The sequence below is a fragment of the Vicugna pacos genome, chromosome 5 (assembly GCF_048564905.1).
Source record: "Vicugna pacos chromosome 5, VicPac4, whole genome shotgun sequence".
In the NCBI taxonomy this organism is placed as follows: domain Eukaryota; kingdom Metazoa; phylum Chordata; class Mammalia; order Artiodactyla; family Camelidae; genus Vicugna; species Vicugna pacos.
The window spans coordinates 51,846,178-52,132,763 of NC_132991.1; the positions used below are offsets into that span (position 1 = coordinate 51,846,178).

Sequence of the window (286,586 nt, forward strand, 5' to 3'; positions counted from 1 at the left end):
CTGAGATAGAGCATTTCATGGAAGGGCAGCTGAGGTTGGAACTTAAAAGTATTTTCTTGAGTGGATGAAAACAGAGCAAAAGCACAGAGCATAGAAAAGAAAGGACTCAATACCAATCGGTGATTTATTGAAACGAGTTAATGAGACAGAAGACTGAGTCCAGGTTTAATGTGTGTATCTACACTAAGCCATAATCACCCGCTAACAAGTTGTGTAGGCGCAGTGATAAGCTCCTGATATGGTATAGCAGCCTCAGACTGCGCGGAGGGGTGAGGAGGAGGGGAGGGGAAGGAGATATGGGGAGGGGGAGGGGAGGTGGGCAGGGGGCAGACGCTCATCTCCGCTACACACCAGAGATTTGGTTTGGAATGAGAAGCTAGTCTTTTCCTGTCTAATGTCTGAATGTGAAATGAGAGGCTTGAGTCTGATGGTTTGGTTTGAGAAGCTAGACTTCCTGTCTAATGTTTCTTCAAACATGAAATGAGGAGTTTGGGTTTTATGGTCTCTAAAGTCCCATCCAGCTCTTAGTTTCTGAGTGCTTTGATTCACTCTGATGAAAGGAGAGTAGCGGGGTAGTTGCAGAACAGAAAGGAGAAGGGAGTACCAGGAAAGGGGTTCTGAAGAGGACCAGAAGGAAGTCGGAGTGGTGGGCGGCCCACTGCGGGGAGCCAGGCAGAGGCAAGAGCGAGTCCAGAGGGGGATTCTTGTGCTTTGAAATGATAGTTGGTCTGGCCCGGAGATTCTGTCTCGCTACCTCAGACTCCCTTTATTAAGCACACCTGCTCACTAGCTGCGCTCTTCCTTCTCTCCCCTGCCCTTCCTCCACTGGCATCACCACCCTGCCCGCTGACCCTGTGCACCCGAATAGCAGAGCGCAGACAGCCCAGAGAAATGGGTCTCTGCTGCTTTATTGTGGCAGCTCCTGGAGCTCTTGCTTTTCCCTTTTGGATTTGTACGTTTTGAATCGCTGCTGACGGTGGCGGCTGCGACTGGGCTCCTTTGGTGTGGGGGTGCAAGGCCAACAGCGTGATGGCTCTTTCCTACAAACCTGCCCAGAAGCACCTTGAGACAACGTGTTCCAGGATCTCCAGCTCTGCGTGGGACAGAGGAAAGGTTAGTCAGGAGTAGGGACCAAAAAGAGACCTAGTGATTGCAACTCTTAGGATCCCACGGGGAAAAGACTCTCATTATCAAAAGAGCAGGAACAGTGACAAGCTAGAGAGCCTGGGCCAGTATCCAAAGCTTTTTTTTTTTTTTTTTTAATTTGCCAGATGCAGCCTTATGGGGTACTGCCATCAAAGCGTATTTATCGAGCACCTACTATGTGCCAGACACAATTACAGATGCTGTAATTTCTCTTAGGTCTAAACCCTTATGATAAATGAAATAGAAATAGTTTTATGAAATAGAAATAGTTTTTTCAAAAGGGACTGGTGGGAGCAGGGTATAGCTCTAAGTGGTAGAACGTATGCTTAGCTCGCACAAGGTCCTGGGTTCAGTCCCCAGCACCTCTGTTAAAAAAATTAATGAAGTAAATCTAATTATCCCCCACCCAAAAAAGGAAACAAAAACAAACAAAATAACTAAAACTTTTTTTTAAAAAAGGGGTTAGTAAACAGATTAGTATCTCATGATGTATTTCTGCTTCCTGTGGTAGCACTTAGAACCTTCACCATCGTGAACATCTGTTAGCTTCCCTGTTTTTTCTGGCATGGGCTGTATTATTGAAAGCACCTCAGTACAATGCATTAACATTTTTTAAAGTGATCAATCTAACTAAAATATTTCTTGAGAAGTGTTACATGGATATGCTTGCCATTTATTTTTGTTCTGTGAGAGAAATGCCTCCTGACCTTAAAAAACATCTTACTGATATCCCAGCCTTGTTCCCTGTCAGCATCCTCTGTACTCCACCAATGGAGAACTACCCACTGTACTATTTTGTGCTCTGGATCTTTGCACAAGCTAGGCCGCCCACTGGGAATGCATTTCCTTGTGTGGAAAATGCATGTAGGATACTCTTTTTTTAAGAATTATTTATATCATTTGTTCTTTTTTTTTATTATTGAAGTATAGTCCATTACAGCATGTCAATTTCTGGTGCACAGCACAATGTCCCAGTCATGCATGGACATACATATATTTATTTTCATATTCTTTTTCATTAAAGGTTATTATAAGATATTAAATATAGTTCCCTGTGCTATACAGAATAAACTTGGTTTTTTTTTTATCTGTTTTTATATATAGTGACTAACATTGGCAAATCTCAGCCTCTTTACGACTAGTGAAAATAATCTCCTTTGGTCAATTCTGCTGCTGCAGTTAGAGTGCCAGTTTCCCTATGTGAGGTCCAACGTATTCTGTACGAACTCCTGTTTTCCTCACTCTCACGTGGTATTCACAGCTATTTGCTTAGTTTTCTTTTCCCAACCAGACTTTATGAATTCACTGAGGGCAGGAATTGTGTCTTATTTGTGGCTAGATCCTCAGGGTGTAAAGAAGAGAAACTCAATACATGCCTAATAAATTAGATGAATGAATAAGTGGATGAATGGATGAACAGACAAGCAAATGATATGCATGCATCCACTGAACTCCTAGGAGCACATCATGCTGATACTGTGAGGAATACCAAGAAATACAAGATGGGCTCCTCCCTGATGGTACTTACCAGGTGCCATCGCAGTGCGTTATAAAGGATGCGTGTAGTGGTTCCTGAGTAATACCCTTTAAAAGAAGAGGGCTCCCCTTTCTCAAAAATACAATCTTATAAAAGTCTTTGTAAGTTGGAAGAAATATTTTTTAAAAGGCAGAACTCTGTTGTTAAAAAAAATGCAGCAGTCCAAATGCTTCCCTCCTCCATAGTAGATAAAGTGAAAATATTTAGCTGCCCGAAGGCACACGATCACTACCATTGACTTCTCAGTTTTAGTCTTGGAGGCTGACCTGAACTTAGTATGTTCAGTGCTAGATTACTCAACCTTTCTGCTCCACAGAAACTCACCTCCGTAACCACCGCTTGCTGCTTTCTCTTTTCGAGTAAGCCTACACCCAAAGCCTCTGTCAGATGTCATGGAGATGAGACTTCACAAGGTAAGTGGAAAAAAACCCAAACACAAAAAAACAGGAACAAACGCTTTTCAAAACAGAATTTGGTGAAGGCATCGGCCCAAGAATGAGAGGAAGCACCACCTTGCAGGGTTTCCTATTTGGGGTGTGGAAGGGACACACAGCCCCGGTTTACGGGGAGTCGTAGATGGTGTGAGAGAAAAGAGGCAGAGCCTGGGTTCCCAAGTGCCGCATCTGACAGGGAAGCAGGCTGTGTCGTCTAGACAAGAGGAGATGCTTCATTTTTCATGGGAAGGTTTTCAGGATTTTAAGAGCCAAATGATGGCTAGAAAATACAACTGAGGTTTTACTGATTCCTTGGTTTTTAGAAGACTTTGTTCTTTCTTTTTGTTTCATTCTAAAAGTCTATCTTTAAGCCCAACAAGCAAAGTAAAACTTGGTTAAATTGGTGCTTCCAAAAACATATAGTCCTGTTACACAGCAGACATCTTCTTTTCCTTTTTTTTTTTAAATATCCCCTCAGGAGTTTTAAACTCAGGGTGGAATTAATCTCATGTCTAAGACTTCTGTAAGCCTCCTTTGGGCAAATACAAAGTACATGGCTATTTTAAACGGCTATTTAATGATCATCTGAAAATGCTACAAGTTTCCATGTTTGAAAGAGTTTTTTTTCTCTACATTGTAAATATTAATTTATTAAGGACTCCTTAAACCTTCTTTTTCCATGAAAAGGCAGCATAGACTTGAGAGAGATTTGTGGTTCTTGTTCTTCAAGGAGCAGCCTCCCCCTTGACCTTCAGACCTTTTGTGCTTTTTCTAAACTGCCCTCTTCCACCCTCACAGAATGTAAGCTACACCCATTAAGACATATCAGTTAAGAAATGAAACTAGAGGCTTTGAGAATAGATTGGACCATGGTGATTAAAACAGATTCCTTTTAAATTTTGATTGTATCAATTCTACACATTCTTTTTTTTTTCATTTTTCACTCAGAGCTTTTTTTTTTAAACATTTTTTTATTGAGTTATTATCATTTTACAATGTTGGTATCAATTTCCAGGGTAGAGCACAATTTTTCAGTTATACAAGAACATACATATATTCATTGTCACATTTTTTTTTCGCTGTGAGCTACAAGATCTTGTATATATTTTCCTACGCTATACAGTATAATCTTGTTTATTCTACATATGCCTGTCAGTATCTACAAATTTTGAACTCCCAGTCTGTCCCTTCCCACCCCCCTCCCAATTCTACACATTCTTATTGATCTACACTACTTTATAATAATTATAGTTGAGAGTCAGCATTTTGGCATATTTAAAAGACCGTGTCTTTCTAACATAGAAAATTATATTGTGTGTTGTCACCTTTTGGGCCTTTTAGCAATTTATACTGTTCAATAGCTTTCTGGTATATTGTGCCAATTTGAAGTCTCCAGTTCCAGCTCTGGTCACTTTTATCCCAGAGGACATTGGACCTGAGATGATACCAGAATTTGAATTTTTCTCAACCAGAGTTAATTTTTTTTCCCATTGTGAAACTGTCTTTTTTCTCACAGGTAGATCTAATATCCAGACCTCTCTCTGGATTTGACAGATAGAATAAACTAACAGAGATATTCTGCATTTGTATAGTTATTATATACATATGGTTTGTTCTCCTAATACCTATTCAGTTATGAGCAGGTTTTATAGAACAGCAGACTCAAATGGCTGACAAATAGCTGTGTAGAGCCGGGAACCCGACTACCTGTATTTAACTGCCTAAACCGCTGCTGACTATTTGTGTGATCTTAGGCAAATTACTTAATAGCCATCTGCCTTAGTTTCCTCATCTGTAATGATGGCTTCTGCCACATCGGATTGTTTAGTAAGATCATTTATGAAGTGTTTACGACAGTGCATGTTGCATAGTAAGTCCTATTTATGGGTTTATTGGGGAAAAAACTAAATGCTCAGCCTCCCTAGGAGTCAGGAAAATGAAAATGAAAAATAAGTTAGCTGTCACTTTACACCCCTTAAATTATTAAAAATTAGAAACATAATATCACTTGGGATCAGGAAAAAGTGCACTCCTGGACTGCTTGTAGAAATGGGAATTGTGATAGCCTTTTTGGGGACCAATCTAGCAATACCTGTGGACGTTTATTGTGGCATTTTTTTTTAATTGAAGTGTAGTTGATTTACAATGTTGTGTTAATTTCTGGTGTACAGCATAGTGATTCATTCGTACATACAAATGCATTCTTTTTCATTATAGGTTATTACAAGGTATTGAATATAGTTCCCTATGCTATACCAAAGGTCCTTGTCATTTATCTACTTTATATATAGTAGTTTGTATCTGCTAATCCAGACTTAGTTTATCCCCTCCCCCTTTCCCCTGCGGTAACCATGTTTGTTTTCTATGTCCATGAGTCTGTTTCTGTTTTGTAAATAAGTTCATTTATGTCGGTTTTTTTGACTCCACATATAAGTGATATTACGTGATACTTGTCTTTCTCTGTCTGACTTACTTCACTTAGTATGATCACCTCTAGGTCCATCCATGTTGCTACAGTTGTGGCATTTTATAAAGCACCTACCACCACAGACCAAGCTCTACATCACCGGCTGGGTACCCATTGGCCCCTTTGCCTGTCCCTCATTAATGTGTCTTAGCTACAGTGGTGTTGCCTTTGTTCTCAGACACCCTGAGCACCTCTCCCTTCAGAAACTTGGTGCTTGCTGTTTCTTCCAGCTAGATAGCTTTTCTCTGAACACTCCACATGGCTTGCTCCCTCAAGTCATTCAGGTTTCTCATCAAACATTTCCTCAAGCCTTCCCTGATCACCTCCTTTAAGGTCATAAGTAATTTCCTCTACCTTTCCAGCTCCTTATTTAGCTTCATGAAAATACATTATGTTGCATGATAAATGATTGCCTGTCCCCTCCACTGAAATGGCTGTTCTTAGAAGGTAAGGACTTTGTTTTGTTCATTTCTCTATCCCTAGAGAATGGGCACTAGAGGGCATTTAATAAAGACCTGTTGCTTGAACAAATTGTTTGTGGTAGCAAATGAACAAACATATAAACAAAGGGTATAGCCATTAGTAATGGCTGGGTTATTGGTTGGATGAATCATGGTGTATCAATAACACGATATTTATATAGCTACTGAGGAGAGTGGATTCGATCTGTCTGTATCATTGAGGAGTTTCTAAAATGTATTTTTAAGGAAGAAGTGCAGGTGCAGAAAAGTGTATATAATAGGACCCCAAACAATGATCAAACCTTCCATCTACTACCTACCTCATGACTGCATGAGAATGGGTACAGAAAGCTCTCTACCAGGTTGTAAGTGTTGGTGATCTAGCAGAGAACATGCAGGCTGAGTATTGAGCAGGGTGTGGACAAGGGGAGCCAGGGGGCTAAATGTTGGCTGGAAGGGAAATAAAATGATAGCCAATGTGAGATCCAGCTTCACTTGCTTCTTCTAGATGCACTTCACAGCAGCTTCTGTCAAATCCTTCCCCAGCCTGCCCCACCCCATGACCCATCAGGCTCTGACGCATCGTGGTTGATTTGACCCAGTTAATTACTCTCCTTCGAAATTCAGCGCTGGGGACTGGGTAGAGGTTCCAGGCAGTGACTCGGGCCTTGTCTTTGCCCACCACTTGGAATCTCTCTGCATTCCCTGAAAAAGATACTTGTTTTTTTAATCAGTGTAATTTACTCTTGTTTTTTATGCAGTGAATCCTTGATAGTCTTATGACTGTTAGCTATCACTTTTGGAAGGGTTCTGAAAGAAACACTATGAAATTCATTCCTGACTACTTAAGCTTTTGTGGTTCACTGAGGCCTGGAAAACTCCTGAGACAGGGAAGTGTATGTGAGAGGAAGACAACTGAATTCGTAGTGATGTGCTTCACACACATGAAGAGAACTCTGCAGGGCCCTCTGATAGAAGCTTGGGGAAGGAATATTGAATTAGAAATGGTAAACATTCTGAAAATAAAGCAGCATTGTCTTAGAAATGCAAGAAGGCAAAAGCAAAATATATGATTAAAATCATTAGCAACACAGTTAATGACCAGAGAGCCCATGTTTTAAGATGAGTTTGTCCCCTTTATCAGAGCTTTCAGTTATCTAAATTTTCACATTTGTTAGTCTGGTTGTATTTTCTACCAGCTCTAAGGATGGAGTCGTGGACCACTTTCACTGACATTGGATGGCAATTTGCAGGCACCCATTTATCTTCACTTTAAATACAAGACTTAAAGAATACTAATTCTAAATTCACATTCCCTGAAGGCAAAATAAAGATTTCACAGTGATTTTTATCTTATTTTATTTTCTATTTTTACAGTGATTGATCTTAGATGATACAAATGGTCTTGCTACTTTATGTGTGTTACTGCATCTATCTTTACAGGATTTCTAGTTTATTACTGTTCTAAAGATGAACATCAAGGGTGTAACTTAGGAAGAACATTAAAAATTATCTGAGTATGATAAGACATTGGACTGATACAAAACCATTTCAGAATTTTAAAATTAGTTCAAAATTATTTTTCTGAGAGGAGAAAAAGATACTTAAACCCTAAAGCTGGGAAAAAGAAATCCTAAAAGTATTTTTCTGTGCTTTAGGTTTTCCCATCCACATGTTTACAAAACCACTCTTTCGTTTTTGCAAAAACATGTGCATGTTGTGAAGAGAAGTACAGGGAGTGATAGACCGTGCAGTGTAAGAATTCTGAATTTCTAACACACAAGCTTAATAACCAAAACAGCAACAAATTGCAGAGATTAGTAACTGTTTTCTTTCCCTATAGATGCTGGGCTTTGACAATGACTTGTTTAGGATGGAAGTCTTTAGATTATGTGAACTGGCAGAGCTCAAAAGAAATACATAAATAAAGAAATGCAAATACGCTTTTCACTATCCTTTGGGAAAGAAATCAGCAGTACAGAAAAGAGCAGCAGATCAGATTACTGATCTTCCTGTGATCTCATGATTGACCTGTCACCGTCTGTTGCTTTAGGTTAACTCCTCTGAAAGATTTTTTTTCTTTGGAAAGAGGGTAGGGGTTTGCAGTGTCCTTTTCAAAATTAATGAGCTGGACTTCTTGAATAATAAAAATCGTGCTGAAAGCCCTTGCTATTAGAATCCTGTGGGAAGTTTGCATCTGTTGATTAGCTGAGAAACTTACTTTCAGAATTAACATGCAACAGTCATCCCAGTTGCGTTCTGGTACAAGTCAGTCTAGATATTAGACATCAGCTCAGTAACTTGTTTGACAAGATAGGTTTCTACAGAGCGCACCCCACCCCTACCCCCGTACCCTAGGGTTTTGTTTAATTGTAAAGTCTAACGTCTTTATCCTTTTTAAGATCTTGAAACCTAAAACAATTCAATAATGTACTTCAATCTTATTAGTAGAGAAAATAGTAGAGAAAATTAGTGGTAGAAAATGTATTGACTAATTAAAATGGCCTTTCATCCTGGGCACCCAGAGTCACCCCGGAGAATCTTCACAGTAGTAGAAATAAAAGCCTTAGTGGGCTCTGCTCTGTGTTATAAATGTGTCCGCCAAGCAATATGCTCAGAAGTTTATTAATGGACAGCTGTTTAAGATAATGTTCTTTACAAATGTCGTTGGCCTCCCTGCTTCATACTTGTGGCCTCTCTCTCAGATTTATAATTTTCTGTTTTCATCTTAAAACTACGTGAACTTTATTCTTCTTTGATGATACTTTACTAGGAATAAATGAACAGAATGTCTTTCTTTTTAACTGTACATGTGCACTGATATTATCTGCTACTTTATAAGAGGAAGTACTGAGAGAGAAATAGGTTTAAAAATAATTTCATGTGGAGAGCTCAGTAATGTTTTCATGTGATGCAGATATAAAAATGCTCAAAAAGGTTAAAAAAATTAAGAAAAATAGACATGTTACTGGAAAATGAGCAACAGGCACGTCTTTTTACCTGTGAATACGGAGCTCTTTAAAATAAGTGTTTTAAAAATTCATACCTAAAATTCTATGAGTAGTACAACTTCTAATATTTCATTTTATGACCCACACATTATTTATCTTATGTTCAAAGTTAACTTGAATAAATGTTTAATTTTTGTATCATCTCTTAATCCCAGTCTCCTTTATGTTCTTTCTCTCTCTACACACACACACACACACACACACACACACACACACACACACACCCCTACCCCTTTTTTCTTTACAAATGCACACACGGAATATTTTAATGGACACTGAAAGATAGAGGTCCATATAAAACTTCACATAATAACAGCTATAAGCACTAAAATTTTATTTAGAAAACGCAAAGAAACTATTCCTAAGAAATGAAAAAAATGATTATACAGGCTAATTTTTCAAGGTTGTAGAATACACGGATACAAATTATATATACTGTATTACTCATAAACTATAATGTCAGTGAAGAGTTTCTTCAGTGAATAATTTGATTTAGGAATGAAGGGAGGCTTGCTTTTGTGACAATAAGATGTATTCTTCCATTATTGGCGCCTACAAGAATAAAGCCTTTCCACATCCTCTGGGTTCCCTAACTACTGAAGGAGACCTCAGTGTCAGTATATCCTGGGTTTGGTCCAAGGAGGTTTATGCTCAAAGTGTCAGCACTTCTAATCGACTTCATCAAGGACAGCGAGGAGTCGTAAACACGAGGAACACAGCTTCTCCTGGCTTCAGCATCATGCGGTATCCTCTGGTCGCAAATTATACCTTAATTTACTTTTCTTGATTTTCAGCTAGACAGGATGTTGAAGAGATTCATGTAGAATGAACCCTGGATCTAGGCCAGGTGGAAAGTTCATACCCTTTCTTATATTTTACTTTCTGGTGCCTTTTCCCACAACTTTTATATATTGCTCAGTAACTGACAACCACAAGTTTATATTTTGTTTTTGTCTGTTTTTCTGAAAGCTACCCCTCAAGTAGGTTTGTTAAAAATAGAATCCGATTGTCTGGTTGTCACCTAAACCATATTGCAACCTAATTATTGCTAAGGTTTATTGTTTGCTAACGGATTTGCTCACTGTTGAACAGACATGGTTCATAAGCCATTAGGAATTGCAGATTTTCTTTTTTTCAATTTTACTTTTTATTGAAGTGTAGTTGATTTAAAGTGTTAGTTTCAGGGCAGCAGAGCAATTCAGTTATACATATACATACATTTATACATTTTTTTCAGATTCTTTTCCATTATAGCGTATTACAAGAAATTGAATGTAGTTCCCTGTGCTATCCAGTAGGTCCTTGTTGTTCATCTATTTTATATATAGTACTGTGTATCTGTTAATCCCAAACTCCTAGTTTATCCCTCCTCCTAGAATTACAGATTTTCTTGACCTAAGCCTTCCAGATCCAGTACTAGTTAGCCAAGAAATTGAGGTAGGGAGAGGTGTTTCAACTCCAAGAGGGGAGAATAAATAGTCCTTCTTTCATGAAAATGCAAATAATTTAGGAGGCTGAAGGGGAAAATATGGAGGGGATAGGGTTGGCCAAGAAGAGGGACTAGAAAGAAAAGGGTAAAAAAAATAGAAGCATGCAAATTCAAAATTCAAGCTAAGAATGGAAAACTCAGAAACTGAAAAGGATAGCCAGCAAAGTAAGAGGAGGTAGGATCCCAGGAGGAAAAAAAAAAGGGGAGTTGTGAGAAGAATGGAGCCATCTGTAGTGTCAAATGCGGCAATGAGCTCAAGTAACAGGAAAACAGAAGCAGCTCAGGGAAGCCGGTGAGTGCAATTTCATGGTGGACTTTGAGAGAGCAGATTGAGAAGACTGATTGGCTGTGGGGAGTGGGAAGTGGAGCCAGTGAGCATAAACAACACTTACAGAAATATTTGGTGATGGGCAGGAAGAAGCAGAGGGACTCGCTTGAGCTGGAGAGAAGAGTGAGGGAAGAGATGCATTTGATTTTTTGGTTTTTGAAAATAAAACTCCATTTCTGAAATGAATATGAGGATTTAACCTAAAAAGTTCCTGAAGTGTTTAGAAGGTTTCAAGGCCATCACTTAATTATAACTAAATAGAAATAAACAAATGGACAAAGTTAATCTAAGTAGTCGTTTGAAATAATTTACATTATGCTTAAACACAAAATTTGCTTATTTTTGAACTGTAATAGGCTTCATTTAAGTAGAATACACTGATGTATAAATATCAATTATAGTGACAAAGTTCACATTTTCATTTCTGTGAATTCTCTATATTCTGTACCTTAGTGATGACACAAGCCAAGTTATAATGCTGTGAGTTTAACATTAAGTTAGAATGCATTAAATCTTCAGCATATGCTAACATATTTCATAAAAATACAAGAAATACTTTCACTACAATAGTTTTGAATAAAACTTTAAAAAATTATAACATTAAATAAAAAAACAAAAGATGACTTCTGTCAATTAAGTTCAACAATAATCGTGTTATTTAGCAGTGGATTAATTACAAGTGTAAGAAGACACTAATTGTTAGTTTAGAAGCTTTCGTAAATGGATGTGCATTCCTGCTGGTTCAGCCTTTGGTGAATAAAATGATGATCAGATGCTTTAAACTTGATATGGATTGGATTTAAACAACTTATGAAAATTGAAAAGTTTGTCCTCTTCATTCTAAACTGCTAAATGTTGGTATTTCTTAGGGAAGTAACTGGATTCCCCTTCTCTTCTCTGACTAATCTGTCCCTAGATGATTTCATTCATTCCCAAGGTCTGATGTACCATCTACACACTGATGACTTCCAAATTTATCTCTAGCCACCACCACTTCTCTAAGCTCACATATCTGCTTTTTCCTTCTTTCCTTTTCCTCCTTTTCTGATAGCTTAATTAAGGAATCATTTGACATTAAGTAAACTGCACAGACTAAAATGAAGAATTTGGTAAGTTTTGTCATATGTAATTAATTACCACCACAAACAAAATAGTGAACATAGTGATCACCCAAAAGCTTCCTCCTGTCTTTTCTAGTTCCCGTTTCCCCTGCCCCCTCACTAGTCCCCAGGCAACTGAAAATCTGCTTTCAGTCACTAGGCATTGGTTTACATATCCCAGAATTCTATATAAATGGAATGATTTAATGTAATGTACAGAATCTTCTGGTAGTATTTAAAGGGTTTCAGAGCTATAGATTTAAGATGACAAAATACAAATGAACAAGGTGAATTTAAACAGACATTTGCAAAAGTGTTTTTATCTTTGTCTTGCCTTTTATCACTCATCCTAATTACTGTGTGATTCATCCACGTTGTTGCATTTATCAGTAGTTCATTCCCTTTTCTTGCTGAGTAGTGGTGTTCCACTGCAGTGGCATTCCGTTGTGAGTACACCACGATTCATTTATCCATTCACTTGCTGGTGGACATTGGAGTTGTTTCCAATTTCTGGCTATTACAAATAAATCTGCTATGAATGTTTGCATTAGCCTTTGGATGGACATATGTTTTAGTTTATCTTGGGTAAATACCCAGGAATGGACTGGCTGGATCATGTGGTAGGTATATGTTTAAATTTCTCGGAAGATGCCAACTTGTTTTCTAATGTGGTTTTACCATTGTTATTCCCACCACCAGTATGAGAGCTCTAGCTGTTCCTCATCCTTGCCAACACTTGGTATGGTCAGTATTTTAAATTCTAATGGGTGTGTGTGTACTATTTTCTCTTTGTAGTTTTAATTTGTATATCCCTAACAATACATGGTGTTGAGTGACTTCAGTGCTTACTTGCAAAATGTGTTTCATTTTTGGTGATGTTTACGTTCAAATCATTTGCCCATTTTAAAAAATTGGGTTGTTTGTTTTCATATTATTGAGTTTTAAGAATAAATATATTCTTCTTCTAGAATATATTTATATCAAAATATATGTATGTATTTCAAGGTACAAGTTCTTTAGCAGATAGATAATTTGCAAATGTTTTCTCCCAGTCTGTGGCTTGTCTTCATTCTCTCCTCAGGGTCTTTCACAAAGCAGATGTCTTTAATTTTGATAAAGTACAACTGACTGATTTTCTATTTTCTGTATCACGGTTTTGGGGTCATATCTAAAAAGTATTTGTCTAAACCAGGATCACAACAATTTTCTATTATATTTTCTACCAGAAATTTTATATTTCTATGTTCTACATTTAGATGTAGGGTTCATTGTGAATGTATTTTTATGTGGTATGAAGTATGAATCAAAGCTCATTTTATTGCATATGAATATCCAATTCCTGCATCTGGATATTCAATTATTTCAGAATTGCATTTTGAAAGACAATCCTTTCTCTGTTGAGTTGCCTTTTGCCCTTGTCAAAACTAATTGTCTATGTAAGTGTAGGTCTATTTCTGGATTCTATTTTATTCCATTAATCTGTTTGTGTATTTTCATGCCAATACCATACTGCTTTCATTAATGTAGCTAATATCCATCTTGAAAACCGGTAGCATTACTCTTCTAAATTTTTTAAGTTGTTTTGGCTGTTCTATTTCAATGTTTTACATTTCCATATGAATTTTAGAATGAGCTCAATTAAGCTCTGTTTGTTTTTAGTTCTTTTTTTCTCATTGTTTTGTTTTGATAATTCCTACTGCCATGTCTTTCAGTCCACTAAATATTTTCTTCTGCAACGACTAATCTGCTTTTTATATGATTCAGTGTACTTTTCATCTCAGATGTTGAAGTTTTCATTTCTGAAATTTTTATTTTGTCTTTTTTATATTTTCCATGTTTTCTTTTGAGTTTTTTTGAAATAGGGAAAACAATTATATAATAACTCTTTCAATATTATTGACTCCTAATTCTAACATCTGTGTCATTTCTGGGTCAGTTGCAGCTGATTCCTTTTTTTTTTTTTTTTTTTCTTATAATGGATTGTATTTTCCTGCTACTTTACATGCCTGGTGATTTTTGATTTGATGTCAGGCATTGTGAGTTTTACCTTGTTTACCTTGTTTTTTTTGTTTTGTTTTGTTTTTTATTCCTAGAAATATTTTTGGGTTTTATTCTGGGATGCAGTTAAACTACCTGGAAACAATTTGATCCCTTTAGGTCTTCTTTGAAAATTCATTTGGGGGGATCAGAGCAGTGTTTAAGGCAATTACATTATTGCAGCAAGATCCTTCTGAATACTTTCCAATGCTCCGTAAATCATGAGGTTTTCCAGTCTGGCTAGGGTAAACAGACTATTCCCAGCCCATGCGAGCTCCAGGTTCTTTTCCCTTTCATCCTTTCAGATGGTTCTTTCTTAGTCCTCAGGGAATTTATTCAAATCCATGTGATGATCAGTGCTCCACTAAATACTTGAGGGAGGTTCTCTGCAGATTTCCAGACTTTTTTTTTTTTTTTTTTCCTCAATGCAGCTCTCTCCTCTCCAGCTTTTTGTCCTGTAAACTCAAGCTTTCCATCTCTCTCTACACTCTCAGCTCCATCTCCTCAATTTGGGGATTTTACCAGATTTCCGTTTCCTGTGCCACTTTGTAGGAACTTTCTTGGGTATTTCAATAAGATCATCTTAAGGCTCACCTCATTTGTCCCCTGTATCTCACTGTCCTTTGTTAACATATATCAAGTGTCTTGAAAACAAGTCCTTTATATATTTTGTTAGCTTATTTTGGCTAAATGTGGAAGGCTTCTCTAGCTAGCTTCCTGACATCTCTCTTCACTTGGATGACTCACAGTTGTCTTAAACTTAACATATCTAAAGAAGAACTCTAACTTCCCCTCAGAAAACCCTTACCTCCCTCCCCCCTGCCTTTTTTTAACCATCCCAATATATTGTACCATCAACACACAGTTGCTCAAACTTGAAAATCTTTCTTGATTTCTTCTGCTTCTTCATAACAAAATCCAGTCCTTTAGCAAGTCATGTATTATACCTCCCAAGCACACCTTCAGTCCAGTTATTTCTCTCCATTTCTACTACCATCCTAGTTGAGGGTACAGTCATCTTTCACTGGGATTATTGTAATAGTCTAATTGATCTCCCCATTTCCTTCTTTACTTCCTCCTCCAGCCCACCATACTCACTCATCACATAGCAGGGTTTCTGAGCTTTTAAAAGTGTTAGCCAAGTGAAATTACACTTCTTAAAATTCTTTAAAATACTTCTCATTGCACATAAAATAAAAATCCAAACTCCTTACAATGTCCTGTAAGATACAAAAACTTGACCAACCTTATCTTGAACTATTCCCTTCCTCCTTAACTGTGCTCTGGTCACAACAACATCTATCCTTTCTAGAAAATTCCAAACTCTTTCCTACCTTAGAGATTTGCCACCACCTAGAATGTTCCATTTCTAGTTTTGTGGTATGACTGATGCCATCATATCTTTCAAGTCTTGACCTAAATAATGCCTCTGCAGACGAGCTTTCACTGACTTTTCCATTTAGTGACTCTCTTGTTTGCTATCATAGTACTCTGCCTTTTATCTTCATACAACTCGGTCATCTTGCAATTATATTTTGTAATTAGATAGCTATTCATTTACATATTTTATACCTACCTCTCTTTACTAGATCATAAAGTTTGGAGGATCTGAACCGCATCTTTTTGCTCACTTCTATATTCCCAGCACTTAACACTGCCTATCACATAGCAGGTATTCAATACTTTGTTGATTGAATGAAGAATATGATTGAGTTGAAATCATATTTGGTGTGATTTCCTGATGCTAGAAAAACTATCATTGCTACTTCTTCTTGACTGCTAAAATTCCACAATTAGGGAATAATCTTTTTGGTCTGAGAGCTTTTACTTTAGAGAAAAATTAGGCTTTTTAGACTTAATTTATGAGGTTTTTTCCTGATAAACATAAAAATCAGAGGGTAGAGAGCATATGTGAATACTGGTCACATGAGAAGGATATTAAGGGGGGAAAAAGTGAGAATATGGAAGGAAGAAGCAAAAAAGGGCTCTGGGGTATATAATACAGATACTACCTCTGTCATATTTACCTGTGCTCAGTGAATCCTAATCTATATTATTTCAGTATCTATATTTGTATCGACTGTATGTTCCATTGGCTATAGTGTAGTGTACTTAACAGTTTTAATTTGCTCAGTCTTACTGCCAGACAACTTGGACTTCTTAAAATGTCTTCCAGATATCCACAAGGAATCTTCAGGAAAATACAGGGACAGTGAAGGACCAGTGATATTTATGAGGGATCAGATTGTAATCTCTATTTTCAAAAGCACTGTTCTCATTTTTGCAAGAGATTCTCACGTTAGGAATATTGTCCTCATCTATAAAAATTGTCAAGATTCTGTGATTTGCCAAATCTTAAATAGCTAGTATTAGCTATTGGGTGACTGATCTCACTGTTCTGTGACATTTAGAATTTCTAAAAGCATAATTGTTAAATTAACGCCAGTCTTCTTGCTGTATTTTTGTTTGTTTTGCTGCTGTGTGGTTACCTGTCTGTTGGAATGTAAGTTCAGAGATTAACCTTCCAAACTATTAAAAATGTGGTGTACTTTTAATATCTAAAATTCTAGGTAGGCACTGGTGTGTCAAAGTTCATAATCTAAGTTCTTGGCCCTTTCCTCTTTTCAGTAGATATCAGATTGCACTGATGAGATCAGAGGTAACTAGGGTTCAATCCTTATTCAGCCAGCTGCAGTGGGGCAGGCCAGTCTCGCTGCCAGGTTGAGATTGTTATCTGTGCAATTGAAGGGTATGGTTTCCACTTTCTCTCTTCTCTTCCCTACCGCGTTGTCCGTCAAGTTTTGGCTGCTGGGTGACCTCCTTTAGTTTATTGCTTTCTCATTAAATTTCATTTATTCATAAATATTTATGAAGTGAATACCATGCTCCAGGCACTAATTTAGTGCTAGAAATTTAGCAGTAAACTAAAGATGAAAATATGTGCTTGTGGAGTTGATATTCTAGCAGGGAATTAAACATTAACCAAAACAAATGAATAAATTACATAATTTGTTAGACAGTGTTACACACTTTGAAGGAAAATACAGCAGGAAAGGGGAATTAGAGAGCCAGGAATGGTTTGGGGTGGGAAGAACTGTAATTGTAAATAGGGTAACCAGGGAAGGCCTCACTGAGGAAATGATATGGGCTAAGATGTGAAAGGGGTAAGGAAGGGGTCTGTGTAGGGTTCTGGGGTGAGAGTTTTCCAGTTAGAGGGAAGTGCAAGTGCTCCATGGTGGGAGCAGGCCAGGAATATTCTAGATGCAGCGAGGAGGTCAGAGAGGGTAGGGTGGGGTTAGCAAGAGGAAAGTACTATGAGGTGAAGTTAAAAAGAAGTACAGAATAACAGATCGTGTCAGACTTTATACAGCCCTGTGAGTACTTTAGCTTTGAAATAAGAGTCTGTTGGAAATTTTCCCCAGAATAGTGATATGTTCTGACAAATTTTAAAGGATCATTTTGGGTTCTGTGCTAAAAATAGACTGTAGAGGCAAAGATTAAATCTGGGAGAGCACTTAGAGGCTATTTTCGTATTCCTAGCTGGATGCAGGTGCTTGAACCAGGCAAGTGACAGTGAAGGTAATGAGAAGCAGTGGAATTCTGGATATTTTTGAATGTGGAGCTGACAGAATTTGGACGAGATTGGATATGGGTGTGAAAGAAACAGCAAATTCAAGAATGATTCCATGGTTCTGAGATCTTTTGTTCTGGAAAACTAGAAAAGTGGATTTATCATTAACAAAGATAGGAAGACAGTTAGAAGAGCACCTTTTGGAAGAGAAGGTCAGGATTCTGGACATTTTAAAGTGGAGATATTGCTACTTGGATCTTCACTGGTATCAAGTAGGCAGTTTTTATTGATCTTTATTTTTATTGCAATATAATTGATTTACAATGTTGTGTTTGAGGTGTACAGCAAAGTAATTTAGTTATATATATATATATATATATATTTGTTTTCTCTTTCAGATTCTTTTTCATTATAGGTTATTACAAGATACTGAGTATAGTTCCCTGTACTATACAGTAGGCCCTTATTGGTTATCTATTTTATATATAGTAATGTATATATGTTAATTCCTAATTTTCCCACCCAATGAATAGATAAAGAAGATGTGGTACATATGTACAGTGGAATATTACTCAGCCATAAAGAGAATGAAATAATGTCATTTGCAGCAACATGCCTGAACCTAAAGATTATGATACTGAGTGAAGTAAACCAGACAGAGAAAGATAAATATCATATGATATCGCTTACATGTGGAAATCTAAAAAAAAAATAAGGGTGGGGAGGAGAGACAAATAAACTTATTTACAAAACAGAAATAGACTCATAGGCATAGAAAACAAACTTTCGGTTACCAAAGGGGAAAGTAGGCAGTTTTTAATCTGAATTTGAGGTTAAAGGAGGAGCCAGGCTGGAATAGATGGTTTTGAGGGCTGTGAGACTGAATGCTTTCCTTAAAAGACAACAGTATGGGTAGAGGAGAGAAGGTGTATGAGGTCTGAGCTCTGAGATACTCCAATATTAGCATATCATAGGGATGGCAGCCAATGAGTTAGGAAGAAGATTAGTGTGGACGTGAAAGCAAAGTGAAGAAAGGAGGAGAAAGTGATCAGCTTTGTAAAATTCTGCTGATAGAATAAATGAGATAAAACTGAACATTAATCTGCGTGTACAGAATATGGAGGTCCTTGGTGGTCTTAGAAACAGCAGTTTTTGTATAAGGTTGGCATCAAAGCCCGAGTGGAGTCCATTTAAGAGAAAGTTGCAAGGATGTGAATATAAACATTAGTAAACATTAGTGTCATTTAGAAGATTTTTATTCCAGACAGTGAATGATTACATCCACACAGACACCGAGCTGTTCTCTGCAGTATTTCGCACTGCACTTGACTGTAAAACACACTGTGAGCTCTCCGTCTGGCCATTGGGTGTGACCTCCAGGGCTGACTAGTAATTTTGTTCTTGGAAAAATCCCCACTTTCGCTGAACTGTAGAGTAGTCACCCTTTCTTGATTAAACAGAAGAAATGCCTATGTATGTCATATAGAAAAGTATATGCCAAATAAAGGAACTGGAATATCTATTAATTCTACACTTTGGTTATTTGTCTAGCCTTTTTTGGTGGGTTAGAGCTTCTCTTCAGGACAGAAAATGCTTTTAGCAAATGAGAGAAATTAGTACCAAATATTGCCCACTAAAGGGAGAAAATTCGGTGCGTGTGTGTGTTCATAAGTTTATGTGTGAGGGAGAAAGTTATACATTTTTCGCACGTGAGTGAAAAAGTTTGTGAGGGAAGGAAAAAAAAGACCGGTTGAAAACTGGCTGTGAAATATTTTCTTTGTGTGTGTATGTATGTGTTTACACACACATGTGGGCACATATATATGTGTGCGTGTGTTGCTTGTTTATTTTAAAATAATATCAAACTTACAGAAAAATTTTAAGTCCAATACAAATAACTTTTCTCTCCTGAGAATAAGTTGACAACATGTTGCCCCTTCACCCCCCTATATTTTAGTCTGTAATTTCTATAAAAAAGGACATTCTCCTATATTATCACAGCACAGCCATCAGAGTCAGGAAATAAATGCTGATACATTGCTATCATTTAACTCACAGAATCGTTCTATCCAAGTTTCACCAATTGTCTCGAAAAAGTCCTTTAAAATAAAAGGACCCGATCATGTCCTTTTATTTTAGATGCATTTAGACTGTTGAAACTTTTCATCTGGAACAGTTCCTCAACGTTTCCTTGATTTTTGCGACCTAGACGCTAGTCAGCTATTTTGTAGACTGTTCCTCAATTTGAGCATGTTTGATATTTTCTCAGTATTAGTATTAATGCAGGTTTAGCATCAGTATCACAGGAGAGATGCTATGGTTTTTTGTACTGTATTGTAAGTTATTATATGGCCACTATTTCACTTTATCTCATTACGGATGATACAACTCTGATCACTTAGTTAAGGTTGGGTTTGTTAGGTTTCTCCAGCATAAACTGACTCTTGCTCCCTTTGTAATTTAATCACTAGTTGTGTAGAGATAATCTGAAATTAGGCAAATATCTCATTCCTTTCCAAACCTAAGCAAATAGCTTCCTTGTCTGGCTCAGGCTTCAACTGTGCTCCAGGATGGCCCTCACTCTCTCCTTCTTTCCACATAGCCAATTTCCTAACCCCATCTGGGCTCTAACGGCTCTAACAGCACAATACCGTACACCAGGCTGGGCCACAGTCATCCCCTCATCAATCTCACCTCACTAGGAAGAAACGAAGGAGTTAAGGAAAGAAAAGTGGATTTTCTTTGCATGTAGAATATATTCTATGAGATTTTAATGAACTGTTATCCATAATTCTCAGTGTTCTTTAATCTATGAGGTTGCCAAATTTAGGAAGCATATGCAGTCTTAACTCATGTTAAATCATATTACCTTTCTCATAGTAAACTCAATAAATGTGATTTAATGGAGACATATTTATTCATTCCTAGCTTCAAAGTCTTTTTTCAACCAACTTCATAAAATACTTGTGTTTTCATCTTTGTGAGAGATTAAAAATTTTTATTTTTTACTCTATCCCTTTCAGTCTAGGGTTTCATTCATTTTTTTCTGATACTTTTGAGTTGTTGGGCTGTTGGAAAACCGTATGAGTTTTCAGAAATACATTATCTGAGGAGACAGTAACATTTCCCTCAATTTCGATAATTGTGGAAAAAGTGCCTCTGCTCCCCCGGCCCCAGTCCAGTCGAAGAGGACTTGTGTCTCTGTCCCTCCGTAAGTCAAAAGGAAGATCTGGGAATCAGTGTCATTTTGAATAAGAATACATTGATTCTTTACAGTTTCCTTTTTCTCGTTTTCACAAGCGTAGGTAATCTATTTGGTGTATTTAATCCTAGCATACATTCATGCCACACGTAATACAAACATGAGTCATATAACTTACTAGAACAATTTTTTAAAGATAAGTATGTACTTTTAAACTTTTTAATTGGATTTATAATTTTATGTCATTATATGGTATATGTACATTATATGTTTTATATACGAATTTATATATGAATATCATCTATGCTACTTAATGAAAAATCAACATAAAAAAAAAGATGAGGAAATAGTTTCAATCATGAGTTTAAAAGAGGACTAGAGTTTAGGAGAAATGAGAAGAAGCCAGAGAAGAATGGATCTGAGGACGGTTTCTGAGTAAGTGTAAAGACGGAAGGTAGAAGAAGAAAAGTAGATGCAGGTGGCCAGGGCTGGAGGGAGAAAACCGGGCTAGTGTAGAAGCAGGGATATTAAAGGAAGAGGGAATCTCAAAAAGCTGCAGTTGGTAAATAGTGTAGACTGTCATTTGGTGACGCTGCATTTGGAAATTAGGTGATGGTTGGAGGCCAGTGGGAATGCAAATTCATTGGAATAGTGTGGAGAAAACCAGATTCTGGGAGATGAGGTCAAGTTGGGAAAAATAAAAATTAAATCTAGGTACTCCTTAAGTTTCAGGTAATAGTTCAAATGCCACCTCGAACAGGAAGCCTCACCTTAGCCCCCTGCTGGCAGTCGCTTTTTTAGCACCCCGCCCCCTGACCATATCACTTAACTAAACTTTCACTTGATTTATTATTTAATTCTGATTTTCCTGTCAGTACAGGACAAGGATCACATCTTTACTCATAAAGCACCTAATATACTGCTTGACATATTACAGGTGCTCTGTAAGTAAATTTTACCATGAAAGCAATGAATAGTTTGAGAGAGCAACCTGGTTATGTATTCAACTACAATGGAATAACCCCAGAAAAAAGACTTGATTAACCTTTCCCACCAAGATCTTCAAGATAAGATAAAAGGAGAATGGACTGAAAAACAAGTTTCCAAATCAAGCAATAAAATTAAACAAACAAAACCTGAGATACTAATGCCTGGATATTCAGGTTATTGTAAATATAAAATGGAGAAGCGTAGAGAAATGGGCACCAGATCACATTGCTTTAACTTGAGGCTACACATTAGATTTCTGATCGTTTGGTGTAACTTGTGTAAACCTCATTTCTTCATTTTAAAAATGAAGCGTATTGTAATCTAACGCTAAAGTGGTCGTAAGGTTTAGATATGTATAAAACTTGTATATATACAGTAAATGCTCAGCAAATATTAAGTAGTATGATGCCTACCCCAATTTTCTATTCTTGTTCTCTGTTCTTTATTTGATTTAAAAATGATTGAATTTAGTGAAATAAAAGAGACCTTCCAAAGACCTAGTGTACAAAAGTTTTCATGTTTCAGACATCTTAGTGAAAAAGTTGTGAGCTTCTAGAAGGAAGGAACCCTGTCCTGTCCTCAAGTTCATCTCCCATATCTGGTGCCCACTGTGCACTACATATGGAATTTCATTACCAAATAGACAATAAATATGAAAATATTCATCCTTCCCTTACTTCTTGTCTCTATTGTGAGTGTGCTTTCTTATGCTAAAAAATTAAGCCAGAATCAAGAGTACCGTCCCTGATGAAAAACTGAGATAAGTACAGTATTAAAAGTCTCAAGGACTTAAAAATCAAAGTACTGAAACAAAGCCAGTTATGAGGTGTTTGGTAAACCTGCACTCCTTAGACCTTGCTTGACAAAACCAGTTCTGATCTGTCAGATAATCACAGTGCAATTACCTTATCTGCCATCTAATCCTCACAGTCTCTTTTGATTATTACAGATAGCTCAGATGTTGTTTTTAAAAATTGAAAAACAAATTGATTTTGTTTTTCTGCACTGCCACCACCAAAAAGTGGTCTGCATGCCTTTCATTAGTAGAACTGTGTGTATAATTTACACATAAAGCTATCATAGACTTATCATCCTAGACAGTATGCCTGGGGATAATGTGGAAATTATGCTCTTTTGTGTAACTGGGAAGGTCTCCAAGATGAGTGCCATTTCTTGGAACAGCAAAATTCTTTTCTCACATGAGCTACATGACAGAGGAGTGTTACACAGCTCACCCATGGATGCTGGCAGCCAATTGACACCCGGACAGAGTTCTGATTCGGCATTGTGTAATTGGAAATCCCTGTGGTGCACAGTGATCTAAATTAATGTCTCACTTCTACTTGGGGAGAACTAGGCTGCCAGCGATTTCATTTTTTGTTGAGAGACACAGTTTATCTTAGAGAAAATTGTGATGGATGTTTCTGCATGTCTGTTTGGCAAAATGAAGATGTGTTTTGCACTGTCCTTTTTGTTTTTCTGCTTAATCCTTGGAGGCATATGAGCTCAATACATTTCTGTGTGTTTGTGCGTGGTCGTGTCTGTGTGTGCTTCCTCATCCACTCAGTTGCTCTCAGGTACTAGGAAGGCTCGGAAGGTGCCTTGTCTATTGTCAACGTCACTTTTACGTACATGGTTGATTAGTGGCCAAAATATGGGAGATAACTCTTCCTAAAGTAGCAGCTAGTCTTCTGTCAGATTCCAAAGATAATGTCATTGGTTACTTTAGACTTACAGTTGGCTCTGTTTCCTATGACTTCTGACTTTTTTCCTTTCCTGGATTTATTTGCCTTTTTTTTTTTCAACTTAATTCAATGGTATTACTGCTCTTGGATCTAATTTTTTAAATAAATGTTTACCTATGGCTTTTTCATAACAAGATTTCTTTCAGTGGAAATTACTTCCTTTGGTTCATTTTCAGTGTTGCATTTGTTGTTGTTGTTGTCGCTCATGTTTTACGGTAATACTGGACAGGGGCTTTTACCTAGAAAGAGATGATACCAGTCATTTAGGAATTGGCATTTTGATCCTTCGTTGAATTCAAATGTATATGGAAGCCCTCCACCTACCATTAACCTTACTTGGATTCTCTAGGATGTTTACATTTCAAAAGGAAAATGTCTTTACATGAAAAATACGCCCGGGCAGTGAAAGAAAAGAATGTATCTTTTATGGAAAACCAGGCTCTTCCTCTGTCTATCAGTTGCAGCCATTTCTAGCTCACCTGTCCTGATCTAAGTTTCTTGAACCCTGGCAGCAGTCTCCTAACTAGCTTCTGCACACGTGTTCTGACCCCCTCTAAACTGTTCTTCACACACACAATCTTCACAGGATCACACCAGCCTCCTCCTCTCCTCAAAACCAACCACATGCCCAAGCTTAAAATTCTTCAGTGGTTTTCCTCTGTTCTTAAGTTCTTAAGATAAGAAAACCAGCTCTTACCATAGCTTGCAGGGACTGGCCAACTCTCTAGCCTCACCTTATTCACTCCATGCTTCTCCTTCTCTGAGTTCCCATCTCACTTGCCTTCCTTCAGGTTCCCCCCAGGGGTCAGGTTCCCTCCTTCCACACCTAGAGCCTTGTACCTGGAACCCAGCAGCTCACACTTTTTATCCTGTCAACTCCATTCTTCTGATTATCAACTCAATTATCACTTCCTCGGGGAAGCTTTCCCTCACCAACACAGTTTGTTCATTTCCTTTTAATGTTATACTCCCATGAGAACTGTTTTTTTTCTCCTTTGTACTACTTTTTACAGTTGCAAGTTTACATTCCTTTTGTATAATAATTTTGATTAATATCTATCTTCCTTAAGACATGAAGGCAGAGATTGTATTCCTTTTTTCTCTTGACTTTGTATCCCACCACCAAATACAGCATCTGGGATGTGATAGGAGTTCCATTAATACTTTTTTAATTTTTATTTTTTTAATGAATGAATGAAGAAAGGAAGCCACATGGCAAGACTTTGGAAGAAAACTTTACTAAGTTTGCTGTGATTGTTGAAGACTAGGAAATATGTCCATTAAGCTCTTTAAGTGTATTAGAGATTTATTTTGTTGAGACGATTTTGGTTATTGAGTTCACCAGCTGCAACTGAAAGCAAGGATCATTTTGATTTAATCTGAGTAGTCTTTTCAGGGAAAGGGCCTTAACTCATGAAAGACGATGAATCTGGTTTGGATTCTGATCTCCTTGGTGTTTACAGATGGAGTTTGGGAAGTGGTCAGTTTGTCTGAAATGCCCACGTGAGGAAATATATAATCATATTGTAACAACAGACATGTATCAGGTTCTCGCCATGTGGCAGTGTGCTGATTTCTAACCCCGTGATAACTCATTTTGAGTCACCAGTCTTCTGAGGCATTGGTGCTTCCACTACCTGCTTTTCATAAGTGAAGAAACTGAAATACATTAAATAACTTACCTGAGGTCACAGAATTGGTAGGTGGATCTGAAACGCTTGTAGGATGCTAGAACCCAGCTCTTATACTGCCTTACTTAAAGGAACATTACTAACATCTTTGTGTTTTGTCTAGCAAGTAGGAGATGAACATTCTGTGTTTTGCCAGCTAAGCAGGAGTAGGGGATGAACGCTTATCTTTAAGAATAAGTGCGGATTTTTTGTTCTCCCCCAATGTAAATATCATCTGGTTTATATTTTCAAAACAGAAAGAAATAAGAATTAAAATGATAACCTATCTTACTCTTTCTACTCCCTTCGAACATTGTTTGGATTGTCTGAATCTATACACTAGAATTTTAATGCTGTGTTTGACAGGGTTCAAGTGTTAGTAATAATAACACGATACCTCACGCTCGTACACCATTTTACAAGTTATTAGGTACTTTTGATTACATGCTGAATTTAGTTCTCTCAAATACCCCATATAATAGGAATTAGGATCTCTACTTTAAAGATATGATGGTGAGAATTAGAGCTTTCCAACATACAGTGTTTGGCTAGATCCAAATCTTATGACCCCAAGATCAACTACACAGACATTGTTACCATAGGGACCCCTCAATTACCCCAAAATTATAGGATAATCTGCCTCTGGGAAACATATCTCCACAGACAGGGTCTGAGCACTTTTCAACATATGCCGAAATATTTTGTTGCAATGTGTTGTATTTTATTTAATCTCTTCTGTGAAATTTAAGTGAAATTCAGTAAACATGATTTATTGGACAGAAAAGAGAGAAACTAAGGCTTTTTTTTTTTTGGATTAAAGAAGTTTACCTGTCAAGCTATACACACACATGTATTTACTTTATATATAAGCATTAGTAATTATTTTACAAGACTGCCAAAGAAGTATGATTAGCATCATTTTCTTCACAGTTCATTAGTATCATGATTTCTAGTAAAAATGGCCTCAAACTGAGCTTAATGCTGCTATTTTCTTATTGTTAGCTGCTGGGAATAACAAGAAGTACAAAACATTTAAATAGATGTTAAAACAATTAAAGTGGCGTTTTTATAAGAGGTCATAATATTAAGGCACAAATGATGGAGTTTTTAATGCAGTAATTATTGTCTTCTATTTTCTGAAAGTCTATTTGCTAAAAGCTTTCATTTTAATCTTGCTCTGTTTACACCAAACCATTAAAACTTTCTTCAGTGTGGCATTAGCACAAGAAATGAGTGATGACAGGGAAGCCTGCGCGGTCTCCAGACCTCCACCGTTTTCACTTTGAAGGCCTGAGAGCAAGTGTGCATTGAAATTTTACCAGCATTTACCAGAATGCAGTGGAAATAAAAACCGAAAAGACTTCTTTAAGATTTTTTTTCTTACTTAATAGCAAAGTAGAGTATGATTTAGATTTCGCATCAAGTTTTGACTCTTTTCCATGGTATGTTAATATCTACACGCTACCACATTGCCTCCCATTGTGGTTTGGAAGATGGGAATTCTGTGACTGGATAAAAGCAGAATAAAGAAACAACTCACTATTTTTTCACCAAAGCCTCCCTACACATAAACCAATAGGGTCAGCTGGGAGTTTAGCACTAGTTACAGTTGGTTATCTAAAATCAGAATTACAGAATGCAACGTTCTGAAGTTTTGAGTTGAAAGGTCATATGTTGCAATCAGTGTTTGTTTCATTTTGCAAAATACAGAAGTTCCTTTTTTTTTTTAAACAGTTTTGACCTTTATAGAGAAATTTACCAGAAAACAGCATGTCGTTGGATTCCTCCCTCAGCGGCACAGTTAACTTCATTAAGTATTGTATGTCTCACTTTCTACCATTGTGGAAGCCTTTGCTCTTTGGAGGAGAAAACCTAGACACTGACAAGACACGTGTGTGTAATAGCAGGAAACATGAGCTCCGAAAGACCTGGAGTACAGTCCTGGGCCTGCCACCTACTAGCCTTGAAACAGGCTCTTCGCCCACTAAGTGACAGGAAAGTACAGCTAATGGCCCCTGCCCTTCCTAAGTCCCAGTCACCATGGGGCCACAAGCTTCTGCAAGTGATAATTCTATGAAGCTTTATGCCAAATGATGTCTCCATCATTCTTAGCCTTTACACAAGGACTGACAAATGAACAATTCTTTTATCTTGTTCCTTAATATCAGAGTCCACGTTATCCCAGTCACAAAACGAGTGGCTCAGGAAGGGTAGTTCTGGAAGAAGCAGATAACGGCAGACAAGTTGGTCAGAACAACAAGGTTGTGAGGATGTTTGCATACTTCACTAGCTGTCTTTGTTTTTATTCTCAGCCCTCCGTAGCACTTTAAATGGCAGGGCGTTTGAGCATGGGTATCCCAGTTACTGAGGGTCAAGGTTAAGCTGTCTCTAGGATGGTGGCAATTAGTTGTTGGCCATGGCTGGTTTCCTCGTCATCTCTCTCAGGAACTGTCAAGAGTATTTACGATTATGCTGATCACCAGACACGGATATCCAAATGCTCTGAAGTGGTTTGATTCTGCCATGTTGCTATCATTATAACATAAAATGTGGTATGTTTCTCAACTTCTTTTGAGTTAGAACCAATGTCATTGAAGGTGGTAATGGTAGTGGAATAAACCAGTAACAAGAGGCAGCTCACACTGGTGCCTTTTTTCTCTTAAAGTTCATTTGGCATCACAGCTAAGAATATATTTGGTCCAGCTCACACTGCCCATCTCTTACACATGGGGATCAAGACTCATTTCTTTCTTTTTTTAAGGTTGACATAATTTTTGAGTAGATGATATATTCAAATGATTTAACAAACAGAAAATGTACAAATACACATGAAAAATCTTCCTTGCTTCCCCGCCCACATACTTAGTTCACAAAAAATATCCTTCTCCCCCACTGCCACAGACAAGACAACCCTGCTATAGGTTCCTTGTGTATATTTTTAATAGCTATAACCCAATATAACTATACATTATTTGTCTTTCTTAAAAAACCTGCAAGTGTCTTAAGATAATATACATAGTTTGGCACCTTAATTATTTTTACTTAATAACATATGCTTTCTTCTTCGGCAATATTCGCCATGTAATTGTATGTAAAAAATTATCCCTTTGAGGGTTTGCTTCTCAGGGTACACTTCTGTAACTTTCTATAGTTTTTCTCAATGAACTGGGGAAAAGCAAGGTAACTGATTCTTTCAGAAGTTGAGCAAAAAAGTGAAAAGAGTTGATGTTATTATATTTATGTTTTGAGGACAGGTCCTCTCAGTACGTGCTGTTCGGAGCTCTTGGGCATCCTGTTAAATGTCCTTCCGGTTTTCTAAAGAAATTAACGTGTATGAGTGTATTTATGTCTCCTCCAGCTCATCACGGTGTTGGTGTAATTACCTGATATTTAAAGAAAATCACAAAGGTCTAGTCAGATTTGCCTTTCAGAGATATCTCAGGGAAGTCCTGGGCAAAACTGGTGTTCATCATAGAGCCTAAAAACTTAGGCATTGTCTGCCTTGCTTTGTTCTCTGTAAGTATATATATATGTATTTTTCAGGAGAGATCATTAGGTTTTTTTTAGTTAGTCCTAATGTATCCAACACATGTTTTCAGCAAAGTTTAACATAGTTTTCTTTCAGTAAGAATAAAAAATATTAAACACAGTTGAAAAATATCAGAATTTATAATCCTAACTAAAAGCATATTACTTACGGACTTATTTTATGTTTCTTAAATATTTATCCATTAAAAAAAATCACATACTGGTCATGAATACTGTTTCAGATGGTTTTTAGTTATGTAAATTATTTCCCTCCTGACTGTGTAATTACATGATGGACTGGTTCCTCGAGTATCATATACTTAATGTGAGTTTCTAAAAATGCTTTAATCATATAATTGCTAGTTTATCAAGTAGAAAATATAGGTCTGAGAACACTATCATTATGTCATTATTCTTCACAAAAGACTGTGAAACACACTGAAGAGACCATTGTGAGGCAAATAACAGTTTTCTCTGGTATCTGAATTTGCAAGGATTAAAAAAAAAAAAAAAAAAGGAACAGCAAAGAAAGTGCCTAAAGGTAAAGAGTTTAACATCTAGCCAGGCAATTTATCTTGTATCTCTGTCTGTGAAAATCAGTCCAAAGGAAATGAATAGGGAAGAAGAGAACAGTAAAGCTAGTAGATTGTCTAACTCAGTGAGTGGCACTGATATTTAATAATTGATTCGCTAAGCTCTATGGAGAAAGCCTAAAGGAGATGAAATAAACTTGACATTATCTGCCTCAGAGTCTAGTTTCATTCTTCCCGTGGCTGTTATCATTGCATGTGCCACATTCAGATGAAATTCCGAGAGAGAATGGTTTAAAGTCGCTTGGTCTAGAGCCAGTAGAAACAGGGAGTATAATCTGGGATGACTAAGGGGTACATTCAAATCTAGTTTTGTGGATCTCGGAGATTAAAACAAAATTTTTTTTGACTCATTTGACTCAGTGGGTCAGAAAATCTATTTTCAACAAAGTCTAGTGAAGTCCAAGGTAAAGCTGCTCCATCTGTGGGTCCGGTGTGAGAAGACATCTAAAAGGTGTCTCTCTTTCCATCAATATGTATTTGTTATACATACACCCACACCCACACCCACTACACACACACACCCCCTCACACACGCATTTTTTCCCCTCCCCCATTTCAGTGGTTACAGCTATAGCTCTGAGCAAACCAAAGGAAAGAGGAAAACCAAAACTAGATTTACAGGAAAAGGGGAGGGGCTGAAGGTCTTCCTATGTTGTGGCCTCAAGATTAGGTAATAATCTACTCTGTTATTGTTTAATCTGCTACTGAATCTAGTTCATGATTAATATATCCAGATCATTTGTATTTTATGCAATAAAAGCATTTTTTATCTCATGAAGCAGTGATCTGAAAAGTGATTACGTTGTTAAAATACTGCTACATTTTGCTATTCAATCCTTTGATTTCCCTTCACCTGTTCAGATGAAACTAAAACCAACATTCTAAGAAAATGTTGAGTTTTTAAAGATGTTCATGATTGAAAGTGGATTCATTTCTGGTTATTCAGGTCTGGCACTGGGAGGAGGTCTGTTGGTTGGTGGCTTCTATGACTTAGGCTGGGAGCAGTGTAGGGGACCGCTTCAGACCGTGGGTTAATGGGTCACAGTATGTAGGTTTGAATCTGCCACTTACCACTCTGTGACTTTGATCAACTTACTTAGCTTCTCGGTGCTTTAATTTCCCCATTTGTAAAATGGACATGGTAATATTAGGTACCTCAGAAGATTAAAGGCTATTACATGTGCAAAGTGCTTAGAACTCAGTGGGACAGGTGGTCCACACTCATTAAATGTTAGTTCCTGATTTACTTTCCAGTAATCCCTCCAGTTCTCTGCATCTGTAGCTTTCTCCTCTTTCTCCTGTACCATCTTCACCAGTCTATGATATCACCTTTCACATAAATAGCTGGTACTCAAAACTAAACTAGAATTTGTTTAAAAAGCATCTCTGCCACTTAATAGCTGGGTAGTCTTGAAAAATTATTTAATTTCTGAACCTAATTTTTCTCATATGTAGGAACCTGTTTTCATGGAGGCTCAAATGACATTAAATGTGAAAATACTTTAAAAGTTACAAATTATTAGAGATTATAGCTTGAAGTGTGTTCTTTGAACACAAGTTATTATTTCCATTTGAATAGATCTTTATTTTGGAAAACTGGAAAATACAGAAAATCAAGAAAAAAATTTATATTTCTTCTACTCAAATATTATTAACATTTTGATATAGTTCTATTTATTTTCCATGTTTTATATTATTTAAGTTACACTGTGGAAATGTAATTTAATATTGATCATTTCTTACTTTAATTTTTGCATATTGCTAACAAACCAATGTTAAAATATAATTCAAACTGTAATTCCTTAAATCACTCCTGTCAATTTCTCTCTATATTATATACACACGCATATATATGTACAGTGCAGTTTTTTTTCCTTCTTGATTTGTGTGTTTTGTTTGCCTTGCGGTGTAATATACACACAGCCTTTATTTTGCACTTTTGGATGGTGAAGAGTTTTCCTTTTGGATGCTGAAATCTAATAAGAGCAGTAATTCTGCCCCCAAATCAGGTACCTTTTATTCAGCTGCATTATAAATAATCAAGATGTTCTTTTCTTAGGTATATTTGTCTTTATACCTTAATTGTAGCAAAATTAGAAGGAAAAATCATTATGAAAATTTAAGGTTGAGGGTGAGAAATTGACAAAACTCTCAACTCTAAGAATGCAGAAATTTGAAACCCCCACAGACTAACATAATCTGAAACCAATCATCAATAAACTAAGTTATAGACTGACAGTGATTTTGAATCTGCAGATGATCAAAATGGTTGTAAATATACAGACACTGGAATAATTATAAGTTAGTTAAATCATAGTTTATTAAAACATCATAGTATTTACAGTTATTTAAGGACTTTTTTTAAACAAAAGTTGTGGTATAATTTTTGCCAACCACCTACTTATTACTAACTAACCGTACAATATGATTTGAGAACTTAGAAAAAGCAAAAGAAAAATAGAAAAAAGACAGTACAGGTGCAAAACTTACAAAGAAAAAAACCAAAACAAAAAAACAAAACCCACCCAGAGTAAAAGAGATGCTCAGGTGAAAGGACAGCTATAAGACTGGATCTGAGGCCAGCACATCCGCGGAGATGCACTTTAGCAAAGTTGAATCAGGCCTTAGATTTTGGATGGTTCAGCTGAACTTGCTTTCCATACATATGTTTAATTTTTTTCATTTAAGAATTATTTATTAAGTGTCTACTATGTGCTAGACCATCTGCTGAGACATTGGGGTTTAAAATGAAAAGAGTTGATAAAGTCTCTGCCCTCCAGAACCCAGTGTAAGGATGAAGACAGGTACAAACGCAGATAATTTAAAAGGCAACATGGCAAGAGCAGTGATGGTGTTAGGCTCAGGTTATTATAACATCCAGGAGAACGAACACGCAGTCTCACCCGAGGTAGAGTCGGGGAGTACAGTTTCAGGGAAGGATTCCTGGGGAGGTACATCAGATTGTACAACAATGGGCAGTTAGGCATGGGGGAAGGTAGAAGACACATAAACCACTGCTGGAAGTGACAAGGGTCTGTTGTTTTAGTTCCGTGTAGTTGGTGCGTGATCTGTGAGGCTGGAAGACTGGATAGGTGGGCAAGGCTAGGCCCCGAACAAGCTCGGTAGCCATATGAAGAGGCTTGGGCTTTACTCTGATGGGGAAGGGGATCGTTTGAGAGATTTATACCTTCAGCTGACACTTTAGATAGTCAGGTCATCCTGCTATCTCTGCGGAGGATGGAGTTGAAGCAGACAGAATGTTTATGTTCTGCAACATTTTATAATTTCCTTATAAAAGATCTTCAGAAAATTAATTTAAAAGCCTAAAAATCACTCTGTGGTTTTTGTGTGATAAGCTTGCTCTTTTCTGTGGAGAGAGAAGCCTGTGAGGGGAAAATACAGTGTGGAGATGGATTATTGGGAAAGAAAGACAATGGGACTTCCCTCCCAGGCTCCATGGCAGTCAAGGGAAAATGGAAGCTCTGCTCCTTGGAGACCATATAGGTGGAAACTGCTTAAAAATTACCACTGGAGAACAGTTTTCTTAGAAGTATAATTTTGACTGGTGGGGGGCACTTATTTAGGAATAAGTTACTGGTTTAATCAATTTGGCAATCCAGGCTTTACTTCTTATCAGATTTCATTTAAATTTCCAATATTCATATTGAAGAACTAGAAAGGGTAAATTACGGAGTGGTAAAATTAAGATAAAAGAGTCTCTTTATATAAAATAGATAAACAACAAGGACCTACCATATAGCTCAGGGAATGATATTCAATTTCTTGTAATGAGCTGTAATGGAAAATAATCTGAAAAAAAAATGTATGTATATGTATAACTGAATCACTTTGCTGTACACCTGAAATGAACATTGTAAATCAAACACACTTTAATAAAAAAAAAAAAGAATTAAAGTTAGAAGAGTCTAAGATAATAAACAAGTTTCTCACTGATCATAAAGGATTATAAACTTAAAAAAGGATTATAGCCAAAAAAATTAAGTAATTGTATAAGAGCAAATACGAATTTTGTTAATAATGAACAATGTTTTTCATTATGAACAAACCAACACAGAGAGAGCCCTAAATCAGATAAACATCTTTTAGATTACTGCAGCTTTCTCATTACCCATTTCAGTGGCAGTCCCAAAATATTCTTTAACTCTCATTCTCACCCGTCACTCCTCTGATTTCGTGCTGGCACAAAAAACCTCACATATGTTGGAGAAGATGGTTTGTAAGTGGTTGGGATCTGGCTTTAGAAAAGAAAGGCATTATTAGGGATACACAGTGACTTACTACACAGATAAAGCTCTACCCCCAGTGTCCATTGTGGATTAGCGAGGATTGCTTTATTGATTATTTTAATTAGTATTAGAGTAAAGAAGGCAGAGTGACATGTCTAATTTATGTCTGAGACAGCTTTTTCTAGCCAGTGAAATCTCAGAAAGGAGAAAATGCAGGCTCTGCAAGTGAGCAAAAAATAGCCAGTAACTTTGGTCCAGACAAGTGTAAACAGTCTTTATGTAAAATAATTAGAACTTTATGACTCAACGGACATCTTATAGATGATTTTTTTGGTCAGTGTCAGCTTGACATTCTTTCACGACCAAACAGAGTTGAGAATTATGAGGATTAAGTGAATCACCATAAGTAAAGCATCTAGCCTAGTAGCTACTCTTTTTTTTTGGATAGTGATTATCATTTGACTGACTTATTCAACACTCTATTAGCTCTAGGAAACTGACTCAAATAAACGATTTATTCAAGTTGAGCCAGTACTAAACCTACTTTTTCTGCTTCCAAATCCCATGATCATTATTTTATTTTCCCAAGAAAATTCATCAGAAACGTTTCAATTAACCTGGTCTGAAAGAACTTTAAAGGCCGGCACCTGAAATGTATATGGAAACACATCTAACTGGCTTGCTTAAGACATTACAAGTCAAATCCAAACTAGAGGAGAGGAAATCCTCAAAAATTTCGAATATTTACCTATCACTTAAAATTCTGTGTCCCACACTCCTCCCAGATTGTAAATTAAGCTGTGTCTTCCCACTGAGGCCTACTTCTTATCTCTTGGGAGTAAAGTATGTGGGATTATCCTTTGCATGATTCTTTGTGGTTCAACTGTGAGTCAAACAGCTGAGTTTTAAGATACCAAAACTGCCTAAGCTGCCCTTAGCAAGGAACCCAGTGTGGATATGTATTATATAGCATTATACTATTACTCTGTTTGCTATGGAAATTACATCATTTTGGGGTAGGCAGTATCTTTAAGGCCCCATGACCCTTACTTGAGAGGTCTTTTAAGAATCACAGTTGTAAACATGGACTCAATTAATTTTACTCCCTCTTTTACAATTTTTTTCCTGTACATATTTTAAGTTACATTCACACCTATTAGTAAACTAATGCCTGCAGTTCTTCTCACGTTTGGCCTTGTCTTTTTTTGTACACATTTTTCTATATTTTCTCACCCACTTCTATTTTTAATACTAGAGCTCATTAGTTTTACTTCTTTTATACTTGGCCTGTATCACTTTTTGCTTATTCTCAGCGAAAGAGCCTGCTTTGCCAAAAAACAATGTAGAAAATAATAACGTTCTTACTTGAAATTGTTGCTAAAACTACCATGCTATTAAAGAATGATAAAGATAAGAAAAAGGAGTTTATTTCCGGCAAGTGAAGATCTTAGCTTAAAAAAAAAATCCAGTCATCAGGTTTATCTAATAGAAGTTTCAAATTGTCAAATTTATATTTTAAATCTTTTTGGTCTATCACAGAAAATGGAAGCCTCCTTATCAAACCCATAAAAGCACGAATCCAAGTTGGCGCTTGCCTGTTAAAAATCAAATCATCTTTTTCAGGCTGCTCTTAGTTCTTTGAAATTTTGTTATTGAATAATAAAAAAAATTGGCTCCTTCAATCTTTATTATTTGAATACTATGTTTCTTTAAGCTATGTACTTTTATCTGGCAGAAACAAGTTCATCTAGCCTAAATATTCAATTAAATTGATGTATTTTGAAAATGCATTAAAGGAACCACAAAGAAAATTTATGCTGCTATTTCTAACTATCTAAAATATGAGTGTTAGGGCTGTTTATTAAAGCTTTATCTTTGCTACTCAAGCACAGGAAAATTCAAGCTGCGTATATTTGTGCAACTAGGGTTACTGTTAAAATATTTAACAACAAACAGGACAGGAAACAACTAATCATAGCAAACTCATTATTTTGCTGTGGACTGTTTGAGTGCATGCAATTAGATTTCTGTCAACATCAAAAAGTAGCAATACGTTTGCCAGCAGGTTATTGTATTTCCATGTTATCAAACCATGGCTTAACATTATTTGCAATAAAATAAACTCATTTGGTAAGTAACATTTTATTCTAATTTTTCATTGTAATCAATACAAGTTGATTTAACAAAAATTATTGCCACAACTACTATTGCTAAAATAATTGGTTATAATTATTCTAGTGTGGTGTAATTATTAGTCAGACTGAAATGTGGGGAGAAGCAATCATAATTTGAGGTGCTACACAGATCTAGTACAAGGATGTTTTCAAAGTATGAGATTTGACTAAAATATACTGGCTCATAATGTTCAGTTGTAATTATACCACAGAGTACTTCGAGTCTCAAGACTTTATACTTTCAGATTATTACAAATATACAAATAGTTTACAACTCAGATACTATAATTACATATGTATTAGATATATAATGTATGTAGTATTTGAATGTCATATTTGTATGATTTTCTAATAAATATATATATAATTTAAACTATATGGTTATATATAAATATATAGCATTATATTATATATGTTAAACAAGTACATTATACATATTATAGTTATATAATTATATAAACATATAATACATATAGTTATCTAGTTTTATAACATGTATATAATTTGATTGGATAGTATATATCACCTCACTCCAATAAGAGACAATAGGGGAACAGTACAGTAGTAGGGAAGCAGTTGATATAAGGGAATCAACTCCATGTGTTTCAGATCTGTTCCTTATTAACTATACGGCTTGGGGTACTTAATTTCTGTAAATCTTAGTTTTTTCAACTTTAAATGGGCAAAAATAACATCCTTTGAGAATTTTTGTGAGAACGAAATAAGAGAATGTATAGGAAATATTTACTGAGGTGGCTGGTAATTGGTAAACATAAAATAAGCAGTAGGTGGAGGAGAAAAGGAGAGGGAGAAGCAGTTCACAGCAGCAAGAGGTTTTATCAGGGTTAATGCATTCACTTACATTGTCCCAGTTCTAGTGACCACACTGACCTACTTTGGAATATGTGATGTGAGTTTCAAAAACAAAGCATGAATTTAAAACTTCAAAAACAAGGAGAAATAATTTGATGTTCTCAAATGAGTAGTGGGTTGGTTATTTGAGTAACTCAAGGTTGTGAGACTTACGAGAATGAGAATGACCAATATGAGGGAAGATCTGCCAAGGCATCAATTTTAGCATGTGGTTTAAGATTACAGAATTCTTACAGAATACTTTGTGTTGTGGGAAAATTATTTTAAGTTACTCTTCAATTTTAAGGGTTCATATCAAGGCTAAGACTAGCATTTGTAACATGAGAAGGTTGATATGTGTAAAACCAAGCTACAAAGTCAGTGCTTCCCAAACATTGGCTGAGATGGTCTCAGTTAACAATAGGATTCTCTATGTGGGTTTCCTCAGTTCCACAGTCAGAACTCCCACCAGAAATGCTGAAGGGATTCTCTGAAACAATAATCGCTGTGAAAATTTTTCTGCTTACTTTGCTTCTCAAACTTGGAAGTCCGTTAGCATTTCTGATTTCACAACTAGAGGTTTAAGGAAGGAAACTTGTCTTCAGGAATCTTAGCGAATACTCTAAGCATAAACAACATTTTGTGTTTTTGTTTCGTTAAGGATTAAGTGCTGTGCAAAGAGTAAACAAAAGAATAATTTCTATGTCAGATTTCTCAAGAGAAGGTTTTATCTTGGTAGATTTAGAAAAGAGAAAGAAAAAATAGATATAGTGATGTTTATTAATAAATAAATTAATTAATTAATTATACCACTGTATTAAAGTTTTCTAGGGTACCCGATTGTCTAGGATGTCATATTATCTAAATATGCTTTATTTATTGAATTATTTTGTCCAAGGAACTCGAAACACTTTATATAAATTTAAACCTGTATATTTACATCTGAGTGCCAGTTTGATTTTTTAACATTGCTGTAAACAACATTCTGATACCTATTTGCATAAGGCTTTCAAAATACTGACGTAACCCAATCCCTTACTTGCCCTACCCTGTGAGGGAGGTATTGTCAGCTTTCTTGTTGACAGGAAATTAGAACCCAGCTGAAGTTCTAATGGCATGTCTCACATTTGTAAAGGCAATGGCATAACCGTGAGAAATATAAAGATATAAAGGGTAGATCCCCAATTCCCGTAAAGTTTAAGAACATGTTGATAGAATGGGTTAATCAGCAGATAAACCTTGCCACACTGAGTGGAGGGTGAAAGATGCTTTATACGAACAGTTATAAATCTTGAGTTTTTGAGGCAGGTTAGGAAACAAGTTTTCTGAGGGACTGAAAGAACAGGGGCAAAAGAGCAAATAATTCTAAATTTATTGGCACATGTATACCAGTATATATTTTGCCTCCATTCTTGAAAGGTATTTTCATGACATATAGAATTTTCGGTTGACAGATTTTTTTTTTCTTTCCACCCATTAAGGATGTTTCTTAGAATTCTAGCCCCTGTTGTTTCTTTTTTTTTTTTTTTAACATTTTTTATTGATTTATAATCATTTTACAATGTTGTGTCAAATTCCAGTGTAGAGCACAATTTTTCAATTATACATGAACATATATATATTCATTGTCACATTCCTTTCTCTGTGAGCTACCATAAGATCTTGTATGTATTTCCCTGTGCTATACAGTATAATCTTGTTTATCTAGTCTACAATTTTGAAATCCCAGTCTATCTCTTCCCACCCCCCAACCCCTTGGCAACCACAGATCTGTATTCTATGTCTGTGAGTCTATTTCTGTTCTGTATTTATGCTTCCTTTGTTTTTTGTTTTTGTTTTTGTTTTTTCTTAGCTTCCTCATATGAGCGATCTCATATGGTATTTTTCTTTCTCTTTCTGGCTTACTGCACTTAGAATGACATTTCTCCAGGAGCATCCATGTTGCTGCAAATGGCGTTATGTTGTCGGTTTTTATGGCTAGGTAGTATTCCATTGTATAAATATGCCACCTCTTCTTTATCCAGTCCCCTGTTGGTGGACATTTAGGCTGTTTCCATGTCTTGGCTATTGTAAATAACGCTGCTATGAACTTTGGGGTGCAGGTGTCATCCTGAAGTAGGGTTCCTTCTGGATATCTTTGGCTTACAAGACCGTGATATATCAATGTCACTTGGCACGGGTGTCTTGAAGTTAAGTTTGTTATACTGAATGATCCACTTTCCTGGCTTACATTTCTCCAGGAAACGCTTTGCGCTCTCTACGGCTCTCCATTAGCATCGCCACTGTCATGGGCCCAACGCCTCCAGGAATGGGGATGATGAAGCTCTCCTTGGCCTCATTGTATAACACGTCACCCACAACTCTCCTCCCACTTGCTTTTGTGTTGTCTGGGACATAATTGATTCCACAGTCGATGACTATTGCCCCAGGTTTGATCCAATCCCCTTTCACCATTTCAGGCTGACCAACTGCAACCACCAGGATGTCACCTTTATTTACCTCCTCGTTTAGACTGGCAGTCCTGGAGTGGCAGGTGGTCACTGTGGCATGGTTCCACAGAAGCAAGTCATGCATCGGGGCACCAACTATCTTGCTGTGCCAGACCACAACAGCATGCCTCCTGGCAATCTTTACCCCTGTCTCTTTGATGAGTTCCAAGCATCCTTTGGGTGTTCAAGGGATGAAACAGTCATTGAGGTCACCTTTAGCAAGTTTTCCAGCATTGATGCTACTCAGTCCGTCCACATCCTTTTCGGGTGCAATAGCACTGACCAGTGCTTCAGTGTTAAAGGAATTCTCTGAATTTAAAGGTAGCTGCACTATGAACCCATGTACAGTGAGGTCTTCATTCAAAGACGTAATGCACTCTAACACCTCAGATTCTGTGGCCGTGCGTGGTTACTTAATGTGCTTGACTTTGATCCCAACTTCTTCAGCAGCCTTCAGCTTCACACTTATATAAAGGTTAGAATCATCTCTGTTGCCAACCTGTAAAATTGCCAGACCTGGTGAGAAGCCAGGTACTTGCTCCTTCATCTGAGTGATTTGGTTCTTCAGGTTCCTCCCTTATTTGTGCTGAGATCACCTTCCTGTTCAGGATTTCCGCCGGCACCATGACCTTTATTAGTCTGCTGCCCACAGTGGACGCTGCCAAAAATCGAGGTTCGACTCTCTCTTCTAGCCCCTGTTGTTTCTGATGAGACGTCAGCAGTCATTTGAATTGTTCCTCTATATGAAATGAATCATTGTTATTTGACTTCTGTCAACATTTGTCTCTTTCTATTTTATTTTTAGTAGTTTATTTTGATGGATCTATGTGCATGTAGATTTGGGGAGATAGTTATTCTGTTTGTGGTTTGCTGAGCTTGAATCTGTACATTTATGTCTTTTTTTAAAACCAAATTTTGGGAAAGTTTAGCCATTATTTCTTCCAATATTTTTTCTGTTATAGTCTCTCTTCTATTTTCCTGGGACTCTAGTTACACCCATGTAATCACTATTGAAAATACCCCTTCAAATCCCTGAAACTATTTATTTTTTTCCAGTCATCTTCTCTCTGTTCTTCAGATTTGATTATTTTTATTGATCTATCTTTACATTCACTGACTTCTGTCATTGTAGTTCTGCTCTTTAGCCCATTCAGTAGATTTTAAATTTCAGATATTGCATTTTCAGGTCTAGAATTTCCATTTGATTCTTTTTTAGTTCTTATTTATCTGTTGACATTTTATGTCTTTTTATTTGTTGAACATATATTTTCCTTTATGTCCTTGAGTATAATTATAATGACTGCTTTAAAAGCCTTATTTGCTAATTTCAACTTCTGTGTCATCTCAGGGTTGGCCTCAACTGACTATCTACTCTTAAGAATGTCTCGTATTTTCCTGTTTCTTTGTATGTCAAAGAATTTTAGATTTTATCCTTGTCATTTGAATGATATGTTGTAGAAACTCTGGTTTATGTTATTTATCTAAAGAACATTGAGTTTTGTAAAATTTTTCAGTAGGCAGTTAGCTTGGTAGAACTCAAATTATAAACTCACGCTCTTCTTCAGTGGGCAGCAGCTCAAATTTAACTTCAGTTATTTTAGTTTTATTTAGGCTTTGTAGTTGCCCCACACAAGCATAGTTAAGGGGCCAGTCAAAGATTTGGACTTTCCCTGTCAATCCTTTCCACCTTTCCAACTGGTTCTTTCAGTTATGAAGTGTGTGACATAGTAAGTGTAAGTTACTCTCTGTAAGCCTCAGTCTCCCCACGAGGAGGTAATGGTAATTTGAGAGTTTTAGTTTAATGGCAGTGTACAGGGTGAGGGGAATATGAAAATACAGAACCAGCTAACAAGTGTAATAAAGAATCATAAACCTATAGAAAAATAAAGGGTAAACTAGCTTGAGAAATTTATTTACATCCTTTCATTTTACTGAGGAGGAATTTGATACTTAGGAAGATGCAGTGACTTATCCAAGGCTATTAATTGTTAATTTATTTTGGGTAGATGCTGGAGATGTTTCCAGAATTCTACTCAGAATTTTTTTCCTGCTATACCCTACTTACTAGGCAACGAAATGAACTATGTTGGAGACTCTGCAGAGAATGCAGAGAAACCAAGTGGATTCATGAAAGTTTGTGGAGGAAGATTTGCTGACCAGTCAGGTGATAGCTTGACCAGTCAAGTGATGGCTTGGAAGTCCTAAAAGAGAGATAGCTACAATTTAGACCACTGATAACTAAAAGAATAATGTCACTAACTGAAATAAGTAATGGACATTGGTAAGAAAGGTGGTGAGTTAGCAAAGGATTTGGATTATATGTGAGGAAATTTTTTATGAAGGAAGTCTGCTAGAGGTTTGTAACAGGATATTTAGACAGACTGGGAAAATCTATCTATGATGGCCTTAAAACCAGGATAGTTTTCTGTGGTGGCTTAAGTGTAGCATTGCTTGTAAGCAAGAAGTGATATTCTATGATTTCTCAAAGTCCTTCTGAAGCCTGGAATTCTTTGAAGTTCTTAGAGTTAGTGCACGTGGCTTGTAAACTGGATGTTGGCTGTGGAACATAAAAATATGAAGGATTTGAAATGACCTTTTAAATGGAAGGGGAATCAGCTATTCCATATCAGAAGGGTTACGGTCATGTAACCTTTCCAAATTCTGCAGACTGCAGTGCTTTTAAAGACTCAAGAATCTGAAACTTCATCCATGTGCTAAGCATACGTAGCCAGCATGTCTGCCAAAGCGGTTACAGAGAAGGAAGCTACTTTATCAAGAGGTAGCATCTGCACCAGACAACTAGGAGGGCACTAGAGCTGAATTTCATCAGCAGAAGGAGGATGAACCTGGCCAAGTTGTTGTCCCAACAGTTTCCTGTCGAAGATGACTTTGTAACCTAAAGAAGTTACATTTAACAGCACTTTACTTTTCTGGCTCAGTTGGTAAATAGTATGCTTTCATCATTGTTGGTTTTCTTCAAGCATAGACATGGACTCAAAATAATGTTAAAAAAAAGTGTTGTTTAAGAAAAATGCTATATTTCGGCCTGTATTATTGTGAGAGAAATCAGAGTGATCAAAAATGATGTTTCAAAATCCTGCTTGAACTTGTCTTAGGCTAGGACCCAAAAAGCTTTATCTACTGTGGAAGTATGTGACTCTTGGTGCTCTAGAACAAGTAAGTTTGCTATATTTCAGTGGAGTAGTTTATTTACAGCATCTTGATGAGAGAAAGTATGGAGGCTACTAATCCATTTGACTATAGTGGTGGGTACCACTTAAGAAGACAGATGTCTTCAAAGTTATGGTCTTTTTCTTTACAGTACATGGATTTTATTTCAATGACTATTATAGAGTAGTCAGAAGGACATGGGATAGAAATTAACTTTATTAATTTAGGCAAACTAGAGAAAATTGGTAGTAATTATTGCTTTTGGTGTGTAACAGTGTGATCTCAGGAAAGCCTGCATTGAAATTGGCCATTTGGGGATGGTGACTGCCCTCAGTATCCATCTATTTGGATAGGATGGAGAGGACCTTCAGGGATGAAGTTTTGTGCACTGAATCTTTGGGCCATAGGGAAGGATGATACAGAAATGTCAAGAATATGATGGGGTATACTCATAAACCTAGTCTATGGGTAAGAGTCAGACTGCGCAGCTCTGAATGTAATAAAGAAGGATGCAGAGCCATTTTGGTACCTGGAAGGTTTTGCTGCTTTGTGAGCAGTTGAAAGCAGGAGTTTTGGTGTACAGATGTCTCTTAGCCAAATGGTGGCATACTGCAAACAAACTAGAACTAGGCTTTCTTTTCCTTGTAGCATTAAATAGGTCGCATTCTTGTTCTATAATCTATAGCCAATTTCATGGAGAAATATGGAATGAAATTCTTGATGAAAAGTTATGTAATTTAATAAGAAGGGTTTAGCTCAGTGGTAGAGTGTGTGCCTAGCATGCACAAGGTCCTGAGTTCAATCCCCAGCACTTCCATTAAATAAATAAATTAACAAATAAATAAATAACCCCTAATTACTTTCCTCCCCCAAAATTAAAAAAAAACAAAGTTATGCAATTTACATATATATTTATTGAAGCATATTCTGATGTACAGCATAATGCTTCAGTCATACATGAACATACATATATTTGTTTTTATATTCTTTTTCACCATAGGTTACTATAAGATATTGAATACAGTTGCCTGTTCTGTACAGTATGAACTTGTTTATCTAAGGTTATGCAATTTAATATTGGTCACAGCCTTGCTTTTAGCAATGTTTTAGAAAATAAATAAATTTATCATTTATATCTTCATCATAAATTTTCAGCTTGATTCTTGAGTATCAATGTGGGACAATAAGAGATGAAGACAAAGTGATAATCTAAATCATGATGAACATTGCAATGAAATAGGATTTTATTTGTAACTCAGTTGAGGATCAAGAGAAGCATTGAGAGCAAAGGTGAAACAGCAGAGCTTCTTACTGCCTTTTGGTTATACCTAGATAGTGTTTTAAACTGTAATATCCCCTGATAAGAGTGATGCTGGGTTGGGGGTACAAACCGTATCTACTGTGTCATACCTGGTACACCACACATATTAATATGTATTGCACACCTGCTGTAGACATTACTGTTTGCAATTCTTGATCTAGAAGTATGTCTTCCTACTCCTAGAAACACTATACCTTTGCATTACACAAATATCATCAGGTCTGACCAACCTTTCAGTTCAAGTAGTCTCATTAACATTAATGCTAAGTAATTATGGTTCTTTACATATATGACTATTGGATTGCAATACCACCTATTTCTGCAAATCTCCAGGGATGTCTCATATGCAAGAGGGAAAAACAAACAAAAAAAAACCCTCTCAGATTTTCCACCATGCTGCCAAGAAGTCTTTTGAGGGAGTTGTCACATCACAACCACTGTGGTTGATGTATTCTTGGGAAAGGCATATTCCCTGACACTTAACGGGCCTCAAGAGTGGCTATTGCTGCTTGGCCACTGCTCTGCAGGCCCCACTAGATGTTGCCACCTTCTTTTGGTCCAGGGGTGGAGATGTTCCTTTTTCCATATTAGTTTCAAACTTCTATTTAGGTGTCAGAGCCCATCATCTCAGAGTTTTACTAGAAAATATCATCTTTAGCTCTGAATATAGTTTTTCTCCTTCATGTGTCATAAAACCCATCCTTAGAATGATGTGGCAGAATGACACCAGAACATCCCATTATTTACCATTTTTTCTCTTATTTTCCCTAGGTTCTTCCAATCCCCAGCTCCCATACCTCACACTTCCTTCTTTCAACAAAAAAAAGTACAAAAGCTCAAATGTATTTCAACTCCTCCAAATGGACAGTCTATTTTAAAGATGATCTTTGGTCCCTCAAACAGATAAGGGAGCCCACTTTTGAACTAGCAGGACACAGCACTAGATTAATATTACTTAGTGTAGGTAAAAAACTGCATTTATTTTCATGGTTTGCATGTGTATTCATAATCAAGTTAATGTAAATATACCCACAAGCACAATCCTTGTAAAACCTCTGTTTCAAGAGTTGGAACTGTTCTTCATCTATTCCAGTAAACTGTACCTAAATATTCCTTTCTTCCCATCTTTGGTTTACTGATACCACTACAGCTAAGCTAATGTATATTCAATTCTTTGCATTTCTTCTAAAGGAATGTTAAAAAGCACTTGTTAGTGTTGCATTGTGGTGCTTTTTCCCATCTCCAAATATATCATCTTCCTTTAAAACTCAATTCAGGACTCCTATCTTTGAATCTTTCCTTGATTAATCATGTCTTGTTTTGGCTGCCATCATATTAATTCCCACTTTATGATTTTTTTTTAAATGGAGCACTGCTTTCTCAAAAGATATTAATAAGTGTTCTTTTGAAGGGGCAGGAAAAGAAATTTGTGGTCAACTAAGTTTGGGTCATTCTCCTCATGATATCCATCTTTTTCAGTGTACTTGACTATATTAAGGGCTCCAGGGAGTTTTTCAATAAAGAAACTGATTTACTTTTGTATCCAGTGTTATTAACATATATGTTCCAATATTTATGTTACATTTGCAATATATTACAGCTTTGTTGAACTGCAGATTTCTTAAGAATAAATAAATGTCCTCTATTTCTAATTCTTCTTGATACCTCGTTGATGACCGTGTATAGTTTAGCTAAACTTACTTATTATATACAAGACACCATGAACCATTGAGGTCCTGAAGGTTCAAAGATGAATAATTCTTCTAAAGATTTATAGAATAACAAGTAGCTTTCAATAAACAGTATGATGCTGATAGTTAACATTCGTTGAATTATAAGTTCCTTGGAATTTGATTTCTAGCTCTTTCTGCAACAGTTTACTGTCTAGTTCTGTTTCCACTTAAGAATCTGTTAATCTTTTTTCTCTGTTGTTATTATGCAACTATAAAGAGATTTTTAAAGATACTTGAAAACCAAGGTAAAGAGTTACCAAAATATTACACAGAGATTATAATTTTGTTTTCTGTTTCACTTTGATTATGAAAAAGTAAGAATATAAATATCAAACATAAATCTACTTTACTTATTCTTTGGAAACATATTTATTCTTCAATAAGAAATTGAAAATTTCTAACAAGAAGAATCAAGGGATCATGAAGTAGCCAAATAAGGCTTTAAAACATTGTCCCTAAAAATCTGATATCCCCAAAGCAAGAAGCAATAGGAGACAGAGATAATGGCAGAAATAGGTAGTTATGTTGCTGGTGAGAATGTGAGGCTGCTATTGTGGTTATTGAAGGAGTTTGGGCTTATTGGATGGTGGGCACGAGTGCTAATTTCTAATGCTCAGATTAGTTGCTTTTGGACCCAAGAGGTAGACATTCAGAGCTCAAAGTGATCCCTCATTTCTCAAGAATTAGCAGTAGTGTTCTACTACAGAGGATTCTAATCCATTTGGAGCTAAAAGAGTTCTGGCCACAAAAGGAATATTTTTTTGGTTCATTCTGTAATTCAGCAAAGTCTTGTTGGGTCCCTGTTGGATGTCGTGAATGTGTTAGGCTCAGAGGCGGTGATGGTGGTTGTGGTATTAGTTAAAAATCAATAATATCTTCTGAGGTGGATGTAATCTTTTGCGAGAGATAGAAAGTTTAATGCTATATGAAAAGCTTAAAAATATAACACAATAAGAAGCATATGGAAAATGTTAGTATCACACGGTAGAGGAAAACACAACAAAACTTTGAAAAAGTTCTTGAGGAGTGTCTGGTTTTGCTCTAATTTATTTAGGAGGGTGAAGAGCTCCCAGGCAAAATGTTAAGACACACAAAACAGAAACAAAATAAATAAAATAGTGTGAGGAGGTGTAGGAAAACAAATATTAGGGTTAAAATTCTGGTGAGTGAATACACATGTTATGTTACAGAGAAAAAGTTCAAGAAGCTGCTTCTGGAGTTAGACAGGGCTTGTCTCATAAAATACGAACTCTGACCTTTTAATGAAGCAGGACCTTCCTACATTCTATGGGACAACAGTGATCTCTGGTATTAGCCTTGGAGTAAAAATCATGGTGGTGTTGGGAGACTGCTGGCTGTGGCATAGTTTCCATGGCAGATCTCAAGATATATTAAGATTCTTACAGCCCACCAAGTTCTACATACTTGTGCTAATACACCAAGAGGAAAAAGATACCATTGAGAAAAATACCTAGAATGTATTTCTTATAAATTTTAATTCTAAGATAGAAACTGACAGTTTGGGTTAAGAGCCATAATTAGGAAAAAAAAATTCTTCCTGTATTTGAAAGTCGAGTTTGGAATAGAAAGAAGAATAAGGGAAGTGAAATATTGACTTCACAAAGAATGCTGAAGAACATAATTTTTTTTTTTGATTCCATTGCTCATGATGAGAAACACATGAGTCTGTCAAGAGGCAGAAACATAGCATAAGAGTCTGTCAGGATAATCTCAGATTTGAGAAGAGAATTTAAACTAAAATAGAGAGTTTTGGCATAAAAAAGGAAAAGGAGGAAAGGAGTCAAGTATTTCTTGGGAGGAAAAATGATCAGAAGCTATTACCGAAGCTTTGGATATCTCTGTTCCAATTTCCAAAATACAATCATTTATCAAAGGAAGAAAAAGATTTCAGACGAATGCTACCACCTGGCTGTCCTCGAGGATTGTCCCTGCTTGCATCTCCTGCTCTTGCCCAGATAGGTTTGGATTCCACTGCTTTTGGAGGCTAAAATGGGCCAGGAATAGACTGGCCCCTCCATGCCCTTTTTCGAGGGTCTCATTTAGACTTCTGCCCACATCCTCTCAAACCACGATGAAGATAATTATATTTCTTAGCCCTAGGTCTGCCTTAGTCCAGCATCTTCCATTTCTCAGGCAACTAAGGTCTTGGCAAGCCTGGTGCTGAGTCACTCTTATGTTTACAATTCCAATATACTGGATAGATATAGATCCTAATAAAACTTTAAGGAGGTCCTTAACTGCTAAGATCATACCTGTGATTTTATATTCTGTGTTAAAAATATGAATATAATTAAAAATTGAGACTACCAGACTGTCTCTGTCTTTAGTAACAGTCCCTAGTAAGCTGCCTGTGGTGAATTATGGGAACGGTCTTCTGAAGATGTTTCTTAGCCTCCCATAGCTGGTGAGGGCAGACGTCCTTTGATCTGTGAAAAAAAAAAAAAAAACACAAAAACATAGGAGCTGGTGGTGGTGGAGCAAGAGGAGGAAGAAGAGGAAAGAAGGAAGAGGCGGGAGACTTGTCTCACTTTCTTTACCCCCACATTCCCTTCCACCCCTAGAGTTGACCATGACCAGTGTCTGAATCTGTCCCTTCACCCCTGACAAGGCCACACTCTCCTCTGGTTCATTAATTCATCTTATTTCCACTCCACCAAATTGCAGTTTTCCAAAGAAACTTATTTTATTGTGATCAGATGCATCTTTTTAATAAAAGGGGTAAATTTGGGAGGATTTGTTGAATATTTTGTGGATTCATAAAGACATTTGTGACACATGTATTCTAACCCAGAAACAAGAGGCCATATGTATATTCATCATTGCTAAAGTCAAAACGTATGTAAAAACAGAGTTAACTAATAATTATTTCATTAACATTTTAAATAATTTTAAAAGCCATGGTTTACTGCACTAAAAGGCAAAGGGCTATAATGGAATGGAGTGAAAATCACTTTAGCTTTCTCATGTTTCTCCAATTAAAATTATTTGGCAGATGTTCTGAAAACAAAAGTTTTTAAAGATTAAATCCATATTTCCTCTATGAGAAATGGCTATGGTTGGATTATGCTAAAGGCAATATTTCCATTTATTCTATCTAATATTTTATTTTGATATTTTTTCTTTCTTCCCTCTCTTGCTGAGACAGATATGGAGGAATCTGTTGGTTATGAAAATATGACGTGACTTTTTCTAGCTGAGACTTCTAATTTCTAGAAATCAAAGGGTCTAACTCCAGATTCAACTCTTTAGTTAAGACCTCCAAATAAATTAACTTTAATATGAAAGGAGAGCTGCTAAAAGGACTAGTCCTTAAAGTCTTTAAACCCAAGATTTATATACAAAAGATTACTAAATCAAGTGTATCTAGGAGCATAAATATCATTCAAAAAAGGTAAGTGAAATCTGATTCTTTAAATCAAAAGACCATGTTATCAGAGATGTGGCAAAATAACACAATTGTATAGGAACTGCATAGAGATGGAAGAAAGTCTAAGAGAGGGCTTCTCAAACTTTACTAGGCATATGAAGGAGCTGAGGTGAAGATCTCATTAAAATGCAAATTCTGCTTCAGTTGAGCTGGGTGAAACCTTAGTTCTGCTTTTCTAACAAGTTTTCAGGGAACACCTAAACTCCTGGTCCTTGCATCCCATTTTGTTATGTGGATGAAGAACTGGAGTAAATTTCATGATTCCACTTCATTTTTCTCTTTCTCTCTTCTCTCTAGCAGTTGATCTACCTTTTAATCGAGGCAGGTCAGGGTGAGTTGTGATACTAAAAGGACAAAGCTGAAGGAATCATTTCTATAAAACTTTGCTGCCTACAAAGCATCCGGAGAGAAGTTATGCATCCTTTCACAGATTAGTTTGCCAAGATGGCTCATGGGCTACAACAGAAATTATAAGACCATTAGTAACAGATGTATTACATGAGGTTTTTTTTTCAGTGTCATGTGGTTTTGTTGATAAAGGTAGGAAAGTTGGAATTCTCTACCAACCTACATGTTTATTATTAATATGTCTTTTAGTAGTTTGAAAACAAGGATATTATGACTTGAATTGGAAAAAAATGTATAAAAGATAAAGATATACACAAGTTCCTACTGTATAGCACAGGGAGCTAATTCAGTATCTTGTAATAGCCTATAATGAAAAAAATATGAAAAAGACTATATATATATATATTTATAACTGAATCACTATACTGTACACCAGAAATTAACATAACATTGTAACCTGACTATACTTCAATTTAAAAAAGTATATAGGATATAAATAAATGATTTGGCACCATTGTAATGATTTATTTCTGGCTTATCACTTTAAATGTATACACTTTTTCTGGTAATTATGTTGCTTATCATTCTGTACAAATCTGTGGGCCCCTTCATGGCCAGGATTGCACCTCATACTCACCCTAAGTGCTCTGCAGGGTCCAGTTATTTCTAGGTGCGTGGTAGTACTTTGGACAGCATGTATTTTGCAAGCAAGGTGCTTAAGTATAAAGCCTGTCCTGCAAAGAAATCTGCAGTTAAGGGTACACATGTGGTTCCAATTTTCACTTCCTGAGAATCATTTATTTCAAGGTGACTCTTGTCCTGTTTAACTTTTGCATAGAGGCTTGTCCAGTGTTTGAAAAGGAGCCTGAAAAGAACTTCTGAATTCTCTCGAAACAAATTATGTCACTTTTAGGATTGTAAACATTTGCTAAATAATTTGTTGACGTTTGGGGATGAGCTTATTATACTATTCTCTTTTTTCCTGTACATTTGAAAATTTGTGTAATCAATCTAAAAGAAACAAGGAATCAAGAGAAAATATTAGTTATAAGTTTAAGTGTGTTTAAGAACAGAGAAAGTAAAATGGACACACAGACATGCATGAATGTATGTATTAATAAATTGAGGCATATGTTTGTAATTTGATAGAACTGTAAGTTCAAAAATCTTATAAAAATATTTATTTGAAAAATTATTTTTTCCTAGAAACTAAAAAGGATCAAGTTTTTAGACTTTTATCACTGTCCTGATCTATTCAAATAGGTTTAAAATGGTTAAATGTGAGGGGATATTTTAAAGGGTACAATGCCTAAGGGGGAAAGTATAGCTCAGTGGTAGAGTGCATGCTTGTCATGCACGAGGTCTCCTGGGTTCAATCCATAGTGCCTCCATTAAAATAAATAAATAAACCTAATTACCGCCCCCACCTCCAATAAAGAAAAAAAGTCTACAATGCCTAGTGAAATTTCCCTGGTCATTATCAGGATAGAAAACAAAGCTTTGGGTTTAGCTGTTATATGGACCCATCAGTTGTTCTGGCCCTGCTCATGTACTGAATTGGTCTGTCTTCTGAAATACTGGTCACCAAGAAAGACTACCTGAGAGGCTGGGTTGATCAGTGCAAATCTGATACTACTGTTAGTTAAACAGTGGGTCGATCATTCATGCCCTTTTTAAAAAAACAAGGGCATATTAAAAAAATGTTTTAAAATTATTATTTTTCCCTTAATGGAGGCACTGGGGATTGAACCCACAGACCTTGTGCACACCAAGCATACGCTCTACCACTGAGCTATACCCACAGCCCCTCAAAGGGCATTTTTATACAAGAAACTGTTCTAAGGACTTAAGGAGAAACAAGATATATTAGGTTTGTTCTTTCTTCAATATCTTGTTGTTTAGTTGAGAAGATTTCACTTGTGTATTTAATTGTAACACAAAGAGACTGCTTGTCCCACCAGGAAGTTATAAATGAAGAACAGGGGGTGGGCAAAAGCATTTTTGCCTTGGAAGGGTGCTCCATTGATCATGGGCCAGTAAAACTTACCTCATGTTAAAAAGACTTCTGATATGTCAATGTGAGAAATGTTATTTTCAGACCTGAACATGTCTTACCCTTTAGACTTTGACTTTATTTAGATCAACATTAATAAACATAAGCAGGTCAAAACTGCAATTTAACATTTTAGTGCCTGATGTAGATTATAAACTGTTGGTATACACACAAAGTTATAGATGTGTATGTACAGTATGACTCAAATTTTGTAATAATTCATGTGTATATTCATATGTTTCTATACATGTCTGTGTAGATTTGGGAAATTTTAAGTAAGATATACCAACTTTAAGAGTAATTAAGTCTAGGGGATGGAATTAGATGAAATGGGGAGAAAATTTTACATGTTGGTCAGCTTTGGGAGATTTTTACTTTTTAGTATTTCACAAATTAAAGAATTATGATTTCAGTTCCAATATAGAAAGGATCTTTAAAAAGTATCTAGTCCATGTCTCTGTCTTTAGACAAAATAATAAAATCATGTGTAGGGTCTTTTCTTATCTTTGGTTTTAGATTTTCCTTTTATTTAAACAAAACAGTACAGTATAGCTTCATACTGTTGCTTATCGAACAATACTGGAAGGAAAATACACCAAAATTAATAGCATGGTTGTGTGAGACTGGAGTGATCAATTTTTTTCCCTTATAGTCTAAATTTTCTATAGTTTTTTTTATGTTTTGATAAATATTAATTAGTTTAAAGAACAAAAGGTTATCTAAAATGCAGTGGCTTATATAATGACATGCTCATACATTGCAAGACTATTGTAGGATTTAAGTTTACAATGCATTTCAAGACTATTACAAGAATAAGCTTACAGTTAGGTATGTCTTATTTCTAAAACATAAGTCACATTTATACATTATACAGTATGTAAGCAACTAAGAAATTAATGATGACCGGCTTCAAGGAGACCTTTTATTCTACTAAGTCAGCACTGCATTCACATTAGAACCATAACACAAAAGGACATTTCACAAAGATCTGTTAAAAATGTCAAGATGTTTTGGTTATTTTTTTCCTTAAAAATCAACGGTAAAATTGGGTTGTAACATTGTCAGATATCAACATATTTATTAGGAAACATTCATCCTGCATTTTCCACTCTAGCTACCTGACAGCTGCAGGTAATGGAAAAGTCAAGCCCCTAGTTTTACAACCAGGTCCACCACACACATACCAGATGATCATCTCTTAGTATGTCTCTTATGCTGTATGTCAGTTTCCTCATTTGTTAAAAAAAGAAGGAGAGGAGGAGGAGAGGAAGAGGAAGAGGAGGTAGAAGAGGAAGAAGAAGAAGAAAGAAAGAAAGAAAAAGAAAGAAAGAAAGAAGAAAGAAGAAAGAAAAAAGAAGAAAGAAAAAGAAGAAAGAAGACCTAAGAGAAAAAAAGATTCTTCTCTTCCCTTGGTGGGATATATCTGCTACATTTTCGTCTAAGAAGCCTTCCACTGGATCGGTGGGAGGGGGTGGTCAGGGTTCCTAGAGTGAGGAATGGATGAAGGAAAGAAAGGAGCTAATGTTTATTGGATGTCTTCTTGGTGGCAGCAGGGCTGGGCTTCATGGGCACGTTGACCAGTGCAGTCGTACAGAGCTCCACGCTCAGTAGGGTCCTGTGCTTGGTTTTAAGATACTAGGGTCACCATTCTAAAATTCTTAATAATTTTATCTCTGATTTTGTGATCTGTAATTGATGTCGGATATGACAATGGAGAAGCGCTGGGGGTCTCTCGGCTGCCTCCCCGCTACTCCGTGATAGTTTCTTGGTTGCCAGCCTCCTTTGCCCCTGGCTCCCTGGGCCCTGACTGGTTTCCCCATCCTGATCTGTCAGTGACAGCTGGGACCTCTTCCCTCATCAACGGCCTGGGCGCAGGCGCGGGGAGGGTCTCTCCTGCTCCAGGTGTCTCTAAGAGCCCGGCATTGCATGGGGTGGGGGTGGGGCAAGACTTTTACCCACTAGGGATCTATGTAGTTAATGCATCCCAGCTGACTTGAGTTGGAATGTTGAGCTTGTAGGAAGGGAAGATACCTGGCTTAACAGCTCTACCCGCAACCGAGGCCCTGCGCGTCAGTTGGGTGGGCTGGTGCGAGGGCACACCTGGCGGCAATGGGCTTCAGCGTGCAGATGCGCATGCGCTACGCGACACGTGCCGGGCGAGGGGGAGGCGCTGTGAGCGCCTGCGCGAAGAACGCCCGGGCTGCAGAGAGCGCGCCATGAAGCAGCAAGTGGAAAACGCCGCGTGAGACCGCGAAAGAAAGGTAAAGGTTTTATGTTTTAGTGTCTGTAATGACACTTTTTAAACAGAGGTTCCATAGTTGAACTCTGCTCTGGGCCCTGCAAATTATTTAGCCTGTTTGGTGTGTCTAAATGTGCCTTAGGTTGCTGAAAAGATTAGAAGAGGTTAGGTACGGTAAGCGTCTAGCAAAGCGTCTGATAACCTAGGGACTGATAAACAGAGGAATTGGGAAGTAAACTGCGGGCCTTCAAAGGATAAAAAGATTAGGAGGGAAGTTCTGGAAGGGACTGCTGATTGTGCTGATTCTGCCAGAGTCGCAGGTGAAGAATCCTTCCCTTTTTCTTTTCTCTCCCCATCTTCAGTATGGGTGGCTCATTCTAGCGCGTGGTTTGTTCCTTTGCTATTGGAGATTTTTTTGCGGACTCGTTTGTGAGGTTTTTGGTAACATTACTTAGGAAGTGTTCAGCAATGAGAAAGGATGCTGGGTTGAGCAAATCCTTTGCAGTGCCCCATCCAGTTGGGCACCTGAGCAGTGTTTTGGTAACAGGTTGGAAAGGTGGCTATGAAATGTAACAACTGGGAGGCTGCTTAAAGCGCCTTTCCCGCCGCCTCTCTTTTCTCAGATAGATTTCTTGTTCTGTGTGTGCTTGAACTTCAAAGTAGAGCATGGCAAGAGTGGCATGAATCTGTGAAAGGTTTAAGGCTCTCAGCAGAAGGAGGAAAATAAAAAAACTTAGCTTCTGGGAGGAGAAACTGCTCTGTTTTTGTATATTAAGTATTAGCTTAACCTTGAGGCGTTTACGCAGCTTGTTGAGAAACATTTTCCAGAAAATTAAGCCTCTGTTTTATCGCATTTTTACTTTTGCCACTAACCCATGGGTAGTAATCTCAGAAATCTTATATTTTGGCCAGTAAAATAACTCATGAGTATAATATGTTTGGTCTGGGGAAATTTATTTTTATTCATTACATGGTACATGGAGTGCACTGTACTTTGTTCCAAGTAACTTTTGGAAGATATCTGGCAAAATAATTCAATCTGACTAGCAGTTATTTTTTGGAGACTGGGATTGTTTTGACATGGAGAGCATTGAAAACATATGGTCTTTCATGTCTCTTGCCTTGTGCTTTCCTTGAAAATGTTTATATTTGCTTGTGGTAAAATGCATTAAGTTTCATAATCCTGAACAACCTTCTGGTACACAGATTCACTTTCAAGCAGTGCAACTGGGGAAACAGAAGTTTTTACAAAAAAGATGAGATTTTCTTATGTAGCTATGCATTTTATACAATGCAGGTGCCAATTTTGATCTTTTTTTCCCGCTAATGTTCAAATTCCAAAGCAACTGCTAGGATACATTATCTTTATGCCACCTCCCCAATAGCTCATTATTCTTCATCATTCTAAGTTTGGCCAAAATCTGTCAGCCCAGCCCCAAAGTGACGGCAAAGTCTGTGCTCATTTACGTGGTTTCTACAGCGTTCATCGACCCTTGTGACTGTGACGGTAAATGTTTCCTGCGCACATGGTGGAAGGAGATTGGCCCAATAGAAAGGTTTTTCTTGACACAGGATGACTATAAAAAGGACATTTTCTTCATACACTATGATGGATCTACTGGGTGTTATTGCTAGTGCTGTTTCCTTTATGTTCAGAATCAGTAATCTGTCTTTCTCCTTAGCATTTCTCATATTTAAGTCGAAGAGGTAAGAGGTAGTTTTGGCTGTGTCATCAACAGTGGAAATTCAGAGTAAATTTTGAAGACATCTAAATGTACATGTTTTAAAAACAGGTTGTTTTCAGGTATATTTAAATCAAATTTCAATTATAGATTACATGCTAGTTGGGCAAGCTTTACATTTTGATTTATTTTGTTATATGCATTATAATTTAATAGAATACACACCATCTTTTTAAGCCATATGCATACTTTGACTTTGCTGGCCTTTGTTTCAGTCAGTGGCAAGTTCAGCCTGAAACAGTAGTCAATACTAAATTTAGAGTTCCATCATGCTGGTGATGGACTTTATACCAAACTAGAATTCTGAGACCCAGTTACAAGATTGGACATACGCCTTACTGTGTTCAGTGTTGAAAGTCTGCAACTTTTCTTTTCAAAGCCCTAATATAGTATTTATATAGGGAAATATCCCAGGTATGTTTTAATTTCTCAATTTATTAGAATTGTGTGTCTTTTAGACAATCTCAGCATACTAAAGAAAGATTTCAAGAAATAGTCCTTGCCCCAAATGTGTGGCAACACCAATTAAAATATAAGTGTAACTAACACCCAGTGCTCATCTTACAATGAATGTGGTTTTCTAAGCACACAATTTTCCAGTGTTTTGGGCTAATTTTCAACAAAAAATTATTTCATCTTTATTTGAGGTATTAAAAAAGGCAAAACAGCTTCACTTTAAGCACTTTGGAATTCATTCAAGATTCAAATTATTAAAAGTGATTCAATCTGTTCGCTGTCCTAGGTTTTTCAGAGATTATCCACCTGCAGTAAATTGAAAAACTAGGAAAGACTGTACTGTTAGAACGATCTCCAGTTGGACCATTACGTACTTTCTGGAGATTTCTTCCCTGAAAAACAATGAGTATGACATGTACTGTTTGTTCTGTTTATTTTGAGAAGGAGATAATAATAGCAAAAAAGAAACAATCATCAAGATGTACAAATATTCCCATATGGGCAGCATGTGAATTCTCAAGGTTAAGGCCCTTTGAGAGGGATTTTGACTTTATGGGAGTTACATGGGCATAGGGATGGGAGAATCAGGCCAATGCTTATTAGTATGATTAAGCCATTCTTGCAAAGGCTCTAACTAGAATAGAAACAAGTCATCCAGAACCTGACTGAAGTGCGGTAATGAATATAATAAGCTTCAGAAGCAAGAGAAATCAGGGTGCTTCCAAATGGTTTAGTTTGATTGGTATTAAAATTAGAGGGCTCTCATCTTAAAGCGAGTATTTAGTGACATCAGCATTTTCCGATGCTGCTCTGAAAATGTTGATGAGTACAGCAAGACCCAGGTAAAGAGTAATTCTGATTATCCAGTTTCATTGTGTTCAAGGAAGACATACTGGAACTTGTGAAAAGTGCATGCCATAAAGTCATCAGAAATAATATGCCCCTGGCTTGTAAATTCTTGATATTCTAGCTGTATTTCTTATTATGATCTTGATCACCTGAAATCTATTTAGCGTACTTTGTAATCTCTCCATTGCCCATCTCAAGCCAATAAAATGTTTTGTCATTTGAATATATTTCTATTTTAGCGAGACCCAGCCGTGGAGCAGATTTCTGAGACTGAATTTGAATGGTTTTCATTCAGAGCTTGGTGGATTGGGAACATTTCTGCAGTGAAAGCTACAGAGAAGGGAGCTTTGCCCTCTTAAGGGTATATTCTAAAGTCAGTCAAAATTGAACAAATCTAGGTTGAATATTTCAAAATACAATTTCAATTCCTCAACTTTAACATTATAAACAGAAAATTATTGTTGAAAAAATTTTTTTCTTACTACAAACCACTTTTCAGTATATCAAGATGAACAGGATTCAGTTGAAGAATAGTCACTGTATCTTTTGAGGAAAAACAATTGTGGTGATTTTATTTTGTCTTATTTAGACCTGTTCCGGCTGCAGGCAGATATGTGTGAGGAGGCTAGGCACTGGGCCTCCTGACCTTGCTGTCCTTCCTCTAATGAGGCCTGGCAAGAACTATATCTGAGCCACTAAAACAGATCAATTTGAGGCACTTGTGTGTTTCGTTTTGGAGACGCGTTGTACCATGGCCTCTTGCTTGACTAAGGGGATTTGACAAATGCAGCAAAACCCACATAGACGCTGGCCTCTCTTGAGGCACCAGTGAGCAGCTATGGGCCTAAACTGGACTCTGCAAGCAGCAGCTGAACGAGGCCTCTTGTGATTCTCCTGGCTGGTCAGAAATTCTTCCAAATCATGTCTAGTCCTTAGGAAGCGATCTCTAGTCACATCCTTATGAGAAGCCTTGGAAAATTCCCTTCACCTGGTAGCTCACTTTATCGGTCACTTGGAACTGAGTACTGGGGGAAATGAACAAAAATCAAGGTCTTCTGTGAAGGCAGACAGCACTTGTACTCATTGCATATATACAGTTCAGAGGAGTATTAAAAAAAAAGAGGGAAGGTTAATACAATGTGTATTGTAGAATCCATTTCTAGAAAGTGTCATGAATTGTCAGAGCTGGAAAATTCTCAAAACTAGAGGTCATTTTGTCTAATCTATTCACCTCCTTTTCTTTTGCCTTAAGTAAACTGAGGGCTGGGCTGATTCTGTGACATAATTGCCAAGCCTTGCTTATGTGACAAGGTGCAGAAGTTAAGTGGCTACTTGGCACATTGTTTCCCTGACTAATGATCAATTGTCTTTCTAGAGGTATTTCTTTCTAATAGACTTTTAAAGATGTGCCTAGAACTAACCAACATTGTCCACCCTTGATCCGTGACATCTCATGAATTCCTAAATTCACAAGATACGTGTTTACATAACTTATCTCATTTTAACAATCTTTTCAACTTTCAGTGAAGTTTTCTTTCTCACTAACTAAACAGTTTTTACTCCGACTAGAGTAGGGGTGAAAACTGTGCGTCTACTTTTACTTCTGTGTGAAGTTCATATCATTTTAAGACACTAAGTCACTGCTGAATTTAACATCCTAATCTTGCAGACAACCAGTGCTCTCATTGGCTTTTTTACTTCTATCTCCAGATCTAGAGTTAAATGTCTTGGGGAAGAAAAGTTGGAAATGGAGTAATATACATATGTGTGTGTGTATATATATATATTTTTTTTTCCCTAGAGGCTTGATGACATAAAATGTTGACACTTAGGCCTACTCACCAGCCAGTTTTCTCTTTTGTCTGCATATTGCTGAATTTTGTGAGAGGCTGAAAATATAAATGTTAAATTTACCAGTGTCAGGTGTCTACTGTATCACTAAATTAACCCAGTGTAAGATCTTTTGATAAAATCTTTTTAATTTCTGAAAGTACTACACAACCCACCAGTCTCCTTTATCTGTCTCTCCATCCACCCGTCCATCCAGGCACTGACTTACCTGACTCACCAGGCCTCTCTATTGAGTGATGTATCGTCAGGTCAGTATACACTACTGAAGACGGGTCTACCAATCACCTAATTAGAAACAGAGCTTAACAAATCAACATGCCAAAAAGGAGAGGCCCCTTGGTTAAGAACAGGTATACTGTGTCCCTAGGCCTTTTGGTCTCTTAACTCTGTATCCAGTGACTATCAGGCTGAATTGAATCTAGAATCCCTGAAAGGTTTGTTTAGTCTTCATTGCATTTCTAGTTTTTTTTTTTTTTAGCAGCATTCACATGACATGTTCTCTTTCTACAGTCTTTAATTATTTCTTCCAGTCTCACAGCTTTCATGAGCTATGGTAGCTAATTCTCAAAAATACGTAACAATTTTTTATTAAGTAGTCACTGTGAATCACTTGTGCACCTCCCTTAGGTCGGCATCTCAAGGAAAGTAGGCTCTAAATTATCCTCTTTTTATAGATGTTGAATCTGAGCTCTGCCTGATTTCAGAGCCCAGGCCTTTAATGGCTATGCTCTATTGACTTTGAGAAGCAGCTTCATCTCTTGATGAATGTCTCCACCAGGGTGTTCAGCGGGTAACAGCAGCTCAGCTCACCATGCCTCAGAGCAAGTCCCCCCTGGGAAAATCAACAACAGCACGAAACTTCTCACCTCTGTTTCTGTTAGTGGAACCACCATCCTAGTCTGGGCAGAGATCTCAGTGTCATATTTAATTGCTTGCTCTTTCTCTGTCTTTTCTTCCCATTCCATAAGTTGGGTGGTCCTGTCTCTGCACTGTCTCTTTTTCTTTCTGTTGCCACTCATAACCCCAAACTCCAACCATCTTTACCTCTTACTTCAATACTAAATTGGCTTCTAATTGTTTCTCTCCATCTCTCTTCTTCCTCTGAAATTAACTTGATTTTCCTTTTCAAGATGAAGCTTCTTAAAGCACACCTTCAGTTGGCCACTTAAATCCTCAAAATATTTCAGAGCTTTGACATTGGCTGCCAGGTAAAGAACAAATGCTTCTAGCTGGTGTTCAATGTCTTCCTTTATGGTGGAGGTAAAAAAACAAGCTTCACATACCTACATGCATCAGATACATGTGAAGCAAGGTTCAAGAAAAGCTTTTGTCTTTACCACAAACAACAATAACAACAACAAACAAGCCAGCCTAGACATGATAATAAACAGCTGACACTTGCAGAGGCAGTAGGAAGTGTGGGGACCTGTGGCCAGGAACAGAGTGTGTGCCCTCTCCGGGGTCCACTCCTGCTCGTCTCCACTGATGACTGGTATGTGGGAAGGCAGGTCCAGCATTGCTGCCAGAACTTTAGATTTTTCAAGAGAAGCCAAACATTTCAAGTAGTATGTATAAATCTCCCATTATTTAAATACTGGTAGCTATTTAAATCAATTACTCTTTCTCTCTGTCTCTGTCTCTTTCTTTCTGTTTCTATTTCTTCAGTTAGAAAATAAAACTAAACACTGACCAGACCAAACAGCTCATCAGTAGCTAAATTCAGCTCACGGTCCGACAGCGCTGTTCCCTCTATGTGTAGTATGTTCCTCTCACTCCCCAGTGTAGGATTTATGTTCCATACCTTGACTTTCTCCCATCACAACCTCTGTGGGCCTGTGTCTCTGCCTCTGTTCTTATAGTCCCTATCCCAGGAAAGCCTTCTTTACATCCAATCTATTGGAATCTTACCTGTCATTGCAGTCCACCTCAGATTCTGTGTCTTCCACAAGGTTCCTTCTGATCCTCTAAGGGGACATCTTACTGTTTTTTTTTTTTTTTTCATTTTCATATTCTTTTTCATTAAAGGTTATTACAAGATGCTGACTATAGTTCCCTTTACTATACAGAATAAACTTATCTATTTTATATATAGTAGTGTGTATCTGCAAATCTCAAACTCCCAGTATATACCTTCCCACCCCTTCTCCCTACTGGTAAGCATAAGATTGGTTACTATGTCTGGGAGTCTGTTTCTGTTTTATAGATGAGTTTATAGTGTCTTTTTTTAAATTTTTATTTTTAGATTCCACATATGAGTGGTATCATATGGTATTTTTCTTTCTCTTTCTGGCTTGCTTCACTTAGAATGATGATCTCTAGGTCCATCCATGTTGCTGCAAATGGCCTTATTTTATTATTTTTATGGCTGAGTAGTATTCCATTGTATAAATGTACCACAACTTCTTTATCCACTCATTTGTTGATGGACATTTAGGTTGCTGCCATGTCTTGGCTATTGTACATAATGCTGCTATGAACATTGGGGTATGTGTGTCTTTTTGAATTAGAGTTCCCTCCAGATATATGCCCAGGAGTGGGATTGCTGGATCATATAGTAAATCTATTTTAGTTTTTTGAGGAATCTCCGTACTGTTTTCCATAGTGGCTGCACCAAACTACATTCCCACCAGCAGTGTAGGAGCATTCCCATTTCTCCACACCCTCTCCAGCAGTTATCATTTCTGGACTTTTGACTGTGTTTTTTTTTTTAAACAAATTTTGAGTCATCCTTTTTGTGGTGCATTTCTTAACTCTGCCTTGCACATTAGCTGTTGATGCTTACATGCTCCTACTTGACTGGAAGATGCGTGAGGTAAGACCATCTTTGGAACCTCATAGTCTTTATAAATAGCCTCTCTATATAGCTGAAGTTCAATAAATCTGATTTTGAACTTGCCAAGAGATGGGAGGAAGAGTCATTACCCAGAGTCTTTACATTTTGTTTTGATTTAGAAATTGCAGCTCATCTGCTTCTTATCAAAAGAAGGTGGGACCATCCCATCCTCTTCTTCCTCCCATAGCCCAGATGCCATTTCCACTGTGTCTGTGAGAATTTGCCTTTGTGGCACAGAATGTGACATGGAATCTGCTTACTTCCAGGATGAAAAGCATCACTGTGCAGGAAGACCATCTGGTATGTGGAAGGTTGATCTCGGCCTGGAGCCTTTCTCAGTAGTGGGATCATAGCCTACTCCTTTTTCAAGAGTGAGGCCACAGATTTGCTCATTCTAATTCTCATTTAGAGCCCTTTTGATTGGTCTTTCAGGCACCATAAAGTATCAGTCAGTCTTCAGTCAGTGCTCTGAACCTGAACTTCGTCCGCTATACCACATCAAGTTCTGAACTACTTCTGCTGATCAGAAACAGGCAATCAGGCAGGCTACCACAGAGCCTGTAAATGACCACACAGTACATTGGTGACTTAGTCATGGATACTTAAAAGCACTCAGCCTGAGCAGATTTTTATTGATGAATGACAAATACTTCGCTGTGTCTGTACTGTCATACTGCAATTTAAAAGTAAACCTGCCACAGTGGTTAGAACCTTGATTTTCAGATGTAGGAGAGCCTTCATAGGAAGCAGTTCTCCTTTTTACTGCTGGTGTTCAGGTGTATCCTAGGTCATGTGCTACTGACCACTCGGGTTGCTGGCCAGTACTCATCTTTAAATGGGCTTAACTTTTACTTATGACAGATTTGACCCTTTAAAAAGAATTGACGGCTGGTACTGTACCAGCCCCCTGTGGTCCAGGAGGTTTCCTGAGGGAATACTGGGAATTCTCTGAAGGAGGTGGAGGCCGACAGGGCCATCCTCTTAGCTTGTTAACTTTCAGTATGATGTGCAGTATTGCATTCAGTAGAGTAGGTTTATGGATTATATTTTTTAATTTAAAAAATTAACCCTCACAAAATGGCCAGGTGGCTTAAGATGGTTTCAGAAAAGAAGCAGAGGGTTAACAATAATACTGATGATAACCAGCCAAGCAGATTTTAACAAAGATAAAAATTCTTTTGCATGAGTGGATGATGAGAAATACATGTTATGGTTTATTTTGCTGTATTATCAGTGTTTTTCTTTCTCAGTAATTCCTTTCTATACTGTTTATAAAGGCTAGCCTGCCCCTTGGGGGGTCAGTGTGGCATGAGGCATTGCAGAGTGTCTGCATTTGTGGCCAGGAGCTGCGAGGCTGTGAGCAGTGAGCCTGGGGGCCTGAGAGCCCCTTGGATGGCATAAGGCAGATGCATTAGGGGCCTCAGAAACTACACTGGAGGAGCCTTGTGTTGAGGGGACTCAGTGGAGCCAGCATGGCGGGATGCTGGCTGGGGGTTAGATGGGTGCTCATTCCTCCAACCCTCTCTCCTGCCTTGGTACCTTAGAGCCCCCTCCCCCAGCCCCTACGAGGGAGCAGCAGAGGGAAGAAGGGAGAGAAATGCTGGGACTGAGAACGAATTTCAGCTACTCTGTGGAATTGGGGGCTTAAAAGAGAACTCAAAGTCATTTATAGACAAGTAAAGTTTCTTTTTTTAATAGATCTGAATTTGTAACCTGAAAATTACACTAGGTCCTTCACGCAGAGAGCAGTTTCGGTTCCCCTGTGTTTATCTTCCTGTTCTAGACCAGTGGTTCTCAACTTGTCTACACGTTGGTTTCACCTGAGGGGCTTAAAAAACTTACCAGTACCTCTGTGCCACATCCCCAGAGATTGTCATTTTAATCAATCTGGAGCGTGAGCTGAATTTTGCAACTTTTAAATGATGCCAGGTGACCCTAATGTGCAGACAAGTTTGGGAATCACTGTTTTAGAACATTTCCAGTGTTCTGTCGGTATATAAGCAATATGGTTCATTTCTGTGCCTTTTCAAACAAGGTCACCTATTCTTGATGACCAGTTTTGAACTGCAAAACCCTGTGTTTGAAAAAAATCCAAATACAGTTGAAATTACAACTTACTTTGTATCACATGTAATCAGGCTCCAGTACTACATAAAAAGCAAACAAAACTAAAATTTTTTCCCTGCAGTCTTCTAAATGACAGCTGTCTGCAGCATGTGGTCTTGTTCCCACACAAATTGCATTAGATAGAGATTGTTTTGTGAATTATGTATAAGTAGGTGTATGTATGTACATATGCAGTGGATGGGGAAATAACCCAGATATCTTCTCTTTACCATACATCACATTAGTGTCTTGGGCAGGGTGTCCTTTTCCATTATTTCCTGTTAGTAGAAGCTCTTCAGAGTAAAAATTAAAATATCTCTTCCACGTACAGACTAAACCCTTATTTTATTCTTAAAGCACCTGGCCCAGTTGGTTCTGCCGGATGAAGACTCTTTAACTTTATTCTTTTCCCCGTTCCCCCAATTCAGATCAGGATCTCCTTCCTGGATTACTACAATAGTTTCCTAACTAGTTGTACTGCACCCTGACCTGTTCCCTTCCAGCCTATTCACAAAACCACTAGAGTAATCTTCCTAAAACATGAGTGGGATCATTGCACTCTACAACTGTGCAAAGGTTCCCATAGCCTTCCTGATAAAATCTAAACCACTTAACTTGCTTTGGCAATTCCTTTGTGTTCTAACCACTGCTTCTCCAGGCTGACTCCTCAGCCTGCCCCATCTGCACCTAAGCTCCAGTCCTGGGACTTGTAGTCTCTGAGCAGCACCAAGCCATGAGAGTTCTTCCATCAAGTTTGGCTTACTCTTATACAAGGACACTATGATTTGGGAATGTTTGTGGATTCTTAAAGCCCAGATTGCTTAAAGTCCTTAAAGCATTTGGTGCTTCTTGGATCACCACACACACTGCTCTGTAATCCAGTTCTCTGTTTTGCTCAATGTTACTTTCCAGCATCCAACACAGTGTGTGGTACGTAGAGGATGGAGAAGAAATATTTCTTGCCTAAATGAAGGAACAGAGGTCTTTGCCCTCTTTGCTCCTCACTGTTCCCCACTCCCAGCTCCTCTTGAGCTAGAAAGCTTTCTGGCTAAAAACAGATGAGTCGTGAAGCATGGCTGCAGGGGCAGCTGTGTGAGGAGACAGATGCTCTTCAGCTGAACTTCTTGACATCACCAGCTTGGAGATTGTGATCAAATGCCAAGTCTGTTGTCATCTCTTCTAAAAGTTCTGGGGGGAGAACACATCTGCCTTTTCATTTCTGGAATTAGTCAAGACCGTACTGTGTAGAGTGAGTAATTAGCTACACATTTATGAATGGTTTTTGTTAAGTTGGTTCAACTATATGACTTTATGTTTTTATATTATAAATATTAATCTGCCCATGGTATTTCTTTGACTTTTATTCTAACTCTAAATTATATATTCTTTGTTCAGTTGCCAGGAGTTTGGCCAGTTACAATAGCAGTTTTTAGTTTTAAACTTAAAATGAGCAAGTACAGAACATAGTGTGTCTAAAGCTGAGCTTTTCTATGTTTTAATCTTAATGTAGCAATAATTCGAAGATAAATGAACTTCAGGAGTTTCTTGAGTCTTTTTGAAGATCATTTTCTCCATACATTTTTGATTATATCTACAAATGGAAATATTTATATTAAATATTTATATTTTAGAAGTTGACCATGGACTTTACCTGATTAGTATTTATCACTAGGAACACGGAGCACAGGACATGTGCACTAGTTGATGGTCTGCAAAATAAAGGTGGGTGGCAAGAAGGAAAAATAAAGCACATAGCTTCTCTAGTTTTTTTTTTTTAATAAATCTATTTGTTATTTCAGCTGTCTTAACAAGTTCCCCAGTCACTTGGTAGATCTTTGAAGGCATCAACAATGGTGTCTGTTGCCTCCTAAGCAGGCATCACTATAGTAGGTTTTGTAAAATGTGAAAGGAAATGATCTTCTAGTCTGTAAAACTTTATCTTTGACATTTACTATGAAGGAAGCAGTATGACATGTGGAGTGGCTCTCATAATAGACTAAGCACAACACAAAATACGAGAAAACTATGTGAAAGGAAATTAACCCACTCATCACTAGTCTTTTCATGAGAGCTGCCGTCTTTTCTAGACCCCAGATGCCTGGAAATGCATTACTCATAATTCTTGATCCAGGACATACTATCATCGTCTGACTAAGCATGACCCTTTTTTGTTTATTTGTTTTATTAATATAAAGATGTCCACTTAAAGAGCCTACAGCCTAACCCAAGAACTGGAATATTATATTTATCTTAAATTTATCTGTACATCTTTTCTGCCTCCCTTCTCTCCCCTCAAAGGTGAACAGTATCCCAAATTTTGTATTTATTATTCCTTTTTAAAGTAGTTTTATTTCATAGATATAAACAAAGAGATAGGCACATGTCTAAATAATAATAATTTAGTTTTGTTTTAATTTTGCTTCTTTTCATTCAATATTGTTACTAAGGTTCATCCATTTCCTTATATCTGTAATTCATTTTTTTTCTTTTACTGTTTTATAGTATATGCTGAACATGTACCACAGTTAATCTACCCATTTTCCTGTGAATGGGCATTTGGAATTTTCTTAGCAGTTGCTTTTCTAACCTGTGATGTAGGATCTCTCTTACGTGGGTCCCTGGTGCACACATGGAAATATTCACCTTGCATGTACCTTGGGAGGCACTTGCCCAGAGGGTAGACTCATTTTCAAATATACATGATTTATAACTTTATAAATTGTTCTCATAAAACCAGGGAGACAGATTCACTAACACTTGGTATTGTCAGACTACTTAATTTTTGCCACAAATTTTGAAAAATGATATTGTATTGTGATCTGATAGATATTGTCAAGATTTTTGATGAGATCCACTTCATCTGTATTGGCCACATGTATTTCTTTTGTCTAAACTATTTATTCCTGTCTTCCTCTCATTTAAAAAATTTTTTTTCTCATTGATTTGTATGACTTTTTGTATATTCTTGATGCTGTCACCAGTTAAATGTGTTTCAAGTGTCCTCTCCCATTTTGTGACCAGTCTTGCCATTTTCTTTAAATGTCTTTTAATTTTAACATGGTTAACTGTGTCAATATCTTTGTTTATGAAAAGCAATTTTACACACAAACATGCACACACATTAAAACGGTATTTAACATCTATGATTGTGTACACTTAAGATTCTAAATATCATTTTTATGATTCCAAATCTCATAATTTGAAAAACAAATTATTTCTGAGATGGAGGATACCAAAGCATTTATACAATATTGATTGCAAGTGATTTTCTGAAATGAAATCTGTTCAGATCTCTTTATCTTAGTATTGAATAAATAATGCCTTCTATATTTAGTATAGGCAAAACTCCAATCTTTAAAGATTCTACTGATAATTTTCTGTTTATCCAAGGCCAAAAATTATACATTATACACAGTGAGAAAATGTATATTCTTTCTAGAGATACCTCCTCATAATTATTTGACATATATTTATAGGCAGGTAACTAATGATGAATTCATAATACCTTTTGAAACATAAATGCAGCACATAAAATCACAGCTGATTCTTACCGGGTCCTTGCTAGATACCAGGCACTATTCTAGTTACATCTCAGGCATTAATCCACATAGTTCTCACAACCACCCTGTGAGGTAGGCACCCCTATTCCCACTTATACATGATGAAGCAGTCACAGAGGTCAAGCAACTCGCCCTAGTTGTCCTGAAAAATAGTGAAACTAGAATCTGAACTCAAGCCGTCAGGACACTTTTGAAAACAAAAGGGACTGCAGTTCAGGATGCCTTGGGACAGTAGGCATAACCAGGTGGGGAGGGAGTCTGGCCAGCCAAGGTGTGTGATAAAAATTCCAAACAAAGGAAACAAAGAACATAATCTGGTTTCTGTAGGTCTTTGCATCCTTTCACGTGTGAGGATTGACTGCTAGTTCTTTTCCTTTTAGCTTTGAGCCGTCATTAACACATTAAGGCATCAACACAGAGCAGGACCCAGCATCTGGGTCCCGTCAGAGTGGGCCTCAGAAATTCCTTGCTCCGTCTTCTCCGTGACTGCCTAGATTCAGCCAGAGAAGCCTCTGCGCTTCACCTGTGTGTATGGTAAGACTTCGTTGTTGCAGTGTGATCTCTTTTAGGTAAAAATACAGATGACGTATCTAAGCCTTCATGCAGTGTAAGAGGAAGGAAAGAAAAATCGGGTTTTTGAAATAGAGCTCAAAGGTGAGAGAGCAGTGAAGCTGAGACCTTTGGGCTTCTGAGTCCTTATTTGGCTTTTCTGCTAATTTGTCATTGTAAATATTGCTGCTTAAAAAAAAAACAACTGTAATAGGGAACAAATTAATGTCAGTCTTCTTAAAGCACCCTGAAAACCATAATGTGTACGTGACCATCATTTACTATCATTTTTGTGTAAAGATAAGTTAATATAAGGTTTTCTCTTTCTTTTTCTAACTTCTTTAATTGGGTTCATTTTAAGGCCAGGTGTGGTATATATTTTTAAACTTTCTGCATGTTGTGATATTTTGACATCTCAAAAAATGAATCTAGCTAGCTAGGAAGAAATGGCCCCTCCTGGGCCAAGCTAATTCTTGGAGCTAGCACAGGGCCCAGCCCAAGCATGCCTTTGATATGCAAACTAACTGGTCCAAAGTGACCCCTGGCCTTTACCAACTCCTCCCTCCCCCAGAAGCCCTATTCCTCTGCTTTCATCATCCCAGGGCCAGGTACCAAGCACCTAGAGGACCATCCCTAGAGCCAGGGCCCACTGAAATTACCCAAACCAGAATCCTAAACCATTTACCTGGCCTGGCTTGCTCTTCCCACACAAACCCTGTAAAGGCAGAGGCTGGAGCTCTCCTTATACTCCTGTCTTTTGCCTCTGACCCCCAGGGTGTCCACGTGCCCTGCACACATGCCCTGCTGCACCACAGGTCTCTTGGACCTGTGACTCTAATATGTCTTGTTTTCCTGAGACTCTCCTCTGTCACTTCTTGTGGCACCCCCTCAACTGACCACCTCATAAAACAACACAAAACAGGCCAGAAATTTGGAAAGAGAAAAACTTAAAAATCAAGGGAAAGAAGGAAGTCAGCAAAGTGCTCTGGGGTTTGGGAGTCGCTCTCCACCAAGCAGCAGCAGCATGTCCTTCTCAGACATTGCTTATCGGCAGCTAAACCTGCCCCTGACTTTCAGCTCCCCGTCTGCATGAATGCCACCTGCTGTTGTCTGTGGACGAGGAGTGACAACTGCAGGAAAGAGAAAGGATGGTACTGCATTCAAGTAACACTGCTCTCCTAGGATCAGTCCTGGTTCAAGTGCTGTTCATTTATAGAGAGGCCTTCCAGTTGAAAAGGAGAACTTGAAAAGGCTTTCTTTTACTTAATCGATTTCTTGGTTGTGTTTTTTCATGAAGTGCTGTTGTTGATTCAGCACTATTAACCTTGTTGAATAAGCATCTACACATATAAGAAAAATCGGATCCTTACTTGTAATGAGCTATGAGTGATTCTCTGGCGAATAGGCATCTACACATATAAGAAAAATCAGATCCTTACTTGTAATGAGCTATGAGTGATTCTCTGGCATTCCCTTATTGGCGTCGTTCAGAAGCCAGTACATCTGGCTTAACGTTTGACTTCATTTCTCTTAGCCACGTCCAGAAACAGAAGCTCTTAAACTGAGCCACAGCTATTAATCACGGGGATGTCAGGCTCCTACATGTAACAGGTGATTACTGAGTGTTTGTCAGAGGCACAGTAGAGTGAGTCACTGATTATTTTTAAGACTATGATGTGACCCTTATTTTATCATGACATTTTCCTAAATGTTGGCACGCTTGAAATTCAAATGGGAAAAGAACCTGGCTTCTTCATTGTGAAATGACAGGTATAGACCAAGTTTATCTTAAAGCTACTTTTTACTTAGGGCTTGTATTTTTCTAGTAAGTAATATATTTTTAATCTGTTATTAATGATAAAGAATTTGGGGAGAACAGCTATATCTTCATTTCACTTGGAGCCTTGGCTCCTCAGAATGATATTCCAAAACCTTTGTGTTGGTTGTAAGTTATAAATTTATTTGATTCTTCACTTGAAGTATTCAAGAGATTTTTTAAGAGACACGTGTGTGTGTGTGTGTGTGTGTGTGTGTTTGGTAATTTATCTGGCATATAATTCAGGTGAAATTCTCTTTATTTAATAAAGGCGTATTTTGGAATTTCAAGAACTATGTAAGTCAGATAAAAAGCCACATTTATTAGCCCCAGGAGATCATTGTAAAACTCACACATAAAATTAATTTCTCAAAACACACAGAAGAAAACATAGAACTCCCTATAGCTTATATCAGCCGTCAGGGAACAGTGATACATTGTTCTTCACTAAGTTGCTTCACCACCAGCAGGTTTTAGTTAACATTATTATGATAGTGAATGACCCTAAAGAGGGCTCCCTCGTTCTCTTAAGGCTCCTTCCTAATAACCTACGGCTGTGTGAGCACCATCAGCTGTGGGAGTTTCTGATGAGCACATTAAAAGTGTTGGAATGTCACTCCATATGGTTCTTATGGGCTTCCTTTGACGACTCATAATATTCCATCAGTCCAGCTGTCAATGGCCAATTCCTCAGCTGGGCTGGTGACTTGAAATGCTAGTCACCAGTCTTTAATTGTTTCTCATTGTTGCTACTAAAAAGCGAAGAGCTGTTTGGGTGAAAAATGAAGAGGCACTTGTTTCAAATTAAAGCAGCCAAGGTTCTGAATAGGACCATCTCTTCAAACCTCAGTAAACTTTGGTTTTTTAATACACAAGCGTCCACTTTGCTGTAGGGCTGCAGAGTAACTTGGAGGAGAAATTGTTATTGTTTCAGTTGCATGAAAATATAATCACATGTTTACAAAAGTGGCCCCAAATGCAGCACTGGGCACACGTTTAAGAAGTGATCTTATCTTGTTGGCTTGTACTGGAGATATTTAACTTTAAAGCTTGTTTACTGAAAAAAGGCAGTGAACATAGAGAGGTAAAGTCAGTTTTACCGTAAAATTTTAATTTGGAAACAGTGAGATTGTTGCGTCTTTCATTTGGGAAAACAAAGAGGGCATAGTTGAAACAGCAGAAAACCTACAAACTATATATAAAATTAAATAGTATTTAAAGGTAAAAACAGGTAAATATATAAAGCCTAATTCTGTAAAGAGGGTAAAGTTTTATTTTTTCAATCTTCTATTTTAGTACTAAATCTTAATTTAGAACTAGTCTTAACAGAGCCTTGGCAATTTATTGTCAAAAGGAATTGTCAGAAAAAAATAAATGTGTTGATGTTTATATGTTACCCTTGTTGAATTTTAGACATTTGCCTCTTTAAATTGGAATATTCTTTTGTTTTAAGAAGATTGGTAGAAAGGAGGTAGTTTCTAGGGAAAACAGTTTAGAATGACTACCTTTATATCTTTAGGCTTCTCTTCAAATATTCATTTAATTTCTCTATATTCTTGTTTACCTGTTTTCATAGAAGGTAAGAAAACACCAGATTAACTCTGGGATATGAGGAATGTCTTTATAAGTATTCATAAATACTCTTCCAGTAGTTCTAAGCCCTGTACAAGTGATGTGGAAACAAAAATGAATAATAATGATTATTCCTATTTCATTGGGTGTTAGAGTCTGTGAACTATTCCTAAATCTTCAAAGTCTATTAAGGCATATTTTTATAACAGCTCAAAGCTAAAAACTCTAAGGAACATTAGCAGAACGTCATTTACCCAAAATTAATGGGCCCCGAAGCAGTTGAAATTCCAAGAAAAAGGGTATCATTGTATGATCCTCGCCTCTCTAATCAGAGAGCCACTTTGTTTTAGTGCTCTCCTCCCATTGCTGAGGGTTCACTTAGATCCCGGTATATGTCTCACTGCTTTATCTCTCCTCACATGTTTCATGTCTTCACTGTGAAGACATGCTTTTATAAGAAACTTTTCTATTATACCTTGCAGATAAATCTCAATAGTTGGCCCCTCAACTCTTTTCTTACACGGTGTAAGAAATGTAATACTTGTTCTTTAAAATTCTCCCTTGAAGTTGGAAAGCTGGTGGAGAGAAGGTGCTTTATTCACTTACTAAACTCTTTTCTACAATGTGTTGACATCTTTAAGATATATCTTAGAAAACAGGATGCTAAGAATTGCCAGGATCAGGATAGAAGTGTAAATATTTGAAATTTGATAATTAAGAGGGCTTGTTAAATACTGGCAAACAAGTACTTCAGTGTAGAATATAGACCTTTATATAACACAGTAAGTAATCTCATTTCTTGAGTACTTCAACCAGGATTTAGTCCTGTTTGTGGTTTTATTTCACATAACATTGAAAAAAAAGAGAAGGAAAGATAAGAAAGAAAAAGCACAAGATAAAAATTAGAAAGGTGTCCAGCACAATAATTTATTACCTTTTTAAAAAATATGATGATCCTAGGTCTGTTTTTTCTGCACTTGGAATAAAATTATGGTAAAGTCAATGACCACCCCTCTCCCACCAGATGTTCCCTAACACATTCTAACTGAGGAAGTGCAGGAAGGGAGCATCTCACTTATTAGACACACCTTAAGCAGTGGGTTTGGTTATAAACATTAGACTCTGGGAAAACTGAGGGGATGAAGAGTAGGAAAACTATTTCATGATAAAAAAATAAGCAGGAATTTTGGGAGCTCAGGGAAGCTGGGAATGTAGTCACTGAAAAAATGACTGAGGGGGCCAGAACCCCTGGACATTGATGTGCAGAAACGTGCATCTAAACATGGGCCTTCCTTACACACTTCACAAAAATTAACTCAGAATGAATCGTCGACCTAAATGTAAAACTGTAAAACTCTAGAAAATAGCATAGGAGAAATATCTCAGTGACCTTGGGTGTGGCAGTGACTTTAAATGTAACACCAAAGGTACCAGCCCTGAAAATAAATTGATAAACTGGGCTTCATTAAAATTAAAAACTGCTCTTTGAAGGACAGTGTCAGGAGAATGAGAAGACAAGCCAGACTGGGAGGAAATATTTGCAAAAGCCCTATACGATAAAGGACTATTATCCAAAATATACAAAGAACTCAAAACTTAACAATAAGAAAATAGCCTGATTGAAAAATGGGCAAGATTTCCCATCCACCATTTGAAGGTACAGCAAGAGGATGGCCAGAACCAGGAAGCAGGCCCTCATCAGATACTGAGTCCGCCAGTGCCTTCACCTTGGACTTCCTGGCCTCCAGAACTGTGAGAAATACGGTTCTGTTGTTTATAAGGCAAAAACAAACAAACAAAGAAAAAACCCAAAACCAAAAAACAAAAAAAATGAGCAAGAAGCCTGAACAGACACTTCACAAAAGAAGATATACAGATCCAAACAGCCCATGAAAAGATATTCCGTATCATATGTCGTTTGGAAATTGCAAACAAAACAACGAGGTACCACTACACACCTCTTAGAATAGTCAAGAATAACACTGTTAACACCAAATCCTGGGGAGGATTTAGAGCAGCAGAAACTCTTGTTCATTGCTGGTGGGATGCCAACTAGTACAGCCACTTTGAAAGATGGTTTGACAGTTTCTTGCAGAGTTAAATACCCTCACCATATGATCAAGCATTTGTGCTCCTTGGTATTTACCTTAATGAATGGAAAACTTAAGTCTACACAGAAGCTTGTTCAGTGATGTTTATAGCATCTTTATCCATAGTGACCTAAGCCTGGAAGCAACCAAGATGTCCTTCAGTAGGTGAATGGATAAATAAACCGTGGTGCCTCCAGACAATGGAATATTATTCGTCACTAAAAAGAATGACTTATTAAGTCATGAAAAGACATGGAGAAGCCTTAAGTTAATATCAATAAGTGAAAGAAACCCAACTGAAAAGGCTGTACTGTATGACTCCAACTATATGGCGTTCTGGAAAAGGCAAAGCTACGAAGACAGGTCCATGTTTGCCAGGAGCTGGAGGGAGGGATGAACAGGCAGAGCAAGAGGATTTTTAGGGCATGAGACTATTCTGTGTGATACTACAGTGGTGGATACGTGTCATTAAATATTTGTCAAAATCCATAAAATACACAATAAGAGTGAACCCTTATGAAAACTCTGGTTTTGGGGTAGATAAGGATGTGTCAGTGTTGGTCCATTGATTTTAACAAATACCCGCCGTGGTGCTGGATGTTGATTGTAGGAGAAGTTGTACATGTGTTGGAGCAGGGGGTGTATGGGAACGCTGTACTTTCTGCTCGGTTTTGCTGTGAAATTAAAACTGCACTAAAACGTTAAGTGCACTTAAGTGGCTGAGGACTTTTACAGAGCAGAGGTGATATTTAATCTCAAGGTGCCTCAAGCAGCTGTGAGCTGCCATGCATCTCCCTCCGCTGCCACAGACCTTCCATGCAGGCTGTTCTGCATGTCCTTGAGCTAGTCAGAATTTGGGGTAGTAAAGAACTTGGGATGGTGGAAGCAGTGTAGCATGGAAAGAGCTCACAAGAAAAATCAGGGCACTGCGAGAGAGCTTGTCAGAGAAGCAGCCACCAAGTGGATGGTTCAGGAGTAAACCAGCTCACCATTTCCCTAGAAAGACATTAAGGAAGGTAAGTGTTGGTTAGAGATTGCACTTGACTGGCTGGGATGATGGTGGATGAGCCGACATCTGCTTTCATATCTGCAAAAGGGTTTGTTATATTTTGCCTTTTGTAATGCTTCTTTTGGGGTTGGTAGGGGATGAAATACTGAAGAAAGTGTTAGACTCATAACAGATACCACTTTAAGTTGTAAGTGAATGGAGAGAAAGTGTAAGAGGCAAACTTAACACAAAATGGGTAAGAATAAAGGTGTTAAATATAAACATTACCTATTTCATTAATTTTCTTTTTTTTAAAAGCAGTCATAGCAATTTTCTAAAGAGGACATAAAAATGAGTAGATTTTAAGCTAAAGCTCATGGTTACATGAAGAGATAAAGAATATCGAGGGAAACAGAAAGTGTTTTTTTTTTTTAAGTTCTAAACTGTGACATAAGGAAATCTCATAGTTCAGTCAACTAGAAGGGAGATAAAATAGTGTCCAGGCATTTCTTAATTGGAAATTTCTTTCAGCCCAAAAAGAAACTTTCCATCTGTTCTAGCATTTGCTTACTGTGGTTCAAGAATTTCTCCAACTTAACAAGTAGGTGTGACAATTGTGACATCTGGGAATTTTTATAAGGATGCACAAAAGAGAGTTGAGGTGGCTGATAGCTGGTTTCATAGGCTTTTCCCAGATTGCTGATATATACACACAGAATGAAAATAGCTGATCACGTGTCATGTTTATACCTCTTTTTTTAAAAGAAGCTTCGAATTGATGTGATATTGGAATTGTACTTTTTTTTAAAAACCCATTTATCATGAGAAGAGTAGAAAGTGGTTTGCCCAGTTGCAGGCCACAGAAGGATTTAGGAGATGTGACTTCTAGGTCTGTTTGTGGGGCTAATCTCCTTGTAGCTTTCAGAAAATTGCCTCATTTCTCTTTGACTCAATTTGTCCACTGGTCAAAAAAAATGCAGATTTAAGTACCTGGCTATTCTGAATATCCTGGACTGTTGAGGAAGGAGATATCCTGGGGATCTAGTTGCTACAGACTGAATGTTTGTGTCCCTCCCCGCCTAGATTTCTGCAATGAAATCCTCATATCCAATTTGATGATATTACTAGATGGGACTTCTGAGAGGTACTTAAGCCATGAGGATGGAGCCACCATGAATGGGATTGGTGCTTATAAAAGTGGCTGCAGGGGGCGAGGGCATAGCGCAAGTGGCAGACAGCATGCTTAGCATGCACAAGGTCCTGGGTTCAGTCCTTAGTACCCAGTGTTTATTTATAAATAAATAAGTAAATAAACCTAATTACATTCCTCTCCTCCAAAAAAAGTGGCTGCAGAGAGCTCCCTAGCCCTTAAACTCTGTGAGGACACCGTGGGAGGGCGCAGGCTGTGAACCAGGAAGCCGATCTTCCCCAGAACACAACCATGCTGCCACCTTGATCTTGGACTTCCTAGCCTCCAGAACTGTAAGAAAGACATTTGTGTGGTGTCTAAGTTAACCAGCCTGTGGCAGTTTGTTATAGCGGCCTGAACAGATGAAGACAACAGTCTGTGAATGCCAGTGAAGATGGTTACAGTTGAGATGTTCCCCACCTCTTATGCTTACTTGGAAACGCTGGATTCTGAAGCTTTGTAATTTCTCCCTTTCATTTGAGAGGAAAACAAAACAAAACAAAACATGATCTTAAAAAGTTTAGAACTTCTGAATATGGCTTGAATATATAAATTTTTCTTTCCATCTCTTAAAAACTTAAAAAATTATCTTAATTTAATTAAATTTAATTTATCTTAATTTTAATTTATCTTAATTTAATTAAAAATAATTTAATAATTATTTTTCATTTGTTTTCATAGTTGTGTAATGTCTCCAGTATTTCATTGTGCTTTTCAGTAAGTGTCAGGCACCTAGTGAAGCAAACGTTGTGGTGTAACCCTTATCTTTCTGTCTTTCACATTTGGAAATTGAACAGTGAGAGTGCCACTCAGGGGTGGCTCCAGGTGACCTGAGGGTTCTGTGTACCTGGCTCATCACCTAGTCTTCAGACCACGTCACCTAGTCATCACCTAGTCTTCAGAACCCGTGTGCCTTCCCATTTGAAAAGGTCTTGGTTTCAGGCCACTCAATCATTGTTTGTAAAAGGGACCTTTCTGGTCCATGTTCTCTTCCTTTGATTTGATTAGAATTTTATGGGAAGGAGGTGACATACGAGAAAGGCTGAGAAATTGAGGAATTCTGATGCAAACAAACTTGCCTAATGTTATGTAAGTGAATAATAGTTGGGAGTTAATATTTCCTTTAATTACTAGGCCGAAGTACACATTTTCTTTCATACCCCACATTTGAGAGACTTTCAGCTCTTAAATAATCCTTCATGTTTTGTTGACTTGCTAGAATCTTGTATCTGCTGTTCTATTATCTATACTTATGCCTATGCCTAAAATGTTAAGAACATTAACAGAGTCAAAAATAGAGAAAGAAAGAATAGATATATTACCACAAAATGTATGAAGAGATACTCAACTGAAGATTAATTAGGAAAACAAAACCACACATTGAGATACCATGTTATACTGAATAGACTGAAAAAATTAAGCAATCTAACAATACCAAGTGTTGGTGAAGATGCAGATAAACTGGATTTCTGATTCATTGTTGGTAGGAATACAAATGAGTTCAACAACTTTAGAGCCTAATTAGGCATTAGTTTGTAAATTAGAGCTTTTGTATACCACGTGACTCAGCCGTTCCACTCACTTATGTATATACAGTCATGTGGTGTGTACCAGGAAACGGGTATGATGAACATGTGTTTATAATAGCTGCACACTGAAAAGAACCCAATCGTGGTCCCCGAAGGAATCAGTGATAGTGTCGTGAACCAAAGGTAGTGATTCTGCACAACTGGTGTGCATCCAAAATAAAAGACTAAATAAAACAAGAAGGACCAAGAGGAGCACCTAACACAGCATGTAACACATAGAATGTATCCAATCATTTGTTGAATAGATGAATGATAAAAAATCATTCATTTTGGGTCTTTACGTGACTCTTTAGGGACTGACGAATGTTTAAACGGCCTCTCCTGACAAATCTGTTTTCTGCTGATGAGACAACAAATACTTACCAAGAGCCCCGTTACCAAATATTTTCACATCACTTAATGATTCTGTATTATATCCATTTATATTTTACTGTGTATGTGGTACTAAAAATGTTCACCCTGCTCATTTTGTAACAGGAACCAGCTTATAGACTTCTGGAGGGCAAAGGCCACATTCTCAGTTTCCTTTTTCTTTTCTACAGAACTACATGGAGTGGGCAATCAGTAACTGTTAAGGACCTAATGGCGAAACAAAAATGTATGCAAAACTTCCTCTTTTAAAAAAAAGTCTATTTTGAAAAGAACAAATCATGATCAAAAGCAGAACCTTTCAGCCAGGCTCAAATGCTTCGTGAGGTCAAGTGGATCCCCTGAAAGATAAGTTTAATGCATAGACAGTGAAGTGGCTGTTGTCTTTATGTGTAGGAATATATTTGTGACAAATACATGGATATTTTTATGTGGTAATTCTAGGATGTAATGAAATTCTTAGCACGCAAGGCATCAATGATAGAAAAACATTGTATATCTGATAACTCATCCAATTAAAAACATCTCAACAATGTGCTATGCTCATTATCTTGCTAAGAAAAATGGAATCCAGAAAGCTGTTGATATTTCGGTTCTAAGAGGTTATTTTTGTTGTTGTTGTTTAATCAAATACCAATCAGGAGAGATGCACTTTATAACAGGACAGCCAATTTATCTAACATCAAAACTACCCAGGCAGTTAGACTTGGATGACTATTTGTGCTCTGTTATCCTATTTCCAATTAAACTGTACTTCCTGTTGTTATAGTGGTTACAAGAGGCGCAAATTTAAAGAGAAAAAGAAAATGTACTTCCCTACTCTTTCCCTTCTACCTAGTACATCTCCAATTAAAACCTGCTAATATGCTAATTGGTTCATGTGCACCAGATGAGATTCTTTTGATAGAAAGCAACAGAAATCCCAAACTGAAATAGCTCAACTGAAAAGGAAGCTTATTGTTTAATTGAGCACTCTGTGTCGGAGATGACCAGAATTTGTTACTGGCTCTACTTACTCTAGGTTGGCTCGACTTTAAGACAAGCTTTTTAGCAGTGGCTATGTCATCTAACAGAAGAGAGAACTTATGTCCTTCAAGAGTAGACCAAAAACTTGTTCTTATGAGTTGATATTGAGCCATGGACCCATCCTCGAATCAATCAGTGTGTCCAGGGGAACAGAATTGGTTTAGACCTGCAGAATGAGTCTACCTCTGTGGACATGATTGGGGAAGTCAGTTGCTTCCAAACACATAGGCTGCATCTGGAAAGAATAAATACTTGGACAGAATTTAGGGTCCTGTAACCAAGGGTAACTCTGTGCTGAATGGTCCAGTTATCTACTATATCATACCTTTCAAGTTGGTTCCATATTTTCTCACAATATCTTTAATAACTATGTTGTATTTTTATGTATCTGACTATCCATCTAATATTTTGTATAGAAGTATGAGGGACACTTGGCAAGACAGAATAGTGTTTTGTTTCTCTGTTGGTGAAAGAAGGTACAGGTCACTTTTTTGTCAGGTGACTACAAGGGGTCAATTTAAAGCAAATTTCCTTAATTCTGAGGAGGCTTTCTTGAAGGCCACTTATTATTTAAATAGAAGTAGGAACTCTGACTCAGGAAGAGTATGTATGAGAATATTTTGTGACTCAAAAGTTTTCTCCATGTATCTTTTGCAATGCAAGTTTGGAGAAAAGGAGTAAATTTGCCTTGTCAAAGACTTCTAAGAGGAAATAAAATGTCCCCATTTCATTTGAGTCCACCTTATCATAACATCCGGTAGATTGAGATACTTTCAAAAAAGTTCACCTTTGTCCCTAAAGAAGCTTTTGTCCCAAGAGAAGGCAGATATTTGATGAGTAGATTGTAGGAAATCATGAAGGAAGGATTCATTCCACAACAGTCCATGCTGAGAAGATGCCCCTATTACAAGGAGACTTTGTGGGAACAAAGGCTTACACTGAAAAGGAAAAGAAGCTCTGTCACTTCGGGAGTCTGTGTGCGGCACATGCTGCAGCTTGTGCTGCATCGCTGGGGAGGGTGAAAGGTTCAGATGAATGCACTGGACCAGATCAGTTAAGTACAGAGAATTTGTGTGGCAGTGACAGTTGAATGTTCGGGCTGATATGAAACTGGTCAGACAGCTTGAGTGCTTTCTCTTCCTCCTCCTCTGGTCTTTCTCTTTCCCTCCCTCCATCTCTCCTTCCCTTCCCATGTTAATTCTGCTGACGATGAGTAACTGAGAAATAGGGATGACCCCTTTGGCCAGCATGAGTATCCACAGTTCTTGACAACGTGATTAAGGGGAGAGGTTTCAAGAGGTAGCAACTGGACTTCCTTATAAGTTGGTCCTGTGGAGGGGTTGAATGGTTAATTTAAATATTAAAAAGATTTATGATCTTAATTATCCCTCAAGCTGGTGATGCAGGTCACATTGATTTTGCTAAATTAATTAAAAGAAAAAACCCTAAACTTAAAGAATCATTCTTAAGGATTCTGCTTCCTGTTTTCTAGCTTCCAAACCTGATCAGGCATAAAATTATCTTTAAAATAAACCATTCCACACCATCAAATGGGGGTTCAGATGATAATAACATATCTAAAGAGAAGTGAAACAATTGGGAAAGGAGAAGGGGTCAACAGAGAAAACAGGGGCCAGAGAGTCGAGCACTGCCACTTCCCATCCCCTTAGAGGGAGTGCTGGCTCATAGACCTGTCAGCCGTCTTGGCAGGAATATCTCAGTTCTTGGTCAAGTTTCCTCAGCCAGATGCCACAGACCAATGAAGTCAAATAATTAGCTCCTTTCATTTTCAAATTCCATGTTCATGAAGCAGACTTCTAATTATGTTTTGGCCTTCCCATAGGGAAAGAATTCACTAAATAAACTATATTAAACTGGAATCCCTGGTGACAGAGGATCGCAAAATCAAACTGAGCCTTGAAAACACCAATTTCAAAATTAATAGAAAAAAATACATTGCAAAATAGAAAATAAATGACAATACCATTCTCGTTCAATCACATCCATCTTGCCTTTGGTGGTTGAGGTTGTAGATAAAGAAACTGAGGCACAGAGAAGTTAAGTAACTTGTTCAGGGTCACACAGCTGATTTGTGGTAAATTGGGATTTGAACCCTCTAAATGAGTCCATTATGCTGTATCTTAATAAATACAGTTATTCTTCCTGGAGAACTTTATATTCTGTATGTATTTTTAAATTGAGATTATTGACATAGCTTCTAAATGGGTTTAAAAAACTTTTAAAATGATTTTGGCATCCAGTGGAACAAATTAACTAAAGGATCTGTTCTGAATTTCCTAAACTATTTGAATAATTTCACTTTAGATGAAATGTTAGCCTAGGATGCACCTAACTGTAAGTAACCTCTCTCCCTGCGTCTGTCCTCTTTCACCCTCTCAAAGTTTCCAAGTGCCAGCAGAAACATCTGATTGGCTGAGCTCAACTCCCGTCGGCCAGCTAGATGCAGTTAACTTCCTTAGGGTAATGACAGGAAACTCTCACATAATGCCTTGGATGGAGAAAGAATCCCCAGTGCAAGGAGTTACCCTTTTGTGTTAGTATACCCCAGATGTAGTCTAAGATATCCTCAGCCCTTGCCTTGTACTGAGACACTCGGCACTTGATTGGCTCCTCAGGACACATCCAGTTTTTTTAATTTTTATTTTTTATTGAAGTATAGTTGATTTACAATGTTTCAGGTGTACAACAAAGTGATTCCATTATACATATATATATATTTTTCAGATTCTTTTCCATTCCAGGTTATTACAAGGTATTGAATATAATTCCCTGTGCTGTACAGTAGGTTCCTGTTGTTTACCTATTTTCTGTGTAGTAGTGTATATCTGTTAATCCCCAATTCCAAATTTATCCCTCCTCCCCTTTCCCCTTTTGATAACTGTAGTTTGTTTTCTATGCTGAGTCTGTTTCCGTTTTGTAAATAAGTTATTTTGTATCATTTTTTTAGATCCCACATATAGGTGATATCTTATGGTATTTGTCTTTCTCAGAACATGTCCAATTTTATAATACATTCATGAGAAATTAATATTTTACTAAAACTCTTATGCACAGAGGATAGAATTTCCATTGCCCACAGCCCAGCAGAACCTTAATACAATATTTTATTATGTTATTTGGTTTTCATGCTCAAAATTCTCTTCCTGCCATTAGCCTCAACTGTAATTTTTCCCCTTCCTTTACACAGTCCCTAAAAATGCCTCTGCTGTCTTGATTATTTTAGTTCTGTGCAAACTCCAGTTGGCAAAACAAATGCCCTGTCTTCAGTGGCACAGGGACTATCTATTACCAACTCTACTGCCTGCAGGTAACCCTGATGTGGGCTGGGGCTTTGTGTAAGGAAGGAGGGAATAGAGGAAACCGTTGATGAACTCTGAGGCTGTGTACCTTGCTTTAAAGACACTCAAATTCAATGAAAAACATCCAAGCAAACAAAACCCAAAGGACACCAAACAAAACAAAATACTTCTGTGGGCTGAGTTTAGTTGATTCACCATCCTTTCTTCAGTGTCCCTCAGTCTACCCTGAGTGACCTTTCAAAATTTTCAAGCAATGCAAGGCTCTTTCACAGCAGGAATTCTAGGCTACGAAAATAGCAGTGTGTGATGACTAGTAGACACGGTGAGGGAGAGAATTGGACAGATGCTTCATGAATGCTCTCTGGGCTTATAGGTGGGAAAACTGATTAATCCACACTAAAATCAAAGCAGGTAAATATCAGCCCCAAATCCGAAAACCAACTGTCTATTTTATAGTTACAGTAACAGTCTATATCCTTATTCAGCACTTACTTTGCTGTGTAGTATTGGGGAGACAATTTAGTTTTTTACTCTCGACAGAGTAGGTTTTCTACTCTGGATTCTGACCCAGAATCCAGATGTAGAGGCTTAAATTAAAAGCAGGGATTTAGATGCAAGTTGGTAGGAATCTGGCATTTTGGCAGTTTTCTTTTCTCTCTCTCTCTTTTTTCTTTCTAATTGTAGCATTGCCCTTATTTGAATCACTTCAGGGGTGATAACATATACATAAAACAGAGCCATCAGATTTTGGTGGGAAAGGGTACAAATGAGCTTGTTCTGTTTTTTTCTCAAGCATTAGATTTTCAGTCGGATTTTGTGTAGCATCTCAGAAAATGCTATAACTGAATAGAGTATTAATGTACCTAAAAGTTAAACATTGATAATCTGTAACAAACAATCTGCTTAATGTTAATACAATTTATCCTTTTAAAAATTTATAAACATGACATATTGCACGCACTTGGTGCTAATCTATTTTAGACATTCATTTGATTTGACCTATGACCATAATATATTATGTTTCTTGAGAGATTTATCTTGTCATTTGGAAACAGGATTACAATTAATGTGACACATGACTTTAAATTACTACCTCAACTAGAGATGTGTCAGTAATGAATAAGCCACAGCTTTGAACTCTCTGTTTATAATTTAAATTACCATCCTTTAGCTCTTGCATCATTGTAATCCATTAAATAAGTCGCAGAATCAAAGAACCACATAATTTTTGAGTCTAGATCTATGGATGCCATTGTTCCATTTAATTTACCTAGCTCTAGGCTAATGTATCCAAATCCATGTAGTAAAAGCAATCATGAGAGACAGCATTTATATGTTTGTGTTAATACTAAAGTAAAATTATAGCCAGACTTCATATACACTAGATGTACAAAAGCATTATCCTTTTCTACTGCATTCCACTTTTAAGGAGAAAAAAATATGGGAAAAAGTGAGCTCATACTAAAGACTTGGCCTACCAGGCAGTTTTTAGGAGAGAGCTTTGTAGGAAAAAGTTCAGTTTGTTGTGTTTCCCACACCTTCTCAGTGTTGACTTTGACAGACTGTAAGTTCTGGAAAGGGACAGACTAGAAACTCACTAAATATTTGATGAATAATGTCTGTGGTAATAAATGATAACCATTTATAGTGAATAATGGCTGGTTAAATTTTGCTCACTATCCTCCATGTGCTCTGATTGGATGGATACACTTATTTATTAAGCTCTTACTGTATGCTGGACATTGTACTACAGCATATTTTATGTGTAAACTCATGTTTTGTGTATTAACTCATGTAGATATCATATGTATTTCTATATAACATACACTTAATGTAAATTATATATTTATATGTACTGTATATAGATAAAACTTCTCTCCAAAAAGGTAATCAGGTTCTGAAGAGCAGTGATTGTCTTAAACTTCATTAGTGTTTTTCCCCATGTGTCTGGCAAAATGCTATCACATAATTGTCACTCATTAAAGACTTGTAGAGTGAAAATTAAGACGTTCTTTTGTGACTTCACATTTTATAGTGCCCTAGAAAACAAATAGTCTCCCAAGGCTAATAGAACTATGAACAATCCAAAGCAGTGGTAAAATAGTAAAACTCAGAGAAGCCTGGCTTTCTCTCTAATGTATTAAAATGCTGTAGATTTACTGGATTCAGTCCATCCACAAGTGAAGTGCTTGGTATTAGCCTGGAGTGGGGGAAAAATAAACTTCTGTTCATTTATAGTCTAGCAGAAGAGCCCAGAGTAGTATGTACGAACATGAGAAATACTAAATGGTGAATCAGGTGGTACCATCTAGAGCATGAGTCCCGAGAAAAAGGTAGTAGAAAGAGAACAAAATAACGGAGTCGTTCCCTGAATACATGGGCCTTTGAGTCAGACAGATGGGGCATGAATCTGGACTCTGTTACTTTTTCTGCTGTGTACCCAGAGGCATGTTACTTCAGGGCTCTGAGCCTTTTGCCTCTCTATAATGGAGTACTGCCTCCCCACGGAGTTGTGACGAAGTCATGTACATCAAAGGCTTAGAACACTGCTTTGCACAAGGTGAATACTCACTTGGATTAGTCAAAAAAAGCTTTGGGGTGAAGTGATCATTTAGCTGGACCTTAAAGGGCTAGGCTTTGGGTGAGAGAGGGAGGGATCAAGGGCAGTCCAGGGAGAGAAGGCAGGAATGAGAACAGTGCATCTGAGAGAGGGAGGGAGTCCTTGAGGCAGGATGGGAGATAACAGCAGCAGGGGAAAATTACATCTGTTCAGTAAAATGGGTCGAATTAGTTGGGAGCCTTGATAGCATGCCAGAGGTGTCTAGACTGGAAATGGCAGGATGCTCAGCTGTCCCTCTCTCTGTCTTTAGAACTCCGAGCCTGAGTTTTAGATGGCATATGACTGTGAATAAATACCCCTTTCTGGATGTTTGTGTTTTTTTTCCCCAGCACTTGGCATGTTGTCTTGTGTATCATGGGCAATGAATATATTGTTTTTATGTAAATTCATGGTTTGCATGTTGGCATTCCTTCACTTTGCCTTTGGTTGCACGGGCCTGACGTGTGCATATGTGTGGTTATCCCTCTATGAGAAAGGAAGCATATATACGTATTAAAGATGCCCTATAGGTGCTTAGAAATCATAGAATTAAAGTTCTACAGAAGTGTAATATGACTGGATTCTACCTAGAGGGTACGTTTATGCATGTTGTCCTCTGTTGTGGTGCTAAATTATTTGGAATCATTTATAGCATATTCTTTTAAGGAAGTACTCCAAAATGTCAGGTTTTAATAATAGAATTAATTACACTACATATTAATTTAGAATATCTGCATCTAAACTTTTCCCCAAGTTTTGAAATATGGAAATTTACATCTTTTGGCAATTTGAATTTCAGGTTTTTGAATTTACGATGTTTAATAAATTAAAATAAATAAATTGAGGCCATCAGTCAGTAACTTGACCTACAGAATGACCTCAGTGTGACACATCATGAAAAAAGGAAATGGGACATTTTTCAAAATGTCTTCATGACTTAATTTTAAGTGAAATTAATCTATTAGCTACCTACCAGATTGCTTGGTTTCCCCAGGCCCAAAGGCCTGGGAATGATTTGTTTTTTACTGAACTTGGCTATTATACTCTCAGGCAAATGAGTCTGAAAAAATAAATTTTTATTCTCTGTTCTTTAGAAACAGCTATTTGAGGAGGTTATAGGATTTTCCTGGGTGTCTGATTGAAGCTGTCTGATTCTTATGTAGATTTTCTCTAACGTACAACCCTTGGTTTACAGAACAGGGGCTCACAGGACAGGGGCTGCCTAGCAGAAGCAGAAGTCTAATTATGATATCATTAGAAATATTTAAATATAAATAACATTCTATATTTGTCCTTGTCACTTGTCTGGGTTTTGACAGGAAGAGCCAGTTTTGATGGGATTCCTGTGGCCCCATAGATTTTTATCCTGTTATCCAATTTTCCGCTGCACTGCTCTCCTTCTGTCAAACTGACTGCCAGCCAGCCTTACATTTTCCCGGGAGGAGGAGCAAAGCTTTGTATCATGGTGGACAGAAGAAGGAGCACAAAAAAACTGATTTTTTCCCTCCAAGGCCTGCACTGTCTCTTTCTAATGGAAAATTGCATTGTCTGGGGGTTGGAGGATGGGGGACAGGGAAGAGGAAAGATCTTACGTTTTCATTTGGTGGCACAAGATAATGTTGTAGAGCAGACTCACATACAAGGCGAGCACTGTAGAGATCAGAAGAGAGTTTTCTGGGACACGCAGAGTCACAGGAGTGGTTGAAATGCTGCCGAAACTGGTTTGTGCTAAGTGTTGCCCAGCATTTCAAATATTGACTTGCTGCTGTATAAAGTAAGAGGATACTTACCAATCATGGTATAAGGGAGAAGAGAGGGAGCATTTCCTTCCAGGTGAAGATGACATAGTGGCTGCTATTTTTTTGAACATTTTTTATTGATTTATAATCATTTTACAATGTTGTGTCAAATTCCAGTGTAGAGCACAATTTTTCAATTGGCTGCTGTTTTATTTGGGGTCTTTCCATGGACTTTGGCTCATGGTTCAGGGCTTAGGAGCAGAAATCAGACAGGTCACAAAAATGATTGGATATGACAGAGTGTTAAACAGTAGGGAAGACTGAGGAGTGGGGTGAGGTGGCAAGCCAGGCCCGCTTCTGAAGGCCTTCAAAATGCCAAATTGCAAAAACCAAACCACAACATACTCTTCAAGCCACATATTATTAAGATGAATGTGGCTTATGGCCTTTTGGGTGAAATTTCTGGATTAGAGAAAGCGTGGTCCTGTGGATCTGCCAAGGAAGCAGGGATACATGAGGTACCTGAGCGGGCAGGTTTTAATAATTGTGATCACTTATTGTTAAGATTAAGACCTTTTTGTGTCTCAGGAGCTGTATTTTTTAGTATCATTTAAGTCTTATGCTAATCTTTGAAAAATTGATTCATTACATGTGTAAAAAAGCATCAAGTTCAACAAATATTTTTCTTCTCTTACATTATAAGTTAATCATGTGAGTTTCTGTTCAAAGCTTGGGAATATATTTAGCACCATATGGATAATTTCTATACCTGTAAGTATAAATGCATTATATGAAATCAAAAATGTTGAACTATGTAAGTTCCATTCTGTCAGCTATTAAAATTTCCAAGTTCCATTCTGAATTTAGTGAAATGTCTTAGTGAATAGGATATGATTTCCTCATAAGGATGTGAGTCCTTAAGATACTGGAAACAAAAGTGAAGGATATTCATCCTCCTTTCTGGGGAGTCTATGCTTTAAAATGGAGGTTGTACAACCTTACGGTCTAGGGATTTTTGTTTTTACCCCTGGTCACATGACAAATGAAAAAGATTAATCTACCTTTTGACATCACGGAGGGTGGTGATGCCTTTCAGAGCTCTGGGCTTTGGGGAGTTGCTTAATCAGTGCTTGAGTGAATGTATTTGCTGACTTTATGTAGGAGTCAGATCAGTGAAAGAAAGCCATTGCGTCCTGGTCATGGGTACAAATACAGTCCTCTTGACTATATTTTTAAACATTTTTGAGCCCTTTAATCAAATTACATTCCTAATTTATAATAATTTAGTCTTTGGTGGGTTCTCTGTATATGAACTGATGTTTTGAAAAGAGTTAAACACCTAAAACATCACTTGATTTGCCTTTTTACTCACACTATGGTGTCTAGTCAATCATGTACCATTTTCCCCCTCCATTTTAAGAGACATGGGTAAGAGACAAATTAAGAAAAGGGCAGGACTGGTTAATAACAGTATTTTAGTGTTCACATTAGTTTTTAACAAAGCTGAAATAAGTAAGTCAGTACCTCTGTAGTGGGAGAAGCTAAACATCCAGCTACTGAAAAAAGGTTGTAATTTCTTTTGCTGTCAAATCTGTATGTTAACTTTAGCTCCTGAAATTCTATTCTATTTTGTACAAGATTAAAGAAATACACATATATTCTACATTGTTTCCGTATAAAGTATTCTGCTCATTGGCTATCTACATAGTTCATTCAAATTATAGCACATTAACCAGATGAGTAAGATGAATTCAATAGTATAGTCTTGTGTAAGTAGCAGATGGAATTGCCTGGTTATTGTACTTACGTGTATTGTATGTGGACACATAGAGAACATCAAGAACAAAAAGAAGCTAGAAGTGTTAACATACACTCTTCTATCTCTTTTAAGGAGAAGAACCAGATACCAGTATTTTCTGGCTTAATTCACAGGGGCAAGGTTTTACCATTTTTCAGTGACTCAAGACTGTAATATGTGAACCCAGCTGCACAGTGTCAGTGTCAGAATCTCTTGAGGTGGATTTTCCTGCTTTTCACTAGAATGAATTTAAACTAGAAACAAAAAATCATGAGAAACTATTTCCACGTGTATCTGTATACTTTTTTTTTTAATACAGTCGAGGCCATGGAAGATCACCCTCAAGATTTCCTGGCTTCCTGTTTGTGTCCTGCTTGTATCATTACACTCCTAGTCTGCACCATTTTTCAATTCACCGTCTCCAGTAGCATTTTAATGGTGTCTTTTTTGCTGGCTCATATGGAGAACATTGATTCCGTTGTTCCAATAACAGTGTGAAATATAGTTTGTGGTTGCTTTTTGGGCTAAAAGAAACTCATTATAACTTCCTGTTCTTCCATGTGTTGCCAAAAATGTTAGTGTTGGTCAGGCCTGGAGGTATCTGAATCAATCTGTGACTACTTTTTAGAGTTTCAGAACAGCACATTTCGTAAATACAGCAAAATTTGCCACAAGAGTTGGACTTAAAATAATCAGGGCTCTCTATCTCTACCAAAGACAAACAAAAAAATAAAACCTGTTGGGATGAGCAATTCTTACAGATTTCTAAGGGAAGATCCACGTGTGTAATCCTTTAATGTACTGAGGCATATAAAGGGATGGAACACTTAGCTATTCTAAAAGTTAAAATTCTAAGTGAATCACTCAACATTTATAAAGGAAAAAAGGAAAATATTTAATGGAAGATTCCAGTTCTCTAAAGAGGACTTGCTTTTCAGTAGGTGACCCACTGACCAGCAGCTCCAGTACTACCTGGATGCCTGAAATGGTGAACCCTCGGCCTTATTCCTAGACCTTCACAGTCAGAATCCGCATATCAACAAGACCCCAGGGGGCTTGTGTGCACATTCAAGTCACAGAAGCACGTAGTTCATTTCTATGCAGTCAACACAATAACTTCAAACATCACTAGATGAAGTTTTTAAAGCATTGAGATTCACAGAGGCAAACTACTTTGTAAATACAGTCTAAATGATTTCTGTTTCAATGCAGCACAAGTAAATGAATCTCTCCAGTATGGCCACTTAATTTTTAATGGCTGTTGTAAGCTTAAGGATAGATAAGCTTAGAACAGAAACCATAAAACAAAATCAAACCCCAAAGGTCACATTTGAAAAACCAAAATACTTACAGACATACTATAAAATATCCATGTGTGTTTAAATGTATGAATCTTCAAAACCATGCATTTTTAAAAATTACTTAAGTTGTTGGTAAGATAGTTACTTTTGACTTATTTGAGTGTAAGAATGCCACTGGGGAAGGAAACATGTTTTCCTTTTCTCAAAATTCAAAACTGGCTGAATGAATTAAACTCAAACTTAGGAAAATAATTTACCTTCAGGCTGAGCCTTTCTCATCACAGTGACAACCAGAGTTTGAGTGACTTAAGTGGCATTTACGGACATCTGTAATTATAGGTTTTAATAAGAGATATGTTCTCCTTTATTATTCAGATTTGATCATTATGTCTGAGAATTGATGATAAAAGTGATCAGTGATACTTGTTCTGTTTGGATGCCTGTTGATCTGATGGTACAACAGAATTGTTTTCTTAGATGTTCTCATTTTTTTTCCCCTCCTGTCCTTTTCCAGTTCTTCCCTCCCCTCCCCCATTCCCCTCTCCCCTCCCTCTCCTCCTCCTCTCTCTCCTTAAATAAGTATTTGAGTGCCTATTATATATGTGGCTTTGTTTCAGACTATAAAAAGATTCAAAAGGGATAGAAGACTTAACTCTCATTTTCCAGAATCTTCCAAGTCCCTAATATTTTCCTGAGATAAAACACCATCTTGACATATCCTACCTTAGTGTTTTTTTTTGCCGTCATTATAAATTCAGGGCCAGTTACTTCTATTTTCCACTCTAGTTTCTTTGTTCTCCTTCCACATCACCCTTGTTTGTTTATAAGTAGATCAGTTACTATGGAAACTTTACTGTTTTGGGTGTGGTGATCACCGCAATTTGTGTATGATTCTTCACATTTGAGTATTCGAGATCACACATCACCCTCTTAATACTCTTCATGCTTTGTTTCTAGATGTTCTGTATTTTGACTAAGATGTTATCATCCTGTAAAACAGTTTTTACTTGTTTTAGTGTATTTGAAATTTTACTTTAGACATACTCACCAAAAAAATTATGTTGCCCACAAACATATTTGTATCAAACAGAAATTCTATTTCAACATCTTGTAAAAGTTAACAAGGAAGGAATGTTGATTTGGTCCGTGGATAGATCCAACTCTATCACAGAATTTGCCAAACTTTATAAATTCTTAAAAAGACATTAAAACAAATGAATGTAAATTTTAAAAAATACTTTAAAAAATCTAGATTTCACGGTTGGTTTCCTGTAGAGTGAACGTGGGGATTTTTTTTTCTCATCTCATGTCATAGAGTGAAAGGTTCCAACTTAATTAATTCGTGGGCCCCACTACTGAAACTCGACAACAGACAGGTTAATAGGAGAAAAGGTTATTATGCATGTGGGTTTATTCAGTAGTGAGTAACTAGCAGACTAGCCAGAGGTAAGGGTTTATATATCAATTTAACCAAAACAAGGGTGAGGCGATGGATATGGGGTGGGAGTGGGAGTGGTTAGGTCTTCAGTGTAAAGGTATAGAAGGTTCTATGGTGCAGTCTTCTTGGAAGGGGGCTGGAAGTTGCCCCAGGAAGGGGGTTAAAGGCAGCTCTCTTTTTGGGAGGCTTTACTTTCCTCAGATAAGAGAAGTTCAGATACCATTTCTTTATGCTGATCCCTTCAATGGTTTTTCCGAACTTTCTCATTATACCTATGTTTAAAAAGTTATGTTTTACATTTTTGATATGCATTAATGCTTATTCTATTTAAATAAACATAAGAAATATGTGTTAGTATACAGTAGACCTAGAAAGTATGTATGTCTTTAAAAGGGAATTTGAGATTTAGCCTCTGTGCTCTACTATGAAATGGTAGAACTGGTAAGAATGGCTAGCAGGGCGTCTTTGTTAAAATTATGGCATAATATATACATCATGTAACCACTGACACAGTGGGCTACATTCTTCACCTCATGAAAGATGCTTTAAAAAGAGCTATTTAAGAAATGACCTGTTGGAAGAACACAATGGTGGATGCATTTGTGTTTGGCTTCTATCTTCAGGCTTCGTGGTCCCCAGATTTTCATGTGTCTCTTTCAGCTCAGTGTATTCCTCATGGTCTTCGATTTCTGGCTTCTTCCTCTGGTCCCTTAGTGTTTACATGTCTGTCTGTCTGTCTTTCAATAGACTGTAGCTCCTCAAGGGAAATGAGGGAGCATTACTCATCTTTTCCCCCTGTATCTGGTGCCTGGTACGTTGTAAGTGGACTACATCTTGTACCAAATATTTGAGGAACCAAATTTTTATTTATCCTGCCAGAAATCCCCAATGATGAAAAAGTTTAGGGACTGGTGGATATTTTGGATCCTAAAATCACTCTTCTTGAATGACGAATTCTCCCCTTATGCCTGTGACCTGGAGTGTGGGCAGAGGCTGTTCCTCTCTCTTAATTGTTCTTTCCCCCTATGTGGACGTGTTACACTGGGAGGAGAAGCTACCTGGTGCAGCTGCCTGCCTTATCAGCGGGGATCCAGGGGCACTGGGGAAGCTGTGGCTGTTGTAGCATTCTCTTCCAGCCAGCTTGTCTGTGGAACAACTACTACCGATATTAAAAAGTAATTACCATTACAGCCATAATTAACTGCAGCAAGCATTCACCATTTATTGATTACCAAGCCCTATGCCTGGCACCTAGCATAGATTTCTTGTTTATTTCTTCCAATAACCTTAAAAAGGAAGATATTATCTCCATTTTACACTTGAGAAAATGGAAACTCAGAGAACCGAAATCACTTGACCAAATTTACACAGCTCAGTAGAGAAGCATTCCCAAGTCAGTTTCCTCATCACACAGTTGAGGGCCATGACCTCCCTTGCTAGAGCAGCGCAGGTGGTCAGATTATCCTACTGTCAACAGAGAACCAGTGCAGTTGAGGACACAGTAGGAAGACATGAGATGTTTTGATTGGTCATTTTATGTTAGCTCCCACAGTGGGCATGGCTGGGGACCTGTGAGAGAAAGGAGAATGAGCCCCACGTGTAAGCTTCATTATTATTTTATTATTATTTTAAAATCTTTAACCACACATAATTTGCTTTTTAAAGTCAAGTCTTTGGGAGAGTGGGTTAAGTTAGCTAAAATTTTGCCTTTTACATTGAGATTAGCTTTCCCCAAATGTTCAGTAATTAGAGTATAACTTTGGGGAGATTTCAAACAATCCAAGTAAAATCAAAGTAATACACAGACATAGCTATAAATATAACTATTTATTTGTAGTTCTCTGATGAACATATTCAGCCACCTGGAGAAATAAAAGTGCTGAATAATTAAGATACATAAAAATAGTGATTCCAATGATTATTTTCCTTTGGAGGTACTATGTCTTTATCGGTTAACATGCCTTTTATGATTTTTTAACAATACATATTTGTGCCTGGAAATTTTGAAACTGGCAGTGTTGTCTGCAAGGAGAGGAGAGGGAGAAACTGCAGAATGGGCTCCACTGTCGTTTGTGCCAAAGGTGGGTGGTCAGTGCCCTGTGGTGACAAGAGTGGCTGATGGGACTGGCATCTTCCCTTGCAGCTCAGCCTCAGGAGCCGGGGCTACAGTGAGTGGAGGGTGCAGGCCCTGGGTGTCCAAGCACAGATGTTGTGCCTCAGTCATCAGAGGGTCCCCATGCTGCCGAAGCCCTCTGAACAGCTTCTGTCCTTTAACAGAAGCCCTGAGACCCCAGACAGGATTCTGTTGACATTTTCTTTGAAAAAAATTGTTGATTTCAGTCAAGCAACATACAATATTTCATTGAAACATTTACCTTTAAAGGAACCCATTTTATCTAGAGATTGCTTAAATTGTAGATTTCCAGATTAGTTTTAATGTGAATACATTGATAGCAGAGTGATAGTACTAAAACCAGTTCAGCATTTGGAGAGAGAAAGAAAATTGGGATGATTTGGAAGTAAATTGTGAGCTTTTTTATGTTTCAGAGGAACAGACCATGTCAGTTCCAAATGTGTATTTCTTTTTCTCTGGGTAAGTTTTAAGACTTGATCAATAGCCATCGCCATTTGTGACTAGTTTTTTTTTTTAATGTACAATTTAAAAAAGTGAGTTATTTGCTGTAAGATTACAACCAAGTATTTTGGTTCTCTTCTACCTTTCTGATGATGAGATGAACTTCCAAGATCCTGTGTCTACAAATTTTCTAAGAGTTAATGAAGATTAAACTCTTTCTTCCTCCCTCAACATTTCTTGCAGGAGTAGAGGTCTGAAAAAGATGCAGGTGGTTTTCATTAATAAGAAACAAAGACCACAGTTTTTCATCTGAAACCATTACCGAGTGCATGGAGGCACACCAGCTTATCTTTACTCTCTGGTGAGGGTGGGTCACTGGAAAGAGGAGATAATTCTGCTCCTCTTACCTCCTTTCACGTAGACTCCCTCTACAGGCCTGGCCAGAGGGCTCTGAGCTGGCTTCTCAACTTAGAGTGACAGAAAGTCCTTTGTCTCAAAATGTGAATCATGCGCCTTTTAATTCCACTGTGATTGTTTTACTCTACAGGGTCTAGAGAGTTTTCTTGGGTTCTGAGACTCCCTTTTTAAAGAAATGCAGAAACTCTTGAGATGGTTTAGTTATCATTACTTCTTTAATAGGATAGAATTGATAGTAACAGGGGGTAAAATGGCCCTTAGAACAGGCATGATGGTTGGAGGGTACCTAAGTGTTGGAAGGGTGGCGAGGAATGGAGACTGTGTCTAATAATTCTACATTGTATGTCAGTCAGCACTTTCCATGCAGTATCTTGGCTCCATCTATAACATAGGGTTTAACTGTTGAGTATTGAAGAGAACCCCTTTATATTTGACAGTGTCTTGGAAATAATTTTATAGATATCTTCTGACATGGAACTGATGTCATTGGTACCTAGGTCATAGTGCCTGGGATAATAATATGGGGCCACCAACTAGGAACACTGAAAAACCCATGAGGATATGCTAGTTTGTATGGGCCTCCATTGGGGGAATTTCATGGGCCTGTTGACTGTTTTTCTGCACTTGTGCCAGAACCAGATGTGGTTCTGAATTATCTGATCAGTTCAGTCTGAAGAAGGATTAAGTAGGTGCCAGCCTCTTACTACCTTCTTCATAGCACCCCTTCCTGACTCTCTCTACCCACACTTTGTGGTGGCGTGGGGTGGGGTCTGTGTCTTAAGACTACTATTCAAAAAATATATTTGGTACATCTACATGTCTGGATTCTTGAGACTCAAAAAGTTCCAGGCAATTAAAAAAAATCTGTTTATTTTTGAAAGCCTTTGAAATATTACTACAGCTTATGTTCTTCAGACAGTTTGGGATGCAAGAGATTTATTAAGGATTAACACCTGTGGGAGGGAAGGTGGCGAAACTAAGGGCAGAGGAAGAAGTCAAAATGTAAGGGAGACCTGGCAAGGCCTTGTCCAATCTGGCAGGCACCTCTGGAGAGAGCATTATCTGTCAGGGTCTTGGGCCAAAATGACTGGGCTTTTGTGCCCCTGCCTGGCTTAATCAGAGCATGCAGGCTGGCCCACGTAGGGTGAGGCTGTGGGCAAGGTGGCGCTCTACAATTAAAGCCTATCCTCAAAGAGCTGACTGCATACATCTTTGTTTCCGTGATGTCTTTTCACTACTTGATATCTCTCCGAATGGTTGAGTATTAACTTTGTGGGTTTCTTTATCATTTATAATATTGGTTTATTTCCCCAAAGTGTTGGAGTTTATAACTGCAGTCACTTGAGTGTTGCATAAAGATTAAGAGTACGGGCTTGGCACTCTTATTCAACATAGTAATGGAAGTCCTAGTCAGAGCAGTTAGGCATAAAAAAAAAATAAAAGGCATCCAAATTGGAAAGGAAGAAGCAAAACGGTCACTATTTGCAGATGACATGACGTTATATATAGAAAACCCTAAAGACTACCAAAAATAGAAATAATAAATGATTTCAATAAAGTTGTAGAGTATAAAATCAACATACAAAAATATGTTGTATTTCTATATGCTAACAATGAGCTAGCAAAAAAAGAAATTAAGAAAATCCCACTTACATTCACAACAGAAAAATAAAATACCTAGGAATAAATTTAACCAAAGAATTGAAAGGCTTGTACACTGAAAACTAAAGGCATTGCTGAAAGAAATTGGGGACACAAATAAATGGAAAGATATTCTGTGCTCATGGATTGGAAAAATTAACAATTTGAAAATGTCCGTATTACCTAAAGCAATCTACAGATTTAGTGCAATTCCTATAAAAATCCACAGGGCATTTTTCACAGAAATAGTACAAAACACTGTAAAATTTATATGGAACCACAGAAGACCCCCCCAAATCAAGTAATCCTGAGAAAAAAGAACAAAGCTGATGGCATTGCATCCCCTGATTTCAAACTATATTACAAGGCTTTAGTAACCAAAACAGCATGACACTGGCAGAAAAATAGACACATAGATCAATGGAACAGAACTGAGAGCCCAGAAATAAATGCATCAATATATGGGCAATTTAATTTACGACAGAAAAGCAAAGAGCGTACAATGAAGAAAGAATGGTTTCTTCATTAAATGGGAAAACCAGACAGCCACAAACAAAAAATGAAACTAGATCACTATATTACAGCATACACAGGATTTAACTCAAAATGGGTTAGCAACTTAAATGGAAAACCTGAAGTCATAAAACTCCTAGAAGAAAACATAGGTAGTACACTCTTTAACATTGGTCTTAGCAGTATCTTTCTAGATATGTCTCCTTAGGCAAGGAACACAGAAGCAAAAATAAGCAAATTGGACTAAATCAAACTAAAAAGCTTCTGCACAGCAAAGGAAACTATCAATAAAATGAAAAGAAAACTTTCCAAACAGTAGAAGATACTTGAAAGTTATATATCCATTTAGGGGTTAATATCCAAAATATATAAAGACCTCATACAACTCAACAACAACAAAAAAATCAGACAGCCCAGTTAAAAGATAGACACTGGAGCTGAATAGATATTTTTTCCAAAGAAAACATACAGGTGGCCAACAGGCACATGAAAAAATGTTCAGCATCACTAATTATTAGGAAAATGCAAATCAAAGCCACAGTGAGATATTGCCTCTAGCCTGTTACAATGGCTATAAAAGGCAACGAAGAACAAGTGTTGGTAAGAATGGGGAGAAAAGGGAACCTTTGTACACTGTTGGTGGGAATGTCACTGTATCATGATGGATGGAAGCTCAATTTTGCTGGTGAACATGCTGTAGTGTACACAGAAGTAGAAATGTAATGCACACAGGAAACAATGTTATAAATCAGTGTAGCCTCAATAAAAAAAAATTTAAAAATGTATAGGGATGTAGCTCAGTGGTAGAGCACATGCTTAGCATGTACAAGGTCCTGGGTTCAATTCCCAGTACCTCCATTAAAAAAATAAAAAATAAAAAAAGTTAAGAGTTAAGAGCTTTGTTACCTCTATCACTTACTAGCTGTTTTAGCCCAGAGTAGTTTTCTTAACCTCTCTGAATACCGGCCTCCCCATTTGTGAGTCTTTGGATGATTGAATGAGGAATGCATGCAAATTTATTAGCTCAGTATCTGGCATATTGTATGTGCCCATTAAATGTTATTTGTTATTAATAACAATTTTTGTCATCCTTATCCTCTGCCCTCACTTGATTCAGAATTTAGAGGTTGAGAAAATTTCCAGATGCACTGGTCAATGTTAGAAGAAGAAACCAACTCCCAAAATACATCTGCCTATTAGGCATCATGGTAGCAGAACAAAAACTAAGTTAAAATAATTAAATAAGTGCAAGGCAAGGGGTGAGAGAAAACACCATCTGCCAGCTCTCCGTGAGTCATTTAGGAGGAGTTGGAAGATAATGAAGGCCATTGCATTCTGGTCATGGATGGGTCCTTCTGCTTGGCTGGTGTTACCGCCTTTCTCCAAATAAAAATAGCCCATGCATCCTTTACTACAGCTCAGTAAACACAGATTATGTGAATAAAAATAAAAGAATGCACAACAAAATCTTTGGGGAGATTTGCCGCAATTTATTTTGTTTCCCAGTGTACCCGTGAATTTCAGTACAATCAACAGTTTAATCCAAACAGACAGGCATTTGTTTTTTGGCTATATATAGTCAGTTTTATACTGTTTTCCTAGCAGGACTGTCCTTCAAAATGCTCATCAGAGCCACGGAACGGTCTTTCGGTTTAAAGCAGCATGGTAGATGGAGTACAGCCCTGCATGTGGCTCAGAGGCTTACATTTGAGTTTGACCGCCTTCTACCTATGAGGACAGGGAGGATTTTCCACGCCTTGGTTTCTCTTCAACCAAATGGTGATGCCAGTCAATCTTGTAACATTTAAATGAGATCATATGAGAGATAAGGAAAGTGTTCTTTTAAAAAACGCTTTGTAGATATCAGTTGATCATGACTAGACAACTGTTTTTGAAGGACAGTTTCACATTGTGATTTTTGAGATTAAACTACCTGTTCATAGCCAGGCGCAGTTACTTAAGTTGGGGCAGTTTACCTGGGGAAATTACTTGAATTTTGGTGCCTCAGTGATGTTATTTGTAAAATGGGAAGAATAACATACTGACTTTATCAGGTTGTTACGAGGACTCCTTGAGATGAAGTGGGTCAGACACTCCAAGGTCAGTGCTTGGCGTGGAGCACTTATTTGGCTGCTATTCCTATGATTTTAATTCTAGAGCAAATAGGAGTCATTTCTTTGTGTTTTGCACCATTAAAAGTACTACTTTTCTGAGTGATTCTGGAATGGCTTACTAGTATTTTTAATTCTGGAATTACATATAGTGACCCTCACTTATAGCTGGCGTTCAGGGGTGATTGCAATAAAAGAAAGAAGATAGGGAAGGGGCCCTTGAAAAAGGGAGAGTAGTTCTAGGTTCTGTTTTGTTTTTAAAGATATTTGTATCATCAAATTGATTTTAATTTTAAAAGCACAGATTATAAGAGGTATATAATATAACATAGAACAGACGTGGTGGTCTAGAGCCTGGGATTATAGTCCTTCCTCTGCCGATAACAACTGTATATGGACATGGAATAAAAAATGTAATATCACTGGCCCCCAAAGAGGTGGGTGGAGGTGATCAGTGCATCTCAAGCTTGGCCATTAAAATCACTGGGAGTGATGTTGAAAATAATGATTCTGACTCCATCAGGTCCACCTCGGGTCAACTGCATTATAACCACTCTGGGGAAGAACCAGTCACCAAGTGTACCAGGTGTTCGGGATACACGGTGAGGCCCAGGGACCACCCGACTGGGCGATCACTAGGGCGTCTTCAAACTGGGGAATCTTGTGCATCTGTACATCTCTCTTTCCTGCAGTCATGCAAATAAAGGGTGCTTCTTCAAATGAAAACAGATACAGAGAGGTAGCTAAAGAAGGTTAAGGAATTCGATTTAAGCTATTAGCTTCTGAAAAAAAGCAAATAATTTTCTGAACCTCACTGTTCACCATAAACCTCTCTCCTTATCAGTGGTGTGATGACGCCTTCAGCTGTACAGACTGTATACTGACTCAGCTATCCCCTTTTCAATTTCGGTTTACCTGTTTTTTATGTGAAAAGCGCTACCCTTGTAGAAGCTTGTTTCTAATACAGGCAAAACACTTCATGCAACATTTAAAAAATCACACATAAGGCCTCACCTCTGCATATGGGTACCAAGAAAAGAAAGAAAAAGTGGGAAACTGTTTCCAGAGAGGGATTTTCTTATTCACTGATCTCAGCCCTGAGCCATCAGCCTGGAAAGAATGTTTTTGTAATAGAAATAAACAGTGTAAAACACCAGCGATTTCCATTTATATCATCAAAACGATGGAAGGAGCATATGGTTTAGATTAGGAAAGTGAACGTTAGCTCTGAGGGTGCATTTGCAGGAGACATTAATTAGGACTGAGAGTACCTCAAGTACTTGGAAAACGAATTTGTTTAATAAGCTTCATGGTTTGCAGATGCCATTTCCTCTTCCTTCGCCATGATTCCAAATAAAGCAGTTTTATCTGTGCAGAACTAAGCACACTTGAGAAGTCACATGGTGTTTGTGCTCCGCTCCATTCATGTTTGAAAGCAAATTGACAGGCTCTTCACATGAGTAAGATATCTCTTACAGCAGTACACACAAGTGAGGGCATCGTCATGCTAAATCAGGATCTGATTTTAAGCTTGATGTGTTCAGAGCTTTTCCTTTCCAGAGACCTCCATTCAGTGTCTACTGCAACCGAATGCTGATGTGCTCTCTCTATTCCTGGAGACACTGCCCTGCAGTGAGCTTGAGTGGAGGACACTGCACGTGTCCTGTCTTGTGTTTGTATCAGTTCCTGCTGCTTCCTTTGATCAGAGGCTGATAAAATGTCTCTTGAGCTTTGTGGAACTGATGAAAGCCATGTGTCTGGGCTAAGTATTTGGAACTTGATTCTTGGCATTACCATGATGTTACTATATGTCAGGACATTTTAAAACATGAGCACACAGCCTTAGATATGTGGACTTCTTGGGTGGATACTGGCTGGAGCAACTGACATGTGGGTTATGTTGAACCCTAAAAAGCATATACTGTATCACTTTCTTAATCTTGGAGTGTGTAGTGACTCTCTTGGGACAAATAAACATTTCCTGTGAGGTCGCCCTCTTGCATAAATGCTAGCCTTGAGTTTTAGAGTCCTTGCTACTTTAAGTGAACTCATTTTAAGATAAGTAAAAATTTTCAGCTGTCTTAGTGGTTCTTGGTGAATGGAAAGTGAGAAAGAACTTGTTCTCTCATTAAGGTATCATTTTTGGTAGGGATCATTTTTGGTAGGGTCTGTGGACAAGTAGACCAGGGTAGTGATTAAGAGTAAGGATTCTGGGGCCAGACTTACTAGCTTTAAGTCTTAGCTCTATTATGTGCTTTAAATCTCAGGCAAGTTACTAAATTCTGTGTGCCTCAGTTTCCTCATCTATAAGATGGAGATAATGACAAATTGAGTTAGTGTTTGTAAGGTGATTGGTTTCTATACATTAAAAGCACTTAATAAATGCTACTGTCCATTGAGCAGAGCCCCATGCTGGCAGTCCTGTTAATTTTAAGTGAATATCTTTTTTCAGAACCGGGTTGATTCTATGAGCCTAATCTATGGTTCCACTTCTGTTCTGAGGCTGGTGATAAATGGTTTTGTGATGCCACATGAAGAGTGTGAACCCCAAATACCTAACTGTCCCTGTTTATAAAGTATTCAGTGCTGCTTACAAGTTATGTTGGAAGAAAAGAAGACAATTCTCATTAAAAAAAAAAAAAAAGAGGCCATTCAGCTCCACTGGGAGAGTATACAGTAGGACCAGAAAATACATTTAATAACTTATTAGTCAAAACTTTTCCAAAAATAACATAAATGTCATGATATGAGACACCTTTTAATAGGTCACTTTTTAAGCATTAGATCCCTGAATCACAATAATAAGAAATGTTATAGAATTATAACTGACTTCCAGTTTGCATCCTTCAAGTATTTTATTTTGGCCAATCATTTACTAAAAACAAAACAAAAACTCATTTGCTTTTTTGTTTCTAAGTTGCCCCGCCTAGTTCCAAAATGGATTTAAGGCCACTGAAAAGCACTTGTTGAGTATGTCCAGAAAATAGGAGTTACCAATGTTTATCATCTTGTGGCTTTCAGTATCACTACTTGTTGGAAAGAAGTCAATGGTATTTTTCTTCCCATTTTCATTTAAACACATTGTCTTTGGCTGCCACATGTGTTATTCATTAAAATCCAATAGAAACCAAGTAAGAAACTGTTTCAAGGAAAAGTCACTTGTTTCAGAACTTGGTATTAAATATCCATATTATTTATTATTAGATTATGAACTGATAATCAGCAAGTGGTTGTGACACCTCATAACACCTTCTTTCTGACCCCACCCATGTTACCTCATGACACCTTTCTGACCCCACCCAATCTTCAGTTTCTCTGATGTGTTTGTGGTGACTTTTTTCATAGTTATCTAACTGGGTCCTAAGATAAGAGGTGAACATGGGTGAGGAGAGAGTTGTTTCCCTTGACACATACCAGGACTTCAGTAAATGGTGGTGGTGGTGAGTGTGTTTTTCATACAGAATGTAATAAATTTGAGACAATTACGGGAATATAGAAGACTTGGTATTAGCGCTACTTACTGTTAAGTGTGTGAACTCAGCCAGATCCCTTTATGTTCTTCAAACTCAGCTCTTCATCTGTGAAATGAAGAGCATGAGATAGTTCCCAACTCTCCTTTCTAACTAACATGCAGTGATCGTAAGGTACTAGGAATTAGCATAATAGTAGAGACTCTAGGAGTTGCATAATGACTTGAATGGATAATTCCTTAAAATTTTGTTTACTTTGCTCACATAACACAAAACCAAAATAGGGAGGCTGTAATATATTCAGATAGTTGACAGATATAACCAAGGCTTTTCATTCTGTTTTGTATAATTTTAGTGTCATACTCTTATTAATGTGTCCCTTGACTTCTTTTTGAGTCTTGGAGGTAGATGTATTTATGTATTAATTTGTTAATGGTGCAGAATGGACACATGTAATTGATTGAGAAGGAATTTATTTTTGTCAAGCAAATTGCTAAAAATCAATATGCATTAATTCAAGAAATATTTATTCAGTAATCTGGTAAATAGGAGTAAAACAGTAACTAGCACATGGGGCTTGCCCCAAGAAGCTTATGATCTAGTGGGAGTACAGAAAAATGAGTTGATAACCAGAAAACTGTTCAGTACAGATGACGATTAGGAAAAGCACAAAATGAGCACATGGGGGCACCTAATCCAGCTCAGGGAAATGATTACAGATTTCACAGAAGACATGGCATGTCAGTGGATGATTGGAGTTGGTCAGAATATGGGATTGTTCCAGGCAGAGTAAAACAGCACGTGTGAGAACCCGGAGGTGAGGAAGAGCCAGGAATGTGTGAATGTGCAGGCACGGAAGGTGACTTACAGTATACGTTTGTGGGGGAAGGGGAGAGGAGGAAAGCAGCAGGGAGATGGCGAGGCTACAAGGGAGCACAGGGCATTTGGGTTGGATCTTGAGGAAAATAAACACGCATTGGAGGGCTTTCCGCTGAGGAGTAACATATAATATTAACATTAAAAAAAGATAAAACACTGATTGGAGAGTGGCAAATGATTTGGAGTAGAACTGCAGATGAGAGATGAGTCAGAGCACTGCAACAATAAGCTAGGCTGGAGGTGATGGGGGCCTAAGGTAGAGGTAGTAGGGTGAAAGAAAAGATGGATTCGAGGAGTGTTAAGGAGATAGAATCAACAGGCTTGATGCTTGATTCATTCAAAAAATATTTGTTGGATTTGTGTGTCTGCATATTATGGAGTAGTTGGTATTAAATATACCTTCTCACTGTAAATAACTATGAAACCTGGACAAGTTATGTAAAATATTATTTGTAAGTATTGGATAATAGCTCAGTGCTGGGCTACAATCCTTGGGAAAGGGGAAGCTCACGAAGTAAGTCCCAGGCTCACACAGGCTTTCTCTCAGAGAACATTTTCCAGGCTGTCGTGTAAGGAGAGAAAAACCCAAGTGAGTAGCAGTTTTCCCAAATGAAGGATAAGTTTGTGGCTGCTAAGTTGGCTAAGATTTGGGTTAAGGACACTAAGAATGGAAGACCTGCAGAGAAGAAACCCAACACGTCTAAGTGGAAGTATTTCTTAGGTCTTTGGTCAACTCCTGGACTGCACAAATGTAGGGTGAAATTCCAGGATGTTTGGAAGAGAGCCTCTTTCAGACGGCTGAAGAGCTAAGTAGACATTCCAGTGTAGGGGAGATATTAGAGTACAATCCTAGCCAGAGGGAAACCCCGAGCATCGGATCCCAGAAAGACCACACTGTAGGAGTAAGTATCATGTCTTAGGAGTGAAAACAAAACTAGAATAGACCATCCTAATGAAGGCCTCACCAAGTTAGGGTAAATCTGTAGTAACTTAAGTGCCTGCCATGACAAAACCCAACCATTTTTTAAGTCAACATCATGCAGTGCTCCTATGGCATATTATGCACAATGCTCAGCATTTAATAAAATATAACCACACATTCAAAGAAGTAGGAAAAACATCTGATAATCAAATGATAAGAGTGTTAATAAAAGCAAACCTAGATATGGTGCTGATAAGAACTTCATATTTCAAGACTTTATGTGTAGATATTATTTCAGCTATAAATGAGACAGAAAAAAATCTGAACTCATGGAACTTCTACTTTAGAGAGAGAAAACAGACACTAGAGAAGATGAATAAGTAAAATATTTGGTATGTTAGATGCTGAAAAAACGCTATGGAGAAAAATAACAAACAAGATAGGGTATATTAAGAAGGTGGGATTTTAAGTAGAGGGTCAGAAAAAGATAAATGTGTGTGGTGCTGAGTGAAAGTGAAATTAAAGATGATATCTATGTTTTGAACTTGTGCTTTTATATTGCCTTGAGATAGGCAATATATGAGGGGGAACAGAGTTACTTGTAGGGAGATGATATTTTGGGAATGTATATGAGGTGTCTGTGAGACTTTAATTGGAATTTCAGAGTAGGCAGTTGGACACATGCATTTGGAGAGCAGAAGATGTTAATTTGGAAGTGACCAGCATTTGATAAAATCTATGACAGTATAAAATGAGAAGGAAAAAACAGTGGAGTACTTCAGGATTTCAAAGACAAACATGAGACATAGAAGTATGTCAATGAGACTGATAAAAAGCTGGTAACATGAGATAATCCAGTAGAATATGTGGTCATGGCAGTCAAGTGTTTTAGCAGGAGGAAGTGGTCAGTGGTGCCAGACGCTGAGAAATCAAATAAAATAAGCACTAAAATGTTTTCTTGGATCTATTTAGAAACAACGTGGTAAAAATTGGTGAAAATTATGAAAATGTGGGGCAGAATTCAGATTGCAATGCAATGAAGAGAAAAATGAGAAGTAAATCTGTTAAAAATATTGACAACTCTAATTCTGGTTATAAAGGGCAGTAATTGACAAGGGCTGTCAGGGTAAGGAACTGTGAGGAGTGGGTATGTAAAGAATGAAGACTTTAACATGTAAGTCTACTTACAAATACTTTTTGAAGGACTACTTAACTATGCAATCTATTGGTAAGGGATGAGAGCATAATAATATATTAAGTACATGGTATTTTAATTTTGGGGATGATATGCTTCAGTGCCACCCTGGAGGCACAGAGGAAACTTTTTGTTACACAGCTGTGTCGCCAAATGCAAGTTCGTGTGCCCTATGCACCATGAGGGCATACAAACTGAAACATTGGAGTTAGGAGCAGAGAAGGGTTTATTGCAGGGCTGAGCAAGGAGGATGGCGTGGCTCATGCCGAAGAAAATCCTGAACTCCCCAAAGGGTTTCAGCAAAGCATATTTACAGGCCAAGTAAGGGAGGGGGGTCCAGGTACGTGGTCAGCTTGTTCATGATTCTCTGATTGGTTGACGCTGAGATAACAGGGAGGTCAACACAATCAACCCCTAGGTGCCAGAAGGCCTGGGGGCCACGTGCTCTCTATTGTCAGGTAGTTAATTTCTTTCCTTTGGTGGTGGTTTTTAGCATCTGAAAAACTCAGGAAATATACATGGGATACTATTATCCGGGTACTTCAGAGAGGAGCTACAGCAGAGGATATGGGAGGGGTCTGTCCCAGGAAGGCCCCACAGGGTCTTGTTGGTTACAGTTGCTCAAGTCACATTAATGCCAAATCTTGCATGCCAGAACTTCTAGCTGTATCTCAGATTCTTCCTCATTTAACTTGTATGAGTAACGTCTTTTGTTCAAAACACTAAAGGAGAAAAATTTTATGACAATTTTTCTTACTCAGTTTATTTAACATTAGCTCTAGTGAAGTTCTAACCTAGCTCAATTTATATACATCTCAAATTAAAAGAAACTAAAAAAATTACCGCAATGATTATCTTTTTGAGATTAGACTTCAAAAATTATTTTAAATGGATGCATCTTTTGCTATCTACATAGGCACACTTTCTTCTGTGCTTACTCACATTATTCCTTAAACAGGGAAAAGATAATGTTTGTTACAGTCTAGCTTAACCACTGAGCCTGAGTTATAATAATTGATATTTTTGTCAGTAATGTGTCCAATTCCTGTCTAGACTTTTAAAGGAGTCCCAAACTTTTAAATGAGGACTTCTGTGCATTTAGGCTTTCTTCTATTAATGGATGTATATGAACAAAGTAAATAACTCTAAGAAGTCTGTTATCTTCTTTATTCAAGTTTAAAATAAATATTAATTCAAGATGGTCCTGATTAAATTTCTAAGAATAAATTGATAAAAATGAGAATATATCTGCGAACTTGTGCCATAATATCCCAAGGGGAAAAATTCGAGGAAATTTTGAAGTGCATGTTTACTATGCCAGTGAAAATGAACTGTGACAAAAACTTTATGCCCATTGAATGCATGAGAATTGAGTCTCTGAGCTTGTTTCTGGCAAGATTGAAAGACTTCAAAAGTAAAATATTTTAAGAACTATCTTTTGGTTTGAAAAGTTAAAAAAAATTTATCTACTAGAAATACATACTTTTCCAAGAATCACCAATTGATGTTTGAGACATTCATATTTTCAGACTAATTTAGGATTTTTTTTGACTATTAATGCTTTCTGCAGACTCAGTTTGTTATTCATCTTGACGTCTTTTGCATTAAAAACATCTAGTTATTCCTAAAGTATCTCTTTACTTATGAATGGAGATCGCCAAGAAAGATAAGCTATTTCAACAAGTCATTTTGAAGAACTAATTATTACTGTATTATACTCTTAATGTTCAAAGTGATCATATGACACTTAAGCTATTTTGGTTCTGATAAACTTGAAAACAACCAAAAGAATTTAATGGAAATAATGACATTCTTTTATATTGCTTAAGGGAGTCTATTGAACAGGATGACCTGCTGTGCTCTTTAAACCCAGAGGAAAAGATTATTCTTAACAGGGTATGAAATCTAATACTGATCTGTGTTCAATTAGCTTTTCCAAAAGTCTAGAAACATCTTGAAATAAGATGTCATTTAGTATGTGGTTTATATAAAGTTCATGTTCTAAAGATGAATAGGATTTATTACTTGGGAATTAAAGTCAAATTTTCACTTCAGTAGTCTAAATAAAGCAGGCTGTAGAGATGAACAGTTTGTATTTTGCCCATAGACACCCCTTCTGATAGGACTATGTAATTGACCTGGTGTAATATAATATTTGAGTTTGAGGTTAGAATCCCAGTCTTTTCTTCATGTGGATGGAGGCAGGAGGAGAGAAATACACATCTTTTTCACTCTCTTCCCTAGTAGTTGTACATTATCTGAAGCATGCAGCCTTCCAGCCTCAGATGGTCTGCAGTAATGGCCACACTTCCCTATATGCCAAACAGACCAAGGCTACTCAACGGAGACCTTCATCTCTGGCCTTTCCTCCTCCTCCCTACTTTCTTATCAGGTTCTTAAATACTGTTGAGTACCTTGTCTCAAACTTTTGGGCCTTTTGGAAGTCACTAAATAGTCATGCTCTCCGCCATTGTGAATGGCTAATTTCCATGCCAGGATCATCTCCGGTTTAGGAGTAAGGAGTCAGCACATCACTTTACCTCTCATTGGGAAGGTGCTTTATACAAGGTCTGCTGGATTATAATATACCCTTGCTGCTCAGGATGGGGTACCTGAGTGTTGTCACTTCATGTCCAGTTTCCATGGTTCTCTGGATTTTCCTGAAGTTTGTAGCAAGACAGATTAAAGAAAATTTTTACAGCTCTTTAGGACTCTCCTGTGTACATGAAAGGGACATGAAAAGTATTGGCAGGCCCAAGAAAATGAGCCTACCAATTAGTTATCCAGACAGGCATCATCAGTGATAAAGGAACCAGAAACTTGTTCTTGTGATTTAAAGCCAAACTTGACTTCAGTTTAAATACGACTCCTAACCAAATAGAAAACCTTGCTTGCAGTGGTTAATTTTATGTGTCATTTTGACTGGGCCATGGTACCCAGACATTTGATCAAATGGTATTCTGAATGTTTCTGTGAAGGTGTCTTTTTTTTTTTTTAAAGATAAGATTTAGCATCTGAATCTGTGGACTTTAAGTAGATTACTCTCTATAATGTGGATGAGTCTTATCCAATCAGTTGAAGGCCTTAGAAGATTGACCTCCCTGAGCAGAACAAGAAGGAATTCTGCCAGCAGACTCTATGCACTCAGATTGCAACTCTTCTCTGAGTCTCCAGCCTCAGCAGGTTATGCCATCACATTCAGGACTTTTTAAGCCTCTACAACTTACAATTGGTATGAACCAATTTCTTAAAATAAATCTCTCTCTATATATATTCACACATCCTTTTGGTTCTGTTTCTCTTGAGAACCCTGACCTATTGCCTAAACATTAAATCAGAATAATGCCTGGCCCATGAGAAGAACCAAAATTATTGAAATGATCCAGTGAATAAAAATGTATGCCAGGAATTGTGTTTAGTGAAAATAGTCTAATTGTGAAATCTTGAGGGAAAGGAGAATGGGTCTTCATACCTTTGAATCCAAGAAGGTACAATCTTCCTTGCACCTTTTTAAACTTGAAGGTTTAAAAAACCGTTCTAGTTCAGGAAACAAAAGATCTGCATTCTAGTCTTAGCATTGCTTGCCATTAGTTTTGTGCCCCTTGAACTAGCCAGGTCCCCAGTTTCTTCAACTGTAAAATGGCAGGTGGGAGTTAGTTGATCTTTCAAGTCCTTTTGGTTGTGAAATGTCTTAATTCTGGAATTCTCTCTGAAAACCCTTCCAGCATGGTTACTCTGAATATATCACTCATCCCTATGGATTCCACTAACCAGCTCCCAAGGCAGTGATACTGTAGGACAGATACATCAAGTCTTGATAGTTATATGGTTAAAGGGGAAATAATAAAATAAATCCCCCATATGTCGTTACTGAGTGTCAATGATGTTTCCTTCCTCCAGCAGGCACTGCAGAGGAAACTTGGAGACAGCAGAAGTTGACTGTGTTTAGAGCTGATAAATGAATGTTACAATCTCTTTCACATTTTTCTTTGAGAATAAAGAAAAGGCCTCATCACTAAGTTATATCATGAATAAAATTTCTCTAATTTAAAATCACTGCTTTGCCTGTGTAGGAACTTGGTGGTTTACCAACAACTCAATGTCTTGAGAAAGCTATAGGTCATTTTGCAGCCCAGCATTTAATAGTATTGTCTCACAACTGTGGTTTCATCATTCTATTTTGTCACCTATTTGGGACTATAATACAGGCTCCAAATAATAAAACTTTAATGACCTGGACAATATTTCATATTTCATCTCCAAACATATTTTACAGAAAATTTTGTGAACTTTCTCTGCCATATTCATTGAATGGAGATATTAATCTAGCTGAAGAATAAGAGATCATTGAAATTATTAATCTTTTCAAAGGATAAAAGAGTTACGAAGTGCCTGCTTTTATTAAGTTATCATGGGAAGAAGTTCACTACCAATAAGATCAACATTAACTGAAATTTCAGTTAAGATCATTTTTCCTAAAATAGTTGCTTTTTTTTTGGTTGTTGGAAACTCAATATTTGATGTCAGAAAATATAGACAAAAGGAGAACATTTAAAATAAGAATACCTCCCATCTGACAGCTACACAAAGTGTTTCCCTCCAGAACAATTAAAGGAAAAATATCCTTTTTTTCTGAAAGTAAAAAGTGGATAGAAAATTGATCATAAAATATCACTTCATTATATATAGTAAAAAATCTTAATCCGTTGATACCCTGTTTTGCATTAACTAAACTTGTTGTTAAGATTGTAAATTGGTACAGCCACTGGAAAACAGTATGGGTTTTCCTTAAAAAATTGAAAATAGAACTGTCATATGATCCAGCAATGCCACTTCTGGAAAAAATATATCCAAAGGTAACAAAAACACTGACTTGATAAGATCTGCCCCTTTATGTCCATGGCAGCATTATTTACAATAGTCAAGACATGGAAACAACCTAAGTGCCATTGATGGATGAATGGATAAAGAAGTTGTGGTATATACATATAATGGTATATTATTTAGCCATAAAAAACAAGGAAATCTTACCATTTGCAACAATATGGATGGACCTTGAAGGCATTATGCTAAGTGAAATAACTCAAACAGAGAAAGACAAATACTGTATGATCTCATTTACATGTAGAATCTAAATAAAGAAAAAGAAATAAAACTCAAGAAAAAGAAATCAGACTTGTTACCGATTGCAGAGGGTGTGGGGAGGGGAATGTAGGAAGGTGATCAAAAGGTACAAACTTCTGGTTGCAAGATAAATAAGAACTAGGGATGCAATGTGCAATATGATGACTATAGTTCACACTGCTGTGTGATATATAGGAAAGTAAATCCTAAGAGTCCTCATCACAAGGAGAAAATTTTCCTTTTCTTTCTTTCTTTTCTTTTTATTGTATTTATGGGAGAAGACGAATGTTTGCTTGAACCTAAGTGGTAATCATTTCACAATATGTGTAAATCAAACCATCATGCTGCCCACCTTAAACTTACACAGTGATACATATGTCAATTATTTCTCAGTAAAATCAGAAAAAACATATTAAGTGATTTAAAATATCAGAAAAAAGTCTTTCATCATCAAGGAAAAAATTGTATTCACATCTATTTCCTTCATATATTTTTATGGCTTAAATTTTTATTTTACCAGGAGGCATTTGGTATAAAATGTAGTGTAGCAATCTAAATATATATGAACACATATATAGTTAATGACCAACTCTTGAACTCAATATATTTTATTGAATAATCCATTTTCCCCTCACTGATTTGAAGCGTTACCATATCATGTGTTAAATTCTTATTTGTTTTGTTCCTGCACTTTCTACCCTGTTCCATTGATATACCCGCCTGTTCCTTTACTAGTTCAGCAATATATTTTAAAAGCTGGCTTTGCAATATTTTAATATTTCTTTCATTACTTTTATTTTTCAGCATTTTCTTGGATCTTTTCATGAATTTCACTCAAGTGATTTCTAGAATAATCTTTTGTCTCTTCAAATTGTCATTCTTTGTCACGCATTAAAATTTAAGATTATAATCAATAGCCTTTTAAAAATCTTAAAATACAAAATCTATTTCTTCTATAGAGTTTTTTTTAACATTCATTAATTTAGGGCATGGTCCTAATTACCTCTGTCTTTACTCCTCCCATCTTCCTATTAGAGCCAAAGTGCAATTTAAAAATTGCAAAGTAGAATGAAGTATCAAGGCTTAGCTAGGTGACAAAAGCCAGGAAAACACTTAAGACTTAAATATTTAAGAATTGTACAAAAATTTGTTTTGCTTTATATTGTCTAGATGAATGATGTACATTTTTATATGTATATGTATGAATCCAAGTTTCTCTTTCTTCTGATTTCAAAAAGTTAGAGATTTTGTTATTATAATAGTCAAGTTCAAGACTTTAATACAGCATTTTTAGCCATTTCAATAACTGAACACATACTTAAAATGTAGAGGTTGACTGTCAGTTTTATCCTTGCTTCTTCGTTTTTTTATGTTTTTATTATATCCAAATTTCTTTGGGTAGCCTTAAAATTGTAGGGATTTTTTTCTTTTGTTTCTCCTTCTTCATTTCTTAAGTTTTGATTACATCAAAATGTCTTTAGCCTCTAAATTGTAGGCTTTTGTTTTGATCAATATTTATTATTCTGTGAGGCCTAAGTTTATAAAAACAATCCCATATTAATCAATCGGTTCTTTTTCTCCTATGAGGATGGATAGATGGATCAATGGGTGGGTGAATGGATGGATTCCCTTTGAACTTTTCCCTTTTCTCTCAGGACCTATCTGTGGTATGTAACTTGACAATGACGACTGAGAATTTTGGTTATTGGAGGGACCTTGGTGTCTTGGATTTTTGCAGGGTATCCTGTAGTGACTTTCTGTATCATGAACAGTAAAGGTCATCACATTGCTTACTTTGCCATTCTCATCCTTTGTGCCCACCAGGTACACAGAGTTGAATGAATTCAAAGAGACAGTGGAAGGGTCAGTGATCCAGGTCGTATGTTGTAAACTCACCTGTAAGAACCCAATCAGTTTATAATTATTCAGCTTTGAGCTCATAAACAAAGTAAAGGATCCAGCTGTTTGATACTTATACCCCTTCACTACTCAGGACATTTTTCCTGGCTTAGTATCGGGAAATAAAGGAACAGACCAGCCCACGCTAGAAGGGAGAAAAAATGAATGCCAAAGAATAACTTCACCTGAAGAGAACCAAAATTAGCTGTGCCACTTTTAGGTGCCATTGGCTGCAGGCAAACGGTTACAAATTTTCACCCATCTATGAGGACTTCTATAAATTTTTTCATCTAAAATATTTTTATCCTAATCCTCAGAATATTGAATTCTACAATAAATTAAAGAAAATATATTTCTTCATAAACAGTTATTTTTAATAAAAGAATTGTGCTGTAAATTTTAACTCATGGCAATAAGTTAGTAAAAACTGAATTTATTTGATATTATCGAAACCGCCCACATTTAACACAGATGTTCAGCAAAAGATTTAGAAACTGTTTTGGAAGTTCTCATTAGCTGAGGTAAATTAGCAGGATATTTATGGATAATAAACTGTTCAAGTGCATGTTTCCTTGATCGCTTTTTATCAGGCTGGTAAATACCAGTAGCTGGTTTGCTTATTCTTTAGGAAGTTCTTGCAGGTGTCAGTAACACCAAAGCCCCATGTTTTAATGCTTCTAAATGTCAGAGCAGTTGACTGGCCAGAGGGTATTCTGAGCAAACATAAACTCCAGCTCACCTGATGAGCCTCATCGCATCTCCAAGGTCCTCTTGTTTTTGAAATAGCTCATGGGATCTATATAGACAGGAGTGTTTTTTCCCAAGGGATCTAATTTGTTATGGGGTATCTGTCTCCTGGTCCAAAGGGCCTCTCGGAGCTTAATTCCTATATAGGAGTCAGGGAATATAGAGAGAGTGAAATAATTAAGAAGGCAGTAGAAAGTACTGTTATGTTTACAATGGATTCTTTTAATCCAAATCCAGTCCCCAGTATGCATACCTCTTTATTCATTAGATCTGAATCATTCTCTAAGGAGCCCAAAAGATTCAAGACAGATTAAGACTAGATTCTAAATCTGCTGAGAGCTACAGGACAATATAACTATTTTTAGAACTTGTAAACACTCTGAGTGGGGGTGTGAGGACTCAAAAATCAAGTATATTGTTCACTGACAATCATGTCTGCCTTGGGGATCATCATCCAGAAAAGCCAATCATAAACAATGTAACTTGAGGTATTCAGAATGACCTCAGGAGAGGTTTTACATGTTGGGAAGGGTAAGAACGACTTTGAGGAATGTATATTTTGACTGATCTTGAGGGTCATGGATGTCAAGCTAAATTTCAGCTGTCTTATAAGCAATGTAAGGAGAACAATTGAAGCTTATGATCAAGAACTAACTGTGAAAATGGTGGGTTAGAGTGGATTAAACATGCCATAGGTTGAGAGCTGGCAACACTTAGAGGCAGACAAACAAGTCCAGGTGAGCCTCACACAGTCATACAGGTAAAGGTGATGTGTGCCTGAAGGAGAGAAAGAAACCCAGGGACCATTATGAAGATTAACTATGAGTGGCAACTAATTGCTTGTAAGAACAATGATGAAGGTGGATGTGAACTCTCAGACATTTTGAGTAAGAGAAATGAAGTGGCAGAAATGCTACTGAAAGTTATACGCTACCTGGAAAGTTTCTGGCTTTAGGCACAAGTGGTGATTTTAAGCAGAAAGCCCTGGGAAGAGTTCCACATAAAGTGTCAGATATTAAGATCATGGGTCAACTTTCTGGCTACTTGCCAATGTGTCACTCTGAGCCAGGCCAGAAAAGGATGGAGAAGGATGAGTTATCATGTGATGACACTCTGAAGTCACTGGGACCCTGAAAGGAAGCTCTAAGTTAGGATGTGGATGCAGAAAGAAAGGGGGAACATATGAAAAGCAAAGTGCCTGCTTCACACTCATGGCAAGGGAAACCCTGACCAATAGCATTTGAATTAAAGGGTTACATGGGGTTATAAGTCCGAGTCAGGGAACACAGAAGCCCAGGTGAATATTTCAAACTGAGGGAATTTTATGCTGGACACTCTTGACAGAGGTGATGTAAGGGCCAAGGAGACCAACAGGAACTGGTGTGCAAACCCAGAGATTAAGCCCAGCAGGAAACCACGAGACCCCTAGGGCTGAAGGGACTAAGAGGAGGTGGTGTTACCAGAGCCCAGAAGCTGGAACCACAGAGAGAGGCTCTCTGCTGGGAGCTGGAATCAGAGGAGATACAGTTGGTGCTAACAGCATCACAGGAGGCAGAGAGGAGGAGAGAAATACCCTGGCCTCACTCCTTAGCCTGTCCTCCAACCTCCCATCATTGCCTCCTGTTGGCCACGCCTACCTGCACGTTGAGGGCAAGGGCGCCTGGGAAATGTGATCTCCCGCAACACAGAGGAGGGGAAGGAGCAGATCTGAACAGAAAAAGGCACATACAGCTGGCTCACCTCAGCTTACCTAATATAGAGTATTCTAAAGTCTTGAGGGCTACCTTCTGAGAAACTTTTGGAATGTAAATGTAATTTAAAATGTTGATATTTTTTCTCCTCTGTAACTGCAGTCCAAACAAAATTGCAATAATATTGAACACAGAGAATTTAATAGTCATCTAAAATGGTGTTCAGCTGCCAGACCAGCCTTCAGTCTCCCTCCCCCCTCCATTTCTTTACCTTTTTGCTATTACCCTGTACTACTTATCTGGTTGTCACAAAGCTGAGCATCTGCAAACAAACAAACAAACAAACAAAACCAAAAAATCAGTAGCTCTGCCATTTTAAAAAGAACAGATGAAAGTGTTCCATGATGAATGTTTTTTAGAAGATAATTGTGTTCCTCCTCTTTTGTAATTATGACTGAAGTTTATTTCATATTTTGCAAATAATTTACATTCTCCTGGCTAGAGGACTGGAAAACATTCATGTTTTTAGATGCTTTGACTTTGACTTTCTATGGGTCTCTTGGAAAGTCATTTATTCTATCAGGGACTGTACTTCCTTTCATAGAAACAAGGAACAGAAGCCAAGGACAAAGAAAAGGGGATACAAGTTGGAGTACCAGGGTGCCCCACAATAATGGAATCAGTGTTCCCTGTGTTATTTGCCCCTTTTTGTAGCACCAGGGAACTGAGTCTAGTGTTTGGTGGAAAATAATAATAATAATTAATATTTCTTGAGTACTCGCTATTTGCCAGATAAAATTTTTAATACTTGACATGTATTACCTCATTTAATCCTTAAAACAAACCTATGAGAGTGGTATCCTTATAATCCTGTTTTGTAGGTGAAGTAAACCAGGGAGCAGAGGGGAGTTTGCCCACAGTCACATACGAGACATGTAGTAGAGGCAGCATTTGAACCTTGCAGTTTGTGCCCAGAGCCCAGGCTGTACCCATCTCAGGCAGTCTCAGACCTGGAGACTGAGGGCCAGTGACACTCCCACAGACTTCGTGAGGTCGGAGGAGATGGATTACTGGTGAGCTCCTTCTAAGTTTCTGTTTGACAAATGTGCTTGCACAGCTACCAGCAGTAGGGGGAGAAGATTTCTGGTGCCCAGATGGAGGCAGGAGAGAGCACTGGTCAAGCACATGGAGTCCGGTCAGTTTGACCTGGTTTCTTAGGTATTTTACATAGATTTGGGTGTTGGTTACTTCATCTATAAAATAGTAATGAATATCTACTACATAGGGCATTTGTAAGAATTAAATGAAGTTTTAATTATTCATTACCTAAATCTATTTTGGGTGTGTGTGTGTGTGTGTGTATATATATATATGTATGTATGTGTATATATATATATGTATGTATATATATATATAACATTTTTATCCATTCATTTGTTGGTGCACACTTGGGTTGTTCCATATCTTGACTATTGTGAATAATGCTGCAGTAAACGTGGAAGTGCAGATATCTCTTCCTGAGGAAGACAGTTTCCACTCCAACCCATTCAGCCTCCGGCCCTTCTCCGCAGCATTGCTGAATTCTGACTGGAGGCTTTCTTCCCTGATTTCAGATTAATCATTGTCCAGGTAAATGATGCACTGCAGAGGCCTGCATTGAAAAGAGATCTCCAGTGAGAGATGTACCACCATTCATTTTGCTGTTAAGTAAGGGCAGGAGAGTTCTGAATTTATACCCGACCTACACAGCCTTTGGAATGGCTGTTTAAGTGACCATTATGTTATATGCATGCAAATATAAACTCTCTTTATAAATACGAGAAATATGCCACCAAACACTGCTGGCTTTTCCCAGCCATCAAGGGAATAAGCATGTATTGAATGGATGACAAATCTTTACTAACTCCTTTCCTCTGTGGGAGATCCTGTTAACCTCAAAGGAGGTGGGACACCCCAAACTTGTGGTTCAGAACACACACACACATGCACGCGCGCGCGCGCGCATGCACACAAAAACCAGATTTCACCTTTTTATTTCTTTACCAATTCATAAATACTATAGAAATTGGCAAGATAAGTCCAAGAAAAAAGTTTGAATTTCTTGAATTTTTTGTGTACATCCTGATAAAAATGAATGCGAAAGAAAAGTGAACATGTTTTGAATCAGTGGGCCGCAGCTACTCTCTTGCTGCCGTCATTTGGCAGTAGGGTTTGCTGAGAGGAGTATATATTAAATAGTGTGATGAGAACCATCCCATGGGGGAAAACAGAATAAAATGCAAAGCCCCAACCTTTTAGATTTGTGTCTACTGAGGGTCTCTGTGACAGTGTGGCAAAGCTCCAGGCTTTAAGCACTTGGCCTTTGCAATTGGATTTTAAAAGATCCCAAGCCATAAATTCTGGTTGCAATTAGAGCTGGTGAAAAGAAAAATACCCTAGGAGTTATTAATATGTAAATCTAGTAATTTGGGAAATTGAATGATCTCAGGTTAGGGTTTCTGAATTTATGCAATCTAATTTTAACCAAAATGACATCACACTTCGACAGTTCTGCATAAATTTGACAGCCAATTGCATAATGTTTCTTTAAAAATCAGTACAGAAAAAGAGTGCTTAAAGAGAGCCTAAGACAAAGACACGCATGTGGCTACGGTGCATCACACCAGTGATTCACTGAACTCTCATTCCCAAGGCAGCCAATGTCATAGGTTTGGGTAGGAAAAAAATCTAGTAACAAAGGAAGTTATGTCTTTACAAATGTGGCAGAATGATTCCTTTAGAAACATTCTCTTCTATTTTTGTCAAACTTAGAATATTTTATCTCAATGCTGGCATAAGCAGAATAACCAATGTTTCTTATCTCTGCCAGTAGTCTTGTCATTGGGAAGGATAGTGTTGATAGGTGGAGATTTATTTTTGGAAATGCTCAGTGGCCGAGCCTGTAGACACAGCTGGATCAATTGTGAAAGGGGATACACGGCTAATCAGCTTACAGTGTGGACATGAGATTTGACCACTATTACTCTGCTTTATAAGCACCTAAAACAATCTCAAGTAACCTGAGATAGTCACATAGTTCTTTTGCCTGACTAAAATAACAAATTGGGATAGTTAGCAGGCTGCATTCCTCAGTTCATTTCCTCGTGGTACCGTAAACATCGGTGGGGGGGCACTCCATATTCTTTTATCATGCTGAAATCTGAATCAAATATTCGTTCAGACCCAGATTCATCAGAGCCAATATCCTGTCTTTGACAGTCACATGCAGGGCAGATTTGCCAGGAAGAGCATAGCTTTCTCCAAGTTAAGAATTGTTGATTTCCCTTAATAATCTTTTGTGAATGTGCCATGTGCATAAATGTAATTGTTTATGTGGTTATTTGTATTTAAGGCTCGTTACAGTGCGCGTCTATGTAAGGAAGTATGTCTCTTTGTTGTTTAAAAACCTAGCTAGTTAAAGCTCCAAGAGTGTCACCTGATTTGAATATTCAAGAATTTGGCAGATGAGTTTATGCGGGTCAACTTAGAAAATCAGCATTGGCCTTGGAGTAGGAAAACTTGGGTTTGAATCTTAGCTTTCCCACTGTTAAGCTGGCTAATTAGGAGCAAGCAATTTAAATTCTGAGCCTCATTTGCTTTTGAAACTTGGTGTTACTAATCCCTGCCATATCTTGATTCATTTATTCTATCATCTGTCCTGTATTTATTGAACACTTAGTACGTGTTAGGCCCTTTAGTAGGTTTTAGTGATACAAATAGTGAATAATGACTCAGTACCTACAGTCCAAGAACTCATCCATAAGTAGAGGTATGTTGTGAAAGAGTAATTAGGACACCATTGGAAGAGGTATCATCATTGAGACGGGACCAAAATGCCAGGAAATTGCAAACAAAAGTGAATTTATTTCTCTGCTTTGGGGAGGGTTTCAGAAAAGAGATAACCTTTTATATATCCCAAAGAGCCAAGAAGAGGATGAACAGGCATGGAGGTATGAAAGGGCATGGCTTATTTAGGGAACAGTGAAAAACACTGTGTAATTGTTGTAGAATATGAGGAATGGAGTGAGAGGAAACACATTCCTTTACCACAGAATTCTAACAATCATATCCATTATGCCCCCTATCACTTGTAGGCTTATCTGTCCTTTCAGAAGCATCCAGTGGATTATTCAGGTACTTTTTTTCTTTAAAAAGTATGTCCCCATTTTTCATATGTTTCTTTTTTGTGCTTAAATATTCTGTAATGCTTCTTTTTAATATGGATTCAGCTAGACTTTCAGATGTGGGGAGAAGACTCACCAATTTTTATTTTCCAGAGTCTTCGTTAGAAAGTACCTTGGGGTTGGGAGTTGTACTGGCCATTTCTCATTTTTTCTAACACAGTGGTCCAAACTGCAAAGATACATATGCTGTCCATTCATTCTACAATTTCAGCATCTAGTTCTCTTAATATTCTTAGGTGGATACCTTTCAGCCCCATTCTGTGAACTTGAAGGCAGCAAAAAATTGTCCATAGCCATGCAACCCAGGAAAATTCTGTGTGGTTGTGAACTTTTATCTGAGTCTTAAAGGATAAATTGAAAGTGAGTGGGCATTCCAGACAGAGGAAACATCATAAATAAGGTGCAGAGGCAAAGGAACTCAGGACAGGGAACTCGAAGGAAGACAGAGGAAGTACGGCCATTGAATGGGAAATCAAGATGGCCTCCTTGCATTTGGGCTTTATGCAACAGCTAGTTTGCAGTAAGCCATGATTTTACATCAGAAATAAGACTAGGATTGTTTTCTAGGAAAATGAATGATAAGTCTGACTGTAGAGGGAAGATTGGGGATGGGGAATCCAGCTAGTGAATATTTAGAGAATTTTTAGAAGGTTTGAATTGCGATTGCTATATTGAAAACAAAGAGAAGGAAACAAATTAGAGATACGTTCTGAAAGTGGAATCAATTACCAAGTAACTAATGGGGAGGAGAGGGGGCTAAAATGGTATCAAGCTTTGGAACTGAAGTGATGCTAGTTCCATGAATAGAAACTGAGAGCACAGAAGGAGGAGGAAGAGAATGTTTCAGGGAGAATATGATGAGTTAGTTAGCCACACATATGTAAGTAGAGATAATAGACTACTTATAAAATTAGATACGTGGATTGGAGAACATAAAACCTTCACAGTTGCCTGGCATTTGTGTCTGCTGCTTTTCTGGTCTTTGACTGTAATAGACTAAAGTGAAAGGTGAATTAGGATTACAAACCTATCCTCCCAAGTTTACTGAGTAGTAAGTAAAATATTGTTCTAATCTAATCATACAACACCCTCATCAGTGTAGCCTCTCTTCCCAGCAGTGTGTGTTCCCTCACCTGGTCTCTAACTCAGCAGCCTCAATTAGATCCTCAGCAAACAGAGAATCTCTGTCTCTCCCCATTCCTCCTGTGTGACAGCTGGAAAAGGTTGTTGGTTCTGAACCCAGATAGCTTCTGTGTCTTTCTCTTTCTCAACTCCTGTAATTAATCTTTTGCAGACTGACAATAATTCTGCTGTCTTCATTTCGCAGACAAACTCATATGGCTTTGCAACACTTCAGATAACTTATTACTAAGTTAGAAAGGAATGGAGATACTCCTTCAGGCTTTTCTAGTTGCGCCATGTGCTGTCAGGTCAACACACTTCCCAACACACTAAGCAGGCACAGATGGTGCCCATTCCCTCAGTGACAGAATCATCCAGCAATGTCAAAGGCATTTACATCTTTGAGAGAGAGATGCCTTATGACTAAAAGCTTCCCACCATGTGTACTCCAAAATGCAGAAATGAAAGTCCAATAACAATTCATGTCCAATTATGTTAAACTTTAATTACTTGAATCATTTAGAAATAAACTCAGTTACGTTGTTTTATTATTAAGTCTCCAAGGACCCTTTCTAGAACGACATTAGTGTGCTTGACTTGAAGGTGTCTATACTAATGATTATGCAAAATTCAAAATTGGCCACAGTGTTCTGTAATCAATTGTGTATTTTAAACCACTGTGGTAAAACTGTGAAAGGAAAAGTGAAATGTTGTTCAGGAAAATGGTCTCTAATTTGGATGATATAAACTATATCTTGTATTTCCTTAATCACTTTCCTTATCCTTTATTTTATATATTCCTGCATTGAATTTGTTTCTGTAAGTGTGATCCTAAATCATCTGTTTAAATAACACATAAATTTGATATTAGAGACATTGTAAACTTTCCCCATCCTATCCTTGTGGTTGCCATTTCCTTCTCTACTTTAAAGACAGCTAGTGTTAATATTTTTAAATATAATTTGAAACTCTTGAAGAATCTGGTGACCTGAATTTTAGTCCCAATTCTGGCATCAACTCTTTGCATAATCTTTGTCAACTTCCTTACTTTCTCTGAATCTCAGATTCCTCGTATCTAAAGAGCTTAGGTTATTAAACTAAGTTCTCTCCATTTTTGAAATTCTATTGCTAAAAAAAAGAAATTATATTGCTGTGTGATATCAGATGAAAATCATAAACAGATAATGATATAAGTGTAAAATAAAGTTTAATGGTATATAAAAATTTTATTTTTCTTCATTAAAGTTATATTATTTTGGGTCTAAAATATAAAGTAAAAAACCACAAAGTTACAAATGAAAATATTTCAATTTTGAAAATACCAGACATGGGAGCACATCTCCATATAGTCTGTATTATTTCTATCTCTGAACGTTTTTGCCCACAGGGGTTGTATCATCTGAAAATATTTCCTTTACTAGTTGAACCATAATTATGTTGAAGGAAACACATACACATTTTGTGTATTTATTGGTTTGTTCTTTGTTGATTTTATCATCATAAGTATGTTTAAAATATAAAGAAGCAGAGAGGAACAAAGCAGCAACTCTTTAAACCCATAGACACCCAAGAAAGGTAGGGGAAAGTGAGCTGTTGGTTCCACAGCAGATTCATCTCCCACTGTGTTGGAATAGGTCACTGTTTTGCTCCATTCTCTCCAGACCTGTCTGCTATTAAAAGTCTGTCTTGTAGTCTGACATCTTGAAAATTCATCCAGCTCATTGAGGTGGTATTGGATTGTGATCACATAATGATATCAGTCAAAGCCAAAACTTATAATGTGAACCTGTGAACTTTGAAAGTGAAGTTATGTCATGAATGTTTTTATTACATAAAATCAGGGGTCACTGAATTGTAGAAACATTGAAAACAAAATATTTTTGAAAAAGTTTTATAGTACATAAATGTCTCTAGTTGCTTGGTTTTCTTCTTTTCCCCTTTTAAGGCATAATTTAAGTAAAATCCACAATTTTTAGTGAGTTTTGAAAAACTTACACAGTTGTATAGTCACCCCCAAAATCAAGGTACAGAATAGTTCCATTACTCTGATCCCCAGTTTCTTGATGTTACTTCGTAGCTAATCTGTCCACCTTTCCCAGGCCCTGACAACTCTTGATCTGTTTTCTCTCCCTATAGTTTTGCCTTTGCAAGACTATTGTATAAATGAAACCACCCAATACATAGACTTTTGTGTCTAGATCCTTTCCCTTAGCATAGTGCATTTGGCACTATTCATGTTGTTGCCTTTATCATTAGTACTTTCCTTTTTACTGCTGAGTAATATTCCAGCATGTGGTTGTAACCTCCTTTTCTGTGCATTTCTAGTGATTGTTTCTCAGTTTGGTGATTTCTAATAGAACCAATATAAACATTTGCATTCAGATTTTAGTGTGGTCATAGGTTTTCATTTCCTTTGTTAAATACCTAAGAATGGATGGTATGGTAGGTTTATATAGCTGTACCATTTTGAATTTCCACTACCAAAATACGAGAATTCTAGTTGTTTTACATCACTGCCAGCAATTGGCATTGTCATTTCTTTTAAGCCATTCTGATAGATATGTAGTGATATATCATTGAGGTTTTAATTTGTATTTACCTAGTGTTTAGTGGTGTTGAGTACCTTATGTCTTCATTTACCACTTACATATCTTTTTTGGTGAAATGTCTGCTCAAATCTTTCGTATATGGTGTGAGATACAGATTGAGATTTGTTTATTTGCTTATTGTAAAGGAATATCCAATTTTTCTAGCACAGTTCGTTGAATAGAATATCTTTTCTCCATTGGTGTGTCTTGCATCTTTGTCAGAAATCAGTTGACCATTAGGTGGGAATCTATTTCTGGATACTTTATTCTGTTCCATGAATGGATGGATATATATATATATATATATATATTTCCCCACAATATCACACTGTCTTGATTTCTGTAGCCTTATGGTTGGTCTGGAAATCAGGTAGTGTGACTACATCATCCTTGTTTTTCTTCAAAATCATTTTGGCTATTCTAATTCCTTTACCTTTTCATATGAACTTTAGAATCAGCTTGTTAATTTCTTTAAAAAATTTACTGAGATGTTGATTGGAATTGTTTCGAATCTGTAGGTCAGTTTTAAAAAATAGCTTTGCTGAGATATATTGTACATACCATCCCATTTGCCCATTTGAAGAGTCAATTCAGTATATTCAGAGTTGGACAACAATCATCATTAAATTTTAGAACTTTTCAACAGCCCACAGAGAAACTTGACACTGTTTAGTCAACCTCCCACCTCCCACTCCCCAACTCAAGGCAACCACTAATCTGCTTTCTATAAATTTTCCTATTCTGGACATTTCATATGAATGAAATAATATAATAAATGGTCCGTTTCTCTCACTTAGCAAGTTCATTTGGATTCTCAAATTTATTGACATAAAATTTTCATTATCCATATAATCCTTTTAAGAACTTAAAATCTGTAGACATGCTGCCTCTCCTATTCCTAGTATTGGTAATTTATATCTTCTCTATTTTTTTTCCCGACAGTCTGCTTAAAGTTTAATCAATTTGATCAATCTTGTCAAAGAATTATCTATGGGGGTCATTGAAAAGCATGCTTTAGGTGTTGGAGAGAAAAGACAATGGCCTTGCTTCAAATTTGCATAATTTCATAGTTAGGATATTAATGATATATGAGGGAAATGCCCTGAAAGAGAAGCTTCTGCTCTCATTTTATACATCTGGAGTCGATTATTTTAGCTTTTAATATGGAGGGAAAATACATTACCTTATAACCAAAAGGCAAAGAGGATTCTGTCTTCTTTTAAAAACAGTAACAAGAACATCATCATAATATAATCTCGTTGAGAAGATAATTTGCTGAACACAACAATGAAACAAACCACCCAAGGCCTTGTGTAAATCTAAGTGCAAATAATAGCTCCAAGAGAGAAACATTGATTGTGTTATTTTGGAGCTCCTCAGAATCGTGTTCAGGGAACCATAGTCTCTTGATAACTGTCTATTCTCTAAAAATATTATCATACAAAGTACTTGCCATATTGCAGACTAGGGAACATAACCATAATTTAATATAGGGAAATTTACAATTGAATCTAACAATAGAAGAAATACTGCAATTATACTTGTAAACCACATGCAAATTAATTATTTTAAAAGGGGGCTGAATAGAGTCCCGTTTCTCTCAGGATGGTACAGAATCTGCAGCATCTTCTTTGCTTAATCCCTCATTAAAGGAGCTATCTTTTCTGATTGTCATTGAGAAGGCTGGTTATTTGACCTGGTGAGCAAGCAGGCACAGAGCCTGCCTCTCTGGAGCAGTCCTGGAGGCAGGGAGCTTATATAAGAAGTTGGGAATATAAAAAGTTGAGAATAGCAAAAGTGAGCATCTCTGTATCTGACAGGCTTCTCACCCCAGTCGGGTATCTGTGTATTGTGTGGGACTCTGAAGCTTGTTGCTCCACTGGGAGTCTCTTACTGTGTCCTCAGCTCTGGGGAGCTGTTCCTTCAGAATTCTCGTGTCTTCACCTGTACCTTTTGCTCTTGGCATCTTTCCTTCAGTCACTTTCCACCTTGTGACAGCCTCGCACAAGGATAGATATGGATACGGAATATGTGCTCAGTACATACTTGTGAGCTAATCAACAGCCAAGGAGTTTTCTTTAAAATAAAATCAGAGTGCTGTAGAGATTGCCCCTGAGGTTGGATAAACCCCTTTTCCTTTCCTTTTTCCTTTGTTCATTTCCATATAGTTGCACAAGTTCCTCCTACAGGAGGAAGCTTCTTCTGGATTTCCCCAAGTGATGTGCTTTCTCCAGAATAATACCTCATATACCCATTAAAGAAAACTGCTAGACACTTACAAATGAAATACCAGAGTTAGCATGAAACCAAGACATTCCCTCTTGGAGGTCAGCTAAGCAGATCCAGCAAAGTGCTCTTTGTTGGCTCCTGGGCTGGTCCGTGGGCAGCAGAGTCATAGCCTGGCCGACCCTACTGCCTAGACTTAACCCACAGAGGGAAGAGGAGCACAGTCATACTCTATCATTTAGTTTTCGCAATCCACATGCATTTCTGTTGGGTGGAAAATGAGATACTGCAGAAAGAGAAGTCAAATGCGAACCTGACCTTTGCCACAGGAAAATCTTCTAAGTGAGGAATCTGGCTCCTTGTGTCAGGAGAAGCAGCAACAGGGAATGAGGAACAGCTTGTGCTGTGATTTTGGGCAAGTCCTTTGGCTCCTCTGGGCGTAAGTTTTCTCTTCTGTTTGAGTACATGAGTTTCACAAGGTGCCTTATTTTTAGACTTTTGTTGTGAAAAATTTCAAACACAGAGAAAAAGAGAAAAAAATTGGTGCAATGGGCATCCATAGACACACCAACTGGGTTCAGCAGTTGCTAATGTTTTTGCCATATTTGCTTCATCGTTGCACGTATATCCATCTATAATTTTGCTGAGTCTTTTTTTTTTTTAATGGAAGTACTGGGAATTGAACCCAGGACCTCATGCATGCTATGCATGCTGTCTACCACTGAGCTATTACCTTCCCACCTTGCTGAGTCATTTTAAAGTGAAATACAGATGTCAGGACAGTTCATCCTTAAATACTTTAGTGTATATTCAGAAATTAAGAACATACTGTATATAAACTCTGGGAACCTTGGACTTGGTTTTCACCAGAGATGTATGAGAGAAGAGCTAGGAACAGAGACGGATATACCATGAAGCTCATGTAAACTACAACTTTGAGTTTTCTCACTTATACAGGCTCCTTTTCTAACCACTTACATTAAATTTGCCAAGGAAAACTATTTTAGTCATAATTGCTTAAGACCATTGCTCCTTTTCAATCTGGCTTCGCTTTCCTTACAACCTCTCTTCTTCCCCTCAAACACACACATACACACACACACACACACACGCGCGCGCGCGCGCGCACACACACGCACTCCCTCTCTCTCTCTGTCTCTGTCTTTGTCTCTCTCTCCCCCTCCCTCCCTCTCTTACTCTCGGGTCAGGCAGAATTGGAATGTCTGTGAACATTTGGGAGATTCCACTTTAAAAAAGTGGATAATTAATCTTGCTTGCAATCACTGCTGTGCAAAGTGAAGTTACTGCTAGCTCTCCAGAGGTACTAATAACTTCTGGGAAAACTCTTACCATGGCTAGAAGTCTGAAAACATGAGCTACAGTAAGTATATGAAGAAAGAAAGAAACATATGGGACAAAATGAATGGATCCACAGTTAATCTGGAAAAAGTCGTCCAGAGTATGTGTAAATTGGGAAGCTGAGGATTTGAATCTCATGCATGCCTTATCAAAATGCAAGTTCTCTCCTTTCAGGAACATACTGTCTAAAGTAGTGTTAACAGTTCAATATGCGATATATGCAGTACATGTGAGAATTGCACAAAATAGAATTGATCAGAAAACCTGCTGCTGTACTACACTGTGAATACTTGTGGGTGAGAAGTTGCATGCTTTATGCATCCAAACACTTTATCTCATGTCTTAGAGACTCTCCCTCACCTTTACTGAAGGAAGTCCGGCAAGGTCAGTTGAAGTATGATGTAAAATTGTTAACAGTGCTGTGAAATAATGAACAGTATACACCGCTAAGGGAAATATGGCAAAATGTTAACAGCTGTCCAGTCCAGGTAGTGGGTACACAGATGATCATTGTACTGTTTTTCTTTAATTGAAAGTTTTCATAATGAAAAGAAAAAAAGGTCACCCTATAAAATCCACTTAATTTATAGGAGAAGAAATTCACACATACATATCAGGAAATTGATGTATATGATAGAAGAGGAATTTGATTATACAATTATATTGCTCGATATTGTGGAGCATTAATTTAAAAATGCATTTTGGCTTGACTTACCGTGTATGACTTAATTTCAGTTTAATTTTGTATATATTTCATAATTGTTAATCAAATCAACATTCAAATATAACTGGAATGAAGTAGTTGGCGGAAGAAAAAAAAAAGTGAAAGAAGACTGGCAGAAGCTCCAAAATGTCAAAAACTCCCTTAGCATATCACAATGGAATTTAAAAGCTTGGATGTCAAAATCAATAAAAATTTTTCTAAGCTATCAATAAAAAATGATTTTTCACTCATGCAAAAGCAAGATTAAATAATCTTTTTATTCTCTCTAGACACTGCAAAATTATCATGTGGAAAAGCAAGAGTATGAAGCCAAAAAATCCAGGGAAATAAGAGTTGTGTCAGGTGGTTAATTTATAAAGTATGTTATTTGGGGATTTTTGATGTGTGCACGATTTGTTAATTTTTGAATTTTATGATTTGTTTTGACCTGTTTCTCATTTAGAAGAATATGTACCTTTGTACCTAGTTTTGAACTTATAATTTTGTAATCTTAAAGAGGGCTGTAAAATCTGTATGCCTGAGGTCCCAAGCTTGGTCACTAGCATCACTCTGTATTTTATATAGTGTTCAAATAGAAAAATTGTGTCTTTTAGTCTTTTCAACCTGATTTTTTTTCTAGTAGTTAACTACAATAGTTAAAACTAGTGGAAAATTAGAAATTTAGACATTTTAACATTTTGGTAGGATATTGAAACTCAAGAAGTTGGCAAATTGTCCCAAGTCAGAAAAGCACGTAGTGACAACACAGGGATCCAGATTCAGAGCCCCTGACTCCTGGCCCCTGACTCCTCATGCTGGGTAGTCTCTCAATGCTTAAAGAAGCATGTCCTAAAATATGGCCCTCAAAACATGGCTTTGATGAGATGATTCTGTGAAGTCCATTCTCTTAATTTATTCAGTCACTAATTTATGCATCACCTATTCAGTGAGCATTGGAGATTCACAGGTGGCCATGACCGTGTGGTCCTTGGCTTTAAACAGCTCACAGGAGCAGGAGTCTATACTAGTACAGAGAAATGTTGCAAAATACAGTAATTCTACATATTAGAATTCCATCAGGGAAGGAATGTGTCTTCTCTTCCATATTTTTTTCTGTCCCCATATACTCCTTTGGAAGAAGAAGAGGAAGACTGGTCCTGACTCCATCAGCTACCACAGAAGTGTTCTCTCTGTTCAATCTTACTGCCTCCTGTTCCCCATTCTTGCTCTATTTTAAGGGAATTGGAGAATGTTAGGAACTTCTTTCTCTCTGAATCCTCCTCTGTGCTATTTAGAGTTCTCTAGAGAAACAGAACCAATAAAGGAGATATAGATCTTTCTGTATATAGATATAGATGTCAACATTGAGATGTGTGTGTGTGTGTATGTAAATATATATATATACATATATATATATATATATATATATATATATATATATGATTTATTATAAAGAATGGGCTTATGCAGTTATGGAGGTTGAGAATTCCCAAGATCTGGGGTCTGAAGGCCTGAGAACCAGAAGAGTCAATGATGTAAGTTCCAGTCCAAGTCTAAAGGCAGGAAAAGATTGATGTCCCAGCTTGAAGTAGAAAGAGTGAATTTTTTTCTTGTTCAGGGTTTTGTTCTGTTCAGACCTCAGCAGATTGGGTGAGGCCCTCCACATTGGGGAGGGCAATCTGCTTTACTCAGTCTCCTGATTCAAATGTTACCTCCTCCAGAAACACCCTTACAGACACATGCTGGGATAAATTTAACCAAATGCCCGGGTACCCTGTGGCCCAGTGAGGCTGACAGGTGAAATTAACCATCACATCCATGCTTCTCCTCTTTTTCCCCTCCCCCTCCTTCTTTATCACTGCCTTTGACTGGGGTTCCCCAGAACCAGACCATCAGATGAGGGTTTGTGGGAAAGTGGTTTACTAAGAAAAGCCTCCAAGGAAAAAACAAGGGGACAGATAGAAGGACTGGGAAGAAGAGAAGGCCAAGGGATGGTACAATATTAAGCAAAGTTGCAGGGAGGTTAACGTTGTCCTAAACCTATGGAAGTACTCTGGAGGCATGTGGGCTGCACCTCAGACAGCCTTGACCTGGGTCTTGAGAAAATTAGTGGTCATAGGCTATCCCTTGAGGACATACATCTCCAGGTACCTAGCACTTGCTCTCTATCCAGGCAGGAAAAGTAGGCTGTGGCAACCCGAGGGCAGCCTTCCGAAGAGGTGTCATGGGTGAGGCTTTTGGAAGTGAAAGCCTTGTATCTACATAAATCAGGAAGGATCTGAGGGAGCTGGGCTGAGCACAGGCATGTGTCACAGTGGTCATCAGCCTCCTGGCAATGATCACAATGATCTCAGTGTTGTCAAGGACTCATATGCAGGATACTGAACTATGTGTTTCCCAGATGTATTATTAAATTTTCACATCAAATTTATGGTAATTAGTATAATTATATCACTGAGGAGTGAGTAAGTTGCCTGCATGAACAGCACGAGCTGCAAGGATCCAATCCTCCTGTTGCCCAGATGCTGTCTGTCCTTTGCTCCGTGTCCGTGCTTACCACCCCAAATTTTCTGCAGAAATATTACTTGCCATGCAAGATAACGCATAGAATTTCAACATTCCCATTTGTGATAGAGACAGTCTCTCTCATTATTAGTAGTCATGCTCTCATGTATCTTGATAACTTTCCAGGTCATAATTCTGCATTAATTCAAACTAAAACGTCCTGATATTGATGAAAGTAATGTGATTCTAAGCCGGCAAACAGAAATATCTGCCATTTCTCTGAAAGTTTTGTTTTTTTTTTTACTACTAAAAAGATGCGATTCTTGGCTGTCATGGAATTTTTTACACCCATGTTTACACTCTGGATTTCAGAAATTTGCTGAATATGAAAGAAGTCTTTAGACTGCAGTGTAGTGTTATTTTCCACTAACAAGCACAGCATGTCTGAGTTTAGCCGTTCACTACTGAATGTAAAGAACAAGTGGTGAAAATGATTATGTGTGTAAACCATAAATGCTGGCAACTTCCTGCACTGGTGAGTCATGTAACTTCACCTCCTGAAGGCTCTCAAAGAGACAGCTGCGTGTTTTTTTAAACAAAAATAGATTGGTTTGTATACACCACTATTCCAGAGTTAGCAGTTACTTTGAATTCTTCATTAAAAATGCATGTAAATGAAGATATAATTAGGCAGATTTAAAAAGCTTTGTGCTTTCTATGGTTACTGTTTTGCAAAAGGAGTACTATCACAACAGTTTACCCCTCTTAAATGTTAATTGTGAAAGTAGCGTAGCAAGGAATTGTTCAACCAAATTACAACATTGTTTTATAATGGATTTCAGGTTATTTTCCTCAGCCGTCACATATATATATATATAAAATTAATATTTTCACATAGTGGACTTTCTTGAAGAATTGAACAATTAAAAAATTGTTTAACGTGACATCTCTTGAATTAGCTTTCCAGTTATATATGTAGAGAGAAACCAGGAGTTCGATAAGTTTGCACAATTGCACGATCTTGACTACGTTAAAAAGTTACTCTGAGAATTCTTTCTTATTAACTTTCACCTTGTATTTTAACACATGTTTGGCTTCTTTTATGGTGGCGTCTAGCATTATTTTACATAGAAGATTGCACTTCAAGGAATGCTTTAGCATGTGTGGGTATATTTAAAGTTCCCATAATGCTGTTGAGATGAAATCTTGCGGTAATTAGGAGAAAGACAGCTTGAGGAACCTAAATTATGTGGCTCCAACTGGCCCTCTTCTAATCATCTTCATTTTGAAAAGCAACTGAGGGAGATCATCATTTTTGTTTTGTGAATATTTTTTTTTTAAGAAAGAAAGCCATACTTCAAAAAAAATCTCAATAATACAGACTAGCAGAACAAGCCCTTTCAACACAATTCCCTTAAACTTCCTGACATACTTAGGTCTGTTTCTTTCTGGACACTGGCAGGTGGAGGTTATTGTTTTGATGCAGTGGTATGCTACGTACATGGCTTCTGACTCTGCGGGTAACACCACTCTCCCCCCACCACACACACACACACACACACTCACACACACACACACACACACACACTCACACACACTCACACACACACACACACACTCTCCCCCAAGGGAGCCAAACACTTCATTTATCCAGTGTCCAATCCCAGGAATCACTCCTTTCCTCTTTGGTTTTCTCAGAACCACCCTCTTTCCTCCCCTCCCAGTCATTCTGCAGAATCTCTCCAGGGAATGAAGGAAATGGCTTCAAGGATCTTTGAGACAAGGAATTTAAAAACCTGTTTGCCAGCTACAAATCTGAGGGCAGAAGAAAAGGAAAATTTGTGGTAAAGGAAAAAAAAAAAGATTCAGTAAATTGTGCAGCAGGAACTTCTGTCTTCTCTCCCCACCCACAGCGTTGTGCAGGTGCAGCCCCTCAGTACCAGTCCCCCAACCCCTTCTCCCTCTTCCTGCTCTTTTGGGAGTCACCTGGCTAAAGTTCAAGGAGACAGAGCTCTGGCTGACCCCCAAAAGTGTTCTCACGCATCAAGTCTGGGTGCCCACATTGCCTGATCTGTACAAACGCCATGTGGCAGGACCACAGCTCTCAGAAGGGCATAGTCATACTGTAGTAATGATTTATATCTTTCCTCCCTACCTCAATGAAGAGAAGCCAGCTTTAGACAAAAAAGCCCTATAAATTCTTCTTTCTAATCCATGGGTTTCCTCACCTTGATACTGTAACATTTCTACTGAGTTTTAAGCACAGTAAACTGATTTTTCAAAATTCCTTATCTTGAAGAATAAGGATCAAGATTTCAAAACATTTGCAGTTGTGAACCTTTGGATAGAAAAGCTGTAGTCATGGGCAAAAGGGGTAAAAAGGTGAAACATGTGCAAAACAGATGTTACAACTCAATTTCATGCCAGAACAAATTAAAAAATCAGAACCTTGCTTTGTGATTTAGATGACGGACAATCTATATAGATGTGTGTAGGCTGAAAAAAAATTCTCCGTGTGGAACTAGACAGTTTTTTAAATGTGGGAACCTACTTTCCAAATGTAACCAGGCTCAATTACTAAAACAGATATCTCCTTCTGGTTTGGAGATTGTCTACAGTGTCCAAACCTTGATATTAGCTCAGCACCACATGGGAATGAAAATAACTTTGAGGTTCATGATCAAATGGAAAAATATGATTAGAAAATTTGAGAACATTTTCATAAAAAAGAATAAAGTATCCACATAGTATTTGGTAGTTTAAAATGTATTAAAATGTATGGGTTGGGCATCTATTAAGTGCATAGCACTTTGTTAGAACGCCAGGTGGGTGGTCAGATGGTAATGAAAATATGAAAGACACCATTTGGATGGAGGTAGGCAGCCTTTAAACTCAAAACCAAGTTTCAGAATGACAATCAGTGCCTAGTATAGATGCTCATAGGTTTTTTTTAAAAAAAATTTGTTATAAGCACCTCCCTGCAAGGATATTTCAATGTAATACGATATATTCAAATTAACATCCTAGAGATTTCAAGCTTTTCTCTCTATAACTATCATCATTAAGCAAGAATAGAATTTCTTTTTTAATATTTTACTTATTTATTATTGTATTACTTTTTATTTTGAGGGGGAGGTAATTAGATTTATTTATTTTCAGAGGAGGTACTGGAGATTGAACCCAGGACCCTGTGCATGCTAAGCATGTGCTCTACCCTTAAGCTAGACCTTCCCCCCAAGAATAGAATTTTCTTAATTTGAGGTCTGTGAGTAATTCAGAAAATCTGTAGATGAGCTACAGAGGGTCCTTGACTCCACTAAAATAGTGTACAGTGTGTATTTATTTGTATTTTTTATGAGGAGAGAATACATAGCTTTCATACATTCTCATGAGGATTCATGACTTCTCAAACATTAAGAAACTGTGTTTGAGAAAACAGAGCTCTACTAATAGTAGGAGACTATTAAATTTATGCTATATAAAAAATGAACTGTACAATCCACAAAAGCTTTGCAAATAGCTGAAATGTAAAACAAAGTAAGTGCTATGTTTATGTCTTCAAACAAGTGCAGTATAACAACCTCAGTCACAGAGCTTCCCTTTGAATATGTATTTTAGAAGCCCAAGCTATTTGTCATCAGACACCTTCTCTTTACAATTTGAACCATTTAGAGTCATGGGAAGTAACCATAGTAGGTTGCACTATGTTTTACTTTATTGGCAATTACTCAAGAAAGAGCTGGGAAGAGGAAGGAAATGAGAAATAAATATGGTCTCAACCTTATGATCAAGGGACACAGACACAGATAAAAAGAAGGACTCTAAAAAGAAAGACTCAAATCAAGTGCCAAGTTGTGGCTTGCAAGAAACTAATTAAATCAGATTTTAAATTTGATTCAACAGTACTAATTATTGACATTAATTATTAACACATTAACACAGATAGGTTCCTGATGAAAAAAAATTGGAAACTTGAAACTTGGCCATATAAGTTTTTCTTATCTCAGCACATGAGTAACTTGTCAAATGAAGTTAAGCTTTGGGCTCTATTTCTCCTCATTGATAAGGGGATGTTAGCAAGCAACAGCCACAATGTGGTGGATTTGCATTATGTCAGTTCAGCTAAAGTGGAAAGACATTTCCCAGAATTCCCTGCCTACCTACTTCCAGGTTAGCGTGAGATGCGGGAGACATTGGGTGAGAGATCTGATCCGTGGAAGTGAAGCAAAAGGCACATTCTTTTATGCTTGGAAGGTCAGTTCAGGGCATCGTGCTCTGCTGGCAGCTCTAAAACGTTGCTGTTCATTTGCTGTTGCACCTTGTTAGCCTGGGACTGTAGTGGGCCTGCAGCTTCTTTAGCTCCTGCCAGGTCTTCAGCTCCCAAGCGAGGTGTGTGTTGAGGACCTGAAGAGTACCAGCTTCTCCTGCTGGACAATCACATCATCAAAGTTGGAGCCTGTGAGAAACCAACTTTGGTTCCAGTTCATCCTTGCCCTCCCCAGTACAAATCCATCTTTCCTTCCAGCCTGCCTGCCCTGCTGACCTGAGGCCCCGCACCAGATGCAGAAGCGACAGTCTTACAAAGATTGTTTAACCAGCTCCCAAGTTGCCTTAGGTCAAACTCCTACTATAAATCCCTATTCTGTGCCACTCACAATGGTTCTGCTTTTCTAACTGATGTCATGTGCCCATATGTCCCCATGTAACCAGAGGGATATACACAGAAAAAAGGATTTAAAGTAAGAAATCAGTTGTTGAAGTCAGAAATAATATTCTTGTACTTTTTCAAAATTGATGCAAGCTAAACCATTACTCTAATTTATTAAAATTTATAAACAAAAAAGCATTTTATAGTAGTTCTGTGTTTTCCTGGGGCTGCCAAATAATTAGAAATAATAAAAACTCTTACGAGTTAGTTTTAGCTTCCATCACTTTCTAATAAAAACTTGTAGACCCAGAGCTTACTTTCTGCAGAGGAAGTGGAGAAAGGGAAAGTCTAGGATCTGTCTAGAGTCACGCTCTGGCTCCTTTTTATTTCTCAAAGTTGACTAGGATGGCCATTGATCTTTTTCAAAAAAGAAATTACATCTTATTATGTAATTGGTTAAAGCTATTATTTATAGAACTAGATGACTTTTTGTACCTAGTGTTTTATACCCTTAACTGCTTTTGCAAATGTTGGTAGGCATTACCAGACACAATACTGGTTCAGTAAAAGAGAGTTTGAGGAGAGAATCATGAAATGAGTTGAGAGTCATTGGTCTTAGGGAAGAATTTGTTGGAAGGAATAAAGGTGAAATCAAATTTGATTAAGTTAAAGAGAATTTATTGGGGGTGTAATTTGTTAATTAATTTATTAAATATAAACTAAAGGTAGAAAAATAGCATTCCCTCTCTCCCACCTTCATCTCTTGATATGTTAGGGTGCATAAAGCACCCATTCCTAGGTTACAGGTCCTTCCAGCTTGAATGCTGTTGACCAAATAGCTAGTGTCTTTTGAGCCAGTTATGGGAGTTTTGACTGTAACAGCTCAGCTAATGGATTTATTATGCTCTGGGAAAGTTTCCAGTCTTAATCCAATCAGCTGTGGACAGGGAGCAAAGTGAAAAAATGGCTGCCAAGTGACAGTGGAGGGTCTTCTCAAAGAAGAAGATATGGGAGGGGCAGACACCTTGAGATAGTTTCTACTATATATAGTATTTTCTTCATTGCCTGTATAAAACAGTTGAACTCAATTGGTATTCTTAAGCAGAGAATCAAATAGCTTTCTTAATGCCTTAGTGCCATCATATTGATATATATATAAGGAAACCTATTCTTACCCCAAATGTGAAGATTATTTGGATCATATTTTTTCGAAGTCACTGAATTTTTTTTAATAAATGCTACATAAATATTTGGCCATTATAAGTCTTTTCAAAAATTTTTATTGTCTTGAATGGCCAGTTAAAAAAATCTTTAGATAACTGTTTTGTCTCCTTGTCAATCAGAAGAAGAGGATTCAGATCCCCCTTTCTCAAGGCATGGTCATAATAAATATGAGGCAATAATTGTAAGAGTGTTTATGATGTATCTTGTCTCTCTGGGGTGTTTCTTCCTCCTGAGTAATAGGAAAATGTTATGTTCTCTTAATGTTCATGCATAGAAGATACTCCTTTTAACATTGAACTATCAATAAAATAAATAACACATTTCTGACAAGTATAAAAATTAGCACAGTGGAACTGAGAAGTTATAATGTACAAGAGGAATAATGAAATTGCAGAATGCTGCAAGTAGAAGGGGCTTTAGGGAACACTTAGGTTAAATTGTCCATTCCAACCCTTCTAGTTTTCAGATTAAGGAATTAAAGGTTAGTTAAGATTAGGTAGTTTTCTGAGAACTAGATTGTACTTAAGCCAGTACTGGGCCTTGCAATCCCGGATACAACCAAAATAGCAAAATCTTTACTTAAAAATGTGTTTCAGGAAAATGAAAATCTTTCTCCACATTCTTTCTCTTCATTTAGCATTATTGTCCACTCCGTAATTTATAGATATGACTATACCATTTAAGAATGTAAGAGAGGAAAACTGGTTGAATCTGCACTATTCATATGGTTAAGAGAAAATCATCCTATTGTTCAGTGACTTTTTTTTTACTAGAAAGTGCTGTATAGTATATGTTTTTAATAAAATTAATTGCCAGTGATATTCTTAAGAATGTTCATAACATTTATCGACATAATTAGCTATATCTTTTAACTTCTTCAAAACCAGAATTGGAGATTGCAAGGCTGAAGAGAAGACTGAAGACAAGCCTTTATTTTCGACACATATTGGCACTGAATACCGAGGGCAAGAATCATATTTAATTTACTGTACATGCTAAAATACTGGGGCTGCTGGCAAGAACAGAGGAAATGCAGTGAGAACGTTAAAGTATTCAGGCAGAAAGAATCATAATTCAGTATTTTGCACTTACATGAGCTTGAAATCTTATCACTCTATGATGATTCTTGTCAAAGGGTAACATTAAAATGTTCTAAGATTCAGAGGAAATGAAACATAAACTTATTAGGCTAAATAGTTGTAAATATGTCAGGGGAAATAGGCAGGAGATATTTTAACATTGAGCCATATGCAATTGTTTGTATATTGCCTTTTCTTTCCCCAAAGACAATCCGACTGCCTTCCCATTGGTCAAGTCTCCTGGCTCATTTGTAAACATAAATTTCATCCAGGGAAAGCCTTTCATGTCTATTTATATCACATTCTGCTTTCATTTGGTTTATTTAATGATTTATTAACTGCATTAAGCACAGTGAAATTTCCTAGGAGAGTTGGAACATGTGAATAAAATTATTTTAAAATTATGTTTATGTTGTGATTTATAGAATTGCAAATTGTCAGAGACAAAAGGGATCACGGTAAAGTAGCACACAGTTGCTTGGAGCCCACACATTACTCCAAGACCTCCCTTGAAAGCTGGCAATTTCCCTGAAATAGCCCATAGGGGAAGCTTATGCAAGGCAGCTTACAGCACATGGTCTGAATGGATGTGCCTATATAGTGAAATGCCAAACTGAGGAAAGGTATTCATCGAGAATGTGAATACAGGAGCAACTTCTTAACTTGTTTCAGAACCTGGATCCATTTTTATCCAGTTTTTATCATCTGTCTTATTGAAAGGAGAAAGAAATTTTACTCAGGAATACCAACCCTTGCCTCTTTAAAGTGTGAGCTAATGGATGTATTCTGTAAACAGCAATGCAGTTGTATACTACTTTTATGATTTGATAAATTTAGACAGTAATAATAAAAAAAAAGTTTGTTAGCCACAGCAGCTTGTATTGATAGTGAACAAGTCACTTGACTTTTCTGTGTATGAGTGTCTTTAAACAATTCAATTACTATTTCAACAAATACTGATTATCTATTGAGTGTAAAGCATTTTACTAATCCTTGGGGTAGAGGAGTGGAGTGAGTGATGAGCAGTAAGGCTGGAGGGGTGCTCAGATGCTAGATTTTAAAGGCCTTTTGTGACATGCTAAGCAGTTAGGATTTATTCCTTTTATCTGTTAGGTGTTATTAAAGGATTCTAATCGAGAAAGGGGCATGATTAGGCTGGCTGTTAGAAATAACACTGTAATGGTATGCAGGACAATTGAAAAGGGGGCAGACCTAGACCCAGTTAGGAGACAAGGGTCATTAATCAGACTAGAGCTGTTAGTCGCCTGAACAATGGCCATGTCAGTGGTGATGAAAAGAGATGGTTTTGAAATATTGTTAGGAAGTTAAATCAGTAGCGTTTATGATTGATCAGATATGGAAGCCAAGAAAAAGACATGACATGGTGGTGATAGAATGATAGGATGATTGATAATGGTTTCTCGCTGATACAAATTGAGCATATATGGAACTTTCATGACCTCTATTCACTTTTACAACATTAAGAGTAACTGTTAAAGAAGACTGTTGACTTTACCAAGTTATACATGTAAAGCAATAAAAGTACATTTTCAGACTGTATGTGTCACACGTGTAAGGTTAAAAACTGGTTTCTGCTGTTTCACTTTTGCTAATAAATAGTCTGAGAAAACGGATATAAATTGCCAGTCTTTGTGGTTCATATTCACAGGAACAGCCTTTCATTTCCCTATGGAAGTAAGGAACAGACCTTATAGAAAATTCCACACAGAGCTTTGAGGTCTAACATGACGTGACTTGATAGACTAGGACATCTGAAAATCCAGTTTCTAACTCCAGAGAGCAAGTGTTAGGAGATAGAATTGATGAATACTTGACTTAAACTAATTCCTTGAATATCTAGCCATGCATTTTATGTCATCTATCATTGTGGTTTCTCAGCACTTAGAAATATGAGCCCTGAATAAAAATGTAGAGGACCACCTGTCTTCATGGCAGTAGTCCAAGAATCCACAGCCTAATTTATGCTTACCACTAGCAGGAAATGTAGATGGCCACCTTCTATGTGCCATTTGCAGTTCTGTTTTTCAAAGGAGACCATTGCAAAGAAACTAACTTTCTGTTAAGACAAATATAAGGGTGTACCTTTTGTACGTGGCAGCTTAGAATAGGTGTTAGGATCTGAGGAGGGACTTAGGATCTGAGAGGAATCATGTCAGATCAGCTCACTGTAGGTATCTCTGATATCTGTCTCAGCCATTTGACTCTGGAGTCTAACGCAGTATGAGTTTGTTAGTAGTGAGACAGAAGAATTGTGTTTCAGCCTAGAACAGTTAAGTAAATTTTTGTTTGTTTAATTTGTAATTTTTTTTAATTGACAAATGTTTAAAAGCAGTTTTCTTTCTCACAATTGTGGACTAAACTCCTGAATTGTTACAGTATAAACTAAAAGGAAGGGGGCATGGCCTCTAACCAGTGCAGTGGGTACTAATCTGTGTTTGTAAGACACAAATATCCCTGACTGAAAATGGAAAGTAAGGATACATAGCAATGATTTATTTATGATTTCAAATAATCATACTATTCTGCCAAAACTGACAGAATTTACTACTTTCTTTAACATCACAATGTTTGAGATTTACAGCACGCCACAGTGGTTTGTGTATGGGATTAAATTAGAGCCTAGGACCAAGCTTCAAAACCTGCAGGTGACATTTCCTAGTGGTGACACTGTGGATCAGTTATTTAATCTCTCTAAGCTGCCATTGCTTAATTTGTAATACAGAAATGACCATAGCTCTCTCACCTGATAACTGAACTCAGAGTAAATGCTCAGTAAATCGTTGTTGGTTAGTAATGGTACTGAGAGTAGAAGTACTACTATTAGTGGAAGTAGAAAATCCTTCTTTGTCTCACAAATTACTGAAGATGAATTATTTTGAAAAGTTTGAAAAGTGAAAGAGAAGAATCAGAATTTTTTTATTATGTAAAATTGAAAAAAGGAAAGGTAAATTCAATTTGTGTGTGGATGTGTGTGGATCTGTGTAGGTTCACACAGAGGTTATGTCTTTGTATATTATAAGGATTAACATCATTACTTCATTTGAGCTTTCAAATTTGAGCTTCCGATTTTACTGTCAATTAGAAAGTGGAATATGTCCAATTACATAATTTTTTATTACCTAGACAGAAAAAGTATATCAACTATTAAGGTAAAGCCATATTTTCCCTGATGATAATTTCTTCAAGGGATTTCTTAGGTGAGGATTTATATAGAGGGCAAGTCATGATAAGGATATGTCATGTTTCCAACAATATATTCTTGAAGCAAAAATAGTAATGTATTATTTCATATTTGACCCTTTGACAAAAGCCAAAAGTCCTATTAATAGAAAACTTGATGACACCAATTCCATGAAGTATAGAGTTCATACAATTCAATTATGTAGCCTTTGCGTGGCCCAGTTCATTGATCAGAGAAGTACCGAGAGCAACTTAAGAGATTGATGTAGCCTTATTTAAGACAGTGCTTTCAGTTGGCCTTCTAAGGAGAGCAGAAAACTTGAGCTCATTCTTCAAAGTGAAAATAGATTCATGTACTTGAGGAACAAATGTTGGCATCCTTTTGATAATGTAAGAGGGTCAGCCAAAATTCTCAGTGGAAAATACTTTTAATAATTATGGAAAAGAATTACTTGTACTGAGGGTTACTTTTCTTTAAAAAAGGTTTAAGATTACAAAATGATGTCTTCTGATTTTTTTTTTCTGATTTATAGGCTATTTTATTAAATTGAATTTGAACATGGCCTCAGAATCTCAATATGAGACAACTGGGTCACATCAAAAAAGTAAAGGCCAGTTAATCTTAATTACATAAATTGCAGTGCTGCTTGTTGAGAATTATTAAACTGCTGTTTTGGAGAAGATTTAGGAAAATGGGATCAAGACTTGGAATAAGACACCAAATACATTTCTTTAAATATTTTATTTAAATGAAAACATCCATGTCAAATAACAGGATGAAAACATGCTATGACTTTTAGTAATCAATTTTTGTTAGCATTATCATTAATAAAATGATAATAGTAATGTTTGAGAGAGCAAAAATCATAAACTAACCATTCTGTTTCCTGACTGGTGCCATTGAAATAACATATGATGTGTTCTCTCCTGGCTCTTGCTCACTTGAATGAGGATGGTTTTCTTTATTCCATACTGATTGATTAGTTATCAGGTGTGTTGATAAAGTGCACAGTTGAAAAATTAAAGAGACTGGGAAGGTTTCCTAAATCTGCTTCATTATAATGTTGTAAGATTACCTGAGCTCCTACCAAAAATATGGATTGTGGTATCATTCCAGCCCTACTGGATAAGAATTAGAGTTGGGGTGAGGGGTGGAGAACATTGCTGGGGATCTGTATTTTTTACAAGTGTGGTAGGTGGTCCTTATAATCAGACAAGTCTCTGAACAACAGACGAAGCCAATCCTTCTAAGAAACATTTTGGAGATGGACTTTGCTGTAGAAATTAAATCCCCTCATATTCCTACTTCCTCATCCTTCAGAACCGAAGAACAATCCATATATTCTCCATTTAAACACCACTGCTGACGTTTGGGCTATTTTTGCTCTGTTCTCAAAATTCATCAGATTACAATCTGTGTAGGTCTCTGCTATTTTTTGTCATGCTAGGGCTCTGTGAGTACCTGTTTTACTCAAAACTCCTATAGTTTAGGATTCATGTTGCTGACAGCCTACAGTTAGCTTTAAGGAAACAGGGGAGACTAAAATGTGGTCAATTCTAGCTTAAAGCATTTAATACATTGAGATGTAGTGATTATTTCCCCCCTTTAAAAAGTGGACACAGAAAATAAGATAATTGCCCAAACTGTCTTCTTTTACTTATCTTTCTAAATACTCCCAGTGCCAAATAGTTACTTCTTGGCTTCTGGTTAATTTTGCACATTTTAAGTTTTTTTAAAGGTTTGATGATACTTAATTTGACCTTCACTATCAGACGTTTCATTTAGGCCAACTACCAGCCCAATATGAGGTTTCCATGGGGTCGATTAGCAAGCAATGTAGAAATGGTAGTCTCCTCACTCATATGCAAAACACAAACCGAAGTATTTTCTTTGTCAAAGTGATTTTTCTGTTAAAGATCTACCTTTAACTAATATTAAGTAATCTTTGGCCATGCAAAGAACAAGATTTAATTTTTACAAATTCTTACAAAATGCTTTGCAAAATAGCATCAAGAGAACAAGACCTATTTCATAGCTCTACTGTATACCATCCGTTAATGCAGGTGTGCTCGGTACTTAATTGTTCTTTTCCTGCTTATTCATAAGGAGGATGAACTCACTCTTTTTTGGCTACTTTATTTAGTACTGAGTAAGAGGGAACATAACTAAATAATCATTTAGTCACTCAGTATCTTCTTACCTTGTGACACAAGTTTTTATTGATGAAAGGTCATATTTTACATAATTTTCCAGATTATATTTACTGAATACATGAATTCTGAGCCACAGTGGCAGTTCTTGAAGACGTAGAAGTTGAGTCTTGTCTAGTAGCACATACGTACATTAGGCTCTTATAAAAGGTGATTCTAAGCCCGGCTCCCCAGATCCTTGAATGCTCAGTCAGAATCATTTTAGCAGCATGTTCCTGAAAGAGAAGGCAGGGATTTACAAAGGAAACTTTGCTATTTATTGTTTAACACCGACTGCCATGGTAAGGGCACTATTTTCAGGAGGCTGACTTGGTGTCAAATAACGGATCTTTCAATCTGCTGTATTTGTGATTTTCAGGTCCACGGATTTCTGTGTGACTGCAGGGCAATACTATTTGGCTTTTGATACTTCTTTTCAAAAGATTGGAAGCCTTGATCAAGCGGATCCTTGAAACATGGCCAGCTGACAGTTGGAGGATAATTCTCCACCACATAGAGGTGAGACCTTTTCAGGTTACTTGATTTTCTTTGATGGAATGGGATGATCTACTTTAGAGTTGACGTGGCCGTATTTCATAACGTAACTGGTGCAAAAGATAGCAAGACAGAAAAGGAGAAAGTCAAACCTTTGATTATAAACATTTCTTGTGGCAGTGGCTCTGTGAATTTTAAAATTGAGTTTTAGAACCTTTTTTGTCATTCTTTATATTTTCATTCTTGATAAATAAGTCTCCATCTAAAATCCTGGTATTTTATTGTTTGACAAAGCGTTTTAATTATATGTTTGTGAGCCCAAATATATCCTGAAACAGAATGGTGGGAGTGGTGGCATAAGTTACTATTGGCTGGAGGCATCCTCGTAAAACAAATGATTTTTCTTATGTGATTTTAGAATATACCAATTTCAGAATATATATTAAAGCTAACTAAATTGTGAGTGTGCATAATGTTTGTTTATATTATGTTTATATTATATATTACTTAAACTTTCCTTCACCAAAAGGAGCTGTGTTTTAAGTTTGAAAATATTAAATGTCCAAAGATACATTATTCAAAAAAACTAAAATTATACTTCTGTTTATTATTTGAAATTAGTTTATTATGAAGGAGTACTTATTTTTTAAAAACTGTGTATTTTTTTCCATTTTTTATTGAAATACAGTCAGTTTAACAACTATCAATTTCTGGTATACAGCATTTTGTTTCAGTCACACATGCATGTACATATATTTCTTTTCATATTCTTTTTCATTATGGGTTACTATAAAATATTGAATATAGTTCCCTGTTCTACACAGTAGAAACTTGTTTATTTTATATATAGTATCTAGTATCTGCAAATCTTGGACTCTCAGTTTATCCCTTCCCACCCTCTTCCCCTTGGTAACCACAAGTTTGTTTCTATGTCTGTGAGTTTGTTTCTATTCTGTTAGTTCATTTGTGTCTTTTTGTTAGAATCCACATGAGTGATATCGTGTAGTATTTTTCCTTCTGGCTTACTTCACTTAGAATGACAATCTCCAGGTCCATCCATGTTGCTGCAAATGACATTATTTTATTCTTTTTTATAGCTGAGTAGTATTCTATTGCATAACTGTACTACAACTTTTTTCATGTGCCTATTGGCCACTTGTATGTCTTCATTGAAGAATTGCTTGTTCAGGTCTTCTGGCCATTTTTGGGTTGGGTTGTTTGTTTTGTTATTAAGTTGTATGAGCTGTTTATATATTCTGAAAATTAAGCCCTTGTCAGTCTTCTGGTTTGCAAATATTTTCTCCCATTCTGTAGGTTGTCTTTTTGTTTTGTTTATGGTTTCCTTTACTGTGCAAAGGCTTATACATTTAATTAGGTTTCATTTGTTTACTTTTGCTTTTATTTCTATTGTGTGGGTAGACTGCCCTAGGAGAACATTGCTAAAACTTATGTCTGAAAATGTTTTGCCTTTGTTTTCTTTTAGGAAGATGTACAATATAATGACTTGAAATTTGTGTATATTGCAAAATGATCACCACAATAAGCCTAGTTAACATCTGTCACTATACATAGTTACAGAATTTTTTTCTTGTGATGAGAACTTTTAAGATCTACTCTTGTGGCAACTTTCAAATATGCAATACAGTATTATTAACCTTAGTTGCCATGCTGTACGTAACATCCTCAAGACTCATTTATTTTACTGGAAGCTTGTACCTTTGGATCCCCTTCATCAGTTTTGCCCACGTCCACTCCCCGCCTCTGGCAACCGCTAATCTTTTCTCTGTATTATGAGCTTGTTTTTTTGGAGTTTTTTGGCTTTCAGATTCCATATGTAGGTGATACAATTTGATATTTGTTTTTTTCTGTCTAACTTATTTCACTTAGCATAATACCCGCAAGGTCTGTCCATGTTGTTACAAATGACAAGATTTCCTTCTTTTTTATGACTGAATAATATTCCATTGTGTATATATGTCATTGGAACTTTGATAGGGATTGCATTGAATCTGTAGATTGCTTTGAATTTAACAATATTAATTCTTCCAATCCATGAACATAGAATATCTTTCCATATATTTGTGCCTTCAGTTTCTTTCACCAATGTTTTACAGTTTTCAGTGTATTTCAGTGAATAATAAAAATACTTTTCCCCTAGGTACTTTATTTTTTTGGATATAATTTTAAATGGAATTATTTTCTTAATTTTTATGGTAATTTGTCATTAGTGTATAGAAATGCAACAGATTTCTGTATATTGGTTTTCTATCCTGCAACTTTACTAAATGTATTTATTCTGACAGTTTTTTGGTGGAGTCTTTAGGGTTCTCCATATATAATATTATGTCATCTGCAAAGAGTAACAGTTTTAGTATTTTTTCTAATTTATATGCCTTTTATTTCTTTATTATGCCTAAATGCTGTGGCTAGGACTTTCAATACTATTTTGAATAAAAGTAGTGAAACTGGGCATTCTTGTCTTGTTTCTGATCTTTGAGGAAAAGCTTTTAGGTTTTCATTATTGAGTATGATGTTAGCCACAAGTTTATCATATATGGCTTTTATTATGTTGAAGTATGTTTCCTCTGTACCCACTTTGTTGAGAATTGTTATCATAAGTGGATGTTGAATTTTGTCAAATACTTTTTTTGTGTCGATTGAGTTGATCATATGATTTTTATCCTTCATTTTGTTAATGTAGTGTATCACATTGATTTGCAAATGTTGAACCATCCTTCCATCCCTGGGATAGATCTCAGTTGTTTATGGTGTATGATCCTTTTAATGGGCTGTTGAATTTGGCTTGTTAATATTTTGTTGAGGATTTTTGCAACTATGTTCATCAGGAATACTGGCCTGTAATATTTCTTGTGGTGTCCTTGTCTGGTTTTGGTATCAGGATTATGCTGACTTTGTAAAATGAGTTTGGAAGTATTCCCTTCTCTTCTGTTTTTTTGGAAGAGTTTGAGAAGGATTGGCATTAATTCTTCTTTGAATATTTGGTAGAATTCACCAGTGAAGCCATCTCATCCTGAACTTTTGTTTGTTGGGAGGTTTTTGATTACTGATTCAGTCTCCTTGCTAGTAGTGGGTCTTTTCAAATTTTCTGTTTTTCATGATTCAGCCGTAGAAGATTGTTTTTAGGAATTTATTTATTCTAGGTCCAATTTGTTAGCATATGGTTGTTGTAGTATCTATTTTTTGATATTTCTGTGTTACAAGTTATGACATCTCTTCCATTTCTGATTTCATTTATTTGAGTCCTCTCTTTTTTTCTTGGTGAGTCTAACTAAAGATATATCAACTTTGTCTATTTTATTTTTTGCAGTTCAGTAATCATTTACTGAGAATTCACTGAAAGCCAAATTATTCCTGTTCCTCCTGTCTCCTCTAATTCTTATTCATTATAGAATTAAGGGAAACAGTTAGCCCCTTACAGAATCATAAACAAAGATAAGTTAGGAAGCAGTGTATTAAATTCTGTTTGGTACTTTCCCCCTAGTTCTATTAGAATCATCATTTGCCTTGTACCCTGACCCAGTGGTTCCTTATAGGGTACATTGCAGTGTTCACTCAAATGCTGATTTGTTGTCTTTCCACTTCCTGGAATAGTAGAGACAGTCCTTGTTTATGTCTAGAATGCATTCCTGGAAGCTATACCATATAGGGATCTCTGATAACACAGGACACTTTTCCCCTTAAGGACTAGTATAACTGAGGGTTATAGTCCTTTCACAGCTTCTAAAGACTGCCCACATTCATTGCCTTCCATTTTTGAAGTCAGCAATGGCTGCTCATGTCTTTCTTAAGATGATTTTATAACCATTTTGGTAATTTATGTTTCTTACTCTATAATATGGTAGGAATTTCTTTTCACATAAAATTATAAAGATCTCATATGTTTTAATGAATATTTGATATTCATTTTATTGTTATATCTTAGTTTGTTAACTAAGTCTCTCTTGCTGGACATTTCAGTGGTTTGAGAATATTTTTGCTGTGATTGTAATGTTACAATAAATATTGCCATCCCAAAATATTGAACTAATTTACAATACCACCAAAAATATATGAGAAAACTTATTTCCTTATACACTCCTCAAAACTTGGCATTGCCAGTGTTTTTATATCTTTGTTACTCTGATGGATAAAAGATGATATCACATCAATTGGTATTTTTGTTGGTCATCTTTTACATGATTATTAGTCATTGATTTTCTTTGGAATTGCCTTTTCATGTCATGCAACCATTTATTCCTGTGGAGTTTTTTGTATGTTTGTCATATGTGCTATTTCTTTGTATATTATGACTATTATCTCTATATCTCTCACATAGGTTTTAAATATCTATCTTCAGTGATTCATTTGTCTTTTGATTTTGTATATCCTTCCATAGAAATACATAGTCAACTCTCTATTTTTTATGCTTTATGATCTTTTGATGTCAAACCAGAAGCTTTCCACTTCGAGACTTAGATACTACTTGCTCTTAACAGTTTTCCTAATACTTCTGCATTTTTTACTTTTAAATCTAATCCATCTGTTCCATCTGAACTACTATCATGTGTTTATCCTTTCAGATAAACTGAACATTCTGGTCTTAAGTATTTTTAAGTTTATTTTGGCCCAGATGAATAGTATGTATGAATTAATTTGGAGAGAATGTTTTATCAATTTTGAGTCTTATCCATAACAGAAATATTGTGTGCTTTTCCCTGTATTCAATTTTTCCTTTACATTGTTTCACAAAGCTTAAAGATTCTTTGTATAACCTGCATATTTCTAAAATCATATGATATTTTTGCTAAAATTCTGGGAAGACTTGGCCTTGGTCACATCTCTCCCTTTTGAACAAGTCATCATGGGTGAAGGTAGGCCCAAAGAGGAACTTCCAATGAGTCTAGGAATAGGGAGGGTACATAGGTTAGCAGTACACACAATTCAAATCACATGACTAAACAATACTGTGGATGGGGTTGGGGTAGAGTCCTCAAAGAAAGGATGCTAGGTAGACAATGTCAAGTTTTTAAAGAACCAGAGAATAGCTACTGTATTTTTTAAGACAGTTTCATTCAGACATTGAGTTAATTAATTGAACTATATGATATTGTAGATAGTCTCATTCATGGACAGTAGATCTAGATAGGATATAAACATTTTATTCAGTATTTTCTACGTATTTCAAACCATAATACAACACAAATGTGAATGCTGTGGGACCAAAAAGAAAGAGAAGAATTTTGTACCAAATTTTTCTTTATTTCTGTAAAACATGATTAATCTAAAAATCCGAACTCATCCCTGTCTATGCACTTTAATGCCAGCCATACCCCTCCTCTCTTGGTAATCATCACTTCTGCCTCCACTGTCTCATCTCATCAAAACTTAGCAAACTGGAAGAAAGACACATAGGATGCCACAGAAAATCAACATCTTTACAAGATTTTATTTTAAACTGAGATTATGTTAGATAATGTATCTTTATCCATTTAATCTCCATTTTATTTAATATTAATTTTTGCTTTTGTTTTTACTTGCGGAAATACTGGTAAAAGAAGATTTTTGAATTTCTTTTTTATCTTGTTCTCATATACAATCTCTCTCTCTTTGTGCATATATGTCATATTTGTTACTTGATACTGTTCTGGAAATTTTCTTGAGGTCACATTTTAATGATAGAATTGAAATTCTGTATCATTTGGAGGTTGTAAGTATGTGTCCAGAGACTTAGAATAAGAGCTAAAAATTAGGTCAGTATTTTTATTTCCATTTTGAGTCAGTCATAGCAATGAAGAAAACAAATGATGGAATGACTAAGATTCAAACTTGGTTACTTTTAATGATTAATTGCTACCCCATGGAAATAAAAATGATGAATGTTAATCTATAAGTTGATTTCTACAGATCTGCAGTGATATATTGATACTTCTAATTTTTCTGCTTTCTTGTGCTTCACAATAAAGCAAGAACCTAAGGCAAGTAGGAGTTTACAGAAGAAAACTATTAACTAGCATAGGTTGATTTATAAAGCTCTTGTTTGTATACTTCAGGGATTAGGGACTGGTAAAAATTTAATTTCTAGTACATTTTATAAGATATAGAGGAATATACCACTCAGCTGTGTGTATTTGAAGGTGAACTATTTCAAAACACAAGAAGAAATACAGAGACACTTTACCCTAAAAGAAAAAGGAATGTTGTAAAATATTTAAAACCAATGAAGATATATATTCCTTAAGAAACCAACAATTATGGAATGTCAAATATTTGGAAGTAATTATCTTAATATTGTATAAAAACAGATTGATTTTAACAAAGTTAAAATGGCAAATAATGTTGTAGGTGAATAACCAGGATTTTTTGTTTGTTTTATTTTTGAAGAAAATAACACAATTGCAAGTGCAGGCATTTCTATATTAATTGAATACAGAAATAGTTTTTTTCCTTTTTTAATTAATAAAATTTATTTTCTAGAGTAATTTTAGCTTCACAGCAAAATTGGGTGGAAAGTACCAAGTTCCCATGTAGTCCCTCTCTCTATACATGTACAGCCTCCTCCGCTATCAACTATATCAACTACAATTGGTGAATGTACATTAACACATCATTATCACCAAAAGTCCAGAGTTTATATTAGGGTTTACTCTTGGTGTTGTACATTTTCTGGCTTTGACAAATGTTGTAATATCATGCAAAAATAGTTTCACTGCCCTAAAAATCCTCTGTACTCTGCCTGCTCACCCTTTCTCCCTACAACCCGTGGCAACTACTAATGTTTTACTATCTCCATAGTTTTGCTTTTTCAAGATTGTCATGTAGTTGGAATCATGCAGTGTGAGTCTTTTAAGATTGAATTATTTCACTTAGTAATATACATTGGTTTCCTACCTGTCTTTTCATGGCTTGATTGCTTGTTTCTTTTTTTCCAGTAAATAATTTTTCATTTTCGGGATGTACCACAATTTATTTATCCACTCACCTACTGAAAGACATCTTGATTCATTCCACATTTTGGCAATTATGAATAAAACTGCTTTAAGTATCTATATTTAGGCTTTTGTGGACATAATTTTTCAGTTCATTTGGATTTATACCAACAAACAATGATTGCTGGATCATATAGTAATAGTATGTTCCATTTTGTACAAAATGCCAAATGGTCTTCCAAAGTGACTATCATTTTGCATTCTCACCAGCAAAGAATGAGAGTTTGTATTGCTCCACATCCTTTAGTGTCAGTGTTTTGGATTTTGACATTTTACCTAGGTATATAGTAATGTCACTGTTGTTTTAATTTGAAATTCCCTAATAACATATGCTGTTGAACATTTCTTCAAATATTTATTTGTCAGCTTCTTTGGTGAGGTGTCTGTTCAGATTATACCCATTTTTTAAAACATTTTTTATTGAGTCATAGTCATTTTACAATGTTGTGTCAAATTCCAGTGTAGAGCACAATTTTTCAGTTATACATGAACATACATCATTGTCACATTGTTTTTTCACTGTGAGCTACCACAAGATCTTGTATATATTTCCCTGTGCTATACAGTATAATCTTGTTTATCTTCTACGTTTTGCAATCCCAGTCTGTCCCTTCCCACCCCCCGCCTCCTTGGAACCACAAGTTTGTATTCTGACAATGAGTCTGTTTCTGTTATGTATTTTATGTTTTTTTTCTTTTTAAGATTCACATTTGAGTGATCTCATATGGTATTTTTCTTTCCCTTTCTGGCTTACTTCACATAGAACGACATTCTCCAGGAATATCCATGTTGATGCAAATGGCGTTATGTTGTCGGTTTTTATGGCTGAATAGTATTCCATTGCATAAATATACCACCACTTCTTTATCCAGTCATCTGTTGATGGGCATTTAGGCTGTCTCCATGTCTTACCTATTATAAATAGTGCTGCTATGAACATTGGGGTGCAGGTGTCTTTTTGAAGTAGGGTTCCTTCTGAATATATGCCCAAGAGTGGGATTCCTGGGTCATATGGTAAGTCTATTCCTAGTCTTTTGAGGAATCTCCATACTGTTTTCCACAGTGGCTGCACCAAACTGCATTCCCACCAGCAGTGTAGGAGGGGTCCCTTTTCTCCACAGCCTCTCCAGCGTTTGTCATTTGTGGACTTTTGAATGATGGCCATTCTGACTGGTGTGAGATGATACCTCATTGTAGTTTTGATTTGCATTTCTCTGATAATTAGTGATATTGAGCATTTTTTCATGTGCCTATTGATCATTTGTATGTCTTCCTTGGAGAATTGATTGTTTAGGTCTTTTGCCCATTTTTGGAGTGGGTTGTTTGTTTTTTTCTTATTAAGTCATATGAGCTGCTTATATATTCTGGAGATCAAGCCTTTGTCAGTTTCATTTGCAAAAATTTTCTCCCATTCCATAGGTTGTCTTTTTGTTTTACTTATGGTTTCCTTTGCTCTGCAGAAACTTGTAAGTTTCATTAGGTCCCATTGTTTATTCTTGCTTTTATTTCTATTGCTTGGGTAGACTGCCCTAGGAGAACATTTTTTGATATGTATATGAGGTAATGTTTTGCCTATATTTTCTTCTAGGAGGTTTATTGTATCTTGTCTTCTGTTTAAGTCTTTGATCCATTTTGAGTTTATTTTTGTGTGTGGTGTAAGGGAGTGTTATAGCTTCATTGCTTTACATGCTACTGTCCAGTTTTCCCAACACCATTTTCTGAAGAGACTGTCTTTATTCCATTGTATATTCTTGCCTCCTTTGTTTAAGATTAGTTGACCAAAAGTTTGTGGGTTCATTTCTGGGCTCTCTATTTTGTTCCATTGGCCCATATGTCTGTTTTATACCAATACCATGCTGATTTGATTACTATAGCTCTATAGTATTATCTGAAGTCTGGGAGAGTTATTCCTCCAGCCTCTTTCTTTTTCTTCAGTAATGTTTTGGCAATTCTAGGTCTTCTGTGGTTCCATATAAATTTTATTATGATTTGTTCTAGTTCTGTGAAATATGTCCTGGGTAATTTGATAGGAATTGCATTAAATCTGTAGATTGCCTTGGGCAGTATGACCATTTTAACAATATTCATTCTTCCAATCCAGGAGCATGGGATATCTTTCCATTTTTTAAATTTTCTTCTTTAATTTTCTTAATCAGTGTTTTATAGTTTTCCGTGTATAAGTCTTGCACCTCCTTGGTTAGATTTATTCCTAGGTATTTTATAACTTTGAGTTGTATTTTAAAGGGGATTGTTTCTTTACTTTCTTTTTCTGTTGATTCATTGTTAGTGTAAAGAAATGCAACTGATTTTTGAACATTAATCTTATAACCTGCTACCTTGCTGAATTCTTCAATTATTTCTAGTAGTTTCTATGTGGACCTTTTAGGGTTTTCTATATATAGTATCATGTCATCTGCATGTAGTGACACTTTCACCTCTTCTTTTCCAATTTAGATCCCTTTTATTTCTCTCTCCTGCCTGATTGCTGTGGCTAGGACTTCCAAGACTATGTTGAATAGGAGTGGTGAGAGTGGACAGCCTTGTCTTGTCCCAGATTTTAGTTTTTCACCATTGGGTACTATGCTGGCTGTAGGTTTGTCATCTATAGCTTTTATTATGTTGAGATATGTCCCCTCTATACCCACTTTGGTGAGTTTTTTTTTTTAATCATAAATGGGTGTTTAATTTTATCAAATGCTTTTTCTGCATCTATTTTTGTCCTTTCTCTTGTTGATGTGATGTATTACATTGATTGATTTGCATATGTTGAACCATCCTTGTGTCCCTGGGATGAACCCCACTTGGTCATGATGTATAATCTTTTTTATGCGCTGTTGGATTCTACTTGCTAATATTTTGGTAAGGAGTTTTGAATCTATGTTCATCAGTGATACTGGTCTGTAATTATCTTTTTTGGTGGTGGTTTTGCCTGATTTTGGTATCAGGGTGATAGTGGCTTCATAGAATGAGTTTGGGAGTATTCCCTTCTTTTCAATCTCCTGGAAGAGTTTGAGAAGGATTGGTATGAGTTCTTCTTTGTATGTTTGGTAGAATTCCCCGGTGAAGCCATCTGGTCTTGGACTTTTATTTGTAGGGAGGGGTTTTTTTTTTTGCTATTTTGATTTCATTTCTAGTGATCAGTTTGTTCAAGTGGTCAGCTTCTTCTTGATTCAGTCTTGGTGGACTGTATATTTCCAGAAACTTGTCCATCTCCTCTAGGTTATCCAGTTTGGTTCCATATAGTTTTTCATAATATTCTCGTATGATATTCTGTATTTCTATGTTACTTGTTGTAAATTCTCCATTTTCCTTTCTTATTCTGCTTATTTGTGCTCTTTCTTTTTTCTTCATTGTGAGTTTGGCCAGAGGTTTGTCAATTTTATTTACTTTTTCAAAAAACCAGCTTTTGGTTTTATTGATTTTTTTCTATTTTTTTTTTAAATCTCTATTTTATTTATTTCCTCCCTGATAGTTATTATTTCCTTCCTTCTGCTGACTTTTGGGTGTTTTTGCTCTTATTTTTCTAATTCTTTTAGCTGGTAGGTTAACTTGTTTATTTGAGATTGTTCTTCTTTTTTGAGGAAGGCCTATATCGCTATAAACTTCTCTCTTTTAGCACTGCCTTTGCTGTGTCCCATAAATTTTGTGTGGTTGTGTTTTCATTTTCATTTGTCTCAAGGTATTTTTTAATTCCAACTTTGATGTCCTCATTGACCCATTGGTTTTTTAATAGCATGTTGTTTAATCTCCTTGCTAGCCTTTTTTCCCCCTCCTTTGTGTCTCTTGTTGATTTCTAGTTTCATGGCATTGTGGTCAGTAAAGATGCTTGAGATAATTTCTATCTTCTTAAAATTGTTAAGGCTTCTTTTATGCCCAAGTACATGGTCAATCCTAGAAAATGTTCCATGTGCACTTGAAAAGAATGTATATCCTATTTTTGCGGGGTGTAATTCTCTGAAAATATCCATCAAATCTAATTTTTCTATTGTATCATTTAATTTGTCTCTTGTCTATTTATTTTCTGTCCAGAAGATCCATCTAGTGATGTTAGTGCGGTGTTAAAATCTCTGACAATGGTTGTCTTTCCATCAATTTCCCCCTTTATCTCTGTTAGTAACTATTTTATGTACTTAGGTGCTCCTATGTTGGGTGCATGTATATTAAGGAGTGTAATATCCTCGTCTTATATTACTCCTTTAATCATTATAAAATGTCCTCCTTTATCTTTCTTTATGGCCTTTGTTTTAAAGTCTATTTTGTATGAAATCAGTACTGCTACACCTGCTTTTTCGGGTTTTCCGTTTGCATGGAATATCCTTTTCCATCCTTTCACTATCAATCTATATGTGTCCTTCTCTCTAAAGTGGGTCTCTTGTATGCAGCATATTGAAGGTTCTTGCTTTATTATCCAGTCTGCCACTCTATGTCTTTTAACTGGAGCATTTAGTCCATTAACATTCATGGTAATTAATGATAGGTGTGTGTTTATTGCCATTTTGAACTCATTTTTGCAGTTGATTTGGTATTTCCTCTTTGTTCCTTTCTTCTTCTTTTTGTGGTTTGGTAATTTTCCTTTGTATTATCTTGGATTTTATTTAGTTTTTGTAACACACTTGTAAGTTTTTGGCTTGTGGTTACCCTTTTTTGTAAGTCTGTTAACCCATTACTATAACTCTTTGTATTAAACAGATAGTAATATAAGCTCAAACCTATCCTACCGAGAACAAAAAAATTTAAAAAAGAAAAAAAAAAACTATATTTTCTTGCTTCCCTCTCCCACTCTTAATGATTTAGATGTCTTCTTTTACAATTTTGTGTTTAATCTATTTGTAATTCATGATAGTTATCACCTTTCCAGTTATGGGTTTCTCATTTTTGTTGCATCCTGCTTCTTTTCTATTTAGAGTAGACCTGTCAGTATTTCTTTTAGCATGGGTTTAGTGTTGCTAAACTCTTTTAGTTTTTCCTTGTCTGTGAAATTCTTTATCTCTCCTTCTATTCTAAGGGATAGCCTTCCTGGATAAAGTATCCTAGGCTGCATCTTTTTTTCTTTCAGGACTTTGAATATATCTTGCCACTCCCTTCTGGCCTGTAGTATTTGTATAGAGAAATAAGCTGAGAGCCTTTTGGGGGTTCCCTTGTAACTTACTCTTTGTTTTTCTCTTGCTGCCTTTAGGATCATTTCTTTATCCTTGACTCTGGCCATCTTGATTATGATGTCTTGGTGTGGATCTGTTTGGGTTCTTTCTGTTTGGGACCCTCTGAACTTCCTCCACTTGGATATCTGATTCCTTCTTTAGGTTTGGGAAATTTTCAGTCATGATTTCTTCCAATACCTTTTCAATCCCCTTTGTTCTTTCTTCCCCTTCTGAAAACCCTATTATGCATAGATTGGCACGCTTTATATTATCCCATTGGTCCCTTATATTGTTTTCATTGTTTTTTAATTTGTTTTTCTCTCAGCTGCTCTGATTGGCTGCTTTCTGTAGTCCTGTCTTCTAGGTCACTAATTCATTCCTCTGCATTATCTAGCCTGCTTTGTACAGCCTTTAGGTCAGCTCTCATTTCAGCCAATGAGTTTACTAATTCTACTTTGCTCTTCTCTATAGCTTCAATTTCATTTTTGACATATTTTATATCTCTAAACACTATCTCTTTTAGTTCCTTCAATACTTTGATCAGTCCTTGTTTGAAATCTTGATCTAGTAGGCCATCAATGTCTATTTCCTTGATTGTGCTTTCAGGGAATTTCTCTTGCTCTTTTAATTGGGAATGGTTCCTCTGTTTCTTCATATTGTTCATATCTTTCTGGCACTGTGGCTTAAGGAGTATCAGTTATCTATTGTGGTCCTTAAGGAGTTTATTTATTTATCTATCTAAAGCCTATGGAGGATTAAAACTTAAAAAAAAAAGAATTTTAAAAGAATGGAGAAAAAAAGTTTTGAAAACAGTGTGTAATCAATAATAGAAGAGCAAGTTGAAGCAGAATAGCAATTGAATTGAGATGTCTTTTAAAAACCTTAAAAAAAGGAGAAAAGAAAATAATATTTGAGACCTGTGTATAATCAGTAACTGGAGATCTTTTAAAAAGATAAAACAACGGAGAATTTTTAAAGAAGGGAGGAAAAAAGGTTTGAAAACAGTGTGTAGTCAATAATAGAAGAGGAAGTTGAAGCAGGATGGCAATTTAGTTAAGACATCTTTTAAAAACCTTAAAAAAAGGAAAAAAAATCAAAAAACAATATTTGAAACCTGCGTATAATGAATAACCGGAGATCAAAACCAAGAGAAATAAAAATGAATTTTTAAAAATAGTAATAATAAAAAGATTTTAAAAGAAAAATTTTAAAGGGATTAAAACTGTAGACATATACAATTGTTCAAAAAGTAAAGATTAAAAAAGGTAATAGAAAATAGAACAGATAAAAGATTAAAAAAAAAAGATGTGTTCTCGTGGAGACTGTACACTCTTAATTATTTTATCAAGGAGTCTTTCTGTCTTCCCCCTGTTTCATGAACTGAGCTTGCTGTTTCCAGAGGCCCTCTGTTGGTGCCCTTGTCTGTGCTGCTCCCAGTGCCTGTTGGCAAGTAGGTTGCACCCTCTCCCAACACTGGGTCAGGTTCTGAGCTCTTACATGGTGGGCGGGCAGGTCACTCCCCCTCCCGGATGCCGCAGTCAGATGCTGCGCTGGTTGAGGGGGGTGTGTAGGTGGGTGGATCGCGCCCCCTCTCAGTAACGCAGTCAGGTGCTGTGCTCCTGCCAGGAAGGTGGATGGCCATCCGCCCTCTCCCAGCGCCAGTTGCTCTGCTGCTCTTTGCAGCTGCCTGCTTTGCCTTGGGTCGGCACTCCATAGGCGGGCTCGGGGAAGACCTCAGAACATTCTCGCCCATGCTCTATGCCCAAACTCAGCTCCTTGTTTGTCTTGGCAGTGCAAGTTCTCTGGGGTACCAGGGCAGAAAGATCCTATCTGCCTTGTGCTGTAAACAAATCTCAGTCCCGCCTAGGAGGTTGCATAGCCCCCTGGGTGCTGATTCAGGTCTTGGCCCTGCCCCTACCCGAGCGCTGTGCACAAGAGGATATGGTGGCTGTGGCTGCGCCCTGCCTTTTTTCTCCTAGAAGCGCCAGTAATGGTGCTGCGGGTCTGAGGAGACAAAGGCTATGGTGCCCCTCCTCCCAAGTTGCACCAGCAGTGTTGCGTTTTTTTTTTTATGTAGTTCATGAGGGACCCCGGTTGTTCTGCTCTGTATCCCCGCCCAGCCAGGGCGTGCAGCACCCTGCAGTCCCCTGGGGCTGCCTCAGTGCAGCTGTCCCAGTCCTCTACCCTGCTCAGGCAGCCTGTCCTGTCCCCTAGCTGCCGGCTTTCATCTCAGGCTGGGTGTCACAGGGACCCTTTGTGCCTGTTTAACTTAGTTGTGTCAGTCAAGGGGTGCTCCGGGCAGATCTGAGCCTTGGAGGCTCCCCCTCCATCCCACTGGCCTCTCCGTTGAAGAGGGGGAGATTCAGCAAATGAGCACTATTCCTCCTTTGCCACTCCCTCCCTGCAGGACCGGTCCCACACTGTTTTGCTTTTTCTTCTTTCTTTTTTCCTTTTCTCCTACCAGATTCATGGCGTCCTTGTCTTTTGAAGAGGGCGATGTTCTGTTGGAGTTCAGCAGGTGCTCTGGTTGGCTGGGTGGGTCCATGGATGTGAGTTTTGGTGTATTTGTGGGAGAGGGTGAGCTATGAGCGTCCTTCTACTCCGCCATCTTGGCCCCGAGTTGAGATTATACCCATTTTTCATCAGATTCTTCATTTTCTTCTTGTTGAATTTTAAGAGTTCTTTGTATATTTTGGATAACAGTTCTTTAAGAGATAAGATACTATGATTGGTGAGGTCCTGAATACTCTTAAAGGTCTTGCCAAAACAAAAACCCAAATCAGTTACTACTTTTCTTGTTGGCCAATGTGGAAAAACTGGAGAGGAAGTTTAAAAATGGGCAACTGTGAAACAAGTATCACATTCATTTCCCCAGGTAATTTTATCTGTGAAAAATTAGAAGATGTTTGTAATTCCAATTGAATCACTTGATTGTGCAGGTATGTGTTTTCTAAAACACAAGAAATAACAAGATATGTGGTTAGGACTTAACCTCATGCCTCATGCTTGTTTGTGTGGCATAAAGTGAAACTGACTGGCCTCCACAGCCCAGGGAGCTATGTGTGTGGTAACTTGAGGAAACCACACTGTGAAACAAAAGGATGTTGAAAAGGTTAGAAAGCAAAATTAATTTACAGTCTTACCAACTTACCATTGTTAAACAACATCACTTAATGCTATCAAAGTGCATATTTTCAATATTTCGAAGTTTCAGTAAGGCAACATCTCTTAGAGACCAGTTTAATGATATAGAGAACCATTTTCCTGTGCTTGTCCCTCTTCTTACTCTACATCATCTTCTGGAGTGATCTTAGACACACTCCTGGCTTCAGTGATTGCCTGTGTTCTATTATCTCCAGATTTGTTCTCCCAGTCTAGCTCCTTATTCTATTTATTGGATAGCCTCATTTGCATGCACACCTCCAACACATCCCAAACTACACTTACCTTCTCAGTCTTCTTCCTTCCTTCCAAGCTGCGAATCTGCTTCTCTTTCTGTGCTCCTGATCTCAGTAAATGGTGCCGCTGTCCACACATGCTGTCAAGTGTGAAACTGATTCCTTTCTTTTTCCTACATCCAGTGGACCACCAAGATCTGTCAGTTCTATGACCTGTGTCTCAAAATGGTCTACTTCTCTCCAATCTCAATGCTGTTATAACAGTTCAGGCCCTTATCCCATGTCTGCTGGATTGCTGCGACAATTTTCTAATTATTGAAAATAACACTTACGTGCACTTGTTTTCAGGATGTCCTTGCAATGAAGCAGGCAGTATTATACTATTTATTGTATTCAGGCAGACTGTATCCTATGCTGTGGCTATTAATAAGAGTTTGGCATTGGTCTTTAGTGTCAGTGACTAATGTAGGCATAAAAATCCCATCCCTGCATGTGGCTAAACCTGTATCTGTGTAATGTGTACACATCTGAACTGTGAGGTCAGCTTATTGATGTTTCCCAAAATATGCCACTTGAGATCTTTGATTTTAACTCAAATTCTAATCCAGTATTAGACCACTTTGATAGCTGGAGAAACATTTTCAGCTTATACAAGGAATGCCAGACCAAGAGGTAGGAACACACTGTATATGTGTGTTTTAAGGAATAATTCAAGTTGAGGGTCATAATAATTCTCAAGAAGTACATCTTATTGGAGGAGATAGAAAAATAACCATATAAATTTTTGAGTAGAATTTGTATCCCCACATCAGAAAATATTACTTTTCTAAATATGATTATTCCTTTCCAGTACTGAAAAAAAAAAAAAGGAGTTCAATACCGTGCACCTGTATCTCAGAGTGATCATAACCTAAACACATCTGTGTTGCTCAGTACTTTCTCTAGTGAGCTACATGTGTGGCCTCTCTGCTTGTCCCATTTGAGTTCACATACTTTACTTACACAGACTGTATGATAGACACTCTGGGGAGACAGAAAGATGAGTCAGACGTGGCTCTCACTATGGAGGAAACAAACTAAAAATTGATTAAAAGTGAGAGTAAGTTAGCAGTATACTCCCTCTAATGCACAGGAATGATACCAGACCACTGGTTTGGTTGATTTCCTTCAGTACCAACTTGAGAACATAGTTATTCAGTAAATCTGACCATAAATCATAGGAAAAGCTATTTCTTTTGAGGCATATAGCTTTATACACTGTAAACATCAGATGTTGATTTGGTCTGTTCAATCAAATATTTAGTAAATTCAGTGAGTAAAGCATGAATAATGATCTAAACTGGTTGTTTGGTATGGTTTTGAGTGAAATAATTACTGATTTTATATTGTTTTAGTTCGTTTGGCTTTTAGGTTATGACTATATATTTTTCTCTTTCTAGACATAGTCTAATTTCAAATATAATACTAAAAAACACAAATACTAAATACCCTAAGATGCTTTAAATATCCACCAGTATCTGTCCAGCAGCAGAAATGTGATGCTCATTCAAATAGCAAAACTGGAGCCAGTTGTTGGCTCTGCACTACTCCTAATTGCAAACAAGAGTGGAGAGTTTACATTTGCAAAACATATTGCAAGTTCTAATGTAGATTATGAAAGTTCCTGTGCCCTATGTTTTATTATAAGTCATCCTCTTAAAATATTTTAATGAATTCAGGAACTACATCTTGTCACAAAAACAAAATGTAAAGGAAAAAATATTTAAAGACCACAAAAGTGATTTCAAGTTAAAACATCTCCATTTTGTTTCTGTGTGTAAGAGGTTGTTTAGTCAATGATGCTACTTTGCACAACTAACTTTCTAAAATCAAATCTGTTACTGTTTGAAGTTAATGTGGTATAGACGGCGTGTTGATAAGTCAGTCATAACCTTAACTAATTAATTGTAGGATTAAAAATGCTGTGAGCTATACAGAAGTATTCTATTTATGTTGTATGCATACAGACACAGAGTAAACACTTCTTTAACCTGTTCTTGAAATTGGTCACATTTAATAAAACAGATAATAAAATAAATAAAACAGATAAGAAACAGTGCATAGTATATATGATTTATATAGTTACATATTTTATTTAAATGTGTACATTTAGGTGTTTAATGCTTTTATTAAAATGAGACATAATATTTCAGTTATTAAAAAACTTGGTTTTCTGACTCTGAGTAGTTGAACTTAAGATTTTGACAAAAAGCTAAGATTATTTTTCTGAATATCTTAGTGCTATCTCTGGGGGGGTGGAACTATTTTTATTTAAGAAACTCTATGATAAAGCCTCCTGTGAAGCAGCCAGTGTTCGAGGTGCTCTACAGATACTAACTCAGTTTACCATTTTGGCAACCCTGTACAGTAGGAGCTATAGCCTTGCCTGGTTTGCAGATGAGGAAGTTAAGTACCATATTCTAGACCAGATAGCTGATTGGCAGAATCAAGATTTAAAATTTAACTATTATATATAAAATAGATAAACAGCAGTGATATTCAATACCTTGTAATAGCCTATAATGAAAAAGAAAAAATAATTATATATAACTGAATCACTATGCTATACATCAAAAGCTAACACAACATTGTAAACTGACTATACTTCAATTAAGAAAAAAATTATTCTATAGTCCACATACCAATTTGGAAGGGACTGGCAATCATACTGAGCATTATTTGCTCAAATATTAATTTGCTATCAGGGGCATAGAAAGTGTTACCCAAGCCTTAGTAGCTTGGTTGCAGGACATCCCGGGACCTGGAGTCTGTCACACTGTGTTATCCAAGAGTTAGAATCACGTCTTACCTGCCCTCCTCCTGGGCCCACGTCTGCAGAGCACCCAGGCAGCAAGCAGTAAAGGGAAGGTGGGCATCAAACAGAAGCCTTTCCCTCTAGGTGAAACAGAAATGACCAACTCCACAGCCGCAGTAGTGTTGGGTTAGCCATGGTTACAAACTGGGTTTCATGGTAAGTTTGACTTTTGTAATTCTTTGAAGTCAGCTAGGTCTAGAGATTTGAATCTCTGTATCAGTCCCCCGCCCCATTAATGATAGAAATTTGTGAGTTTATCTAGCTATGGATCTTCACAAATTGTAGTTTAAGCTTGCTTCTCCAACAAGACACTGGGGTCTGCTCTTTATTACTACAGGATGTTTTTCACTGTCTCCTAGAATTTGAGTAAAAAAAAATCTAGTTTCTGTGTGGGTAGTGATGACGAATTTTAAGTTCTTCACGACCTTGGGGAAAACATTAGATCTTTCTGACTTTAAGTGAAGGCTCATTATGCTATAACGGAAAACAGGCATTTAAAGGACAATAACTATACATCATATATAACTTTTTTTTTTCATTTTACCACTGAACCTTGAATAACAGAACTTAAGTAGTTGTTTGGACTTAAATTATTCTTACATCTTGAATTGCTGCTGTTCAGATACCCTGAAATCTCTATATGTATTATTTCAGAAAATGAAAAGCCCTGAAAATTGCCTTAGAAATTTTATTTCCTTATATTATAATTAAAATTGGTAATTTCTCTCAAGTATAATAGAAAAGTTGTTCAAAGATAAATACAGCTGATGAATTTAGTGTTTTTTTTCCCACATGATGGAAAAGAGCTAACATTTACTGTGGGTTCACAGTATGCCAGGCATTTGACCTCACTTAAACCTCCCCCACACTAAGTGTACGAGTTGCATATCTTTTTCCTCATATTTTATTGAAGAAATTGAATCTCAGTGATATTAGGTGAAGTTGTGTAAGGCTGCACAGGTCCTCTGTGGAATACAAACCAGAGTTATCCTGACCTCAGAAATCGTGCTCTGTCCATTACAATACCAGACACTTTTGGAATTTAAAAAACATTAGTTACTTTCATCTTTAAATTAATCACTGATATCAACAATGCACATTAAAGAAGGAGTACATTTCTAGAAGGAGAGAGAGGTGCCATGTACTCCTGTCTTTGGAGGTATGGAAATCATGCTGAATATTAAGTATAACTTACCTTAACAAGTGCCATGGTTTAAACTGACAAGTACTAGTGTACTTAGTTAAATACCTCTTTTGAAAGTATTAAAATGTAGATTCAAGTCTAGGGGTGAAACATGAGAGCTTGTATCCTGATTCCTTGTGGACCCAGTGCACAAAGTACAGTTGCAGGTACCTCAGAGTCCCCTTCTGGATGATGGGAAGGGGTTACACGAGAATCAGCAGGTGAGAGGCCTCAAAGGTGACAGCTCACAGTTTTCTTGACCTTCAGTCCAAGGCAGACACTTAGAGTAACTGTCAGCAGAAAAGCAACTATTGTACAAGAGAATTGCTTAAAATACGTCAGTTGCTCTCCCTGTATAGTGGAAGCATTGTTTGCGGTTTGGAGAGCCTAGTGACAGTTTGAAGCTGTTGTACCCGTTGGGAGCATATATATCTCTGTAAGGCGGTGTGCTTTCTTATCTTCAAGAGCATATGTTTAAACAGTTGAGGTTGGTGGACAAAGTGGGGTCTGTAAAGAGAGAGCAAGTCTTGATATTTCCTGGCTTCCTACTTTGTGCTCAGTTGGCTATGTGAGTGTTAGCGTGGATAAAGGACAACGTTGGAGCCTGTTTGTGATGTGAATCAATCAGTTAGGTGATTAGGTTTATTTATTTAATGGAAATACTGGGGATTGAACCCAGGACCTCGTGCGTGCTGAGCACTCACTCTATCCCTGAGCTATACGCTCCCCGCCTCTATCTCTTGACAGCTGTGAACAAGGCTTTTTCAAATTTCTGTTCTGTTATAGAAAGTTTATTACTTCTCTGGACAAAAAAAGTACAAATATAATTTCACTCTGAAAAGAGATTATCAAACTAATGTTACAAAAGACTTATTAATCTTATTATAGTTAACATTTCATAGTACTGAATAGGAGAACGCAAGAAAACTTGCTTTTAGATCGTAATAGTGTCTTGCAAGTCATATATTAAGTACCCAGTAAATATTTGTGAAGTAAATATACATGAATAGAGTTCTTTCTGAGAGTTCTCCCTACTCAGTTGTATTTCTGTTTTATGTGTGAAGTGGAAGTATTTATTTTTCATGGTCCTAGGCTTAATCTTTCAAAGACCCTTGAGGACTGTAGACAAAATAATCATACTGTTTGTTACACCACACACACACACACACACACACGCACTGACCATGAACTTCTTGCATATTTGGGAAGGTGAGAATACTTGTTTGGCCTGTGGCTTAGTAATCAACATCTTTTGACTTTGACCACAAAAGTAGAAAATACCTTATTTATTATTTACCGTAGATGTTTACTGTTGTCTTAGTTCTGGTGAGCAAACTTTTGGTCTACTTTCTGGATAGGACAAGTTTCCATAAGTGAGCAACATTTAGGAAAGGTTCTCCTCAGTGCCCAGTTCATAGGATCCAAGAAGAAACTACCCTGACTTTTCTTTGCCAATATCAGCTGTTTTCTGGGCAGAACTGATTAGACCCAGAAGACACACCTAGTTCCTTACGGACAATTCAGTCAAAATGTTCGTGCCTATTTTGATGCATGGCTTGGTAGACATGTCCGAGAGTTTTCATATTACTTGTCTTCTTCCCTTTCACTGTTGATTTAATTCTCAATTCTGCCTAAATATTGGACTTAAAAACTCACTCCTTTTAACTGGTGCTTAAATATGGTGAGCAGCTTGATAATGAATTTATTAAGTAAATACCGGGTTTTGAACAGTATTACCATCTCACTAAGGAAGACGTACCTAGTTCCTAACTCCTAAGTTAGGTGTTTCTAGTAAAGAGTTGTTTGTTTTTGTTGTTGTTGCAAGGAGATGCTTTGTGATTTCCCATACACGGAGAGTGAGATATGGAGATTTTACCAAGGAGCAAAGATGGACAAGAGAGAGTAGAGGGGCAGAATGGGATAGATAAAGAAGGCAGCTGTATGAGGAAAAGAACATTTATTATTTTGAAAAAATTCTGTAACGGCTTTAATTCAGAGACATGTTTAAGAGAATTTTGTTCACAGCTGCAAAGGAGATTCAGAAATGTAACACAGAGGAAAGAAATAGAAAAGGTAATGAATTATGGAAAAGAAGGGGAAATGAGGGGGAGAAAAGTGATATAGGGGAGGTGAAGAAAACTGTCTAGAAGAACAAGGTGTTTGTAAAATAGCTGTGATCTTCTGCCCTTTCTTCAGTCTTGAGACTCTGGTTTCATATTCTCTGCTTCTTTAGACAGGATGTACATTTATAGATTGTTTACTTAGTAACTGAAACCTTTGCTTCTTTTCCTCTTCAAAAAAATCATGAAATGTGAAGGTAGAGGGAGCAGTTTGTTCCCAGTCACTTAAAAATGCCAACCTCATCTGGGGGCAGTTGTAGAGATTCAAAATATTCTTTAATAATATAAGGCAACAAAACTTTACAACAATTAGGTTATTCCTATCGGCTACTGAAACTTCTTAGAACTTTTTTTCTGCAAAAGATTTTAGTGTTATCAATGACATTTGAATGAGAATCAATTTTAATGACAGTCTTTGCTTTATAATTATTTTAGAATTCTTCCAATAATTCAGCAAATACACATAACCCAGTAGATCTAAGAAAGAGGTGTCTATGTACCCTGAATTGAAGAGACATCTTTCTCCTTGAAAACTGTCTCTTTGGAATACTGTGTCTTTGCTGAGGGCACAGTGATGGGCTCTGAGGCCAGGCTGTCAGGGCTAGAGTCCCAGCTCTGCCTCGTACTATCCAGGTGGCCATGGCCAAGTCGTTTCCCCTGTCAGAAGGTACTCCCTGTGAAGGTGTATCTCTTGAGGCTGGGCTATTGAATGATTAATAAGTGCAAATAACTCAGAAGAATGCCTAGCATATAAGAAGTATATAATAAATTTAAGATATTCGGGTTCATTGTCCAAAAGAGAAAAGAGCAAAAATCACTTCAAAACATTGAAACAGAAGGCCACAAAAGAAGTAAATAAGTATGACTGTTAGTCAAGAATTCTTTAAAACTGACAAGTGTATCAGTGTCTTATACATAATTAGCAGTTTAATAAATATTTACAGAAAATCTGGGTGGTTAATAAAATGTAAAATTAGATCTATTCATCAAAAGTACTTACTGAGATCTAATATGAGCTTAACTGTATTAGGTCTGTTTTGGTTAGAGAACAGTATGCTATAACTTATGTCTTCAAGGTTGTTTCAATTAGTTGAAGAGAGATCATATATATGACAGACCTAAGATAAGGTTTTGCAAGTAATAGGCACTCAGCAAGCACTCAAGTACTGACTAGATGAAGGAATGGAAAAACCTGAAACATTATAAATGATAATAGAAATATAAGGAACCATAACATAGGCATTCAGGTGATCCTAAGAGCCTAAGGGGTTGATATGGTTCAGAAAGTGGGACTCAGGCTGGTATTTAAAGACTGTGTAGCTTTAAGCTTGTCACTTTCAATCCTAATTTTACACTGAAATAGGGAACAACTATATCTACCCCAAGAAAATCTTATTTGAGTGGTCTGAGGTGAAGCCCAGGCATTTATATGGTTTAAAAGTCACTGAGATGATTCTCGTAATTCAATCAAGGTGGGAGCCTGCTGTCAATGGTCAGAAAGAGAAAAATATTTTAGGTAGGGCTGAGGGGAGGTGGGGCATTTGTGTGTAGGGCCATGAAAAAATGTGTATGGCTCAGAAGGGAGCTACACTGAGGCTTGACTAGCTTCATTTTAAGGTAATGACATTCTGCACTGGGGCAGCCTGGATGGGGATGAAATGACAGATGAAATATGACTTCCTCGTATGCATGGGCTTTGACTTTAGACCCAGCTTAAATCCCCTGAGCAGGTTGCATAAACTCTATATGCCTTATATTTCTTGCCTATAAAATGCATGTTGCTTTCTCACAAGGGCCATGGAGATGGAAAGGACACAGTGAAAGGAAGAAGTGAATTAAGATACTGGGGAAAGGGTAATGTCATGGCCGGGCAGGAAGATGGAAGGGCCCGAGAGGGAACAAAAACAAGTCATGTGCTTCTTGTTGTTAAGACTGAATTTCTAAAGAAAATAATCATTCAGAAAAATCTCCAAATAAAATGTGTAGTGGATCAAAAAACCTCTATTTTATGGAACAAAGTAAAGCCCTTCCCCCAGCTACTCACTATAAATTCCCCCTCAAAACTCATCACAACCTCTCAGAAATGAAACCAGAGCTGGATACGGCAGTTTGGGCAAAATAAGAAATGGCCCTCTTGAAAGTTTACTTAGTGGTTCAGCTGTTCATATTAGAAGCAGAAGTATGTGGGTCCCGTGAGAAAAAGCTAAATGAAAATAGGAACTATTGAAAATGAAAGCCACATACATTTTGTAAGATTGTGACATTCTATGTTCTTTCAGTAGACTTCCTTCATAAAAATAATCAAAATTGTTAGAGCTTTTGATGAATAGTATCTGTGTGGAAGCATATATTAGTATTTCTATTCCCAAATGAAAGAAATGTGGTTGCTTAGAAACATATCAAGTGACCATCTAGGCACCCTTTTGTCTGGTATAAAAAGAGCAAAACGTATTCAGTGAGGCAGAGTGATCTAAAGGGAAGAGTTGACCTGTGATTCAGTTGTCTTTTTATCTGAAGCTATTTTATTAGTTTTCCACGTCAGCTTTTAGAATGGCTTCTAGATATCATTGGCCTAAATGCTTCTATTATCTCCAAGCATTATTATGCATGTTTGCTCATTTTACTGCCAGCAGAGCTCTGAGAGAGAGAGAGATGGTGTCCCTCTGTACCTTAGGAGAAAGCAGGCTACAAAGAGGTTCCCAGAAAATGTGCCTGGCTAAGCAGTAATAAGGACCGGGCTGGAACCCAACTTTCTTGAGTTTCCGTATTATCTTATTTTAGACCATAATGTTCCTTCCAGTGGTTACTGACCTTCTAAGATAACATTCAGGAAAATCATCCCTGTGTCGCTAGTCAGCTTGATAGAGTACTAGTGAAACCAGATGCATTCACTTTTTGGAATTACATATGACTTGGACTCTGACAAATGTTAGGTTTGAAAGGAAGCAATACTTCATATTTTCAGTATGCACAGGCCTTGATTTTAGGTAGACCCAGCTTAAAATCCTGGAAAAGTTATATAGCTCTGTATGCCTCAGGCTTCTCATCTCCAAACTAGGTAATAATTTGCACTTTATATGTATGAGAATCTTACTAAGAATGCATGTAATGTTCTTAACATACAGTAGGCTTAATACATGTTATTTACATAATTTTGAAGTTAAAATAACTATTTCATAATGATATGAGTAGTTTTAACGATTCTTATATATTACAAAAATTTTACTTTTAAAGAAAACAATTCATGTTGTAACAGAAAATACTCTGAGAAAGAATTTAGTTTAAAATATGGAAAATATTTTTAAAATACATAAATGTGAAAGGTACAACAGAAGTGTCAACAAACATTTTTATAAAACTAGGTAAGTTGATGTTGAGGTTCAGGCAGAAAAATAAGTGTCCAGGAATAGTGAAGAGGACACTAAAGAGAAAAGCTATATGGACAGTCACGTGGAAAAGAATCAAACTGGACTACTATATACAAAAATCAACTCAGATTGGATTAAAAACTTGAGCATAAGACCTGAAGTCAAGAAACTCCTAGAAGAAAACAGAGTTGGTAAGCTCCTTGACGTCAGTTTTGGCAGTGATTTTTGGATTTGACACCAAAAGGCAACAAAAGCAAAAATAAACAAGTGGGATTTCATCAAACTAAAAAGCTCCTGCACACCAAAGGAAGCCACCAACAAAATGGAAAGGCAGCCTTCTGAATGGGAGAAAATATTTGAAAATCATGCGTCTGATAAGGGGTTAATATCCGAAATATATAAAGAACTCATATAACTCGATAGCAAAAATCAATCAGATTTTTAAAAAAATGGGCATATCTAGATAGACATTTTCCCAAGGAAGACATACAGATGGCTAACAGGTACATTAAAAAGTGCTCAGCGTCACTAGTCATTAGGTGAAATGCTAATTAAAACCGCAATGAGGTATCACCTCATGGTTGTTAAAATGGCTCTTACCGAAAAGAAGAGAAATAACAAGTTTTGGTGACAATATAGAAAGAAAAGAATCCTTGTGCACTGTTGGTGAGAATGTAAATTGGTGCAGCCACCATGGAGGACAGTATGGAGGTTCCTTAAAAAATTAAAAATAAAACTACCGTATGATCCAGCAATTCCACTTCTGGGTATCTATCCCAAAGAAACAAAATTACCATCTCAAAAAGATATCTACATCCCCATGTTCATTGCAGCATTATTTACAATAGCCAAGAAGACATGGAAATAACTCGTGTCACAAACAGATGAATGGATAAAGTGTGTGTGTGTGTGTTTTATATATATATATATATATATATATATATATATAGACCTTGAGGGCATTATACTAAGTGCAATATGTCAGACAGATAACGACAAATACTGTACGATCTTACTTATATGTGGAATCTGAAGAAAAATACATGAAACTTATAGATACAGAGAACCAACTGGTGATTGCCTAAAGTGGTGATTGCCTAAATTTATAGATACAGAGAACCAATTGGTGATTGCCTAAAATGAAATGGGTGGAGGAGATCAGAAGATACAGACTTCCAGTTATAGGGTAAATAAGTCCTGCCCGTGTAGTGTACAGCATAGTGACTATAGTTAACAGCACTGTACTGCATATTTAAAAGTTGCTAAGAGAGTAGATATTAAAAGTTCTCATCACAAGAAAACAAAATTATAACCGTGTCTGGTGATGGATGTTAATTAAACTTATTGTAGTGATAGTTTCACAATGTATACATATATCAAATCATTGTGTTGACTTTAGTATCATTAGTCTTAGGTTACCTATAACTAATACAATGTTTTATATCAGTTGTATTTTGATAAAAGAAATAAGCACAAAAACAGACAGACAAAAAGACAGACTTAAATGCAGACTAGCTCTAACAGATGTTGAAGCCTACTGTAAGTCACCTTTAATCTATAATTGGACAGGGTGGTACTGGCACATAATAGAGATGGACTAGATGGATATTGTAGAAATAGACCCAGGTACACATAGAACTTCAGTGTTTATGTGCATATCTATATAGTTACATCTATTTCCAAGTCTCCCGACCAACCTAAAAATTTGCCATTTCTCTGACTCCTCTCTGGCACTGCTTGGAATTGTTATCCTGGCAGCTGTACCTTGATTCCATTCTGTGCTTCTAGATGTCGATTTCACTCTACACCAGGATTGTCCAATGCATCTTTCCTTTTTGATAGTAATGGCTTAAAATCTGGACTGTCCAGTAGGGTGGCTATTGAGCTCTTGAAATATGGCTAGTGCAACTGGGGGACTTATTTTTAAAGTTCTATTTAATTTCAATTAATTTATATTTAAATGGTCACACATCTACTGAAGGATCAAGCTTTATATTCTCAGCTCTTTGAGGACAGGTTCAAATCTGTTTAGCTTGCACTGGTGTCTAACATGGTGCCCGAGGGCCGACTGGTTTTTATTTTACTAATCCATATTAATTCCATTACAAATGTAAGGCAGGAGGGCTGGCTGCACCCTGATGTTCAGCTCCATCACTGTGCACCCTCAGGGAGGAGAACCACCTGTAATAGGTGCTTACTTTTGCTAGACAGAAGCTAGCTTAGATCATACAGGCTTGCAGAAAGTCACTCTGATTTGCAGGATCCCTGGGGTACTGTTTCTGTGTATTGTGAATGAAAAAAAGAAGAGCAGGTGTAAATATTTATTGATCTGCTTTACAGAAACTATAGCTTTCTTAAAGTAATGTTTTCAGCTCTTTTCATAGAGAAATTTGTACTCGAGGAAACATACGCAGTTAATGGTTTACATAAGCACCGGCTTCAGAAGAGCAGAACATCAGATGGAAGGCTCAACAGCAACAGAGGGAGAACATTTTAATTTTGAAAAGGAGTTTCTGTTCATCTAAAGATGGTTCAAATCAGATCTGCACAGACAGTTTGGGGCAAGGTCACATACAATGTTAAGTGGAGTGCTGGCGTGGAAAAAGCCAGGGCTTAGGGCCATAGGTCATTGAAGGGACTTTCAGCTTTCCTGTTCCTTTCAGCAGTGTGATGACGATTACTCAGCTTCTCAGCACCAAGTCTTCACCTGGCAAAAAAGAGGAGGATTGTGTTGTGTAAGTGTGGTTTGGGGAATACAATGAGCTAAAATAAGAAAATAATCAACTGAAGTGTATTAACTTCTACTCATTTCTCCTCCCACACTGATGCTGTCTCCAAAAGGTATTTGCATAGAGTTAAGAACATGAGAACTGGAGAAGATTCGAGAAACCAACCAAATACCCTCTTTATAAACGAGGAAATTGAGTATAGGCAAAGACAAACATAAGACCAGCAGCAGACTCTAAAAAAAGGAGATGGCAGATGTTAACAGCATCACTTCTGCTCATACTCTGTGGCACTCCTTTGAAATCAGTACTCATGGCTGAAAATTCAGAGATGCCAACACTTGAATGCGTGTTTTGATTTCTTTCCCATACTATGATTTTCAATATTTATTTTTTCTTTGCTTTATTAAGTGTATTACCAGAGTGGTGAAGTTTCTACATTTGAGCCAGTGATTACAGTCACTCTAAATAAAAAATAACTACCTCAGCATTATTTTATTTAGTAGGAGGACAAATCCTTTGCTGTCAGTGTTCAGATTCTTCTACACTTTTCTGTCTCCGTGTGCTTTGGCCTCTTCTGAGTTTTAATGCACACAACTTTTATATATATATACATACACACATACATACATACATATGTGTGTTTATATATGTATGTGTGTGTGTGTGTGTGTGTGTGTGTGTAAATAAAACTCTCTTTGGGTAAACTCTGTGGCTTTGTTGTCTTTTTCTTTTGGTGATCATGAGATACAGCACAGAGATGCCTAATGGTGATAAAGGACCAGTGAAATTACACATTAGAGACAAAACACTTTGGTGATGTCCATTATGAGAATTGGTATTTGACAGCACAGTGTGGAAATGCAATATCAATGCATCAATCAGATATTTGCTTATAGGAAATTCCCTAAAGTAGCACAGTTTGGGGATTTGTTTTATTCAGAGTTGAGCATGCTTTTGATTTACAGCAGCTATAAAACATATTATCCCTGTTTCCTGATTTGAGTATTTAATTTCACATAGGTAAACACATTAAACATTTGTCTGTGTCAGGTTAATTTTATCATACAGAATTTTTGTGGTTAGCTACAATTTTATCTAATGGGAAATCATTTTAGGTGTGGTATTTAGATATAATAGAATCCAAGAGAAAGACAAATTAAAGAATCATGATTTTTCTTTTGTTATAATAGACAATTAAACTTAAGTATTGTGTATATAATATGACAAAATAATATATAACTAATATTTTATCAAATTTTGGAACATAGTAAGAGTATGTTTTCTCATTCTTTACTTACAGAAATGAATACAGAATTAGAGAATATGGATACAAGACTAAAATGTAAAATGTAAAAATACCTAGTCTAATATTTAATTCTTTCGAATGGAATACACTCTGTCATAAATATCCCTTGTACAATTTGTCTATTAAGATTTTCCCCATTTTACTTCAATTTAGTTATGAGGAAGAGAGTAAGGAAAAGTGTATTGTTCAGTGGTGTCCCTCTGGAGAGGAACACAAGATTATCCTGGGGAGGCATATGGCACGCGTAGTTTTGTTGTTACCCATTATTAGAGACTGCAGACTTGTAGATATAACCACCAACAAGCTTCATTTGTCAGTGAGTTATCTGGTCTCCCCAGCCTTCCTTTTAGATGTTGTTTGCCCAACAATTTCTCTTACTTTCTTTTGTTTTTTGCACTCTACCTTGCTCATTTGTACATACCTGTTCCATATTTATATGTGTTTAAAAAATCTGTCTACCTATTTATCTATTTATCTTATTCAGGAAGAACTCATAAGATGATAAGGCTAATATTAATCAAAAATAAAGGAGGATTCCGGAAGAAGGCATTCAGTCAGTGCTGAATTTTTGCCTCTTTATTTTTTCCATTAAAGACAATATATGAAACACTTCCAAGATGAAATCTTCTGAACAATTGGTTCCTAAGAGAAACCATTTTATAGTTGATTTTCTGCCCTTTCCCTTCCCAGTTGTACTGAGAAATAATTGATATACATCACTGTGTAAGTAGAAGGCATACAGCATGATGGTTTGATTCATATACATTGTAAATATGATTACCACAATAGTTTCAGCTCACATCAGATACAATAAGAAGAAAAGAAAGGAAAAAAAAGAAGAAAGTTTCCTTGTGATGAGAACTCTTAGGATTTACTCTTAACTTTCCTATATATCGTACAGCAGTGTTAACTACAGTCATCATGTTGTACATTACATCCTTAGTATTTTTCTTTATCTTGCAACTGGGAGTTTGTATTTTTCGACCACCTTCCTCCAGTTGCCCCTTCCCCCATCCTCTGTCTCTGGTAACCATAAGTCTGATCTCTGTTTCTATCAGGTTGGGTTTTTTTCTTTTCTTTTTTGATTCCGCATATAAGTGAGATCACATTGTATTTGTCTTCATCTGACTTACTCCACTTAGCATAATGCCCTCAAAGTTCATCCAGTTGTTGCAGATGACTTTCTTCCTTTATAATACCATGCTTTGGTGCAGTATTTCTGGGTACTTAATCTCTCACTCTTCAACAGGAACCTCTTTCTTTACTGAAGTAACAGGGGCAGGAGAGTAAGCAGGTGTTCACAGCTTCAGTGACTGCAACTGGGGAAAATTAAAAAAAAAAATGTATCCCTAATCTACCTGGAGCATAATCTTTTAAAAATTTTGCCTTCCTAGGTATAACATTGATGGATTGGTTTATTTTGCTTAACTGTGAGGGCATGCTATGGTCTTGCCAGAAAATTTCTGGGACATCCTATTTTTTCTTGGTCTTGCTAATGAGAGGGAAGCCGTGGACAGCACGCTCCTTTGGTGCAACTCCTGCCCTAACCCAGGGGTAACGGGCCTAATGAGAGAAGGACAAAGAGGCATCCTGGGAGCCTCATCATTAGTCCTTTATAACCATAGTCTCTAGGAATTTATGGATCAGTAATCAAAAAGCCCAATCTTGAGACAAGTTATTTTAATAATACGAGTTAGTTACAAAACCATAATGTTGTATAAATTTAATTATAGTACCACAGGTCCACTCCTGTTATTTCCTCTTTGAATGTAGAGTAATCCAAAATGATCTATAGAAATAATTAAACTTTTTAAAGTGATAAATTAGTGAAATTAACTTGTTAATTATTGTGAGACATTGAAATATTAGCACTCCATTCAGATAGAAAAAATATGGGAGAAATTAAGTGATGATATCTTTTCTTGTTTTTCTCCTTTATTTCTCTTGTTGATTCTCTAAGATCTAAGCTCTACATTTTAAAATATCTAAAACTATTTGATTTCATTTCATTCAAAGTCAGTTGAATATACTTTCTTCCATCAAGCACAGAAATATCTTGATATTTAATTTAATAACCTTAAATCAGGTTACATTTCAGATGTCATTTTAAAAAAATACCTTACATTCATAACATCCTGTGAAAGGAAAAATGGACCTTGTCATATACTGTTATTAAGTAGTAAATTGGTAGAGCCTTTGGGAGAAGCAATTTGGCAACATTAGTATTGAAAAAGCATATAAAATTTGTTATACAAATTTTGTTTTTAGATAGTCACCCTTTACACATACAGGTTCATGTGCACAATGCTGCAGGTACAATGATCTGCACTTGGGCATTTTTACAATACCAATGATTGGAAACAACTGCAAATGTCTTTAATAGAAAACTCGTAAATAATTTTTGCTACATCCATAGTGTAGAACAACATTGAAGTATGAAAATAATACATAAAACAATAATAATAAAATGGTGAAGACATTAAAGTTGTAATAAGTGTCATTTATTGAACAGTTAACTTGTATGAATTCATTTAGCCTTTAAAATATCCCTATGATATATATACTATTATTAATCTCCTAATACAGATTGAAAAAAAAAACTGGGATATGGAAATGTTTCCTTTAGTGACCAAGATAGAATATACAGACTTTATACAAATCCAGCCAATCTTATACTGTTATACTGTATAAACCATTATAAATCCATGTAGGGTGTGCACCCATTTGTAAGAGCATTATGTATTTAGAAAGAAAGGAAGGAGAGAAGGAAGGAGGGTAATCTACTCCTTAATTCTTTGAAACTATACCTTGACAAGTATTATTTTGTTTGTTAATGCACATATAATTTATCATATTTTAAAAAGTAAATATTTTTCAATAAAGGTAAGGATTTTATACATCATACATTGCAATTTATTCATTGCAGTATTCAATATGGTAGCGCCTAGGCGCAGGTGGTTCTTGAGCAGTAATATATGGCTAATCCAAATTGAAATATTCTGTCGATAGCAAATACCAGGATTTTTAAGGGTTAGTTCAAAAAAGAATGTAAAATATCTCATTAACACCTTTATTGATTACATGTTGAAATAATATTTTGATTATACTGGATTCAATAAAGTATATTGCTAAAGTAATTTTACCTTTTTAAAAAATGTTTATAATGTCGCTATTAGAAAATTTTAAATCACTCAAATTATATCTCTCTTAGATACCGATGACCTAATACATTCAAGTTTACTGTTGTACTCTTTCCCCTCCAGCATTGTGTCTCTAGCATGGTGGTTAGGAACATTAGAATAACCTGAGAGACGTTTAAAATATACCTGGGCCCCACTAAGAGGTTTTGGATTACCAGCACTACTTTTTTTTTTTTTTAAAGTATTTGCATTCTAACATGAAGCCAACATGGGGAACTACTGCTTTAACCCTCTGAGCCTAATAGGGTTGTACAAGGAACTAAATTTTTCAGAAAGCACTTTTTTTCAAATCTTGACTAGGTAGGGGGTATTTATTTATTTATCTGTTTTGAACAATGTTGAATAAGAAGGCACAGGACATTTTCAGCTAAAGAAATACTTAGAAATTTTGTTGTCTTGTTTAGTTAAATTTACTTAATCATTGGTAGAATAAAGAAGCCTTATCCATATTGCTGTTTGTCCTCCCAACTTGGCCAAGTAAAACATTTAAAGCACTTCAAATACAGCAAATCAAAGTTGCAGATCAGTTTGTATTATGACCATGAAAACTCAGTATGGCCAACAGTACTGGCTCAAAGATTACATCTTTACAAATCACAAAATTGATTTTTCTGGCCCCAGATAATCCTAGTGTCATATAAATAGACTGTGGTAAACATACTACTAGAATTGTTTATACCCTTCTGGATAAGCCCTGGTTTTATAAAGTGCCACTAAAAATGATTCTTGTCATGCATCATTGTGTTCATGGAGCCAATAGTCAGCCTCTCAGTTTTTATGTCATTTTCAGAATTAATTGATTGCCTTTTCTGCTACAATGTTCTGCTGCATATTACGGCTCCCAGTAGTTCACTGGGTGGTAGTGGTAAAATACTGCTGATTGAGAAAAGAAACTGAAGGAAAATTAAACAGTGACTTGTAAAATTATCTACCTATTTTAAGGAAGAAAGAAATGACTCATAAAATCTTGAATTTTTTTCTGATCTCTTTGGTATTAGCTATGTAATTGTTTTCTGTTTGTGAGAAACTAGAAACAACCATAGTAGTCAACGTTTTATTAGCATTTAAGCTCTTAGAAAGTTACCTTCTGTATGGTTTACTTCTTTCTGAGTTAGTGAAATTCTCTTATTAGTTGTCTGTGTTGACAAACTAGAATGTAAGTTTCTTGAGGCCAGGCACCTATCTATCTATCTACCTTGCTCACTGCATTTCCCCAGTATCCAGTAAAAGAACTGATACATGCATTTTTAAATGAAAGAAAAAATAAAAAATTTATGATGGTATAGATCAAGGTACAGTATAGCCTCATTATGATAAAAATTTCTTAATGATGGAGTAAAGTGACTTAATCACTGAATTTTGCACTCTTAGTATTTCGGAAACCTTGTAATTGTTGCAGAGAGAACTTCTAGCAGGAGTACAAACTGCTTAGCACAATGATCCTAATGACTGCTGATAATTACTCAAGCCTCTCTGTCATTAATGTATTTTATGTAAGTTTTTAAAAGTGACTGAAACTTCCAGCAAAGAAAAATTCATATGTTTGTTAACTTTAAAACAAATAATCTAAAGTTAAGCTCTATCAATTGTGGCATATGAAATTTTTCAAAAACCCTCAGTATCCTGGAAATGTTATTCTTCTAGATAAACCCTAGGGAATATTGTTGTGCAATTGAATTCTGGGTTTTGTTTCTGTTACATGGTAACAAATTGTAATAGTCACAAACTCATTTCCTGGGATTATAAATGAACTATGTTTAAATCATGGTTCTCCCGGTTCCTGGCTCTGTGGTTATAGGCAAGTTATATCACTTCTCTGTACCTGATTCCTCATCATTAAAACAGGCAAAGTAATGATACTTAGTGTCTCAGGGATGTTGTAAGAATACGTTTAGGTAATAGCTATAAAGCAATTGCAACTTGTATAGCCAATATTCAGTTAAATATGAGCTGTCAATATTATTGGCTGCATGAATGTGAGAAATTATATAACTATTATGCAAATTAGGACTGTGAAAAACCCTTGACAATACATAGAAAGTCCAGCTTTAGTCATTAATTTCTCTGGCTGAAAGTCGCTTTAGTATAGCCAGGCTGACTTGTTTTTTATTCTGTGAGGTGATTGCTGCTTCATGACCCAAGGGCTGGAGGACTTGGGCAGATGTACAATGACAAATCCTAATACTCTTAGTTAACAACAACAACAAAAAGCCTAGAAGAATCTAGTGCTTGTATCATTGTAGTAGTCAAGATTCATTAAGAATTTATTATCTTCCAGACAGTACACATGGATAGTTGCATTTAATCTTCACAGTAACTCAATGAAAAAATATACTCTCATTGTTCCTTTTATGAGTCAAAAAACTAAAAGGTATAGAAGTTATGTAGCTTGCTCCATGTCCTGCAATTAGTGCCAGAGATGAAATTTAATCACAGAAAACCAGATTTTAGCATCTATAGTTTCAAACATACAGTCTTTCTGAATGTATGATATGCATACCATGGGATTTAAGATAATTTATGTGGTAGATGAATGGTGTTTATTTAAAATTTTAACTTTTAATCAAATCAGTGATTTCAAAATATTTTTACATGAGATGAGGCAAAAGCAGTTAGCACAGAGAGCAGCCTTCACAGATCACGTGAATGTCGTGGTGGTGTTCAGGCACGCCTAATAAGACCCTTAGTAGTTTAAGTGTTAGCATGTTAGTATGATACAGCTTATTTGGTCACTAAAATGGATTCTTAGGTACTGAACTTGTGTAATTACAGTGCTCTTTCATTAGTGCACCTACATATCATTTTAAATTGCAAAGTATCAATTATAAACTGCACTTGGGACTGTACACTTTGTTTTCCTTCTTTCTTGAACCTGTCATGGATCAGCGCTTTATAAATAAGCCTTTTAAAGCATAATGCTGAAGGTGCGGATGGAAATACAGCTGCAGTGGTGATTGTGATGAAATCAGTCATATGCTTTCAGAATAGTGGGAAGATGAACTGCCTGAAACCACCTGTTACTGTTGTAAAAACACCAACAGTAAAGAAAATAAAAAATATCATGCAAATACAGTGAAATTTATTTGAAATTTGGATTTTAGTGGACTGAAAGTGAATGTAAATTCTTCCATTAAATATAGTTTGGGGACATGCAAAACTCTGGCCAGGAAGCATTCTGTCTCAAACATCAGTTTTGAAATGTACAAGGACTACTATGAGAAGTGTTGAATTTTTTAGAGCAAAGCAGGAAGACATTCAGATAACAGAAACATCCGTACAGGGTGGTGGGAGATGAAAGTGCAGAAGTTACAGAAGCCTTGTTTATAGTGTTGGGTTCCATTACCAAGGTTAGAGCTGCACTCAAGTTGTTGGTGAGACACCCATTACTGTTTGGGTGCCAGATGGTACAAGTGATACTCTCTGGGATAAAGCAAGGAAAAAAATGAAATCTGTTGGAGCAGCTCCATTAAATACAATAATTTATCAAACAGTGATAGATATGGTCCAAATATGGGGCAGCATTTATTGTCTTGAGTACAAAATGTCCATAATATTCCCTGGAGACTATAAGATGAATTCCCTGATATTAGCAGCTCAGCTGATCTTTTGGCATTTGTGAGATACAATCTGAATAAAGGAGTCCGAGAAGAAATGTTGTTTGGGCAATCTTTATTAACTCTTGCAACTGAAAAAAAAATTTTTTTTAAATTATTGGTAACTTCAAGGTAAACGATAACATGCAAGTGATGTATTAGGTTATGCACAGGTGGTGCTAAGGCACTGGTATCCAGTAAGAAGGACTTGTTCTATGTGTTTAGGCTGTTGTAGTGGAAATAAGATCTGCTCACTATGTTGTGCATCTGAGAAGCCCTCCCCACCAGAGATTTTTTTTAAAAAAATTTAAAGGTAAGAACCTAATGAAGCTATAATGATTGTCAATCACATTATGGACAAGTAAATTGAATTCCCTGCTTTTTCTTAACTTTGAGAGACTATCGGCATTGATTGCAAATAGTTATTGTTTTCCAGGGTAAGGGTAACTTGAAGAAAAACTTCATATCTTTCGTAATAAAAATCTACACAATGAATAAGAACGTACACAGAATTTAGATTGGCTTTGCAAATCAGTATATTAATGATATATTTTCTCTACTTTGAATAAACTAAACTTATTATTTCAAGATAAACACGCTTCCATTACTATTCCATATGAAATAAAAAATGAGTGTGACAGTTGCAGATCTGAAACTGGGACACATACCCTGATTGGAGTAAGCTTGATTATTATATTAGTGTGAATAACCTTTTAAGAAATTCATTGAAAGATGATACTGAAATAATCTGAAAATTATGATTATTCACTTGATAAATATCTCCATAAATACTTGGCCAAGGAGAATGACTGATGTGTGGCCAAGCTCTACATTTTTCATTATCCTTGACATAGTCTGTTAAAATACGTTCTGCAAATGGCTCCATCCAAAAGTTTGTTGAGCTAAAGTTACTTAGGGAATTTTTTGCACTGTGATCTATGAAAATGGCTCATATTGTGTCCATTTTAGGATATTTGTTTTAGTTGTTTTGGGGTTATTCCATATGGCCATTTTTGGGGTAAATTTCCCAAAAACACTTGAAAACTGGTGAATCCTTTATAGGGTTTAGAACTCATAACTGTTGATTACACTTTACTAGTGCCATTATTCATGTCCTCTGTATCCTTACTCACTTTTATCTGCTGCTTCTTTCAAAGACAGAGCTGTAGTAAAATTTCCCTTTACTTTTCTTTTTGTCTTCTTTAGTGTTACTTCACAAATACTTTGATCTAAAGTTATTTTGCATTTTAAGGTGACAATAATTATACTTTCATCTTAGGCTGTAGCCATTGTCAAAACAAGTTAAACTGCTAAATAAATAAATAAATGTTCCATATTTTCCTTTCATGCATTATGATTTTCTTTTGTTTTATTGATATGTATCTTATAGATCTTTTGCATGTAGCATATAGATTTTCAGTTTTTTTGACCAAGTCTTGGAAATCTCTTTATTTCAGTAATGGATTTATCCTATTTATTTTTGTTGTTGTTTTTTAGATTGTCCCTCCTCCTGATTCCTTCTCTTTCTTTTACTTTCATCCTTTAATTTTATTTGCTTCTCAGTGTATTTTTCATTTTATTTTCATTTTACTGTATTGTCGGAGATTCCTTCTATTTATTTTTTTCTCTTTAAGGTATAAGGTTTGTATTTAGACAGCCACCATTAAATAGTTTTTGAAAAACTCCTTGAATGTTTCTAAGTTATTGGCGTCACAAATTAATCAGCTGTGTTTATGATTCCATGGCACCCACCTTCTCAGACTCATGATGCTATTCATTTCCCTACCCACTTTAAAAAATGCACTCTGCTTTCAGCTGTATAACTCTTATCAACCTTTAAGTATGTTCACATCTCACCCATAAAAATAACCTTTTTTTCTGTGACCACACATCTCTCTCCTGCAACTGCGCCATCTCCTCCTCACTATCAAACTTCTTGAAAGAGAATTGTTGATATCAGCTGTCCCCATTTCTCACCTCCCTGGGTTTCTACCAAATCACACTCCCAAATTCCTCCTTTCTCTTGGGGGCTGCTTTCAGTCTCTTTTGTAAAGTCATATTCCTCTTCCAGGTCTTGAGATGCTGTGGTTCCTCAGAGCTTGGTTGTAGGTCCTCCTCTCTGGGACATCCATGCCAAGAGTTTCAAATGATGCTATATGCAGATGGCTTGCAAATACTTATCTCAGATCCCCAGATCTCCCGCCTGGGACTCAGATCCACATCGAAATTGCCTTCCTGGTATCTCTAGGACACGTCAAAAATATGTTAAAATCAATGTGTCTACAACTGAATTCTTGATTGTGCTCCCTGAATTAACTTATTCTCTCATCCTCTCAACAAAGACAACCCTGAGAAAGTCAAGAGTCAGTGATGGAAAGAGTGGTAGAAAGCGAGACTAGAGAAGTAATCTGGGGCCTGACCATGACTAGGCTCGGAGGTCATGGCATTCATCTGAGTTTTGAATAGGGAACTATTAAGATGTGCATTTTTAAGGATTCGTCTGTCGGTGGAGAGTGGTGGGCAAGAGGAACAGGAAACCCAGGTAGAGGCCTATTACAGAGGTTTGGATGATAAATAGAAGCTTGCAAGAGGGTGGTGGCAGGGGAAGAGATTAGGTGTGGTCAGATTCTAATACTCTTTCAAGGTAAACAGTATTTGCTGATGGACTAGATTTAGAGTATACAGTAAAGAGACGAGTACTGGACAAGTCCTGGGTTTTTCTTGTCATTTTCTGATGAGAGAAATGTAGGGAGAGCAGCCGATGTGAGGAGGAACTGAAATCAAGATTTGAGTTTAAATCCTGATGCTCTTAGATGCTCATTAGGCATCAGATGAAGGTGCTGAGTGAGCAGTGGGATTCACAAAACAAGTTCAGTGCAGAGATCGGAACTGCAGATATGAATGTGGACGTCATCAACATAGAGATGAGCCTTACAGCCAACTGAGGGATCAGTGTAGATTAAAGATTAGAAGAGGTGCAAGGGCTGAGCAAAGAAAATCGATCAAAACAAAACAAAACATTGAGCTCCTTTTTGTATGTATGTGTGGCAGCCACCTCAGATTAGTACTGGTTTGTGACGAGAGCACAGACTTTCTGGTAGGGTTGGCTCAGCCTTTCTTTCAGAGCCTATTTCACTCTTGAGTCCAGCTTCTCCTGGTTAGGGGCTTCCTCACAGTTCATAAAGAGCTGCCTAGTATCAACTGGACCCTTCATGGTACTGAGATTCCAAGTCAGGAAAAGTCATGACACCCTCGACTTTGAGTCTGGTGAGGTCTTGCACCTCTCTCCTCCCAGCTCCGATGGCGAGTCTAAAGAATGTTGTTGATTCACATCGCAGAGAAAAGTCCCTCAGGTTGCTGGTCCCCGTCTCTCCTGTGGCCTGGCTTCACCTCAGCCCTCACCCCTCTATCAACTGAAAAGATAGGCACAACCTAAAAGTTGAGAATTACGCTTTGTTTTGATGGGTAAAACTGAAGACTGAAGCCTGGAAGACAGCCTCTCAGATTGCTCAGAGGGACTGCTCTAAAGAGGTTAGGGAGGAGCCAGGATATATAGGTGTTTTTGTAACAAAAATGAGGTAGTCAGAACATCAAAAGATTACTGTTAATTAAAGAAAACGAGACATCTCAAGTTAATGATTTCAGTGCTTTTCTATGTATGGGAAATTGCACGAGTCTGGGTTCATTGAAGTCATTCCTTTGATATGCACCTTACCTGTCTAGGGCCAGTATCCTGCTCTTCTCCATCCTGAATCCCCTCAGTGTGCAAAGTTGGGGGCAGCTGCAGGGGCTGATGGCTTGATGGCTGCAACATCCTTTGTTTACTGATACGGCAGGCAACATTTTTCATCTGTACCTCCAAATCTAGATATCCCAGTGAGTACCTAGTAGAGTTTGCTAAAAAGTGTTTCTTTACGTTCACCCACAATCCATCATTCTCTTAAGAAGAATATTGATGTTTCATTCTATTTGGTTCTGTCTTTGCTGTATTTAACCGTGCTTCCTAAAGGAAGATTTGTGGCATATTAATCTTGGAGAGACTTCATAGGCAGATGAAGGTCTGTGGTTCATTAATCCTGTTCTCCAGTGTTAGGCACTAAGTTAAGCTCCTTAATAGATAAGTCCAGTTTGTGAGAAAACTGAGGCATATAGACGTTAACTTCCTTTAAGATCACATAGCTAGTAAGTGAGATCTTGTTAGACTTTGCATTCTACAAAACCAAAGAATGTGATTAATTTATAAAAGGTATAATAGTCCTCATTCCTGCTTTTCAGAGATTTTTCTATTGATGTGAAAGAATTTTAGTTTTCCAGAGTAAAGATACTAAAGAGAGAGTACCAGGGTATTATTGTCTTTATGAATCAATTTATATTACTATTCTAAGAAATTTATAATCACATTTCAAGATACTTAGGCTTTATAGAGACCTTTGTAAGATTAATGAATGGAACTTGTGAATTTTGAATTCTATGGAAATACAAAAATTTTATCTTAATAAATAGCTGCCTGAGGAAACAAGGTTTTCACTTCATAAAACTGAATTCATGAACATAGCATATAAGGCTTCCATGAACAAACCATCCAGCTTTCTAGCTTCTTTCTTTACAGGTCTCATCCTGACGCCCGCTGTACATAATCACCAGCCATTCTCCAGACATACCAGGCTGTTTCCTACCTCTGTGCCTTGATTCAGATGTTCCCTACATCTTGTAATGTGCTTTGCTCTGTTGTTCCTTGCAAGCACAACACCTTCCAAGACTTAATTCAAACATCATCTGCTTGTGAAGTCTTTGCAGTCACTATTGCTCCTGCTTACACCCTGTCAGGCTCCCTCTTGTACCATGTAAATGCCCCCAATATAGCAATCATCACATTTTATTCTTATTATTTCTTTACATGTCTTTCTCTGCCAGTAGATCTTGAGCTGGTGGAGGGTGAGGATACCAGGTCTCATCAATATCAATGTCCCTATACGGTTCAGGGTACATACAAGATGCTAAATAATATTTTATTATATTCCAGGGTGATATTCAAAATCTTCAGCAGCCATTCTGAACAAGAAATGACCAATCTGAACAGATATTTAACTGATCATAAGGAACACTGTACTTTTATTTATCAGCTAAATACCAGCTCATCAAAACTTGCTTTATTTCCGTTTTATATCTTCTTTATTATTTTGATCTTTATGAATCTGGTAAAATAATATAGAACTAAATCATTTTATAGTTAAGTACACCATTTTTTTCCAGTCGCCGTTTTCCTAAAACAGCTCTGATCTGCACTCCTACCATGTCAGGTTCCATGGCAAGATCTTACTGGGGCTTTTTATTAACACACCTGCCAAATTATTTAAAAGATAATTGTGTTTTTGCCTTCTGAGCTGATGGTTTTGACACTCTCTGTGCAGTTCTACAGCATGTGAGGTGCTGACACACCAGCTGGATCGCTGAGAACAGTGAAATTATCAGCCTTTTACTGAGGGATTATTTATATGGCAGCCAGAACTATCTTAACCCTTGGTAAGTGTTAAGTAAAAACGCACAATCAGTTTGTGTCCCACATGAAGCAAGGTGAGAAGCCAACCTGCAAGACCAAAGCAACCATGGAAGCAGGTAGGAGAAGAGCCAAACTGCTTAAAGAAGGTGCTCGTGTTTGATTTAGTGACATACTTTTCTTCTGAAGATGCTTAACCAAACAAAGGTTAAGCTGAAACAAAAGTAAAGAAATGTATGTTGATAATTTTCTGTGATCTCTGAAGGAAAGTATAGAAATAGAGATTTTAGCTATCACACTCTGAGACATCGCCTTTGAGAAGTTCAGCATGTAGAATCACAAATCATCTCCAATGCTACTTAATCTGTAGAAAGTATTTACAAGCCAATGCCCCCTAGAATAAAAGAGAGCATTTAATGTGGCAGACCATGATGGAGGGGAGGCAATAAAGAGAAAGCACAGCTTGGAGCGCAGTGTAACTGGGTGGCTTACACCTCCCCACTGAAGGCAACAGACTTGCAGTTACGGAACTGCTGATCTGTTCTACTGTTTTTTAATCAGATGTTGGCATTATCTGCCACTAATTGCTTTTTCATTTCCACTTGTAATTATTCCATTGCATGTTTGTAGTGAGAAGCTGAAAATGAGGCAGATCACTGAGAAAGAATTAATTGTTAATGAATAATCATCAGTAGGAAGCCAATTTCATTATCTTCAAAGAGGTAGCCAGAGATTAACCACTAGCTGTGGTTCTCCTACTTTCTGTGCATGACTGTAAAGTAATCACAAATAATCACGCCCTCCAACTTCATCAATTATTTTCTATTATGTGGATTGATACCCATTTTTGTCTTTGTTGTTTAATGATAATGGCAGTATTCATGCTGGGGAGTGCTAATTGGAAGGTGTTACATTCAGTGGGCTCGAGGCCTAATTATTAGAGCATCTTCTTCATTAGCACATGATCCTACAAGGGCTGCATGGTGGGAGTTACTAATTTTTCCAAGTTACAAGAATGTCACATGAGGAAAGCTTGCATGTCCTTATGCCGAGTAACACACAGAAAATCTTCTATCTGGTCTTTCTGTTTAAATAAAATAGGATGTTTTAACCTAATATGAGCCTTTGAACAGGAAGCCCGTTTCTGCCCGAGAAGCTCGGTCTGCGAGGACTGTCGATGAGCTTTCTCTTCTGCTCTGTTTCTGCCACTTCCCAGCACTTGTTCTTCGGAATGACTTCGCACAGCCCCTGGGATTATTACAGCTCTCAGTAGAGCTTTGGCGGCTATCAATGGAAACATTACAGATGAGTTTGAACGTCCGGGTGGGAAGCCCGCAACATTTGTTGCCTCGGTGGCCCAGTGATGTCACTCCCAGGCTTTGGGAGAAAGTAAATCCACAGCCCTATGACACGTCTGCACAGAGCTGCGTAACTTCTCAAGGCCCCTTCATGTGTGTGGGCTCACAGTGTCCTTAACAGAGCAGCAAGCATTGTTGCCGCTAGACCTGCTGCGGCCCTAGAATGGTGGCACCAAACCTCCTGCCCAGCAGAGCACAGGCACACCCTCCTGCCTCTCTTCCTGGGTCCTCTGCATTCCCTCATGGGTGTGACTCACAGGCTGCCCCTCTAACCGGGGAGACCTTCTTCAGTGCTTGTCAGCCCCCCCAGGCAACCAAGGCTCTATTTCTAACTAGACCCACAGCTGAGGAAAGATAAGGCATGGGGCCATCTCAGGTGTATTGGACTATAGGGCAAGTTTTTGAAATGTCTCCAAGAGAGAAACTTGCAAAAGAGATAAGAGTTAGGTGTGGTTAAAGAGTGTGGGTTTTGCTGTTATTCTTACCCATTTTGTTAGCTGTGTGAGCTGGAATGAATTATTTAACTTCTTGGAACCTCAGTTTCCTTTATTAGATTGTTATAAAGGTGAATGAGATGTTGTCTGTAAAGTACTAAACTCAGGGCCTGGGTTAGGTACCTAATTGGCACTTGCTTTGATTAGAAGCAAATCAAGAACCTTAAATGTCAGAGTACCAGGTTGTTTTCTGGAAATAAAATGAAAATTTCAGAGAATATTAGGTAAGTAACCCAAATTCTGTAACAGGAAAATCCAGAGAAGTCAATGACTGAGTACAAGAGCATTTATTTCTTGCTCATGAAAAGTCTGCTGTGAGGTGGTCATGTCTTTCTTCTCTCTAATCACTTGGGTACCAGGCTCCCTCCACCTGACAACACAGCTTCCCAGATCAACAAGGACTGGAAAGAGAGAGATGACAGAGGCAGAGTGGCTCTCCTGTGCCGTCACTGGATGTTATGCATTGTGTCAATCTGTATTCCTATGTGCCAGAATACAGTCACATGTTTCCAATCTAGTGGCTGCAAAATGCAGTCCTTCTGTGTAGCTGGCATGGTAAACAGCATCATGCGTTGTGTCTGGTACGGTGTGCAAAAAGTAAAATAACCAGAAGGGTAATTTTTAGAAGATTATTCTGAGAGCACATAGAGAGGGTTGGGAGCAGGCAGAAGATTAGAATCCAGGATGCCCTTTAGAAAAGTATTATAATCACAGGAGGAAAGAGAGAACGGACGCATGAGAATAGCTTAGAAACTGTGATTAGAAATGTCAGACGAGCTAAGGAATCAAAAAGATAAAATCCCAAGCTTATGTGGTGGTTCTATGGAAGCATTCAAATTGGATGGGGAAACTAGATATGGAGAATGAGAATGGGGAAATCATGTCGGGTGGTATTGAGAATAGACTCAGTTATACAGCTGGTAGCTGCTGTTATGATCAGGGGAGGAATAACCATGGAGAAGAGGAAAACACACCTACAAGTGACATAGGCATTCGGATGCATGGGAGAAAGGTTCAGATGTTTCCTAATTCTGATTTGTAGAGTCATTGATGAGAAGTACCAAGCCTCCAGACAGATGAAGAGGGTCTCTGAATTGTTTCTTGCTGAAAATCCTACTCGAAACTTCTCTGTTGAGTACAGTAATACTCTTACTCTTTTACACAGTGACCTTTACCCAGACAGAAAATAACTTGACCTTCCAAGGACAATAACACGAGGTTCTTGGTTTATCTATTGTTAAATGGGAGGTTGGGAAGGAGAGGGTGAGAAGCAGGGTAAAGGGGACGAGATGCACAGACATACCCACATTTTCACAGTGATTTTAATGTTAACGTGTGAGAAAAAAAGATTACCGTGGGATTAACCTAATAGGTTTGCCGGCTTCATTTACAATAATAATGGTGACATTATTTTGTCATTTGGGCATTGGATTATTCCTAGATGCCGAGCTGTAAATGGATGCTATGACGTGAAATGCTTTGATTAAGTCATACTAACTAAAACCCGTTGTTCACATGTCTTATTTGACTCACCACTTATCTGGCGTGCCTTACTGTATATGACATTCCACAGGGCATTGACCATGCACTTCAAGATACTGACCTTTTTTATGATGTAGACATTCAGGCTGGTTTACTGAGGCTTAGCTGCTGTTTCCAAAAGTTTCTTTTTTAATTTTTTATTTTTATTGACATATAGTCAGTTTACAATGTTGTGTTAATTTCTGTGATTCAGTTATACATATATACATTTTCCTTTTTGTATTCTTTCTTATTGTAGGCTGTTACAAGGTGTTGAATATAGTTCCCTGTGCTATACAGTAGGGCCTTGCTGTTTATCTGTTTTATATGTAGTTGTTTGTATCTGCAAGTTTTGTTTTTATGTCTCACTCTTAATCATTTGAATAATGCCTTTGATGAGCAGTCTTCTACTCTGCCATCTCCACCCTTACTATTCCACTTCACCATGGCTACCACTGTGCCATTGTTGCAAAGTTAGAAGCTGATGATTTTTTTTTAATTGAAGTATAGTCTGTTTACAATGTTGTGTCAGTTTCTGGGGTTCAGTATAATAGTTCAGTCATACATATACATGCATATATTTGTTTTTATATTCTTTTTCATTGTAGGTTAAAAGAAGATATTGAATATAGGTCCTGTGCTATACAATATGAACTTGTTTATCTATTTTATATATAGTGGTTAGTATCTGCAAATCTTGAACTCCCAATTTATCCTTTCCCGCCTCCTTCCCCTCCGGTAACCATAAGTCTGTTTTCTGTGTCTGTGAGTCTGTGTCTATTTTGTAAATAAGTTCATTTGTCTTTTCTTTTTTTTTTTTAGATTCCATATATAAGTGATAAATGGTATTTTTATTTTTCTTCCTGGATTTCTTTACTTAGAAAGACAATATCTTCAGGTACACCCATGTTGCTGCAAATGGCATTATTTTACTCTTTTTATGGCTGAGTAGTATTCCATTGTGTAAATATACCACAACTTCTTTATCCAGTCATTTGTCCGTGGGCATTTAGGTTGTTTCCATGTCTTGGCTATTGTAAATTGTGCTTCTTTGAACATTTTAGTGCATGTATCTTTTTGAATTAAGGTTACCTCTGGATGTATGCCCAGGAGTGGGACTGCTGGATCATATAAGTCTATTTTTAGTCTTCTGAGGAATCTCCATCCTGTTTTCCATAATGGATGCAACAAGCTACATTCCCACCAACAGTGAAGGAGGGTTCCCTTTTCTCCACACCCTCTCCAGCATTTATTATTTGTGAACTTTTGGATAATGGCCATTCTGACTGGTGTGAAGTGATACCTCATTGTAGTTTTGATTTGCATTTCTCTGATAATTAGCGATATTGAGCATCTTTTCATGTGCCTATTGGCCATTTGTATGTCTTCATTGGACAATTGCTTGTTTAGGTCTTTTGCACATTTTTGGATTGGGTCATTTATTTATTTTTTTTATTAAGTTGTATGAGCTGTTTATATATTCTGGAAATTAAGCCCTTGTCAGTCTCATCTTTTGCAAATACTTTCTCTCATTCTGTAGGTTGTCTTTTTGTTTTGTTTATTTATTTATTTATTTATTTATTTATTTTTATTTATTTATTTTTTTTGCTGTGCAAAAGCTTGTAAGTTTAATTAGGTCCCATTTGTTTATTTTTGCTTTTATTCTATTGTGTGGGTAGACTGCCCTAAGAGAACATTGCTAAGATTTATGTCAGAGAATGTGAGAATGATTGGCTATGTTTTCTTCTAAGTCTTATGTTTAAGTCTTTAAACCGATTTGAGTTTATTTTTATGTCTGGTGTGAGGGAGTGTTCTAACTTTATTGATACATGCAGCTGTCCAATTTTTGTAACACCGCTTGCTGAAGAGACTGTCTTTATTTCATTGTATCTGTTTGCCTCCTTTGTCAAAGAGTGATTGACCAAAAGTCTGGGTTTATTTCTGGGCTCTCTATTCTGTTCCATGGATCCATATGTCTATTTTTGTAACAATACCATACTGTTTTGATTACTGTAGCTCTGTAGTATTGGAAGAATTAAAATTGTTAAAATGGCCATACTACTCAAAGCAGTCTGCAGATTTAATGTGATCCCTGTCAAATTACACAGGACATTTTTCCCAGAACCAGAACAAATAACCCTAAAATTTATATGATGATTTTATTTTTTTTATTATTTTTTAAAATTTCTTTTGCATGGAACAAAGGCTTAAACTTCTTAAGCCATAGGTAATACAGCAGAGACAGTTACCATCCTTTGGTAGTAACACCATTCTGTTTGAGACTAGACAAGAGAGTCATCAGTTCTTGAGAGTAAAGATGAGCACTCCAAGTAAATAGGCATCCTGGTAATGTGTGGGGAAGGTCCAAGCCCTACAAGACATTTTCCTCAAGACCCAGAGATAGGAATCAAATCCAACAAGCTTCATGTATTGGTATTTAATATGTATATATTAATACTAATAATGCTACCTTAAACTTTAACACTTACAGAACTTTATTTGTTAATTCAGGCATCTGACATTGTGCCAAGGATATGAAAATGAAGAAGAAACAGTCCTTGTCCTCCAAAGTTTAAGCTCATAAAATGTTATCTCCTAATGGTGGCCCTATTTCAGAGTGCTTTATGGGTGAGCAAGAGATCCAAAATAGAGATTTCAGAGGCCGCTGAGTGTTTTCAGATATAAAGATAGTTTAAAAATTAAATAATGTGGTCTCAAATTATGAGTATTTCTGAGATCGTAGTTCTGGACTTTAAGGTAAAGTCAGTAATTACATTGTTCTTTAAAATAGAGTAGTGATGAAAGTAAGTGGGGCTATCACATATAAAAATAAATCTTGATTCAATTAAGGAGATTCCTAAAATGTCTTTAGGACCTTTCATTCTGTCAGTTAACTCAGCCATCATATATGCTTACAAATGAGATCTTTCTAGCACTTAATACGTTTTCAGTACCTCATGCAAGAGATGAGAGCTAATTATGCAATGCCAGGCTCACATCCTTTACATTTCCATGGGAAGAACTAGGTTCTGAGTCATATATAGAGATTTGTAGAGAGGCTCAGGACTGAAGCCATAACAAAGACCGTTCTCAGGTGAAAACTTACCCCTACATTGCTATTCTCCCATTTCGTCACTTCATATCAATTTTAATACCTTATGTCTCATCAGAGAGCGGTTATACTCTGACATGTTCCCTCCTGGTGCAAGATGGCAGCTACTAAAATATAAATCACTGCAGAGAATGGCTGGATTTAGAGCCAATTCTAATCGAAAACAACAGCAGTGTTAATTTCAGCTTGAGAATGATGGGTTTTGTATCGTGATGTAATGGTACAGACTATAATGGTGTCAACTACCGCAATAAAATATGCTTCAAATGGGCTACCTTTTTTACATTTAGACTAGGATGACTTCTGTCACATTTCTTTTTTGGCATGGAATCTGACAATCTATTAAATAAATATTAATCCCTAGCAGTCTTCAAAGCAGGCTCAGCCATATCAGGATTTTAAATAACTTCATTAATTGCTTAACTACCTTTCCCCCAAATTCCTAAGGGACCCTTTGATGCTAGTGACTCTAATGAGTTACCAAGTGATTCATGACTTCAACCTGTTATCATGCAAAATACATTTCCAGTTGGAAATCTTTACAGATGGTTTTGCCAGAAAGTAAGTAACTACTCTAGATTTTTAAAGAGGGCAAATTCCATTTATGAAGTGTGTGAAGGAAAATAATTTGGTTTTCTTTCTTTTCTTGTCCTTTTTTTTTTTTAACATTAATACTCCAAAATGGTGTAATGTGTCCAGAAATTCAATTTGGGCAATCAATACATAATCAAAAGAGGAATTATATTTGAATGGTTAAAGATGATCTGGATTATTTGTGGGTAAATAATCCATTGCAATAGCAGTATATATTGCTAGTCCTAACTTTCCTTCTAATATTTCATATCACTTCTCTCTTCCCAAAGTAGTCATTGAAAACACAGAATTTTTTTTATTCATCTAGTCAAGGCACAATTAAGAAGGTAACTGTTTTTTCAAAGAACAAGGAGAAATGATGTTTAGAAATCTACTTTTCTCAAGCTATGTTTCTGTTTCTGTCCACTTGAATGGTAATCAAAGCAATGTGTTTATTTTTAATACATTTTGTTTTTTTAATCATACTAACACATATACACAATTCTTTAAAGTACTGTAAAGCTAAGAAGGGGAAGAAGTGTCATTCCTGGAGAAGCCTTTCTGGTAGCCCTCTGGTCCCTGTGTGTTCCAGACTGGCTACTCCCTGGGAGCAAGACAGAGCCATTTTCATAGTGTTTTCTTTTGCATCTGACCTGTGTGGAGTCACTCATTTCCAGTGTTCTGAAAGCTAAATAGAGAAAGAGGGCTAAAAGAAAAAATTTTAACCTCCTTTTATAAGAAGGTATGTTTGAGTCTGAGGCCTCCCAAGAGATTCCTAGAGATTAAACCTTCTATTTCTTGGAAAGCTAATTGAGGGATAGTTGCTTAGCTCAAATAATCCTCTTGTTTATAGCCCCCCTTTTATTCCCATCTTCAGTACTTGGTGCCTCCAGTTCCCTAGCCTTTCTGGGATTTTATGGCATGAACCACATCACTTTCCTGGACCTACAGATTTCAACTTTGTATCCTCTTAAAATCTGTTGGCATTAGCTGTACTTTGTGTTTTTTGTTTGTTTGTTTTGCTTTTTGTCTTTGTGGATGATGATGATTTACCATGACTTTAGGAGTGTGAAGGAAGAGAGTGGTGATGATAAGCAAATTTGTTGCATCTGCTATGTTGACTAGATGTTGACATTTGTCAAATTTTGTCTTTTTGTCATCTGGGAGTCAACAAACAGTAGGTCTAGTTTGAACAGAAAATATTTCCAACCTATGTAATGGAAGTACCTAACGTTCTTTTTAAATGTTTCAGTCATATGGCTCCTCAGAGCCATAGAGATTCCTCAGAACTTCCCTGGGGAGCTAGCACCTAAAGAAAGAAGGATTAAAAAGCTGTGAGGGGGTGGGATTTTGGGTCGCCAGTCCTACCTCTCACCCCTAATCTAAGATGTTTCATTTTTACTTGTTTCAGATATTATGTTTTGCATATGATTTTAATTGAACAAAAGAGTTTCAAATGTATAAAATGATTGAACCCAGTTAAAGTGGAAAAACAATTAAATGTACTCTCCAAATCTCTTGGGAAAGAGTAGCTGAGTTTTATGAGATCTGGTGTTTTATCACCCTTTATGTGCTGAGATGTTTGTCTTAATCGTTTTCTCTTTGCTGTCACTTCTGTACAGGCTCCAGAATAGGCTTCTACATCAGCACTTAGCCACAGTCACAGGTAGAGGCTCTTTGTACCGTAAAGAGCTGCTGAACTGGTGTTGACACAGCGTAATAGTGGAGTCCCTCAGATTACACAGCTGCTCTGATTTGTGGCTTTTATTTTATCCTTTAAAAAAAACCTCTGTCTTGTTTTGTGTATTCTTATAACAACCTATCCAGAAATTCATTCTTTCTGCATTAGCTCTCCAACGTATTTAGACATCACGACTAAATAATTATTTTATTCCACATGGTACACTGTTAAGCCCACATTCCCTAGACTCACCAGGTAAGTGTTTCTATTTTGTGCTCACTTAAATATCAAAGAGTTCATTTTCCTGGGCACAGAACCATTTTAAAACTTCATGTTTTCAGAAACTTGAATTTTTTTTAATCAGAGGATAATTGATGATATGGGAAAATAATTGCTATAGGTTCCTTATTTCATACAGACCCAAACCAGAGGTACGTAAACACCCAAGTTATCTCACAAAGGAGCACATCTCCAAGGCCCTTCTTACTGTTGTTGGGAGTGTTGCCACTGAGGAGAAGATAGGCAGGCCCACTTCAGAGTCCACCTGCACCTGCTAAATCTGAAAGGCAAGGAATTTACTCCTGAGTCAACTGTTGGCCACCTCTTCTAAATCATGTGTTTAAAACATATCATCTCTCAAATACAGAAAAATTATTAGTGGACAACACATCCCATTTTATAACAATGGGATCCAATATACAGAATGTTTGGAGGCCACTTGATTTTTACAAAAGAAGATCTGTTGGCCTTGGAATACGACCAAATTTTGGATCATTTGAGATTCAAGGCATGAGTTAAGCTTGGCTAAGGGGTCTTCTTTATGCGTGTACATTCTCTAGGGGAGAAGCACACATACCAGTTGACCATGTTCCTAGTTGCTATAATAAAGTCAAGTGATGCTTGATGTCTTCTCTATTCAGAGGCATATAAGTTATAGGAGAAAACTGATAAGAGACGCTGAAAAGATATGCTTCCAAACAAGCAGGTGTTCTTTGACATTTTATAACAAATTTTACCCAGAGGTTTTTAACTCTTAGACTACCTTACCCCTCTAAAACAAACACTGGTAAGTAGAAGTTCTAGAATGTATTTTCTTTTTTTTCCAGAACACTGTAATGAATTCCTCCATGAGTCGAGAACTGTGCCCTGCTGCCAGGTAAGACTTGCTCGGATGACACTGATGTTCTGGCTGCTACTGCAGTCCTTTCCTGGGCTGTGAGTTCACCTTGAGTCACTGCTGAATGTGACCCTTAGTTTCAGTGTCTTTCCTTTTGCTTTTCATATCTTTTATTTAAGATAAAGGATACAGATTTTTTTCCAGATAGTGTGTATATTAATAGACTAAATTCTTTCCTAGAACACAAGTCACAAAGCACAGATAGCTCAAATTAAAAAAAAGAAAAGGAAAAGAAAAAAAACAAGAATCTTTTAGGTACCAGGAAAGCATGCAGATGTAGTGAATCTAAAATGAATCAGTTTCAACTATCCTACAAGTCACATTTATAGCCAGTGCCACAACACAACTCAGTTCTGATTACAACATTCTTGTGCAGTTCCAGTAACATCCTATTGTGGCTTCACCTGAGCATATTAACTATTTATAACTGATATATGACGGTTGAGGAAAGTGGTATATTTTGGTTTTTATGGTCTGTGTTTGGTGGTGCTTTTGCAACTGGGAAAATATATTGTGGTCTCATCACTCAAAAAAGGCACCCACTTATTTACACTGTGGACAGCTGTAGCTTGAGTGTTCTAACGTCTGGGTGACTAAGCATTTTGAAGGATAAATCATCTTTTCTCATAAAGTTTTAAAAGGGCCAAGGTTAAATAATTAGAAAATAAAGGGAACAGGGTCAATCAGATTAAGTAAAGATTGATTTTTAGAATTAAGACCTCATCATCTGTGCTAATAATATATGTTGGTCCTAGAGGATGTAGCAAAGTATAAAGAAAATGGAGTGACTTTTGAAGTTAAATTATTAGATGAGCGAGTTCCAATTCCATAGTCATTTGGATTAAAGGGTTCAGACTCTTTGGTCATTTAGCAAATGTCAATTAAGTACTCAAATAGTTTATAAAATTTTCTAAGATGCTTGGATACTTTGAAATAAGTAAGCACAATCTCTGTCCTCGAGATGGAAGGACAGGGTACTAGATAACAGAAAACAATTTGAATATAAACAGATAATTGCAAAGCTCCATAGAAAGGAAACAAAGTTATGGGTTCAGTTAGGTAAGGAGGACAGAGTGCAATTGACAAAAAGGTAAACTTAATTTCACCTAAAACTCAGATATGTGGCTGATTTTTTTCTTGAGCACAAAAAGGAAAAAGGAAAATGAGTCATTAACTATCGTTTTTGTGGTAAGCAGTTTTTACTCCCAGTGTTCCTTTTTTTTCTTCCAGTTTTATTATGTAGAATTATTACAGTTTGACTGCACATACACATTATATTGCATGTAAATACATATCAACAGTATACTGCACATTTTTTTTAGTTTTCGTATATGTACTAATTATTGTTTCTAAGAACAGACTAGATCTTTAGCTTTTTAAATTTACATAGTTATCAAAGGAATAAAGCCAACTTGTTCTGTATATCCATTTCTGATAATAAAAATGTGCCAATAGACTTAGGAAGAAAATAATCCATAAAGTAAAAAGTTTAAAGGTTTTTAACTTTATAAGAATTACAGCTCAGGATATAAGAAATAATTATTTCTTTAAAAAAAAGCTGGATATATCATATGACTAGCACTTTTATATTGTGATCAAATATATGTACGTATATGTATATATTCATCACCTTCCCTTCCAAAATGCTGCCTCTCCAGTATTTCCAAGCTCTAATCATTGGCATCATCCTCCTTTTAGTTGGCTAAGTCAGAAATATGGGCACCAGTCTTGATTATTGCCATTCTTTCAGCCTTGATGCCCACCCAACCAGTCCCCCGATTTCATACTTTTACAAGAGTTTGTTGAATCCTTCAGTCTTCTCCACTCCCACTGTGCTACCTCTACAGGCCCTTCTGTTAATTTGGCCCCAGCTGTCTCCAGTCCTCCATTTTGAAGCTATCAATATAGTTTTCCTGAAGCACAAACCAGAATGAATCATCCCTTGCTTGGAGCCTACTTCAGTGATTTCCCATAATCTTAAAGTTTAAAATCCTTAGGATGCTTTACCAGGCCCAGCCTCACACGGACCCTATTTGCCTCTCCAACCTCACCCCTTGCAATTCTCTGTGCTCCAGCCATCTTCAGTCCTGAACAGTGGTAACACTGGGAGTGCCCTATGGCACCGTTTGTGTCTGGGGTTTCTAGCAGACTCTGCTTTTTGCATTAAATGTTCTTCTCTTTCATCTTCCCTCAACCTGCTATTACCTGCCCTTTGCCCTGTATTCGTTATTTCCTACCAGGGCCTAATTGGACTTAAAGTTTTCGTAATAAAACTTTTCTTGACTTAAATTCTTAAGTTTCTGGTCAGTTACTATAGTAGGTGCCCCTTCTTTTGTCATTACACACTTACTTATAAGTTTCACTTGCTGTGTTACAAGTTCATTATTGAGAGTAGACATGGCATCTTATTTGCCATTAGACTATACCCCAGCATGTAGCGTGATGTCTCAAATTCCGTGAATTTCTACTGAGGCATTAATTAATAATAGACATTCTATATGTTCTCCTACAAAATTTTGTTAAAAAGAAAGCAAAAACTATGCTAATGCCAAGAGATAAAACTAAGCTTTCCTAATACTATTTGTGGATAGTTTTTTTGGTGTTATTTATACTCCACTTTGTTATACAAACTTTAACCTAGTCAAGCTAAAAATGATGAGAGCCAAGATTTAAGTCCATACTATCTGTTGGGCACTGGGTTAAATTCTTAACAAATATTATCTTATTTAATTTCAGTTACTCCATCCAAAAACATACCAGTCATCCATGTTTTTTCCCCCAGTCTTATTGTGGTATAATTGACAAATAAAATTGTAAGCTATATAAACTGTACATCATGATGATTTCACATTGTGAAAAAGTTCCTCTCATTTAGTTAATTAACACATCTATCACCTCACATATTTAACTTTTTTTCTTTCTGGTGAGAACATTTAAGTTCTACACATTCCATCCTCAGACCTTATTCATCTTATAATTGAGTTTGTATCCTTTTACCAACTCACCCTATTTCTCCATCTGCTGAGACCTGGCAACCACTTTTCTACTGTCTGTTTCAAGAGTTTAATTGTTTTGTTTTGTTTTTTTGGATTCCGCATAAAGTGATACCGTGTAGTATTTATCTTTCTCTCTTTGACTTATTTCACTAAGTATAATGCCCTCCAGCTTCATCCGTGTTGTCCAGATGGAAGGATTTCCTCCTTTTTTAGGCTAATACTCCATTGTGTATGTGTGTGTGTGTGTGTGTTTGTGTGTGTATATATATCTATATATCTATATCTATCTCTATATCTTTATCTATATGCATGCCATTTTTTCTTTATCCACTTAACCATTGATGGATACTTAGGGTGTTTCCATACCTTGACTATTGTAAATAATTCTCAAATGAACATGGGAATAAAGATATCTCTTTGAGATAATGATTTTGTTCCTTTGGATATATACCCAGAAGTGGGATTGCTGGATCATGTAGTTAATCTATTTTTTAATTTCTTGAGGAACCTCCATATTGTTTTCCCCAGTGGCTGTACAAATTTGCATTTCCACCAACACTTTACAGTAATTCCCTTTTCTCTGCACCCTCCAGAACATTTGTTATCTCTTATTTTTTCTACAATAGCCATCCTAACAGGTGTGAGGTGATATCTCACTATGGTTTTGATTTGCATTTCCCTGATGATTAATGATGCTGGATACCTTTTCATGTACCTGTTGGTTATCTGTATGTCTTCTTTGGGAAAATGTCTGTTCAGGTCCTTTGCACATTTTAAATTGGGTCATTTATTTATTTATTTATTTAGCTATTGAGTTGTGTAAGTTCCTTTTATATTCTAGATATTATCTCCTTATTGGATATGTGGTTTGCAAATATTTTCTCCCACTCCATACTTGACTTTTATTTTTGTTTGAGGTTTACTTTGATGATCAGAAGTTTCATTTTGGTATATTCCTACTTGTTTGTTTTTGCTTTTGCTTTTGTGTCATATCCGCCAAATCATTGCCAAGACCAGTGATGAGGAGCTTACTCCATATGTGAGACGTATGTATGGAAGCCTCATTGGCCATCCGAAGCAGGAAAGCTGGGGATCTGTCTCTTGGGCAGCAGCCATAAGAGTTGGGACTCAGACATGTGTACAAGCTTCTTCCAGGGCGATGTGACTTGGAACAGGCTGCAGGTAGATGGCAAGGGAGGTGTCAGCCAAGGCTGGCTTCCCTGGGTTTCTGTGAGGATTGCAGCAAGCCCCTACAGCATGCTAAATTCGAAGCCTGACCCTCAGGTAGCAGCTTTCAGAGTAGGTAGATGGACTCCTATTAGGGAAATCCTGGAAGATGAGTGATTTTCCCTTGCTCCCTCTGTGCTGGGCTGGGGAAGAATAGTGAGGGCTTGCGTAATTGTTAACAACTGCTCCTTTGTTTGCTATAATCTTGTTGGTCACATGATGAAAGCCTCACTGGGTTTCAGAACTAGGTGTCTGGGGAATCCACTAAGTGTGGGGTCTAAACCCTTAGCTCCTCAGGGAGAAGCTGGCGGTTGGGAGTTTCCTCCGGATTGTACAGTACTAGGCTGTAGTTGGGGGTTCATGGTACAAGGGTGTCTTAGCCTTTTCTTTCCTTTTCAGTATGGATATTTTTCTCATTCGCAGGATGTGTAGGAGTTGCTCAGCTGGCTTCTGGATTTCTCTCAGAAGTGGCTGCTCTGTGTCTTGCTGTACATTGGGTATGTCTGTGGGTAAGACAGGAGTTGGGGAGCTTCATGCGTCACCATTTTGGTCAGCCTTTCATCCATTCTTTCTCTCCTTTCCACTCCCTCTTTTATGACCCTGGTTTAAGCTACCATTGTTTGTTTGTTTCTTTTTTAAAGGTCAGTTTTATTGAGATATCATTTACATAGAGTAAAATTCTCCTGTTTAGTTCTATAGTCCGATAACTTTTGGCAAATGTAAATAGTCATATAACCACTGCCACAACTGAGATACAGAACATTTCCATGATACCATAAAGTTTTCTCATGGCCCTTTGTAGTCAGTCCCGTCACCCCTCCCAACCAGTGGCAATATGTGATCTGTTCTCTTTAGTTTTTCCTTTTTAAGATTCTCATATAAATGAAATATTAAAGTATGTAGCCTTTTGTGTTGGTGCAGCTGGGGCTAATTTTTTGTTGGTGCTGAATAACATTATGTTTTACAGATACACCACAATTTGTATATCTCTTTACCAATTAACAGATATCTGGGTTCTTTCTAGTTTTTGGCTATTATTTAAAAAAGATACTATAAGCATTCTCAAACAGGTATTTATATAGACTGATTTTTGTTTCTTTTGAGTAAACGTCTAGAAGTGGAATTTCTTGATCACTTGTTAGGTGTATGTTGAGTTCTACCAGAAGCTGATAAACTGTTTTCCAAAGTTGCCGTAACATTTTGCATTCCCACTAGCAATGTACGGGTGTTTTAGTTGCTCTGCCTCCTTGCCAACACTTGGCATTTTCAGGTTTTCATAAATATTAGCTAATATAGTGGATGAAAGCAGTGTATCATTGTGCTTTTAACCAGTAGTAACTAATGATGTTGAGGAATGTTATATGTGCTTATTTCACCATCTATATTTCTTCTTCTGTAAAGTATCTGTTCAACTCTTTTGTTATTTAAAAAGTGTATTTCTCTTCTTTTCTTTATATATGTGGAATCAATTCCTTTACAAAGTATGTGTTTTGCTAACAAACTTTGGCTTCTGTCTTTTGGAGAGAAGTTTTTAATTTTGGTGAAGCCTGATTTATGATTTTCCTAAGAAATCTCCGATTAACCTGAGGTCACAAAGATTTTCTCTTATGTTTTCGCCTAGAAGTTTTATAATTTTAGGTGTTTTGCATATGGCATGAGGTAATGCTATAGATTAATATTTTTGCATAAGAGATTAATTTTTTGCAGGTCATGGCTTTTCCCACTATACCAGGATCTTCTCTGTTTTGTAGGCGCTGATAGGGTCTTTAATACCTACACTTACTTATATTATCCCAAGCCAACAATTACTTGCTTCTATAGTAGGTGTAGGCCAAAACTGTCGTGTTGACTCTCCCCTAGACATTCTAAGTAACGAATTTTGAATGTCCCAGACTAGTTATCATTATCTAGATTCAACGTGACTGTGTATGTCATGGACACGCCAAATCCTTGTTATATCACCAGTGGACACTGAAGCAAATGGTGCTAGTGGCATAGTAACAGATTAGATCCAGATGATGTGGCCTAGTCCCTTCTCTTGAATACTCATGGTGAGTGGTATTGGATATGCTTTTACCACCTTCCCTATGGAAGATGGTATCCACAGTCCTTGTGTTGTAATATTTTGCGAAGTTATTCTTTCTACTTTGTAGCATCCATCTTTATCAGAACTATAAAATACTAAGTAGCCAAAAATGAACAATGACTTTTTAATATATATTTGCTATTTTATTTTTTAAGATGCCATTGTAGTTTTCATGATGGTATATATAGAATTTTGTTTGATTTTTAGAGTTTTCAGAAAACTGAAAATGGATTTCCCTTTTGGCTGGATGTCTGTTTGGATTCCTGGTTCCTCCTCCCACAAACTTCCTCTCTATTTATTCTGCTTTACTCCACATGGATTCTATAGATTTGATTTGAATTGCACTGACTTGCATAGACATAGCTGCCCTAGAGAAGGTTGACTCTTTTAACATTCAACCCACCACTAATGTTTCTTTTTCATTTGGGCTTTTAATTTGGATGAATTCCAAATTACTCTTTATTCTGATAGAAACCCTACTAATTACACAAAGCGTCTTAATGAAGAATGGAAACACGATTCAGAGCATCCTCCGGGTGGTATTCTAATACCGAGAAGCTTTCAAATAGCATTAAGGCACTTTTACTCCATAGCTGTTATCCCATGCTATTAAAATTCTTGCTACTTGTGTTTTTCTAATATTGAGCAAACTTTCGATTCAAGTGTTTATGGTGAATCCTTGATCCTTCAGATAGACCTTCAATTTGACCAGCTAGAAAAGTTTAAGCAAACCTATTGTCTTGCTGCTGGGGTTTTAAATAAGCAACTGGAGTCATACTAAAACCAGAGTGTGAAAATAAAGGAATAAACTTGATTTGCTTGATCCTGACACTCCTCAGAGTTTGTTACTGGATCCAAATCTTTTGTGTCCTTGCTTCTATTACTACAGTAGATCGCCTTAACGGCCCTGATTCTTCCTCCCCTCCTCGTATCTACACCCTATGCTATGTGGTTTTGAAGTTTGCCTATCGAGGGGTGAAGTGTTTTCCGTGTCTCTTGATTCTGAGTTCAGGCATCTGGCTGGCTTTGGCCAATGGGATATCAGTAAAGGTGATACAAGCAAAGACTTGAAGAAGCATTTCTGAGATTGGGTTTATTCTCTTGTGCTTCAGCTGTTGCCCTGAAATCTCAGGCCCAGACTAGATGCCTGGTCCCAGGATGAGGGCCAGAGACACATGAAGCAGAGTCGAGTTGACTCAGCTGAAACCAGCCTGGATCAGTTTACCCCCAGATTACATTCAGATGCATGAATGGACCCAGGGTAGGTATTTGCAGACAAATAATAGACATTTATGGTTGTATAATACCGAGGTTTGTCATTGTTTGTTACACAGGTGTTTTTAGGGAAAAAAAAAAGAAAACAACTTGATACAAACACCAACCAATTTAAAAACTTTTTGAGTAAAAGGGCCTTAATTTTATTCATTTTGTCTAGCACTCAGTAAGGGCTTACTTAATGTACGTTGGATAGCTTCATGAATAAAGATCAATTGAAAATAATTTTTCTCAATTTTGTTGTTATTCTGAGAGATCATACTAACAGCCACAATTGAATACCCCAGAATCTAATAGCAGAGGCCCATTCAGTTACTAATCTGTAATTAATGATCATATTTCCTCCCCCTCCACCCCGAGATCTTAAGGGATAATATCCATGAGCCTGTCCTAATCACCTGATGTAGTTGGTATTTAATAACTCTTAACAATAAGAACTTGTGCTGATAAGGACAAGCAGCTGTCAATTAATGATCTGCAGACCATAAATGAGCAGTGCAATGTGGGCAGCAGTATTTTATCTTAAGCCCCAGAGCAACATGGGCAGCAGCATTTTATCTCAAGACAGTTATAGAACAAATGGAAGAATGAGCTATTTTTAATCTCAAGTCCTCCTGTTTCTTTCCCAAAATAAATATCCTGTCTTCTTCCCTATTAAACTCTATTCTTAAAAATGGATCTAAATGACAGCTGAGGAATTGCACGTAATATTGCCTCTCATGAGGAGATTTGCATATTAACATTCATTCACTTTTTTCACTCATTTAATCATGCTGAGCACCCCTCTGCTGAGCACCGTGAGAGGTATTGGGGTGTTATGGTGACCAAGGCAAACATGGTTTCTTCCATGGAGCTCATGGTTTGGAGGAGAGGGCAAGTGGGAAGAGGCAGACACTGAACAGGAGTCGTATGTGTTTGAAAAGGAGAGCACAAGGGCACGCTGGAGTGCATGGCCAGAGCTGCTGACCTAGTCTGCAGAGGCAGGGAATTCCCCTCGGGAGGTGATGTTTACACTTGAAGAAGTTGGAGTTGGCCCAAGAACTATGGGGAAGTCATTCCTAGAAAGGGAACTGTTTGTATAAAAGTCCTGGGAAAGATAGATCAGAGTTTGTTCCCGGAGCCGAAGGGAGTCCAGGATGGCTGGAGTCAAAAGGAAGAGGGGATTGATCCTTGGTGATGATACTTTGAATAGTGTGCAAAGTTTTGTTAGAACAGTGTCTAAGAGTGGTTGTTTGGATTATCTGGGATGCTTGCTGAAGAAGCAGATCCTGAAGATTCCCCTTGTCTTTTGCAGTTAGAATCTCCAATCAGAGCCTTTGAGCTGCAATTTAGTAGGTTCATCCAGCAATTCTTACGCCCCCTAAATTTTGAGAACCACTAGCTTCAATGAATAAAGCTCTCAAGACAGAATATGTCCTCGTGTCCATAGCAGGTGAGGGATATATTGGGGTTAAAATGCAGCTTATTCCTGGAACTCTTAAAGTAATACCTCATAGTCCAGGGTCTGCTGTGTTTTAGCCAGAGAAGTTGCTGATTCTTTTTGATGAATAAGAGCTTTGGATTGTGCCAAGCAGGCCCAATAGTACTGAAATATTCTGTCTTAAAAACAAGTGTGCTTATTGTGGAAATAACTTTTAAACAAATTTAGTTCTAATGCATATACCACAATAACTCTTGAGAAGCACTTGGAATATAACAGTGGCCATGGATGTTATCTTAATAGACTCCCTACTTGACCAACTTTCTAGATGTGCTGACTCCGCCAGGCCCTCTGCCCCACAGTATCCAGATGCTCTTGGAAACTGGCTCTTCTTAAGGGTGTGCACACCCCTGTGTTGCCACTTAATGAGTTTTATTCTTAGCATGAGTCTAGTTATGTTTATTCTCAAGCTTGCCTATGCCACTTATCTCTCATGTTATGATTATAAAATTTAGTTAAATATGAAATAAATGAAATAGAAGAAGAGTTTTTATTTCTGTGAACACTATTATTTCTGTGAACACTAAATTTTATGCTTTGAAAGTTTTGAAAAAAATTTTTAACATTGCTTTCAAATTAAGTGCAGGTGAGAAAACAGAAAAATAATTGGGAAAAATCAGAAAAAAAAACTGGATAGATTCCACTTTGAATGGCTTCATCTGTGTCTGTAAGTTCTTATTTCACATACACAAAATAAAACAGACAAAATAACTGGCCATGGGTTTGTGCAAAAGATCGACTCAGATCTACAGCCAGTGGCCTTATACCAAAGAAGTGATCTTGGCCCAATGTTTGAAATTTGTCGAATGAATGGTTGTATTTTATAAGTTACATTAATATGTCCAGATATATGTGTATCATTTTATGATTCTCAGATTTCATCTACTTTTTGACTAAACAAGTAAATGTGAGTTCCAGTCTCATCAGGTAAGAAGCCTTTTATTCTGTGAAGAACCTGGAGATGAGTGCTCTAGCTGCTTGAAAGGCTGCCTTCTGCCCAGGGCTGGGGTGGGTGCCTGCCCAGCCCACCGCTTCTCAGAATGGAACTGAGATAACATATAGTAGAGAAAGTCCTTTTAGTCTGAAAAGCACTATATGTACATTATATAGTATTGTAATTTTGGGTGACAATAGAAGGAGTGCTGTAAAACAGTATTTTAAAAAAAAATTTTGTGGAAGTTGTATTTGTTTGTTTGTTTATCCTACAGTGCAAAGCCAGAAACACATTTATATCTACCTGGAGAATCCCAGGATTACAGATGCTTTTGAGAAGGTTTTTGGTTTTTTTTTTTGTTTTTTTTGTTTTTTTGCTTAGATTCTTACTCTCTAATCATAATGACACATATAGCAAGAGATGGAACTTCCCAAAACTTCTGCTGCCCCTACGCTCACCATTCCTAAGACACTCTAATTCAGACAAGAAGCATTTTCATTCTGACTAAACCAAGGCACTCTCTCCCAAGCTCACTGTAGCCTAAGAAAGAAATATCAGCTAGAGGTGCTAGAAATTCCAGGACACCAGCAAAATCAATCTACCTCTATTTAGCTGTTTAACAAATGCAACTGAAAAACCTCAATGAACATATTAAGAGCAAAAGTAGCCTCTCCTTCCACGGGGCGAGGGAGAGGGAAATCTGGGTTTTGTCTTTTAGGATTAAGTTACCTCCGGTCATGTACACTTGCTCACTTCTTCTTTTCTCATTTATTTCAGAAGAATTTATACAATAAAAATTACCCAAAGAATCATTAGAAATGGAGCATATGCACAAATAATTGAGAGTTGTTCCTGTTACATTTTTTGTGGCTGGTCTGGTAACCATCTCTGTGCAGCTCTGTGATTATCTATATGACCTACTCCTAGGCAATCTCATTATCAGAGTCTCTATTCTTAACCACTGCTCTTTAAACAATGTATTTACTGGCAATTCCAGATGACAGACGAACATGTGCTGGGATGATGTGTGTGCACACCTTTTTCTAAATATCCCACAGTAAATGAATGATGCTCAGAGAATATCCGTGGTGCGGTATTTAAGGTTCCTGTGTTCATTTTGTTTAGCATTACAAATCGACTGTCTAACAGAATTAGGTAGAGAAAATATGTATCAGATCCATGATGCTTTGTGAATAATTGACTAGCCACACAGGTGCATAAGATTTCAAATGGGATTTCCTTCTTTTTGTGGGGAATATATATTATTTAAAGATGGTGGGGGGAAAATTCCAGGGATTCCTTGTCATCTTTACAGTGACAAAATTTTAGGCATATTTATCATCTAGGCAAAGTTTTCTAAATTCCTTGCCATTGTTGTGGTATCATCTGTACCACTGTTGCCCTGGGGAAGTAGAATTTTGTAATTTATTGTGATAGTAATTGTTAACAGTTCAAAGAAATTGACTCTATTTTCTTCTTTTCTGGGGACGGATGCTGCACAGCACAGTACTCTAGGCGTCCTCCCTTAAAGCACTCTGCACTTTCCCTTGTAGTATCTGTCACCGTCATCATGATATAACTCACATGATGATTCTTTTCATGTCTGTCACCCCCACTAAATTATAAACTGCGAGCAGTCAAGGTTCGTGGCGGAAGTTTAACTTACATGATGTCCCCAGCACAAGTAGGTGATTAATGCATACTTTTTAAGTTAAAGAGTGGATTCTGTGTTTCCTCCACTCATTCTTCTCTTGGCTTTTCTAGGCTGTTGTGCCTAGTGGGGGTCCTGTAGGGAGGCAGAAGGGACCCAGGTAATAAGCTCCTCTCCCCTCCCCCACACCTCTGCTCTGTCCATACTCAACCCTGCCCACTTGGCTGTGTGTGACAGCTGTCCTGCCACTGTGGACATACACAGATGGGGACATGATGTCTTCACTGAGACCAGTGAAGATTTTAGTGCATAGTCCCCAAATCACTGCCTTCACATGTGGCCAAGGTCACCCTCACACCATTAGCCATATAGCACCTACTCAGATCCCTCTGTAGAGAAGATACACTGTGAAAAATGACACTATTTCAAGTACTTCCATAGCCTCCTAAAGTTGACCTCAGAAAAATCAGGCACTTAATATACTTTTCTTCAGTGCTACTGTCAGAGACAGACATAGGATAGTTGAAATACAGTTCTAGTAGAGTTTTATGTTTCAGTGTTGTTCTGATTATATCAGCATAATATCTTGCTGCATACAGTACAGCTATAAAATAAATCATTTGAAATACACCTGTTATATACTAAGTCTGGGAGGGATGCAGAGTGGCCGCTGATAAAGGGACTTCAGCAAACAAGGTGAAATAAATAAAAATGAGTGGTGACCACTCTTTGAGGAAATGCATGTTAAAATTATGTTGTAATAATAAAAATAATATTAAACATTAGTGAAACCAATAATCAAATCTAATGTTTGAAAGTGGGCTCAAAACTATCTAAAGATTCAAAAATGAAAACAAGAAAACTCCTAATAGGATGTAAATGATAAATGTTAAATAATAAAGAAAATTTCATGTTATATCATGATTTGGTGATTCAAACATGATAACAAAATAATTTGTAAGAGATGGTAGAGGAACAAGAAAGTCGATGTGGCCAGTTATAATTTTAAAGTCGGTCAATCAGTCAGTATCTGAATCCTCTCCGAGACTACCCTACTTCAGCTATTGCAGTAACCTTTGAAGGGACCCTCCCACTTTCTGATCTCTCCCACTTGTTCATTAGGCTTCTTTCCTGATTCTGGCTGTTAAGTTACTTTTTAAATTTATGTCTTCATGTCTTGTAAGGTCCCAACTGTTCCATGAGGCATCTCTGATAACCAGCTGTAAGTAAATGTCTCCCTCCTCTAGAGCTTTACCAGCACCTCCCGTATTTATAACTAATGTGCAACTTTACAACTTTTCTTGCTAGTCCATAAACTTTCATGAGTGAAATTTCTCTTTGACTATCCACTCACAGGGTGTATTAAAATACCCAGCACACAACAGGTGCTCAATTAATAAATGTAGATGGTACATGATTTTCAAGAGGAGATTTTATACATCAGATTCCAGAGAGCGTCCATCCTTTCCTTTCTTCCTCAAATCCCCTTTCCCGCTCTTCTGAGCTTGGCTCCGATGCCCAAGGAAGACTTAGCTCCTTACGAAGCTTTGCATGATCCCCAAGTACAAAGTGGTCTCTTCTCTGACACAAACCCATGTATTCAGCATCTAAATTAATGTTTGAATCTCTATGTCAGGCATTCTGTTACTTCTTGAGTTCTACCTCATAAAAGTAGGTCACCACTTTTATGTTTATCAACCCCCCTCATTCAAGAGGATAAACTCCTCCAGAATAGGGAGCAACATTTTACACGCTGTGATACGTACTGTCATTTGGTATTTATTCTATATCTAGTAGTTAGGATCAGGCCCAGAACAGTGCTTCACATCTGTTGCTTCTGTTTTGTTCCTGAGGTATCCTAAGTACCTGGTACACTCTTTGGTATATGGTAGGTACTCAATAAATATTTGTTGAAAGTTGATCTCTAATAAGTCTGAGCAAAAGGTTGAGTCTTTTGGCAGCAGCTTCTGCCACTTGATTTCTTGGCTGTGACAAGTGGAAAGCTGTGTGCCCTCCCGGCCTGTCTGTGCAGCAGCAGACGGGTCACTTGGACTGTTTCTGGAGTCGTGTTCTCTGTGATCCTCACTGCACTTTGTCTCAGCGTGCTTCCTTTGGGAGCCACGTGCCAGGTCGGAGTGGCCTCTGCTTGGAAATGCCGTCGTTAATGACGTGGATCGATTGTGCGCTTTCCCCCACAGCCTGGTGACTTTTCTTTTCCTGTTCTGATCAGGTGTATACAACATGCCTCCTTATTCAGAGTTTTCCTTATTCATTTGATAATTTCCAATACACATTTTAGTCACCTTGAATTATGATGGGTGATTTTATCTCCGTTCACTTATCATTAATAAGCATATGATAACTCACCAAAACATGACAGTATTGGATAAGCTAGAGGTGTGAGTACATGTAGCCAAATGCGGTGGTGTTTAGTCACATGAAGGCTTAGCTGAGAACATTGGTCTGTGTTTCTCTGTTTGCAGCTGGAGCCATTATCTTGCAAGGTTCTTCCTTCCTTCCTCCCCTAGCTAGCATCTATTGACAGCCCTTTCATTGCAAGGCACAGTACTACTTGCTAAAGATATGATGGGAAACAAGTCAGAACCGTATTTGTCCTAATGGAAATTATGTTTTTAGGGGAGATTTAGACATTGAACTACTGATTTTTGCTATTTCAATTACAATTGTTCTAAATACAGGAGAGAAGTATGGAGAACTATGGGAGCTTTAAGGGATCTATCCTGGTTTGGTGGGATGGGGGCAGTGGGGTTTGGCACTTATGTGGCTTTAGGGTTATCTGGGAAAATGGTGTTAAGGTTGAGTCGAGAAGAACTGGCCTGGCAAAGGGGAGGAAAAGATAGGGAGGGAAGTGGTCACACCTCTCTCCTCCCTGCTGTTACTTATTCATCGGTGAATGAGAATGAAAATTTTTTAATCAAATGATTAGGTTAACTTAAAGAGACATTTGACTCATTAAATAAGAAACACTACAGCATGTCAATATAAAATTGTATCTATTTCTTTAAAAATCTGCATTTTCTTCTCTGGATTTAAAACAAAGTACAGCATGTTGAATCTTGGTCATATGACTAAATAAGAAGTCTCTCTTTCTTTTTATTAACTTTTTTTTTTATTGAGTTCTAGTCATTTTACAATGTGTCAATTTCAGTGTAGGGCACAATTTTTCAGTTATACATGAACATACATATTCATTGTTGCATTCTTTTTCACTGAGCCACCACCGGATCTTGTGTATATTTCCCTGTACTATACAGTATAATCTTGTTTATCTGTTCTACATAAAGTCTCTCTTTCTTTACTCACAGGAATTTGGGATTGGGATGGACACCAGATTAAGTCCTTTTTTAATCCTTAAGATTGTTCGAGGTCAAGTTATGTGCTTTATTAGTTTTTCAAATATTTATTAGCTTCTATCCTCAAGAAAATGTACATTATTAGTCATTTTTGTACTGGTGATTTTTAACCAACTTTTAAATGGATGTTTTTTAGAAAAAAATGGTAGTTTCTGGTTTGTAGGTTGATTGAGTTTCAGTAAATAAATCATAGTAATCTAAGTATAATCCTTGAAAGTCAGATTAAAGGGCATTAAATGTAAAAACTGGTTGAGGAAGAAGCCTTTACTACAAGTTAATTAAATGGATGTAATTTAGTTGGAAAGAAACAAAATGATTGCCAGTTGAAGATTACTATTCTATGATAATCTTTTGGGTGGACATTAAATTTGACTTTCTAAAGGAAGGGTTATTGGATTTTTTTTTTACTCATATTATGATTTGGCCTCTTTTTAGAGGAGTGAAAATTTTATGTAACTTTAAACTACGAAATATATTTTGGAAAAAATATATATATAATTATTACTGAGGCTATTCCTAGTGAAAATTTTTTTTTTGGTCAAAGGGAATGAGAAACATCTGTAACTGTTACATGTGTACTCTTTTTGCTCATAAAACTAAACAATTCTAATAGATTAAAATGTATCCAAGTCACAACTGATTAGTGACATTTTCCTTGCAATAAAATCACAAAGAATATTTTTATCTTCCTCAATTCAGCAGTCAGATCAAGACTCCCTAATAACAGGTTCCATTAGTCTTGCCACTTTTAGTAGCATTTGTTTTTAATTTCATCCTCTGTAAGGGGGAGGAGGCATGTGACTGTGCAGATGCAGAGGGGAAAATGAGAACGCTTGAGTCTTCCTTCCCTCTGAAGAGAGAACTGTCAGACCTGACTCTGTGATTTCCCTTTTGTGAATAAGAATAGTCCACTCTCACAGAATGTCATCTAAGTCACTTCTCTGCTTAAAAATGTTCCAGGAGTTCTCATTGCCTATAACAGAGGTTCTCAAACTTTACTGATCATTAGAATCTCCTGGAGAGCTTGTGGAAGCGTGGATTACTGGGCATGGCATAGAGTTTCTAATTCAGGAGGTCTGGGATGGGGAGCATACATTGAGAATCCTGGTTTATAAGATAAAGACTAAAATTCTTATGCCTTAAAGGTTCATTATAGTCCAGATGTGGCAGAGGTCACTGGCTAAGGGTGTGAGCTCTGGAATCACAATCCTGCGGTTCAGAGTTTGGCCATTTGCTCCCTTACTCACTGTGCGACCATGACCAAGTTATTTCATCTGTAAAGTTGGGATAATAATATCTCCCTCTTAGGGTTTTTATGAAAATTGTATGAGGTTGTACATTGTAATATGCCACAAATAATGCATCCTATTACGGTAGGTGCCAGATGAGTATCAGCTATTATTGTTGTTGTTGTTGTCTCTCCAGAATCTTTCTTAGTTCGATGTCATAGTTCCAACCACATCAGACTTATTCTAGACCATGGTTACATCATCATTTTTCCCTCCTTGGAGTCTTCAAATGTCCAGTTTTCTCAACACAGTTCCTGCCCTTTTCCTGCATCATTCCCATCTTCAACTACCCAACTCCCACTCATTCTTGAAATCTCTGCTTTTATGTTACTTTTCCAGGGAAGCTCAGAGCAACCACAGTTATATGTACTTCGCCACTGAAACACTGTTGTTTATATACTTAGTATTCAGATCTGTCTTCTCTACTAGATTAGACTCTCATGAAGGCAGGGACCATCTGTTCGTTGGCGCAACCCTATGCCAGTAGTTACTTAATAAGTATTTGCTGAATACATGAATGAATCTTGACTCATGCTGTTCTTTGGGGCCCTGGCCGGGGCTCACACACACGAAAACCATACAGGGAGATCTTGCCCATCCACTGAGAAATGTGCCAATGCTGGAGATTTCAATTTTATTTTTTGTTGCTGTTGTTCCACACTGGGGATAGAAGGGAGTCACAATTGATAGCTAGCACCTTTGTAGAAGTTCTGAATATGAGAGGCGTATGTCGGGTCATACTGTGTTGCTATAGGGATTTCAATTTCTTTTATATTTTGATATGTCATTCTGTTATCATTTAAATCCTAAAAAATGGAAAGGTTAAGAATGACTCGAGGAAGGATACACCAATATAGTAGTTTTAGGAGTTTGGTATGGCTCTTTTGCATAACCAACATAGCACAGTGGTTACAAGCATAGATAAAGAACTAGAGCACTGTTATATGTCTTATTGATGACTTCAGTCAAGATTTACCTTTCTGAGACCAGGTTCTCCCTCTCTAAAATGGGCACAATTTCCAAACAGAGTTACTTTGTAAACATTCAACACTAACTCTTAAGAACCAGAGGAGAAAGATTTTGGCTCTTTATTCCTTTATGACATGGCCATTATGTTTTCCTGCTAGTGGAGATTCAGTTGAAAGCTAACAGTATATAAAGAGGTCTACATTGACCTGATTTTGTGAAAGGAGAAAAAAACTTGGCATTTAATGAGGGCAGAAATGGAAATGATGACCAAATAGTAAAAAATAAGCCAGTCATGTAATCTGTAGGAAATCTCCATAAAACTGCCACTCAGAATGATTTGGGATCTCTAAGTATAAAGCACATAGTCACCTAAGAGTTTGATTAGTGGAGAATTTTGGCTGAGTTTGTCTTTAATGAGCTAGTGTACCATTCTGTAATCCTGTTTCCATATTTCCCTATGATGTAGGGTGCTGGGCTATGGCACTGGGCAGTCACCAGTTATACATCAGCTTTCTGCTCTTATCCTTTCATACTGGATAAGATGGGTCAGATGACGTCTAAGGATTAAGTGGATAGATTCCAGTGATTCTGGAACACTTGGAAGCATTCTCTGACCACTTCTCTCCAAGCTGTGCTAACAGGCTATCCACCACAACACCATCACTGAACTTTCTGTATCAAATGATAATTTCCCCTTCCAGTTGTCTGTCTGCCTCCTAGACTGTCAGCAACTGGAGGACAGCAATTCTGTGTTGTTCATATGGGTATCTTGGTGCTTGGCACGGTACCTGACTCAGAGTAGGGGCTCCACTGTTGAGCTGAACTGCAGTTGAACTGAATTGAATGCTCTAAGATTTATAAGATATAAGCAACTAGAGAACTGTCTGACTTGTCTCTGAGATAGTCACAACTTGGGAATGAACCATAGTGAAATTGTGAGACCAGCAATCAAGAGTTTGCAAATGTTGACCACTATATATAAAAATAGATTAAAAAAACAAGTTTCTTCTGTATAGCACAGGGGACTATATTTAATATCTTATAATAACCTTTGATGAAAAAGAATATGAAAATGAACATATGTATGTAAATTGACACATTGTAACTGACTGTTCAATTTAAAAAAAGGGAAGAAAGGTTCAAGTCCAAGTGTGTAGATTTGGGGACAAGTTATCCATTTCTCTAGGGAGAAATAATTTGGCATCTGCTTCTCCCACTCTTGCTATTTTAGTTGAGAGAACCAAATTGAAGAAGCTAAAAAACCTTTAGGACTCAGATTATATGGATCAGCTTTCACTGCCAGATTCACAAGTGCAGTCTACATAGTGTGTACAGAGTCAAATGTGTACTTCTTGATGTTCCTTGGTGATTTAAGAAGGCAGCAATACTGACTAAATAGAATTCTAAATAATCACATTTCTAAAACGCCATTTGGGTAGAAGGCACTCTTTTCTACTTAATATTAGTCACCTAATAATCTCAGAAGAGGAGCCTTGATAAATTCTTTAAACTCCAAGAATTAGACCTCTCTTCAGGAGGGAACCTGAAATTGAAAGACAGCGACCAACTACCAATATAATTTCTTTAACTGCTTTACATTCTCTTCACCAAAACTCAGAACAGCCTGTTGGGTTAGTAAGAAGAACTGAAATCCCTTTATGGGCTTTCAGTTTTCTCTGTAGTTTATAGTCACTGTGAATTCTCTCCTCTTGATCACAGAGAGGGTTATTAGAGACAGACCTTCTCTGCCCTTCAAGTTAAAGTGACTTTTCTTTAAAGTAAATTAATTAAAATTCTGTCACTTCTTGCCACTCCAAGATCTCACCTCCTCCAAATACATTCTATACACAAACTCAAATGGATTAATATTTTATGTCTAATTAAAAATAACTGAAAAGGGTGTCATATCATGTCACAGTGGACATAGACCAACAGTGTGTTTCAACTTGAACTCTAGGGAAGAAAGATCTCAAATTATATGCATGAATAAGCAATGAGTCTATGAATCATTCAATCACAAGTTAAGGTTTAGAAAGTAAGATTGTTACTCACGCAAATAAGAAAATAAACAAAATGAAACTGTTACTGTCAAAGCCACAGAATGCCTATTCTTTCTGGCTGTATATCTTACATAAGCTAAACATCTGATTGAAAAACTAAAAATTAAAATTCAGTTATTTTACCCATATAATAATGAGCAATTTTTAGAAATTTTCCTCCATTAAAGAGACAGAAGTTCCTAGTTACAGGCATACCTTGAAGATATTCTGGGTTCAGTTTGAGACCACCACAATGAAACAAATATGGCAGTAAAATGAGTCACGTGAATTTTTTGATTTCAAGTGCATATAAAAGTTATGTTTACACTGTACTATTGTCTATTAAGTGTGCAACAGCATTATAGCCAAAACAACAATGTATATACCTTAATTAAAAACTATTTTATTGCTGAAAAATGCTTACTGTCATCTGAGCCTTCAGCAAGCAGTAATCATTTGGCTGTTGGAGGGTCTTGCCTTGATATTGGTGGCTGACTGTCAGGGTGATGGTTGCTGAAGGTTGAGGTGGCTGTGGTCATTTCTCAAGATTAGACAATAATGAAGTTTGCTGCAGCGATCAACTCTTTCTTTCACGTGAACACTTAGAGGCGGCTGTAGTTATTAATTGGCCTAATTTCATTATTGCTGTGTCTCAGGGAATGGGGAGGCCTGAGGAGAGGGAGAGGGATAGGGAACGGTCGGTCAGTGGAGCAGTCAGAACAACACAACACTTACAGATTAAGCTGTCGTATGTGCGTGGTTTATGGCACTCCCTCAAAATTACAGTAGTAACATGAAAGATGACAGCTCACAGATCACCATAGCAAATATAATAATAATGAAGACATTTGAAGTAGTGTGAGAATTACCAAAAATGTGACACAGAGACATGAAATGATCAGATGCTGCTGGAAAAGTGGCACCAGTAGATTTACTTAATGAAGGGTTGCCTCAAACCTTCAATTTGTGTAAAAAAAAGAAAAACCACAGTATCTGTGAAGCACAATAAAGTGCAATAAAACAAGGTATGTCTGTTCTTACATATCTGCAATGTTATATAAAAGTCCAAGATGAAAGAATTTTTTGTTATTAGGAATAAGATAATTTCTTTTCCGAAACTATTTCTGAAGAAAATGTTCTATTTATGCCCAGTGATAACACAAAAATAACTCATCATTTGTGTGGGAAAAAATGAAAGTTTTTCCAACTTGTAGCTTGAATGTATATTCAGCTTATAAATTTGGAACAGCATCTATTTAATGCCTAGAAATCTCAAATCTCATCAGAACAGAGATAAGATAGGAATAGATTTTTAGATAAGTGGAACTGAAATCACAGGAAACTAACCTAGACATTGTGGCCTTAGGAATAGTTTTCATATACAAAGTAGCGTTAAACCAGTTTCTCTTTGGTAAGCTCTTAGAAATAAAGGATTGGTAGATTTGTGTTTTATGGTTCTGATCTTGATTTGGACAGCAAAGCTCCTTGGCAAAGGCTCTCGAAAAAACAATAGGGTCCCTTTTCCAAGAACCTAAAGGGGCCTCCAAGAGAATTTAGAAGAAAAACCCCACTTTTCCTAAGTCCAATATATATGATTTTCTGTATAAATTGACATCAAAACTCAGTTAAAAAGCCAGAGTCTTAATAAAGTTTGGATGCTGATCTAACTCATAGGATAGCAATCCTACCCATGTTTCTGAAATTTGTGTAATGAAATGAATTCTGTCTAAAAAGAAAGCAGCCATGACGATTAAGCCACTAGACTGGTAATCCTTACAAAGCTTCACAAAAGGTTGACGTTCAGTCAACAAAAATTGTGTCTTTGTTTACTCTTGTTCTTATCGAAATGAACATTTTCCCAAACACTGGAATGTCAGCCACTGCTTTGCAGATGACAGTTCATTAACAAATGTAAACTGTGGATCAGGTTCTTTCACTTAGAACACGTCTGCTTTAATTCAGTGGGAGCGCTCTCAAAGTGAAAGGCGATTATAATGGAAGGTCTTGCACGTGAACAAGTTAACCTTTGATTTCAGCATGTGGTTATTGGTCCATTATAAATTTTAGTCACAAGATAGTTTGTCTCCATTGGATGTTTTATTGTCTTGTACTTACGAGCATAGTGATACAGAATTTCAGAAAAAGATGTCAAGTTGAAGGATCCCAAGGTATTTAAACAAAGAAATATGTACAGTGTAGCATCATAACTTAGACAATAATAGTTATACTTGATTTGATTGTAAAAAATTTTTTAAGTGTTTGAGTTATATCTGTGCCAGAATTGAGGAGGAAATGGCAAGAAGACAGACTTATATGTCTGCAGGAGCCACTTGAGTTCTTAGTTGTGACCCTGGTATGACGTAGAAGGAATATGGCGTCTTCAAATAGGTCTGTTATGTTTTTCAGTTTGTAGAAAGGGCAACATAGAGTAGGGGTTTATAAAGGCAGCTGTATACAGAATAAGAAGCAGAAGCAAAATGTTTTATCTTTTTACTAAAGAATTACTGTCTTATTGACATCAGTTTGCACAGTTGGAGCCATGTCAAGCAGAGGCCTTCCCCTGATGGATTTATGTTCCATGGCCGAGAACAGACAAAATGGAATATAAACCACAGACAACTGGTTTGATTTGGAGGATGAGGAAAAGGAGAGCTGAGCAAAGAGGAGATATTGTTATTAAAACAAACAAGAAAACTTCTAAAGGGAGTGAGTGTTTCAGTTAGAGATGTTCTTATACCAATAGGCAAGGATTAGTATTGTTACATTTTAATGTTTTGAAAAGGTATTTGGTGGCAACCTTAACTCCTGAAAACTCTTTACCAAATCTGTTGTTTCAAAAGTCATTTTGGCCAAATCATTGTTTAGATGTACTGGTGTTTCCCATCTGTTTTCCTGGTTGATGGGGGTTCCCTGTGGACTGGGGAGTCCAGGACTAGGGAGGAGCTGTGGTTTTTGTACAAGAACAGAGAATGCCCACAAAGTAAAGAAAGTATTGTGGGAGGACAAAAGCCTTTACAGTACCAAAGAAAGAAATCACACTGCTCTATTTGTCAGAATAGGTGGAAACACATCCAGGCTATATGCTTTTAATCATCCTTACTGGCAGCAGTCAAAATTCCAATAAAATAAACCTTAAGACTACTGTTTATAAAACAGATTTGAGTGACCTTGAATGTTTTTTAAACTCCAGTTAATCATGAACAAACTCATACTGGGTTCATATGCGGTGCATTAATCATCAAGTGTATGAAATCAGTTACCTAATAAAATTAAATTAAATCTCAATTTACCAAAACGTTAACATGCTAACAATTACCAACTTTTTAAAGTCACACTGTAAATATGAAATGAAGAAAACACGAGAATCACTATACCAAACAATGTAATTGAAGTTAAAATGCTATTTTCAGTGGTTCTTTTTAGAGAAAATAACAAATTGTTTACTTTAATGTGGTGACATTTTATTTTGTGATTAATTTTAAAATAACATTGTAAAAACTACAAACTCATTTTAATTTGACAAGCATTTGGTAATTAATTTTCAAACAATGCTATGGGAACCCAGAAAGCACTCTTCCTTTGACATGTATTTTATAATTTATTTTAAAACAATGCTGCACAAATCTGCAAAGGCATAATTCATTTGGGAGTTCATTAATTATGCAAATGAGTTGCAATTAACAAATCTGTTCCAAGGATGGCATTTGCATAATAATGAACTTCATGTTTGTGACATTATTTAATAAGATACCTTTGTGCATTTTTAAACAAAACACTCTTGTGAATACTATATGATGAGATGGGGTTGAAAATGGACATCTAGTCAATGAGATTCAAAACTGTACCCAGAAAAATGTTAAAATAAACAATTATATATAATTCAAATAATAAATATGGATATTCTCTTTAAAGCACAGGGGTTTTGATTAATCTCAGCTTCCCTAAATAGCATAAGACTTTAATTTACATTTACAAAGACCAGTATACAAATTAGGCTAAAGCAAGATGAAACAAGGAAAACCATAAATTTAATTTTAATATTTCAAGTGACGGTAGGTCATATGCTCACTGTACACCCAAATCTTAAAACACACACTTTTCAATAGGAAGGAAAATGTTACATTGAGTCAAAACCCCGCTCCTTTCTCAGGGATTATGGCAGGATGACCATGAAATTCATTTGACATTCATTTATTCAATCAATAATCATCTGGGACAAACTGTTACATTAGGATAAATCAAAAGAAGAATAAAATGTATGTCCACCTTCAAGTGGCGTGAAGCCTGAGGGACATAGACATATAAACACTAAAACTCAGTGAAAGTTATCTTTTAAGAGAGAGAAAAATGCAAAGTGTTACAGGAATAAGAATAACTCAGTTTGGTGAAATTCAGGAAGATGTCAAAGATAGAAAAGGGTTGAAATGATTTGCATTTGAAATGTTTGAAGGATGAGAAGTTTGTCAGTGGGTTAGAAGGTTAGGGTATTGGAGAAAAAGGAAACTTCATATATAAAGCCATGAAATAGTGAATGATGGAGATGTGTTTGAGAAAATGGTAGGAAGGTTATTGTGACTTGAAGTAGGGGGTTTGGGTTTGGGAATAAATGCTTTTGGAGCATGACTTTTTAGGAGTCTTAGAGATCCGGTGAAATTTTAGAAAGATAATGAGAGCAGTGTCATAGTAGGTGGGTTTAGAAGGGACAGAGCAACAGAGAGTATCTTGAGTGATGGGTGATACATATCTTGGGTATAGGGTGAGATCAGGTGGGCTTATCAGCAAAGTATTTGGCATTCCAAATCAATGTGATTCTGTGATGACCATATGATTTTATGATTCTGTGATGTTTTTCCTGTTTGTTCTTTACTTGTGTTTTTAGCTTCTCTGGTCACATCTTAGTCTGACACTAAGAATGCCTTAGGAATTACTCCATGCCCCAGCTGCACCAACTTTCTGCAGCTAAACAGATCTTTCAAACCCAGTCCTGTCTACCCTCCACTTAACTGACATCTGCTCTTCCAAACTATATCCTCATGGCTTAGAAATTGTAGTGAATAAGTAATAATGGATGAAACTACACAAAGACAGTAATCCAACCAGACAAGCAGACTGATAAGAACCCTTAGAACCATCTGGCATTGCCAAACTTTGTTCCAGAATCTCATGGTAAAAAGACGATGAAAAGAAACAAAGGGGAATGTTCATGATACTAAAATTTAACAGCCTTTCTCCAACTCAGAGGCAGGCATTGTTTTTATTTTGTTTTGCTTTGCTTTAGTTTATTTTCTTTTGTTTGTTTTTAGCAGAAGGATGCCCACATCATTCAGCTTCCGTTTTTATTTAATAAGGGTTTTTTCTTCAGTGGTGTACTCCTGCTGACAGTCAGCAAGTCTTGTCATCACTCCCACAAAAGGGAAAATGGGGAGGTGACCATTTATGATTTCTTGGCCAGCCAGCATCCATTCTCACTTTTTACCATTGTTTCCTTTGGAGAATTGTCTTTTCCTCGCTGTGTGTAGTTCTGGAGTGGTGGTAAAGCTAGGTCCTTTCTATTCTATTCTGTTCCTGTCACGAGATCCCATTAGGCCTTGACCTGAATTCAGTCACTAAAACTCTCTCTCCTGGGACCTTGAATATTGGTCAGAGTGTTAAAAACACTGGAGAAATAGTCAAGTTTCATTTCCTTTGTGGTGGCTGGACAAGTGCCCTGCTTATTCTAAACCTGGTTCACTAGTTGCCTTTGAAGTCTCATGAACTCCCCCACATTCTTCCATAAAATTCCCATTCCCTTTTGCTGTCATTGCTGAAGAACTCCAACAGAAGCACTGTGGAATCACAAAATGGTAATATTAGCCTCCCCCTCATAAGTTTTCTCTTAGGTCAGAAATAATCAGAGCTTCTGAAGTGATATAAGAAAACAGTCTAAGGAAAATGATACTTTGAACAAATGAAGTATAAACAAAGGTAAAGGCTGTATAATGTCTAATAATGGCATTGATCCCTAGTAACTGGAAGCAGAGATTGAAAACCTTTTAGAAGTTTACAGAGATTCAGGTAATTTAACTGTCTGGTCCCTCCACCTTCACACCATCTCCCCAGCCTATCTCTATCCCCACATCTTAAAGAGAGATTGACAAGTGTGCCTGTATTGTGACGTCTCGAAAGTAGGAATGAATGGCTTAGCCAGAGAGTAATGACCCTGATGTTGAAAATAGATATGCTCACGTCAGCTCCAAGACCTTGAACATCAAGGCATGATATCTGTGCAGAAGAGCTAGCTAACTAAAAATGACTTCCAGCTGTCTCTGAAATGCACCACATTTAAAAGTGTAGAAAACAAAAAAAATTTTTAATTATAGCAGTGTAGTAGTTGCACTGGATATAGCCATTAAAGTAGCAATTATGTTTATATTTGATCCTGACAGGAATTATATGACCGTATACACACTAGATTACAGAATGAAAATTTCCATCAAGCACATGGATAGTTTGAAATCTCTGGATACTGGGCATTATGATAAAATGCCATACAGAGAATTAGTGAGGGAGAAAAAAGTATTATCAGGGCAAATACTGTCCTCTTTCAATTTGTATCATAGTACATGTGGAAGACGGAAGAAACACCTTACGACCCACGTACTTGTCTGATGATGCCATGCAAGCTTCAGACAAGCTTTGAAGTTCTTCTTTCTCTGTTTATGTTCCTGAGATCCTCACCAAGCATTCCCCACATACTTAGGGTGTTGTGGATGCTGTTCTTGCCACATGCCCACAAACAGTGAGGCAGTGACCTTCCTTTTCCCAGGCACGGGTATCAGCCATAATCTATTCAGAAGGACTTCCTTCTCATGTCCTCCCTTTAGAAATCCAGTTGCCAGAAATGGTTAGTCTCTTGGAGTTAAACCAGGCTGCTGTCAGCAGGCATTTTTAAGTTGATATCTGAGTGCTTCATGGAACATAGCATTTTCTGTGGTTTAACTTCATCGGCATGTGAGGCCAAAGGAGGTTTAGACTTTTACTAGATGCAAGATGATTAAAAAAAAAAGTTGACTAACATGCAGTGCCTGTTTACATCAGCAATTCTCATCACTAGGTGGGGCTTCTGAGATTTGCAGTTCTTTTTCTTTTTCTTCTTTATTTTCTGTGTCTGGCCTACAGTATTCTGACTGATAGAAAGGACTGACTTGATGTTCATGCTCTGTTATTCTGTGTGTATTTTGATGACGTTCCATGCCAAGCAGACAGCTGCAGCAATAACGAAAAGCAGAACTGCAGGGGAAAAGAAGCTGTTGTTTTCCGTGGCATTATTAACTCTTTAATTTTAAATAAAGTAAAAAGAATATGCCCTGTCATACTATACAGTTAGAAGGTGGAGTAACTCAGAAGGGATTTTGTGTTTCAGGGCTCTTTGTACAGCCTTCCCAGGTTGCCTCAGCATCTGCTGCACTGTTTACTGCCTTACTCAGACTGGCCCTGACGAGGGCTCTAGAGACAAATGCCTGGTTGTTGGTTGGTCTCCCATGGTAATAGGATACTTTATCTGTTACTAAGAGCTGCCTGTGTGGTCTGTACTCCGTTCCCCCCAACTGAGGCTGGTGGTGTTGAGCGTGAGGAGCCATTCCGTGAAGCTGGTGGCCCCCTAGGGCTCTGTGAGGGGGTCTGTTAAGACAGGGTTAGGAAGCAGTTCACACACATTCTAGTGTATGGCATTCTCACCTCATATCCAAGGGTTATCAATGGCGAAGGAATAAAAGAGGAAAATATACTATTCTCAGAAGAGAGAAGTCCTCAGGAGGTGGCAAGTTCCTTCACTGGGAGGCAGTATTAAGACCATAGACTTTGGTTCAGGATTCATTTCCTAGTTCTAACCTCCTCAGTTTCCTTATTCATGAGAAAGAGATAATAGCACCTACTCTTCAGGGTTGTTTTGAGATATGTGTGTGTGTGTGTGTATCATACCAACACTATACATATAAATTTTTTTTTAATTAAAAGCCTAAAGAAGTATGGATGTATGTATATGTATATATATATAAAATGGCCTGTAGGAAGAACTTTGAACAGTGACTGGAATTAAGTTTTCATTAAAGAGCAGTATCATTATTATCCTTATATCCTTCATCTGTAGTCCTGTGTATAATGAGAAACTGAAGGTCATACAGCCCTTCCCAGTAACAGCAGAACTGAAATAATACTTGTCCTCTTATTATCTTGGATTAGATCCCTGTAATAGAACCCATATGAATAATGACTTTGAAAAGATATGTTTGTTTCTCTGTCACAGAAAAGTCTGGAGTTAAGCAGCCCAGGCTGGTGTGACAGGAGCACAGTCAAGAGGAATCCACAGCCCTTTCATTCTTTGACTCCCATTCTGTCCTCAGGTTTGCCTCATAATTCCCGATGGCAGCCAGAGCTCCTTTCATCACATCTGTGGTCCAAACATCAGGAATAAGGAACAAAAAGTTAAACCTCCCTGCCGAATAAGTTGGCTTTAAGCAACCCACCCAGAAGTCTGTTGCCTCTCATGGGCCAGAACCTGGTAACTTGATGACCTCACTGCTGCAGAGGAGGAAGAGAATGTAGTCTTTAGATTGCTTGTATTTCTTCCCCAAGTGAAAATGTGTTGTTGGAAGGAGAGGATGGATATTGGTTGGCATCTCACAGTCTCTGGTCCTTCTTCATTCTCGGGGGGAAGGGAGAACCACTCAAGAGCTGATCCTAGGCCCAAATGTGGATCAAGGCTTGCTTTACATGCGGGTGCTTTTACTGACTTAATTGAGCCAGAGATGAAAGGGTTATAGAGGAACGACCATAACATAAAGTAGAGAACCAGAAGATTGTACACTGTCCAGATCAATGACCCCCTTGTACTCTTCAGCCATTTCTCGATGGTTTTTTCTCTATATTGCGCAGAGCATTTGGCCTTGTTGACCCTTAGCAAGTTATAAATTAGCCCCTTCATCCTACAGAGAAAAAGTGCTATCCACTCAAATGTAGTACATTCTATATATTTTTTATTTGAAATGCAATAATTAAAAACATAATGTGTTCACTCACACAATTATGTCATCAGCTTATTGAAAGTATCCAGAGACTTAAAAATATATATTAACTGATGTAGTGACAAAGTAACATCCATAAAAATTCATAATTTAGCTTAATTTAGCTTAATTTTTCTTAGCTAAATAAACATAACCAAACTGTTGCTTCATTTAGATTCAAACATATAATCTGGAAACGGACTTCAATTCTAGCTTTTTCCTAGAGAATGTTTGGGACCAGGAAGAAGTGGTAAATTTTTAAATATAATTATCAGGAAGGACTTTTAACATTTTATTATTTTTATTTGGCATATATATATATATATATATCTACAAACTATCTTTTGAGAGTGATTTAATTTTATAAATCCATTACTTCTGGTGGTCTCAAATTAACAATTATTCAAGAATTATGAATTAATAAATGAGATGTCTTGTGAAAGTGATTTATGAGATGAAGAACAATATGCATATTCTTGTCTACTTCTGGTTATAATAATGTTGGAAAACATTGCATTCATTTCATAGCAGAACAATTATAACTCAAACTGTGAATCTGAATGAAATGAAAAAAAATAAAATGCCCACTTCCACAAAGAACTTGGAGGAATTATTTAGACTATTTGTGTCTAAATATCCAAAAGATGGAGAAGGGGAAAAAAATCATCACCCTACAGTGGAAATCAGGTTAAAAGGCAGCCATGAACAAAAGAGCAATTGACATGGAAGAAAAGCCCGTAAAGAATGAAGAGATCGTGAGTTCAGAAGTCAAAGGCCTTCATTGAAGACTCGGGCTCTTTGCTTCCCGCGGCTCTACCACCTTGCACTCCCCCAACAAAGGGCTGTTCTTTGCCTGGATCACCACTCTTACTTCTGTGACCCTACTTCCTTTCCCTGAAACTTAGACTGACCTCCCCTTCGAAAGAGAAAACACTTAGCTCCCCAGAATCTCTCTCAATCGAGGTCTATAGGTTAGAAATTCTCCAGGAAATTTCTTTTGACTTAGAGTTCATATGCTGGACAGTCCCACTATATGCTAAGAGACCCATTTAAAGTCTGAAAAGTCAAAGAAGAGTGATATTGTCAGATACTTAGAGATGGGTGGAGTACTTTCTGGGTCCTGGGACACCTAAATCCCTACATTTTGTAAACTGTATGTAATCAGTACCAATCCAATGGAACCTGAAAAAGTAGAGCTTGATGTTTTGAATAATAGTAACTCAGGGCCTTTCTGATGTTGAGTGGGTCAAAATGAAACTTTTTCTAATGAGGAAAGCCATCTCCTTCATGTGATAAAGGCTATTTTCAAAAGTCAGAGGACCAGCACTGTTTAACAGATCATCTTCGACAGCTGTACAAGTTCAACAGTGAAATAATTAGATATTCCAGAGTGCTGTCATTTGATATGAGGTGCCAAGACAAGGGCTCTGAGGCTGTGAGGCAAGAGTTGGTAACACAATGAGGGGGAAAAAAAAGCGTGAATGGAACGAGTAATGCGGAGTGGAATTAAGATTCTGCACTTGCTTCACTGAAGATTTGTACTCCAGAAAATCCCAAACCTAAATAAAGTAGGGCCTGGAATGTTGGAAAGCTTTCAGAGATGGGAACATGTGTGAAGCTGCCAAATGGGTCATTGTTTCTAAAAATGATGTGTCCCACGATGACAGCAAACTTGTTCTTCAGGCAGCTGGCATTCATTTCTGTGAGTGCTCCAATACTTCTTTCTTGATTTGTCCAGAATATGTTCTATTCTGACAAGGCTAGAGAGGAATCCACATGTGTTGCCAAATTGGAGACTTTGACTATTTGGGGGTTTTGCATTTTATGAATATCCTTTTCATTTGGTAAATGTTACTGTAATATCTAGGAAAAGGAGAAGGAATAGGTCAGGCTGAGCATTTCATTGTCGTCAGTTCAGAAACCTTAGAACTCAGAGGCTGAAAATAGCGTTCTGTTAATGAGCTCCTTTTCTGTAAGTTCAGAGGACTGATTTATTGTTTATTTTAGTTATTTTTCATCCTGATTATGCCTTAAGAGGAAGTCTTTCCAATTGTGTTCGCCTTTGATAAGCATCTGTTAGATTTGGTTTTGTTCTTGTTTGGTTTGTTGACTTTATTGGTGATAGTTGGAAATGGTTTAGTGTAGAGATACTTATTATTTTCCAAAGACTGGTCTCTGGAAAACTGACATGTGTCTTCCACTGTGTTCTTGCAGTCCCCTCACACTTACACCTACCCTAGTCAGCTGTTTTTCAGTGTCCTTGTCTTAACTGAAAGCTTTACCATTTACGCAAAGCTGGGAGTCATCCTCTGTTACATCTGTTTTACCCCACATGCAATCAATCACTCAGTCTTGACAGTTCTGCCTCAGAGATGTCTTCAAAATCTGTTGCTTCTCCTTTCTCGTTGTCTCTCTCTGAGGCTACTGAAGTGACTTCCGACCAGGATTCCACTCTCTCTCCTTCCCCTCCCTTGCCCCTCCCTAACTACTACTGGTAAGCATAGGCAATACCTACAGACTTGTTTCTCTGATTAAAGGCTTCCATTTGTCCCCAGTTACCTGCAGGATGAACTCCGCTGTCACGAGTAAGGCACCTAGGCTACTTCTTATCCTAGCTCAGTTCATCTTCCCAGCCTCATCCCCTGCCACGTCCTCGCATGCCCTCTGCTTCTAGCCACCGGCCATCTCACTGTTCTCTAAGTCTATGCTTTTGCTCTTCTGTATCCCTACACATGCAGACCTTGAGCCTTGAAAGCCTTTCCTCATCCTCTTTGCCAGGCTGTTTGTTACCACAGCCCAGCCTAAGTGCCTCTTGACCACAACACCTTTCCCTGCAAGCCAGGAAGAGTGTGCTGCTCCTTGAAGCCTGCTGAAACCTGTGTTCTAGCATGTGCCATGTTTTGTTGGAATCCTTTTCTGCTTGGGTGCCTCTAAATATTCTGAGAGTTCAATGATAGCAAAAACTGTGCTTCATTCTCCTTCTGATCCCCCCTCCCAAGCATAGGACCTGGACGAAGCAGGAAGCTTGGGAAGAGCTTGGTGACCAACTGATTCTGTAAGGCAGACATTTCAGATTGCTATACGCTGTAAGAGCAAGTCATCTGTCAGCATTCTCTGAGAAAACCCTACACACAGGCAGGGATTTTTAGCAGCAAGGAAGTTCTGCATAAAATCCATAAATGGAGCTGCAATAGCAAGGTCTTAAATGGGAATATACCCTGCTGACAGTTGTCCATTCATCCACCCACTAGTTCATTCAACAAATGTTTTCGAATATCCACTCAGTGCCAGGCACTTTGCTAGATTGCATCAGCTTTAACAGCTGTGGGGAAAGATTGGGTAGCCTTTACAGGCATACTGGGAGACTCAGCTAATTCTCCCAGCAATATTCCCTAGGAAAATGAACAACAGATTATGTATGAGTGTACACTATACATATACATATATACAAAGAAATATTAAAAATATCTTAACCACCAACAGGGCACAGACACTAACCAATAAGGTTGATACATTTACTTTCCCCTGAAGCCCTTATTCACAAAAAAAGTATACTGACATGGTATGGAAAAGGGTAGGAGAAGGCACAAAAATGATCTCCCAGCAAGCCTAGGACCTAAGGTGCAGCTCTGAAGAGAGATTCTAAAGTTTCTCCATCTGTATTTCTTTTCTGTCTCACAGGCTGAAAAATCAGTAATGAATTGGAGATCGAAGCATCTTTGTATTTTTTGCGTAGCCACAAACCATTGGTATCCATCTTCTAAATACAGTCAATCTCTGTGCTGAGAAACATGGCATTACTTTTTTTTTTTTTAAGGTAGCTTTTTGTAAATAACAGGGCAGTGGTCAACCAAGAGACGATAAACCCAATCTTTACTGCAACCCAATCCTTACGGGCAGAGCTGATAATGATCAGTCAGTTGCATGCTATTTCGCAGCTGATACCTCTTCCAACAAAAAAAAAAAAGGAAAAAATGATATTAATTGCGAAAGTTTCACAGATGTCTGCAGCAGTTGACCAGAGCTCCTGGGTTATTGCTTGTCAGACTATTAATGGGTTTGGCTAACCATGACAGTCATTACTTTTCCCCCTCCTGTGAGCTACTTCCTGTGTAATTTATGCATAGGTTTTGCCAAGATTTGACAACTTTCAGGATATTAACATAAAATTAGACTGCAGAGCTGAACAATGGGTGGCTTTAAAATTAGCTGTGGTGAAAACCAATCAAACAGAATTGGCTTTTCCTTTGCCTTACTGCTACGTTTATTATTGATGTCTTTCTTTCTGCATGTAAGAGTTCACGTTGGCAATTCTGCAGATTAGAGGGAAAAGGAAGGGCTAAGAGGGAGTGTGATAGCCTGTGACTCTGGAGAAATGGTTCTTTGTAACCCAGACAAGCTCCCCACATATCGAAAGCCTGATTATCGCTTAAAACGAACTTGTGCAGCACCGATTCCTGAATTCACCAAAACACACCCACTTTTTGTAGCTCACGCGAGAGGAGAACTTCGCTGTTTCCATCTCTTGGTTCCACACAGCTTGCTCTGTGAATGCCATTACAGAATGCGATGTGTGTGTTAATAAGCCAGGACATCTGGTAACCAGCTTTTTTCTGATTCATTAACTGACTCTGCTTCTGTGGCCAGAGGGGACGAGAGGAGAAACTGGAAGGTTTTGCTTTTAGCAAATGGGCACTTGATGTATGCCTTGCTTTCTTGGTCTTGCCTCAACTTTCAAATTTTACCCTTAGGTTAGCATTTTAAATGCAAGCAGCCTTTGGTAGGCAGGATCTTGTCCCATATAAAAAACAGGCAGTACTTAAATCAGCCTATGCAGTCTGAGAATGCAGGAAAGAAGAAAGGAATCTTAGAAATCTGATCCCCTAAATCCTATTTTAAAGAGGAGGGGAGTGGGAGAATTTACTTGAGATCACACAGATATAGTTGTGGCATAGCAGACCAGACTCCAGGGCTCTTGACCCTCAATCCAGCCTTTCTACCTCAACACATTGCTTTCACTAACTTTGGCTTTTTATTTGCCTTACTGATACTTTTTGGGTCACCAAGCATTGCTTGATTTTTCTTTTTCGCCCTTTCATGCATATGCCTTTAGAACATTTAAGGAGACTACAAGTGCTGAATCAGTCCTCCTGCCTCCTTTAATAAGTGATTAGGGACCCAGTCAAGCATTTATAAAAGGTACTTAGGGGTAGTTAATTTAAACTTTTGACGAATGGACAACTTTAATCCAGATTGTTAACCACCCTGGGGAATAGAAGTAACTAACTGGAATACAGTGGACTCTAAAATGGAAAATAGAGCAAGATTATGAAGACCTCTCAACAATCAAGGTGTTTAAAAATTTAAAACATACTATCATCCTATCAGAAAGATTTTTTTTAACCTCCTTATTGAAGTAAATCAGGTCCAAATGCTCAAGAGAGTGATAGAGTAAAAGAAGTCTGCCTTGACAGTACATGTTGGGAGATGAAATGGACAATGAAGTTTCCATATGTTGTTTTTATGCAGTAATTAGAAACTGTCACACGCCGTTTCATTTTTTCATTTCCTTGGGCTTATTTGCATGTTGGAACTTCCTTTGGAGCAGAATGGAGAGCAGCATCAAGCTGGCACCCAGTTGAAATGAGGAGCAGCGGCTTGTGGGCGTCCTCCCCACCTCAGAGGCAGGAAGCAAGCCAGAGGCAGGTAGCGTCAAGGCGCGGAGGACAGCTGAGCTGTGATCGGTGCAGCTGCCCTGGATGCCTTTCACGTGGCACCTCGTCCTGCCTGGGTGGAAGTGCTGACCGAGCCCTCCAGTTGGTCATTATGGACCACTTTGGCTCCCCTAAACTGATCTCCCTTTTAAAGCACTTTCATTTCATCCCAATTATCTTCCATTCTCTATTTGCCTGAGCAGACTCGAAGGCAGGGTACCCTATCCTTCCTATTGCCAGGCACAATATGGTTCCTGTGGGTCCTTAGGAAATCTAAATAAATAACCTTTTCATGTCCAGATCCTTATATTTCCTGTCTTTTTAGAAGTCCTCAGCATTGTAAAAAAAAAAAAAACAACCCCCAAAACAAAAAACAAAAAAACCCAAAACTGAAATAGACTAAGCAGTATTTATTTAATGAAGACTGTGGCTAGGAGATGTGTACTCCAGAACTCTTTTGAATGTCAGCTGTGTTCTAAAAATCTACTGCTCTCTGCTACTAAGCTGTTACTAGTGAACCGGGAAATCCAAGGAAGCTGGTGGTAGAAACTTCATTTGTCTAAAATGGGTTATCTATCTGGGCAGCTATTCAACTGAATTCTTACATGACCAGGAACCGTAAGAAGAATTGAAATACATGGGCACGATTTGACTCATGACACAGTAAAAGAATTTCCAAAAATCACATTATTGTCAGAAAGAAATTCCCTGAGAAGTTTAAAATGCCATCTTAATTAAATCCTTTAAATAAATCATTTGTTTAAAAATAAAGATAACCATTGAGAAAAAAATGAAAAAGAAACTCTAATTGATCCTACCTGCAGAGGCAAGCATAATTACTATTTTGATATTTATCTTTGGCTGCTTTGAGTGTGAGCGTGGATATATTTTATATAAATTTTTCACACTAAAAAAGATGATTAGTAATGAAGCTAGTGTTTTATAAAACTTTTCCGGCGTAAAAGCCATCAAGAACATTTTTCCATGACAAATATTTCTACTACATCATCTTAATGACTGTGTAGTCTTCTACCCTATAGGCATTCTGTATTTTATTTAGGCAATCTCCTTTTTTTTAGACTTCTGGAATGTTGTAAATTTTTTTCCTGTTACAATCAATGTGATGATCATTGTTGAATATTCATCTTAGGTATATCTTTATTTATTTGGGATATATTTTCAGAAGTAGAAGTGCTTAGCAAAATGCTATGCCCATTTTTAAGGCTTTTGGTATATACTGCTGTTAGCCTTCCAGAAAAGTTGTATTAATTGAGAATCCCACCGGCAGCGCATGAGGCATTTGTTTCCTTGCTTTCCTGCCAGCACTCGGCGTTATGGTTCTTTTTAATCTTTGCTAATCTGAGTGGTGAAAAATGATGTCTCTTTGTTGTTTTAATTAATTCATTCTTGAAACCAGCATTTCTGGAGATAGCATGGCACCCACTTGCTCTTATACATGATTGACTGTATCAGTAGTTATACTTAGAATTCATGATTACTTGTATTTTATAGTACTGTCATGGTTTTACAGCATGTAAAACTAATTTGTTTAGACCGCGAGGCTGTTTGATCTCCTGGAAAATACAGATTTATGTAAATAAAACACGAGGGCTATCTTCTTCCTTGTGTCTGGGAAGATACAAAAGACGATAAAATTTAAAAGCCGGATTTTGCTGGGTGCTGAGGGAGAAAGGAGGGAGATGGCTGCAAGATAACAATGTTATTGGTCAGCCCAGTGGATGGCATCCGTTGGCTGCAGCTTGACTGCTAGAGGTGACTGTGTTGGTATCTGTAACATGTTGATGTGTGAAGTGAAAAAATGAATCCCATTCCTCAGGAGAGTCCTGCATATGTCAAGTATATTGTCTCATTAAGCCAATCCATTTATCAACCCACTGAATGCCAATTAAATTGCACAGGATGGTGCAGGTATATGGTGGGCTGTTGGTGCCAAACTTTATTACAGCTGAGCTTTCCTGGCGCAGTATGTTCCACCCAGCAAAATGGCAGACACATCAAAGCCAAATTAAATGTTCTTGAAATAATGCCTTTAAAGAGGACGAAATGCCACAACCTGGCAGAAGAGAACGTGAAATGTAATGTCAGTTCTTAGTGTACTTTTAGTTCCAATGAAGATGTCAAGGCTCAGATCCAGCCAGTGCCAAATGTCTTCACAGCGTGCAAATTAGATCAGTGTAATTTCATCAGGAGAATGATCAGACTCTGCTGTAGTTATGGCTGAATTCACTGCTTCTGCCGAGGGCTGGGCTGAGGACCGTGGGGCCCAGCTGAGCTCATGCTGCTGCCGTCCTCAGAAAGAGAGCGAGCCTGATCTAATGCATTGTTCTCTTGATACCATGTTGAAAGTCATTCCCACCTCTCAGACTCATCGCTAAATGAGCATCTAACATCGATTACATCTAACATAGAATGATTTTGTTTGGAATTTTTAAAAAAACCTGTTTAGTGAAAATTAAACCCCGAGTAAGTGAAATACTAAGCCAGATGCCAGGATGGTATTAGAAGAGCCTTATGTTTGTGATTAAACATGAAATTTGTATGAAAACGTATAGATATTGCTATTAAATACTTAAAATATTCAAATTCCAGGTATTTTGGAAATATATATATAAATAACCTAATACATTGATATAATGAAAAGCATTCATAAGAGACACTGGAAGTAGATAAAATGGTAATACAAAATAAGGACGACTGAAAATCTCTCACAGAAAAACAGAAGCCCGATAAGAATGCTGTGACTAATTTTCAGTGTTAAGTATAGGAGAAATGAGCAGGGTATCTGTCTTGGGAAGGAAACTCTAAGTGGTTTAAAATTTGGAATAAATTGAAATAAACTGATTTTATCACAAGGTCACTTATCATTATGAAATTGTTTCCCATTTTAAAATCATTTCTTAATGCAGCACTGTTAACTATACTCCAAAGTGTTATTTTAGTTTAAAAGTCTATTTTTCTTTTCCTTTTCACACGTAGTTTTCCACCAGAGCAGTAGTATTAAGATTCCTCCTTTAATTTGTTGTCATATCCTCAGGAAAGAAAACGAAATCCCAGCCCTTGGGGGACATTCCCAAGAGCAGCTGGAGAATTTGCAGTTTCATGTTTGAAAAAGTTGTGGTTGATTTTCAGCCTTTTCAGGTCATATCATTCTGCTAATACAATAATAATACACGTTTTAATTCCTATTTGTGTGTTTTAAGATTTTGTTGTATGATCTTTAAAATATAGATTAACAGTGCTAATTAATGAAGAAGAAAATTGAAAATACCCATAATTCATTATCCAGACATAACAATGCCAATGCTTTTATATTTTTTTTCTAGTCTTGAGTCAGTATACACCTGATTTTTTTTTTTCAAATTGGGGCTCTGTTGTTTATATAGTTTTATCTTCTGTCTTTGATATATTATGAGCATTTTTCTATGCCAATTGAAGTCTTAAAAGTGATTTTAATGCTACAGAATACCCTATTGTGTATAACATCCCCTGTTATTAGATATTTGTATCAGTATTTAGTTATTTACCTTCACGATGAACATCCTTATAAATAAACCTTTGTCCATATCTAATTAATTTCTATGGACAGATTTCTAAGTACTGGAATTACTGAGTTGAAGTCATAAATTTTCAAAGTTCTTATTATTACTGTGCTATTTCTCAGAATCTACCTATAAATCTACAGTTTATACCTCCAAGAAAAACAATATCTTTGCAAAATCAGATCCATAAAACAATTCATCTGTATATTCTGACAGACATATTATGACTTCTACATTTCAAACCTTAAATTTTACAGAAATGGAATGAAGAATAGTTTAGAACACTCAAGATCTATATGAAATCTGAGAGTAAGACTATGGCTGCCTTCCTTCTGTTGTTACTTACACTGAAAGATGTGTGTTCACTCTCAAGTTACTGGAAAAATGATTTAATTGATTGGTACAATTAACTTAGAACACGTTTAGAGTCAATGAAAAATTATTGTTCCAAGCCTTGAAACTATTTTGGCATTCTCCGAGTGTATTTAATTGGTATAGACAAACCAGTAATTTACAAAAAGCTACTGTTTCTCTGAATTACTTTTCATTCCTGTACATCCCTTCAGAATCATTTAGACTGCACTGTGGAACTTTCTCTCTTGTCCAATTTTAGCAATAGGCACAAGACCCAAGGCTATCTCTGGGGCTTGCCAAGACCCAGATGCCAGGCCTTGGAACATCCTAGTAGCAACATCTGGCCTTTTGGTGAGCTCCACAGACCATTGTGCCCTTGGCTTGGAACTGCCCCTGGGGATAGATACTACATGGTCAGACAATCTACTGGTACTTGGGCTGGTACTCTCTGAGGGAACATTTGCCTTTCTGCAAACTTTGAATATATAGTAGATAATACTAGAGCAACTAGTTATGTAGAAAAATGTTTTCTATGCAAAATAATTTTTTTAAAAGTCTTACATTTTTAGTTTAATTGCTAGTGTTGCATTCCAGCCTAGTTTCCAGCTGTCTGAATTTTTTCAGGAGTCAAGAGAGAAACAGTGACTATTTCAGTTCTGGAAATATGTTGAACAACTGTACCAAATTCATGAAAAGTGGACAGATTTGCATTCAGGGGTGGCTTATATTATTTCTGATAGTTGAAAAAATTATTAATACCTCCAAGACACTGCCTCAAAAATAACTTTCCTAGTTTATTGTGTTGAAGAATACTTTCTAAATGAATACAGTATTATGACCCACTATGATAATTGACTTTCTGTCATTGGATGACTAAAGAACTGTTTTAATGTCTTTTCAATCAAGGGATTAATATCTATGTTCAAATACCAATACCAATAATTTATTTAAAGTATTATCAATTTAGCATAAGGAGTGATCCCAACTGTTTCCCTTTTTGAGTATGCAAGATTAGTCAGAAACAAGAAAAAACACAATTAAATTAACATATTGCCTCTAACAATTTTTTATTTTTCAAGTGAAAAGACAAAAATGCATTTATGAATATTTTGCCTTGTATGTGGTAAATAAGATCTAATACCACATCAAAACACAAGGGCTTCTTCAGATAAATCCTTATTCTATTATTTTTAGAAGTTGCTAGAATTTAGCTCCTTAATAAACAGTTTATCATGAGTTTATGAAAAATGTAATTTATTTTCATTGATACTGCAGTGTTCAAATTTTCACACTTCCTTGAAAGTATATTTTCCATAAAAGTTCAAAATCAGAAATTTGTTTCCATTCATTTTGAGTGTTTAATATTTTTAAAGCATTTTTAAAGAAAACATTATATAATCTTTGAGTTAAAGTACTAAATGAGTGATTAGCGTTTGCTACCATAAATGCAAGTTGTGTACATATAAATGTCTTTTTTCTGCAATGAAAGCAGAGGAACTTCCTATTAGATATCAAATGAATATTTACCTACCTTTCAAAAGAAGTAGGAAAAATCCTGCTACAAGGACCATTTAAATGTGGCTTCCCTAATATCTAAATTATTAAGGTTGAAGATCAATTTGATAGAATGTGGAAAGACAGTTAAGCTCAGTGTGATGAGAACTGTTGATTGGGTAGCAAAATTGGGTAGCAGATGGTCAGTTGAAGACATTCAGGTTTTGATATCTCTGCTTTATTATAAAGGGGATAATTTCTTTTTTATCTAAGGACTCTGAAAGCAACCAAATTGGCCCAAATGACATGGATTAATATAACTTGTTTTGTAAAACCATCAGCTAGGACTATAACTAATTACTGCATGAATCAGACAACTAAGAGAGAGGTCACTTGGCACCAGGCTCAGATTCAGCAATGATGTAGAAACTACTGAACCACATTTAACTCTGTTCCTTTTTTCTTCAAACCTACCCTTTCTTTCAGTTCTTAAATATGTACTTTCTCATTGGCTTCTTGTCGCTATGTGCAGGATCTGAAATATTCCAGCCAAGGCAACTTCCCTTAGATAGAGGACCCAACACACAGTGAAATCACTGGTCACAACTTTCTCTTGTCACTGGCTGCAGTGAGCAGTGTGACATCAGGGCTAGATTAGCTTTGTTCTACTTGTTCTTTCCGAATTTGATTCTAATGGTCACTCTCATCTCTCTGTTGTCTGAACAAACTGGGAAAAACTTTTATTCTATCCCTACAGGATAAAAAAATCTTTGGGCTGGCAATCAGCAGCCCAAATCTGGGCAGAACAGGAACCCATCGCTGCTTTGGCCCTGTCACAGGTAATCTCTTCAGCTCATGTTTTCTTCCTACTTGAGGGCAGTGATGGCATCAGCATAGCCATCTCCAGCCAGAGCCTGAGACTGAAGCAATAAGCTACAGTATGGGTGTGGGTAGGAGGTGGGAGCAGGGACGTACTGACATGGGCAGAGGCTCGCCTAACTGGGAGGGTGGCTACCCTTTGAGAAATAGGGAACTATAAAGTTACAAGCTTCATATTGGGCAAGAATATTCTGCCAGTGAGGTTGGGATTAAGAAGCAATTATAATTTTTTTGTACAGAGAAGTAGCATTCGTGCAAATACAGCTGCTTGGAAATTTCCAGTTTTGTCTTTCTTGTATTTTTTTCTCTTCTTATACCCTTCTTTATCCCTTGCCTCTTTTTGCTCTTCTCTTAAAAAACTTTTGTTAGGTGATGTCAACAAAAGAGAGAGAGTAAGAAATTCTGAAAGTTCTCTCCCCCATAAAAGCAATGAGAAAATTGGCAAAAGTGGTCAGAATCAATTTCTTCAAAAGTTTGGGAATTAACCAAAGGATTTCAAGAATTCAGGAAGCATTTATTCAAGAAAGCCGAATCATGGTAAGAACAGTGAGTTTTGGGTCATTTTAACTTGCCCTGTTCTCATCCACGCTCTCCAGCTCAGTGACGGCCTTGAAAACTAACAGCCTGTAATCACAGTGAAAACCAGCAGTCTGGCAGCCATTACAAGGAGCAGAATATAGTTGGAGTGCCTTCAAAGTTCTGTTCCCAGAGAACTGGCATTATTTGACCTTACTTAGAGCTCTGATGTGAAAGGTCTTTTCTCTGGGGCTATTTAAAAAAATAATTACAGGAAATTATTAGCATTATGGCTGCCTGAGTCATGGATAACAGTTGGAGCAAACAATAGGCTAATCAAAAAGCTTAAAAGGAAAAGTTGGGAAATGAGATGTCCACAGGGACTTTGGGAAGATCCAAGATATTCCTGGTAATCTAGAAAGCTGCCCAGGGCTGTGTGTATTCTCAGGAAGGACCCCAAAAGGCCTGAAGTTCTCACCCTTGGCTAACACTGAGGTTCTGCACAAGCTGGAAGTGAAGGCTAAGGCAGAGTTCTCAACTGCCTGGCTCAGTGATGAAGGTATATCCCAACATGCACACAGAGCTTTTTGTCAAAGTTTAGGAGACTCAGTGGTTCTAAGCATTGAGAGGAAATGTATACCTAATTATCAGCTGACAACTAACCTGAGCAGAGATTTCAGTGGCCAAAAATAACGAAGAAAGCAGACTTTACAGAGTTAGGTCAGAAAAGTCACCAAATAACAACAAACAGCATTAGCAACGAACTTCGGGGAGGGGGAGATTCTGATTTCCATAGTTGCCGCATTATATTATTTAATATGTCATTTTTTTCCAACAAAAATCTATGAAACATGCAAAGAAATAAGAAATGTGGCTTATAAGATGAAAAGAGCAATCAATAGAAAATTTTCCTTAGGAAGCTCAGATATTGGACTAAAAGTAAACAAAGACTTCAAATCATCCATTTTAACTATGTTCCAAGAACAAAAAGAAACCATGTTTAAAGAACAAAAGTATGGGAATGATGTCTCATTCTGAAGGATAGTTTTACTGGATAATAGGATTCTTAGCTGGCATTCTTTTTCTTTTTAGCATTTTGAATGTGTCATCCCTCAGCTTTCTGGCTTTCATGATTTCTGGTAGAAATCAGCTGTTAAGTATATCGAGGATTCCTTGTCTGAGATGAGTTGCATCTCCCTTGCTGTCTTAAAGAATCCCAATTTGCTTTTGCCTTTCAAAAAATGTGGTATGTTGAGATGTTGTCCTTAATTTTATCCTACTTGGAGTTTATTGAGCTCCTTAGATGTGTAAATTTATGTTTTTCATTAGATGTGTATAGGTTTGAGTCTTTATTTTTAAGTATTTTTTCTGCCTCTTTCTCTCCTCTCCTGCTGTGATTTCCTTTAGGCTTATGTTAATATGCTTCATGATATTTTACAGAGCCTGGGATATTCTTCAGACTGGATAATCTCAATTGACCTGTCTTCAAGTTCACTTACTCTTCTGCCTCTCAATTCTGTTATTGAGCACTTTTAATGAGTTTTTCCTTTTTGTTATTGTTCTTTCTGATGCTGGAATATATATATTCTTTTTTTAAAAAATAATTTCTGTCTCTATATTGGTATTCTCTACTTAGAGAAAACATGTAGAAAATGTGAATATATCTATAACAAGTAAAGATACTGAATTAGCAGTCAAAAAAAATCTCACAAAGTAAAGCCTAAGACCAGATTACTTCACTGATGAAAGCTAGTAAACCATTAGAGAGAATTAATACCAATAAATTGCAAATTCTTCCAAAAAACAAAGAGGAAAGAATACATCAAAACTCATTGTATGAGACCAATATTGCCATGATACCAAAGCTAAACAAAGATAACACAAAAAACTATAAATGAATACTCTTTATAAGTATAGATCCCCCAAATTATTAACAAAATAATATCAAACTGAATCAAGTAACATATAAAAAGTATGAAATGCCCTGTCAAAGGGGATTTAAGGTTAGTTTAACATTTGAAATTCAGTTGTATATATATTAAAAGGCAAAAACATATGACCATCTCAATAGACACAGAAAAAGCATTGACAAAATCCAATATCCTTTTTTGATAAAAATACTTAACAAGCTAAACATAAAATTTTTTCAACCTGAAAAGCACATACTAGCAACCAGAGAATACATAGAATGTTTCTGCTTCACAGGACATCAAGAAATTGAAAAGACAATACAGACATTGGGTATGGCAGTTATTAATTAGAAACAACACAAAAGGTATAAAATGTGAAAGAAATAATTGATAATATGAACTTCCTCAAAATTGAAAGTTTCTGTTCTGTGAAAGACAATGTTAGTAGAATAAAAAGTCTAACCACAGACTGGGAGAAAATATTTACAAAAGATAAAATATTTGATCAAGGACTATTATCCAAAATATAAAAGAAACTCTCAAGATTCCATAATAAGAAAACATGAAATCCAATTAGAAAATGAGCCAAAGACCTTAACAGATACCTCACCAAAGAAGATAAACAGATGGCAAATAAACATATGCAAAGATGTTCCACATTATATGTTGTCAGGGAAGTGCAAATTAAAACATCAATGAGATACCACTACTACACACCTATTAAAATGTCCAGAATCTGGAACACTGACAGCACCAAATGCTGTTGAGGATGTGGAGCAACAGGAACCCTTGTTCATTGCTACTAAAAATGCAAAATAATACATCCACTTTGGAAAACAGTTTGGTGATTTCTTATAAACCTAAATATACTCTTATATGATCAAGTAGTTGTGCTCATTTAGCCAAAGGAGTTGAAAAATTGTGTCCACACAAAAGCCTGAATACAGATGTTTATATCAGCTTTGTCCATGATTGTCATAACTTAGAAGCAACCGAGATGTCCTTTAGTAAGTGAATGAATAAATAGACTGTGGTACGTCAGACAATAGAATATTATTCAACACTAAAAAGAACTGTGCTGTGAAGCCATGAAAAGCCATGGGGAACCTTACATGCCTATTAGTAAGTGAAAGAAGTCAATCTGAAAAGAACTTAATCATGCAAATTATATGAAAAGGCAAAATTATGAGGACAGGGAAAACAGTAGTAGCTGCCAGGTATTAGGGGAAGGGAGGAATGAGTGGGCAGAGCACAGACCATTCTTAGGGCAATCAATGAAACGCTTCTGCTTGATATTACATGGTTGACTCATGTCATCATGCATCTGTCCAAACCTACTGAATATACAACATCAAGAGTGAAACCTAAAGTGAACTGTAGACTTTGACTGATTATGATGTATCAGTGTAGGTTCATCACTTGTAAAAAATGTACCACTCTGTGGAGGATGTTGATAGAGGGGGGAGTCTATGCATGTTTGGGGTCAAGGAGCATAAAAGAAAAATCTTTACCTTCTTCTCAATCTTGCTGTGAACCTAAAACTGCTCTTAAAAAGCAGTCATTCATATATATATGAAAATATTTGCAAAGCATCTCCCTGATAAGAATCTAGTATTCCACGTATGAAACTGTCACTACTCAAGTATTTTTTAAAAGCTACACAATGATAAAAGGGAAAAGGATTTTTATAGACATTTCTCCAAAGAAGATATACAAAAAGCATATGGAAATATGTGCAACATCAATAAGCATCAGGGAAATGCAAATCAAAACCAAAATAAGATGACACTTAACACCCACCAGCATGGCAGTAATCAAAAAGCTGGACAATAAAATGTGATGGCAAGAATATGGGAAAATTGGAGCCCTCATGCATTGCTGGTGTGAATGTAAAATGATGCAGCCAGTTTGGAAAACAGTTTGGCAGTTATATTAAGTATAAAGTTATCATCTGATACAGCAATTCCATTTCTAGGGATATACCCAAGAGAATTGAAAATATGTATCTACAGCAAAACTTGTACACAAATGTTCGTAGCAACTTTATTTATAACAGCCAGAGAGTAGAAACAACCCAAATGATCATCACTGCTGATTTCATAAGCAAAATGTGATACATCTACACAGTGGAATATTCTTCAGCCATAAAAATGAATGAAGTACTGACTCATGCTACAACAAGAATGAACCTTGAAAACATTGTGCCAAGAGAAAGAAACCAGACACAAAAGGCCACATGTTACATGAATTCATTTATATGAAATATTCAGAATAGGCAAATCTATAGAGGCAGAAAATCAATTAGTGGTTGCCAAGGGCTAGAGCGGGAAATGGGAGATGACTGCTGTTGGGTTTGAGGTTGCTCTGGGGCTGATGAAAATGTTTTAGGATTAGATAGTGATGATGGATGTGCAGTCTTGTAAATATATGAAAAATATAAGCTGAATGGTACACTTTAAAAATGGTATATTCTGTCATGTAAATTTGATCTTAACAAAACATTCACTCATGACCTCCATCCACCTACCCACCCTAATAATTATATATAGTCATAGTGGTGAAGGATGGTTCTATGTGGTCAGATTCATACTGACAAGGGAAGGAAATTTTTGACTTCCTCTTCGCCCGTATTAAGCTTTTAGTTAGCCCATGTGCAGTGATCCTATTCCATCCTCTCTGAGTCCTCCACACATCACCATTTTATACAGCAAAAACCATTATTAACACTGCAGGTAAGCTGGAGAGAAACTCAGTTTAAAAGGGCAATAAAATACGTTGTATGTGAAAAGAAGTGATCAGAATCTTCCGTAAAACTAGGCTGATAATATCACTCCTGCTTTGTGAACCCCGCAGATCTCCCTATTACCTTCAGGAAAGTGTCCACATTCCTTATTATGACCTGCAGGGCTGCTAGAATGCTAACCCAACTTCCCAGAATCATGTATGCCCTCTCTAAACTCTTGTCACAGTGAATCATTCACTGTTTTCTTATAATAAGAGTTTTTCATGAGTCACAACCCTTAAGTGTACTTTTACTTCAGACTGGGAAGTAGGATATCTTTGGTTGACTTGCCTTAGAATGATTTTATAGTTTTCTTAAAAAACACAAATTAATGGCTCAGTAGTTACTATGTATATATAACTCAACCAATGAATTATAGGTCTGTTTCCTTTGATAAATGTGATCTGTTACACATAAGATACTATCATCCTGAATATTATCTGTGTTAAGAAAAATTACCTAAAATTTAGGAATAAGACAAAGTAGGACTGTATGTTCTTTCAGTGTTATACTGGAGCATTGTTTGTCTAGGGAAATGGAGCTTTGTTTATTTGACTCTTAATTACTGGTTAAGGCCCAGACTCTGTGTTGCATGTTAATTTATAGATTTTTATTTGGTAGAGATACAAATGAATTCTTCTTGATAAAAAAGTTAACCACAGATGTTGCAGTTTAACTGACCACAGAATATTATGTTATTTTGTATCTAACACAGCAATCTTTAAAAAACTCTTTTTTATTGAAGTATAGTCAGTGTTAATTTCTGGTGTATAGCATAGTGGTTCATATATATATATATATACTCCTTTTCATATTTTTCACTTTAAGCTATTACAGGGTATTGAATATAGCTCCCTGTGCTATACAGTAGGACCTTGTTGTCTATTTTATATATAGTAGTTAGTATCTGCAAATCCCAAACTCCCAAGTTTTCCCTCCACCCCATCTTTCCCCACTGGTGGCTGTAAACTTGTTCTCTATGTCTGAGTGTCTGTTTCTGTCTTGTAAATAAGTTCATTTGTCTCATTTTTTAGATTCCACATATAAGTGGTACCATGTGGTATTTTTATTTCTCTTCCTGGCTTACTTCACTTAGAATGACAGTCTCCAGGTCCATCCATGTTGCAGCAAATGGCACTATTTTATTCTTTTTTATGGCTGAGTAGTATTCCTGTGTGTGTGTGTGTGTGTGTGTGTACACCACATTTTATCCAGTCATCTGTCAGTGAACATTTAGGTTGCTGCCATGACTTGGCTATCATAAATATTGCTGCTATATGAACATAGGGGTGCATAAATCTTTTCGAATTAGTTTCCTCCAGATATATGCCCAGAAGTGGGATTGCTGCATCATAATGTAAGTTTATTTTTAGTTTTTTAGGGAATCTTCATACTGTTTTCCGTAACAGCTGCACCAACAGTGTAGGAAGGTTCCCTTTCCACACCCTCTCCAGCATTTATCATTTGTGGACTTTTGAGTGACAGCCATTCTGACTGGTGTGAGGTGATACCTCATTATAGTTTTGGTTTTCATTTCTCTGATAATTAGTGATATTGAGCATTTTTTCATGTGTCTATTGGCCATTTGTATGTCTTCATTGGAGAATTGCATGTTTAGGTCTTCTGCCCATTTTGGGGTTGAGTTGTTCGTTATTAGATTGTATGAGCTGTTTGTATATTCTGGAGATTAATCCCTTGTCAGTTGCATCAGTTACAAGTGCTTTCTCCCATTCTGTTGGCTGTCTTCTTGTTTTGTTTATAGTTCCTTTTACTGTGCAAAAGCTTATAAGTTTAATTAGTTACCATTTGTTTATTTTTACTTCTATTTCTATTGCCTTGGTACCTACCAATCTTTATTCTGGCTTTCTTTCCTCATTTTCTGTAAATACTCAGGTCCTCAAATACTCTTTGAACTAATGTTATCATCCTGCTGGTTTTCTTATTAGTGATTTGAATTAATATTAGACATGCTCTTATTCTATATTTATGTACGAGGTGTGTTATTTCATTTTACATTTCACAGTTTTACATTAAATGTTAACCTGAGCCGCCCAGTTTTCAGAAATCTTCCCAAGATTTGTCTCGTAATTTTTAACTCCAAAATATTTTTTATAAAAAAATCCATATTTAAATTAAAAATATGAGACTTTTACATTTGAAAACAACCTACTTTCTCATAGCCCAATGCATTAAGTATGGTTGATGAGCAGAGAACCTTGTAGGCATATGCCCCTTTCTGCATCTGTTTCTTCAGAGTAATGTAAATTCTATGTCCTATTTTCACTCACAGACAGGTCCTTGAAGGGATATTATTTATGAAGTGGAGAAATAAAGCACTCTGGTTCAAATGATGTAATAGCAATCTGATTAATAGAATCCATGTAAAATTCTTGACATTCATTTGCTTTCATTGAATGCCTAATCATAACCCCCAGATGTTAAATGTTAGACTTTTTTAAAAAATGTGGTCATGTAGTATGTGAACATTTGGTCTGTCTTCTTCTACAGATTTAAGTTATTACCCATTTTGAGATCCCCTTAAGTTGTTCTACATCCTCAAGCCACTTTTTACCCAACAAATGTTAACAAAAATGCTTTTGGATAAAATGCATTCACTAATACTGAAAAATGCTGATATTGATAGAATAGCAGCTTGAGTTTTTGGATATTCGTTTATAAGTGTTACCCACAAAAAATTTCAAAAAACAAGTCAATATGTAGCAAAAAAGGGCAAACATGCTTCGAAAATTGTATATGCAAAATGAAAGATGACAGACATGATGTATGTGGATTGAAAAGAAAGGAAAGAGAGGCTGTCATCAGTTTTATTAAAGCCATGAGGCTTGCAGGTTAACTGAGAGCAAGGTAGACTTACATTCTGGATATTCAAGTCCTGGGCTTTTTTCCTTGGTTTATTACCTTGATGCAGTAACTGCAGACTTGTACCTTATACCAATTTATTTTTTAAATCCTTCTGTCTTATAAATTACCTGAATTTTCAACATTTTATTTTACATCTTACTTCTCTAAACACCAATAATACCATATTTTGTAAATTTTCCTGAGTTTTTTAATTTGCTTTTTTGTGTGTTTTATTTAAGCATAAAAATCTGAATTAAATATATACACTTCAAATGGAAATTTAAAATTCTTTGTGGAAAGTAATGGCTGTTTTTATGCCACAAGATAAATGAGTCAAAGAACAATTCTAAGTGAATTTGCGTGGTTTCGATAACTTTTGGGGAAATGGATTATTGGTTTCTGCTTTAATTCAGACAAGAAACAAAGGATTTTGTGTATAAAAGATTTTTCAATATGCTTAATTGCTATGGTCGAAGTTTCTTTTATCTCCCTGATGAATTACTTCTGTATTATGAAGAAATGACTCTCTAAAGGACAGGGATTTATTACACCTGAGCCTTCCTGGTCCCACTTGTACCACATGCTGCTTAATAATTTGCAATGATTTAGGAAGATTGCCATAACCACTCAATTAAACAATCGCTTTGGATGCAACTTATAGCATGAGGCACATCCTTAGTACACATTTAGAACTGTCTTGTTAATTAGACAGAATTCGGCAACCACTGTGTTCTGAGTATCCCAGACAGCAGACGACCTACCCTGGAGGACTAAAGGTAGTCACTCGCTCTCTTTGGTCCAACTAGGCAGATGCGGGGTTGCCATCGAGTAGAAACGGAGCCATGGAGACAAAGAAGTAGGCTAAGATTTGGGAAACTGGATTTCTCTTGATTTAGTTGATCCTTAGGTAATGATACTCTGAGCATCAGTTTCCTCCTCAATATAGCATGAGAGCTATAGTTGATAATTTCTTTGACATTTCCCTAATCAATGGCACACTTCTGTGTAAGTTATGTTAAAGGTAGGAATATCTTGCAAAATATGACCAAGGTATGTATGGAAAGTCTCAGTGGCTTATTTCTGTGCTGCATCCTGCAGCAACATAATGAAAAGTCAAACACTATAAGGCAGGATAACATAATTTCAAACTGTAGCTGTCAAAATTTTTAATTACTGCTGGGCCAATGATATAGAATTGCCAGACAATGTACTTTTTATGGCAGAACTTCCCTGTGGGGAAAATACACATATGTCCATATGTCTAGGTAATGAAATCTGAAGGATAATGGAAATATGAATGACTTCTGAAGATAAATTTTACTGAATTCACAATTATGCCTTGGACCAGTCTTATATTATTAAGGTTTGAAATAAGCCCCATCTTGTAAATATTTTAGACTATGGGAAGTAGGTGGAATATATTTAATGAACAGTATAGATATAGTTCTCTAAGCAAGTAGATTCTCTTGGTGCATAATTAAAACAGATTTAAAATGAACACTAACTTTTAGCTTCTTTTTTTTACTATATTAATTCAATAATAATCTTTTTGCAAAATTCAACGTGTCATATTATCATTTTTTTACCTCCATCGGTCTGTTTAAATAAGGTAAATGGGTGTTAATTTACATGGACTGTAATGTGTCAGGCAATATGACTGTGTAGTCCTCTTTGCATAATACCTAGTGTAGTACAGTAAAAATCTAAAGCACTTTGAAGTGCTTCCTAGTACCGTGAAAAGGTCTTAAATTTTGAGGTTGGCTTATCTAATTTCTTTTCAGATAATTTCTGGCTGATAATGGACAAGCCAGTTAGAATTTTTGAGACTTTTTCCCCATTTGTAAAAATAAGCATAATTTTCCAGGGTCTTTTCAATGTATAATAAAATAATATTTATTTTCAGGGTAGTATCTATGCACATTCATTGAAGTAAATTATTTTTCTCATCTCCCTCGACGTTAAGAGCAAGAAGGGCACTTGCCAGTTTGATCAGGAGTCAGAAGGGAGATGGAGGAGTGGAAGGACGAGGGCAGCATTTTGCAGTTTTTCAAAGTATGATATGTGGAGTTCATCTCTTTAAAAACAAAAGTGCTAATAATGCCTGTCTCTCAGCACCTGTGAGCATTATCAGAGATACTGTCACAAGTGCTTTGAGTTTTTTTCTTTATAATTTCTAAAATAGAAATAGCTTGTTTTTTGATTATAAAGGACATCTGCTGTTATAATTTTAATGCATATTTTTCTAGACTTTTCTATGCTGAAAGAAAAATTTCCCCGAAGAATGAGATTGTATGTGGAAAATATTTTGAAATCTAATTTTTTACCTAATGTCAGTTGAACTCCTGTGTCAAATACCGATTTACTACATACTTTGAATGGTTGACTAGTATTCCATTATATGACTGTATTACAATTTATTTAAGCAATTCCAAATTTTTTGACATTATCTTGCTTATAACAGTGAAAAATTGGAAGCTGTAATCGACTTCCCTGTACTTAAATACTCGTTCACTTGTCTGAGTGCTTCCTCAAGATAAATTAGTCAGCAGATATGCCCTGTATTCAAACTTTTGACGTATGGTGCCGAAAGCTAGAGTATTAGTTACCTGTTATTGCATTTTTAAAAAAATCACTCCAAAACTACTGGCTTGAATAACAATGATCCTTTATTATCTCCTGTGGTTTCCATTGGTGAGAAAACCTGTATGCTATGATATCTGGATGTCAGCTGGAAGACTGGAAGTCTAGGGGCTACAATCACATAGAAGACTTGGTCATTCACTCACATTTCTAGTTGTCTGGTGGTTAATGCTAGGCACTGGCTGAGCACCTACTTTGTTCACATGTTGGTGGCTGGGTTTCAGGAGAAAGCATATAGAGAAAGAGGGAGAGAGCTAGGTAAAACCATAGTGCGTTTTATGACCTAGTCTTGGAAACCACGCAGTGTCATATCACTTCTGCCACATTTCTCTTGGTTGAAGCAGTTACAAAGGTCACCAGGGTTATACATTGCTACTGCGCTCTTTGGAAAACACTGTCTGCCCTCGCTGGTATTAGGACTTCTGATGTATGTATTTTGAGTGATATCTTTGCCTATCCAATGATATGAAAAATAGTATTTCACTGTCATTTTAGTATGTTTTTATGATTAAATATACCAAACATTATTATATAAGTTATTTATTATTTATATTTTTCTTAATTTTTGTGTCATTTAACATAACCTTTCTGCTTCTATGGATGTATTCATTTGTTTAATAACGATTTATAAAACATCTTTATATACTATATTAAGAAAATAACCCTTTGTCAGTTTTGTTGAACATATTTTTCCTAGTGTGTTATTTTTTTCTGCTTTATTGCATTATTCATTCTATATAAACTTTTAAATATGCTTTCTGTCTTACTTGCCATGCTTAGATATACCTTCCTTACCCTAGAATTATAAGAACATTTTATGTGTATGCTAATATTTGTTTATAAATTCCATCAAATTAAATTCCATGTAGATTAATGATAGGATCTATAACATTTTCCCCAGGTTTTTAGCTATTCATTTTTGTTTGTTGAAATAGTCAAAAAAGCAACATGTTTTTAAAAATAATGATATCCAGAGAAAATGGAGATGAAATCCCACGCTGAGTATGTTCTGTTGAATAACCTATGCCTGCTCTATAGATGGATGTTGCATTCATCATGTACTATATCCCACGTATCCTTGAGTCTCTGGGCTTTGTGTCACTGATCTCTGTTGTAATTCACTGTCATGTTGCTTTAATCATTACAGTTTAAAAGATACATTTTAATATCTGGAAAGCTCTCTTTCTTTCACTGTAATCCACGGAAAGATGTTCAGTGCTCAGTCTCTCACTCTGCTTCCTCCCTGGTAATCTTATTCAGGCTCATGACTTGAAGCACTTTCCATAATGACAGCCCCCCTTTTCATATCTCCAGTCCAGACCTCTTCTGTGAACTCCAAACCCAGTGACTCCCTAGGAAACTGTACAGGCACTTTTGTTTCAACAGGTCAGAACCAAATCCTTGAATTTTTTTTTTTCTCCAGGTCATCTCTTCCCCTCGTCTTCTCCATCCTAATCAATAGCGTTCCACCAACTGCTCGGGTGATATCATGAAAGGCAGATTTAATATTGTGGTAGCCAGCCATCAGTCATTTTATCAGCATAGAAATGATTGAATTCTTCTAACATACCCATTAAAATAAGAAATGTGATGTTTGGGGAATAAGTTAAATCTACATTGAATCTAGAGTGTCAAAATTTGTACCTGACTTATCAGGGGAACATGGGGTACTAGAAAGGTGAATCAAGGACCCTTGATCCTGCAGAGCATTTTAGGAGTTTATTTTTATGCTTATAGAAGGGAAGATGGGGTCTTCAGCCTCTTTCTCAAGGCTATTGTGCTTTCTTGCTGTTTTCTGAGGGCTGAATAGTGTTGATGAGTTTGCTCACAGCGAGGAGTAGTTTGACACTTTTACATTTCTCGAGCATTTTTAAATACTTGTTTTTTCGTATATGTTTTAAATAATTAAATTTGTAGTCTGAAAAAGTGAAGGATCAAAATAGTGCTGAAGAACATACCAAGTGGAGAAGAATTATAGACTTCAATAGGAAGTAAAAGTTAACATTAAAAATCATACATTAAAACAAGAGTAAGTTCCCTTTTCACTGTTGTTAGATTAATAGTTTAAAATATAGCAACTCTAAGAATCATATAAAATCAGTAGAACATATCAGACGATGTTGAGGAAAACAAAAAAGCACACATGAAACAAATGATACAATTGTATACATTATTGTTTGGTGATAGATAATAATTTTGCATCTGGTGACCACCCTTTCACTATTTGGTAAAAATAGAGAGTCACATACAGCAACAAGTTTTACAAACAGTAATATTCAAAGAAAACAAGAAGCACTTTAGGATAATTCTTTTTCTTTTTATGGAAAAGCAGAATTCTCTGAAATGTAATTTTTCAGTGAGTCGTATCGTTACATGTTAGGCTTACATAAAAGGAATACAAATAATTGAGCTTTTATCAACCCTTTTAATCTTTTACATTTGTATCCTCTTGTATAATGGTCTCAAGGACTTTTTAATCAACAAATAAGCAGTGCAGTTTCAAAACACCAGTCAAATACACAGACATAATTTAATTACTGAAATTGAAGGGTTCATTCTTTCTTTTAAACCAAATTACAAAGTAGAATAAGTCCTTCAGTCATGAAATTTCATTTATATTCCCTCTCTTTCATTTAATATTTCTTCTTAGAGACCGCTCCTCCTCAGAAAACAAAGATTTAGATTCATAAGGCCTATATTTATAGAATTCAAATTAATGAGGAATTTCTATAACCTAAGATGGCACAGTCATTAAGAATAGCACTCCAAAGATTTTTACCTTGTGTCTGACCCAGAAGGAGACGCTAAGCACAATTGTAGCCAGGATTCTCCAACCCAAATGTGCTTGTTAAGTTTGTTTTTCCAGGCATACCACATGCCACACAGCTGCGAACTGTTTCAAGAAGGTTTACTAGACACTCTTCTGTCTAGGAACTTTTTCTTTCTTTTCAATTTCTGCATCATATCACACTGGGGACTGTTTAATGTGACGACATTGTTGTCTGAACCGCTGCTATTTCTAAATAGTTCTGATGTCTTTGGGGCATACTTCCCTCAAAAGCCAGATTTCCTTGAAAGAGATTCTGGTTCAACTCATTAATTTAGCATATATGTTGATACAGACAACCACAATTATTGTTTTGTCTGCCAGTGGCCTCAGTGCTGGGGCTGAAGCAGGGGATGTGGCACCCAGATGGAGAGTACATCCTGGTGGGGGAGACTTGAAATCAACAAACATCCACATAATTTTAAAAAAAAGAACATTCCAGAAAGAACTGGTATGCACATAAAGAATAACTGGGGGACAGCTTTCCTGAAAGGTCTTTTTCCAGTCTGTTTTCTAAGGAATTCAGAAGAGCATAATTCCTATCAAGAGGTAGCAATCTCTCTCATGCTGCCTTTCCCTTGGTGAGGCTTTAGAGGGAGAAATAAAGGATGAGGAATCCAAAGCAAAATAGAACCAAAAAAATAATAATAATAATAATGGAGGACAGAGCAAAGAAAAGAAATAGGCATGACTGATGGCAGTCGTGGACCATCAGCGAGCAGGGACCTGGAGACAGTGGCTGGAAGAACATGTGCCCACAGCAAGTGTGGGCGTCTTGAGCTGCCATCACTGACACCGAGGCGCTAGACCTGTGGAACTGGGAGTAATCTTTGGTCATTTGTTCAACCCTTCTGTCTTCCAGATGGAGTGAGGGACCGGCGCCTGAAGGGTGATGAGACTCGCCCATGTCACAGTTGGAAACAGAGAACCAGAACTAGAAGTTAGCCTTCCTGGTAAATTTAGTTCACATCTCTAGCAATGCTTGCTTTCATCTGGGTTACTTGTGAAGTGGGTACTTTTTAGTGATTCCTGAGCTAGAATCAAGAAGTGAGAGTGTGGGATTTAGGTATTCATAAAATTAGGTATTCAGTACATTTATTGTATGGTAAGTCATGTGTCTGTGGGTCAGAATATCCTGCAGATTATTAGTGAGACTGGCTCATGTATATCATCTTCTGATGGGGTTATGGAGAAACACAAGCCCTGTTCCTTTTCCCCAAAACCATGAACTAAAAATGGCTTGAAAATTGTAAAGATAAAGGAACTTCTATTCTGTTCAAGAGAGATATTTGAAAAGGCCCAAACTAGAAACTGGAGAAAAAAAAAAAAGAAAAGAAAAAAGAGCTAGGATGATTAGTTCTTCAGTTATTTGGAAGGAATTCTAGTGAAGATTAAAAACACCGTGGTCTGGTCTGTAGTTAAATCCCATGACATATAATTTTAGCAGTCATCTGGGAGACAGCCAATGGTGGGATATAATTATGGAAATGCTGACCTAGCAGAACACAGTAGAAATCAAATTAATTTTCAACATGCATACTCAGGACCTAGTAAGAAACTTCCATTGATGATCAGAAAAAATTGAGAAATTAAAAAAAAAAATAGGAAAAGACACTCACGAACTCATCTACAAAAGAGAAACAGACTCACAGACACAGTAAATAATATGGTTACCGGGGGGAAAGGAGGTGGGAAGGGATAAATTTGGAAGTTCGAGATTTGCAAATATTAACTACTATATATAAAAATAGATTAAAAACAAATTTCTGTGTAGCACAGGGAACTATATTCAGTACCTTATAGTAACCTTTGATGAAAAAGAATATGAAAATTATATGTATATGTATGACTGGGATGTTGTGCTATACATCAGAGATTGTCACATTGTAACTGACTATACTTCAATAAAAAAAGAGTATGTGAGGAAATACAGAAAATGAACTGAATTCTTCTTCCTGCCTTTTCTCTTTCCACTAGCTCTTTGCTCTCTAATCTGGGGGAATAACAACATCATGGGAATCTTCCCAGCAAGTCCTCTGAGTGAAGGTAAGAAACTGGATTAATGTGGTAAGGAACTTTTTTAAAGCAACCTGCTTCTGCTGACATGAGGAGAAAGTTAATTAATAAGAAAAAATGCCTACATTTTATTTTTGAAGTTAGGAAAAAAGCAATAAATAACAACTATAACAATAACTGTAAATTTACCATGGACCCAGTTAAGAACCCAGGAAAACTATAAAATCTCACGTGAAGGCAGAGCTTAGAGATGGCAGCTGCTTTGAGACCCCTTTAGAAACGGGGGGGGGGGGGGAAGAGAAACGGCAGGTCACTTAACATACGGAATTCAGAACTTCAGTTCACATCTTCTCAAACCAGCCTGCTATTGGAAGGCACTAAATTCTTCTTGGATCCAGTGTCTGCTTTTGTTAAAGGCCTGTAACCCTCTCATTGTCAGGAGTGAGTGGGATAGTAAGTACTTTGTCAGATAGGAGGTATCATGTATGGGCTTAGCAAAAAGCATAAGGAAGACGTACACTTTTTGTTAGATCTTAGTTCAGCTCTGTGTCACGGAAGTTTCAGACAAGAGGAGAGAAAGCAAAGCAGTATCTGAGCAATGGTAAATGGGATTCCTTACCAAGGATACCTTGGTCATGGTATTCTTTATCCATTATTAGTTATCAGTTGCTGCGTAACAAAGTGCCCCCGTATTTAGCATCTTGAAACAACAATAAGCATATATTATCTCACATCGTTTCTGTGGTTCAGAAATTGCAGAGTGGCTTGGATGCAGTTGTTCTGGCTCTGAGGTGATGCCTTATGAGGTGACCGTCAAGATGTCAGTGCACTCACATGGCTGTAGACAAGAAGACTTATTTCCTTGCTGGCTGTTAGCAGGAGGCCTCAGTGGTTCAGCACAGGGAACTCTCCACAGGGCTGCTTTTCATAACATGGCAGTTGACTCCCCTCAGAATAAATAATCAAAGGTCAAAATGAAGCCTTGTTGACTTTTGCCCTAGTCTTGGAAGTCACACTCCTTCATTTCCACAGTAGCCTGTTGGTTACACATCAGCCCTATTCAGTGTGTGTGGGGGTGGATTATACAAGGGCCTGAATGCCAGGAGTTGAGGCCCATGGAGCCATCTTGGAAACTCCCTATCACAGTCATTTACACACCAAACCTCAAAAGTTTTTGCCTTTTCCACCACATACCACATATACTATTATCTATTTAACATTTTTATGTGAACTTTTTTAACAAACCTATCATAAGCAACAGTAGCCATGAAATCATGGGTTTCATGTGGTCTTTAGATTTATTTTAATGTACTAATCTCTAAATAAAAATACAACTATTAAAACAAAATCTAATTTTTCTTGTGTCTCCTGATAGCAACTCAGACATCACCAGTGTTATATGTACCGCCCTTTGGAAAACACCGCTAGCCACCAAATTGAGCTGGTCTTGCTTTAAGGAGATTCTTGTAAGCCTGGTGTTAAGTCAGGAGGCATTTGTTTCATGTGACATCTTCACTTACACTAAATTCCCTAGAAGCCTAAGATAATCGTGCTCAGGGGTGGACTACAACACGACAGCATAGTCCATTTGCTCCAGTGGTTATAACTGTCACTTGGCAGCTATCTTTTGTAATTACTTAAAACAGAAACAGTTTAAAGAATTGAACCATAAGGGTAAAGCAGATTGTTCTCAGGACATAAAACTAAACTCACCTTATTATGTATTGTTACACTGCTGTCCACTCTCATTACCAGAGGCCATAAAGCAATTTTAACTGTTCCCTGGAATGTCACCAGCAATAAGTGTTTTTGCTTTACTGTCCTGTTGAGCTGAATGTAATAGTTACATTTTAGAACTCTTACAGCTGGGGAATCTAGCAATGCCTTCTGGTCTTCGTGAAATCGTTAAAATATTTGGTTTGGGTAACCTTGGTATTACCTTAAGTATGGTTGGGGAAATCATGTCATAATCACTGCGTTTTATTAGCTACTTGCCCTTTCTCATCATAAAATGCAATGTTCTGAAACCTAGAGCCTGTTCTGTCCCATTCTGGTGACTTTATCTCTTTTCTTGACGGGATGTCCATGAACCTTGATTATGCTTTCCTGAGGGTGCTGAATTTATTGGCGTCCTTCATGGCCAAAGGTGACGATACTGGCAATGTAACAGTGTGGCTGATAGAAAGAATCTCTAGGCTGATTACACAGAGCATCTCCTGCAAAGCCTGTGACCATTTGCAGGGTCAGGATTCTGTGATTTTATCATATACTTGTCAGGTTTACATTTTCAGTTCATTTGAGAAGAAAATAATGTCTTTTACTTTAATTCTGTATTTTTATGTGAATAACCATTACATTGTTAATTAGATTTTCTTCACCATTCTGTTTCATAAAATGGGGGAATTACACAAAGCTACAAGTGGTATGTACCTCCACCATGCTGATACCATTACTTACCGAGAGTAAAATAAAATATCAACAAAAGCTGGTATAAAAGACCAATAGAGTGAATGATAGTGAGAAAAAAAGCATCTGAAATGTGACAGCTCTGACTCAGTATTCGTTTTGCTCAGTCTTTCTGAAATATTTTGTGCGTCCTTAACAATCTTCTATGCAATCTCCTCTCTCTAGTAAGTAAGCTTACATTCTGGAATTCTATAGAAATAACATTCTCTCCTATTAAATTAATTTGAGTGTTGTGTTTGTTGAAGAAAATATCTATGCACCCATTTAATTAACATTAACAATAATTCTTCAGTCATCTGTAAGTCTTCTCTATGAAAATTCCTTCAGGAGGTCACTAAGTCAGTGTCTAAAGTACAGCTGAGCTTTGGTACTCCTTTGCTTTTTTTGGGGGGGGGCCAGTTTGACACTGACTTTATGGAAAGTCTTCTTAACCTGGGTTAGGATGATATTTTGAGTAAACAATATGTGGTTTTTATTGTCAGAGCATCTGGATTTTCTAGACTACCAAGATAATACATTTCATAGGGATTTGAAAAAAAATGTTCTGCAGATTTCTGAGACTATAGAAGTAATACTTGCCAGTGTCTTAAAATTTAATTTGCATGAATCATGTTGCAGATTTTGATATGAGGAATCTGGGGCGCATTATTTAGATCACAAGATCAGAGGGTAGGGATTGGATTAGATGTCAGGTTTTGTGTTGTGCCTAATGGGGTAGGATTGCCCAGAAACAGTTCTCAGTGCTGAGGAGGCAGAGTTCTTGACATTGCATCAAGCTAAACAAAACTGGAGGATTTTTGGACTCATTTATAATGTGATTTCAACTTTCTTATACTTCATTGCACTTTGCTTGCCTCTCCCTGGTAGGCAGATCTGGCCCCAAGGTGCTCAGGTCCTATGTGAACTGAAACTGGAAACATGGACAAGCCCTGGTTTACAGTCCTCTGGGGTGCATGCTCCATGTCAATCTCTTTCCTCCTACTTTTCAAACTCAGATTATCTTGACTCATCTTGCAAAGTAGCCTGTATTTTCTCCAGAGTTTGTTTTTTTTTTAAGAAATTAGAGCATTTTATAAAGCTGAAGATGCTCTGATAAAGAGAAAATCAGTTTCCTGCTAACCAAATTGCTTCTTGTAATACATTGATATCCAAATCTCTCCTAAATGTGTATTTAAAATTACGCCTTATATAATTATTTGTGGGGAGGTAGAGAAAATTTAGATTATACCCACTGGAAGTTCTGAAGGCTTTGATAACTTTTAAAATTCTCTCTGCTTCTGTAAGTATGCATTTAAATCCAGGGATATAATTTTGAAAAGAATGAGATGGCTTCTTGATTTTTCGCCTTATCTTTGCCTCTTGATCTTGCTATCTTAGGAATCCTTGGTGGCTGTTTCCTGAATGTCTTTCCGGCCTGACTTTGCTCAAGACACATTCCAAACCATGATAGACCCTTAGTAAACTTTCTCCAGCTGAGGGTTTAGCTATAGCTGTTCCAGAATGCTCTCTCCACCTACCCCTGGCCCTGAAGACATTTCTAGTCTCCCTAATCCACCAGGCCACCCCTCGCCAGCCCTCCCAGTCTCCTGCCTCTGCTCTTCTCCCAATGACAGATCCATCACTTCTGATCCTAGGCTTTTCCCTCCACCTGCTGCTTAGATATCATGCTTGGATCTTCCCTTATCTCTCTTCCTGTCCTCATTGAATGTTCAGCCTCCATAAACACACAGTAGCTAGTTCCAGCTCCACTACCACCCAGTTCCCCTTCTTCTTTTAAGTTCATCTCCACTCCTAAACCCAGTTCTGGCTTCAAGTTCCCAGGAAGGAAAGCCACATATCTTAAAATGATCAGCCATTTTGATGGTAAAACCGAGAGCCTCACAGTGAATAATTTCAACGGTGGCCAGCATTTCTCTGGCTCCTTCTGTCATTCTCTCTTGTCCTTGGTTAAGTTGCGAGTCTTTTTTTGCTAATGTAGTTGTATTGATGGCGTGACTTTACTTACATCTGACCACATGCTAAAACTTAAAGAATCCTGAAAACTCATGTCCCAAAGGAAGCAAGCAGAGAGTTAGGCAAGCCTGATGTGTCTTGTTACTTGTTGACAAAGCGCTTGATAGAATACTTCCATCATCTATGCTTCTCTGCTCTTGACTTCTCTTTCCCCACTTTTTAGGAATCTGGAATTTTACTTTTATTTATTTATGTATTTTTAATTTTTTTTAATGTGTAGTTGATTTACAATGTTAGTTTCAAGTGTACAGAAAAGCGATTCAGTTATATATATTAGTCTTGACTGTTAAAAAGAGTACTCATTCCAAACTTGAAGGTATTATGCTAAGTGAAATAAACCAGACAGAGAAAGATAAATACTATATGATCTCTCTTCTATATGGAACCTTAAAAAACAAGCTCTTATAGATAGAGAGAACAGATAGATGGTTGCCAGAGGTGGGGGTGGGGGGTAAAGGATAGTCAAAATGGGTGAAGGGAGTCAAAAGGTACAAATTTTCAGTTACAACATAAGTCATGTTGTGTAATATACAGTGTGGCAACTATAGTTAATAATACTGTATTGCATATTTGAAAGTTGCTGAAAGAGTAAATCTTAAAAAGTTCTCAGCACCAGAAAAAAAAATCCTGTACATATATCTAGTGACAGTGTTAACTTGACTTCTTGCAATATATACAAATATTGAATCATGTTGCACACTGACACTGTCGTACATCAATTGTACCTTAATTTGAAAAATACATAATACAATTAAATTAAATTAGAAAGGTACCAATTCAGAAACCTGACATACCATCTCCTGCTATGCATACCACTTTCTGCCCTCTGCATCTGAAGTCTGTGCCCTGCCCTGAGTTACACCCCGCCTGTTGGCATCCTGTGTGAGTGTTTCACTTGGCACCAGCAGCAGCTGCTCCCCATGGCAAAGCCAGCAGCTGTGAAAGCTGATCAGCCAGGATTTTTCACTTGACTCAGTTTAAACTGAGCACATAAAGATGCGGCAGACACAACTTAGCCATTTCTTTCAAATTTACCATCTTAGCCTTATGCTTGGAGCAGCATGTTTGGTCTGTGCCTTGGTTATTAGGAAGAATACCAGAGCCTCCTGTCACCGATAACACCCTTTTCTACATTAACCCTTCAAATCTCCATGAATTTTTTGAGAACAGATAGCACTTACTTCCCCAGGGTGTGGCTGCGCTTCCAGTGGGTGATACTATAACACATTTCATCTTTTTGAAACAATCAGTCTGTCAGTTTCAACATATCATTTCTTTTTTCCTCCCATGTTTACATCTGTAACCAAAACTGATTCATTTCACTTACCAGAAGCACTCAAAAGAATTAGATCTTTTCTGTCTACCCACCCACTTATCTATTTATTTATTTAATATAGTCACTGTCTTAGCATCTGCATCTTGAATGATTTCATACCCTTTGTCCTCTACTAACCCTGAACCTGTCCATTCGACTCTTCCTTTCAGCCTTGTGGCTCCTCTCCTGCTTGCTTTCATCCAAGACTTTTTTGCAGTCCCCTCTCTTTTCTGTTTGTCCCGGTTAACATAATCCTATTTGAGCCTTTTATTTTATCATCCACTACCACGTGTGAGCCTCGTTTCTGATTGAATTCCATCTCAGAAATGCTGGTTCTATACAGATCATCTAAACAGATCACCTGTATAGATCACCTATATAGATAACAGCTGTCAAAGGATCCTGTCCACTAGTCTCACTTTTGCACGTGTACTTGGGGAAGCCACCTCAGTATGATCCCAAGGGCCCCTAATACCTAGGTTGAATCCTGCTTACGCAGTGCACACCCTGTTCTAGATGCTCCCTACATATGCACTCATTTTCCTGGCTTCCAACACTAGGAAATCTGCAGCATTATCATCCCCATTCACAGGATAAGAAATTGAGGCACAGAGGGATAAATGACTCGGTGGTTGCACAGCTTGTCAGAGAGAAACCAGGCTTAACCCAGGCAGTTTAGCTCCAGAGCCTGTGCCCTTAACCACCGTGCCCCAATGCAGTGTTTCAACATCTAATATTTCTGCTTTCCATCCTTTCTCCAGGTCCCATGAACTTTTCCTGGGTTCCTCATTTGGCCACATTCTGACAAACTAGGAGAAGATAAAGATGCTCTCTTGAACTCATGAAATCTTAGGACTTCCTCTTTACTCATCACACTTTGTGCACATTGAACTCAATTCCTTTATCTCTATGGCTTTCCTCCCCAGCCTTGCCTCTGACTCACCTGACTGAATACAGATAGACATGTGTATTCTTAGTGACGTTCCCTGCAGGAGGCGCAGCTTCAGAGAGAGCACGGGCTCCTCCGGGATTGCTCACAGCCCCATCTGAGCTCCCCACTCTTGAAAGTCTAAAACGAAATTCTTCACTTTCCTCTTTGAGTCATTTGTTGACCATTACACAATTTTAGGCCATTTTAAAGCACAGAGGACTCTGTGTAATCCCTTACCTTATCGATCAAGGCTGAAATTCAAGCACATAATAAAGTCAGACTCTTAACCAAAACAGCTGTTCCGGTGGCAAAGGAAGAGGCACAGGAAATGGCCTGAATTTAAACACTTTAAATGACTGAATAGAATGTTTAAGTTTCAAGAAGTGAGCATTTGAACCTGATAATCCAGTAGCCATATGTTGTGCCGAAATTTGCTGGAATGAGCTGAAAAGTCTTGGCCTGATGTCAAGCTACGGGACTCCTAGTAAAGAGACAGGACCCCACTTTTCTACTTTTCCTTTGTCTTTATAATGTCTAGCCGGGACTCAGTTGGTGATATTGAGGACTGAGCTTTGATTCCTCTTTTTATTTACTTCTGTTTCGTGACCACTCTTAAGTCATTTTTTCCTGCCTTAGGACTTCCTCACTTGTTCTTTACTCTGTGTTCAAAATGTGACCTTTCCCCTGAGCCCGCCATGGCCCATCCTTTCCTGTCAGTAGAAGCCTTCCTGAACCATCCACTCTGAAGGAGCTGTCCACTGATTCTGGTGCATTGCTTTATTTTAATTTTCTGCACTGCACTAATTATAGTTACAAGACCTTAAACGGGGACTCCCGACCTAAGTTTTAGCTGAGTTCAAAAATGAGAGGTGAAGGACCCCCCAATATTCTGAAGGGAGGCACTAGGCCACCTACACCAGACTTTCCAAGGAGGTGGACAACTTGCTTTTGCAACTCTTGGTTAACCACCAACCTACAGTCTATAAAATTGTTTGGAGGAGTCAAAAGAGATAGTGGAGATTAGAAATTATTTTTTCAGAGAGAATTGCTGGTGTGCTATGTGTTGCTCTCCCAAAATATATACAGTAAAGAGGGAAGGGGGGCAGCGTATCCCCCTCTCTTTTAATTGCTGCAGAGACTTGGATAAAACTATGCAGGAATCCTGACCTTTGTCCCCTCAAATAGTAGGACACAGACTCATCCCTAGAGATGTCTAAAGGCAAAAGACCAGCTGCTCTAACAGACAAGCAGGAAGAAGAGGCTGAGTCGGGAACAATCTGGACCCCCAGAATTTATTATGACAAAGAACACACAAGTGCTTCCTCTGGACCAGGTGGATAATGGTCACAGGAGAAAGTTCTAGCCTAGAGCCCTTTTACATCCTACCAGAGAGGGCTGTGTATAAGGGAAAGCGATCCTAAGAGCAGTTGGACTTGCAGATTCTTAGTAACTGAGGCAGAGCATTTAAGTAGCCACATGGAGGAATACCGATCACCTGCATCATGAGTAAAGCAACAGAATTCATTCATTCAGTCAGTCAGTCTCGTGGTTACATCACTATTGGATTTTCAGTTAGTCTGTTCATTTCCTAACTTCTCTACTGCCCGTCTCCTATGACTGAATATTAACTCAAGAGTAGGGACCTTTTCTGTCTTTTCATGCTTGGCTAGAACAGTACTTGCCATATAGCTGATGTATTTGTGAATGAATAATTAATAATGTGGATTGATTGGCTGAAATAGGTGAAGACTGGGAACATGTAACTTCCAGCCCCTTCCCCCAGTGATATGTAGTTTCTAGCACTGTGAATGTCCACCAGGCTAACACAGTTGCAAAGGCCCTGAGCACAGTATGAGGTTGCTGGCTTTCAGAAGCAGAGCAAGCCAGGAAAATCACAGCTTTACCAAGCAGGGAAAGCTTGGCCAGAAGAGGTTACAGAGGAAGGCAGGAGCTATGCCAAGGAGTATGGAAGGCTTTAAATTCAGCAGGTGCCTGTTGGGTGGTTTTAAGTAGAATAATGATGATCTGATAAACCTTTCAAAAAATTGTTCAAAAAGACTATCCATCAAAATGAGACTTGAGAATGTACTTCAAAATCCCCTGGGGTGATTTCTTTAAAATGCAGTTTCCTCGTCCGTATGCTGTATCTTCTGAACTAAGGCCCAGACACCTGCACTTCTGACAAGCACCTGGGGCTGAGTAACAGCCTCAGACCAGAAGCCCCATGAGCCCCTGGAATCTCTTTTAATTTTCACTGTCTACCCAGTGACTGGTATTGAAGTACTAGGGATATTACTTAATTTCTGAGGATCCTTGTACAGTGTTTTAAATAAGTATGTAAATGAATAACCAAATCTTTAGTATTTAAAATCAATGCGATTAGCTTTTTAAAAAAAATCAGGTATTTAACTAATTAGCGTAATAAATAACATTATTGTCTGTCCTTACATATTTCAGATATTCACTAAATAAACTAATAGAAGCTAGTGTTTTTTAAAAATAATTTTCATTAATATATGAATATCATATTCTGGCTCCTATAATGTACTTAGGACTGATCAGAAAAACCTGTCATTACATAAGCTTATTGTTGAGTAAATGATCGTTACAGGCTGTGAAAGGTAGCAACGCAATAGTCATGCTCAGATAGTTTTAGTTGGAGGCAACCTTCCGTGTTTGGTCACATCTACAGCATCTGTGACCTGTAATGTTTGAGAGGGAAAAAATAAATGAATCAAGGCAAAAACCTCATAGTTGGAATAACAGCATTTTTCTTCTAATTCTTCTAAAATTCAGCTCATATACATAGACATGGAGAGTTTTTACATTTATTTTTTAGTATTTGTTGGTGATTGCAAATATTCCTTTTTTCTTAGAATCAAAAGAATTGATATAAAGTACAATAATCTATAAAACTTTGAAGCAAATACAAATAAATACATATTAGTATATACTCTGGGTCATATAAAGGACCACCTAGAAAGATACACTTTTCATAAGGTAAAAAGGAGTGATGTATGAGAATCATTACAGTTTATAACTAAAAACTAAAACTTTAAAAAATTCTCGGCATACATTGGTTTATAAAAAAAAGTATGAATATATATCATTTCCACAGGTAATATACAAAACATTAAATGTGACTAGATCAGTTACAAACCCAATCTATATTGGGCAAATCCTATATCTTACTCACTTTATCTTTAGGGATTAACACAGAGTGGACCTTCAGTAAATGTTTCATGAGTGACCGAATGGTTGTCACAGTTGATTTATATCATTGAAGTTAATGAGACCAAGTTCATGTTCATTCAGTTGAACATATCGGTTTTCTTGGCACCAAGATACACTGTATCTTTATTTCCAGCCAGAGACCCACTGTGTCCTTACTCCATCACCCAAGTTACTCATTGGTCACAGAAGAAACTGTGGGGGTCAGAGGATGCTTCCAGTTTAATATGATCCATCACAACTTTTTGACAAATGTAGTAGTGTCACCTTCTTATACCAAGATCAGGATAAGTATATATGGGTAGATGGATAGATCTTGAGCTAAACTGAAAGAGAGACACACATATGTATATAGACATACATATATACAGTGCATATATATGAATATGTGTATCTCTGTAAATTTAAAATATGTGATATAATGATAATATATATCATTATGATGTAATAACTTGTTATAATTTCAAAGGGAAAAAAGTGAAAGCCCATTATCACGGGCCTGATAACGCATTATTGGATTTTGTGTGTGTGTTCCAAAGACATCCCACTGAGGAGCTCAATATATTTAAATATATATAAATATAATATATATTTTTATATATTTTATATATATTTAATATATATATAATATATTTAATATATAAATATAATATATATAAATATATTTAAATATATATAAATATAATAAAAATAAGAGGTTTTTTGAAAAAGTTATGTTGAAGCTCTTTATACAACCACTTTATTCCATTTTCTGTCAGAGCTTATGTGCTTCCAAGGGAGTACAGTAATTTGTGCATTTTCTATTTTTAAACCATTCATTGTTCTAGTTAAATATTGTGAGTGTATGCCAATTCCTGAAAGAGTCGTGCAGAGATAGTAGGTGCAATTGTGTTGTACTCAAAATAATTTCATGGTTAAAGCAAATATTTAACAACTGTCAAATACAGGATTGCATGTAGAAAAACTAATCCTGTATGGCTCGGGTAAATTAAAACTTCAAACCAAACCTTCCTTCTGTGCTTTATAATTAGAAAACCAAATGAGGAACTTTTCTGGGCAGCCTGGTTTGAGAAACCCACCTGTTTTCTCTTCTTAAAAAGATATTTTTGAAGTTAATATATTTAAGTTAAGGATTTAAGTGACTCAAAACTGGAATTGAATTGTTGAATAAAGAATAACCCTCTCGCATTTAGATATTAATCATGTATATTTGTGATATACAATGATTTGATAAATGGCATATGAGGCATTGATTAAAAATAATATGCACTGAAAAAGAATCAAGCTCAGGTTATTCAAAGAAGTCAGGAATGGCAGCCATCCATCCCATGAACACCCATCAAGACTCATGTCCAAAGACCTTTGTTTTTTCTCCACATCATCCTTCACCCAGGCTTCACCCAGGACCTTGTCAGTATTCAAGAGAGCTCTACTGAAATACTCAGTTCAAGCCTTCAGCTCTCTGACCACTGATTCCATTCTGTTAGCCCCACCACATCTGTCTTCCGTCTTTCAGGGACATTTAGTCTCGACTCTTCCGTTCTCTTTCACTCTCTTCCTGATCCAAATGAAATTCTATGCTCCATTATTTCAAATACTTGCTTCCTAATTCCTCAGCCCTCTTCTGTTTCCCTTCAGTCTGCGTATGCGGAAAAGCCCAGCATTGGCCCAATCTAATTTTTCACCTTTTCTGAACAAGTACCCACACTGCTCAGAGTCTCAGGAGAAATTTCAAACAAACTTGCAGATTGGTACAGTCGAGATGCACGATTTTCAGACTCGACTAGGTTCTCAAAGAGTTCTGACGGTCCCATTTTTTCAAAATATTTAGAACTTCTCTTTTCAAATCTGCAACCCATCATGCACTCTCACTTTCATCAGGTACCTTGCTTTTAGTTTCACAAGGGAAGGGGAAGCCATCAAAGTACAATAGCTTGTCTCCCATTCAGAGTACAGACTGCCCCGCATGCCAGCCATGCGTTCCTCCTTCCCTGGTGCGACTGTGCAGCAGGGTGTCTTCTGTGTAAGACTCACTCTTCTGTCAGAGGGACCCTGTTTCTTCCAACCTCCTTAGGGGACCATGCTCCCATTACTAGCTTGTTTTTTTTCTTTTTTCACTATATCCTCAAAATCGCTTCCTATACTGACTTAATCTCACAGGTAATGAAATGATCAAGTCACGTATTTTTTTCAATACATAAAACCTCTCTGGATGTTTCTCTGTGGCCCCAGCCCTTCTCTCTGCACCTCTTAATAACTAACCATTTTGAAAGAATACCTTCCTTGCCATTTCCTTTTCCTCACCTCCCTTTTACTCTCTGACCCACCTGTAATCTGGTTTCTGCCCCCACCACAGCACTGAAAGGACTCTCCCCAAAATCTCAAATGGCCATCATGCTGAGCAAGATTCCAGCAGAAAAGAGATGAGGCATTCGAGTTGGGATAATTTGAAGAGAATATAATAAAGAGCCAATTAAAGGCCACTGATGAAGTACAGGGAACCCTCAGGGAAGAGCATCTTACTCCAGAGCTAAGAAGTGTAGGGAGCTCTTTGCAATACTAGCCCAAGACAGCTGAGCAGAGACAACTGCCCGACAGGAACTGTGACCTTAAGTCAGGGAAGCAAATCCACAAAGAAGCCGAGGGGAAAATATCCTCTCCTCCCTACTCCCTCCTTCTTATCTTCTGCCAGTGCTCACCATTGCTCTAACTCAAACAAGAGACAGAACGCAGTAGAGTTCATTGAGGCCATCCGCCCTGGTCTTACCCCTGGGCATGGAACAAGGTGAAGATGGATGGGGACAAACAGTTACCTTCTGTTCACTCAACCTTAGTGCCAAATCTATTCGTGTCTTTGTCTTCCTTAGACTCTCAGTAGCACTTAACAGTGTTGGCCTCTTCTGGAAACTCTCCTTTTTGTGACCTTCCCATTACCACTACAATCTGTTTGCCTTCTTCCTCACCTTCCTTTGCAATGTCTCTATCCGGTTTCTTCTTTTAAATGCTGGTGCTCTTCAGGGCAATGGCTCTCAAACATAGCCTTTCCTCCCACTGACTCAGTAGCCTCTTCTGTTCCGGTTGCCTCTGTCACCGTTTTCCTGGTTCTCAGGGATATATTTTGGGCACAAATCTTTCTCCTGAGCTTCCCGCCCCCTTCCTCGTCCATCTATAAAGTACTGCTTCACTTAGAAGTCTTGTAGACACCTCAAGATCAACATGTCAGAAATCAAACCAACATCTCTAACCTCAAACCCATTCCATTGATGTTTCCTATTTTAGTAATTGAGACCATCATTCTTGCAATTGCCCAAAAAAGAAACTTGGGATTCAATCTTGACTTACCACGTTTACAACCAATTAGAATCCCTGTCATTTTTATCTCAAGCACTCCCCAGTTTCACTGATTTACATTCATCCTCACTGCCACCATAAACTCACATCTGGGTTCCAGAAGCAGCCTCTTTCTTGGCCCCCTGCATCTCTTCTTGGCTTATTCCACATCTTCAGCCAGAGTGTAATTTCTATGAGAAATCTGCTCGTATTTTCCTTCTTTAAGAACTTCCAATAGCTCCGTGTTTTTCTTAGAATAGAGACCAAATGTTTCATCTTGGCTTTCAGGATTTTCCTCGCCTTGCTTAGGCACTGTTATAGTTAATTCCAACAGAGCAGAATTTCTTTCAGTTACTGAAACAGATCATGCTCAGTCTCACCTCTGGCCCTTCACACATCCCTTGCCTATTTCTTGGTGCACCACCTGCCCGCTCTCTACCTGCATAATTCCTGCTCTGCCTTCAGGCCACGGTGTAAACATCATTTCCTTTGAGAAGCGTTCTCTGATAATCCAAGCCTGGATATTATGCACTTCTCCTATCCTATAGTATATTGTACTTCTCAACATGAAGCTTGTTTTACTTGTGTGCATGTCCCTCTAGGTTCCCAGGGATGTGTGCTCAGGGACTAAGTCTTTTTTTTTTTTTCTTCCATGGTTGCATCCCCAGAACCTAGCAAAGTTGCAAGCATTTTTTAAATGACTGAATTAAATTGACTCTAAGGACCTGAAGGCATTTTATAGAGTAGGAGTAAAGTGTGTAATTGACAAGATGAAGAGAGGCTACCTCATAGATGGTGTTGTAGTTCTGCCCCAAATTTTATGTGTATTTTGAGGTCAGTGGTAAGTCACAGAGTATTCTTAAACAACAAAGTGATGGGCAGAAGTTGTGTCTTGGAGTAATTTTCCTGCTGTGTGTGAAATAAACCAGGAGATGGGAGAACCTGCAAGGTGAAAAACAATTTGAAGACTGAACCAATTCAAGCAATAGGTGATGCTTTATAAGACTGCAAAGAAAGATACAGCTGTGGGAGCTTTTTGGAAAATGTAAAGAGCAATGCTTGGACATTAAGGGCTAAGAAGAAGAAGTAAAACATGACTTGATTTTGATCCTGGTGACTAAAGGAAATAGTGCTGACATTTACCAGAATAGGGAAGTTGGAAAGGGGAATTTATTTGAGGGAGACGTACAAAAAGAATTAGAGGCTATAATGAGGTCATAACATCTAAGTAGAAATGTTCTAAGAAGTGGGTTTATAGGATGGGACTAAAATGGCTTTGTGGTTTCTCAAGGGGGAACACCCTTTTCTGACCCCAGAAAATGTCTGCTGGCACTAAGAGAAGCACTCTCACCCTAGGGGTATCTGAGGTTTTTTGTTTGGTTGTTTTGGGGGGTTTTGTTGTTTTTTCGTGTGAGCTGTTGCCTAAATTCTGAGTCCTAGAAAAGACTATTAATAATGGTGGACAGGGGACAGAGGTATAAACTGCATTATGTGTGTGTGTCCCCTTTCTGATTAGAGGCATCGTTGAAGAGCAGTTGAGAAATTTCCAAATCCTTGCTGTTTCGGTTGTAAATCACCACCTGGCTGAAACACAGATTTCCAATTACTGCACTAGTTTTCTGCACATTGCCTTTAACAGATGCTTAGGATTTGATAGAGAGGAGGCTTAAAATTCCCAGAGACGTGTTATTGAGTGTTCACGTGTTGGGAGTCTGTGGATGGGGATCTGACACACATGACACAGGGTTTTGCTCGTGACCTTCTTCCACAGGCTCTCTCCACATGAGAAGAATGCAGTAAGCACCTGATGGAGAAATGCCCACCGCATGTCAGGATATTTGAGTCACTTTTGTAACCAAAGTAGAACTTATATTTACAAATCATAGAACAACTTTATTCTTTTCTCCCTCAGCCATTCAAAGCTGCTTTGTGGGCCTCACTTTTTCCCTCCTCCTTGAAATGTCCATGACTTTCCAGTTCTCTGCATTTGGCAGGTGTTTAAGGTGACTCTTTTGTCTTACGGGTATCTTCTTGGGCTTTTCTGAGATCCCTCAGCAGCACTAGGGGTGCTTCGTTTACATGCCTCAGCTTCTCCAGCTGCTCCCCTGCCATTTCTCCTTCAGGTCCTGGCTAGGTAGCAAGTCACTTCCAGACTCTATCTGATGAGGCCTCCTTGACCTCCCACAGCCTTGTTGGGAAGAACCTGAAAACACCCAGACAGCCCTTGTATGTAGCCCCCATCTTAGCTTCTGTCTGTGGGCCACGTGGTTACTTCCAAGGGCAGTGCTCTCCTCCATCACCATGGGTCACTTCAGGGGGACACCTGTTCTCATGAGGCTTTCAGACATGACCACAGTCCACCGTGCTCCCACAGTTCCAGGGGACATGTGTGAAAGTCTCTGTGTGGCCTCCATGAGTCCCATGAAACTACGACCAGCAGTTTGACAGACAGAGCTCAGGAGCATGGGACGTGTTCCCTCATCCAGCTGCTTAGACGAGTGCACGTTTTCAGAGAAACCACTGTTCAGACCCATAGCGCACTTCAAAGGGGAAAATAAACTATTCTCCACATCCATGGAGCATAATTACAAGAGAAAGAAACAAGTCATTTGATTTCATTTCCAAATATTTGCATATGTGTTTTGTAGGAAAAACTAGAGAACAGATGAGGGAGGATGTTTATTCCAATAGACATGAAATATGTTCCACAAAATTCAGGTATTGAAAGAATAGAGAAAGACTACAAATTTCTCTTTTAGTTTTTTTTTTTTTAAGTTTTTGTATGGGCAGGAGGATCCACATGATCTGAGAAAAGACCTGACCTCTAAAAACCTCATTTCAACCTTGACCTATGACCTCAGAGGGATTCATGTGCCCTTTGGAAAGTTCTTAATCTTTATAACAGACATGTGCATGGAGGAGATTGGCCAGTGCAGGGGAAAGAAAATTTCTGTTTGCCAGATTCCTTCTTGGGCTGGTCATTGGAGTTTCTTGGGTCTTTGAATACTTGGGCATCAGTCCAGTGTCAGATTGTTAAAGACAGCATTTCCTGGAGGGTTAATTGACTTTATGTGGACCTATTTAGGAGGCCACCAAATATTTTCCACAAAGTTATTGCATACAGCTAAGCTTACAGCTCATGGATACAAAACTGCTGGTGTTCACGTCATACAAATAACAAGAAAACACTAATCCAAAAGTTATCTTTCAAAGTGCAAGAGCAGCTGAAGGGATTTTTTTCTTTTTTTAGGAACAGAAAAAAAAAATCTACAGTTTTGGTCCCTCCATGTATCTGCCCATCTAACCCGCACGTATTTGAATACTTCACTGGGTTGGGAGGCCAACACACTGAACCTCCTTGGTGCATTGCAAAGGAGGCCGGAGACAAAGGGCCAAAACCACCTGTGGTCCGAATTCACTAGGAAGAAAAGTGTCCCCTGAACAAATGGAGGTACGTTAACTCCGTAAGCCAGCAGTGCTCAGGTGCTGCTGTGGAGAGACGCTGCTTCATTAGAAAAAGGGATGTGTAGTTTCCATATCAAAGGTCAGGCTGAGCTGAGCCGGTGGCCTTCGCTTGGCAGTAACAGTGTCTGCCTACTTCTCAAGTGCTTCAGACCAGCGCCAAGATAGCGTTCTGCATTTGCTTAACAAGCTGCTCTCTTTCCTCCCTCTCTGCCTCTCCTCAAAAGATGTTGCAGAAATAAACTGCACCTTCAACCAAAGCTGAATAATCACACATTTTATATTAGAGAAGCCTAAGAAATACTCTTCATTTTTTTTGCCCTTTTTATTTATTGCCGGTTTTCATATATTTCCCTGCTCACAGAAACTGCATGTCTGAGCCCCAGCTGATTTATTTTATGGTGACGTTTTAGTGAAGACGTAAAGCCTATAGATTATTTGAATACCTTTTATCAGTAGTCTTATACAGGGAAAAGGGAGAGCAGTGGGTGTCATAAAGCTTTCAAATATATGACAGTGAGCTCTTGATTGAAGTATTAAGAGCACGATCTTAAAACTTAATATAACCTATTCTCCTTAAGACAAGAGTTTTGATATTTTATCTTTTTTTTTTTCATTTCTCAAGTTGGTACTTTTGAGCAGGTTAATGAGCTTCCAATTTATTCTCAGCAGACTGATTTCTGAAAAGCAGAATACTTAAGAGTTAAAAAGTTACACCATTTTTTTCGAAACAGTATAAACATTTTCATCTGCTCATTGTTCAGTCAAATTTGGGCTGAAATTTTCTTTTCTCTGAAGACTAGACAGTGGTGCAGGTTATTAGTTAAGCTACTGGATATGATCATTCATCAGGTAAACTAGTGTGTCAGTATTTCTAACTAAGGCAATCAGTCAGAAATTTCTCCTTTCCCTTGATTTATGTTTTTGAGTGTGTTGGCAAATGTTTTATACATTATAATATGCACAGTAAGGAAGCAAATGCATCTAACTACCAGTAATTTCATCTGGAATACAAACAGTTCTATAAAAATCAAAAATCTAAGTGTAGTCACAATTTGTACTGAGATACTTGGGTTCTACCAAGTTATACATATTTTTTTTGCAATTAGAATAAAATATTTTCCCTAAAATTATTCCCTCAAAAAGATAATCTGTAGCAGAATCTATCAGAATTTGAGCATAAAGCTGACCAGATTCCTTTTAGTGCAATAAATAATCCATTATCTACATTGTTCAGTTGTACATTGGTGCTTCTTGGTAAAGAACCACATGGTTCTTTGAGAACATACAACATGAGATTGTCCATGATTAAGGAAATTGAAAATTAGAGGCCATATGTTTATTTCATGTTTTATTCAGTTAGTAACCATAGATGAATATATATTGTGGGATATTTTTCTTTTCTGACATGATCTTAGTAAACTGGAACATTGTTGGGATCTGGAGATTGATTTTTACAGAATCAGGGAAAATTAAATAATTTTGCAAAAGGATAGCCATGGGGCTGTTCCATAAATATGTATTTTATAATTACATGGCATTGAAGCACTTTCCAAATCATGTCAAGAGACTCCATTCACAATAAAGATGTGGTATATATACACAGTGGAATATTACTCGGCCATAAAAAAGAATGAAATAATTCCATTTGCTGTAACATGGGTGAACCTGGAGATTAGTATACTAAGTGAAGTCAGACGGAGAAAGACAAATATCATATGATATCACTTAAATGTGGAATCTAAAAAAATGATACAAGTGAACTTCTTTATAAAACAAATAGACTCAACAGACATAGAAAACAAACTTATAGTTACCAAAGAGGAAAGGGGGCGGGGGATAAATTAGGAGTTTGGGATTAGCAGATACAGACTACTATATATAAAACAAATAAACAACAAGGTCTTACTGTATAGCTCAGGGAACTACATTCAATATCTTGTAATAACCTATAATGGGAAGAATCTGAAAAAGAATATATATGTGTGTGTGTGTAACTGAATCACTTTGTTGTACACCTGAAACTAACACAACATTGTAAGTCAACTATACTTCAATAACAAACAAGTATATAAGTAAATAAAAAACGAGACTCTATTCAAAGACATTGAGGCAATAGGCAGGCACCCATGAAGAGCAGACATCCTGTCTCCAAAATGAGCTGATGCGCTGAACTAAGCCTTTCAAAACTTTGTTTATAGGAGTAAGAAATACAGTTTTGCATTGCAACACAGTACATACTAATACACACCTGCACACATTCCCTCACATTTATATACAGTTGAAACTAAATTTCACAAAACAATACTTACTGGAATTATAGCCAAAGCACTATTTCACTGTTCTATTCACCCTATTTGTTGGCATGTTGATCATGACCCAACAAGTTATATCATGTCCCACTGAAGAGTAGCACCCAGCCTTTGAAAAGCACTGTGAAGTGTGTTATAAAGAGTGACACGTGAGGTTGTCCCATTTCCAGGTAAAGGTACCCAAGGGAACATGAATTTCCTTCAATCAGTGTTAACTACAAATTCTTTCACTTTCAGCCTCACAAAGACTGATTAAGTTGGAAAATCAAGGTGGTACTCAGAAACTTAGAACGTCTAATTCACGGAGACACATAGATGGAAACCTAAGTTGAGTCACACAATCTCATCAGTTAAACCTGCTTCCAGATAGCAGGTGGTAATTGACATTGCCGCAGTTCATGACCATTTGACATTATTAATCAAGCCTGTTTGTTTCTCAGATTAAAAACTGGGACCATTACTTAGTTCTAGCCACCTAGAGAAACAGTGGCAAAGGGTTGACATTAGGAGTCTAGCCTCCCGTTTGGCTCTTCCCGTCTTGAGAAGGAGGCTGAGCCCGGCTGCAGCCTGAGAATGTGAGAGGCAAAGTTTCTTTCCTTTTCATACGCGAGTCTAGCATTATAGGATTTGACTGGACAGACCCTGGAATGCTCTGTAGCTTCTGCTTGAACTTCTGCCAAGGAAAAATCCATTAATTTGGATCAAGTCACAACTCTCAGGAAAGATAAGTACCTCTGGGATAAGTAATGGCCTATAAGCTTCTAAATATTGACTGAATTTATTGGAGTTTTTTGAAAGTGTCAGATGGATAAAAATAAATGCAACAAGACGTGGGTCTTAGACACCACACAAACCAGAGAGCATGAATGAAAGAACCCAGAACAGAGCTACTTGTATGCTCCTTGGTGGTCCTTGGTGAATGACAGGGCACCATGAAGACAGAGCAGAACGTGAGAGGGGAAAGGGCACCAAAGATGGTGTTAAGCCCTGTGCTATTTAGTGTAAATGGCTAAGCTACTCTGATGCCATCCAGGTGAGTTAAGACAATAGAAACCTTTCAAAAATGACTTTTGTTCTTCCCTATCTATTCATCTGTGGCAAGCAAGCAGACTGCTGGGCTCTGCACAGTCAGGAACCCAGACTTCTCCATCTTCCTTCTCTCTCATCCCATAAGGAATGCTTTGTAAGGAAGGTTCCTTTAAATAGAATTGGTTCCAGCTTTTTGAGGGAGAAAATGTTGGAAGGGTCATGTGCGCCCTGTTTTGAGTCCCGGGACTTGAAGAGGCACGCAGCACTTCCATCACTTGCATCAACTTTCTGCTGTTGAGGATGAAGTCATTGATCCACATTAACCTGCAAGGATTGGGGAAGGAGTGGCACTGCCAGAAAATACAGTCTGTGGCCTGGTGGTCAGATCTCTAGCTGAACTGTATTACTTAAGGGGAGAATGAACTTGGATGAACAGCCAGCAGTCCTGGCTAGCTACCTCTTAGCCCCGACTTACCGTACGCTTCTGTGTCTACTGTCCTAAAGCAGACTGGTGTGCCCAGAATGCTATTACTACATATGAAGCATTCTTAATGGTACAAATTTTACTCGACATTTATCATCAGATCATTGACATAACTACAAAGCCTCTTGAAAAATAATCTCATATTAATTTTAATCCAATTTTTCTTTTAGCTTGGCATGCTTTACTTTGCTAATATAAAATTTCTGGGACTACGGCCATAAGTTAAAAGTGAATGTCTTTAATCAGATCCAGATTTCCAAGCTAACTTCGAATATAAATCTTGCTCCTTGAATTTAATGTATACTATAAGAAGCAGGATATGATAGAATAGGCCATAAGCTTTAAAAATACTGGTTTGAACAGAAAGCAGGCTAAGTGTTCAGGTCTGACAGAATCATCTGTCCATACTCAAAATATTCTTGCATATAAGGAAAATTAATTTGTGTTCTTGGTATGTAAAACAATGCATAGTCCAGATAAAATTGTTAAATTTATGAATAATGCAGACCTGAATTTTAATGGCTTAGAAGATATTTTTTAAGGAAGGGTCTTTCAAATAGAATTTGAAAGTAAAGGAAGGATTTGTTTTGGCAAGTGTAAAACTGGAATTCAAAACCCAGCATGTAGAAGACAATTTAGGCTTTGTCTAATTCAGAGGTGATCCTTTTGTCCATGTCAGTATGTGATATCTTCTAAGAATCAATGACCAATTCTAAATCCTTATAGGCACTCTCCCTTATACTGACAAGAAAAAAATCTCTGGTTCCAGCATCAACACGATCGTCTTGTAGGTGCAAGAGGGGTCAGCAGAAAGCTAGATGGGGTTCAAATGGAATCAAAAACAAAGAACTTCAAAATCCAGCTTTGCAAATGCAATTTTTTTTAGCCTTGCTAACATTCAGTGAATTTAGCCTCATCCCTGTGTTTAAAGAGATCAAAATGGCAACAAGGACTTCGCTATTTATAGTTTTCATTTTAAAGGTCTATTTCTATTACTCTGTAATGTTCTTTACAAACAACCCTTCACCTTCTCTTTTATCTGGCCATGATGGTTTTCTCTTTTAATTTTATGGATTTTATTCATGTATTCCACAAATATTTTCAAGCCACTCTTTGATGCACTCTTCTAAGTGCTGAGCATGCAGAGATAGACAGTATCAACTCATCCTCCTTGTGGAGGTAGCAGAAATAGATAAATATAAAAGTAGATGACAAAAATATATATATCAGAGAAATAAAACAGGTGTCTTGGAGAGCCTGACCAAGGAGGTTCTCTCTGAGGAGGTGACACATGTGCAGGGAATAAGGGAGAATGCCATGTGAAAATCCAAAGAAACAAATTTATTGGAAGAAGATAGAAAGTACCAAGGGCACAAGTTTTAAAAAAAAATAGTCTAGCATTTCAGAGGAACAGCAAAAAGGCCAGGACTAGAATGAGCTGGACAAAGTGTGAGGTTGCTGAAGTTCTCGAGGCCTATTAGCCGTCGCCACGGGGCTGCATTTCATTATGCTAAATGAAATGGAAACCCATTGGAAGGGCTCGAGCAGGGAGGTGACTTGATTTATGTTTTTAAATGATTACTCCGGCAACTGTGTGGAGAATTGATGGTAGGGGGACAAGAATGGAAGTAAAAAGGCTTTTACGGAAATGAGAAAAGATGGTGACTTGAACCAGGTTGGAAAGGGTGGAGGTGGTAAACACATTTCCTGGAAAATCTTCTCTGGGCCGTGTTTGTTGCCTTCCCAGAAGCCGTCCTCACTTTCGTCCCTTGCTAACAGCACTCTGACGTTAATCTGCTGTGCCAGACAGGTGATGAATCATGACTGGTCCGTTCCATCCTCCCTCGTGAGACATTCCCTTGCCCAACAGAGCTCAGAATGTCCTGGATATCCAAAAAGACATCAGACTTTCTGTGAAGACTTTCTTTTTATTGATGAAGGAAGAAAGGCATTCTGTCCAGCTCTCCCTCAAACCAAAAATTTAATCAATATGGAAAAAGATTGAAAATGGAAAAGGGAAACATTTCCCAAAGTGCCCTCTATGGGCAAATAAATTTGAGAAACACTGTGATAGATAACAATAGGTTTATTTTCAGACCTTTTCAAATATGTACGTGCTTTGTGGGTGTCTAAGACAGAGCTGAAGAACCCAGATTTTGCCAAATTTATGGAACCACAGAATTCTCCTTTGGTTGACAGAATTCATCATTTTTCAGAACATCCTTATGGTAATATCGGACAAAGGGGTGAATTTTTAGAATCAAACCTTCAAAATCATGGAATGTTATTGATGTGCTCAGAGAACCAAAGCAGGCTGCAAACATATAAAGATTTGAGTGTTCATGTCTTTTGAAACAAAAATAGATCAGCTACTTGGGGGAATCTACCAAAGTAGATGTTGGATATTAAGATTTGGATTCTCAGAAATCTGGTTATTCATTCTCAAGAATTAGAAGACTCATTCAAATTACAGTTTCAGTAAATATATAGTTAGAAAATTGTTTCCTGGATTTTTCGCCTTTGTTAAGTAGACTCATTATGAACTTAAGTTATTATGGAAGCTCCTTTTAGGGAGCCAGGGAGGGAGAAAGAAGAAGGAAGAAAGGAAGGAAAGAGCTAACATTCTTCTTTACAAATCATTCGTTCTGTTGGTACGGAAAAAGCATTTAATTTAAATAAAGAATCTGACTACACTGGAAATTTTAGCATGACAATTTACAGACAGACATGGGATTTCTAACTATATATATATAATTCAATGAATTGGTTAGTAAAAGACAGCAGGCTTCAAAATTTTATCTCATCATAAAAAAGGATTAATATGGCTTATCACTAAATGTCAGAATAGATTTTCATTACATAGTCTAATTTAATTTTTCAGCCACAAGATGTTGACAGAAAAGAGCGATTTACACTTAGCAGCTCATTCAGATTTTCTTTGCTGGCATTTCTGACAGTAAATTTTCTGCTTTACTGGTCTAACTGTGTAATGAAACCCAACCAACAATCTGCTCTTAAAACCCTACCACTTACCGTGTGATTCAGAGCCTAGCAGCTTTGGCATCAGCGGGGAACCTGTTGGAAGCCTCACCCCAGACCTGCTAAATCAGAATTTGCATTATAACAAGATTTTCAGGTGATTCAGAGGCACGTTTAAGTTTGAGAAGCTCTGTCTGAGAAGACGTTCTCCAGGTGTTTTACTATCATTAAAGATTATTGGGCCACCACCTGGGGTGATCAGGTTTTCCTATGAACCTGGCACCGGGGTTGCAGCTCAGCCCCTTCCCTATGCACCCACCTCACATGTGTGACAGTAGACAGAATGTTTGGGGTGCAATATACATGCCACACTTTGTGCAGGTCTGACATGTTGTATAGACAATTCACATCATATCCATCCTGTCTTACTTTATTAGGACACACGCTTACTAAGCTTTGTGTGTCTGTGTGAGAGACAGAGAGACTGAAAGAGAGACAGACAGACAGACAGAAGTGGGGTGGGTGGGTGCCTGGGCCTCAAATTCACTGATTAGCAAAAATGCAAACAGCCAAGTCTTTAGCCCCTCAGTTCCCCAGAACAAAACCCCCACTTTATTGGAAGTAAATGGCCTTGTTGAAATCTTTCCACCCTAGATTCTGAACCAAATTTCTGAACCAGGTTTCTCTAAAATCCCCAAGTTTATTAAAAACTCAGTCCACTCTCAGACACATCACCAAACTACCTGGGTGGCTTCAGCTCACTTCAAATTTCAAGAACTTACGATTATTTTTTATTTTATTGAAGTATAGTCAGTTTACAGTATGTCAGTTTCTGGTGTACAGCGTACTGTTTCATACATATGCATACATTCGTTTTCATATTGTTTTTCATTATAGGTTACTACGAGGTGTTGAATATAGTTCCCTGTGTTGCATGGTTGAAACTTGTTGTTTATCTATTTCACATATAGTAGTTAGTATCTGCAGATCTCGAACTCCCGGTGTATCCCTTCTGATCTTCTCAGAACCCTACCTGCTCTATGCATCTACACAGTTGCATGCTGCCTGCTCAGCGCGCACCATGCTGTAAAGGCAGTGCTGCCGGGAAGCTCTGGCATCTGTCAGCAGGGTCGGCGTGTCACGTTACATTGAAGTACAACCCTGTCCTTAGCCGCCTGCATTCTTCCCCTGCTGAGCCCAAGACTCGGCCTTCCCGTGTAGACCCTCTTGCTTCCTCTCCTGTTCCAGTACTCCTCATTCCAGCTGTGCTCCCCACGTGAGGTTTGCAAGTGCTGAGATTTATTATATACCTGTTAGCCCCTTCAAAGAACCAACTCACCCTGAAGTTGAAGAGGCTGAGGTAGCTGGAGTTTGGGGCCGTGAAGTTGTTCGTAGGCAGTGGTCATCTTTGGCTGCCAGAACTGACCACTCCTTTCTTTGTTCCTGCATGGAATATTGCACCTTCAAAAGCATAGTACTTTATTTGTTTTGTGTTAATTTCATATGGAAATACTGTAATTTCCTCGAGTGTGTGGGGCCCTGTCTTGTTTATGTGTGTGTTTGTAGCTCCAAGCACAGTGCCTGGAATAGGGTAGGTGTCAGTAAATACTCACTCAGAGAATGAGGCATGGAATGAGTTCAAGGAAAAACAGGGAGCTTCTCTGAAGTTGACTTGCTGATGCCTAAAGTATATCACGACCAAGCCAGGTTTACAGTGAGACGCCTCTGGTAGACTGGACAGCCCTCAGAACATGGACTGAAGGAATGACAGCAGAGTCATCGTTGTGGAAGGGAACCTGAGAGGAGGCAGATCTCTTAAGATACGGGCACTGACAAGTGGTCAGGGCGGTTTCCGGAAGAAGAGGGCAGATTTTATCTGTGAACAGACATCTGAGTTACAAATACAGAGAGGGGCATAACAGAACAAGAGGGCTTACTCTCAGACAAATGTCCAGGAGACCTTTTGATGTTGTTTACAAGTCAAACTATCATCTTACTTCAAACAATATCCCTAGTCTGTGTGTATCTCCTGTCTCTCTTGAAAAACAAGAAATTCCCCTAAATTGGAGTGAAAAGACATTTGAAAATCCTATCTGTGAAAGATTATTTACTGAAGTTACGAAATCTGGAATTTTTAAAAAGATAGTTCTGGCTTAAAAAAAAAATAGTCTGATTCTACTGACAGTGTGGTTTAGAATGAGAGTCTGTGATGAGAGCAGTGGAAAAGGTTTGCCCTGCCCCGCCCTCATTCTACTCTATGGTTTTTATTTTATAAACAGCCTAAGGGACTCAAAGTTGCTAAAATGTCCATTGGCGGTAACTGCTGTCAATATGGACATGGATCCCAAAACAAGGATTCATTTCATTCAAGCCTCTAAAATTTCATTTGACTCAATGAAAATTTTTTCAGTGGAGCTCTGAAAGTGTTCTTGCCCATTCCCTAAACTGTTACTAGTTGGAAATGGAATTGGATTTCATAAAGATTTATGAACACTTCCAAAATCACTTAACAGCTGAAAGCCATAGAGTAACTTTTTCCATGTCTGAATAGAACGTGAGGCCTGTGAAAGTGGCAATTGTAAAAGAGCAGGGGGATGAGATTTGGATCTTTTCCACCCAGACCTTGCTCTGTCTGCTGCATGGGCCGGGGCTCTGCTGCTAGTCTGTGTCTGCTGACCTAAAGGAATTATGGAAGCTTCAGTGTGCAGTCTTTGTGCTATTAACTTACAGGAGTTCAATTAGATGTTAGCATAACCCACCTCTAATTATTGGCAGTGATTATTACAAGGGGTCATTATGTCTCAAGTGCCGGTAACCTGAAAATTATTCTGAATAAGGGTTGAAATAAATTTTATTTTTACATTTGTACCTGAATATAGGTAGGTCAGGTGCTCCAGGAATTATTTTTAATAAAGTCTCAATATTAAGATCTGACTTACATGGATCCAGAAAGTCATTCTGTTTAATTTCATTCCTTCAGCCTCATTTCCAATACCTGACTCTTATTACACATGAAAAGCACCAGACTAGGCAGATTGGCTTCTGGAAACTGCCTTGATAGAGAGTGGTACAGAGTCTGCTTTCATAAGGCTTCCTTAATTTACAAAGAAAACAAGGGGAAAGTTGTGAATCTGAAATCAACTAAGCAAGGAATTAAACAAATAGGTGCTGCCAGCATTTCAAGGCAACATTTTTTGGCAGAATCAGGGATGCTTACTCAGAGTAGACTCATTTTCTGATGTCTTCAGATACTAAGCTTCTTTCCTGTAATTACAGATAGCATAGGCACTGGGGTGTGTTGGAGATAAATACTTTAAAAAAAATAGTACATTTGAGTAGCAGCTCAGCCCTTGAACTCTGTCTCAGTCGCTTAATACCGTAACATCCTCCCCAGGCAATCTCTGCATCTTTAAGACATTAAAGCCAGTCTAGACAAGCCCTAGATGCTGGCTCTGTTCATAGCAATTGCCCAGGACCATTTGGACCCACTCCTGTTTTGTCAGTTTCTGCCTGTTTCCTGAACCTTAGCTTTGCTTTCCTTTTCCCCCACTTCTGTTCTTTGGTTGAATGGATTAATTTTCGTTTCTCAAACTCAAACTTTAAGAAGGTCTTTCTATTTTTGCTCAGTTCTGTTCCCAGAGACCCAAGCCCTGACACCCATTCTGATGGCTGTCTTTCTAGATAAGCCAATCCAGTCTCCTTGTAAGGGAATGTGAAAGGGTCAGTAATGTAGTCGTTCACCTTGAGGAGGCAACTTAACACTTTGGAAGCCATTGCCTCATCTCTAAAGTCAAATGAGTCACTCTACCTAACAGTATTTTTTCCTAAAGATCAATAAAGTTAGAATATGTAAACCTGTAACATAAAGTGTACTTAAGTAGCCAAGAATAAGCCTTGGTAAGACAGCATTACCGCCTGCCTAATTTGTAAGCATTCTAGGTGGCAGAGTATTGACTACAATTTTTAATTGCGATGCTTTAGAAATAATCTCAAACTATTGGAGATAAAATAAACTACAAGCATATAGCTTATACACAGGAAATATAGTCAAGATTTTATAATAATTATAAATGGAGTATAACCTTTAAAAATTGTGAATCACTATATTTATACAGCTATAACATATTGTACATCAACTATAATTCAATAAAAAAGTATTAAAAAAACTGGTATCTCGGTACTTTGCCCTAGTAATAAAACATCAACTAGGGTTGACTAAACTGACAGAGGAATGTGAGCTACATGTAGTTTACAATACTGCTAACTTTAAAAAATCAGCTAGTTTAGACTTTGGATATTAATTTTCAATCTCCCCTCCCTCAAGTATCAGTAATAATCTTTACCTAGTTGTGGCCAAGAAAATTGTTGCTAGCATGGTCAGTGCTGTTTCTTATCTATTCTCTTGACCTGGTTCCTGTACATCCTTTTCCTCCATGCCCCAGTTTGTACTTGTATCACATTAGTGGGACCTGGGGTGGCACTTCCTTTTATTAAGACAGTTAATCCTAAATGCAGAGGCTTGTCAGTTCTCACTCAAAGCTCAGTCTTTATTAATAGAGGGTCCAGTGTTCTCCGGTCACACTGCAGAATCATTTTAATCAGGTCTGTGCTGCTCCAGGAATGTTCTGTCTCTGCGCTTCTCCCTGCCCCTGAGATTTGTCTAGATGTCTTTTGACATTTTGTCTCTGAATTTTGCAGTCCTAATCTTGTTCATTTATGGATGAGAAGAATAAATTTCAGATTAAATCTCTGATGAAAAATCATGTCCCCATGGGGTTTGTTTTTTGGTTTTTTTTAATTAAAAATGTAGTTTTTTTTTATTGCATTTTGTATTATTTTGTTGCATTTTGTATTATTTCCTTTTGCACCATTCAGGGCACCCTGGGGTCTCAAGCTTTATTGGTAATTACTTCACATCTACTTTAGTGCATTTTGGAAAATGCACTTTTTAATTTATAAAGATCCATAGAAGTGTGATTTACTTTATGGTCATTTATCAGAAGGCCACATATAGAACAAAGGGAAATGAATCCTGAGGACTGCAGAACTGAAACAATAGTAGAGGAAAAACCTGTTTCTTTTCTCTATGATAATCTCTTCTGACACCAGATGTGTGGGTTTCTTACCAAGTAGCTCTCCTGTTCTCCGTAGACACCAACTGGGTGTCCTGTGACTTAATTCAATTCTGACACTATCCAGAATAAACAGACCCCACAGGTTAAGGGCTCAGTCCCACAAAAAAAAGATGCTGGTCATAGTTGAGGCCTCCAGTACTTCTGACTGAGCAATTAAAAAAATTGGGGATTCCCATGACCCCTCCTCAGGTTCAGCAGTTTGTTCAAATGGCCAACATTACTTATGTTTACTGGTTTATTATAAAGGATACAGCTCTGGAGTAGCCAGATGGAAGAGATGCATAGGGCAAGGGATGGGGGCAGGGAGATTGCAGAGCTTCCACACCGTCTCTGGGCTCACCACGCTCCCAGCACCTTGAAGCTTCATCAAACCAGAAGCTCTCCACTCCCATCATTTAGAATTTGGTGGAGGTTTCATTATTTAGGCATAGTTGATTAAATCACTGGCCATTGTTGTTTGAACTCAATTTCTAGCCCCCCTCCTCTCTCCTTAGAGGTTAGGGGATGGGACTGAATGTTCCAACCCTCTAATCACATGGTCAGTTCCCTTGGCAACCAGTCCCCCCATTCTCAGGGCCTTTCCAGAAGTCACCTGTGTCCTTCCAGACCTATATTAGAAACTGGGACAAAAGCCAAATATTATAACAAAAATGCTCTTTTCAACCTTTATCACTTAGGAGATTACAAGGGCTTAGGAGCTCTGGCTGGGAGTTGGAGATGAAGACCAAAAAATCTATGTCTTATATCACAGTATCACAACTAGAAAAGAGTGTTATCCCACATCTCTGGAAAGAAAAGTTAAAAGTTTCTATTCTGCATATACTTAACTAAGGCAGCATATGATACAATAAATGACAGATAGCCAATTATAGATACTGGCATATAAACAAGTGGATGTTGACATTTATTCAAGATTCCTGTTTTTCTCCTTGTATTTGCATCATCTTGCCTCCTTGAATAGAGTTATCAACTGAATTGAATGACTTTCACCTGCCTATCTGTCTATGTGTGGTTTTCTGATTCCTATTGCAGGCTCTGAAAGAACAAGATTCTCTGGTTGTGTATGGTAACTTAAAACAATAGCATTTAGGGAATGAAATAACTTCAGTGACAATCGAATTGAACGCTTCCATTACAAAAAAGCTTTAAAAAAAATATATATATATATAAGGGCAAGTGCATTATTACATTTCATGTCTCCTAAAACCCTGTATGGTTTCTAAAACTGGTTTTTAAAAAGCCTGCTGATTTTTATGTGAAGCAATGAAAAGAGTAATAAGTGGCTCTATAATCCACCTAAAAAGGTGTATATAATTATTGTATTGAATTAGTATAACCATCCTTTTGGACAGTAATACAAAAGATGGGTCTGAGGTTGATTTTTTTTCACTTTTATCCACAATTTTAGTGAGTTCCTTATGAACAGCATGTGGTTTTAAAACCAAAATAGTTTTTCAAGTTTCTGTAAACAGAGGAAATTTACTTTACTGGGTCAATATACTGTGCAACTGTTATAAACAAAGCTTTTCAGTGTGCACCGAAAATAGAATAGCCAAGCTGTCTGCTGGCCTTCCAATGCATAGATGTGAGATAGAGCTGAAATTATTTTTGTATTTGTAGTATTATTTATTATATTTTACTAATCTAAATTAGAATTATTTTCCTAAAGTTTCTTTGAGATGTTAAACAATTTAGGAAACCTTCATGCATTAAATTATTTCTCTTATTTCACACTACTGTCCTTGCAAGGTGGTGTAGCCTCTTTCCATTGTTTACATTCCTCCTGTTTACAGATGATATTTTGGTTTCTGAAGTTCTCATACCTCTTTTTATCTAGTCTACAAAGCCTGATCTCTGTGTTCCCCAGTTTGCTCTGATTTAAAAAAAGAAAGAAAGAAAACAAAAGAAAATAAAGTTAGATAAATGTAAGATTAAATTGAGTTTATTTCCTTTAGTCTCCCAAACAGAACATTTTGCTACTCTGAAAGCATTACTATTACATTATATAATTTGTGCTATGATCACAACATATTTTGTAAGTTGCTTTTAAATTGTTTTCTGGTTTGCAGTTTGTATGTTTTGTCTGTCTCATTGGATTGCCAGATATTCAAAAATCAGAGCACATCTTTCTTTTGTGTCTGCAAAGTGCTTGGGGACATGTGTACATAAATATTTGTTGTGTGATAAAACTTTACCCATGATTAACCAGTTTTACACTGTTTATCTACCATGTCCCTTTCCAAAATGCCTAGGAACTTGCCTTTTCAAGATGAGCTCATGCGTATGAGAGGCTTCAGATACGACACTGTTTTGTAGTACTTTTATGTGGACTCTAACCTCTGATAATACAAGAGAGTGATGCTGTAAACTATCCGTGTCTTGTGAACCTTTAAGATCTTGCATGGACCAGTTGTAAAATCATCCCAGTGCACAAATCCAATCTTCCAGATCAGATTACTTATGAGATAGAATGTTGTCACATAATAACTATGTGTTCTAAGGGGAGAATGGTTTTATACCAGGTCCTTTTTACATTGTAACAAGAGAAGCAATTGTTTCTTCTTCTGAATTGAAGCATGAAATAGACTTAGTTTAAGAAGTTATAAAGCATCAGTAGTTTCAGGAGTTGTAAAAAGACTGGTAAAGAGTGAAATTTCTAAAAATTGTACTTCTACTCCAGAAAAATTGTCTCAATCACCCCAGCCAGAAGAAACTTATCTGTTGAATTTCTCGTTAGGTCCCATTTTGTATGGTATTTGGTGAGTACTGGCTTAAGGACTTATTTCTTGATCTGTTAATTTCCCAAACTGAAGGGAACATTTCCAGAGGGAAAGAAAAATAGGATCTGTTTGGGATGGGCTAAAAGAAAGTTAGAGGCCAAGCATGGAGGGTATTAAGCCTCAGGCAAGAAATTATAATTTAGTTGGGTTGAGCTGAGGGAGGAGCTAGTAGGAGTCTTTGAGAGGGAAATGAAATATTCACAGCTGTAGAAAAAAAATCATCTGGTTGGGGGAGGATATAGCTCAGTGGTAAAGTGCATGTTTAGCATTCACAAGGTCCTGGGTTCAATCTCCAGTACCTTCTCTAAAAATAAATATATAAATAAATACAATTACCACCCCCCCCCAATCATCTGCTTATGTCAATTTACTGAAAAGTGACAGGGAATAAAAGTATCAAGAGGATAAGGATCCCAAATCTGTTTGCCATGTTATGCATAGCATCTCTCAGTTACACATAATAGGTGTTCAATAAATATTTGTTGAATGACTGAAAAAATAAATAGAAGCAAATAGAGACAGAAAGTGTCTCTTATTAACTTAGACAACCTTCCACATGAGTCACTGGCACTGAGCTCAGATTTCTACCCATAGTTCATTTCTGTAGGTAGTTTATTTCTATACAAATTACATTGTTGATGATGATGATGATAATGATAGACAAAAAGGATGAAGGAGAAAGGGCTACTATTTATTTAGTATTGATTATGTGCTAAACGCTGCATTAAAGTGTTTTATCTACATTCACTCCTTTTCCCCAGCCAACCAGAGGAAACTTAACTAAGAGATTAAAAACCAAATTTGAGTAACAGTAACAAACTGTAAGGTTTTGATTAGCAGTTGTGGCCAACCCTGTTGATGCCTGGCCCCTTGGGCTAGCTGAGCTCTTAGCCTCTGTAGACGATTTCTGCAGGTTGGCAACATCCCTGCTCCAGTGCCAGTGTCCCTCATCTCCCCCTAAGGACTCCTCTGGCACCTGGGAACATGCTTGCCTGGAAACAGGTGCAATTTGTAAGCCTCTACTGGTAGAGGATGAGTCCTTGGATAAATGTCTCCCGATTTTCCAGGGGTGGGAATTCTGAGGCATGTTTCACACAGTTTCTCAGCACTTTTCAGAACTCTTATAATGAGGACAAGCATTGCTTCATGTGTGTGTTTTTTTTTTAAGCAACCTAGTCATTGATATTTATATTCAAGCATCAGGAAATTTGACCTAATATTACATATCAGGACAAAAGAGGATTTTGTTCGTGTTGGGAACTTTATTACTGTGAAAAAAAACAATCTCCTATTGTTTTAGTTTGGATCCCCCAAGAGCAGACCTCGAGACAAGCACTTGGGAGCAGTCAGTTTATTGAGGAGAAGGGAGTGCCTCAGAAAGTTGCTTAGAAGGAGGCAGGAAGAGATCACAGACATTTTCTTTATGCATCACTAACTGTTTTGCATGTTATATGCTTTACTTTAGTTATTTAAAAATATCTATTAAAGAAAAAGATTTAAAAAAATTTTTTTAACTACCTGTGAGACAATCTTACGAATGTTCCACCAACATCTCAGTCACCTCTAGAACCCAGCCAGCATTATCCAAACACATTCTCCTTTCCCTCCCTATTCCCCCTCTTTTTTCTGGTTGCTTTTGGTTTTCTTTTTTATGATACTACAGTTTTCCAGCCGAAAATGCCAGCTATATTTCACTTCTCCTGATTACCTGTACCTGACAATTCATGTCAGTTTCTTCTTGGTGTGTCATATCAGTTCTTTCATTTTTCCTGCCCTATACTCTACCCAATCTTAGGTCCCAAACTGTCCTATCTGCCTCACCATATGTCAGCAACCACTGTCCCTTCTCTCCCCAAGGTACATGACATTCACATTTGACTATATTCCCTGTTTCTCTAAAGTATATCACATCTCTCCTTGTAAATTATAAACTGCTTGAGAGGACTTATGTTTTATAGCACATCTTTGAATCTGCCAAAGGACCTAAACACATTGTTTTGAAGATAATAAAACATAAACTTATAAATATCCAGATTTCTCTCAGTTTATGACATTAATGATGTAAAAAGTCAAATTATGTGAGGGCCATTTAAAAATACTTATTTGAAATGCTGGAGAAGGTGTGGAGAAAAGGGAATCCTCCTACACCGTTTGGTGGGAATGTAATTTGCTGCAGCCATTATGGAAAACAGTATGGAGATTCCTTAAAAAACTAAAAATAGACTTACCATATGATCCAGCCATCCACTCCGGGGCATATATCTGGAGGAAACTCTAATTCAAAAAGATACATGCACCCATTGTTGATAGAAGCACTATTTATAACAGTCAAGATATGGAAGCAACCTAAGTGTCTATCAACAGATGACTGGATAAAGAGGTTGTAGTGTGTGTGTGTGTGTGTGTGTGTGGCGTGTGTGTAAAATGGAATACTACACAGTCATAAAAAAGAATAAAGTAATGCCATTTGTAGCAACATGTATGGACCTGGAGAATCTCATTCTAAGTGAAGTAAGCCAGAAAGAGAAAGAAAGAAAAATACCATGTGATACCATGTATATGTGGAACCAAAAAAAAACAAAAAACAAAACCACAAGTGAACTTACTTACAAAATAGAAACAGACTCACAGACATAGAAAACAAACTCATGGTTACCAGTAGGGGAAGAGAGGGACAAATTGGGAGTTGGGGATTTGCAGATACTAACCACTATATATAAAATAGATAAACAGAGTCCTACTGTGTAGCACAGGAAACTATATTCTATAGCTTGTAATAGCCTGTAATGAAAAAGAATATGAAAAGGAACATACATATATGTGTAACTGAATCACTGTGCTGTACACCAGAAACTAACACAACGTTGTAAACTGACTACACTTCAATTAAAAAAAAACTTACTGTGCATCTGCTGTGCATTACGCAGCATGTCAGGTTCTGGATAGAGGGTGCTAAGCAACAGTAACAGCACAACATGCGTGTTCTCTTGTATCTCGAGAAGAAGACAAAATGAAGAGGTAAATATGTATGTGATTATAAATTAAAGAACTCTTAAGAGAATGAGCAGGATGGTCTGCAATATGGTGACCTGTTTTAAGTGAACAGGCAGGAAAGTCGTCTGTGAGGAGGAGTCCTTTCAGCTGAGATTGAAGAAAGAGAGGAATTGTGGGAAGTCAGAGGTTGTGTGTCCAGGCAGAGGGAACAAGATGGGCAAAGGCCCCAAAGGTGAAAAAACCTTGATGCACTTAAGGACATTAAGGACGGCCAATGTGGTAAAGCAAAGTGATCCTGGAGGAAGTGGCCAATGGTGAGCTGGCAAAATAGTCAGAGGCCAGATCTCAGGGTCCTTGTTGGCCATGTTAAGTGTGGTTTGTACCAGAAGAGCATGGGAGACCATTTAAAGGTTTGCAGCAAGGGAGTCGCATGCACAGTTTGAGAATTTTTTAAATTCCCTTTAGCTTCTATGTAGAAAATTGATAGTGTGGGGCAGGGACAAATAGGGAGACCAGGTCTCAGATTACTGAACAGCCCAGGTGAGATTACCATGCTTGGAAGAAGTTAGTAGCAGGGTAGAGGAAGCTCATGAACAGATGAGTTTGATATATCCTGAAGGTCAAATTAATAGAACTTAAAGATGGATTAGATGTGGGGAATAGAATAATGGAAAAGAATCTGGAAAAAAATGTGTATATGTGCATGAATATATATATATACATGTAAGTGTGCATGTTTATGTATGTATATATATACACACACATATATATATGAATTACTTTGCTGTACACTCGAAACTAACACAGCATTGTAAATTAACTATACTTCAATTAAAAAATAAATGCAAAAATAAACAAAATTTTAAATAGAGGGAAAAAGGATCTGGGGACTAGAGCGAGAGAGAGAGGACTCAAGAATTCTTTTCCAAATTTCTAGTCTGAACAGCTGGACAGAAGGAGTGCTGTTTTGGGGAAAGAAAGAGACTGAATGTAGGAATAGTTTAGATATGGGCCTGGGAGCAAGAACTCAGTGTTATATGTGTTATGTACACGAGGCCCAGGACACATCCAAGTAGAGACAGAAGGTAGGCAGTAAAACATATGAACCAAGAGCTGAGAGGAGCAGTCCAGGCTGGAGACTCATAGTGGTATTTAGTGGTATTATTTAGCTGGTATTTAAAGATCCAGGAAATGGGTTAGAGCTCTTGAAGTAGCAGAAAGAAAAAAGAAGGAAAGAGGGCTCAGAATGGAGCCCCAGGGCTTTCCAACACTCTTAATGGAGGGAAAGAAGCCAGCAAAGGAAGCTCAGAATGGCCAGATGGAGAGGAGGGAAGAGCTCAGACAAGTTAGTATCATGAGAAGAGAGGCTTTCAAGGAGAAATGCTCACTCTTGATAACAGCTGAGAAATTGGGTGAGCCCACATTAGAATCCTCTCAACTGGGGAGGACTTTTTACAAACGAGAGAAATCACCTGTGTTTTTTCTTTTACTCATATTTGCAGGTCCTAGCACACAGTGGGCACTTCAAACAGATTAATCAAATGACATATTAACTGAATGATTGAATATTTCAGTTCAGTTGAGGGAGCGCAATAGGCACAAGTCATTTAAAACCATCCGTCTCTTCTCCCCACCCCCCACCTGATGCTCACACTTGCCTGCAAAAGCATTGATTAGAGAGAGAGCAGTATCTTCAGGCTCTCTCATAGCAAGTGAAACACCCTTTATTCCTCCTGACTCAGGGAAAGCGAACTGTTCTCTAAACCTGGGAGGAAGGAAACTCAGGGCTAACATAGTGCATGAGATCATAAAGGGTGGCTGTTGCTGAAAACGTAGTGAAATCATGACCATAACCATAACCACCACCACAGAAGTTGGGTCCTGCCCCATCAAGCACTCTGCTGCTCGCTACTCATCTTAATTATGCTGTGAAAGAATTATGTTGAGTGGATTTCATTGTATAATGTTTTGGTGAAAGCAGGGAAAGAAAGAGGTAGTCGTTCAGATCAGGGACCTTTGATATGCCTGCTTCCCAGGACTCCACTGGAAATTTTGTGGCTGCAAACTAGGGGGATTGCTTACATCAGAATGGTGACAGTGTGAGCCAGTTGTAGGATGTAGACCTACCCAGGAAGAAATACGCCCTGAGTGGAAAACTAGAGCAGGACCATTCACCAGGGCTCTGACAGCTACTTTTCTGGAAGCCGTTTCATTCCATGTTTACAAGATTTATCACTCACCATTATTTGCCTTTTACTTTGTTGAAAATAGTAAGAGAGGATGACTATTCCTCTTGTTTTGTCTCTTGACCAAAGAGTAAAAATAATTTAATTGGGCTTGGCTGTGGTATCCTAATATTCCACAAACACCTCAGACTCCAGCTGTCTAAATCTGAGTTCATCGGTGCCCTCCGTCTACACATATGTACACAGGCATAACCTCATTCCTCCAATGGTTTTCTCTGTGAATCTACAACATATTCCCAGATCCCAGACTCGAAACTCGGACATCACCCTGACTCCTTCATCTCAGCTGCACATTTATATTTACCAGTACTCTCACCAAGGTCCGTTGGGTTCTGTCTCTCAGATAGCTCTTGAATCTGTTTTTCCGTCTATCCCTCCTGCTTCTTCCAGGTTCAGGCCACCATCATCTCACTGCTGATTTCTGCAGGTTCCCTGCAAACTTAGGTCTTCTGTCTTCAGTTTTTTCTTTACACTTCTGAAGCCCACAGCTGACCATGACAAGCCTCCGATAGCCTCCTCTTAGCCCCAGCGTAGAGTTAAAAATTCCTAGCCTGGCTTACACTGGGTCCCTGCTTCCCTAGTCAGCCTCAAATCCTACTCTCCTGTGTGTGGGCAGCTAACTGCTCCAGCCAAGGCCACCTCTTCCCCTTCCGGTTTCTGCCTCGCCCTGCTGACCCTGGCTCGCATCCCTCCTCTCAAACTGCTTAGCCTAACTCCACCCTCCTGGTCAACTCTTTAAGTGTCCCTAAAGCATTCAGAACATTCTCTAGTTTGTAAAAGTTTGTCTGTCTACCACTTAGCTGAAATTTTTCCTGAAGGCTTATCCTGCCTTACTCACCATGGCATCCCTAGCCAGGTGCCTGCTCAGTGAATACGCTGAACAAATGAACATGTATTTTAATTGTGTCTGCTTTTACAACTTTAGATGTATCCTTTGGGTATGGTTTTAATGCACACATGTACACACTATTTGATGAATACTTTTTCTTTCTTTTGTTTTTTCATACAGTAATAATTAATAGCTGGACCTGCACCTCCTGCAGATACCCGCCTAATCACCCACGGCTGTCTCTGGGTTGTTCTAGAAAGAAACCTGAGGCACACCTGGATTAATTAGGATGAGACTTAAACCCAGTTCAGGTGTGCTGGGCTTTGGGTTCCCGGAGCATTTTCAGAGGTTCATTATGGTGTCTGTCTCTTGACCTCAACTGGGTCTACAGCCATGATGGCAGGTGTATCCGGTAGCAACTGAGTGGATGCGTGGAGAGCGGGGGCGCCTCGAGACCCGGAAGGAGGAATCCGTTGAAGTGAGGCAAGTCACAGAGCTTCCTCAGCCCGGCTTCGCTCTGGGGGCTCAGCAGCCTCCTGAACCGCCCGCTCCCTCCTGCTGTTCAGACCGAGCCACTGCTCCTCAAGCAAGCAGCCTGGACTTGAGAGGAAGTGTGCGGAGGAAGGAAGTGGGCATAGAAGGGTACAGGGCTCTGAGTCTTAAAGTCAGTGTCCTAACATCTTTGTCACCAAAACGTTTCTCAGGCGCCTTCAGGGAGTGCTTTCTGTTTGTTTAATTTGTGACTCCCTGGTTAACTTCTCTAGTGGTTGCTTATGCCCCCAGAATCAGATACAGCGCTTTTAATCAACGAAGAATCAGGACGGTTCCCCCCACGGTCCCTCCCGGTGTCCGGGTTTGGCCAGCCTTTAGGTCATGCCGGGCAGGCCGGGAGCCTCTGCGCTCATAGTGGGGCGCGCGCGGATTGGGTTGAGGACA

General features: G+C 37.3%; 1 long non-coding RNA gene across 1 annotated transcript; it reads left to right on the forward strand.

The window, feature by feature from the left end:
* Positions 1-3,084: 3,084 nt before the first annotated feature.
* On the forward strand, positions 3,085-232,475 carry LOC140696628 (uncharacterized). The gene is made up of 4 exons (XR_012073133.1): positions 3,085-3,096; positions 140,796-140,935; positions 192,129-192,178; positions 232,440-232,475. It is a non-coding gene; the product is annotated as an uncharacterized lncRNA (long non-coding RNA).
* The last annotated feature ends 54,111 nt before the right edge of the window (positions 232,476-286,586 follow it).